A 288,358-nucleotide genomic window follows, 5' to 3' on the forward strand; every position below is an offset into this window, starting at 1 on the left:
CATGTAATTTTAAACAACTTTCCAATTTACTTCCATTAAAAAAAATGTGCACAGTCTTTTATATTTACATTTTTTACCAGATCCTACTGAGCATGTGCAAGAATTCAGACTATACGTATATGCATTTGTGATTGGCTGATTGCTATCACATGGTACAAGGGGAGTGGAAATATACATAACTTTGAAATTTGTTATAAAAAAATCTACTACTCATTTGAAGTTCAGACTAAGTGCTATTGCATTGTCTTGTTATCTTGCATTTGTTGATTATGCAAATCTAATGTGTTGACTGGTCCTTTAAATGCCGACAGCGTATGTTGTTGGCATTTAGCGATGTCGTGCGGACATAATCCGCTACAGCGTATCATGTTTGTCCGACATATGATAAATCTACCCCATAGACTTCATATATCTTATATGTCCAAATTCTACACTGCTAAATTCATGTATTATAGAATTGTACACACATTATGGTGTGTTTGTAAGTATCAGCACCATTTGATATTGTTTTTTGTCTCTACATAACATTGTTTTGCACAACTTCTTCTACCAGCACCCCCTGGGTATCGATACCCATTTAGGATATTCTAGTTAAATGTACACATTTGTATCATTCTTTTTGTGATGGTACAGAAGTTTGTCTATAAATTATTAAACAGCAAAGCATATACATTTAAGTTCATCTCACTTGTTTCTAGTCTATCAGCAACTGAGTTGTATTAATGTCTGGAGTGAGTAGAATGCTGATCAGTGGCGTCACTAGGGTTGGTGTCACCCGGTGCGGTAAGTTATGGTGTCACCCCCCCCCCAGAAAGCAGACACACACAAAAAAACAGGCAAACACACATACAAACACTCAGACACACTTAAAACATACTCAAATGCACACACAAACACTCGGAAACACACTCAGACACACACACACACAAAAACACACACACACAAAAACACTGAGACACACACACACACACAAAAACTCAGACACACACATACAAAATATGTAAACTGCACTGCATTAATTATAAAGCTCATGCCTAGAGCTGCTCCCTGGCTCAGCAGAGCATCAAATGAAAGATAAACAGAGCACTCTAAAAATAAATCACTAAAGAAATGTTTTAGGTGCAAACTATGAAAATTCTGCTCTCTGACTCTGTTCCAAGCCTGTCAGTGCACAGCCACGGGCCGCGTGCCTACCGCTTCTTATGGCCAATCAGCTCTGCACTCTGCCCACCCCCAGACCCCCGCCCGCCCTCCTACCTGTTCAGTGTGCACTTAGTGTACCGTAACCGTAATGGTCTGGTGGGCATCATATGTGGCTGCTTCACTTTAAAGACAGTGTCAAACAGTCATGCGGTCAGGTGCCAGGCATCCCCTCATGATTTGCCAGTTCCCGTTTAGAGAGACAGCACAGCAGTGAGTGACTCCACTGCTCCACATGTCACTGAGCAGTGAGCACAGATAGGCAGGCAGGTTTAGGCTAGGAGCAGCCGGGAAAACTATTTGTTGAAATTGCAGCACTGGCTCAAGGGGCAAAAAAATTGTGTGTCTACATCTTCCCCAGTCCCACCAATGTTCACAAATGCCAGCCCCTCTAATAAAAAAAAAATCTATGCATCTCAACATTGTATTTCTTTGAATTTCAATAAAATTAAAAAAAAAAAAAAAAAAAAAAATTTTTTTTTTTTTTTTTTTGGTGTCACCCCCTGGTGGGTGTCACCCGGGTGCGGCCCGCCCCCCCCGCCCCCCCCTAGTGACGCCACTGGCTGAGGTATATATTTGGCAAACTCTAAGGGGCTTTCCAGACAGGATAACATGTAAGTGGTCCTGCATCAGACTAAGTAATAAATCTGGTCTGGGTCATTCTGTTTTATGATGTGGAGACATGTAGTGAAAGTTATTGTGAGTAAAATTAAGTAATAGAATAAATATATGGTGTGTTAACTGTAGTATTAGAAATAATGAATCAGCAAATAATATTTTGCTAGGTCTGTATGACATTGAGACTAGCAAGGCTTTATGGAATTAGTAATAAAGTTTAGAAAATGAGCTTTACTGCAAGTCACTAGAAGTTGGTTTTATTATTAAAGGGACATTAAACACTTTGAGACGGGAATATAAAATTATAAATTGTATATATAAAAACAGCTCAATATATTTTTATTATTTATTTTATTCCCTTTTCCAGGAATTCCATTCTAAAATTGTGAGTTTTTCAGTTCCTTTTAGAAATGGAAGTGTAGCACACTGTTATATTTCACACCGCCATTGGCTGCACACTCTAGTGACCTATTTATAACTGTTCCTAATTGGCCACAGCAGAGAAGGTAACCTAAGTTACAACATGGCAGCCCCCATTGTTTTATAGACTTTACAAGATACAGCTGCTACATGTTATTCTCAGACTATTCTTCTCTTTAAATGCATCATTCTATCTAGCATTAGTGTTTAATGTCCCTTCAAGCTACAAATACTTTAATAAGTGCCTGGCTTGAATCTTCACGTAAGTGTGGCGCAAACCACAGTGCTAGCAGTCAGATATTGCAGACTGTATCAGCATTTAAATAGTGGAGGTTAGGCAAATGCCTGCAGTTGTGCTTGTTATATGGTAGTGGTAAAGAAGTAGCTGCTGTGTGTTAAATTACCATAATAATTAAAAAAATAAACATGTTAGAGCATGTAATATTTTGACTATTATGGCCCTTTAACTTCCATCAAATCCCTTCAGCAGCAGAAGAGCTTTAACTTAGGAAGTGAAAACATAAGACACATTTTTTGTGAATTAAATGGCTGCTTTGCCAGTAAGTCAATGCGTCTGAACAGTTGTTAGGAATTTATCACTAATAAAATCAGCGTCCCCATAGTACACTTTACATTATATATTCAGTATAAATTCAAAGGCCAGATGAGCTGAATAAGTAGCAGGCTGACCAAAAGACTCAAGTAAGTGGGGATAAGCTCAGAATTCTTGCTTATTGCAGTCCCATGAAAATTACATATGTACTTAGATTTCCATTATTTACAGGCTCAGGAGAACTGCTGGTGCAACGCCGCCCCCTGCAGATTCGTTGCCAATTGGCCGCTAGCAGGGGGTGTCAATCAACACGATCGTTTTCGATCGGGTTGATTTCTGGCGATTTCTTTCCGTGGCCTCAGAGCAGGCGGACAGGTTATGGAGCAGAGGTCTTTAGACCGCTGCTTCATAACTTCTGTTTCCGGCGAGCCGAAACATAGGGCATCAAGCTCCATACAGAGCTTCATAAATATTCCCCCAAATCTAAAATCAAACTCATGTACTTATTAATATTATTTATTAATTTGTGCCACAAATATTTTTTTATTGTACAAAGGTGAATTATGCTATGGTACACATCACAAAAAGACAACTACAAAATTGATGAAGGGGTAGAGAATCCTGCCATGGTCCGCGTCCATATGCAGGACACCTTTTAAAAAGTCAGTATACAGGACAGGTAGGCTTGTGAGTCTAGAAAAACTAATTGTATGAGGGGAGCTGATGAGCAAGAAGAGGGAGGTGAGAAAACAGGTTAAAATAGGTTGTACTTTTCTCTGAATAGTAGTGTATTATGATAGACTTGAAGCTCTAAAGGTTGGTGCAAGCCTTGTAGATCAGGGCAGACAAATTCACATAAGTGCAGTTCTAAAAAGGTTCTGTAGGTGGGAATGGGAGGATGGGACACAATATGAGGAAAGAAGTAGGTCTTGGGCAGAGTGAAGGGGAGGGTAGTTGATTATTTGCATGCAAGGACAGAGATATGGGAGGGCAAATTTTTGTTTAGGGTCATGTATCTTAGGGTCAGTATTTTTTTTGTGAGGTTGACAGCTAATGGAGGAATTGGCAAAGAGATGCAGCAGATGAGGAGCAATGTGTGAAGAAGGTCACAATGGAAGAGACATTCATCAATCAGCAAGCGCTTCCCAGGTGCCACCAATCAACAAGCGCTTCCCAGGTGCTGAACCAAAAATGGGCCAAAATGATTATAGGACTAATTTACAAAGTTGCTTAAAAATTGCATGCTCTATCTAAATCATGAAAGAAAAAAATTGGGTTTCATATTTCTAATATTAAAGGGATATCAAAGGTCATGAAAAAGTTGAAAGACACAGCACACGTAATATATTGAGCCCTTGTCAGCTTAACAGGGGTGCTAAATGTGTGTTTGTAGATGCATAGCACCCCTTCACCCCAATAGAACTACCATTGGGTTGAATCCCTGTTTGTGATCCATGGAGATCATAATATTTGAAAATGCAGCAATATTTTTGCCATTATGCATTGGTTATAAATTAACTTCACAACAGATGAAAGGAGAGAAAGGCCTGGCAAACAATATATCACAGCTAGGAGATGCAGTATTAGAAATAACAGTAAACATGAGGAATTTTTAATTTAGGAATAGACATAGCTTCATAGTTTGTTGTTGATATCACTCCCGCCTGGGGTGAAGCTTCTTTTAGTCAACATAATATGTTTCACTCTGCTGAAGGATATTAGTGGGATCCCATGGACATGTGGTCCTGGTATGATAAATAACAAGGGAAAACAGCACAATTTGTCTCTGTCAACTCAATGTGCTTATTTAGTTATGTGCTCATTACAATCAGTTTAGAATGCAAAGGGTTGTTCTAACAATCAGGTGCCATGCCAGTATTGCTCAAGCAAAAACCCCTTGCCTAGATATACAGCATCTGTGATCACTCTATTAGTCTTCATCACTAGATACTCATCAAGGTGAACTTACCATTCCTCCTAAGACCCATGACTAACCTCATTCCATATTAATACTCATTATTAATGAAAGTATTACCTGTACTGCACATAATCTCAGAAATAAAGTGTTACACACACTCCAGCACTTTACAGTCTACAGTTAGAATAAATGAGTTGGAATAATAAATACTGTGTTCAAGTGCAACATTCTAAATTGACACTAATGAAGTGCACCTTTTTCTAGGCACCATTAGAGCAGGATTTCTAACTGTACCTCACTTCCAATTTTTTAAACCTTCCCTCAAAACTTGTTTGTTAAAAATCTTGTATCTCACTTGACTCAGACATCACCCATCCTCTACTGACTCTTGGACTCTGTTCAACTGTTTGTTTCCAGCCCTCCATTGGGACCAACAACATTCTTCATTTTAGTTTACAGATTGTTTTTTAGTTAAAGCTTGTGACATGCTTTTTCAACTAAAATATAATTTACAACCTTAAATCTCCCACATACCTTACTCACCACTAAGGGCTAGATTATGAGTGGAGCGCTAGTTATCACTCCCACTCGTGAGTTAACTGCGGTCACCTTTGGCTTTTTGTGCGCCTAAAAGCCGAAAATAGAATATCGCGAGACATAGACTAGCGGAGAGTGAAAAGCTGAAAAAAAACTAACACCCAACAAGTCTGGAAAACCCGATTGCGTTTAACCGAGTGTGCTAACCCAACATGAAATATTAATATTTCACATTCCAATGTTCTTCACATAGAAGAATATGTTCTATTTATTCAGAAATAAATATTTATATATATATATATATACTGAATATCTATTTAAAAATACTTAGAGCATATTTCCTTATATGAAGAATAATGGAATGTCAAATAAGTACACAGTTAAACACTTTATTAACCCTTTCGCTGCTAAGCCTTTTTTACACCCAGTGCTGAGCTAATTTTGAGCTTTTTTTTTACTACCTCTTTTTAAACACTATTGTAAGTTTAATTTCATGAGTGACCCACAAAAATTATATATTTCTTTTTTTCAGCAGGCACAGCAGATTTCCAATATACCATTATTATATTTTTATCTCATGGCATGTGTGATAGCTGTGGCAAAAACTGTAAAAAAAAGTGTATTTTTGCTTAGATTTTAGTAAATAATATTGAAAATGGCCAGGTGACCACTGATGTTACTGTGATCTCCTTACTAAATTGTCATCAAGGGTAACCGCATGTGAAATAAATCATCCAATAACAAATGCATATACATATATTCTGTGAATTCTTGCACATGCTCAGTAGGAGCTGGTGACTCAAAAAGTGTAAATATAAAAATATTGTGCACATTTAGTTAATGGAGGTAAATTGGAAAGATGTTTAAAATTGCATGTTCTATCTGAATCATGAAAGTTTAATTTTGATTTTGGTGTCCCTTTAAACCCCTGTTAGTGTGCCACTCGTAATCTAACCCAGAACTGTGCAGTATTCTGAGAAGGTCCCTTATAACCTGAATTGTCTGTTTTATTCTGAATTTTGGAATCATCTTCCACTTCTGTCTGTCTATGAAGTATATTATTAAATACGTGATAAAAAGTAAAAATAATCTAAATATTTTTGTCCTGTTTGTTGCAACTCAGGAAGTAGCCTCTAGGTGGCAAGATTTCATTGATAAATGAAACCCACAGTACTGAAAAATCAGCAGCATAATACCAGCATCATCATATTTGATTTTGCATTCTTCCTGTTCAGTACAAAATTCATACTGTGTAATTCCCAAAAATCCTATTTTGCCATTTTGGCAAGTTGTTTAATTGATGTAGTTGCTTTGTAGATGATATGTGGACCTACATTTGGTAACAGATGCTTAAATGAGATTTCTCATACTTCCAGTTAAACCCGTAAATACTTATAATACGCCTTTAGAATATTTACTGCGAAATAAACCAGTTTTAGTGTCAGTAATGTGCATTATGATATGATGAATGGATTATTTTATAATCCTGCTGGATATTTGCTGGATAGAGGATATATTTGCAAAGCATATTTATTGTATTGTTGATTAAACAAGTTTAAATGATGTATAAACCTATGGAAGATACCATTGATAGCAATAGCAACTCAACTGCAGAAGTAAGTCAGATGCCAAGTAATATATTTTCATGGAAGCCTCAAGAATATTGCTTAATGTCGTTTTGCACGTGTGCAAAAATCTGATTTTTAATGTGTTAATGAACAGTCTGTGAGGTTTTCTTTTCTTATTGTTTCACATTTAGCACCTTTAGAATAAAAAATAATAATAAATAAAAATGGAGAATCTACAAATGTGTATTAAAGTAACACATTGGTTCAAATAACAACTGACCTTCCAACTGTTCCTATTTGAGAGAGACAATTCCTTATTCTGAGTTCTGTCCCTCTGAGACAGCCATATGTCCCTATTTACAGAATTCCCCTTAGCCCCATCCATTGACCACCTAGACATGCCCACAAAACACCCCAGATAATCCTACTGACTCACCAGACATACCCACAACCTCACTTATTACATAGTTGCCAACTGTCCCGTTTTTCCTGGGACAGTCTCATTTTTGGGCTTCCTGTCCCTGCCTTTTAAGTGTGTCCCTTGTTCTATTTGTGTGCAGTGCAGTGTAGTACTCCCACCACAGAGGGTGCTGTGGCTTATTATTTAACTTCATTGTCTCTTAGTTACTGTATGTAAGTTTTATCTGTGCTGAGTGCTCATCTGTTATACTGAAGTTTAGCAGTGTGTAGTCAGGTAAGGGGGAGGCATGAGATGTTTAATACCAGGGTGGGTAGATTAAAATGTAATGTGTAGTCAGGTAAGAGAAAGTCATGAGATGTGTAATACCAGGGTGGGTAGACTAGAATGTAATGTGTAGTCAAGTAAGGGGATCCATGAGATATGTAATACTAGAGTGGGTAGACTAGAATGTAATGTGTAGTCAGGTAAGGGGGAGCCTTGAGAAATGTAATACTAGAGTGGGTAGACTAGAATGTAATGTGTAGTCAGGTAAGGGGGAGCCATGAAATATGTAATACTAGAGTGGGTAGACTAGAATTTAATGTGTAGTCAGGTAAGGGGGAGCCATGAGATGTGTAATACTAGAGTGGGTAGGTAGACTGGAATGTAATGTGTAGTCAGGTAAGGGGATCCGTGAGGTATGTAATACTAGAGTGGGTAGACTAGAATGTAATGTGTAGTCAGGTAAGGGGATCCATGATATATGTAATACTAGAATGGGTAGACTAGAATGTAATGTGTAGTCAGGTAAGGAGGAGCCATGAGATATGTAATACTAGAGTGGTTAACTAGAATGTAATGTTTAGTCAGGTAAGGGGATCCATGAGCTATGGCTCGCCAGAAACACAAGTTATGAAGCAGCGGTCTAAAGACCACTGCTCCATAACCTGTCCGCCTGCTCTGAGGCGGCGGACAGAACTTGCCACAAATCAAAACGATCAAATATGATCGGGTTGATTGACACCCCCTGCTAGCGAATCTGCAGGGGGCAGCTTTGCACCAGCAGTTCACAAGAACTGCTGGTGCAATGATAAATGCTGACAGCGTATGCTGTCGGCATTTATTGATGTGCGGCGGACATGGTTCGTTATAGTGGATCATGTCTGTCCGCACAATGATAAATGGACCCCTTAAACTAAAGAGAATAGCCAAACGATTTAAAATCAAAGCTCTCAGTCAAGAAATGACAACGCCCAACCCCTCTCCCATGCACTATGCAGCTCTTGCAGAATTTAGTAATAATTCATGCTACTCTTTGGGCTGTAGTTGTGACTAACATTTTTCATAGTACCACTAGGGTTTAAACTAACCCAACACGTCACTAAATTAAATACACGTTGTGCCCAAATTCAGAGAGTGACGCCTCCGACTTATTAACATTGTGGGTTAGTTTGGATATAAATTTTACATAGGCTGGACACCCTGGTCTTTAACTACAGGGAGTGAGAGTGCCCTTTCTATAAGAATTGACTATAATATATATATATATATATATATATATATATATATATATACATACATACAGTATATATAAATATATATATATATATGCACACACAGCATGTAGGAATAGACTACTTGTGTCTCAGGACCTGCTTATGCGTGTAGCACACTATGATAATATTTATTATATTAATATTTTTGAGTGTTTTAGACTAATATTATTATTCATATATAGTTGCATTATTTTCACATTAGAGAAGGGTTTGATAAATGCGGACCAGAAAACATGCCCAGATACCTGATAAAATGCTCTAAACCCCATTTGGTGGCAGCTATGGTAATGGAAATCTTAGGAAGGTCTGGGCTTCAAATACCTTTCCCTATGTCATTTCTGCCCGGCTGCTATGGACACAGCATACAGGCTTCCTAATTCACCATGTGAAGTACTGTGACTGCCAAAGTACCTGTAGGGTTACAAAAGGTCAGACCATGTAAGCAAATAGGGCAACAAAGAGGTTAAATCATTGTTGTATATCATAAGGACAAAAAATAAATAAATCAGTACTGCAGGTATGTTATAGATGAGAAATTGTGTGTTTTTTTCTGACAATGATGAGGTTGAATCACTTTTTTTGTGTTACTGGCAACCTATGAGTTAAATCGCTGATAGGCATATTATTCTAATTGTTCATATGTTAGGTTTTTTTAATCACCTCATGCTTAACTCTATAATTCACCCATCCTTTCTGTATGTATAAATGTATACATATGTGTGTTTATCTCATACATATAATGGGGAGCTCAACAGCACTTTTGCACCGTAAATGGAGTGGAATGGGGACTACAGACAGATAGAAAGTTAGACCATCTTCTGCCTCACATACAGATGTAGTTCCAGCTGTCTTACATCACATGCACATCTGTCCTTGATTCATTACAGAGCTTTGGTTTCTCTGTATGGCAAAGCCGTTCTGATTTGGGGACATCCTGTCTTCTGTTTCAATAATACTGGATATCCGGACATTTAGTCCGCCCACAAACGATTTACAGAAGGAAGTGCGAGAAGTTACACATATTGCTGCAAAAAAAGGGTTCTCCTGCGTCAATATTTGTGGAATGTATATACCACCTACCTGATGTTTAATTAATATAATTGGAAACAGAAGAAAAACTGATGTGCAGACATAAAGTGTACTTACTGTGGTTTCACTCTGCATAGTATTACTACATACGTGTATCATTTCCTCTGTTATTTATTGTTCTACATACATCCGCCTGTTGCCACATATAACCTGTTCTTCTTGTAACACTTATTGCAGCATATACATTTGTTTACCATTTTATATAGTTCAGTCCATTTCTCAAGTTTCACCATCTAGCTCTTCATGTCATTCTTCCTGTAGCTCCTCCTCCTGCCCCATTAATCCCCTTGCTATAAAGCCTACCTAGGTATGCCCTTATACAAACGATACCAAGACAAGAAAGTAAATTTGATAATAGAAACAAAATGGGAACTATTTTATGCTCTTTATCAGTGATGGCTAATCTTGGCACCCCTGATGTTTTGGAACTACATTTCCCATGATGCTAAACTAGACTGCAGAGTGCCTAAGCATATTGGAAAATGTAGTCTAAAATATCTGAAGTGCCAAGGTTAGCCATCACTGTTGCATCTGAATCATAAAAATGTAATTAAATAAATTAAATAAATCCTCCAGTTGCACCACATAATTGTTCCATAGAAAACATGCAGCTGCTCAATTTATACTCTAATATTGTTACATTCAAGCCATGGCTCTAAATTGGTATGATTAGCACTTCCAAACACAGTTCACAAGAACAGCGAAAACGGTTTTAAATGGAACACTATGGGCCAGATTACAAGTGGAGCGCAAACATTGGCATGCAAGCGATAAGAGATTTATTGCTGGTGTTTCCGTAAAAGAAAAAATTTGCACAAAACACATTAAAAATACATTACAAAGTATACCTACACTCATAATAACACTGTCTAATTAAAATTATTTTTTTTAAAGTATTACACACAAAAGTTATAAGGGCTCAAAGATTTGAGGTGTCAGGTGTTAGGAAAAAAAAGGCAGACAAAGGGCTTTAGCATTGAGATACATACATATACATGCCTAAATATGTATATGTATGAATATGTATAAATCTATGTATGTATAGCATATGTATTTATGTATTTATATGTGTATATATGTATTTACAGACATATATACACATGTAAACACATAAATACATATGTACACATGGACATATATATATATATGTATATATATATATATATATATATATATATATATATATATATATATATATATATATATAAATAAAAAATAAGACTGGCACCAGAAATAATACAAAGTCCTGGTTAATGTCCACCTGTAATTTCTTAGTAAAAAATGGTGGACAGTGCACAGATGTATAAATTATTTAAGTACAGAAGATAAAAAGATGAACTGCGTTCTCAGGATAAGGGGAGTCACATTATGCTTCCCTACCCTAGTCTGTGCAGTCCAGTATAACCTTATCCAGCACTAACCATAAAATAATTAATAATTGAAATTAGGACAATTAAAGTGATATACAGCTAAATCTACATTTATTACTCCTTATATCAAAATGCCACAAGCAATAGAAATCACAATAAGCGGGGCTTACTTTTGCACCCACAAAAAATTGTTACCAATTCACGGCTTATAAGGATGTCAACATGTTTGCAAGAAAAATTATTTTGGGGAAAATTCACCATTATAAAGTGCAGGCAGCTACATTAGATATGCAGGAAAGGCTGCTCTTAAAAGAATGGATGTTTAATACTCAGGTACATTGATAGGATTTAGTAATTTGGCTTAAAAAAATCAGAATTCATGTCAGCACTCTCTACTATCCCTTCAGTTCATAATTTTGTTAAATTTGTTGAAAGGGATATTATAGAAATGAATAATTCATTTGGCATGAAGGATAACCTATCGTACAAAGAAAAGAAAACAGTCAGGGAACATAGGGCTGTGGTCATTAAGCCTTCAGATAAAGGAGGGAATATCGTGATACAAAACTCTAACAGCTAGATTACGAGTTTTTGTCGGTAATGGTGTGCGTTGCTAACGCTTCTTTTTTTCTCACCGCTTGTTAGGGGTCATTTAAGACAGCGCTGGTATTACGAGTTTTCTGCAAGCTGGCGTAAGCCTCAGAAAAGTGAGCGTTGAGCAAAATTTTGCTCCACATCTCACCTTAATACCAGCGCTGCTTACGGTAGCGGTGAGCTGGCTAAACGTGCTTGTGCACAATTTCCCCATAGGAAACAATGGCTGAAACGGCTGAAAAAACCAAACACCTGCAAAAAAGCAGCGTTCAGCTCCTAACGCAGCCCCATTGATTCCTATGGGGAAAGAAAAAATATGTCTACACCTAACACCCTAACATGAACCCCGAGTCTAAACACCCCTAATATTACACTTATTAACCCATAATCTGCCGACCCCGACATCGCCGCCACCTGCATTATATTATTAACCCCTAATCTGCCACTCCAGACACCACCGCCACCTACATTATACCTATGAACCCCTAATCTGCTGCCCCTAACATCGCCGACACCTACATTATATTTATTAACCCCTAATCTGTCAACCCCAATGTCGCCGCCACTATAATAAAGTTATTAACCCCTAAACCTAAGTCTAACCCTAACCCCCCCCTAATTTAAATAAAATTTAAAATAATCTAAATAAAATTATTATTATTACTATTTAAAACTAAATACTTACCTATAAAATAAACCCTAAAAGAGCTACAATTTAACTAATAGTTACATTGTATCTATTTTAGGGTTTATTTTTATTTTACAGGCAAGTTTGTATTTATTTTAACTAGGTACAATAGTTATTAAATAGTTATTAACTATTTAATAACTACCTAGCTAAAATAAATACAAAAGTACCTGTAAAATAAAACCTAACCTAAGTTACAATTACACCTAACACTACACTATAAATAAATTAATTAACTAAATTAAATTAAACTAATTACAATTAAATAAAATAAACTAAAGTACAAAACCCCCCCACTAAATTACAGAAAATAATAAAATAATTACATTTTTTAAACTAATTACACCTAATCTAATCCCCCTAATAAAATAAAAAAGCCCCCCAAAATAATAAAAATCCCTACCCTATACTAAATTACAAATAGCCCTTAAAATGGCTTTTTTTGCGGGGCATTGCCCCAAAGTAATCAGCTCTTTTACCTGTAAAAAAAAGTACAATACCCCCCCAACATTACAACCCACACACCCAACCCTATTCTAAAACCCACCCAATCCCCCCTTAAAAAAACCTAACACTAACCCCTTGAAGATCACCCTACCTTGAGACGTCTTCACCCAGCCGGGCCCAAATCCTCCAAGAAGCCGGGCAGAAGTGGTCTTCCAGACGGGAAGAAGTCTTCATCCGATCCGGGCAGAAGAGGTCCTCCAGAGGGGCAGAAGTCTTCATCCAGGCGGCATCTTCTATCTTCATCCATCCGGAGCAGAGCGGGTCCATCTTCAATCCAGCAGACGCAGAGCATCCACGAATGAAGGTTTCTTTAAATGACGTCATCCAAGATGGCTTCCCTTCAATTCCGATTGGCTGATAGAATTCTATCAGCCAATCGGAATTAAGGTAGGAAAAATCCTATTGGCTGATGCAATCAGCCAATAGAATTGAAGTTCAATCCTATTGGCTGATCCAATCAGCCAATAGGATTGAGCTTGCATTCTATTGGCTTTTCCAATCAGCCAATAGAATGCAAGCTCAATTTTATTGTCTGATTGTGTTAGGTTTTATTAAGGGGGGATTGGGTGGGTTTAGAGTAGGGTTGGGTGTGTGGGTGGTGGGTTGTAATGTTGGGGGGGTATTGTACTTTTTTTACAGGTAAAAGAGCTGATTACGTTGGGACAATGCCCTTCAAAAAGCCCTTTTAAGGGGTATTTGTAATTTAGTATAGGGTAGGGATTTTTATTATTTTGGGGGGCTTTTTTATTTTATTAGGGGGATTAGATTAGGTGTAATTAGTTTAAAAAATGTAATTATTGTATTATTTTCTGTAATTTAGTGTGGGGGGGGGGGGTTTGTACTTTAGTTTATTTTATTTAATTGTAATTAGTTTAATTTAATTTAGTTAATTAATTTATTTATAGTGTAGTGTTAGGTGTAATTGTAACTTAGGTTAGGGTTTATTTTACAGATAAATGTGTACTTATTTTTAGCTAGGTAGTTATTAAATAGTTAATAACTATTTAATAACTATTGTACCTAGTTAAAATAAATATAAAGTTGCCTGTAAAATAAAAATAAACCCTGAGATAGCTACAATGTAACTATTAGTTATATTTTAGCTAGCTTAGGGTTTATTTTATAGGTAAGTATTTAGTTTTAAATAGGAATAATTTATTTAATTGTAGTAATTTTATTTTGTTTTATTTAAATTATATTTAAGTTGGGGGGGTTAGGTTTAGGGTTAGACTTAGGTTTAGGGGTTAATACATTTAATATAGTGTCGGCGACGTTGGGGGCGGCAGATTAGGGTTTAATAAATGTAGGTAGGTGTCAGCAATGTTAGGGACGGCAGATTAGGGTTTAATAAAATTTAAATAGTGTTTGCGAGGTGGGATTGCGGCGGTTTTGGGGTTAATATAATTATTAAAGTGTCGGCGATGTCCGGTCGGCAGATTAGGGGTTAAAATTTTTATTTTAGTGTTTGCGATGTGGGGGGGGGGGCTCGGTTTAGGGGTTAATAGGTAGTTTATGGGTGTTAGTTAAGAGTTTTATGTTACAGCGTTAGCCCATAAAACTCATAACTACTGACTTTTAAATGCGGTAGGTGTCTTGACAGGAGAGGCTGTACCGCTCACTTTTTCCAGCAATCGTAATACCGGCGTTAGGAAAATCCCATTGAAAAGATAGGATACGCAATTGACGTAAGGGGATTTGCGGTATGCTAAAATTGCAGAAAAAAAGTGAGCGTTACACCTGTACCTGTCAGACTCGTAATACCAGCGGGCATTAAAATGCAGCATTGGGACCCCTCAACGCTGCTTTTTAAGGCTAACGCAAGACTCGTAATCTAGGTGTAAGGATTATTTGATAACCTGTAAAAAACAACTAAATGATAGAAATCAATATATAAACGTTTGAAAAAGATCCAACAGATCAATATAAGGATGAATTAAGTAAGATTCTCTCTGAGGCCTTAATAGAAGGCCTTATAAATAAACGAGAATTTGATTTTCTTAACATAACATTTCCTACAGTAGCTACATTTTACATGATTCCAAAGATTCATATGAAACTGAATCCTCCCCCTGCAAGGCCAGTAGTCTCGGGGATAAATTCCCTTACTGAAAATGTCTCCCAGTATATTGATTATTGCCATCATATATAAAAGATACTTTGGAAGTTTTAAAAAAACTAAATGGGATACATGTAAAACATGAGACTATACTGGTAACCATAGACATGGAAAATACAACTAACAGCACCAATTTAAATGTAAAGATAATCAACTACATTCTGCTCTTGAAAATCGAAGGGTATTTGATGTTCCGGCTCGCTCCTCCTCTGCTGCTAAACGACTTATGTCCATTCAGCAAGGTACAAGATCTGTTGCTCAGTATGCCATTGAGTTCCGTACGCTTGCCGCAGAGGTAGGTTGGAACAATGAAGCCCTTGTTGCCGCCTTCTTTCATGGGCTCTCTGATGCGATTAAAGACAAAGTTGCTGCCAGGGATTTACCAGAGGATCTCGAGGCATTGGTGTCTTTTTTGATCCTAAATGACATCAGACTCAGAGAAGGGCCCTCTTTCAAGGAGCTCTTGCAGAAGCCTCCTTTTCCGTTGTCTCCTACGTGTTCTTTCCCACCCATGCCTCCCTCTCCTCCCATGGTCCCGAATCACCAGATACTGCTGAGCCGATGCAGTTGGGATTCACGCATCTCTCCGCGGCGGAGAGGGCCTTTAGGAGGAGGGAGGGGCTCTGCCTCTATTGTGGGTTACAGGGCCACCTTTTGAAGACTTATTCTACACAGCTGGGAAACGCTCACACCTAATGTCCTGTCGGGGGCAGACCTTGGTTGGTTTATCCATGTCCCCGGAACCGCTAAAAGAGAAACCTTTGGTCACGGGTGTCCTTTCCTGGGTGGACTCCTCCATAGTCACCCAGGCTCTTGTTGACTCCGGTGCCACGGGCTATTTCATTGACAGTGCTTTTGTATCAAAGCACTCCATTCCTGTTTTGCCTCAGTCCGTTCTGATGCTATTGAGGACATTGATGGCAGGCCCCTTCAACCCGCACTCGTTACTCACAAAAATGCTCCGTTATCCATGGCTGTTGGGGCTCTCCATTTTGAAATCCTCCAGTTCCAGGTGATAAATTCTCTGCATTTTTTCCGGTTGTTCTGGGTTATCCCTGGTCCAAAAGCACAATCCCAGTCTCGACTGGCGCAGGTCCGAAATTTTGTCATGTTCTCCGAAATGTATTTCCACTTGTCTTCGGAAACCAGTTAAAGTCTTGTGCACTTCTTCGGTATCTCAATTGCCAGAGGAGTACTGAGAGTTCCTAGACATTTTTGACAAGGTGTGTGCTGGTACATTGCCTCCTCACCGGTTTTACTATTGTGCCATAGACCTGCAACCCGGAGCCATTGCTCCTCGGGGCCGGGTTTACCCTCTGTCTTTTGCAGAGAATTGTGCTATGGAGGAGTATGTTGCCGATGCTCTGTCGCAAGGGATCATCCGCAAATCCTGCTCTCCTGCAGGGGTTGGCTTCTTTATGAAGAAAAAGGTTGGCGAGTTAATACTATGCATCGATTATAGGGGTCTTAATCGTCTTACCATTAAGAATGCTTACCCTATTCCACTCATTACAGAACTCTTTGACCGCCTCAAGGGAGCTACGGTCTTTACTAAACTTTATTTGAGAGGAGCGTACAATCTCGTTAGGATCAAGGAGTGCCACGAATGCAAAACAGCATTTAACACCAGGAGCGGGCATTATGAGTATCTTGTAATGCCCTTTGGCCTATGTAATGCTCTTGCTGTTTTCCAGGAATTTATTAATGATGTCCTACAAGATATGTTGCAACAGTGTGTTGTGGTGTACTTAGACGACATCCTCATACACTCACCCACACTTGAGGCTCATCGTTCTGATGTTACACGGGTTCTTCAGAGACTACATGAGAATGGCCTGTTTTGTAAACTCGAGAAATATGAGTTCCATCAGACTCAAGTAACCTTCCTAGGTTATGTTATCTCCGTTGCAGGGTTCTCCATGGATCCTGACAAGTTATCTGCAGTGGCCTAGCCCAGTTGGTCTTTGGTCTATTCAAAGTTTTTTGGGGTTCACCAATGACTATAGAAAGTTTATTAAAAACTTTTCTTCCTTGGTCAAACCTTTTTTTTTTTTTTTTTTTTTTTAAATATTTATTTATTTGTGGCTACCAGAGTATAAAACAAAGCAAGGAAAGTTCTTCCATATCAATATAGAACTACACCACACAGGATGTAAACAAATATACCACAAATACACGCGTGGTGTAAACAAATAAACAGCGTAAAACAAAAAATATGATTAGATTACATCATTCTCAATATATATTAAAAACAAATTATAATGTAACGATCAGCTCTTTTAACTCTGGAAGCACTTTTTATCATCGGCTAGGAAACAAAAAACACACTCAGACGAGACAAGACAAGTCAAGACAGAACAGAACAAAACAAAACAAAACGAACACAAAACAAGACAAAATAAAACAAAATAGAACAAAACAAAAAAAAAAAAAAGCAAAACGATAAAGAATAACACAAAATAAAACAAAACAGAGCAAAAAAAAACCAGGACGAAAAAAAAAAAAAAATTTATATAAAATTCTCTCCTATGCTCCCCTCTCCTCTCTCCCTCCTCCTTTCTCCTAATTACATTGCCTCTCTTGGATATCAATTTTAATCCATCTCTCTTCCCTCAACTCGGGATCTTTTACTATATCGATTTTCTATCACCTCTATTTCATTCTCTAACTTCTCAACCTGAAAGTTGTTCTACCTATAGCTTGAAACCCAATCTGTTGGGAAATCTCCTAATAATACCAGATCAAAAAAACAATCAGTACTTAAAAATGGGTATAGTATTAACTTTTGCACGTCCTCTGGGTATATTTTAATTATAGGTAACCAACCCCATAAAAATTGTTTACATTCTTTTTCACTTGCATCCGACAGATGGAAAGATTCAAATATAATCTGCGACTGAATTTCTTTAATAAAACATGAGAAGCCAGGGAGCTTTTTTGCTTTCCAATTCCTCACTATAAGTTGCCTGACCAGTAAAATGATAGTGTTTAAAATTCTATTTGCTGGAGCTGTCCTTTGCCTAGACCGGACTAACAGAAAGATATCCTCAACTTCAAATTGTATGTTAGTTAAATACAATCTATTAATCCAAAAAATCACTTTCTTCCAAAATTGTTGAGTCCTCGGGCAAAACCACAACATATGTAGCATATCTGCATTCATGAGAACACATCGCGGGCAGAAGAAATCTTGACCCATATACATTTTAGCCATTTTCCATGGTGTGCAATAATAATTATTAAGTAATTTCATATGACCTTCTTTCCAACTAATTGGAATACGACATTTGTTAAGTGTTTTACAACTATCTTTTAATATTTCAGGATCTATATTCGGAATCATATTTATCCATTTTACAGATAATTTTTGCATTAGGGAATCACTTTGTTTGGCGAGCATAATACTATATAATAATGAGATCGAAGGGGACTTGATTTGAGCAATGACCATAATTGTTTTTAATTCCGACCACGCGACCATCTCACCACCATTCCACCCCTTAGATGATATAAAATGATATACTTGTAGGTAGGGATAAAAATTATTACTTGATAAATCAAATCGAGCTTTCAGAGTATCAAAAGAGATTATTTGTCGCTCTTCCGTTAGGAATTGCGAAACTGCCTTAAGATTTTTGTTGTACCATTCTCTAAATATCTGCTGGTTATTTCCGGGGGGAAATTCAGGATTGCCTATTAAAGGTAAATAATCCGAAAAAGAATAATCAAGACCCAAGATGGAACAAATTTTTTGCCAGGCAAGGACTACATTATTAACTGATATTAAACTCTTGACCTTGTAGGGTATTGCTTTGGGTTGAATATGCAATAACGCCTTAAGAGAAAAGGGGGAGACTATACTACTCTCCAATTCTAGTGTAGAGAACCAACTTGTTTCCATAAGCCAATCCAGCGCTATTTTACCTAAAGCTGCAAAATTGTAAAACATTATATTAGGCAGGGCTAAACCAGCTGCTTCACGAGGTTGCATCAGTTTTTCTAATGCAATACGTGGTTTTTTCCTGTTATGCCAAATAAATTGTGAAAAGCTAGAATTTAATTTCCGTATATCAGTTTTATAAAGAAGCAATGGCAAATTCTGTAAAAGAAAAAGAAGCCGGGGAAAGATTATTGTCTTTATAAGATTCACTCTCGCTGTCAATGATAATGGAAGAGTGGACCACAGTTTCAAGTCGGCTTTTATTTTCTGAAATTGTGGGAAAAAATTAAGATCATACCATCTTTCAGGATTCCTATGGAGATATATTCCTAAATATCTAAGAGAGTCTACCTCTTTAAATTCCAGATTATCAACTGTATTACTTGTTTTATAAAGCCACATCAATTCACTTTTATTATTATTTACTTTATAGCCCGAGAAAGAACTGAAAAAATTCAAGCAGTCTGTCACACTTGGGATAGCTTTGGGTGTATTATAAAGAAAGATCAATATGTCGTCTGCATATAATAACGTTTTAAGGACATTCTGACCGATAGAGATGCCTTCTAGAGTATCCCGTAACTTGATTGCCAGAGGTTCTAATGCTAGGTTGAATAGGAGGGGGGACAGAGGGCACCCTTGCCTAGTACCTTTTTTCAGTCTTATCCCTGAAGTAAGATTATTATTAATTAAGAGATAAGATATAGGACACTTATAGATATTACGAATGAACCGGACAAAATCATTTTTAAAACCAAACTTTTCGAGGGCCGTAAATAGATAATCCCATTCTATAGAATCAAAAGCTTTAACAGCATCAAGGGTTAAGATTGCACAATCATAATCAAAATATCTACCTGGATTTTGGCGAATATTCCATATATAATCTAATAAGTTTATCACTTTCCTTGTATTTTTGGAGACATTTCTTGAGGCCATAAACCCTGATTGATCTGAATGTATCACTTCATCAAGACATAACATTAATCTAGATGCTAAGATCGAGGATAGTATTTTATAATCCGTATTGAGAACGGAAATTGGTCTGTATGAACCTGGATCCTCTGCATCTTTCCCTTTTTTAAGAATCAGAGAAATGTTTGCAGCCGCGAAGTATTTTGAAGGTATATTTCCATTCCTATAATAGCTATTAAACAATTTTTCTAAAGTAGGTTGGATTTCATCTGCCAGTATTTTATAATACTCTGCAGGCAAACAATCCGGTCCGGCGGCTTTATTCAATTTGGTCTTATCAATTGCTTCCGCTATCTCATTTACTGAAATGGGAGCGTTCAACGCCACCACGAGATCTTGTGAGACTCTAGGGATTTGTATTTGAGACCAAAATTTTTCTTGATTCTGTGCATGATTGGTACTTTGCGTGTAGAGTTTTTGATAAAACGCAAATAGCGTTTGGTTGATATCCGATACTCCGGTGTATCTAATATCTTGATCTCTAATTGCTAGTATATAGTTTTTTTTCTTTCTACCCTTAACTAGTTTAGCAAGAAATTTAGCTGAATAGCCAAAGTGTCCTTTGTATCGTAGGTTTAATTTTCTCTCTTCCTCCAGGGATTTTTGCTTAAGAAAAACATCCCGTTCCTGTCTGGCACTAGAATATTTTTCCCAAAGTGGACGCGATGAATTTCTAACATATTTTTGATAATTATTCTAGACTTGTTTAGCAAGTTGGATTTCTCTCTTTTTATCTTTGCATTTTTTTTTGCACATATAGGCCTTAATTTCCCCCCTTAGATACGCCTTAGAGGCTTCCCAGAAGGTTTCGATTCTCTGAAAATATGCTATATTAAAGGTACAATAATCTTTCCATTTCTGTTTTAACCACAAATTAAATCTAATATTCTTATACATAAACCGTGGGAATATAATAGTTAAATTTTTATGCACTGGGATTTCGGAAGAGAGAAATGACAGTGAGATGATCGCGTGGTCGGATATCACTATATCACCTATTATAGCCTTAACTTTCTGTATAGAGAGAGATTCAGCTACTAGTAAATAATCTATTCTTGAAAATGTTCTGTATTTTTTGGATTCACAAGTATATATACACTGGTCAGGGTTTTGAAGTCTCCATACATCATTAAGTTTCAGCTGATAACAAAATTGTTTCATGTATTTAGCTTGACTGTTATATACCGCTATGTTTTTTTTTGAAAACCTATCAAGTTCAGGACAGAATGAAAGATTAAAGTCGCCCCCGATCACTAGATTGTCTGATATAAATAATAATAACTTACTCTTCAATTTTTCCCAAAAATTTTTGGAGAAATTATTCGGTGCATAGATATTGCAGAAAACAAATCTCATCTCTTTTATCCTAATTTGCAAAATTATATATCTTGCTTCCTGATCTACATCCGTCTGTAGTATTTGATATGATAAATTTTTATTCAGGAGTATTGCAACACCTAATTTCCTACCGCGACATGGGGTAGCGATAACCTCGCCTATCCATCTACATCTCAGTTTTGGGATCTCAATATCTTTTAAGTAGGTTTCCTGTATAAATGCAACACTCGGTTCTAGTTCACCTAGCTTTTTAATTATCAGTTTACGTTTTATTGGATTAGTGATACCCCCCACGTTCCAGGATACAACCGTGAAATTTTCTAAAACATCAAGCATAATAAGGTATAATAGAAGATCTTGAATCAATTACTATCTCCAGTATCTCTCTCTTCCTTGCGCTTCCATTAAAAAACCCAATTTCTTAAGAAACCAAATTCTTACCCCGTGGCATAGTACTTTATCCCCCAATCTATAAAAGAAGCCATACAAATATCTGTATGTCATGAGTGGCTTTCATGTGTATATCCCCATAGAAAAAGTATTGAGAGAGGTTGCAGGGGGAGAGAGAGAAGAGAGAGAAAAGGAGAGAAAAAAAAAAAAAAAAAAAACTTTACATTTACAACAAACACTAACATTCCTATATCTAAATAATGGAACACTTTCAATCTGAGAGTATCTGACTCACTAGGTTATCTTTTAGAATCACTGTATTCTTTTGCTTTAACTGGATCAGTGAACATAATCTTATTGCCATTGTCCTCCACTATAATTTTAGCGGGGTAAATCATTCGGGCTTTAATACCCTTATTTATCATGATCGTGCATATAGGAGACATAGCTTTCCTTTTTTTAACTGTCTCGTTGGAAAAATCTTGAAAAAGCATGACTCTTTTGTCATTAATAGTAAAAGTATCAAATTTCCTATAAAGTCTCAATATTTCCTCTTTATCTTGATACTTAAGTAGTTTGAATATACATGTCCTATTTCTAACTAATCCACTCTCAAAAGTTTTTTTTGTTCCTAATCTATGTGCTCTTTCAATGGACAGGGGTAGAACTTGCGGGGGGAACCCTAAAGCTCGGGGTAATGTTTGGGAGGTAAATTCAATCAGGTTGTCATAATCTGCTGTTTCAGGGATACCAACAATTCTTAAATTATTGCGTCTAGAGCGATCCTCTTGATCCTCTAGATGCGCTTCCAAATTTTGGATTATGGTCTGTTGTTTAGATAGAATATTTTCTTGTTGATTAACTGTATCTTCTAAAACAGATATTCTATCCTCAGCTTCCGCCATCCTGATGGCGAATTGCTTAACTTCTTGATTAAGAGTGTTAAGTTCACTCGAGATATCACTTAGTTCCTTTTTAATTATGTCAAATTGTGGTGAAAAAAGATTACTAATCTGGATTAATAAAGGCTGATTATCATTCGATATAGATAATGTTTCACTAGAGTCAGAACTAATATCAGCCCCCTTATTTTTTTTTTTCCTTAGATTTGGCAGGCATTTTAGAAGGGTGTTGTGTGAAATATCTTTCTAGAGACATATAGACTCAACCGAGGAAAAAAAAAAAAAAAAAAAAAAAGGACAAGAAGGAGGGAAAAACAACAAAGTTTGTGTACATATAACAAATAAATCTAATCAATAAGAGTGATTATTGTGAATCTAAGTGATCTAAGTGGTCACTTCTAAGAATTAGTGCACAATTTTCTAGATTTCATTGTGGAGAATAAAACTATCCTCTATCAACCAAGAAAAAAAAGTTGGGGTGTTATTAGCAAAGGAAAAAACAAATCTTAAACTATTTGGGGTGATTTTAGGTTTCCCCGAAATTATTTCCGGGGCTACATATATCTTAAAGTTAGTGAACTGCCTATATCAGGCTATAAACGTGAAAAGAAGGCCTGCACAAAAATTAAAGTTAAAGTTACCGGGGTAAGTCAGTAATATAACAGTGAGCGTCTGATTAGAAGTTGTAAATGTAATTAAATGTAATTAAATAACTCTGACACATAATATTGTAAGAAAATAAATTCTAGCATATCAAACACAACCTCTTATCATCCCCCCAATTCCTTACAATTTCTGCCCCATTTTCAAACAGATTAGAAAACCCTGATAATGTAACGATAGAACAGAACTAAAACAAAGTCCAATAATCAGATTAACTTATATCCAGTTATATACTCCAATCTTCAGCTTCTCTTAACATATCAGGATATTATGATTCCACAGTATATCTGATCCATATGTCCCTTTAATTGTCCCTTTAATCAAGAGAAGTACTTAGTTTCCCTCTTTCTCCTTTTCTTATTCTTCTTCTAGAGGAGAGATATCAAAGTGAAAGATACAATAGATGATGTGGGAAAGGTCTCTTATAGAAAAGTTATTGCCTAGATTATAAACACAGTACCCCTGATTTTTTTTTTTTTTTCCTATCTTCCTTGCTTGTACAGCCTTTTTCTTTCCCCTGAAGGGGACACAAACAGTAGAAATCTTGGACAAGGGAGTCTGGGAATTGCCTCTCAAAGACTTTAGACACAGGAAAACAGTCCCGCAATTTAAAATTGAAACATACCCATGTAATAAGGGGTCGCCTGAACCCGGTGTAAACCACAGTTGTTAATTATACAATACCTCTCCCTTTTACACTCTTTAACTCCAGGCCAGCCAGGCCCCTTCTTTTAGATCTCGATTCTCGACAAGGATTCAGGAACAAGCTGCAGTTAGAGAGCAGTACTATGATAGTTTCAGCGGCCAACTTACATGGTGAGGACAGCAGTCGGGGATCCCTCCGCGACCGGAACTCACCACACTGTCAGCCGCTCGGTTCCAATATCGCTGATCTGTCACGCCCAACCAGGAGGGCACAGGTCACTGCCTCTTCCGAACTCGTCTCCGGTAGAATCGAGTATATACAGGTAAGGGGAGATATCGTGATGTGGCACCGGGTATTCACCTTAGCAGGTACAGCTTAGTTTAACTTGTACAGGCAATCCCAGATCTGGAACAAAACACAGGTAGTAGCGTCACCGCAGTCGGGCTTCGGCTGAGAGCAGTGGCAAGTTCCACAGCGCGGTGCCAAAGGAGCTGTGGGGATCACAGCCAAAAGGCTAATCTCAGTCAGTGGTGCGGTTCTTCTCAGGCCCTCCGTGAACGCTGAAGTTGGAGCAGCGTGTCGTGAGAGCTCCACTTCCGCCGGAAGCCCCAAAATCAAACCTATCCTTGGTCAAACCTATCACAGACATGACCCGTAAAGAGAATGATCCACTCCATTGGTCACCTACTGCCATTAAGGCCTTTAATAGTCTTAAGACTGCCTTTGCTGCTGCTCCATTTCTGGCTCATCCTAACCCTGTCCTGCCTTTTCGTTCTTGAGGTCTATGTGTCTGAGACTGGAGTAGGTGCCCTCTTGTCTCAGTGTCCTACGCCTGACAGTTCCTTGCATCCGTGTGGTTTCTTCTCTAAGAAATTGTCTCCAGCAGAGTGCAATTATGAAATTGGTGACAGGGAATTACTGGCCATAATTGTGGCACTCAAGGAAGGCATCTACTCGAGGGTACTAGCGTGCCAGTTCTCATTCTTACTGACCACAAGAATTTAACTTATCTATCTGAAGCAAAACTTTTGTCGCCCGGATGGGCCAGATGGGCGCTATTTTTGTCTCAGTTTAATTATATGTTAGGGCTGATGCCCTATCGACAATTTTTGCCTCTGTCCAAGGAGGAGTCTGTACCTACTCCAGTTATACCTCCTGACCATATTTTGGCTACCATACGTACTAATTTGACTTCTCCCTTGGGGGAGGAGATCCTGGCTACACAAACCAATGCACCTCCTGAGAAACCTAGTGGTAAGTGTTTTGTTCCTGAGAATCTTCGAACTAAACTTTTGCACACTTACCACTATCCTAAAGCTGCAGGTCACCGAGGCAAGAACTAAATGATTTAGTCTGTCACTTGACAATTCTGGTGGCCAGGTCTTCGTTCTGATGTTGCTGCGTATGTTGCCTCCTGCTCTGTTTGTGCACAGAATAAGACTCCTCGACGTCTTCCTGTGGGTCTTCTTCAACCTATTGCTAATGGTGAGCATCCTTGTACACAACTTTCCATGCACCTCATTGTTGAGCTCCCTGTTTCCAATGCAAATACTGTTATCCTTATGGTGGTTGACCATTTTTCTAAAATGTCACATTGCATTCCCTTGAAGAAGTTGCCTACCGCTCAGGCGCTTGCTTCAATTTTTGCCCGGGAGGTCTTCCGTTTACATGGGTTACCCAAGGAGGTAGTGTCGGACCGGGGTAGCCAGTTTGTCTCCAGATTTTGGCATTCCTTTTGTGCTCAAATGGGGATCCAGCTTTCCTTCTCCTCAGCATATCACCCTCAATCCAATGGGGCTGCGGAATGGTCTAATCAAGCTCTGGAACAGTTCCTCCATCACTATGTCTCAGATCACCACAATAATTGGTCTGAAATGTTACCTTGGGCAGAGCTGTTCATGGCAAATTATGGGTTTCAACCATCCTTGTTGCCCGATTCATTCATGTCTCAGGGTATTTCGACTTTGGAGGAGCATCTCCGGCAACTCCGTTCCACGTGGGTGCAGATTCAGGATTGCCTTCATCGTTCTATGCAGCGCCAAAAGTTCCAGGCTGATCTTAGGTGTCTGCCCGCGCCTTCCTACCAGGTTGGTGAGAGAGTTTTGCTATCCTCCCACAACTTGAACCTTCATGTGCCTTCCAATAAACTGGCTCCCCTTTATGTTGGTCCTTTTCGAATACTCTGACGGGTCAATCCTGTGGTCTATGCTCTTGACCTTCCTCCTGCAATGCGCATCTCCAATGTTTTTCATGTCTCCCTCTTGAAACCATTGGTTTGTAATCGGTTTACCACTGTGTTGCCTCGTCCCCGTCCTATCTTTGTTGACAACCATGTGAAGTATGAGGTCAGCAGCATTATTGACTCTTGTGTGTCAAGGGGCCACGTACAGTATTTGGTTCACTGGAGAGGTTACGATCCGGAGGAGGGTTCATTGGTTCCCTCCTCTGATGTTCATGCTTCCGCCCTCTTCCGTGCCTTCCATGCCTGTTTCCCCAATAAGCCTTTTGTCCTCCCCCGGGGGAGGGGTCGTTGAGGGGAGGGTACTGTCAGTGTTTTTTCCAATGTTTTGTTTGCCATGTGCTGCTGGCAACCATTTTACTCACCTCTCTTGCTGACTCTGGTGCATACTGTGTGATGCTGCTCATTTCCTGCACTTCCTTTTATGGCCAGACTGGTGTACATCATCCGTGTGAGACAGAATGCAGTCTCAGAATTGTGATGTCATCACTTATTATATAAAGGGACTCTGTTCAGTATGCTTTGCCCTTGCATTGTCTCAGACCTATTTGCGAGAGCTCCTGTGTATTACCTGGCTGTCTGACGTCCCTCCTGGTTCCTGATCCCTGGCTTGTTCCTGACTCTGTTGTTCTCCTTGTTCCTGATTCTGACTTGTCTGACAACTCCCTTTGGCTCCTGACTCAGCTCGTCTGACTACCAGCTCTGGTTTTGATGCCTGGCTTGTTATTTGACTTGTGGACTTTTTATTATTTTTTGCTATTAATAAAGGTGTGATTATTTTTGCACTTCTCGTCTCAGTCTGATTCCTGGCACCCTGACATATATTTAATCACTTTTCGGGAAGGTAATGAGGGCCTGCAAATAAAAGTTCCAGTTCAGTGAAGTACAAGTTAATATCCCAGTGTTGCCTGTATCAGTAAAAGAAAGGCTACTATGTAATTAGTTCAATACTGGTAGGAACTAGTAACAGTGCTGCAAGCCTCATAAGGGAAGTACTGTAAAAGCAAAAATGAGGGAGCTATGTCTTGCTGAGGCAACCCATGATAACCTCCACACTTGCAGAAAGTCCTTTCAAATGCATAATATAGGGTAGATGGTAATGCGGAACCCCTTCCAATCCGGGGATGGTTAATGCCAAAGTTGTCAATAGATATTAAATCCTCATACCTGTAATGTTGTGGCACTCAGCCAATTCATAATGAACCATGGATACCAAGCCTGTTCCACCTTCGTAAAGATTAACTTCAATACCTGATAGGTTTGCATTCAATCCAAATGGGATATTCATTTACACGGGTGCCGATAGCTGCAACCTCTCGAGACCGGAACAGATGCTGAATAACAGATGACAGGGGCTCAGCTGAAATCCCCTGCAAATAGTAGATCCACGGCTACACACATTTCACCCGAAAACGCCAAACTTTTGTTGGCCTTCATCTGGCCTGTAAATTCATGTTTAGATGATTGATGTTCATTTTTTTCTGTAACAATTGCTTGAACCACTGAATATATTTATATTTTTCTACAAACAGTGCTGGTTTAGAATAGTCTTTCTTGGGCTCCTTTTTAGGGGGGACCTAAGTTTCTCTGTATTTATATATATATATATATATATATATATATATGTGTGTGTGCATTGGAGTCCTTTGCCGTTTGCAGTTAAGTAGATGAATACATGTAAAAACATATTTATGCAATATTTATATTTAATAAAGGTTTTAATTATGTATTTACTGTAAATATTTCACATACTAATGTTCTGCACATAGCAAAATATGTACTAAGTATTTTTAAATAGATATTCCTATATATCTGTATATATCTATACCTATATATAATCATCTAGATATATAGGTATATATATATATATATATATATATATATATATATATATATATATATATATATATATATATATATATATTGTGCCAAAATACCATCAGATGTATGTAGAAATATTTATTTATGAATAAATAAAACATATTCTGCTATGTGAAGAACATTGGAATGTGAAATATTCATATTTTCATGTGGGGTTAGCGCACATGAGAATATGCAATAGTTTTTTTTTCTCCATTGACTTTGTGGGGGAATACGTGAATCCGCGCAATATTGCAAATTCGGCTTTTTGTTGTTGTCGGGTTAGAGAGCAAATTAAAACAGTTAACTTTCAATTAATAATACGAGCGCCACCTGACACTTGCAAAAAGTTTACTTCTTACGCGATTAACACTTGCGCAGGAGCGTTAATTAGTGCTCCACTTGTAATCTGGCCCTATTTTAGAAATATTTGCAAAGCTGCAAGTAGTGTAAATGCAAAGTTCACTCAATGGCAATAATCATAGAAGTGGTAAGTATATATTTGCTTCCTATAATACCTCTGTGCCTGGGAGCTCTTAAATTTACAACAGGTTCAAAGCATTTTATGTTAGAATGGAATAACACCCTCAATTTAACAGTCTACTCTAATTAATTTGTTCTGTATTGTATTGTGATTGCGGTGTCCTTCACAGTGGCGCTCATTGTATTCACAGGAGGTGACAATTACGAGATAAATGCTGCTTCATAAATTATAATGGAGAGTCCCTCTCACAACTTGTGCATGTGATGAGGGGCGGGGATAAATCTCTTTGAATTGGGCAAATTTTTAGTTGCAGCCAATTGTTTTCATGAGATATTAGGCCAATCAGTCTGTGGTTCTAGTCTGCCAAGGTCGATATCTTGAGCTTTACACCTGAATGTACTAAAATCAAACTAAAAAAATGCAATATCATTGTAGCTTCCAATACTGATATGCAATGGTGGTTCTTGGGGGAGGGGAGCAATGTTCTATTTTGCACCCCCATTGGGCTTAGGAGGTAAAAATGTAAAATCTACTACTACATGTCCCTATCCTGCTCAGATCATGTCCCACAACTGCCTAACCACACCCCAGACCACCTGCAACTCCACCTCTCCTGCTCTTACCCTGCACATGGAACACCCATAAAAATGCCTTCACCTACCCCCACACCCGTGGAACACCCGCAACTCCACCAAGTTGTGTTTGCCCCATGCCCCAACATAATAAGGTTTTTAAACTGCCACCAGATTGATATAACATGCAAAATTGGCTATAAAGGTTATTTAAATCTAGCAATTCATTTTTTTTATATACATTAATGATAAAAATTTTTATATCAAATATTTCAATCTGTTGTTGTAAGTAGAAAATGTACATGCTCCCCTAATTCATAATTTTTTATATCATATATGTGCAAGCAGCAAAAAAATAAAAAAAAATAAAGCAAAAACACAAGTCTAACTTCAGGAATTCGGATATCGTGACGACGTTAACTTCTCCTATAGGGGCATATTTATGATTGTGCGAGCTGCACATCAATAAATGCCGACAGCATACGTTTTCAGCATTTATCATTGCGCCAGCAGTTCTTGTGAACTGCTGGTGCAATGCCGCCCCCTGCAGATTTGCGGACAATCGGCCACTAGGGGGTGTCAATCAACCCGATCGTATTTGACAATTTCTGTCCGCCTCCTCAGAGCAGGCGGACAGGTTCGACCGCTGCTTCATAACTTCTGTTTCCGGCGAGCCTGAAGGAACAAGGTACAAAGGGCAGTGGGCATCTAGATTGGCAGACTGAACGACTGTGGGGCTATGCCATGGCGTTCTAGGCAGATGAGGTATAGGAACATATTACTGCAGGTTGTGCTGGTTAAACTTCTGTCATTATAAATTCTGAAGACGTTGACTTAACACAGTAATATCAGCTGTACTGCGTTAATAATGGCAGGGATTAGCTTGATTATTTAGCTCTGCTTGCTATGGGCGGGCAGAGTGGAGTTATGTGGTCGCAATGACTGAGTATATAGCTAGGCGGGCGGCCTCATGATGATACCGGTCCAGCTGGTGAAAATACACAAATAAATAATGTGCGTGGCATGCACCATTAGGGCTAGGAAGCAGGCACCAAACAACTGGCCGCAAAGGCCACCACTCTCTTGTACTTACTAACATCATGATTTATTATGCACCAAGTGGGTCACTATATAGTATTAGGTGCGGCCACCTAAGTAACATATATTAACACTAACACAGTACTTACAGTTAAGTAACATTTATAATAATCACTCTCTGTCCCTGCGTTGATTTACTGCCATTTTTCTCTCAAGTGAGTCCTCATCTCACAGCCGCGGAGCTGTCTTGTCATGTCATCCAGATTTTCGGCAGTAATGCATAATTGGTTAGGTTTAGCTGCACTTAGTTACCTCCAGTTCCACTTCACAGTCTCACTCTCACTACTGGATGCATTATCGCAGAGTAGACAGCTCCTGCCTCCTTCTTTCCTGCTCAGCAGCAAAATGAGCAAATGTTTCAGAGCGTTGCCATGGTAACCCGCACCAATGCTCTGATTTAAAACTGTTAGGGGCGGGCGCAGCTGCTGAAAAAAATTCTGTGAAAAAAAAGAAGTTGGTTGGAAAAAAAAAGTTTGTTGTCCTGAAGCTGGTGCCCCCCTGAGGGTTGGACCTGCCAGGCACGGTCGCAGATGTGTCCTCTGCACCTCCGGTAGTTCTGCCCCTGCTCCCAAACACACATAAATTTGCATACTTTAAGTGTAGACACTAAATAAATAATTTGATAGCAGATGGCTTGTTGTTCAAGGAACCCACTAACCTTGATACGCTATGAACATTAGCAAAGCAGGGATTCTATAAAATCTCAAATACCTATGACCTCATTCTCCAACACTTTGAAGACTCTGCTATGCAGAAGATATTATCAAAGTGGCTAAACCATAGAGACTTAACTGTAGATATTGATCTTATCAGTGCTAGCTTTAAAAAGGTGCACACTGTTACAATCTCCGCAAAATTAAGAGAATCCCATATGAAAATTTTGCAACAAGTCAATATCACTCCTGGTCTTCGCTCTAAATGGGTACCAGGGGCTAAAAACACTTGTACTAAATGCAGCTATAATTCTCCAGATTGGACCCATTTGTTATGGGACTGTCCCAAATTAAAAAAGATTCTGGCATGGAATCTCTTTTTGGCTGACAAAACTAACAAAAGAACAGGTATGCCTCTAAGCTCACCATGTGATATTCTTAGTACCAAAAGACAGGGAATATGACATCTTTATAACCACAGTCCTTATTTTGGCAAAACAACTAATCTTGGCAGGATGGGCAAATAATAAAACGCCCCCCTTTCAACAATTAATTAGAAATGAACATACCCAGATGTTAGTCGAGCAGGCAGATACAAAAGGAGACCCGGAAAAAAGAATCAAACGATTTCTTCATAAATGGGAGGCTTATCTACTATATTTATCAGCCACTGTTAGGGATAGAGTCATTTACCCATTTAGGAACAGTCTCTACATTTTAAATGAGGTAATTGGTGTTTCTCTAATTGTCAGATTTAACTATGCCCCATTACAAAAACAAACATAATATGGGTTGGGTTTCTGCCCCCCCTTTCATGAGCACTGGTATGTGGAGGGTGAGCTGGAGGCGCTTCTGGTAAATATCATATGTTTGTTAACGGTTTTTGTTCTTATTTTGTTTTTGTTTTGTTTTTTCTTTGTTAAACACTTTTGTTATTATTTAATGTACAAAGATTGGAAAATTGATCTTAGCCTCTACATGACAAACTTATGGATCTGCTATCACTTCATTGAACTGCATCTATTGTAATGCCGGTTTTGTGGAAATAACAAGGCACTTGCATTAGTCTCATCTTGTTTGTTATGTATGTAATGGATCTTTATTACTATAAATAAAGTTCTTTAAAAAAAAAATAGCGGTATCGCACTTTCCATAGCTCTGCCATTACAAGTTACAGAAGAACCTTCTTTTGTTGTGTGGTATGGTGCGTTAAGCTCCATACCGCACAAAAGCCAAGGCCTGACTTGACGTGCTCGTGCACGTTTTACCCCATAGACATCAATGGAGAGAAAATATTAGAAAAAAACTAACACCTGCGTTTGTGGAATGGCGATCGCTATAACGCAATCCCCATTGATCTTTATTGAGAAAAGTTATGTATAAATCTAACACCCTAACATAAACCCCTAGTCTAAATACCCCTAATCTGCCGCCCCCCAACATCACCAACACTAAATAAACCTATTAACCCCTAATCCGCCACCCACCCACATCGCCAACACTAAATTAAAATATTAAACCCTAAACCGCGGACCCCCCCACATCGCAACACTAAATAAACCTTTTAACCCTTAAACTGCCGCCCCCCACATCACAAATACTAAATTAAACTATTAACCCCTAAACCTAACACACCCTAACTCTAAATTAAAGTTACAATATAACTATCTTAAAATAAATAAAAACTTACCTGTGAAATAAAAAAAAAACTAAGCTTAAACTATAAATAAACCAAACATAACTATTTAAAAAAAAAAAAATAAACAAAAAATAAAAAAAACTAAATTACAAAATCAAAAAATCCTAACACTACAAAAAAAATCTAACATTACAAAAAACACACTAAAATTACGAGAAAAAAACCCAAAAAACTAAGATTACAAAAATAATAAACAAAATTATCCAAAATAATAAAAATTAAACCTAATCTAATACCCCTATAAAAACAAAAAAGCCACCCCAAAATAAAAACACCCCCTAATCTAATCTGCTATACCATAATACTAATTAAAGGGATACTAAACCCAAATTTGTTTCTTTCATGATTCAGATAGAGCATGCAATTTTAAGCAGCTTTCTAATTTACTCAAATTCTCTTCATCATCAAATTTTCTTCATTCTCTTGCTATCTTTATTTGAAAAAGCAGGAATCTAAGCTAAGGAGCCAGCCCATTTTAAATTCAGCACCTGGGTTGCACTTGCTGATTGGTGGCTAAATGTACCCACCAATTAGCAAGCGCTATCCAGGGTCCCCTTTTGTTATGTGACATATACTATGTGTCCTATCTCACCTGGTTAGAAGGTTTCCAGAAAAATGCAAGGGACTTTTCTTTTTAAACATACAACCATTAAAGCAGCAGAAGTTAAATCTTGGATCCACGTATCTCACTGAAAATTGGTGCCACCACAGAGTCCTATCAAGGGCAAGAAAATCCATAAAGACTGAGCCTTTGGGAAGTATCATTGTTTAACAGTGTTTGATTATTTCCTGAGTGTTTGAAACTAATTAACTCAATTTTTAATGTATTATTATTTTGTGTTATAATTTCTGTATGCTTCATTCACACTCTATTGATGCTTATATTGGAGTCTGATTTATAAAATGCTGAATAATCACTTAGATATTAGCAATTCATTTTGGCATCATATGTTAATTATATCACTTTGTAATTATGTTATACTGTATGCACCTTACACTCACCAGGTATTCTTTAATATTTATGGATATTCTCATTGTTCCCAGTTATGTCTGCCATATTACCCCATGGGAACCGGACAATTAATTTAGTGCTACTGCTAAAGTCTAGTATTGTCACACTGAAGGTTCAGGTGCCTGTTTCATACTCTGGATACCTCTATAGTGACATTTCTTTCATGTAATTGGCAAGAGTCCATGAGCTAGTGACATATGTGATATACAATCCTACCAGGAGGGGCAAAGTTTCCCAAACCTCAAAATGCCTATAAATACACCTCCCACCACACCCACAACTCAGTTTTACAAACTTTGCCTCCTATGGAGGTGGTGAAGTAAGTTTGTGCTTGATTTTTATGATTTCTTCTATAAGTGCTTCTAAGCATTCTGAAGCCCAATTCCTCCCAGAGTACAGTGTTTGTCAGAGGGATGTGAAGAGAGTATCGCCTATTGATTTTTATGGTTTCTCTCACTGGAAATCTTTTCAAGGGTTCTCTGTTATTGGTCGTAGGGATTCATCTCCTACCTCCCTTTTCAGATTGACGATATACTCTTATACCATTATCTCTGCTGATAGTTTTCAGTACTGGTTTGGCTATCTGCTATATGTGGATGGGTGTCTTTCGGTAAGTATGTATCATTATTTAAGACACTCTCAGCTAGGGTTGGCACTTTATGTATTTTTATAAAGTTCTAAATATATGTGAAATAGAATAGGAAGGTTAGCGCTGTCTAGCATATAGTACATAAAAAACATACATAAATAGGAAAATAATTACATGAAATACCACATAAATAAATATACGTTGAAAATAAATAAACAGAAATGTTGAAGAAAGTCCTTAAACACAAAGGTAAAAGCACATGAACAGTTCATATGAATCCAGTACTTCTTAAAACTTCCAATCCCCCATGGGTGTGCACTTACTTGAACTGACCTCAATCAATATGAGGTAAGTAGAGACGTAATCACTTATCAAAACACGCTGTCTGCAGAAGCCTCTTGTATGGGATACGGAAACACCTTTAACCAGTTACATTGGCCGCATCAGTCCCGTGACTTATGACATCACTAGTTCTCTAACTTGATAGGAACTAGCTGCTACCGTCTCAGAGATCTACATTACACGAACAAAGCTCCCATTGTATACTGGCACCATATTGAAGTTCTACCTCACTCTACCGAAAGAGGATTTGAAAGTTTTTATCCGTGAACACTCCAAGCTTTAAAGGTGTTTCCGTATCCCATACAAGAGGCTTCTGCAGACAGCGTGTTTTGATAAGTGATTACGTCTCTACTTACCTCATATTGATTGAGGTCAGTTCAAGTAAGTGCACACCCATAGGGGGTTTGGAAGTTTTAAGAAGTACTGGATTCATATGAACTGTTCATGTGCTTTTACCTTTGTGTTTAAGGACTTTCTTCAACATTTCTGTTTATTTATTTTCAACGTATATTTATTTATGTGGTATTTCATGTAATTATTTTCCTATTTATGTATGTTTTTTATGTACTATATGCTAGACAGCGCTAACCTTCCTATTCTATTTCATTTTTTTCTTTAGAGGGGGGGTATAGAGAATCTCTCTTCGCCTTAGGTTAGCTGCAGTCACCTGCATATACAGTTTTAACTTGCTGTATTTATTATTCTTGGGGTTTATTTATTATACCTCTTATCTGGAGCGCTGGTGGACCTAGAGCTTCCTAAGATATATTTTTATCTGGGATTCTACTTGCATATCTTTCTAAATATATGTGTTTACTTATATTTGCCATGAGTAAGGTCTATGTATTGAAGTAAACATACAAAAAGAGTTGTCCGGATACAGTCTCTAAAAAACGATCCTTTATTGTAAACATTTTAAAAATGACACAGGGTGCAAAAAGTTGACAGATCTTACGCGTTTCAGCTGGTGCCATATTCATAGACCTACTGAGTGCTAAGTCAACCTGCTTTAAAAAGGGGCTGCTTTACAGCCATTGGACAAGAATATAATTGATTCTTAAAGTAACAACACCACATATACACTGTGTGCAGAATTATTAGGCAAATGAGTATTTTGACCACATCATCCTCTTTTTTTTTTTAAATATCTTTATTTTTGTGTGTCACAGACAGGAAGAACAGAACATTTCATACTCAACATGATCACATCAATACAAAATTACAACATCTTAATAATAGGCTGAGTTCACTTCTTCTTCACCTGTAGTGATGCCATTGAAAATGTCATTGAGAAATACAGTTCCTTCAATATATAGTATAGAAGCCTGTGAACCTTGGTTCAGTCTTCCTGTAGGACACAGTTTTTTAAACATAAACATAATACCAACAATATTACCCTAAACAACCTTCGCCAACTCGGATTGCTTCACCTCTCCTCCCATCTCTCACAATTCCTAATGTAGTCTAGTTCCATTCCCCTCTCAAATTAGCTTCAAGTATGTAGTCTGAATGTTTGAATGGTGCTATAATCATGTTTCTTAGAGTCTCTGGGAGTTTGTGGATGAAGGGTTCCCACCTCGTGATAAAGGATTTCACTCTCTTAGTCATGTCTCCCAACCCATCTGACTGCTCAATAAACAATTGGTTAAGGAGTGCCTGTTTCAACTGTGCTACAGTAGGTGGATTACGTTTGATCCAATTTTGGAAGATTAAGCGTCTCGCTACCAGAACTATGTTGGTCATGAATATCTTAAAATCTCTCGGAACTTCTCCAAAGTCTAGCAGTATGATATTTTTAAACGTCAGGTCATAGGTGCGTGTGTGCATACTAAGGTTCGCCCAGTACGTTGTCATTTTCCAGAATTTAACTATCTTAGGGCATTTCCACATCATGTGTTTAATGCCTGCTTCCCTCTTGCCACACTTTGGGCATTTGTCTTCCCTATCTGTTTTCCACTTCTGATATTTCCTGGGAGTTATATAGCTGTTGTGTATGAGTTTGAAATGTGATTCTCTCATCTCTGATGAAAGAGTAGCTCGTTTAACTTTAAGAATGCTTTCCTCTATCTCCTTACTAGAAATCTGTTCACCCATTAAGGAGCTCCAGACCTCGGCAATTTTATTCACGCATGATGAGTTCCCCCCCCCATTCAAACTCTTGTAGAGCAGAGAAATGGACGTATTACCTTGTTCTGCTAGGTGTACAATGTGCAGAATCTGCGCCTGTTCCACTCCCCTTCCCTCCCTGATCAGTGTCTCATAGTAGTGCTTAGCCTGGAGGTATGCATAGTGGTGTGTTCTAGGCAACCCGAATGTCTGCCTCAGGGCTTCAAATGTTTGCATGTGATTCCCTCCTGGAATTAGAGCTTGCCCTACAGTACGCAGTCTCCTTTCCCTCCAATGCTTAAAAGCCTCAGATGTAAGTCCCGCTGGAAATTCAGGGTCCCCCCCCCACGGTAAGTAGGTTAGTAATCTATTATTGCCTCCTAACTGTTTACATGTTATCCTCCACGCTCTCGCGGGTTGGCTGAGTATGTCAATGTCTGTCAGATATTTGGTTGCCTGTGAGTGGGTCATGTGTGGTAGCATATTTAATGTCCAAGGTTTTATTAATGTGCTCTCTAAGTTGGTGTTCGTGAATTTTTCCTGCCCTGTCATCCAGTCAATGGCGAACTTGCACTGAGCTGCCCAATTATATAATTCGAAGTTAGGTAGTGCCAGACCCCCATCTCACGGGAAGCTGTAAGCTTTAGGTAGCTAACTCTGTGCTTTTTGTTAGACCATATGAATTTAAGGACCGTCTGTTTTACTTCCTTTAGATCTGATTTTTTAAGTAGGAATGGGAGTGTCTGAAAGAAGTAGAGAATCTTTGGGAAGTACACCATTTTTATAAGTCCAACTCTCCCCGAAAGGGACAGCGGGAGCGGGGACCAAGTTTTGAGCATGTTCTTCAATTGACCTAGCAGGGGTCCGTAATTTATCGAATACCACTTCCGGGGGTCTAAATTAAGGGTTATTCCCAAGTATTTAAAGTTCCCTTCTACTACCTTGAAATCAAAGTTTGGTATCTGCTTGTCGCCTTTGGCTAACAGCCATACTAGCTCAGTTTTATCTGTGTTGATCACATATCCAGAAATCTTGCTAAAGTCCCTAATTAGTTCCATCAATCTAGGAATGTTCCTACAGGGGTCTTGAACAAATAATACCATGTCATCAGCAAAAAGCGAGATATGTGAGACTGTTTCCCCTATCTGCGTTCCCTCTAAGTGATTTCTAATTCTCCATGCCAGGGGCTCTATTGCTATGTCAAACAGAAGCGGAGACAGAGGGCACCCCTGTCTCGTGCCCCTGTGAAGCATGAAAGGGGGTGAAGCCTCTCCATTCACCAGAATGGAGGCTTGTGGGGTCTTATATAGGTTGGATAAGGCCTGTACAAATGAGCCCTCTATCCCCATCTTCCCCAGAGTGTAGAAAAGGTGTTCCCACAAGACCTTATCAAAGGCCTTTTCAGCATCCCACATCATCCTCTTTATGCATGTTGTCTTACTCCAAGCTGTATAGGCTCGAAAGCCTACTACCAATTAAGCATATTAGGTGATGTGCATCTCTGTAATGAGAAGGGGTGTGGTCTAATGACATCAACACCCTATATCAGGTGTGCATAATTATTAGGCAACTTCCTTTCCTTTGGCAAAATGGGTCAAAAGAAGGACTTGACAGGCTCAGAAAAGTCAAAAATAGTGAGATATCTTGCCGAGGGATGCAGCACTCTTAAAATTGCAAAGCTTCTGAAGCGTGATCATCGAACAATTAAGCGTTTCATTCAAAATAGTCAACAGGGTCGCAAGAAGCGTGTGGAAAAACCAAGGCGCAAAATAACTGCCCATGAACTGAGAAAAGTCAAGCGTGCAGCTGCCAAGATGCCACTTGCCACCAGTTTGGCCATATTTCAGAGCTGCAACATCACTGGAGTGCCCAAAAGCACAAGGTGTGCAATACTCAGAGACATGGCCAAGGTAAGAAAGGCTGAAAGACGACCACCACTGAACAAGACACACAAGCTGAAACGTCAAGACTGGGCCAAGAAATATCTCAAGACTGATTTTTCTAAGGTTTTATGGACTGATGAAATGAGAGTGAGTCTTGATGGGCCAGATGGATGGGCCCGTGGCTGGATTGGTAAAGGGCAGAGAGCTCCAGTCTGACTCAGACGCCAGCAAGGTGGAGGTGGAGTACTGGTTTGGGCTGGTATCATCAAAGATGAGCTTGTGGGGCCTTTTTGGGTTGAGGATGGAGTCAAGCTCAACTCCCAGTCCTACTGCCAGTTTCTGGAAGACACCTTCTTCAAGCAGTGGTACAGGAAGAAGTCTGCATCCTTCAAGAAAAACATGATTTTCATTCAGGACAATGCTCCATCACATGCGTCCAAGTACTCCACAGAGTGGCTGGCAAGAAAGGGTATAAAAGAAGAAAATCTAATGACATGGCCTCCTTGTTCACCTGATCTGAACCCCATTGAGAACCTGTGGTCCATCATCAAATGTGAGATTTACAAGGAGGGAAAACAGTACACCTCTCTGAACAGTGTCTGGGAGGCTGTGGTTGCTGCTGCACGCAATGTTGATGGTGAACAGATCAAAACACTGACAGAATCCATGGATGGCAGGCTTTTGAGTGTCCTTGCAAAGAAAGGTGGCTATATTGGTCACTGATTTGTTTTTGTTTTGTTTTTGAATGTCAGAAATGTATATTTGTGAATGTTGAGATGTTATATTGGTTTCACTGGTAAAAATAAATAATTGAAATGGGTATATATTTGTTTTTTGTTAAGTTGCCTAATAATTATGCACAGTAATAGTCACCTGCACACACAGATATTCCCCTAAAATAGCTATAACTAAAAACAAACTAAAAATTACTTCCAAAACTATTCAGCTTTGATATTAATGAGTTGTTTGGGTTCATTGAGAACATGGTTGTTGTTCAATAATAAAATTAATCCTCAAAAATACAACTTGCCTAATAATTCTGCACTCCCTGTATAATACCTGCAATGGGAATGTAGAATTTGTTAGAATGATATCCAACTTAAAGTGAATTAGATGTGTATATTCACACTTAAATAGTGTATATTTATACGACAACATCTAAAATATATTTGACTGTTTTTCCTTAAAAATTTGCGGGCAAATCTATGCTTGCGAGGGTGCAAAATGCTGTTATTTATTGCGTCATTCTTGGCGCGAGAATTTTATGGCGCGAATGTGCGTCTATGATGACGCAAGTTCGTCATTTCCTGCTTCTTAGTTGATGCCAGGTTGTTTGGCGCGAAGTTGTGTCTGTTATGACGCGAGTTGTGTCATTTCCGGATGTTTGTTGGAGCCAAAAAAATGTTTTTATACTTCCTTTTGCGTTGAGCATCATACTTGGCGCCAAAACATTTTTGGTTTTATTTTACCCCACTTCCTATATGCTCCTTGCCTTCTTTATGCTCAGAGGGCTATGCTATTTGTTTTTTGCCTATTTTAGCATTCACATTTTTTCTGAAACTGATATATGAGGAAATAAGATATTTTTGTTTAAATGTTATTTTTTCTTTTACATATAGCAAGATGTCTCATTCTGATCCTGTCTCAGAAGCTGCTGTAGGAACCATGCTGCCTGGACACAGTTCTACAAAAGCAAAGTGTATCCGTTGTAAGCTAGCAGAGATTATATCTCTGGCTGTAGTATCTAACAGTTGTCATATTAAGCTTTTGCATGCCGAAAATGTTTTCTATTAGTACTAGTACAGTATCTTTTGTTCAACATCTAATGTACATGATATCCCTGTTGATATGAAAAATTATATTGCTGATGCAATACAGAAGGCTATGAGGCCCATTTATCAAGCTCCGAATGGAGCTTGAGGGCCTGTGTTTCTGGTCTAAAGACCGCTGCTCCTTAACACTGTCCGCCTGCTCTGAGCAAACAGACAGACATCGCCACAATTCAACCCGATCGAGTACGATCAGGTTGATTGACACCTCCCTGCTGGTGGCCGATTGGCCGCGAATCTGCAGGGGGCGGCGTTGCAATGCTGAATACGGAGAGCATATTGCTGTCCGCATTCAGCAAGGTCTGTCGGAACTGATCCGCACTGTCGGATCAGGTCCGACAGACCTTTGATAAATAGGCCTCTATGTCTGCTATTCTGCCTTCTAATAAGCGTAAAAGGTCTTTTAAAACTTCTTATGATACTGATGAATTTTGTAATGACCGACAACATACTGATATATCCACTTCTGATGAGGATCTCTCTGACTCAGAAGATCCTGCTTCAGATATTGACATTGATAAATCAACTTATCTTTTTAAGATTGAGTATGTTCGTTATTTGTTGATCAAAGTTTTGGTTACTTTGGATATTGAGGAGTCTGGTCCTCTTGATAACAAATCCAGTAAACGTTTAAATTCTGTTTATAAACCTCCTGTGATTACTCCTGAGGTTTTCCCTGTTCCTGATGCTATTTCTGATGTGATTGCTAAGGAATGGTCTAAGCCTGGTACTTATTTTGTTCCTTCTTCTAGGTTTAAAAGGTTGTACCCTTTGCCAATGGCTAATTTAGAGTTTTGGGAAAAAGCCCCTAAGATTGATGAAGCTATTTCTATTCTTGCCAAGCGTACTACTATCCTTTAGATAGGAAAATTTATTATCTAAGGAAAGCTTATTTACATTTTGGCTATATTCTCAGGCCTGCCAAAACTGCTTGACGGTGCGGCTCTCAATCCAGTTCTACTGGTGGGGGGCAGATTGAAATTATTTCAAGTTGTTTGGGCAGGTTCCGTTCAGAATCATTGGATTCAGAATATTGTCTCTCGAGGGTATCGAATAGGTTTCAGAATAAGACCTCCTGTGAGAAGGTTTTTTCTCTCTCATGTTCCAACAAATCCTGTGAAAGCTCAGGCCTTTCTGAAATGTGTTTCAGATCTGGAGCTTTCAGGGGTAATTGTACCAGTTCTACTTCTGGAACAGGGTCTGGGTTTTTATTCAAATCTATTCATTGTCCCGAAGAAGGAAAATTCTTTCAGACCAGTTCTGGATCTGAAGTTTTTGAATCACATTGTAAGGTTCCCAACTTTCAAGATGGTGACTATAAGGACTATTCTGCCTTTTGATCAGCAAAGTCATTACATGTCCACAATAGACTTAAAGGATGCATATCTTCACATTCCGATTCATCCAGACCACTATCGGTTTCTGAGATTCTCTTTTCTAGACAAGCGTTACCAATTTGTTGCTCTTCCATTTGGCCTAGTGACAGCTCCAAGAATCTTTTCGAAGGTTCTGGGTTCCCTTTCGATCAATAATTAGAGAGCAGGGTGTCATGATACAATCATGTGGAGTAGTTGATACATGGATTGGCTACTCAGCAGAGGTGGTATTGTGTCCTCAGCTTGGAAGAGATTAAGGTGAATTGCTTTTTTGCTGTGTGTGTGAAGTCTGCTCTCAGAAAGCTGTAAGCTGAGATTTCCCCCTCATTCCTTTCCCCCTCCCCCCTTTCCTTCCCCCCTCCTTAGTAGTGTAGCTGTGTATAGGAATGCAGCACACTCCTCCCCTTGGAGACTGATAGTGGGGGCTAAGACTTGTTTGTAATTGGCTGAAGTCGTTGTAAATCATAACCAGGGCGTTGTCTTTGACAAGACAAAGAGAGAATTTGATTCAAGTATGCAAGAGACAGACTTTTTAGTCAGAACTGCCCTTGGGACCAAGAGACTAACATCGGATGGCAGCTCTCCACATACCTAAAGGAATTTGATAATAAGTAAGGTATTGTGTAATTCTTTTCATGTCCCATTTTGTTATTAACCCCTTAATGACCACAGCACTTTTCCATTTTCTGTCCGTTTGGGACCAAGGCTATTTTTACATTTTTGAGGTGTTTGTGTTTAGCTGTAATTTTCCTCTTACTCATTTACTGTACCCACACATATTATATACCGTTTTTCTCGCCATTAAATGGACTTTCTAAAGATACCATTATTTTCATCATATCTTATAATTTACTATAAAAAAAAATATAAAATATGAGGAAAAAATGGAAAAAAACACACTTTTTCTAACTTTGACCCCCAAAATCTGTTACACATCTACAACCACCAAAAAACACCCATGCTAAATAGTTTCTAAATTTTGTCCTGATTTTAGAAATACCCAATGTTTACATGTTCTTTGCTTTTTTTGTAAACTATAGGGCCATAAATACAAGTAGCACTTTGCTATTTCCAAACCATTTCTTTTCAAAATTAGCGACAGTTACATTAGAACACTGATATCTTTCAGGAATCTCTGAATAGCCATTGACATGTATATATTTTTTTTTAGTAGACAACCCAAAGTATTGATCTAGGCCCATTTTGGTATATTTCATTCCACCATTTCACCGCCAAATGCAATCAAATACAAAAAATCGTTCACTTTTCACAATTTCTTTCACAAACTTTTGGTTTCTAACTTAAATTATTTACAAACAGCTTGTGCAATTATGGCATAAATGGTTGTAAATTCTTCTCTGAGATCCCCTTTGTTCAGAAATAGCAGACATATATGACTTTGGCGTTGCTTTTTGGTAATTAGAAGGCCGCTAAATGCCACTGCGCACCACACGTGTATTATGCCCAGCAGTGAAGGGGTTAATTAGGGAGCATGTAGGGAGCTTTTTGGGGTAGTTTTAGCTTTAGTGTAGTGTAGTAGACAACCCCAAGTATTGATCTAGGCCAATTTTGGTATATTTCATGCCACCATTTCACCGCCAAATGCGATCAAATTAAAAAAAACGTTAATTTTTTCTCAATTTTAGGTTTCTCACTGAAATTATTTACAAATAACTTGTGCAATTATGGCACAAATGGTTGTAAATGCTTCTCTGGGATCCCCTTTGTTCAGAAATAGCAGACATATATGGCTTTGGCATTGCTTTTTAGTAATTAGAAGGCCTCTAAATGCTGCTGCGCATCACACGTGTATTATGGCTAGCAGTGAAGGGGTTAATTATGTAGCTTGTAGGGAGCTTGCAGGGTTAATTTTAGCTTTAGTGTAGAGCTCAGCCTCCCACCTGAAACATCAGACCCCCTGATCCCTCCCAAACAGCTCTCTTCCCTCCCCCACCCCACAATTGTCCCCGCCATCTTAAGTACTGGCAGAAACTCTGCCAGTACTAAAATAAAAGGTATTTGGCCCTTTTTTAAAAAAAAAAAAAAAGCATATTTACATATGCTGATGTGTAGGATCCCCCCTTAGACCCCAACCTCACTGATCCCCCACCAAACAGCTCTCTAACCCTTCCCCTCTGCCTTAATGGGCGCCATCTTGGGTACTGGCAGCTGTCTGCCAGTACCCAGTTTTGTAAAAAAATGTGCCTTTTTTTTTTTAAATGCCCTTTTCTGTAGTGTAGCTTTCCCCCCCCACCAAGACCAACCTCCAACCCCTTCCAGGTCCCTTAGATTACATTTTTAATAGTTACATTTACTATTTTTTTTTAGCTTTTAACTTTTTTTTTTTCTGTAGTGTAGCGGTTCCCACCCGCTCCCGCCCCGTGCACGCCCCCCCCCCCCCCCCCCCGTGCACGCGCGCGCTCCTGTGCGCGCCCCCGTAGATCCCGCCCCCGATCCCGCCCCCCTCCACTTCACACAGAGCAGCGATGGCCGCCCACCCGCCTCCCACGTAAGCTCCCACCCACCAACGATACCGGCCATCGATGTCCGGTGCAGAGAGGGCCACAGAGTGGCTCTCTCTGCATCGGATGGCCAAGGGGGGTTATTGCAGGATGCCTCCATATCGAGGCATCACTGCAATAACCGGAAAGCAGCTGGAAGCGAGCAGGATCGCTTCCAGCTGCTTTCCAGACCAAGGACGTACGCCACACGTCCTCGGTCATTAAGAGTATTTTTTTTGAGGACGTGTGGCGTACGTCCTTGGTCGTTAAGTTGTTAAAGAACTGTAGCTTTGCATTTCTATGTTATTCTGAATGTCTTTATAATTTTACACTCTGTAACCTGTGTTGATATTTTTGTTATTAAACACATAGAAAATTTCATTCTGTCTTTGGGCTCTAATATCTGAATTCACACTCCTGTTGAGACACGGTTAAAGGCACGTACCTAATTGTTAAATAGTGTGAGTTGTTAGGGGTTCCCCAAAACTCCCCTTTAATTTAAAAGTTTTGGTGGTGGCAGCAGAGAAATTGTTAGAGCAGCGTGGACAAGATCTGGGGTTAATGTGGTGGCTCCTTTAAGGTCCTTTTGCAGAGTTGCAAGGATAAGGGAACCAGAGCTATGTGCCATTAACCCCTTCATGCCCACGCCCCTCTATTGTGACGCTGAGAAGGCTTGATTCGTCACAAACTGGCTGGCAGTGGTGGGGATATTTAGAGTTTTTTAGTGCTATTAGTGTAGTACTAAAAGAAATTACATGTTATTGTGTAATTTCCCAAAGACAGAACTCAGTGCCTAATTACATTGACATTACAGTGCAAAGAAGCAGTTTTTTCCCCTCCCTCTTGTTGTTTGTTGCTGTGCTCAGTATGGAAGAATATAGGAGAATGCCTGAATGGTCTCTGGAGTTTCTTTGCAAGAAAAGAGGAATTACTATTCTTGGAAAAGGGAAAGAACAGCTGATACTGAGACTTCTCACCGTCTGGATGAAGACTTCTCACCGCCTTGATGGAGATAAATGTGAGGACTTCAGGAACTGTGAGTAGATATTCTGTGGTTAGTGTTCGTTTATATTTTTTGTAATCTTAGAGTTTTTTATTTTTCGTAATTTAGTGTTTATTATTTTTTGTAATGTTAGATTTTTTTATTTTTTTTCGCAGTATTATTTATTTCTAAATTTGTAATTTAGTTTTTTTTTTTTTAGTAGAATAGTAATGTTAGGTTAATTTATAGTTTAATGTTATTTTTATTTTTATTTCACAGGTAAGTTTTTATTTATTTTAAGATAGTTATATTGTAACTTTTTAATTAAAGTTAAGGGGTGTTAGGTTTAGGGGTTAATAGTTTAATTTAGTGTTTTGCGATGTGGGGGCTGGCGGTTTAGGGGTTAATAGGTTTATTTAATGTCGGCGATGTCGGGGAGAGGCGAATTAGGGGTTACTAGATTTATTTAGTGTTAGCAATGTGGATAGGCGGCGGATTAAGGGTTAATAGGTTTATTTAATAGCCACAATGTGGGTGGGCAGCAGATTAGGGGTTAATAGGTGTAATATAGTATTTGCGATGCAGGAGGGTGGCGGTTTAGGGGTTAATAGGTAGTTTATGTGTGTTAGTGTACTTTGTAACATTTTAGTTATGAGTTTTGTCAAACATTTTTGTTTCGCAAAATCCATAACTACTAGTCTTAGATGGCGGAATGGCTTGTTTCGGTATAGGCTGTAACTCAAGCATTTTAGGCGGACCGCACAACCTGTAATGCGGCGCTATGGAAAATCCTGCAATTAAAACATAATTTTTTGTGTGCGGAATAGACGTTGTGTTACAGGCTAAAATGCTTGTGACTCGTAATATGCTTTACCGGCCATTCCACACGCAATAGACAATTTTTCAGTAGTATAGCCGTACCGCACCGTAACGCAAAACTCGGAATCTAGGCCTTTGTTTGCCATAGGTTGTTTTTATTGTAGCAAGGACTTTGCTTTTCAACCAATTTGTATACTATCATGTTTATGAATTAAATATTGGAACCCCCTGCAATAACACAGTGTTGGATCCATCTGTTCTCAGAGCATCATTGAGAGATATAGTAGCTCTGTACCATGTGAGTAATTTTCTAATTGCCTTTAAAGGGATATTTTAAAATGGTTTAAAGGGACAGTTTACCCAAAACATGTTTATATTTTGAACAAAATATCATGAAATATTAAATATAATAGTGCTGAATTATTTTTCTAAATCTGTTATTTTTTTTTTTATTTCAATTTATAAAGCGCATAACCTATACCCCTTAGAATATATTCACGTTGTGCGGCCATTCTGCTTTTACTCCCTTCAGTGGCACATGCGTGCGCCAACCCTCACAGTGACATCACCGTGAGTGTAAACATGGACCCGCACTTGATAAAAGCGCGTCTGTGCAGAGAAGTGAACAGTTTTTCTTTTGTCCTCCTGTTTGGGGTGCATGAGTGAGCGAGTGTAATTCGTAAGGCATCTAATCTGCACACAAATGACTGGTGAAGCAAGAGCATTGAGTATGCGAACTATAGTAAACATCACATAAGCATATTATCAAATAGGTACACTTGATTGGTCAGGTGTGCGTTAGATTAGTTCTTTTTTGCCCAGCCCTTTAAATTGGGAGTTCCAGCAGTGTGCTAAAAAAATTATATTGCGAAGGTCATTGTTTTTGCACAGATTTTATTTGGTAAGAGACTGTTATTGCATTGAAGCATTTCTGTGTCCGAAGTGAACTGGTCCTTTAACACTATGAACGTTTCTTTCCACTCTCTTTGAGGTACATAGACGATCTTTTCAGAACAATCCATCTACATTTGCCCTAGTGCATGGTGTTGTATAGTATAATTTTTTTTATCACTTTTTCACAGTTTGATTTTACATCACTGTTTATTATATTATTACTATATATATTTACAGTATATCTAGAAAATACTTAATCAGTGTCAGATTATGTAGTATGACCTGAGTACACAAAGCATATCTTGTTACATCCAGATTGCATGCTCGTATAACCTAAAGTCAGAAACATGTTGCCGATCATGTTATAAGACCATTCTATTTTCGTGTCAGATCACGGTAAATAAGTCATACCTCCGTACATAGTATGGCTGACATTTAGGCTACCATGTTAATGTGTAGCTCAGAGAAAGGGCATTCACTCTAATACGTGACGCCTGATAATGAAATGGGTGTCGTTTGTGATTACACATACAGTTACGTCATAGCCTCCCATAGCAAAACACTACGTATTCGAATAGGTAGACAAATGAGTATTCTACACAGATCCCGGCGATATATCAATATCGTTATATCTATAAATAATCAGCTGGAAATATCGCATTACACTTCCAATTATAGGGCTTAAATGTTAATAAAATATTGGTCAGTACCACACATTGAGCATATTGAATCACTGATAAACCCGAGATTGAACGCTATCATAATGTAAAAGTGCAGACATTAATCAACCAAACAGTATCAAGGGGAATCACTCTCCTACATGAGTGTTTGAGATTTAAAATTAAAGAACATAATGATCTAGTGGATTATGAGGGTGTTATAAATATTAGCTTAATCTTGTTAACACCCAAATACCTAACATGATTAGCAATAGCAATATAACTAAAGTAGACTGATTGAATATCCTGTGCGGTGTCTGCTCCCCTCACAGACATGATCATTAGTGACAGTGACAATTATGGGCATGCACAATACAGGATATGTATGAGACAAGTGGGATTAGAGATGTACCGCTGAAATATAGGTCTTGTACCATGTCATTAACGCTCCCTAGAGGCGTTAAGAAACAATTAAAAGTATCAATCTAAAAAGAATTGTATCATTCATAGTATGTTATTAATGATTAGTTGTGACATCCAAAGCTAAATCACATATGACCTCTACTCTTTTCTGTGTCGAGTTTGCAAATCTCACAGAATTGAAAATTGAAATGCAATGCTCGTAGCAGGGGGAGGGGTCTATTAGCCATTTTAAGTTTGTATTTTTCTGCACTTCTGGTTCGTCTGAGGAAGAGGAGACTGTCCCCGAAACGTCACCTTCAATAAAGAATTAATTAATACTTCATGAAATCCAGTGAGTGTGGTCTGTATTGCTTTCTCTCTCTCTCTCTCTCTCTCTCTCTCTCTCTCTCTCTCTCTCTATATATATATATATATATATATATATATACACATACACACATTGTAGCCCATTGCAGTCAAATTGCTCAAAAGATTAAAAATCATATTTATTAATATTTAATATTTAATAATATGTTTAGTTGTGTGTATATACTGTAAATATTCTACAATATTCTACATTCCAATATTCTTCACACAGTATGTTCTATGTACACTGACACTGCGTTAGACCTTCAGCGCTAAACCCGAATTGCGATTCGCATATTATACATTCCAATGTTCTTAACACACAAATAAATGTAATATATATACTGTATATATATATATATTTCTGTATATATCTGAATAATTTTTTAAATATATATCTATATTTAATTATAAATATATTTCGGTTTAGGTATATATACAGATGCTTATAGAAATATATATTTAAATATAAATATTACATATTTTTCAATGTGAAGAACATTGGAAGGTGTAATATTAATAGCTCAGTTCAGGTTAGCGTGCGAGTATAGGTGTTACGTTTTTTTCAGTTTGTGCGCTTCATTGAAGTCTATGGAGAAAATAGTTAACATGGTTGCGATATCTGAAGTCCAGCTCTTTGCGTGCGTTGGGTTAAAGCTCAAGCGAGATCAGCGAGAAAGTGTTCCCTGCGTTATCAATAGGGCTTCACCTGTAACCTAAAGGGTCTTATTAAAGGGACATAAAACAGGTTGAGATCTGTGCATATCCTAAAGGGGCTAATTAATTAAAAATAGTTTGCAAAAAAAATTGTTTAAAAATTGCTGGCAAGTATTTTAAAATAATTTTCAAAAATAAGCAAAATTAATTACATAGCTAATCTGCCTGGAGCAGTCAACTCCACCCACCCTTATCAGTGTTTAGACACAGGCATTGTATTTCAACTGAGTTCACAGCTTCTAGGCATGCTCCATCAGAAAATTCCTATGCACTTTTGCATTCTACCAAAACAAGAATAGATATAGATACAGTCATAGAAGGAAATGTGTGGGGGGAGTTAGAGCTTTACAATTCAGAAACTAAAAAGAAAGGGTTAATGGCGATTCAGCGAAGCATAAATTTGCAGGTAAAGTACATATTATTATATTTTGTCTGTATCCCAACTTGTTTTATGTCCCTTTAATACATATTTCAAGAGATAAAAGTTTAATACATATTTCAAGAGATAAAAGTGAATCTGATTTCCTAGCTCAATCACAGGATGTCCTGATAATTCCAAATTCTTAGATCCAAAGATGGCTTATCATAGAAGGAATGGGTTTTTAAGTGTATAGCGCTGAACTCAAAACACTTATGCCTCCTCTATCTTATCCTCCTCCTGAATAAGATTGTGGAAACAGAAACAATGTATATAAATATATATAGAGAGGCGCTAGATAAGCGCTAAGTGTTAGAACCAAGGGATTCTAAAAAATGGATTCTATAACTGTTATAATTACTGTGGTGCAAAAAAGGTTGTGACAACAATATACCCAAAAGATAACCTTTAACAGAGTAAAATGATAGGTATATTTAGAATTACTTAAAAATTATTGAAGACACTTTACTTAAAAATGACAGTTTGATGTATTCATTGTATACTTAAATATGCTAGAATGGTGCACATAAAATAAGATGATACAAAAAATCTTAAAAAATGACAATTTTATATATTCTTAGTATGCTTGAATAAGCTGGATATTGCACATGAAATATGAGTCTATAAAAAATAGGTAAAAAAAAATTCACATAAAAATTAAAAGATAATAAAAGTATATAAACTCCTCAGTCTTGTTGACTGGATAATATAGTTGCCCAAAGTTAATACAGGAGCAGTTTTTTCATTAGTTGGTTTGTGAACATCTCCTAGTGTGGCACATACAGTACGTATAGATAGTAGTGGCCAGCCACTATCAAACTTTTAGTCGTGTTGGCAGTTTCCACACTGGGGATATGTTAATGAACAAATTTGCGGTTAAGTCTGCTTACCAGCAATGGTCTAGTGTGGCAAGCTAATATCTGTGGATGAACTGATAGTATACCTGCTATGCAGGTTGTCTCACCCCTCTCCGTATCTGACTTGCTTCAGACTCTCTCCTGCTGGATATGGCGTCTGTTGATGACGTGTAGGATTTACCAATATTTCAAACTTGCGCAAGTTACTATAGGGAATCGGTCTTTTCTTTTCCTCACCTGCACTTAGTAATACCTGTACGCAGGGAATGATCTTATCCTCCGGTTTCTCCTTGTACTTCGCAAAAAGCTTTGACCTCAATGCGGCAGAGAAAATAAGGTAAAATATACAAAGAATGCTCTTTTTACACAGAACACGCAGCAAATAAGAAAAATCAATGCCCAATAACGTCACATTGACGTTATCCAATTGAATTGAGTGGAGCAGCATTCAAATAAGAAGTCCGTCTCAACACAGCATCTTGAAAAAGCCCAAACCGATTCCCTATAGTAACTTGCGCAAGTTTGAAACATCGGTAAATCCTACACGTCATCAACAGACGCCATATCCAGCAGGAGAGAGTCTGAAGCAAGTCAGATACGGAGAGGGGTGAGACAACCTGCATAGCAGGTATACTATCAGTTCATCCACAGATATTAGCTTGCCACACTAGACCATTGCTGGTAAGCAGACTTAACCACAAATTTGTTCATTAACATATCCCCAGTGTGGAAACTGCCAACACGACTAAAAGTTTGATAGTGGCTGGCACTACTATCTATACGTACTATATGTGCCACACTAGGAGATGTTCACAAACCAACTAATGAAAAAACTGCTCCTGTATTAACTTTGGGCAACTATATTATCCAGTCAACAAGACTGAGGAGTTTATATACTTTTATTATCTTTTAATTTTTATGTGAATTTTTTGTTACCTATTTTTTATAGACTCATATTTCATGTGCAATATCCAGCATATTCAAGCATACTAAGAATATATAAAATTGTAATTTTTTAAGATTTTTTGTATCATCTTATTTTATATCCACCATTCTAGCATATTTAAGTATACATTGAATACATCAAACTGCCATTTTTAAGTAACGTGTCTTCAATAATTTTTAAGTAATTCTAAATATACCTAGCATTTTACTCTGTTAAAGGTTATCTTTTGGGTATATTGTTGTCACAACCTTTTTTGCACCACAGTAATTATAACAGTTATATAATCCATTTTTTAGAATCCCTTGGTTCTAACACTTAGCGCTTATCTAGTGCCTCTCTCTATATATTTATATACATTGTTTCTGTTATCATAGAAGGGCCATTATGAATTATCTAAAGAAAACCCTAAGACACTGTCTGTGTTTTGGGGGAACTAATAAACCTTTTAAAATTCTGCTTAATATCATAAAACAGAAGGACAAATGGTTATGTCTCCCTTTTGGTTACAGAAAAGTAATCTAAAATAAGCAATTTATGCATATATATATAAAATGTAAGCCAAATAAAGGCAGCCCCAGTTGTTACACACACAAATAAACTCCTAATTCATCACTCCCTCTCTGACTAACTCTGCTGGAAAGCCAGGAATTATCTCTATTTACAAGAGTGATTGTCTCCAGATGTGCATTAACTCTGTGTCAGCAAAACGAATGTAAAATAAAAAAGAAGAGGGCGTTTTGGGAAAACAAAAGAAATGAAACGGAGGGAAGGGAACTTTGCCATGGGAATAAGGATGGAGAGAGATATTGTATGGCTAAAGGATTGGGTCACTGCAGCATATAGATCAGTGTTTATAATGCACACAGTATAAAACCTTCATTGAGCTAAACTATAACCTTTTGGCTACCATAATGTGATACATCTCTCTATTAAAGGACTATTAAATACAATAGAATTGCTTAATCAGCAAGTGCATGATAAATAGACAATGCAATAGCACCTATTTACATGAACAGTAGATTTTTGCTGATAAATTTCAAAATGTATTTCCATATGCTGCGCCCCTGTATCATGTGACAGCCATTATCTGTATACACTGTGAACTCTTGCCCATGCCCAGTAGCTGGCGCCTCAGAAAGTGTGCAAATAAAAAGACTGCCAATTTGATAATGAGAGCAAATTGTAAAGTAACTTAAAACTGCTTGAAAGTTTAATTTTGACTTGAGTGTCCCTTTAAAAGTATCTGATCCGGAGGCGGAGCCTAACGGAGCTAGGGAATGGCTGCATAGGAGAAGTGCTCCGTGCAGAATATTAGGCATAGTGACATATAAAGTGAAGTAGGTGGCATGTACACTCGTTAAAAGGGAGACTAGGCAGACGGAAGCAGCTGGAGTAAACTCAGGAGAGCTGCAGCTCCTTGGACACGATCAGCCACACAGCGGAGGATAATACAGATGCGGCCTGGACGCCATTGCTACAACCCACGTGGCATCGCACACTAAACGGCTCTCAGAGGATGAGAGCTCAGAGTGCCTGAGGAGATCGGAAGAGGAGTCGGGAGAGCAGCAAAGTGCTCCGTATCCATGTGAGAGGTGAAGAGCTGCAGGGGAGAGCGGAGGACACGGAGGGAACAGCCTTTACAGCTCCTAGGCACCGGAACATCAGGTACCTTGGAAGGGATGGCTAGTGAGAGCTAGATAGACTGGGGGCTGCTACGGAACAGATGGCAGAGAGGGGCAGCTATTAAAGGGACAGACCTGCTCATGATATAAGGGGCTCTGCAACACGGATGACGTAACTCCTATTAGCCCACAAACTGTTAGTGAAGCCAACACGCTGTATAGAGTCCCAGGGCATGGAGGGAGTGACCTGGATCTCTGGCCTATATATACGCAGCAAGCTCTGCAAAGTAATTAAGAAGAGGCTTCTTAACTAATATGGATCCGGTTACTTTATAGAGACTATTTGGGAGCCCATACTTTATAATACACATAAGACAGCACTGGTCTTCAGGGACCTCATGGGGTTACAATGATACCAAGCAACACTCTGCCATATACATGCTGGATCTTTGGTGACACTCTGGCCTTTTAAGAGGCACTATATATTGGGAGGTGTGTGAGGAGGTTTCTTTTTCATCCTTGATAAGAATACAGGCCGAGGTACTTCTTCTATATACGGCTAGACTGCTCTCTTGAACATAATAATATTACCGATCACAGGTGATAGGAGGTCAAAGGCAATCTAAGATGGCTGCCAGGAAAAACTCTAATGCAACTCCCTTAAACAAACAATCTACAGCTAACCTTTTTTTCAAACCTATGAAAGGTGATAGATTATCTGATACTCAAACACAAGAATCAGATGAAGAAAGAGAGGCAGAGGAGGGCCCTAAAGATAGATCAGAGGACTTAAGACCCATAACTAAAGCAGACTTGGATCACCTTGTTTCCAAGCAGGACATTAATATCAATTTTGAGAGACTGCTAGCAAAAATGGAAATCTTCCAAAACTCAGTCACTAACAGTATATCAGAATTAAAGCAAGAAATAGTTGATCTGGGGTCCCGAGTTAACTCCCTAGAAGAAAGTGGCGACACAATGGTGGAGGATCTGAATGCTATAACAGTTAAAGTCACTTCCCAACAATCGGAAATAGAAGATATATACGACAAACTTGAGGACCTAGAGAATCACAGCAGAAGATCTAATTTGCGACTAAAAGGGGTTCCAGAAGCGATAGGCCCTAAAGAACTGAATACATATTTGCTCAACCTATTCCGGAGCATTACCGGTTCAGGAGGAGATGATAGTTTTCAAATGGAAAGGGCACACAGGGCACTTCGGCCTAAACCTAAGGGGGAAGAACCCCCCAGAGATGTTATTATCAAGATGCTCCACTTTATGGAGCGGGAAGAAATACTAACAGCGGCAAGAAAGAATCCCACCTTTAAATACCAGGGGAACATCATTCAGTTCTTTCAAGATCTCTGCTTGAGGACCCTACAGAGAAGAAGCGCCCTCAGACCGCTTACCTCACTGCTGAGGAAAAATCAAGTCCCATACCGCTGGGGCTTTCTTTTTGCTTTCCACATAATGTGGGAGAACAGGACATTTTCTATCAAGGACCCCCAGGAGATCCCAGAAACGTGTCGTAGGATGAAAGTGGACCCACCAGCCATACTACAGCAGGAAGCTACCTCTGAACAATCTATTCAGGGAGGAAAACCTCGTCAGAAGCAATGGACTAGGATACCAGAGAAAAGGCGAAAGACCTGAACACAACAGAATACATATAAGGTTAACTGAGTTGGAGGTCTTTTCTTTCTTCCGAATGGACACAATTCGGTGGAAGTGGAGGTACTTGATCTGATCTATAGTGGAGTGTAAGGACACATACCAGGGGTCAGATAAGTATAAAGACTTTTATGCAAGGGGCATGTTTTTTGTAATATGTTGGTTCCTAGTTATCACAGTTTGGATGGGGGAGGGGGGAACTGCCTATGGATTTTACCCAGGAGATCACATCTACAAGCAAGAAAAATATAATTGTGGATATAGACGTTTCTGCTTGTTATGTTCTTTTTTCCCCAAAGCAGGTAGCAGCGATGGACAGACTGCTGCAGATGTTGTATTTGTTCCTGAGTCTACTCAAAATAATTGTTTCATTCTAAACTGTTAAAATTATTGTCATGTCATGTTTTCTCTTCTTTTTCTTCTTACCTACACTTTAGAGAAATGTGTTGCCATAATGAGTAAAAGATTATGTTATCTGCACTTAGGTAAACATTGTTTTGGAAGTATGACAGAATTGACAAAGGTTAAGTTATCATGTTTACTTTTTGTTTTGGTGTGTTATTAAATTAGGGTTCTTTTACACCAGGTGTTTCCTAACAGGGGTAGAGGAAGGAGGTTGAGGAAGTCTCGGAGTCAGCGGGGAATTCAGGTATTAGGGAATAATGGCGGAAAGGGAGGTCTCTGTGGCTCAGACAGATTTTATGAGGTGAGTTTTACAGGGAGGCTAGGGATTCAGACGGTAGGGTTTACACATGTCACATAATATAAAACTAATCTCCCATAACGTCAGGGGTTTAAATTCAGAAACTAAAAGGCGCACGGCAATGACACACTACCTAGGGTTGAAGGCAAACATTATATTTCTTCAGGAGACGCACTTTATAGCCCAGACAATACCAAGATACTGGACACAATAGTTTCCCCATCATTTCCACTCTACGACAGACTCAAAAAAATGGGGGGTGACAAGCTTGGTACACAAATCTTTAGACTTTATACTAGAGAGTGTAATTACGGACATAGAAGGAAGGTTTGTGATAGTAAGAGGCACACTCCAGAGCACTAGGGTTACTCTATGCAATGTGTATGCACCCAACGAGACACAGAATGCCTTCTTTGAAACAATTTCGCAACACCTTACTCAGTGGTCACAAAATAGGATAGTATTGCGGGGGGATTTTAATGTCTCTATGACCTCCTTTTCGGGGGAGGGAACTAAATGACAGTCTAGTAAGCAACATCGTCACAATGCCATTGTCAAATCGATTAGAGAATCGTTAGGGTAATCTTTTAGACTCATGGGAAGCGGTGGGCAACTCTAATCATGAATACACATATTATTCACCGGCACATAACTCATACTCTACTTTAGATTATATTTTTGTGAGTCAAACACTATCTACTAACCTAGTTGCTTCCAGCACGCAACCCTACGTCTGGTCAGACCACTCGCTAGTAATTCTGGAACTGGCAGGGATTTTAGACTTTACTCGACCTAGATCATGGACATACAATCCAACACTACTTAAGAATCCAGCAGTTTATGAGAGGATAAGAATAGCATTGACAGAGTATTGGCAAGTGAATGTAGGGACAACAGGTAACCCATTAATGATTTGGGCTGCACACAAACCTGTGCTAAGGGGCTTACTCATTAAAGAGAAATCGATGATGATAAGACAATCTACACAAACAGTGCACACACTTCAAAGAGAGGTTGAGAAGCTTGAGCGAGACCATAGACGCACTCTATCCTTAGGGATATACAAGGCCCTTCAGTCTAAATGACATGAATTGGCCACTATACTGAATGAAAATTCAATTTGCGCCGCCTTGAGGCTGAGGGCGCACTATTATGTGTACGCTAATAAGCCATATCTCGCCTATAAGTTGAGGGAGAGAACTAAGCTTTTTGCAATACCCTCTATTTGCAGGTGGGACGGGGCCCCCACTTCGAATCCTCAGGAGATTACTGAAACCTTTGCACAATATTATGAGAATCTTTATGATGGGAAAAAGGTGGCCGCGGGGGATCTCACGCGGCAGATGAACAATCTCCTAGGGCAGGCGGAATTACCATCAATCCTGGACTCAGATCTTGCAACACTCAATGCAGATATCACAGCTATGGAAATATTGACAGTAATAAAGGATCTTAAAATGGGAAAAGCGCCGGGCCCAGACGGACTAACAGGGGAATACTATAAATTATTTAAGAGAGAGCTTTTACCCCATTTGTTGAGTTTCTACAATGGGATACTTGTGGGAGGGGAACTACCTAGAGATATGTTACAAGCCAAGATAGTTGTGCTACCCAAAGTAGGAAAGAACCCGAAATACTGCAAAAATTATAGACCCATCTCCCTAATTAATACAGACCTTAAAATATTTACAAAAATTATAGCTAACAGACTTAAGTTAATTCTCCCAACATTAATTCATAGGGACCAAGTGGGATTCATTAGAGAGAGGGAGGCCCCGGACAATGTGAGGAGAATCTTGACCCTAGTGGATTATTTAATGCAAACTAAGACGCCAGCACTACTGTTATCACTCGACGCAGAAAAGGCGTTTGATAGGGTTGATTGGTCCTTTATGTTTAAAGTTTTGGATAACATGGGTTTTAAGGGGGCATTTATAAGGGCACTTAAAGCTATATACTCAAGACCAACAGCGGTTGTAGGAGCAGCGGGGTACATTTTCAGGACCATTGATAACTTAAATGGCACCCATCAGGGATGCCCACTTTCACCACTCTTGTTTGCCATTGGCATAGAACCTCTCGCAGCGCTCATTAGGCAATCGTTAGATGTGTCACGGGTACGGGTGAACAACAGTGAATATAAATTGACACTTTTCGCGGATGATGTTCTACTGACGTTGACCAGACCTCTGCTCTCATTGCCTAACCTGTATGATATCCTGGGGAAATTCTCAGAGATTTCAGGTTACAAAGTTAACATGGATAAATGTGAGGCTCTATCGATTGGTCTTCCACCTCATACAAAAAAGTCGATTGAACTGAATTTCAATCTCACATGGGCAAAAAGCCATATTACCTACTTGGGGGTTAAGATAAATAGCACTTTCTCGGATTTATATGGGCTAAATTATCTACCTCTATATAAAGTCATTAGGAGGGATTTAAACAACTGGAAAAAGGGTAGATTTTCGTGGTATGGGAGGATGTCGGTTATAAAAATGAACGTCCTGCCTAGGATTTTGTATCTTTTTAGAGCTCTGCCGATAGGGATCCCCCTAGCGGAACTGAAGACCCTACAATCTGACTTATTTCGTTTTCTGAGAGGGGATGGGAAGGCGAGAATAGTGTCACAGCTGTTGACACAACACAGACAGAGGGGTAGAGTGGGGGTCCCGAACCTAGTGGACTACTATCTGGCGGCCAGGATGGCGCAATCAGTTATCCTGGGGAAAAACGTTCGGGGGGGCAATCTGGCCGAAAATTTAAGCGGATATTGAAGGGTGTGAGAGCCCGGCAGATGTATTATGGGATCCCTCCTGGAATGTTAAAAAACTCACATATAGGTCACCAGTGACATATGAGTCATTACACACCTGGCACAAGACAGTCAAACAACTACATTTATTAAACCCTCGTTCTCTATTAATCCCCCTGAAGTTTTTGTTACCTGGGGAACTTAGAAAAGCAGTGGGAAAATGGGAGAATAAGGGCCTATACAGGGTGGTGGACTTCCTAGAGGGGACAGCAATCCTTACCTTTAATCAGATTAGAGACAAGATCCAACCAGACATACTGAACTGGTTTCTCTACTTACAGATTTCATCAGCTATCACTAAATACATGACTAACAGATCAAGCCAGCCTCTGACCTCCCTGGAAAGGCTATGCCATACTCAATCTAGGGGGAAACAGGTGATATCTCAGTAATACTTAGTACTCCAGGGGAGGAAAACCAACCTTAAGTCTTCCCTCGTAGAAAGATGGGAGAGAGATGTAGGAGAGGTGCGAGAGCTGGAAAGTTGGGATAGGATTCTAGCGGAATCAGGAAAAGGTATGATTAGTGCAGATATGAAGGAAAATTGCCTGAAGGTGGCCTTCAGGTGGTACCTTACGCCAGTTAGGACAGCTCATATTCCCTCCTTGAATAGTGCTTTCTGCTATAGAGGGTGTGGGGAGAGAGGGACGTATAGGCACATGTGGTGGGACTGCTCAAGGGTAAGACCACTATGGGATAGACTTTCGAAATTGCTTAGTGATACATTGGATGAAAGAATTAATTTGACAATAACCCAGGCACTCCTACACAAAAAGGTGGGGTCGTTGAATTCATTTCATTAGGAATCTTTGTACTTGTGTGCGTATATGCATAGCTAGACATTGGAAGGTAGGAGCACCGGGGTGGACGGAAGTTATGGAAAAAATAAATGATATATACAGATTGTCAGAATTAGCAGCATGGGCGCAGGGGAACATTGAGCAGTTTCAAAAAATATGGTTTTACTGGATTCTGAAGGGCTATACTTGACCACATGTCACTCAAGACAGAGATGAGAAAGAGGGATCACGATAATAAGCTTGATAAGCTAGGAACAGAGGGAACCCCCTATTACAGAGTAGATCATGTCTGTAACCGATGGACATACCTGACTTCTTTAGCAAGGTTTAGCTTGCAACTTCCTTTTTCTTAGAAGAAATAGAAAAATGTGAGAGGTATGACGAGATGAGAAACACCTTGTGGGGGAGGGGGGGTAGGGGAGGGAATGTTTTTTGGTTTATAATGTTTGGTTTGTTATGTGTGGTTGTAAAGAAGAAGGTGGATTGAGACCGGCTAGTTCCGGTACGTTGTGACTGTAATACTTGTTGTAAGAGAGAGGAAGTCATAGTATGGTTTCTTTGATATATGTATATACGGTGACTCTTCCACTCTTGATACCTGCGATTTGTACAATGGTTATAAGAAAATCAATAAAAAGTATTTCAATTAAAAGTATCTGATCCTTTCTATTGAATCATTTTTCCATGCCATAAAAATCTGTTCTTACCTGCGTTTGCAACTTCAGCAAATGAGAAATCAGACAAGGTAGTATGCCTTTTAGGACAACCAAGAAGTGTAGAGTTGGATGAGATGATTGTGGTTAACCCCTTCACTACCAAGACTTTCAGAGAGCTTGCCCAAAATACAGGAGAATTTTTAGCATTCTTGCTATAACTCCATTTATATAGAAATAGATCAATTTTTTTAAATTTACCTGTCAAAACTATATATATATATATATATATATATATATATATATATATATATATATATATATAACACAACCCAATGTATTGATCTAGGCCCATTTTGGTATATTTCATGCCACCATTTCACCGCCAAATGCGATCATAAAAAAATAATTAACTTCTTCACAAACTTTGGGTTTCAAACTGAAGTTATTTACATACCGTTTGTGCAAGTATAGCACAAATGATTGTAAAAGCTTCTCTGAGATCCCCTTTGTTCAGAAATAGCAGATATGCATGACTTTGCCATTGCTTTTTGGTAATTAGAATGCCACTAATTGCAGCTGCGCACCACGCTTCTATTATTCCTGGCAAGTGAAGGGGTTAATAATGTAGATTGTAAGGTTAATTTTAGCTTTAGTGTAGAGCTTACCCTTGCACCTGACACCCCCTGATATCTACCTGATCCCTCCCAAACAGCTCTCTTCCCTCCCTTACCCCCCACTGGTCACCACCAACCTAGGTACTGGCAGACAGTCAACCAGTATGCAGTTTAGTTTTTTTTTTAATATGTTTAATAATAATAATTTATTTATTTTTATATATTTTTTTCTGCAGTGTAGTGATCCTCCTCAACCCTCCCACCTCCCTGATCCCCCCAAATAGCTCTTTAAAGGGACACTAAACCCAAACTATTTTCTTTCATGATTCAGATAGAGCATGACATTTTAAGCAACTTTCTAATTTACTTCTATTATCAATTTTTCTTCGTTCTCTTGCTATCTTTATTTTAAAAGCAGGCATTTAAATCTTAGCAGCCAGACCATTTTAGGTTCAGCACCATGGATAGTGCTTGCTTATTGGAGGCTTACATTTACCCACCAATAAGCAAGCATAACCCAGGTTCGCAACCAAAAATGGACCGGCTCCTATGCATCACATTTCTGCTTTTTAAATAAAGATAGCAAGAGAACAAAGAAAAATTGATAATAGGAGTAAATTAGAAAGTTGCTTAAAATTGCATACTCTATCTGAAAGAAAAAAATTGAGTTTAGTGTCCTTTTAACTCTCCCCCTCTCACTGCTTGCGGACATCTTTACTACTGGCAGCTGTCTCCCATACCTCCTGCCAGCAGATGATAATTACAGATGGGGAGAGACACTGGGGCATCAATTGTGCTCCAGTTCCATAATCTGGCATATATATATATATATATATATATATATATATATATATATATATATATATACACACTTTGTTTTGAGTTAAGGGGTTAAAGAAACGGTAAACCCCAACATTTTCTTTCAAGATTAACATAGAGAATACATTTTTTTGTAATTTCTGGATTAACATAGAGAATACAATTTTAAACAACTTTCCAATTTACTTCTATTATCTAATTTGCTTCATTCTCTTGGTATCCTTTTTTGAAGAAGCAGCAATGCACTACTGAGAGCTTGCTAAACACATCGGGTGAACCAATAACATGAGGCATATATGTGAAACCACCAATCAGCAGCTCCTGGGACTACCTTGGTATGCTTTTCAACAAAGACTACCAAGAGAACAAAACATATTAGCTAATAGAAGTAAACTGGAAAGTTCTTTAAAATCACATTCTGTATCTGATTTATGAAAGAGAATATGTCATGTCCCTTTAATTTTTCCACTTTCCTGTTATAACTTTTGCACAATCAATTATTTAAAAAGGGGTTTGCTAGAAGTTAGATCCTTAAGAAACTTTGGCCTAATAAAATCCCAGTGGTTTTCAATCACTTGAGGGTAAGGAAGCTTTGGCTAATTTGCATAATGAACAAGATATGGAAGGATAGGAAATTACCCCAGCACCTTTAGACTGAAAACTAGGAGAATTCCACAAATGCACGTCGCTGGTTGCTTATAATAACACGGATCCCTCTACTGGCGACAAGACCACACTATTAGTAACGCAAACCCCATAGAAAGACCAGCGGGGGTTAAAATCAAACAGTTTGTAGAGGGTTATGCCAGTGAAGTGAATCTGAGGATAGTGTGACAACAGACAGGAGTGTAAGGAGCATCAGTGGGCATAGTGAACACACAAGAATATGAGTATATGAGTAAGCACAGCAGCAGATATCCCAATTGTCCCAATTTGAGAGGGACAGTCCCTGATTCTGAGCTCTGTCCCTCTCAGACAGCAATGTCCCTCTTTACAGAATTTCCCTTAGCCTCATCCACAGAACACCCAGGACCACCCCCAAACTGTCCTGACACACCCACAGACCACCCAGATACACCCACAATCCCACCTACTAACCATCCATAATCCCTCCCTTCCCAACAAGGCTCCACCCACAAAAAGGTGATGGGATCCTTCTAGTGAACTGCTTGTGCAATGCCGCCCCCCTGCAGATTTGCGGCCGATCGTTCGCTAGCAGGGGGTGTCAATCATATAGGATCGAGCGGATTGATGTTCACAGCCTCAGAGCAGGTGGACCAATTAAGGAGAAGTGGTCTTAAAGGGCCACTAAACCCAAAATCTTTCTTTCATGATTCAGATAGAGAATAGAAATTTAAACAACATTACAATTTACTTCCATTATTTATTTTGCTTCATTTTTTAAATATCCTTAGTTGAAGAAAAAGCAATGCACATGGTGAGCCAATCACACGAGGCTTCTATGTGCAGCAACCAATCAGCAGCTAGTGAGCATATATAGATATGCTTTTCATCAAAGAATATCAAGAGAATAAAACAAATTAGATAATATAAGTAAATTAGAAAGATGTTTAAAATTGCATTCTCTTTCTAAATCATAAAAGAAAAAATGTGGGTGGCATGTCCCTTTAAGACCACTGCTTCATAACTACTGTTTCCGGCGAGCCTGAAAACTCGTGCAAAAACAGGGGCATTAGGGGCCATTTGGCCCTTGATAAATAGGCCCCATGGACTCATACTACATTTTGAAAGAGAATGATATTACCTTTCAAAAAGTTTCTACAACTTAAGGGAGCTGAGATTGATGGGTTTGAACAGCAACTCCTCATCCAGCTCCTTTAAGCCCTCTTCTCCTTTCTGGTACTTCTAGGTTCCCAGACTTGATGATGTCACCAGTATCCCCCGATTCCCTGAGTGATGCTGGAGCCCTAGACCACCAGGGATGTGGTGTAAGTGCAGGGGGGAACCTTGATGAGCTCCTAAAGCCCCCCCATCCCATAAATAACACCACTTGGTTGTCATCTGAACTAAATACATTGTGTGTTTGATGAACACGTTTCATCACGCACACATAAAGGGTTAAACACATTAGGCAGTCATTGTCACTGCTGAATTAACATGCTGTCATGACTATATATATTTTGTGAAATATGTTTCTGTGCAAAAAAGCATGCAAAAAATTCCTGTTTCCTATTGTTTCTGGTGTTATCGATTGATTAGAATTGGAACCTGTGCAAATAATTTCTCAACAGATCCAAACCTCTATACCTGTGCATTAACCTCTTTATCTGAAAATAGTTAAAAAGATTGAAGAATGCGCTAATGAATCAATACCCATAGATCCCAACATGTACAAAACAAGCAAACTTGCAAAGAATAACCAGTATCATTCCACTATTTCCAAATCCCGCTGCCTGTGTTTATGGTCATCTGAAAGAGAAAAAGTGTAAAGAATGGAAACACAGTGCTGTATCAGATTACTAGGCGGATATTGGTGTTTGTAGGAACGAAACTTTCCAATATAATACAGCAGCACTCATCCCATTTCTTATAAAGTTTTTATTGAAGAAATATCCACTTCTTCAGGTCTGGGTGCTAAGACCTGCAGCATAAACCCCTGACTATAGAGATGAGTGCTGGAGTTTTAAGCTAATTGGAGATATTTGTAGGAAACAAAGCAAGAGCAAATATGCTCTATCAAAACCAGCGCCCATGTGAAGTTTGTTAAATTATAAATCTGGTATTATTCTGTTGTTTTGATTAATAGTATTTATAAAATTTGCTCGCTGTTTCTCTTGAGGATCATACCCACCTACCTGTGTCCTAGATATGATTTATATAGCCCCACAGATCAGATCCTCCTGCCTTCCCTGACCAGACCTTCATACCATCCCATACGTTAATTGCTTCCACCACAATTTGTAGCTGCAGAAGATTGTTTAACCTAATGAGACCTATCTCGCCCCCCCCCCCCCCCAAAAACCATGGTCATACCAAGAACAGTCAACTTCTATCCCCTCAGATCACATAACTGAAGTCTGGATACATACATACCCCATCAGACCTGTCTGATCTGCCATATCTCATCATTCAGTCTATATAGATGCACCCATCTACAACCACCCCAAAATAAGGCACATCCCTGCTTGTTTTTTTCCCTAGATTCAGCACACTCTTGTACGTTGAACTAAATCACTCATACTATATCAATCACTAAAAACCACTGTCTTAAGGATCAGCAATTAGTAAGGTATTCTTATTCCTCCCTTAAATGGACAGTGTACACCAATTTAAAACTGCATGTAATAGACACTACTATAAATAAGAATATGCACAGATACTGATCTAAAACTCTAGTATAAAACCTGTTAAAAACGTACTTATAAGTTCCCAGTTTAGCACTGTTGATGAGGTTAGGCTTGGAAAACTAGTGAAAGGGGCTGGGAAAGCAGAATGTGCAGACACTCCCCATTCCCCCGCATATGAAAAGACAGATTATGCAAACAATAACAGCAGGAATTTGTAGACCTCGGTCTACATCTGATACTTTGGGGCTTGGTTAGGAAAATCAGCACTAGGGGCGAAATTACATATGTTGAGTAAGTTTCAGCATAACTGCCGAAAGCCATGTCGCCCGTAATTTCACCTCGCACATTGGGTGAATCACATAAACCGTGTTGGAAGATTCTGTACTGCCGTAAGTCGGATAAACTGGCAAAGTTTAGAAATGTACACAAATACACATTTCTGGCGTCGCAAGTGACTTACACCAGTATAGCATCTTGCGGCCTGTAAGTTACAAAAAAAAATAAAGTTGAAAACACCCATAAAAATCTAACCTGCCTAAAAGTATTAACCCCTGGGATGAAGATGGAAGATGGTGCTGCGCTGGAAGAAGACCTTTGCCACCTGGAAGAAAAGGGATGTCTGGACTTCATCAATGGTGAGTACCACTTTCCGGGTTAGTGTTATTATTGTTGGGGTGTTTTTTTTTTAGATTAGGCTTTTATTTCCATGGGCAGTAAAAGAGCTGATTGCACTTTTAAGGGCAATGCCCATACAAATAGGGGCAATGGGTAAATTTTTTTTTTTTTAAAGTTCGGTGCTTTTTATTTTGGGGGGTTGCATGGGGGGCTGTACTGTTAGGGGGTACATTGTATTTTTTTCCTAAAAAAACTGTTATCTTTAGGGCAATGCCCTGCAAAAGGCAATTTTAAGGGCTATTGGTAGTTTATTGTTAGATTAGTTTTTTTTTTATTTTGGGGTGTCTTTTTTGTTTTTAAGGGGGTATTAGATTAGGATTAATTTTTTTTATTTTGGATAATTTAGTTTCAGATAGATTACAAGTTTGTGCGTTCATCTTTTAACGCTGAAAATATGGTATTTTCAGTGTTAAAACAGCACCGCAGCCATTACGAGTCTTGTTGGCCTAGGTGTACCGTCCGCAAGCCTTTTAGCCTGTAACGCAACGTCAGTACCGCACTCGTAAAAATGCCGTTTTTAATGGGATTCCCATAGTGCCGGTATTATGAGTTTTTCTGGGAGGTTAAAAAGCGAGCATTACACTCTAAAACAACAAGATCCGTAGCGCCATCTAAAGTCAGTAGTTATGAGTGGTACGTTACAAATCTGTAACATAAAACCCATAACTAAAGTGTTACAAAGTAAACTTAACACCCATAAACTACCTATTAACCTCTAAACCGAGGCCCTCCCGCATCGCAAATACTATATTACATTATTACATTTATTAACCCCTAATCTGCCGCTCCCGACATCTCCGCCACTAAAAAAATGTATTAACCCCTATTCCGCCGCTCTCCGACATCGTCACCACTATACTAAAGTTATTAACCCCTAAACTGCCGCCCTCCCGCATCGCAAACACTATTTAAATATTATTAACCCCTAATCTGCCATCCACCCACATCGCACCCACTATAGTTATTAAGTTATTAAGCCCTACACCGCTGCCACTTTAATAAACCTATTAACCCCTAAACTGAAAGCCCCCCACAATGAAATATAATAAATTAAACTATTAACCCCTAAATCGAAAGCCCCCCACATTGCAATAAACTAATTTAAACTAGTAACTCCTAAACCTAACGCCCTCCTAGCGTTTTATTAAAATTACAATTTCCCTATCTTAAATTAAAACTTACCTGTCAAATTAAAAAAACTAAGTTTAAACTAACAATTAAACTAATATAATTATTAAACTAAAATTAAACTAACTACCAATTAAATAAAACTAAAATACACATTAAAAAAATCCTAACGCTACTCTAAAAATTACAAAGTATCTAATTAAAAAAAACAAACAACTAAATTACAAAAAATAACAAACACTAAATTACGGAAAATAACAAACAAAATGATCAAAAATAAAAAAGAATTACAAATAATTTAATAGCCCTATCAAAATAAAAAAGCCAACCGAAAATAAAAAAAATCCTAGCCTACAATAAACTACCAATGGCCCTTAAAAGGGCCTTTTTAGGGCATTGCCCTAAGTTAAACAGCTCTTTTACCTGTAAAAAAAAAAAAATACAAAGACCCCCCAACAGTAAACCCCACTACCCAACCATCCCCCCAAAATAAAATCCTAAATCTAAAAAAATCTAAGCTACCCATTGCCCTGAAAAGGGCATTTAGCTATTTTGCCCGCTTGAACGATATTCATCCCGGCGGAGAAGTCCTCATCCAGGTGGCGAGAAGTCTTCATCCAGGCGGCCTCTTCAATCTTCATCCCGGCGGTAAAGTCCTCATTCAAGCGTCGAGAAGTCTTTATCCAGGTGGCCTCTTCAATCTTCATCCAGGCGGCATCTTCTATCTTGATCCCGGCAGCGCGGAGCGGATCCATCCTGAAGACATCCGTAGCGATTGCAGCCGCACACTGAATCTTCAATGCAAGGTACGCGATCCAAGATGGCATCCCTTGCATTCCTATTGGTTGAAAAACTTGAATCAGCCAATAGGAATTAGAGCTGCTAAAATTCTATTGGCTGTTCAAATTAGCCAATAGGATTTAAGCAGCTCTAATTCTATTGGATGATGAATCAGCCAATAGAATGAGAGCTGCTTAAATCCTATTGGCAATGCCCCCCAAAAGGCCCTTTTAAGGGCCCCCCAAAAGGCCCTTTTAAGGGCCCTTGGTAGTTTGGGGGGTGGGGGTTTGTATACTGTTAGGGGGTGTTTTTTTGTAGCAAAAGAGCTGTTTAACTCAGGGCAATGCCCTACAAAATGCCCTTTAAGAGCCCCCCATAAGGCCCTTTTAAGGTCCCTTGGTAGTTTGGGGGTGGGGGTTTGTATACTGTTAGGGGGTGTTTGTTTGTTTGTTGTAGCAAAAGAGCTGTTTAACTTAGCGCAATTCCCTACAAAAGGCCCTTTTAAGGGCCCTTGGTAGTTTATTCTAGATTAGGCTTTTTTATTTTTGGGTGTTTTTTTTTTTTTAAAGGGTATTAGAATAGGAATAATTTTTATTTTTTTGGATAATTTCGTGTTTTTTTTTGTAATGGTAGTTTTTTTTATTTTTTGTAATTTTAGTGTTTTTTTATTTTTTGCAATGTTAGGCCTAGATTTGGAGTTTGGCGGTAAAAGGGCTGTTAACGCTCCGCGGGCTTTTTTCTGGCCGCACCATAAAATTAACTCTGGTATCGAGAGTTCAAACAAATGCTGCGTTAGGCTCCAAAAAAGGAGCGTAGAGCATTTTTACCTCAAATGCAACTCTCGATACCAGCGGTGCTTACGGACGCGGCCAGCCTCAAAAACGTGCTCGTGCACGATTCCCCCATAGGAAACAATGGGACTGTTTGAGCTGAAAAAAAACCTAACACCTGCAAAAAAGCAGCGTTCAGCTCCTAACGCAGCCCCATTGTTTCCTATGGGGAAACACTTCCTATGTCTGCACCTAACACCCTAACATGTACCCCGAGTCTAAACACCCCTAGCCTTACACTTATTAACCCCTAATCTGCCGCCCCCGCTATCGCTGACACCTGCATATTTTTTTTAACCCCTAATCTGCCGCTCCGTAAACCGCCGCAACCTACGTTATCCCTATGTACCCCTAATCTGCTGCCCTAACATCGCCGACCCCTATATTATATTTATTAACCCCTAATCTGCCCCCCTCAACGTCGCCTCCACCTGCCTACACTTATTAACCCCTAATCTGCCGAGCGGACCTGAGCGCTACTATAATAAAGTTATTAACCCCTAATCCGCCTCACTAACCCTATCATAAATAGTATTAACCCCTAATCTGCCCTCCCTAACATCGCCGACACCTACCTTCAATTATTAACCCCTAATCTTCCGAGCGGAGCTCACCGCTATTCTCATAAATGTATTAACCCCTAACGCTAAGTCTAACCCTAACACTAACACCCCCATAACTTAAATATAATTTACATCTAACGAAATTAATTAACTCTTATTAAATAAATGATTCCTATTTAAAGCTAAATACTTACCTGTAAAATAAATCCTAATATAGCTACAATATAAATTATAATTACATTGTAGCTATTTTAGGATTAATATTTATTTTACAGGCAACTTTGTAATTATTTTAACTAGGTACAATAGCTATTAAATAGTTAAGAACTATTTAATAGCTACCTAGTTAAAATAATAACAAATTTACCTGTAAAATAAATCCTAACCTAAGATATAATTAAACCTAACACTATACTATCATTAAATTAATTAAATAAAATACCTACAATTACCTACAATTAACCTAACACTACACTATCAATAAATTAATTAAACACAATTGCTACAAATAAATACAATTAAATAAACTAGCTAAAGTACAAAAAATAAAAAAGAACTAAGTTACAAAAAATAAAAAAATATTTACAAACATAAGAAAAATATTACAACAATTTTGAACTAATTACACCTACTCTAAGCCCCCTAATAAAATAACAAAGCCCCCCAAAATAAAAAATTCCCTACCCTATTCTAAATTAAAAAAGTTACAAGCTCTTTTACCTTACCAGCCCTGAACAGGGCCCTTTGCGGGGCATGCCCCAAGAATTTCAGCTCTTTTGCCTGTAAAAGAATAAATACAATACCCCCCCCCAACATTACAACCCACCACCCACATACCCCTAATCTAACCCAAACCCCCCTTAAATAAACCTAACACTAAGCCCCTGAAGATCTTCCTACCTTGTCTTCACCATACCAGGTTCACCGATCCGTCCTGGCTCCAACATCTTCATCCAACCCAAGCGGGGGTTGGCGATCCATCATCCGGTGCTGAAGAGGTCCAGAAGAGGCTCCAAAGTCTTCCTCCTATCCGGCAAGAAGAGGACATCCGGACCGGCAAACATCTTCTCCAAGCGGCATCTTCGATCTTCTTCCATCCGGTGCGGAGCGGGTCCATCTTGAAGCAGGCGACGCGGATCCATCCTCTTCTTCCGTTGTCTCCCGACGAATGACGGTTCCTTTAAGGGACGTCATCCAAGATGGCGTCCCTCGAATTCCGATTGGCTGATAGGATTCTATCAGCCAATCGGAATTAAGGTAGGAATTTTCAGATTGGCTGATGGAATCAGCCAATCAGAATCAAGTTCAATCCGATTGGCTGATCCAATCAGCCAATCAGATTGAGCTCGCATTCTATTGGCTGTTCCGATCAGCCAATAGAATGCGAGCTCAATCTGATTGGCTGATTGGATCAGCCAATCGGATTGAACTTGATTCTGATTGGCTGATTCCATCAGCCAATCAGAAAATTCCTACCTTAATTCCGATTGGCTGATAGAATCCTATCAGCCAATCGGAATTCGAGGGACGCCATCTTGGATGACGTCCCTTAAAGGAACCGTCATTCGTCGGGAGACAACGGAAGAAGAGGATGGATCCGCGTCGCCTGCTTCAAGATGGACCCGCTCCGCACCGGATGGAAGAAGATCGAAGATGCCGCTTGGAGAAGATGTTTGCCGGTCCGGATGTCCTCTTCTTGCCGGATAGGAGGAAGACTTTGGAGCCTCTTCTGGACCTCTTCAGCACCGGATGATGGATCGCCAACCCCCGCTTGGGTTGGATGAAGATGTTGGAGCCAGGACGGATCGGTGAACCTGGTATGGTGAAGACAAGGTAGGAAGATCTTCAGGGGCTTAGTGTTAGGTTTATTTAAGGGGGGTTTGGGTTAGATTAGGGGTATGTGGGTGGTGGGTTGTAATGTTGGGGGGGGGTATTGTATTTATTCTTTTACAGGCAAAAGAGCTGAAATTCTTGGGGCATGCCCCGCAAAGGGCCCTGTTCAGGGCTGGTAAGGTAAAAGAGCTTGTAACTTTTTTAATTTAGAATAGGGTAGGGAATTTTTTATTTTGGGGGGCTTTGTTATTTTATTAGGGGGCTTAGAGTAGGTGTAATTAGTTTAAAATTGTTGTAATATTTTTCTTATGTTTGTAAATATTTTTTTATTTTTTGTAACTTAGTTCTTTTTTATTTTTTGTACTTTAGCTAGTTTATTTAATTGTATTTTTTTTTAGCAATTGTGTTTAATTAATTTATTGATTGATAGTGTTGTGTTAGGTTAATTGTAGGTAATTGTAGGTAGTTTATTTAATTAATTTATTGATAGGGTAGTGTTAGGTTTAATTATATCTTAGGTTAGGATTTATTTTACAGGTAAATTTGTTATTATTTTAACTATGTAGCTATTAAATAGTTCTTAACTATTTAATAGCTATTGTACCTAGTTAAAATAAATACCAAGTTGCCTGTAAAATAAATATTAATCCTAAAATAGCTATAATATAATTATAATTTATATTGTAGCTATATTAGGATTTATTTTACAGGTAAGTATTTAGCTTTAAATAGGAATCATTTATTTAATAAGAGTTAATTAATTTCGTTAGATGTAAATTATATTTAAGTTAGGGGGGTGTTAGTGTTAGGGTTAGACTTAGTTTTAGGGGTTAATCAATTTATTAGAATAGCGGTGAGCTCCGGTCGTCAGATTAGGGGTTAATAATTGAAGGTAGGTGTCGGTGATGTTAGGGAGGGCAGATTAGGGGTTAATACTATTTATGATAGGGTTAGTGAGGCGGGTTAGGGGTTAATAACTTTATTATAGTAGCGCTCAGGTCCGCTCGGCAGATTAGGGGTTAATAAGTGTAGGCAGGTGTCGGCGACGTTGAGGGGGGCAGATTAGGGGTTAATAAATATAATATAGGGGTCGGCGGTGTTAGGGGTAGCAGATTAGGGGTACATAGGGATAACGTAGGTGGCGGCGCTTTGCGGTCGGAAGATTAGGGGTTAATTATTTTAAGTAGCTGGCGGCGACGTTGTGGGGGGCAGGTTAGGGGTTAATAAATGTAATACAGGGGTCGGCGGGGTTAGGGGCAGCAGATTAGGGGTACATAAGTATAACGTAGGTGGCGGTCGGCAGATTAGGGGTTAAAAATTTTAATCGAGTGGCGGCGATGTGGGGGGAGCTCGGTTTAGGGGTACATAGGTAGTTTATGGGTGTTAGTGTACTTTAGGGTACAGTAGTTAAGAGCTTTATGAACCGGCGTTAGCCAGAAAGCTCTTAACTCCTGCTATTTTCAGGCGGCTGGAATTTTGTCGTTAGAGCTCTAACGCTCACTTCAGAAACGACTCTAAATACCGGCGTTAGAAAGATCCCATTGAAAAGATAGGATACGCAATTGACGTAAGGGGATCTGCGGTATGGAAAAGTCGCGGCTGAAAAGTGAGCGTTAGACCCTTTAATCACTGACTCCAAATACCAGCGGGCGGCCAAAACCAGCGTTAGGAGCCTCTAACGCTGGTTTTGACGGCTACCGCCGAACTCCAAATCTAGGCCTTAGTTTTTAGTGAAAGGGAGCTTAGGTTTTATTTGACAGGTACGTTTGTATTTATTTTAACTAGGTAGTTAGTAAATAGTTAATAACTATTTACTAACTAGTATACCTAGTTAAAATAAATACAAACTTACCTGTGAAATAAAAATAAAACCTAAGCTAGATACAATATAACTATTAGTTATATTGTAGCTAGCTGAGTTTTTTTTTTAAAATAGGTATTATTTAGTTAATAATTGTAAATTTAATATAGATCTATTTTACTTATGTTAAAGTTAGGGGTGTTAGGGTTACTGTTAGGGTTAGCTTTAGGGTTAGGTTTAGGGGTAGGAGTAGGTGTTAATAGTTTAATTTAGGTTGTTTCGATTTGGGAGGCTGGCGGTTTAGGGTTTCATAGGTTTATTTAGTGGTAGTGATGTGGGAGGCCAGAGGTTTAGAGGTTAATAACTTTATTAAGTTGCGGCGATATTGGGGTGCAACGGAATAGGGGTTAATAATGCTAGTATAGTGGCAGCGATATCGGGAGAGGCAGATTATGGGTTAATACCTTTATTTAGGTGGCTGCGATATCGGGAGCGGCAGATTAGGGGTTAATAACTGTAGGCAGGTGTTGGCGATGTCGGGGCAGCAGATTAGGGGTGTTTAGACGTGGTGTTTATGTTAGGGTGTTAGGTTTACACAGTAGTTTTCTTTCCCCATAGACATCAATAGGGCTGCGTTACAGACCTTTTCTTTCCGCGATCGCAGGTGTTAGATCTCCCCATTGATGTCTATAGGGAAAGCGTGCACGAGCACGTCTGAACAGCGCTTGTTTTTGGTGCGGTATGGAGCTTAAAAACCCCATATCACCCGCACAAGCCGGGTTTTGTAAAACTTGTAATGGCAGCGCTATAGGGTATTTAATAACGCCACTTTTGTTGCGTTCGTTAATTTCCCTATATCACTCAAAACTTGTAATCTAGGCTTTTGTTATTTTCTGTAATTTTATATTTTTATATTTTTTGTAATCTTAGCTTTTTTTATTTTTCTGTAATGTTAGGATTTTTTATTTTGCATAATGTTAGGTTTTTGTTTAGGTAATTTAGGTTTTTTATTTTTTCTAATTGTAATTTAATTGGGGATAATTTAGGGGGTGTTAGGTTAGGGGGCTTAGTTATTAGACTAATACTTTGTCTTCTGAGGGGTTGGCGGTTTAGGGGTTAATCGGTTAATTTGATGTTTGTGCTGTGGGGGTTTGGCGGTTTAGGGGTTAATTGTTTTATTACATTATGTTGTGGGGGTTGGCGGATTAGAGGTTAATAGTATAATTTGGTACTATACGATGTGGTGGTTGGCAGATTAGGGGTTAATACTTTTATTAGTTATTGTGATGTGGGGGGATGGCGGGTTAGAGTTAGATATTACACATGCGTTAGGTGTTTGTTAAGGCTTTCAGGGAGTTACTGTAGTTTCATACTCAGCGCAAGGCTTGCTGCGCCTGCCTATGTGTGGCGAGGTAGAATTGGAGTAAAATTTCTCCATTCTGCGCGCTTAAGTCCTTGCGCTGAATATATGATACCGACTCGCAATGCCGGTTCCATGTTAGTTTATGGGAGTAAAAACTGCGTGCGACGGGTAAAATATAGGCACGTAACTTGTATGTGGCGCCATATATGTCATCGCTAGATTTGGCAAAAAATTGGCAACGCCGGGTTTTGTACCTGACATTGCATATGTAATGTTGCCTAATGTTATTAAACAATAAGTAAAACTATACATTGTTACAAAAACACTCCCAGATGGGCTATATAAATGGATCATCTACAAAACATTCATGCATAGAAAAATCTATGTACAATGTCCCTTTAATTTAAACAGCTAGAAACAAATATCTTGACCGTGAAAGAACCTGGGTAGAGATATTTAATGTATTGCTGACTGTGGTGGTGGAGAACTCAAAATTAGAAGCATTGATAGGAGGGAGGCAACATTCACTCAAAGATACAAAACCAAGTTCATGCTGCAGAATTCCTAGAAAATTTACAAAACTTTAAATCACTTTAGAGCAGTAAAAGACTTTTGAAATGTAAAGAAAACAAAAGACTGAAAACAAACTCTCCTTAATTTTCTACCTCATAAATTTTCCCTTTGCTTAAGACTTGGTTGAGTGGTTTAGCGTTCATTGCCCTTTGTGGCAAGAGAAGAGTTAAATATCTCTGACGAGCCATTTGTCATCCCAGCGCATGTGAGAAAATCTGCACAATTAATGTGGCTTATAAACGTGGGAGAAGAAGGATATTCAGCTGTTTGTGCAGACTGGCTGGAATTCACATTTCCAACTCAGTCCCCTTTAAAAAAAAAAAAAAAGAGTTAGAGCGAGAGAGTGAGAGACAAAGAAATAAAAGAACATTCATCCAATGCATGATTTCGTTTTGAAATCTCCCAGGCTGGCTTTTGTCTCATTTACCAATCACAACAATGACTTTGTTCAGTCCATATATCCCCAGCAGTTCCAGACAGTTAGCCAGTTAGACACTACAATAGCTTTTAACAACATGGATCTCTGTCAATCTGCAAGGCCTGTAACATGCTTGTAACAGTGTGAGATTTCCCCCACATTGTCCCCATATGCACTCTGTAATATATCTCCCCCCTAGGAGTGCATTTGGGCATATTTGAAGCTGTGCCGAATTCTAAAGAAAAATAAAAAAAAAAAAAAATTAAGAGAACCTTTTTTTTATATAAGTCTACCTCTGAATATTTCTTTCCCAGTATCCCTGCTGCAGGAGAATGGCCAAAGGAACACATGCTGAAATAGCATAGGGGCGGTCGGAACGCAAAAGAATCCCGCAAACACCAAGGGGCTTAACATTAAGGCCACGGCACCGTCCTTAATTCACCCCGCGGTGTCTAGGTATGGTTGCTGACATGTGGTTCTTGTTAGGGGATGTCGGGTGTGGACTGTGATTGTGGTTCTCTCATGGTAAGGGGTTCCTGTAAGGAGATAAAATGAGAGTATATGCCTCAGCTCTATCCAGACATTGTAATGAATATCATTAATTGTCTTGTATAAAAATAATATACAAGGTTTAATACTGTGGCCAAAGCAGGTACATTCCTATATATAATGCCAAAGCACCTTGAGAGGGTCCAAATATGTGAACTTTATAGATATTTTCTGTTGTTATTATGATGAACGCAGGAGAAAGACCAATACAAAAGTCACTTAAAACATAGATTGATGAGGTGAAAATTGGACAGGCCTCTCTATATTAACCCAAAACTATTTTACTTTCTAGTCAATATTTTCTTTCTTTTCTATCTTTAGCAATTATTGCTAAATTCACTGCTCCTAAGTAGGGCCAGATTTCCATTTATGGTGTTCCAGGGTACAGCTTATTTAGTCAAGCTTAATGATTTTGATCACTTATGCTCTATGATATCAGCATTGCCTTTCTCTTCTCTGTTTAATAAATGCCTATAAAACCTTCAGTGCACACGCTGATGTGCTGTAATTGGCAATCTTGTTTGCACAAAATGTAAGAAAATTTGTAAGCTGATTGCAAACTGTTATCTGATGTGCCGAAAGAGAGGCACCCTTCTCAATAAAACTACCACAGGCAATTGCATACTTTTGCATAATGACAAAAATAATCCCCAGGCCAGGGAAGTCCTAATTTGCTGTCCAGTCATTTGTTTAACAGAGAAGATCCCTGTCTTTACATCAAGGACAATACTACATCCAGCTCAGTTTAATACAGGTCAAACAATGACCTGCAGTAGAAAAATGCAGGGAAAATACAAGCTGTGGAACATATGTTTTAAATTACCGTATAAATGCAAATACTGTGGAAAGTTACAGTGTCTACAATATGAGTTTGTACAGGAATACACAAGATGAATATGTGTGTCTAAAATAATATGCAAGCAGTTTTTTCCTTTAACCATTTCATATAATTAAGTGCTAAGTAGTGAATATGAAATCCTTCAATTCCAGTTGAGATTCCAGTTAACTACTACAAATTGATACAGCTGGAATGTACTTATCTATTTTTTTGGTTTGGTTGGTTAAAGAAAATATTCATTCCTGGCATAATAATCCCCCAGAGTTTATTAACAGTGTTTGACTTTATGGCTTACAATATTTTGGGGAACAAGACATGCTATTATGCACTGTTATTGCTTTTATTTTTTATTTTGCAATTTTTTTTACATTTAATAATAATAATAATAATAATAATAATAATAACACTAATAATAATAAATTATATAGTACCTTTTTTCCTAGTGGGAAACAAAGCAACATGCAATTTAAAGGGATAGTCTATTCGATAATTGTTATTGTTTAGAAATATAAATAATCCCTTTATTACCCATTTTGCATAACCAACACTGTTATATTAATGCACTTTTTACCTTTGTGCTTACCTTGTATCTAAGCCACTGCAGACTGTCCCATTATCTCAGTTCCTTTGTCAGACTTGCATTTTAGCAAATCAATGATGACTCATAAATAACTCCAAGGGAGTGAGCACAATGTTATCTAATATTAACTAGTGCTGTCTTACTGTCAAAATCCACTGAGATAAGAGGCGGCCCTCAAGGGCTTAGAAATCAGTTTATGAGCCTACCTAGGTTTAGCTTTTAACAAAGAATACAAAGCAAATTTGATGCTAAAAGTAAACTGGAAAGTTGCTTAAAATTGCATGCCATATCTGAATCATGAAAGTTTAATCTTTACTTGACTGTCTCTTTAATACTGAAAGAATCCTGATAGTTATTCTAAGGAGAACTGTAAGTGTTGCGCTGACCATCAACCTCTTCAACTGCTATGGAAAGGGTTGCCAGGTGTCCTCCACAAAAATACTGGACAACCTTTCAGTAACTGGGCACAATGGTAGATGGGGGTCAGACATTATCCCAAAAAAACTCTAATTCCGCCCCCACTCTTGAACCTCCAATGTATATTTTTTCCAACTAAGCAGTAATTTTACTTGTTTGGGAGTGCTACCTTCTGGGAGAATTGGGGACACTTCAAATCTGGTCCCCCAGTCCTCCCAGAAGGTAGCACCCCCAAACAAGTGGTATCCCTAGATGCCACATCAAATTGCGGACAACATACTAAAATACTGATTTGATCCCTTGCACCCTACTCGATCGGCAACCTTTTAAAGTAACTCCAATCCCACAGAAAACAGCGCAGTCTGTGAATGCAAACAGATAGACTCCAATAGTGCAATATTGTATGTAAAAACAGCACTTTATTAACAAAAACTTTAGCCAGAATACTCACAATATGCAATATAAAAACCTTTTTAAGTAGCAGTGGACCGGGTCTCAATTCTGGTCTGGTGCTAAGTTCCAGGAGCCCGGATAGGCCAGAGAGGCTTTGCAGGTCCTCCGGTGTTTACATCATCTCCTTGACAAAATATGCATTGCCATGTACAATGTAGATTATTTAAAGTATTGAAGATATCTTAAAAGGGATGTAATAGTTGCTTGCTATAATTTCAAACATAAATATATATTTGAAAATATATGTTTATGTTTCAAATAATATTAAGCAACCATTAAATCCCTTTTAAGATATCTACAATACATGAAACAATATGTATTGTACATGACTATGCATATCATTTAAACATTGACCCCTAATTTTCCATAACCTAAAACTAACAGTAGAAGCTAAGGCCCTGCACTTAAATATTCAATATTTAAAATGATGCATTGTTATGTAGAATGCATAATATTTAAATATTTGCATATCAATTACAATGTAATTAAAGTGAAAGTCAACCCAAGCATTTCTGAAACGCTAGGATTGACTATTGAAACAAATAAAGGGGACTTTCATTCATGAGGTATAACATTCTTTATGCAGAAAGCTCCTTTATTTGTTTCAAGCGATCGCCACTCTGAGCTGCTAAGCCAGCCCACGGCAGATCGCTGCTTTGCTAAGCGTTTCCACCTCTTAGTAAATAGTGTTCGTGAAATTCGGCTCCCAAGGGCGCCAAGCCGGATTTACCACATGGCTATTGGCTAAGAGGTGAAAACGTCACCTCTCTAGCAAAACAGCGATCTACCGTAGGCTGCCTTAGCAACTCAGAGTGGCGATCGCTTGAAACAAACAAAGGAGCCCTCTGCAGGAAGTATGTTATACTTCATGAATGAAAGTCCCCTTTATTTGTTTTAATAGTCAATCCTAGCGTTTCAGAAACGCTAGGGTTGACTTTCACTTTAATGCTGCTTTTTATGTTTATTATTTCTAATTAAAGGCAGGATAATTATTATGATAGGTCTACATAACTGCATGCCTGTTGTGTAAAAATATAATTTAATGATAATGACTACTATAACATAAATATATATTAACATATATATCTATGTTATCACTAATAAACACAATAAGCTTACATAAATACATTTTAATGTATATGCAATATTAAACCATTATGCAATATACATGCATAATTGTTTAAATCTTGAATATCAGTCTTTACATTATATCTATAATCTTTGAAATAACATGGTCGTGTATAATTCATATTAGTTTAAGTATTGTATATATAAATTAAATGTAGAAATTCTTGCTTGATGCATTTATTATTGTAAATATAAATATATTTTTAAAATAGATATTTATGTTATAAAAGACAGTTGCATTATAATTATAGTATCACATAACTGCATGCCTGTTATGTAATAAAATAATTGTGATAATAATGCATTTTGTAACATGAATATAAATTTTAAAGTATATATATTTAAATTTAAAATAAAAAACACAACAAGAAACAATAAATACATATTCATTTATATACAATAGTTAAAAGAATATGCATCATACATAAGAATTCATTTTTTTTTTAAATTGTAGATGTCACGGATATCAGATGGCTAAGGCTACCCCCCACCCCCCTACAACCTCACCCCTGTTGTTTCTCAGTGGTTTTTGGGCTCCTCAGAGCAACCACCATCTCTGTAGACTGTTTGTTTGCTCTGTGTTGGCTTGTTTTTGTGTTCAGTGAAGAGTTAGTTTATGACCAGGAAAACCCTCCTAGGCTGACCGGGCTCCTGGAACTCCCGGTCGGCCGCCTCACAACGGATACCCGCCTAACCCCTCTCAGCCTGGCCAGGCTCCTGGAACTCACGGTCGGCCACAGGACAGCAGAACACCCGCTACATTTAACCCTGGTCGCTCCAGCAGCCCTTTACTCCAGAGCTCCACTCTTTTGGGGATTGGTAGCCTCTAGGGAGGACAAGAGCTGTGGCAATTTTCAGAGGGGAGCTCCTTTGGGAACTGGGGGTTTTGGACACCCCTAACCCCAGAACTTCAACGGACTGTAACTCCGGTCCCCAGTAACGAATCATGCTCACTGTGGCACCTGGGGACCGAGAGCTTTAAAATGACACTGTGGAAATGCTGCCGCTCTACCGGGATCACCCAAAACCGCCACCCCTATGTATTGGGATTATGTGAGACTGTGGCTCCTATGGAGGTGCCGGGCTGTCTGGAGGGGCGGGAATGGCGGTAAAATAGTGGGATTGTCCAGGGTCTTATCAAGATGAGCTGACTGTATAAAAGGAGTGTGTGTTTTCAATAAAATCAGTTCCTGTCTAACCTGAATGCTAGTGTGTCTAGTTATTTGAGTTGGTTCCAGCTAAAATCACTTTCCTGGGCTACATAGCAGCCTGTTCCAGGCAGAGAAAGGAGCCTCAGGCAGAGCTATCCAGCCTGGGTAGCTGGAGTCTGCCACAGGGTGGGACCCTGAGTACTGGTGCTGTCGGGCATCAGGGGTGGCTACAGGCTGTGGTCACTTGCCAGCTAAATAGCTGCAGTTGGCAGGAAGGAAGCAGGACCCCTTTTGGCGGAGCTACCCAGTCAGGGTAGCCGGGGGTATCCGTCACAGTAGATAAATGCACTATTAACCCCTAAGCTGCCCTAATCAACTCCCATGCAGGTATGGGGGTTGGTTAATTGATTAAGGCCAAATAAATGATAACCATCAATAATTACCTAATCAACCCCCATACAGGTATGGGGGGTGGTTAGTTGATTAAAGCCTACAAAATACTAACTAACAATAATCACCTAATCAACCCCCATAAAGGTAACAGGGGTGGTTAGGAGATTGAGGTCTAAACTACCAACTTCTAACGCAAATTAAAACTACACGAACACCTAACCCCCCCCTCTAAACTAACCCCCCTCTAAACTAAGTTACAAAAAATTAAAAAAAGCTACGTTACATAAAAAAATAAACAACAATATCCAAAATGAAAAAGCATTATACATAAAACTAAACTAAATGCCCCATAAAATAAAAAACAACAACACACAAAACAAAACAAAAACCTAAATCCGGAGGCGGACTTCCACGGCCTCTTCCGTTGCCTCCGCTCCGTAATCTTCTTCAAAGCCGGGGCACTCTTCATCCGATTGACTGATTTTAAATCAGTCAATCCCTATTGACTGATTTTAATCAGCCAATAGCAAGAGCTTTTTAAAATTTAAATTCTAATTATCCTTTTCTATTGGATGATTAGAATTTCAATTTAAAAAAAGTTATTGCTATTGGCTGATTTAAATTGTGGAGTACTTCGGTATTAGGATTAATGGTTAGGTAGACGGCAGTAATAGTCAAGGGATCATTTACTATACATTGCCAATATGGTCGGTGATGCTGGGTGTCTAAGCCAGCATCACCGACCAATGGCATGTATAGTAAACTCCTATGTCTTGAATATTTCGCCGCCTCGTACCGATTTTGATCATCGGGGCCTTAGATAGCTGAGGTATGCTGAGGTAAGCCTCTCAAGAAAGTTAAAAATGGGATTTCAAGAAGCAAAGGTCGTGGAATGAGAAAAGTAAAAAATAATGTAAAAAACACTTAAAGAGTGTTTTGTGATGTTTTTAAATACTGCTATCAAATTAAACCCATGCAAGATATAGGAAGTATCAGAGTGCTGCAAGGACATATGAAATGCTTGTGCTAAAAGGTTACTACAGAGTTTTCAAATGTATTAGAATGGTTAAAGAAAACTTCTCAAAAACCCAATGCACTAAAAAAAAACACAACACAAACACAAAAATGTTTGATTACGATTTTGCCACTGTGGGATAGCATGACTTTTATACCCTTGTGCAGGCACACTACAAGAAATTGTGAACAAGCTCAATAACAGCAGCTAGATGTGATTTACAACAATTTATTCTTTATTGTTTACATTAACCTGAACCTTAAAAATATCAGCAATAGCTGAGTGATAAACCTGTTTGCAGACCTCCAAACTGTCCTTATTTGAGAGGAACAGTCCCTGATACTGAGCTCATATGTCCCTATTTGCAGAATTTCCTCTTGCTCCACCCAGAGAACACCCAGACATGCCCACAAACTGCTTAAACACACCCAAAGACCAACCAGAAACACTCAAAATCCTTTCACTGAACACCCATTGTGGATACACAAGATATTTACCAGACTTGGTGACAACTTAGATTTTAAATAGCAGAATGTATACTTAAAAAGTCATATAAATGATTTGTCTCTAATTTTCAAATCTATTTAAAATATACAAATAACATATATATATGAACCTGGGAGATGAGTCTAACACATAAAATACCTTTAAATCTAAAGTGAATACATAACTGTCTATTTCAAGTGTTTAACCAACTTACTTCAGAATAACAACATGGGGGGATATTTATCAAGCCGTCAACCGCAGATACGCTGGAATTCCGCAGCGTAATTATGGCGAGCTTGATTCGACCTAGTTATCAAAGCCTACAGACCGGCAAAAGTTGAAATCTGTGACGTAAAATACGATCCGCCGGTCTCAATCCGACACAGATCGACACAGTTATCAAATAGTTAACCGGTACACTCGCGGCTATTCTGGCCCAGTGTACCTGGTTTTCAACCCGCCACCCTGGAGGCCGTGGAGGCCATAGGAATCACTGGGAGTCTGAAAGCAGCGAAAGCTTATGTTCGATGCTGTCAGATTATCCCTTTGATTTCTATTGTAGAAAACCAGTAACGTTTACACCTAACACCCTAACATAAGCCCCGAGTCTAAACACCCCTAATCTCCCGCCCTGAACCCGCCGCAACTAAATAAATGTATTAACCCCTATTCCGCCGCTCCCGGACCCCGGCGCAACCTAAATAAAGTTATTAACCCCTATCCCACCGCTCCCGAACCCCACCGCAACTAAATAAATGTATTAACCCCTAAAGCCCTGGTCTCCCACATCACTACCACTAACTAAACCTATTAACCCCTAAACCGCCAGCCCCCCACATCGGCATAAACTAAATTAAGCTATTAACCCCTAAACCTAACAACCTGCTAACTTTACATTTAAATTACAACATTCCTATCTTATTATAAATTAAAACTTACCTGTAGAATTAAATGAAACTATATTAAACTACTAATTAACCTACCCTAACTATTATACTAAAATTACATTAAACTACCAATTAAATTAACTATATTGCATATTAAAAAACCCTAACCCTACTCAAATTATTTAAATCTACAATTAAAAATTACTAAATTACAAAAACAAACAAACACTAAGTTACAAAAACAAACAAACACTAAGTTACAAAAAATAACAAACCACAGTATCAAAAATAAAAAAGAATTACACCTAATCTAAAAGCCCTATCAAAATAAAAAAGCCCCACAAAATAAAAAAAACCCTAGTTTACAATAAACTACCAAGGACCCTTAAAAGGACCTTTTGCGGGGCATTGCCCCAAAGAAATCAGCTTTTTTACCTGTAAAAAAAATACAAACACCCCCCAACAGTAAAACCCACCACCCAACCAACCAACCCCCCTAAATAAAAAACCCTATCTAAAAAACCTAAGCTCCCCATTGCCCTGAAAAGGGCATTTGTATGGGCATTGCCCTTAAAAGGGCATTTAGCTCTTTTACCTGCCCAGACCCTACTCTAAAAATAAAACCCACCCTAAAAACCCTTAAATAAACTTAACACTAACCCCCGACGATCCACAGTTTTTGACGTTCCGCTTGAAGGATCCATCCAGCCAACAAGAAGTCTTCATCCGGGTGGCAAGAAGTCTTCATCCGGGTAGCCTCTTCTATCTTCATCCAGCCGGCGAAGTCTTCATCCATGCGGCCTCTTCTATCTTCATCCATCCGACACAGAGCGGGTCCATCCTGAAGACATCCGGTGCGGATCGGGTCTATCCTGAAGACAACCGGCGAGGAGCTCCTCTTCAATGCGGTCTCCGCCGTACACTGGATCTTGAATGTAAGTGATGTCATCCAAGATGGCGTCCCTTGCATTCCTATTGGCTGAAAGGTTCCAATCAGCCAATAGGATTAGAGCGCCTAAATTCCTATTGGCTGTTCAGAACAGCCAATAGGATTTGAGCAGCTCTCATCCTATTGGCTGTTCCAATCAGCCAATAGGATGAGAGTTCAATCCCATTTGCTGATTGGAACAGCCAATAGGATGAGAGCTGCTCAAATATTTAAGTTTTTTTTAGGTGGGTTTTATTTTTAAAGTAGGGTCTGGGCAGGTAAAAGAGCTAAATGCCCTTTTGAGGGCAATGCCCATACAAATGCCCTTTTCAGGGCAATGGGGAGTTTAGATTTTTTAGATAGGGTTTTTATTAGGGGGGGTTGGTTGGTTGGGTGGTGGGTTTTACTGTTGGGGGGGTGTTTTTATTTTTTTTTTTACAGGTAAAAGAGCTGATTTCTTTGGGGCAATGCCCTGCAAAAGGCCCTTTTAAGGGCCATTGGTAGTTTATTGTAGGCTAGGGCTTTTTTTTTATTCTGGGGGCTTTTTTATTTTGATAGGGCTATTAGATTAGGTGTAATTCTTTTTTATTTTTGATACTGTGGTTTGTTATTTTTTTGTAACTGAGGCCTATATTTAGAGTTGGGTGGTAGCCGTCAAAACCAGCGTTAGAGGCTCATAACGCTGGTTTTTACCGCCCTCTGGTATTTGGAGCCAGTCATTAAAGGGTCTAACGCCCACTTTCCAGCCGCGACTTTTCCATACCGCAGATCCCCTTACGTCAATTGCGTATCCTATCTTTTCAATGGGATCTTTCTAACGCTGGTATTTAGAGTCGTGTCTGAAGTGAGCGTTAGAAATCTAACGACAAAACTCTAGCCGCAGAAAAAAGTCAGTAGTTAAGAGCTTTCTGGGCTAACGCCGGTTTATAAAGCTCTTAACTACTGTGCTCTAAAGTACACTAACACCCATAAACTACCTATTAACCCCTAAACCGAGGTCCCCCCACATAGCCGCCACTATATTAAATTTTTTAACCCCTAATCTGCCGACCGCACACCGCTGCCACCTACATTATCCCTATGAACCCCTAATCTGCTGCCCCTAACACCGCCGACCCCTATATTATAATTATTAACCCCTAATCTGCTGCCCCCGCTATCGCTGACCCCTGCATATTATTATTAACCCCTAATATGCCACTCCGTACACTGCTGCCACCTACATTATAGCTATGTACCCCTAATCTGCTGCGCCTAACACCGCCGACCCCTATATTATATTTATTAACCCCTAATCTGCCCCCCTCAACGTCGCCTCCACCTGCCTACACTTATTAACCCCTAATCTGCCGAGCGGACTGCACCGCTACTATAATAAATGTATTAACCCCTAATCCGCCTCACTCCCGCCTCAATAACCCTATAATAAATAGTATTAACCCCTAATCTGCCCTCCCTAACATCGCCGACACCTAACTTCAAGTATTAACCCCTAATCTGCCAATCGGAGCTCACCGCTACTCTAATACATTTTTTAACCCCTAAAGCTAAGTCTAACCCTAACCCTAATACCCCCCTAAGTTAAATATAATTTTATTCTAACTAAATAAATTAACTCTTATTAAATAAATGAATCCTATTTAAAGCTAAATACTTACCTGTAAAATAAACCCTAATATAGCTACAATATAAATTATAATTATATTGTAGCTATTTTAGGATTAATATTTATTTTACAGGCAACTTTGTATTTATTTTAACCAGGTACAATAGCTATTAAATAGTTAAGAACTATTTAATAGTTACCTAGTTAAAATAATTACAAAATTACCTGTAAAATAAATCCTAACCTAAGTTACAATTAAACCTAACAATAAACTATCAATAAATAAATTAAATAAACTACCTACAATTATCTACAATTAAACCTAACACTACACTATCAATAAATTAATTAAATAAAATACCTACAAATAACTACAATTAAATAAACTAACTCAAGTACAAAAAATAAAAAAGAACTAAGTTACAAAAAATAAAAAAATATTTACAAACATTAGAAAAATATTACAACAATTTTAAACTAATTACACCTACTCTAAGCCCCCTAATAAAATAACAAAGACCCCCAAAATAAAAAAATGCCCTACCCTATTCTAAATTAAAAAAGTTCAAAACTCTTTTACCTTACCAGCCCTGAACAGGGCCCTTTGCGGGGCATGCCCCAAAGAATTCAGCTCTTTTGCCTGTAAAAAAACCACATATAATACCCCCCCAACATTACAACCCACCACCCACATACCCCTAATCTAACCCAAACCCCCCTTAAATAAACCTAACTCTAAGCCCCTGAAGATCTTCCTACCTTATCTTCACCATGCCAGGTTCACCGATCCGTCCTCGGAAGTCTTGATCCAAGCCTCGGAAGTGTTGATCCAAGCCCAAGCGGGGGGCTGAAGAGTGACGTCCATCCTCGGGCTGAAGTCTGGATCCAAGCGGCGGCTGAAGAAATCCATCATCGGGCTGAAGTCTGGATCCAAGCGGCGGCTGAAGAAGTCCATCATTGGGATGAAGTCTTCTATGAAGCAGCATCTACAATCTTCTTTCTTCCGGAGCCATCATCTTCCAGCCGACGCGGAGCCATCCTTCTTCACCGATGGACTAACGACGAATGACGGTTCCTTTAAATGACGTCATCCAAGATGGCGTCCCTCGAATTCCGATTGGCTGATAGGATTCTATCAGCCAATCGGAATTAAAGTAGGAAAATTCTGATTGGCTGATTGGCTTAAAGGAACCTTCATTCGTCGTTAGTCCGTCGGTGAAGAAGGATGGCTCCGCGTCGGCTGGAAGATGATGGCTCCGGAAGAAAGAAGATTGAAGATGCTGCTTCATAGAAGACTTCATCCCGATGATGGACTTCTTCAGCCGCCGCTTGGATCCAGACTTCAGCCCGAGGATGGACGTCACTCTTCAGCCCCCCGCTTGTACTTGGATCAAGACTTCTGACCCTCTTCTGGACCGATCGGTGAACCTGGCATGGTGAAGACAAGGTAGGGAGATCTTCAGGGGCTTAGTGTTAGGTTTATTTAAGGGGGGTTTGGGTTAGATTAGGGGTATGTAAGTGGTGGGTTGTAATGTTGGGGGGGTATTGTATGTGTTTTTTTTACAGGCAAAAGAGCTGAATTCTTTGGGGCATGCCCCGCAAAGGGCCCTTTTGAGGGCTGGTAAGGTAAAAGAGCTTTGAACTTTTTTAATTTAGAATAGGGTAGGGCATTTTTTTATTTTGGGGGTCTTTGTTATTTTATTAGGGGGCTTAGAGTAGGTGTAATTAGTTTAAAATTGTTGTAATATTTTTCTAATGTTGGTAAATATTTTTTTATTTTTTGTAACTTAGTTCTTTTTTATTTTTTTTACTTTAGTTAGTTTATTTCATTGTAGTTAATTGTAGGTAGTTTAATTAATTTATTGATAGTGTAGTGTTAGGTTTAATTGTAACTTAGGTTAGGATTTATTTTACAGGTAATTTTGTAATTATTTTAACTATTTTAGCTATTAAATAGTTATTAACTATTTAATAGCTATTGTACCTGGTTAAAATAATTACAAAGTTGCCTGTAAAATAAATATTAATCCTAAAATAGCTACAATATAATTATAATTTATATTGTAGCTATATTAGGGTTTATTTTACAGGTAAGTATTTAGTTTTAAATAGGAATAATTTATTTAATAAGAGTTAATTTATTTCGTTAGAATAAAATTATATTTAATTTAGGGGGGTGTTAGTGTTAGGGTTAGACTTAGCTTTAGGGGTTAATCCATTTATTACAATAGCGGCGAGATTCGGTCGGCAGATTAGGGGTTAATAAGTGTAGGCAGGTGGAGGCGACGTTGTGGGGTGCAGATTAGGGGTTAATAAATATAATATAGGGGTCGGCGGTGTTAGGGGCAGCAGATTAGGGGTACACAGGGATAATGTAGGTAGCGGCGGTTTACGGAGTGGCAGATTAGGGGTTAAAAAAATATGCAGGTGTCAGCGATAGCGGGGGTGGCAGAATAGGGGTTAATAAGTGTAAGGTTAGGGGTGTTTAGACTCGGGGTACATGTTAGAGTGTTAGGTGCAGACGTAGGAAGTGTTTCCCCATAGAAAACAATGGGGCTGCGTTAAGAGCTGAACGCTGCTTTTTTGCAGGTGTTAGGTTTTTTTTCAGCTCAAATGGCCCCATTGTTTTCTATGGGGGAATTGTGCACGAGCACGTTTTTGAAGCTGGCCGCGTCCGTAAGCACCGCTGGTATCTAGAGTTGCAGTGGCGTTAACTTATGCTCTACGCTCCCTTTTTGGAGCCTAACGCACTGAAAACCCAGCCATTCTGTGAACTCTAAATACCAGCGGTATTTAAAAGGTGCGGGGGAAAAAAAGCATGCGTAGCTAACGCACCCCTTTGGCCGCCAAACTCTAAATCTAGCCGTGAGTGTTTGTTTTTGTTACTTAATAATTTTTTTATTGTAGATTTAAATAATTTGAGTATGGTTAGGGATTTTTAATATGTAATATAGTTAATTTAATTGGTAGTTTAATGTAATTTTAGTATAATAGTTAGGGTAGGTTAATTAATTGTTTAATATAGTTTCATTTAATTATACAGGTAAGTTTTAATTTATTATAAGATAGGGATGTTGTAATTTTAATATAAAGTTAGCAGGTTGTTAGTTTTAGGGGTTAATAGCTTAATTTAGTTTATGGCGATGTGGAGGGCTGGCGGTTTAGGGGTTAATAGGTTTAGTTAGTGGTAGTGATGTGGGAGGCAGGGGGTTTAGGGGTTAATACTTTTATTTAGTTGTGGCTGGGTCCGGGAGCAGCGGGATAGGGGTTAATACTTTTATTTAGTTGCGGCAGAGTCCGGGAGCAGCGGGATAGGGGTTAATACTTTTATTTAGTTGCGTCAGGGACCGGGAGCGGCGGGATAGGGGTTAAACATTTTAGTATAGTGGCAGCGTTTAGTGACAGGGTATAAATAAAGTTGATAAAAAGCCGAATAGCAGCGAGATTGATGACTGTTAGTTAACAACAGTCCGATGCTCATTCCCCTGTACTTGGTTCGTGCCTTTTTGCTGGCTTTTTTTATAAATATGGAAATTGTATTCAGGTCCGCGGCCGCAATGTTAGGTGAGCGTATTGGTGCCATAGAATGCAACAAAGTTGGCGGCTTGATAAATATCCGCCATTGTTTCTTTCATTTCAGACCGAGGAGAAAACAGTAAATTGTCCCAGAAATTATATAGAAATTGTGTTTTTCATGCACTCAAAATGATACTGTCAAGAGATGTATTGAATGGGAAATGTGCTGTATTTGTATTAATATGGGATAATAACCAAATGCAACTTTAAAGGCATTTTCTAAAATATTATAGGAATGAAGTATACTCATGTTTGGTATCTATAAATGCATGTTAGATTATATTAGATGGGACAGATATGTAACCAGACAGGTTTATTAATATCAAGAAATAGTGTATTTGCTAAACATTTTCTTTACGATATTTAAACTGCAGCAATATTTGAAGGAAAATCTGCATTTCTGGTTGTGTGCTGCCACCTATAGTTCAAAAATTGTATCACAACCAAAAGGTATTTAGAATCAGGGAGGCGTTTCCCAAATAACCAATGATATGCACAGATCCAAGGGTTAATCAGGAACAAGCATCGTAAGGGCCTATCCAATTCTTGTGGGAATGATTAAAGAAAAGAAGGAGTGTTTTTTTAACTGATAAAGGTAGCCACACAGAGACTAGACAAGACAAGACACAGAGGCGGAATTATCAAATGTCTGTCGAACCTGATCCGACAGTGCGGATCAGGTCCGACAGACATCGCTGAATGCGGAGAGCAATACGCTCTCCGTATTCAGCATTGCAACGCCGCCCCCTGCAGACTTGCGGCCAATGGGCCGCCAACAGGGAGGTGTCAATCAACCCGATCGTACTTGATCGGGTTAAATTGTGGCGATTCCTGTCCGCCTCATCAGAGCAGGCGTACAGGGTTATAGAGCAACTTGATTTTCTGGCGAGTCTGAAGACTCCCCAGAAACACGGGCATTTAAGCTCCATACGGAGCTTGATAAATGGGCCTCACAGACTCAAAGAAGCATACTTTTTGGAGAGAAAAATACACGGTTTTGGTGCCAAGTATATTCTCTGCCATTTTGGGACACTTTCTTGAACAAAGGAAGATAACATTTTGAGGCCTGTACCTTTGCACATAGTGGATAAATACTTCTTAGATGACCCACAAGAAATTCTGGAAGCGGAACACTCATTTGGTTATTTAGTAACGTATAAAGGGTTGTTTCATACTTTAATATTTAAATCAAAGGTATTCTAGAATTATAGTTATATTGTAGTTGTGATTTAAAAGGAGAATTTATTTTTTATATTTGATATTAATTAGACCAAGGGTAGTAAGTATACTGAAGAATTTGTGTAGGAATAGGGGCGTGGTACACTTAAGGGATGTAATTGAATTTTTAAGGAATACAAATTTTTTTTTAATTTTTTACTTTATATTACAGATATTACTGGGTCCATATGACCATATTTGAAAGTGTAAAGAGAAAATTAATAAAACTTATTTTGTGAATACAAACAAGTGTGAAGAATGTGTTTAAACCATATGTAAGTGATGCCTTTTAAAATACTCTTTTCTATTATCAATGTATTAGTGAGAAAAACATTTTTTAGCACGTGTCTGGTTTTGTTATACTGTTTATAGCAGCATTTAACCTTATAAAGAAGGTTGTGTTCCTAGTCCATAAGAGTGCACTAATTGTGTAAATTTTCTATATTTAGAATTTTGGTGAAAGCAATTATTTGTGATTAATAGTGTTAATTTCCTAAAGAAGTATTGTGTGAATGTTAAGTGGCTGATTTCTTAAATGAAATATACCAAAAAAACTGTGAACAACAATAATAAATCATAAACGACTTTAACTTATGAAATTAAATCAACAGAAAATTTATTTAAAAATTATTATTAAAAAGTTTCTTATATTTGGTAATTACCACTAGATGTCAGAAATTTCTCTGGGACGTCTCCCAGATGTAATATGAGTATTCAAATGACCATATATAAAAGCTCAATATGTGTCAATTTTGCTACATAAAAAATTACTAAACACAGAAACAAATTAAAAAGGTCCATTTTTAAAAAATCAAGAAAAGATCCCAAATATCTACTCGTATTATGTAATGAGGATTGGTGAGTTCAAAGTAAGTTTTTGTATCCTTTGCTTCTTATACTTTACTGGATACCGCTCTTAGTGTTATGCATGCGGCAAAAAAAAAAAAAAAAGCCAAGAAGTAACTATGCATGCCAAAAGCAAGGCCAAAATTTTAGCTGTTACAAACACTCTTGCTGGGGCTTTTTCAATTTGTGATCCGAAACAATTAAGTTTTCATATACCGCTCTTAGTGCTATGCACGCGGTAAAAACAGCGGCTTATTGTATCCTTCAAACAGGTTAGGATTACTTTACGTTCACCTTTGCAATGTTCGTATCAATTTTGTTTTACTCACAGTTCTTACTGTTATGGGAGACCGCACTATTCTGGCCGCTTACTGCTTCTCCATGCTGTTCTCTCGCTTCGTTGTCTGCTCCCGGCGTCTGACGTCACACTCCTTCATGGGAGGTCGTCTTTCAATGCCAGTGAGATCGCTGTTATGTGCACTGTCACTTTGTATTCCTTAGTTTGAGAAGTTAGAACTGCACTTAGTGCTATGCACGCATGTGATAATGAAGGTCCTTTACAGTTCCCCAATTATTCGGTGGGATGGTGATATAAAATGATAACCCGGGTTATTTTTAATAATCAATATATCAAGTATGATTTGAATATAAGTTCATAGATAAAAGAAAGGTCACACAGCTTGACGCGTTTCGCTCTTACCAGAGCTTTATCAAGATGCTTGTGACCAGTAACTTTTCTCTTTTTAAATGTCCTGCTAGATCCTTATTGGTTGTTTCTTAATCGTGTATAAAGGTGGATCATTCAGCCTTTCCATAGTTACTTCATTGTTGTTCCTGATGTTTCCTTATGAATGGATAATTTAACTTCATTGTTTTATGACTCTTTATGTACTTAACAAGTAGTTTTGGATTCCTATTGTTTATAGATAGACAGAAATTCAATATTTCCAATTTTTCTCTTAATCTGGAATCCTCTTTTTTATTTAAGATTTGTTTCTTTAAGGTGGTATTGATAAGTTTCGCTGTATAGTCTTTACTTATGTATACTTGTATTGTTCTATAATGTTTCTTATTATAGGCAACATAGTTTTATTATGTAGCTGTAATTACATGTGTTCTCTTAAAAAGCCTTACAGGATACTTATTGGTTCTCATTGTTTATATATGCAAAAACTTGATCAGACTTGTGTGTGATTACTGACTGAATGAAATTAAATTACCTTCTATTGTTATTATGATTCATGATATTATTCTTAGTTTCACTGGTAATTCTTTAGGTTTCTATGGTTAATATATCCTTTTTGTTAGTATATAACCCCCAGATATTATACCCCAATCTATAAGATGACTTGAAATTATATACACCTATTATTTACAAAGCATAATAGGATATGTATGTAACACTATTTTCATGTGTCTATAGAGAGGGTTTATTTCATGCTGTATATGTGATATGTATTCTATTTGGAATTTTATAACTCAAAAAGGAATGGAGATAGATCCAGTTCAGAATTTAAACCTAATGGGGACAGGGTATTATATAGATATATTAACTCAGCTTCTTTTATCAACAACTTTTTCTCCATATTCCCTCCTCTCCAGTGTCTTTGTACTTTCTTTATGCCCCAATATGTCAGGTCTTTGTTGTTCCCTTTGTGTACATCCTTAAAATGTTTGTACAGATATGTGTTATCCATTCCATTTTTTATATTGTTCCAGCGCTCTATTCATTCTAAACTAAACAATAGTAAGTATACTGGTATTAAATATTAATGTTTAGAAAGAATGTTGTATTTTAATATCATACATTAATTATAGTTATTGCTATATATATATATATATATATATATATATATATATATATATATTAGAATTTGCCTTATTGTAGCTAAAGAGGTCATTTCAGGTCATACATATTGGCATATAAATTGGCTGTTTGCATTAATAATATATACAATTTCTGATGTTTTTAATTGAAGTTATATAGAATAATTTATATGCTAAATAACTTAATTATACGAAAGTTATCTTAAGTCTATTGAGACCCAGTAAGATTTGTGTGAAGTATCTTGGTATATTGTTTATCTAAAGTTTAACACTGTGAAGTTAGCAGTCCATATTCTGGTATTTTATTGTGGTATTTTAATGCAATTCATTGTGAGTAAGATTCATTTTAAAGGTATATTTTTTATAATCTGTTGTATAGAATATTGTAACGGAATAAGCGTGCATAGTTGATTCAAAGCTAGTCTCTACTTAATATATTTCAATGTGTTTATAAATTTAACTAATCTCAAGAATTTATTAATAAATATTAATTTCAATTGTTTCGTATATACATTTTTATTGGAGGTTATTTTAAAGAATAATATAAATAGATTATATGTATAACCTGGTATATACTGACAGTGCACCTGCATTTTAAACACAGTACTTGCTCATAAAGAGACTAAAGTGCTTGTACCATCTGATAATTACTCAATTTGTTAATTGCTGACATGATACAAGACCCACTGGTACTCTGAGCAGCTGCCGTACTTAAAATACTGGTGCACTGACAATACCTAACTATGCTTCACATGCACGTGCAGATAAAAATCTTAACACTAAAACAGTGATAACTTTTACTAGAAACATTTGACTAAAGCATGTATATTGTAAATATGTTTTATTCAAAGATGTAATTCATCTATGTGTATTTAAATTTTGACCGGAATGTCCCTTTAAGGCAGAAAATGTGGGGTGATACATTTCAGGGATTCATATAGGGAAGGGGAGGCTAAAACCAGGAGGAGGGGTTTGAGTAGAAATACTTGAAAATAATATTATAGAGATACCATAGAGAGGAGGGAGTCTAAGCCAGGGGTGGGGCTAAAGGAAGGGCAATGACAGCAGAAGAGAAGGGTAACACAGTGTGGCTAATAAAGGCTGATGTCCTAAGTGTTATCATGAAGAACACTGAGGGTTTTAATGGGGCATGTCCTGTCATGGCATATGGTTGAATCTAATGTAGCATAAACCCCAGGAAGTGACTTTGTTGTATGATGCTAACTGTAATGTTATACAGTGAAGCTTGATAAAAATATGTAATGGACCATCCCAGAGCTCTCTGAACAGGAACCTAAAAAAATAACAAGATACATTTGGGTATTTTGGGTGAATGCACTGCTCTACTGCCCCTTTAAAAATCAGACTTGGAGAGCTTACATCTGGAGCAAATAAACATACACAAAGACATCAGGAAGTTAGAAATAAACAATTGATTTCTTTCACGAGAACATTACATTATTCAGCTGAATTGACAGCACTCAGTGTCTCTGTTTTGGACATTACCACTGGGACGTTCTGTTTAAAATGACCTTAAAGGACACGGTCACCCCTCTCCCATATTCAAAGCCCATTGTTGGTCTCACAAGAAATTAAGTGTTTTAAGATAATTTGCCAAAGTGGCTAATAAGTCATCAGTGCAGCTGTTCTGTTGTGTTTCATTAATTTAAATGCAAAAAAAAATAGCATCACATCCCAGAAAAACAACAATAATAAAAATTTGACTCCAGTATTTATTTTTGGCATCTGATCCTGCTTAGATGAACCTTCCCCATAACCTCTGTGAGATCAGAAAACTGAAAAGCAAATCTAAGCAGTATTAAAACATTCCTTTTGGATGCCCTAGAGAGACCTGTCAGAGAAATTAGGAGACTTTGTAACATGAAACCCATTTGTTTTATCCTCAAGTTCATTATTTTAAGTACAGTTTTAGATTTCAGCTTGTGCCTTTGGCATCTCCAGTCTAGCCACATGGTCTTTGCCAAGTCTGATGTCTCACTGTTTGGAGTTCAAACATGAATAATAAAATGGAACTAAGCAATGCAGACTTGAGTGTATCTATCTATACTATAGCTGTCTATCTATCTATCTATCTATCTATCTATCTATCTATCTATCTATCTATCTATCTATCTATCTATCTATCTATCTATCTATTAATAAATCCACATGTATTTATGTGTCTGTCTGTCTATCTATTATATATCTGTCTTCCTGTCTGTCTGTTTATTTGTCTATCTTGATTGGAGCAGCAGTGCTAGTCCATTGACTCAGAGGAGAAAATTTAGTAATTAGCAATACATTTTCTTTAATAAAGGTGGTGAGAATCCACGATCTATTACTCCTGGGAATTACTCTTTCCAGCCACTAGGGGGAAGTAAAGATTGCTAAACCCCAAGAGATCTATAAAACACCTTACTGAAAACTAGTCTTGTCTTTGCCTCTACTGAAGAAAAGTAAATAATGAAGAAGTGTATGTTATTCTTCAGTGAAAGGGGTCCTCAGACTGAGTTGAGGCCTATTTTCCACCCAGAGTGCAGTGTTTGTTGGAGGGATGTATTGAGATTATGGGTAGTGACACATTTTTCACTCCATGGGAGTTGGTCACAAGCCACCCAAAGGTATCGCAGGGACCAGTCCTTTGTCTCCTCCTGTTGGGTTATCGGTATGCTCCTATTCCATATGCTCTGCTGATGTTTCAGCACTGATTTGGCTTTCTACTGGTTCTTTCCAGTAGTTGGGTGCCTATTGGTAAGTACTATTTTTTATTGTTGGGCACTCTATTAGCCCTTTTAGGTTATTTATATAATTTTTAACCTCCCCATTCCAGAAAGCCCCAGAAATATTGGGAGATTTTCACGGATACCAGACAGCTAAGGCTACCCCCCACCCCCCTACAACCTCACCCCTGTTGTTTCTCAGTGATTTTGGGCTCCTCAGAGCGACCACAATCTCTGGAAGCTTTTGTTTGCATAGTTTTGTGCTCCAAACTTGTTTAGAGAAGAGCTGGTCCATGATGTGGAAAACCCTCCTAGGCTGGCTGGGCTCCTGGAATTCCTGGTCAGCCACCTCACAACGGACACCCGCCTAACTTCCTGGTCGGCCACAGGACAGCAGGACACCCGCTAGCTAACTTTACCTCCAGCAACCATGTGCCCCAGTGCTCCGCTCTTTTGGGGATTAGTAGCCCTTAGGGAGGACAAGAGGTGGGGGAATTACTGGAGGGGAGCTTCTTTGGAAACCAGGGGTTTTGGACACCCCTACCCCCATAACTTCAATGGGCTGTATCTCCAAATGACACCCTGGAAGTGCTGCTGCTCCCCCGGGATCACCCCAAAACCGTCACCACTGTGTCCTGAGATTCTGTGGGACTATGGTTGCTATGGAGGCGCCGGTCAGTCTGGAGGGGCGGGAATGGCGGGAAAACTGTAGTATTGTCTCCCTGTTTTATCAAAATGAGCTGTGTGTATAAAAGGAGTGTATGTTGTACAATAAAATCAGTTCCTGTTTCACCTGAATGCTAGTATGTCTGGTTATTTGGATGCTAGAATCACTTTCCTGGGCTACATAGCAGCCTGTTCCAGGCAGAGGAAGGACCCTCAGATAGAGCTACCCAGTCTGGGTAGCTGGAGTCTGTCACAGGGTGGGACCCTGAATACTGGTGCTGTCGGGCATCAGGGGTGGCTACAGGCTGTGGTCACTTGCCAGCTACATAGCTGCAGTCGGCAGAGAGGAAGCAGGGCCCGTTTTGCAAAGCTACCCAGTCGGGGTAGCCGGGGGTATCCGTCACAGAGGTATTTGTGTGTAATGTCTGTAGAGTGTTTGTAGGTGTTTGTGTGTATATGTAGCATGTGGACCGTGAGTAATGAGTGTGGTTGCGTGTTTACAGCTGAAAGTTGGTCTTTACTAGTAGTAGTTTGTGTAATCAGTGTGTGTATGGGTAGTCAGTCTTCTGCTTGTGGGCTAAATTACGAGTCTTGCGCTAACTGTATCGCAAAATTTATATGGGGTATTTCTCTGCTCTTTGCACCTAACAGAAATAGTGCATGTATTACAAGTTGAAAGTAAATGCATTCGCTTGCTCGCAATTGAACTTAACACACGTCGGGTTAATACGACTTCGGAGCTCTGGTTAACTGTTACGTGAGACAAAAAAGTTGCACAAAACACATCAAAAATACATTTAACAGTACAGTTACACTCATAATAATACTGTCTAATAAAAATGAATATTAAAAAATTGCAGTAACAAAATTACAAGGGCTCAAAGATATAATGTCTCAGGTGTTAGAAATAAACAGGCCTGCAAAGGACTTTAACATAGAGATACATGCATTCAAATGTCTAAATATGTATATGTATGTGCAGACTGTGAACATCTATACTATAATTGCATTTGTAACACGTCTGTCGGTGTCACGCATCCTCAAAGGAATGTTGGCTGTGCGAGGCAGCCAAAAGAATCCACCTGGATGCAGCATAAGCAAACGAAGCCTTAAAAAAAACCCACGCAACCGCCCGCACGAAATAACTAAAAACATGTAACCGCCTGCAAGAAATAAAAAAAAAACAAAAAAAAAACGCCTGCACGAAGTATTAAGAAAAAAAAAACTAACCACCCGCAGGAAGTATAAAAAAAATAAAACTAACCGCCCGCACGAAGTATGAAAAAAATAAAACTAACCATCCGCACGAAGTATTAAAAAACAACTAACCACCCATACGAAGTTCTAAGAAAAAAAATAAACATAACCGCCCGTACAAAGTATTAACAAAAAAAACAGAAACTACCTAACCCTTACACCGCCAACCCCCCCATCTCAATAAACCTAATTAACCTATTAACTCCTAAACGCCAACCCCCCACAACGCAAATAACTAACAGCTAGATTACGAGTTGTGTGTTCGTGTTTTAACGCTGAAAAAACGTCCATTTCAGCATTAAAACCGGACTGCAGCCATTACAAGTCTTGTCGGGATAGCTGTACTGCAAACCTTTTAGCCTGTAACGCAACATCAGTCCTGCACACGTAAAAATGACGTTTGTTCATGGGACTTCCATAGTGCTGCCATTACGAGATTTGCGATGAGGCTAAAAAGCTTGCGTTCCAGACTATACCGACAAGATCCGTTTCGCAATGTAAAAGCAGTAGTTATGAGTTTTACGCTACAAATCTGTAACATAAAATGCCGCTCCCGACATCGCCACCACTAATAACAACTAACCACCCATACGAAGTTCTAAGAAAAAAAATAAACATAACCGCCCGTACAAAGTATTAACAAAAAAAACAGAAACTACCTAACCCTTACACCACCAACCCCCCCCCCATCTCAATAAACCTAATTAACCTATTAACTCCTAAACGCCAACCCCCCACAACGCAAATAACTAACAGCTAGATTACGAGTTGTGTGTTCGTGTTTTAACGCTGAAAAAACGTCCATTTCAGCATTAAAACCGGACTGCAGCCATTACAAGTCTTGTCGGGATAGCTGTACTGCAAACCTTTTAGCCTGTAACGCAACATCAGTCCTGCACACGTAAAAATGACGTTTGTTCATGGGACTTCCATAGTGCTGCCATTACGAGATTACCGACAAGATCCGTTTCGCAATGTAAAAGCAGTAGTTATGAGTTTTACGCTACAAATCTGTAACATAAAATGCCGCTCCCGACATCGCCACCACTAATAACATTTATTAACCCCTATTCCCCCGCTCCCGGACATTGTCACCACTATAATAAACTTATTAACCCCTAAACCGCCACCCTCCCGCATCGCAAAACACTATTTAAATATTATTAAACCCTAATCTGCCATGCGCCCACATCGCCCCCACTATACTAAAGTAATTAAGCCCTACACCGCCACCACTATAATAAACCTATTAACCCCTAAACCGCAAGCCCCCCACATTGCAAAAAACTAATTTAAATTAGTGACCCCTAAACCTAACGCCCCCTAACTTTATATTAAAATTACAATTTCCCTATCTTAAATTAAATTAAAACTTAACTTGTCAAACTAATTTTAAACTACCAATTAAACTTATATAACTATTTAACTAATATTAAACTAACTACCAATTAAATTAAACTAAAATACACATTAAAAAATCCTAACACTACTCTAAAAATTACAAACTATCTAATTACAAAAAATAAATAAGACTAAATTACAAAAAATAACAAACACTAAATTACGAAAAATAACAAACAAAATTATCAAAAATAAAAAAGAATTACCTAATCTAATAGCCCTATTAAAATAAAAAAGCCAACCCAAAATAAAAAAACCCTAGCCTACAATAAACTACCAAGTTGCTGCCCTAAGTTAAACAGCTCTTTTACCTGTAAAAAAAAACACAAAGACCCCCCCCAACAGTAAAACCCACCACCCAACCAACCCCTAAAATAAAAAACCTAACTCTAAAAAAAGAATAAGCTACCCATTGCCCTGAAATGGAATTTGTATGGGCATTGCCCTTAAAAGGGCATTTAGCTCTTTTACAAGCCCAAACCCTAAACTAAAAAAAAAAACACCCAAAAAAACCTATTACTAACCCTCGAAGATCCACTTACAGTTTTTGAAGTCCTGCTGGAACAATCTTCATCCAGGCGGCAAAGTCCTCATCCAGACGGCGAGAAGTCTACATCCAGGCCAATAGAATTTCAGTAGCTCTCATCCTATTGGCTGATTTGAATTTCTAAAATCAATTCAGCCAATAGGAATGCAAGGGACGCCATCTTGAATCGCGTACCTTACATTGAAGATTCAGTGTATGGCGGCGACCGTATGAAGAGGATGCTGTTGGCCGCCAGAATGAAGATAGAAGATGCCACCTGGATGAAGACTTCTCGCCGCCTGGATGAGGACTTTGCTGCCTGAATGAAGATCGTTCAATCGGGACTTCAAAAACTGTGAGTGGATTTTCGGGGGTTAGTGATAGGTTTATTTAAGGGGTTTTTTTGGGTGTTTTTTTTTAGTTTAGGGTTTGGGCTTGTAAAAGAGCTAAATGCCCTTTTAAGGGCAATGCCCATACAAATGCCCTTTTTAGGGCAATGGTTAGCTTAGGTTTTGTTAGATAGTTTATTTTTATTTTGTGGGTTTGGGGGAGTGGAGGTTTGTAATGTTAGTGGGTCTTTGTATTTTTTTTTCAGGTAAAAGAGCCGTTTAACTTAGGGCAATGCCCTACAAAAGGCCCTTTTAAGGGCTATTGGTAGTTTATTCTAGATTAGGTTTTTTATTTTGGGGTGTTTTTTCTTTAAAATGGGTATTAGAATAGTAATAATTTTTATTATTTTTGACAATTTGTTTGTTATTTTGTGTAATGTAATTTTTTTCGTTTTGGAGTGGGTTTTTATTTTTAGTTTAGGGCTTGGGCATTTCACGAAAGAGCTGAATGCCCTTTTAAGGGCAATGCCCATACAAATGCCCTTTACAGGGCAATGGGTAGATTAGGTTTTACTTTATTTTTATTTTGTGGGTGGGGGGGTGGGGGTTTGTATACTGTTAGGGGGTGTTTGTTTTTCTTTTGTAGGAAAATAACTATTATCTTTAGGGCAATGCCCTACAAAAGGCCCTTTTAAGGGCCCACAAAAAGTAGTTTATTATAGATTAGGCTTTTTTATTTTGGGGTGGGCTTTTTATTTTTTTTAAAGGGTATTAGAATAGGAATAATTTTTATTATTTGGATAATTTTGTTTGTTATTTTTTGTAGTGGTAGGGTTTTTTATTTTTAGTAATTTTAGTGTTTGTTATTTTTTGTAATGTTAGTTTTAAGTGTAAGGTAGATTAGGTATATTTAAAGAAAAGGGTGGACATGAATAGAGCACTCAAAAGGAAAATATTCCTATATGTGTTATAGTACAGAGTATTAGGCAGGAAGATTGCCAAGAGGGTTGTATATAAAACTTAACGTTTATTAGTATGTATAAATAATAGATAATCTAACAGTGTAGTGAATGTATAAAACTTAGATTAAAAACTGAGAGAAAGAGTACCAGCACACCATGTGCTAATAAATGGATAGCTCCCAACAAATATAGCTTGTAGTTAGCAGGTGACTATATAAATTAGCTAAAGGGACAGTAAAGTAATAAAAATATTTAATGATTTAAATAGGGTATGTAATTTTAAACAACTTTCCAATTTACTTTTATTACCCATTTTGCTTTGTTTTCTTGGTATTTTCAGTTGAAAGCTAAATCTAGGAGGTTCATGTGCTAATTTCTTACGCCTAGATTTAGAGTTCTGCGGCCAAAGGGGTGCATTAGCTACGCGTGCTTTTTTTCCCACGCACCTTTTAAATACCGCTGGTATTTAGAGTTCACAGAATGGCTGGGTTTTCAGTGCGTTAGGCTCCAAAAAGGGAGCGTAGAGCATAATTTAACGCCACTGCAACTCTAGATACCAGCGGTGCTTACGGAAGCGGCCAGCTTCAAAAACGTGCTCGTGCACGATTCCCCCATAGAAAACAATGGGGCCATTTGAGCTGAAAAAAAACACCTGCAAAAAAGCCGCGTTCAGCTCCTAACGCAGCCCCATTGTTTTCTATGGGGAAACACTTCCTACGTCTGCACCTAACACTCTAACATGTACCCCGAGTCTAAACACCCCTAACCTTACACTTATTAACCCCTATTCTGCTGCCCCCGCTATCGCTGACCCCTGCATATTATTATTAACCCCTAATCTGCCGCTCCGTACACCACCGCCACGTACATTATAGCTATGTACCCCTAATCTGCTGCCCCTAACACCACCGACCCCTATATTATATTTATTAACCCCTAATCTGCCCCCCACAACGTAGCCGCCAGCTACCTACACTTATTAACCCCTAATCTGCCGAGCGGACCGCACCGCTATTATAATAAAGTTATTAACCCCTAAGCCACCTCACTCCCGCCTCAATAACCCTATAATAAATAGTATTAACCCCTAATCTGCCCTCCCTAACATCACCGACACCTAACTTCAATTATTAACCCCTAATCTGCCGAACGAATCTCGCCGCTACTGTAATAAATGGATTAACCCCTAAAGCTAAGTCTAGCCCTAACCCTAACACGCCCCTAAGTTAAATATAATTTAAATCTAACGAAATAAATTAACTCTTATTAAATAAATTATTCCTATTTAAAGCTAAATACTTGCCTGTAAAATAAACCCTAATATAGCTACAATATAAATTATAATTATATTGTAGCTATTTTAGGATTAATATTTATTTTACAGGTAACTTTGTATTTATTTTAACCAGGTACAATAGCTATTAAATAGTTAATAACTATTTAATAGCTAAAATAGTTAAAATAATTACAAAATTACCTGTAAAATAAATCCTAACCTAAGTTACAATTAAACCTAACACTACACTATCAATAAATTAATTAAATAAAATACCTACAATTATCTACAATTAAACCTAACACTACACTATCAATACATAAATTAAATACAATTCCTACAAATGAATACAATGAAATAAACTAACTAAAGTACAAAAAATAAAAAAGAACTAAGTTACAAAAAATAAAAAAATATTTACAAACATTAGAAAAATATTACAACAATTTTAAACTAATTACACCTACTCTAAGCCCCCTAATAAAATAACAAAGCCCCCCAAAATAAAAAAATGCCCTACCCTATTCTAAATTTAAAAAGTTCAAAGCTCTTTTACCTTACCAGCCCTGAACAGGGCCCTTTGCGGGGCATGCCCCAAAGAATTCAGCTCTTTTGCCTGTAAAAAAAACATACAATACCCCCCCCCAACATTACAACCCACCACCCACATACCCCTAATCTAACCCAAACCCCCCTTAAATAAACCTAACACTAAGCCCCTGAAGATCTTCCTACCTTATCTTCACCCTGCCAGGTTCACCGGTCCGTCCTCGGAAGTCTTGATCCAAGCCTTGGAAGTGTTGATCCAAGCCCAAGCGGGGGGCTGAAGAGTGACGTCCATCCTCGTGCTGAAGTCTGGATCCAAGCGGCGGCTGAAGAACTCCATCATCGGGCTGAAGTCGGAAGTCCATCATCGGGATGAAGTCTTCTATCAAGCCGCATCTTCAATCTTCTTTCTTCTGGAGCGGAGCGGAGCCATCTTCTTTCCAACCGACGCGGATCCATCCTCTTCTAACGACGCCTACTAGCCGAATGACGGTTCCTTTAAATGACGTCATCCAAGATGGCGTCCGTCGAATTCCGATTGGCTGATAGGATTCTATCAGCCAATCGGAATTAAGGTAGGAAAATTCTGATTGGCTGATGGAATCAGCCAATCAGATTGAGCTCGCATTCTATTGGCTGATCGGAACAGCCAATAGAATGTGAGCTCAATCTGATTGGCTGATCGGATCAGCCAATCGGATTGAACTTGAATCTGATTGGCTGATTCCATCAGCCAATCATAATTTTCCTACCTTAATTCCGATTGGCTGATAGAATCCTATCAGCCAATCGGAATTCGACGGACGCCATCTTGGATGACGTCATTTAAAGGAACCGTCATTCGGCTAGTAGGCGTCGTTAGAAGAGGATGGATCCGCGTCGGTTGGAAAGAAGAAGGGGTCGGCGGTGTTAGGGGCAGCAGATTAGGGGTACATAAGTATAACGTAGGTGGCGGTCGGCAGATTAGGGGTTAAAAAATTTTTATCGAGTGGCGGCGATGTGTGGGGACCTCGGTTTAGGGGTACATAGGTAGTTTATGGGTGTTAGTGTACTGTAGAGCACAGTAGTTAAGAGCTTTATGAACCGGCGTTAGCCCAGAAAGCTCTTAACTACTGACTTTTTTCTGTGGCTGGAGTTTTGTCGTTAGATTTCTAACGCTCACTTCAGACACGACTCTAAATACCGGCGTTAGAAAGATCCCATTGAAAAGATAGGATACGCAATTGACGTAAGGGGATCTGCGGTATGGAAAAGTCGCGGCTGCAAAGTGAGCGTTAGACCCTTTCCTGACTGACTCCAAATACCGGCGGTAGCCTAAAACCAGCTTTAGGAGCCTCTAACGCTGGTTTTGACGGCTACTGCCCAACTCTAAATCTAGGCATTAGACCTTGAAGACTTCCTCTAATCAGAAAGCATTTTGACAATTTTTCACCACTAGAGGGCGTTAGTTCATGTGTTTCATATCGATAACATTGAGCTCCGGCACGTGAAGCTCCTAAGAGCAAGCACTGATTGGCTAAAAATGCATGTCTATCAAAGGAACTGAAATAAGAGGGCAGTTTTCCGAGGCATAGATACAAGGTAATCACAGAGGTAAAAAGTATATTATTATAACTGTGTTGGTTATGCAAAATTGGGGAATGGGTAATAAAGGCATTATCTACCTTTTTAAACAACAAAAATTCTGGTGTTTACTGTCCCTTTAAGTAATAGTATATTGTAGCAATACCGATTAAATAAACAAAACTGAGGAGTCAGGCAGGTTCAGTGTGGCGTACACTAGAAAAGGCTCACGAATTGTACAGATACTATCTACAAAAAGGGGATTGACCCCCAACACAATTAAACTACCTAAGTACAATACTGGAGCAGAGTGCGCCAAACTAAAAGTGCTGACAATTAGATCAAACAATTGGGCACAGTGGTCCCAACAATCTATGTGTTAGTAATACATCAGTATATTGGACCAATATCTGTGATCTGCTAATTCCATAATGGATAAATACAAAATTAAGTGTGGCTGGTCTCAGGGATGGCTGATGCACATTTCGCCGCAACCGGCTTTATCAAAGGCTAACCCGACTTGGTGTAGCCTTCCTACTTAAAAGATATTTGAGAACCAATCAGGGGCATGAGATATTCCACACCCCTTAGATTGTCCAATAACGACAGTCCTCTTGTTACTGGATGAGAGCAAGTCACATGGAGTGATGTCACATACGGACCAGTGTAAACATTACCGATCTATTTCTTATTGTGTATCTCAACTATATCTTGTATATTCAAATACTCACAAGGAATCCTAAGTCTTAGGATCTAAACCATTTTACAATGGTTTGACAATACATGTTTACTGGTGGATTATGAAATAATAACGATTGGGTGTTGTCGCAACAAAAGCTAAGTAGTGTGACTAAGCATATGTCACAGATCCCTTGGCTGCTCCGCGATCAAATCGGCACATTATTAGAGTATCGAAGGATAGAAAGAGTCATTGTATGTTAGAATCTAATCAAATCAAGTATTACAGTGATGACCGCAAATGCTAACTATATGACAGAACAAATTGCATTAGTTACTCAACGATCCGGGCAAGGAATTTAGATAGAAATTAGTTAATACAAAATTCATCATGCTCTTACAATATTAGATGGTTGAACAGAAACTTATGTGTATTATTATCAAGTCAGTTTATGGCATAGCATGATAGTAGCGCAAATTGAGTTATATAACCAATTATTTGTCAGAAACCATTAACGATTCTACGGTAAAGTCACATCTCGGCACTACTTCAAATGTAACTTGTCATAAGTTAATATAAAGAACCATATGAAACATTTTTTGTTTAAATTGAATGTCTAATGATAGTTGTAACATATTATGGACAAAATTATACAGATTTTTGTTAGATAGAATCTATATAGATTTTACTAAGATTTTGTTAAGTATATTTTGTTTCACACCAATAAAGACATATGGTGATAATAAATGTAAGAAGAAAAAGCCTTTATCATTCATAGGGCTAGATGGAAAAGTCACTGTACATAATATTGTTGTTATTTCTCAAGGGACAATAATTGTATTATTAACGGTTCAAATTGGTTGGAGATAAGCAAGGGAAGATGTTTAATACAATCAGAAATTATGGATAGTTCAAATATTACAAAGATATGACTAACATAAATCATTTGGTTCTCATGTCCTGAATGTGCAGGTAATTGTACATATTGATCAAATATTCCAGAGGCTATCAAAGGTACGAGCCAAACCCATCTTGTTCATTTAATCCATTGGGTGTTAAGGTATTTAACCAAAAAATCCACCTGCATTCGGCTTGTAATAACAAGCTTTCAAAATCTCCACCTCTGATACCCGTTTGATTACTTGTAAGACACAAATTTTAATATCTGGTTTTGTACCATGCTTCCTAAGATAATGACGTGCAACGAGAGTTAGTGTCTTATCTTTCTTTTTGTCCTTTTCACAATTTTTGATACTATTAATGTGTTTGCCTAATCTGACATGTAGCTCGTGTGTCGTTATTCCTATGTATGAAAAATATATGTGTGTGTGAGGGAGGCGCTAATAAAAGCTCTAAGTGTTAAAAACTATGAGACAAGAGAATTTGAACTAAAACAGGCTTTGTTTATACAATGTATATAAAATAAGGTGCAGATATTTAGATATAGAATAACCTGGATACACTTTATCACTTTCCAAATAGGAAATAAAATGGGAAACGAGATGGTATATTCACAATTTTACTAATAAGACAACATAAAAACAAATCAATACCTCATAAAAACAAATAGTAAAGCTTAGAAATAAAATACATATATATTGAGAGTGTGAACTAGCATCGTAAACTGTCTCTAATAAATGATCCACAAGTAAAAACTGAGTTGATATAAAAAGCGTAGCAATCTATAGTAATAGGTTGAGAGAGCCCAGATAAATTTTAAGCATATATGGTATAAACGCAAACTGGATAGGATAGCAACAAAAGTTTTCCGCTGCGATCTCTATATGGAGTCTTGATGTGTAAAAAAGGAGGTTACAGTCTTACAATATCGTGTGCCAAGTTTTCCTCTTAGTGCAACAATGTGTCAAATAGTATGTGTCAATCTTTATTTTAAAGGGTACCGTACTTTTCCAAATACCTCTTTTAACCCAGCAATTTCTTTAGGTAAAATAGTAGTGGCCAGCCACTATTTGACTATAAGGTGTTCCGTGCTGGGGAAAGTGTTTAAGCACCATATAACAATAGGCAGATAGATCCAAGAAATCCGTACCTTAAAGTGAGTCTCTCTTAGCCCGCTATGCAGGTAATCTCACCCTTTTCTTGTGTGCGGTAGGATTCTGAATTACTTCAGAGGTTGATGCTTCTGCTAATAGTTGTTGTTTATCCCGGTGTCTTCAAACTTGCGCAAGTTACCAAACAACCGGTTGTCACCTCCTGCACTTAGTACTCCAGTGTACGCAGGGGGCGATCGGATCTCCAAACTTATTTCTTGGCGACAGCAGAAGGTAAAAGTTCACCTCTGGGAGGCAGAATCAAGGAGGAAAAATATCTCTTCTAGGTAGAAGCTGTGTTAGAGTTGTTCGTTGTAAGAGAAATTTTTCGGTACATTGCACGCTTATCGCCTAGTATGTGTATAATGCCTATTTATATGTGTATATCTGTATTTACAGACATATATACACATATATAGATATATATATGTGCATTGGAGCCCTTTGCAGTCAAGTAGCTGAAAACATGAAAAATCACATTTGTGCAATATTCATATTTAATAAAGTGTGTATTTACTGTAAATATTTCACATTCCAATGTTCTTCATTCTAAGTATTTTTTGAAATATATAGGTATATTTTAACAAAAAATCGTGTGTATGTATATATATATATATATATATATATATATAGAGAGAGAGAGAGAGAGAGAGAGAGAGATTTATTTTAGAATAAATAGAACATATTCTTCTACGTTAAGAACAACATGTTTATATTTCATGTCGGGTTTAGCGCACTTGAATAAGCGCAATTAGGTTAACGAGCAAGTATACTTTTTTTTGCAGTTTGTGCGCTCCATTGAAGTCTATGGGAGAATATGTTCACGATGTGTTTGCAATATTTGAAGTTCATTTTATTGTGGGCGTCAGGGTTATATTTTAAACAGCGTATCTCTGTCACAATCTCATTGCTCTATAATATAGCCTATAAGGAATGTGAGTGCTCCCTAAGTGTACATACCATCAGTAGGTTTATTACAGTAGTAGCGATGTGGGGGGGGGGGTCATCGGTTTAGGGGTTAATAGGTTTATTATAGTAGTAGCAATGTGGGGGGTCTGAGGATTAAGGGTTTATAGGTTTAATATAGTATTTGCGATGTGGGGGGATGGCAGTTTAGGGGTTAATAGGTAGTTTATAGGTGTTAGTGTATTCTTTTTTCCCCACAAAATTCATAACTACTGGTTTCAGATAGCGGACTGGATAGCGGCGGTATAGACATTAACGCTATCGTTATAGCCGGACTGCACAACCTATAATGCGGGCACAATGAAAATCCTGCACTCAAAAGTAATTTTTTGAGTGCGGAATGGAGAGTTGCGTAAAGGCTAAAATGCTAGCGATATAGCTGTACCACCGCGACTTGTAATATGGAAGACCTCCATATTCCGAGCGCAATGTACAATTTTTCAGTGGTTTAGCCGTATCGCACAACTTGTAATTTTGTTGAATGTTATCTATATGGCACACATAAACTAGTTCCTCTAGTTGTGAAAAACTGTCAAAATTCATTCAGATAAGAGGCAGCCTTCAAGGGCTAAGAAATTAGCATATGAGCCTACCTAGGTTTAGCTTTCAACTAATAGAACAAACCAAGTGAACAAAGCAGAATTGATGATAAAAGTAAAACGGAAAGTTGTTTAAAATTACATGTTCTATCTGAATCATGAAAGTTTATTTTTAACTAGACTGTCCCTTTAATATCTCAGCAACCACTGCTGTTTTTCACCAAAACAAATTAATATAAAGAACCTATTAATTAATAATACCTATCTTCATTACAAATGTCATTAAGATTGGTGAAGGGGTTTTTGCTGTAAGTTAGGCTGATGATTTTAGTGTTAAGAGTCAGGGAAAAGTACATTTTTTTCAAAACTTAATAGCTTTAAAAATAGTAAACCGATTTACTTCAACTTTTCAAAATGTAAAAAATGTGTAGTCACTGAGGTTTGCCAAACTAGATTTGCGAATTAAAACTAGTGCAATCCACAGTTACAAGTACCTGAAAAACATGATATAAAGGGACAGTTTACCCCAAAACATTTCTCCCCTTTAATTTGTTTCCAATGATCCATTTTACCTGCTAGAGTGTATTAAATTGTTTACAATTAGCTCCTTTATCCCTATTTTGGCATTTGAAATAACTGATTATGAGCTCCCTTCCATTGAGCTGTTAAAAATGGAACTGTAAGCTACCACTGTAAGCTACCGAAGCGTCCGACAGCTAAAAAGTCATTTACGACTCCATCTTAGTACCAGGTTTCCACTGAAAAGGTTACCGCTTTGCGTGCGGTCGCTATTTTCGTGTAGGTGTAAGTTACTTGTGTTAACACTTCCACCCAATGCCGGATTTCTAAAACATTAATAGGTTACTATGGTAACCCGACCTTACACTACACTCGGTCGCATATACCGCGCCGTATACAAGAAACTCGGGCTGGTATGTCAATTCACAACGAATGTCTAGGCGTTTTAGCCTCTTTGCAGGCTGAAACGCGTAGACATTCGTTGTGAATTGACATACCAGCCTGAGTTTCTGTTCTAATACGGTCTCACTACTATTCATCTCTCTTTGGATCTCTATACTTGGATATATTTTGGATCCTACTATTCCACCAGACTGAGGACAACTTATTTGGATTCTTTCTAGGGACACTATATTTTCTCTTCTTTTCTTTGCATATAAAAACCTATTTTTGGGACTTAATCCGTTTCTTTATCCCCCCTTTTTTGGGGGACTCACAACTACAATATTGTTTTTTGTTTTATTCATTATATAGTAACATACATTTTTTATGATTGGCCAATCATTTTCATTTTCACGACTTGCAGTCGTGTTTGTATTATCTGTATTAATTGTACTTGTTCCTCTGTCTATAAGACGTATCTAAGCCGGTTCTAGTTTATTAAATATCTCTATTTCACTTGTAATCTAGTTTTTTTGTTATTCTCCAGCACACATAGGGAAACACTTACACTTAACTATTATATATGTATAGTCACTTCTAGCTCAGATCGCTATTCTAACTGTATCTTAGACAATTCCCTTCCCCTGTTTCCACTATCACACTTTTTAACAGTCAATTAAATGTGTTTATTACACAGGGTAACACCATCACCTAATACACATAGCCAATATTAGCGATATTCACTATTTTGTTTTCTCCACCAAGTCAATTTTATCACCCAGTTCTTATTGATATATTCTTAGGCCTAGATTTAGAGTTTGGTGGTAGCCGTCAAAACCAGCGTTAGAGGCTCCTAACGCTGATTTTTACCGCCCGCTGGTATTTGGAGTCAGTCAGAAAAGGGTCTAACACTCACTTTGCAGCCGCAACTTTTCCATATCGCAGATCCCCCTACGCCATTTGCGTATCCTATCTTTTCAATGGGATCTTCCTAACGCCGGTATTTAGAGTCTTGGTTGAAGTGAGCGTTATAAATCTAACGACAAAACTCTAGCCGCAGAAAAAAGTCAGTAGTTAAGAGCTTTATGGGCTAACGCCGGTTTATAAAGCTCTTAACTACTGTGCTATAAAGTACACTAACACCCATAAACTACCTATGTACCCCTAAACCGAGGCCCCCCCACATCGCTGCCACTCTATTAAAATTTTTTAACCCCTAATCTGCCGCTCCGTACACCGTCGCCACCTACGTTATCCCTATGTACCCCTAATCTGCTGCCCCTAATACCGCCGACACCTACATAATATTTATTAACCCCTAATCTGCCGCCCCCAACGTCCCTGCCACCTACCTACACTTATTAACCCCTAATCTGCCGACTGGACCGCACCGCTACTATAATAAATAGTATTAACCCCTAATCTGCCCTCCTTAACATCGCCGAAACCTAACTTCAAGCATTAACTCACCGCTACTCTAAAAGATTTTTTAACCCCTAAAGCTAATTCTAACCCTAACCCTAACACGCCCCTAAGTTAAATATAATTTTTATCTAACGAAATAAATTAACTCTTATTAAATAAATTATTCCTATTTAAAGCTAAATACTTACCTGTAAAATAAACCCTAATATAGCTACAATATAAATTATAATTATATTGTAGCTATTTTAGGATTAATATTTATTTTACAGGCAACTTTGTATTTATTTTAACCAGGTACAATAGCTATTAAATAGTTAATAACTATTTAATAGCTACCTAGTTAAAATAATTACAAAATTACCTGTAAAATAAATCCTAACCTAAGTTACAATTAAACCTAACACTACACTATCAATAAATTAATTAAATAAAATACCTACAATTATCTACAATTAAACCTAACACTACACTATCAATAAATTAATTAAATACAATACCTACAAATAAATACAATTAAATAAACTAACTAAAGTACAAAAATAAAAAAGAACTAAGTTACAAAAAATAAAAAAATATTTACAAACATTAGAAAAATATTACAACAATTTTAAACTAATTACACCTACTCTAAGCCCCCTAATAAAATAAGAAAGACCCCCAAAATAAAAAAATGCCCTACCCTATTCTAAAATTAAAATAGAAAAGCTCTTTTACCTTACCAGCCCTGAAAAGGGCCCTTTGCGGGGCATGCCCCAAAGAATTCAGCTCTTTTGCCTGTAAAAAAAAACCATACAATACCCCCCCCAACATTACAACCCACCACCCACATACCCCTAATCTAACCCAAACCCCCCTTAAATAAACCTAACACTAAGCCCCTGAAGATCTCCCTACCTTGTCTTCACCACGCCGGGTTCACCGATCGATCCAGAAGAGCTCCTCCGATGTCTTGATCCAAGCCCAAGCGGGGGGCTGAAGATGTCCATGATCCAACTGAAGTCTTCATCCCCGCGGGAGCTGAAGAGGTCCATGATCGGGCTGAAGTCTTCATCCAAGCGGGAGCTGAAGAGGTCCATGATCGGGCTGAAGTCTTCTATCAAGCGGCATCTTCAATCTTCTTTCTTCCGGATCCATGTTCATCCTGCCGATGCAGAACATCCATCTTCGCCGACGACTTCCCGACGAATGACGGTTCCTTTAAGGGACGTCATCCAAGATGGCGTCCCTTGAATTCTGATTGGCTGATAGGATTCTATCAGCCAATCGGAATTAAGGTAAGAAAATTCTGATTGGCTGATGGAATCAGCCAATCAGAATCAAGTTCAATCCGATTGGCTGATCCGATCAGCCAATCAGATTGAGCTCGCATTCTATTGGCTGATCGGAACAGCCAATAGAATGCGAGCTCAATCTGATTGGCTGATCGGATCAGCCAATCGGATTGAACTTGATTCTGATTGGCTGATTCCATCAGCCAATCAGAATTTTCCTACCTTAATTCCGATTGGCTGATAGAATCCTATCAGCCAATCGGAATTCGCGGGACGCCATCTTGGATGACGTCCCTTAAAGGAACTGTCATTCGTCGGGAAGTCGTCGGTGAAGATGGATGTTCCGCGTCGGCGGGATGAACATGGATCCGGAAGAAAGAAGATTGAAGATGCCGCTTGATAGAAGACTTCAGCCGGATCATGGACCTCTTCAGCTCCCGCTTGGATGAAGACTTCAGCCGGATCATGGACCTTCAGTCCTCGCTTGGGCTTGGATCAAGACATCGGAGGCTTTTCTGGATCGATCGGTGAACCCGGCGTGATGAAGATAAGGTAGGACGATCTTCAGGGGCTTAGTGTTAGGTTTATTTAAGGGGGGTTTGGGTTAGATTAGGGGTATGTGGGTGGTGGGTTGTAATGTTGGGGGGGTATTGTATGTTTTTTTTTACAGGCAAAAGAGCTGAATTCTTTGGGGCATGCCCCGCAAAGGGCCCTTTTCAGGGCTGGTAAGGTAAAAGAGCTTTTCTATTTTAATTTTAGAATAGGGTAGGGCATTTTTTTATTTTGGGGGTCTTTCTTATTTTATTAGGGGGCTTAGAGTAGGTGTAATTAGTTTAACATTGTTGTAATATTTTTCTAATGATTGTAAATATTTTTTTATTTTTTGTAACTTAGTTCTTTTTTATTTTTTGTACTTTAGTTAGTTTATTTCATTGTATTTATTTGTAGGTATTGTATTTAATTAATTTATTGATAGTGTAGTGTTAGGTTTAATTGTAGATAATTGTAGGTATTTATTTAATTTATTTATTGATAGTGTAGTGTTAGGTTTAATTGTAACTTAGGTTAGGATTTATTTTACAGGTAATTTTGTAATTATTTTAACTAGGTAACTATTAAATAGTTATTAACTATTTAATAGCTATTGTACCTGGTTAAAATAATTACAAAGTTGCCTGTAAAATAAATATTAATCCTAAAATAGCTACAATATAATTATAATTTATATTGTAGCTATATTAGGGTTTATTTTACAGGTAAGTATTTAATTTTAAATAGGAATAATTTATTTAATAAGAGTTAATTTATTTCGTTAGAATAAAATTATATTTAATTTAGGGGGGTGTTAGTGTTAGGGTTAGACTTAGCTTTAGGGGTTAATCCATTTATTACAATAGCGGCGAGATTCGGTCGGCAGATTAGGGGTTAATAAGTGTAGGCAGGTGGAGGCGACGTTGTGGGGGGCAGATTAGGAGTTAATAAATATAATATAGGGGTCGGCAGTGTTAGGGGCAGCAGATTAGGGGTACACAGGGATAATGTAGGTAGCGGCGGTTTACGGAGTGGCAGATTAGGGGTTAATAATAATATGCAGGGGTCAGCGATAGCGGGGGCGGCAGATTAGGGGTTAATAAATATAATATAGGGGTCGGCGGTGTTAGGGGCAGCAGATTAGGGGTACATAGGGATATCGTAGGTTTCGGCGGTGTACGGAGCGGCAGATTAGGGGTTAATAATAATATGCAGGGGTCAGCGATAGCGGGGGTGGCAGATTAGGGGTTAATAAATATAACATAGGGGTCGGCGGTGTTAGGGGCAGCAGATTAGGGGTACATAGGGATAACGTAGGTTGCGGCGGTGTACGGAGCGGCAGATTAGGGGTTAATAATAATATGCAGGGGTCAGCGATAGCGGGGGTGGCAGATTAGGGGTTAATAAATATAACATAGGGGTCAGCGGTGTTAGGGGCAGCAGATTAGGGGTACATAGGTATAACGTAGGTTGCGGCGGTGTACGGAGCGGCAGATTAGGGGTTAATAATAATATGCAGGGGTCATCGATAGCGGGGGCGGCAGATTAGGGGTTAATAAGTGTAAGGTTAGGGGTGTTTAGACTCGGGGTACATGTTAGGGTGTTAAGTGCAGACTTAGGAAGTGTTTCCCCATAGGAAACAATGGGGCTGCGTTAAGAGCTGAACGCTGCTTTTTTGCAGGTGTTAGGTTTTTTTTCAGCTCAAACAGCCCCATTGTTTTCTATGGGGGAATCGTGCACGAGCACGTTTTTGAAGCTGGCCGCGTCCGTAAGCAACGCTGGTATTTAGAGTTGCAGTGGCGGCAAATATGCTCTAAGCTCCCTTTTTTGGAGCCTAACGCAGCCATTCTGTGAACTCTAAATACCAGTGGTATTTAAAAGGTGCGGGGGAAAAAAAGCATGCGTAGCTAACGCACCCCTTTGGCCGCAGAACTCTAAATCTAGCCGTTAGTGTTCAATTTAACGTACATATCACATTTATTATTGTTGCAACATTTGTCGCAATGTTTCATCTAACTGCCTTATAAATAACAGTTTATACTATTAGATCTTAACCGTACTGCATTTATTCTAACTGCCCTAGACCTACTCTCTCTCTACTCTTTTCACTTTTTGCACTTGCATTACATAATTTCCTATAGTATACTTAAGCCTTATTTAAAGGCGCTCCTTCACCCCTGCATTTGTCACCTAAAGTGGCATGTGTATGGGCATTGCCCTTAAAAGGGCTTTCAGCTCTTTTACTGCCCTTAAAAGGGCATTCAGCTATTTTACAATTGCCCAAAAGCTCTAAAAAAATAAAACCCTCCCAAAAATAAAAAAAACCCCTAAGTCTAACCCCCAGATAGGTACTCATGGCTCCTGAAGTACGGCGGTGAAGTCTTCTTCCAAGTGGTGACCTCTTCTATCTTGATCCAGGATCGCGGAACTGAAGACAGGAGACCGACGAACTGAAGACCGGCGACCGACGAACTGAAGACCGGCGACCGCTGAGCCAAGGAGCGTGGAGGATCCTCTTCCTACAATCACTGCCGTACATTAAATATTGAATGTAAGTTACGCGTTTAAATATGGCGTCACTTGCATTCCTATTGGCTGATTTGATTCTTTACATTCAAATCAGCCAATAGGATGAGAGCTACTGAAATCCTATTGGCTAATTTGAATATGGGGGCATGGCGGATTAGGGGTTAATAGTTTAAATGGCTAGATTGCATTGTGGGGCATGGTGGATTAGGGGTTTATAGTTAAAATGGCTTGATTGCGTTGTGGGGCATGTCGGATTAGGGGTTAATAGTTTAAATAGATAGTTTGCGATATGAAGGCACGGCGGATTAGGGGTTATTAGTTTTAAAACTATTTTGCGTTGTGGGGCATGGCGGTTTAGAGGTTAATACATTTATTATAAATTGCAATGTGGGGGGGTTAGCGGATAGAGTGGTTTTGACTTGTCGGGTTAGATTTCAATGGGAAAAAGGTCTCAAAAAGCCGTTGTTAGTCACACTTGATAGTCAATATCTACGCCTTTCAGCACTAGGTGTGCGCCTTTATCAAGACTGTATCTAAAGGCGCACACCATGCCTGAAATGCGTAGATATTGACTATCAAGTGTGACTAACAACGGCTCTAGCGAAAGGACGGCAGAACCACAAGAGAACCACTACGACTCGGCTATACGATTGGACCTCCAAGGACCACGCGTAACACACGTCAGGGTAGGAAGGATTGACCGGGAAGTTCAAACGGCAAAATGCCGACCAGAGAAGAGCATTGCATCCTGCTATAGCTCATACGGCGACACGCCGACCGGAGAGGAGCATTGCATCCCGTTACACCAGAGCACAGAGACAGCCTTCCCATAACCCAAGAGAACACAGAGGAGGTAAGGGATATCGGTAGTCCGGTAAGGGGGAACACCGCTTCACTTTGTTACACTGATGGAATTTTAAATGCTCCGATTAGCGAGCATTTTTAACAGCAGTATATACTTCTTTGGATATAACCAATAGTTGTGGCCACAACTTCGTTCCTATCATTGTTTACAACTTATCGTCTCAGAACGATCCCAAGCTACTCACCATTGTGTGATCCTGTACAGGAACTTGTATATACGGACTTAATGTCCCCCCTTTTTTAAACTTTTGTTGCTATTTGCATCTATGTATGAATTGTCGCTATTTTATGCCTTTGCATGAACTTTTGCCAATTGTGTCTATGTATGAATTGTCGTTATTTTATACCTTTGTATGAATTGTTGCCTTTTGTTGCTATTCCATACTTTTGTATCAATTGTGCATTTTCATATGAATTGTGCCTATTTGTACATATGTTTGGATTATTATCTACCTCAAGCCCAGTAAAATTGTTTTAAAATTAAACACTGTTCTCAAGTACACTTTATAGTTAATTATATTAGTCTATCCCCATCTGCGATTTTATTAAGAGATTATTAAATGAAGTGTTAAGGCCACTATCTAAGCTATTAGAAGTTCACTCCCATTTATCCATTGAACCACACACACTCTATACTGAATACAGTACACGTCACATAGGAATAATACACTGATACTCAAGTATATTAACAACACAGATTTATATCACAGAGATCTACAATATTTATTATTAATATTTACAACATTTATTATTATTATCATTACAGATTGTCTACCACATTTCTTTACAAGTCACTAGAAATAACCCGCTGATTGGGCTACTATTGAATTACCCAGTACTTCATTCAAGATTGGCTCTTCACGTCACTTAATATAGATAGTCCCACTCACAGCTCTCCTTTGAGCGCACCCCACCCACTTTGTTCCTTTTCACTGTTTTCTGAGTTTGGGAGAATATCAGATTTAGGGGTAGCTAGTTGAGTCAGACATTAGTATCACCACACACCTTCAGTACCTCATAAGCCAACCTGTCATGTTGATCAGATGGTTTACAGCTTACAGTGACTCATAGGCAGGGCCCTCTACCTTTATGATTCACACTTAATATTACGGCACTGCATAATGTGCGCTTTATAAACAAACTGAAATAAAACGTACTACTATATATGTTACTGGTAGCCAATGAGGGTAAAAAACACAGTTTTTTGCTACTGAGAGTCTTGAGGATGTTAAATAACTGCTCTATGTATATGTCTGGATGTCAAGGGGGTCAAATTCGTACTGTACGTGTGTTACTTGCGGCCAAATTAAATAGTATAATGCTTTTATTTGTATGTTACTGGCAGCCAAAGGGGTAAAATGACTATTATGTTATAAAAAATATACAAGGTGGGGTCAAGGTTACAGTCAAAGAAAAACCTTTTAAGGGGGCTATTGTGTGACCCCCGCCTACCAGTCGTGTCCAGTCACCAACATGTTGTCCAGTATTTTTATGGAGGACATCTGACAAATCTTATTTAACAGTCATATGAACTTAAAGGGGCATCAAACAATCTGTGATTGTAAATTAAAGGGCCAGATTAGAAGTGAAGCTCTAATTTAACGTGCGCCCGTTTACGAGTGGACGTTAAATAACCAGCCATTGCAAGTGGCTGGTTAATGCTACCGCAAGCTCGCGGTAGGAATTTGCGCTCTGAAACCTCTGGTAAATTTAAAAAATGTCCCCCAATTACACCCAAAATACAGTGTATTATTCCCTTATTATTATAATAAATATGAGCATCTTTATTTTTTTAAAATAACGACACAAACAGTTATAAGGTGTTAAAGTGAGGGGATGTGGGGTGTTAGAAAAAATCAGCACTGAAAAGTGCCTTTACATTGCAGTCTATGGGGACTGTTTTATTACTATAAATATATATGCTTATATACATATATATTTATGTGTTAAATAAATAACTTACCCTTCACTACGCTAGGTTCTCAGCCGTGACTATCGGCAGGAGAACGAGGTTCCCATTGAAGCCTATAGAAGCGCACTTTCCTGATCATGCAATGCATTTGCGTGCGCTAGTATAACTAGTGGAGTGCAAATATCGTGCTCGCGAAAGCTCAATTTTGCACTCCACTCATAATCTGGGCAAGAGTGTTTAATTATAGTAGAAAAAATTGCAATATCATTTTATCATTTGTTTTGTCCCCTTTCTTGTATTTTAATTCTAAAAACTGTTGGATTTCCAATTCCTGTTAAAAGTGAAAGTGCAGACTCCAGACGTAACACTATTATATTCCTCATTGGTTGCACACTCTATAACTATAACTAATAACTGTCCCTAATTTACTAAAACCTAGGTTACAACATGGTGGCTCCCACTGCATTATGAACACTAAAACTCAACAACTAATATACATTGAAAAAAATAATTCTGCATGATATTCTCAGGCTAATCTTTACATCATTATGTTTATCATTAAGTCATTGTTTAATGTCAAATTATAGCTGAGATATATACAATTCCTAGGCATTGGTTCCATTGGAGCTACAAAAATTGTTATTTTACCATTTTGGAGCTAATACATACATATATATATATATATATATATATATATATATATATATATATATATATATATATATATATATATATATACACCGGTGCTTGTTTGTAATATCACTGGACAAAGACAATAAATATTTTTGTTTTTATATTTGAAATGATAGTTTTTGCTAACTAAAACCATCACTTGATGTTCTTAAAGGGATAGTAAACCCAAATATTTTCTTTCATGATTCAGATAAAGCAGCAATTTTAAGCAACTTTCTAATTTACTCCTATTATCAATTTTTCTTCGTTCTCTTAGTATCTTTATATGAAGAAGCAGGAATTAAAGCTTTGGAGCCGGCCTATTTTTGGTTCAATACCCTGGATAGGGCTTGCTGATTGGTGGCTACAATTTGCCATACAATCTGCAAGCGCAACCCAGGTTGTGAACCTAAAATGGTCCGGCTCCAAAGCTATATCAAATACAAAATTTCTCCCTCCTACCCATAACGGGGAGATTAATTAATGCTATTGTCTTTTGTAAACATAGCTTTTCTACAGAGAAAAAAATATTACTCCTATTTTCGATATAGGGGAGGACACAACAGGATAAATCAGCTATTTTGAATAACAAAATAAAGATGGGGGGTAATTGATATGAGTACATACACTGCAGTAGGTAAAATGGACCAACGGAAGCACATTAAAGGGGAGAACATTTTAGATTACTGTGTCCCTTTAACTTTAGCAGAATAATCTTAGGTGCTAACCTAATTCTTTTTTTGTACACTGTTGTCTTATCAGAAACTCAGGGAAGTTCTCCAGTTATGCACATTATGTCAGACTTTTTTATGCACATTATAACTTTGCTCCAAATCAATGCTGATCTCACTGTAGGGTTGTGTGTTTCATTACCTGGCTCCAGAGTGAATCGTTCTTCTACAGATGTTTTGCTGTTATTCATATGGAGGATGTTACCACATGCTGATATGTAAACACAATACATGATGTCCTTGTGTACCATGATTCATCTCATAGTGTGCAACACCTAGGAACACATTCATCTGGAGTCTTCTGTAGGGCTAAAGCACAGTAATATCTCCTGAGACTTAATATAGGATTTATCCCTAATTGACTGTAAATAAAGTGATGGGTTTGAATATAACTTTTTTTTCCCAGTGGTGGTCCCTCTGTGGCTTTCAATGTATACAAAGACAGATCCTTTTTGGAACAGGCCTGTTTGTTTTTCTCCCTTAAGCCCATCTGTCTCTTGTCTTCTGGCTGGACCCCCCCTCCTTTTTTTTTTAACTTTTCTTTCTGTTTTGATTTTTTTTTTTCTCGTTAAGGGGTGAAGAGCAACAGCTGGAGTTATAAGCTCCATACTAGGAGTGAGTCACTGAAGGGTAAACATGCCCTGATGTCTAATTCACCTCCCTTACTCCCACACTGAAGTGTGGATCTTGTACCCTGACTCTATGAAGAAGATTTCCCATTAATCAGTGCTTCTCACGTCCCTTACAAATTCCCGAAGCATTAGAACTTTCAGTGGTCAAAGATCTGACGAACCCAAGGAGATGGGGGTTATGTGTTCTGAATGCTGTTAGTCATTCCCAGGCTTTAAAAGTCCACAGATCAGATGTGCAGACGTTGACTAAGAAGAAACCATTACTAGGCTAATAGTTAGTTACTAAGGACAGGGCATAAGAATTTAATAAATTCTCAAAAATATTAGGCAAGAGTTAATCTGCATGAAAAAAATATTAGGATTTCTAGAAGCATAGTAATAAAGAAAGGAATAAGCTTTGCCAGGAAATCATAAAAAAGGAAATACAAAATAAAGATGTAAGATGAATGAATAAGGGCGATATGCATTAATTAAACAAGTAATGTGTACCGCATGGAATTAGTGAAGAATAAATAGGATTAAAAACAAATTAAAGTTATAGAACGTCAAAATTTAAATGTACATCAGTGCATTTCAATGCTAAATAGAAATATTTTACAATATACTTCCATTAGCAAAGGTGCTTCTAGTAAAAGTTATTATTTATGTTTTCAGCGGCATACGTACATATGCTGTGAGGGCCCGTGCACCAGTATCCAAACACTGCACCATATCAGAGAGTCAACAGTGTCTTATATGACACAAATTAAGTGTTCACCGCCGGCACTATACACAACACCACCAGCTCTCTGAGCTTGAATACTGGTGCAAGGTCCCATACAGAATATGTGCATATGCATCTGAAAACCAGTAATAACTTTTAGTAGAAGCATTTGATTTTAATGGGAGTATATCACAAAATGCTCCTATTTAAAACTGAAATGCACCCATGCACATTTTAATTTTGACCTTTCTATCCCTTTAATCTTCCAAGTGTTCTGTTAGGCATAGATAGTAAATGCAGCTCTTGCTGAAAGTATAGCAATCTTACATTATATTATGCAGCACATATAAATTTTCATCTGTGTGGAAATGGGATAGTGTACAAGTAACTGTCTAATTCAGATGCATTCCATAAATATGGGATTTGTGCACATTTTTTTCTCTCTTTTTGTTTTGTAACATGAAACCATTAGTAGCAGCCTCCAACTTGAATATCAAATATCCCAACTTTTACAGTTTTGGAGCTTTGCCCTATTGTCCTTCCTACAGTTTTCCCTTTAGGAGAAATGTCCCGGTTTTCAATGTGAGACCAGAGGCTAGTCTAGAGTTGCCAGGTGTCAAGTATTCAACAGGACAGTCCAGTATTTTAATAGGCTGACCAGTAAAACCTATACACAAATACTGGACATTTAAATGTCCAATTTTTAAAGTCCCTGAGTGTTAGCTAAATGTAAAATTCCTCCTTTTCTATAAAGCATTACAAATATGGAGCAGAACGAAGTGAGGGGCAGTCAAGAGGGTCACATCTCTACTGTTTCTGTGTGTTGCTGGTAATCAAAAAGGTACAATTATTGATTTGTAGAATACTGGCAGCCAAGGGGTAAAATGACTGGTTAGCTGTGAAATATCTAAATGGTAGGATTAAGAGTGGTATTAGGTTAGAACTTTAGTGAAGGGAGGCTTGTGTGACCCCACAGACCATCATGCCCAGGCACCTACAGATTGTCCAGTATTATTGTAGAGGACAGCTGTCAACCCTAGGGATTACCCAAATTATGATATGGTGCATCCATTGTATGCCCACAGTGGACACATGACTCCTCCCTTTCAATCATGGCTCTGCCTACAGAATACCTGTGACTCTGTTCACAAGCCTTCCTCACAGATCTAATATCTCCTAATGTAATATACCTTTAAATCCTGCACACCTTAGGAGAACTCTCCTCCCACTACCTGTCTCACAGGTATTTATTGCCGCATCCCCTTTTCTAACATTGCCTGAATATTGAAGGAAGTTAGTCCTCAAGTATTGCTCTGTGTTTTTTCCCTTAAACTAACTTTGTTTATTAGGTCCTTTTCAACTTGTCTACATTATCTTTGATAAGTAATTTTGAACATTGTTTGGACTTGAAGTCGCAAGTATCTTATTTCCATCTAAGGCTGCATCTGTTTATAAGAGACGGATTTTCTATTACATTTGCAAACTTTCTGTTACTTATTTGGAAAGCACTGCTCAGCTGCAGACTCATCACCTAAATAGCTCATCACATGACCTCTCATCTCACCTTTGTTCTGGTAACGCTGAACGCCAAGTTTGTCTCCTGAATAACTCCACTTTGCTCTTGGTAACAGCTGTTCAAATCATCAGTCATATTCATTGCATCAGACCGCAAGTATTGTAACGCTTATTTCATATCTGGTAATACAGTAAAAATACATGTGTACTTACCACTTTACAAGTTAATTTCCTCAAGAGGTGATTGGACTGCCTTTGTTATTTAACCCACTAATTGACGCAAATGTATTATTTGGGTTAATTTAATTTAAGAGCTGCAAATAAAAATTTACTTATGCTGGTAAAAAAAAATGACATAATATTCAGGCCACAAAATATTAAAATTGGGAAAGATGGATCCCAATGAAATAAACAGTCAATTTGCCAGCTTGAACCAAAAAATTGATTATCTTGCTAGAGGTTTAACAGAGTAGCAGGCTGAAAATTCTGTTTTAAAATCTTTGTTAAAAGAAAGCATGACTACCAAACAAATTGATTCACCTGAACCCCATGTTAATTTGCCTGCTCCATTCACAGGAAAAAGAGCTGAATTCAGGGATTTTAAAAACGCCTGCAATATGCTATACACTATGAAACCTCGTACTTATCATAGTGAACGAATAAAAGTCTGTACTACTATATCATTTTTATTTGGTGAGCCTAGAACCTGGGCAAACAGATTTTTGGAGTCTAACGATCCAATATTGGAATCTCTCAATGAATTTTTTTGGCAATGTCTAGTTTGTATGAGAATTCTAATACACAAATAAATGCTGAAACAAAACTTTGATCCTTAAAACAAGGCAAAAAAAATGTCGAAGAATATATTACAGAATTCCAAATGTATGCATCAGATTCACTCTGGAATCAGATAAGTTTAAAGAATCAATTTCGTTTAGGTCTCAGTGAATCCCTGAAGGATGAACTGTCAAGGCTTGAAATGCCTGATACACTATCTTCTTTATTTAAATTAAGTACAACCCTAGACAGAAGGCTTAGAGAAAGAAAAGCAGAAAAACAATTATATGATACCTCACTTAAGAGATCCTATTTAGTTCCTACAAGTCAGGAAAATACATCTACTTACCCCACTCCAATGGAAATTGGCACAATAAGAGGACCCCTTACTCAAGAAGAAAAAAACTAGAAGCAGATTGTCTAATCTTTGTTTATACTGTGCAAACAAAGACCACATTGGCCTCTTGTTATCAATGTCTGTCGGACCTGATCCGACAGTGCGGATCAGGTCCGACAGACATCGCTGAATACGGCGAGCAATACGCTCGCCATATTCAGCATTGCACCAGCAGCTCACAAGAGCTGCTGGTGCAACGCCGCCCCCTGCAGACTCGCGGCCAATCGTACTTGATCGGGTTGAATTGTGGCGATGTGTGTCCGCCGGCTCAGAGCAGGTGGACAGGTTATGGAGCAGCGGTCTTTGTGACCGCTGCTTCATAACTGCTGTTTCTGGCGAGCCTGCAGGCTCACCAGAAACACGGGGCATCAAGCTCCGTTTGGAGCTTGATACATATGCCCCATTGTCTCCTCTTGTCCTTTATTAGCTAGGCAAAAGAAGGGTAAGAATACATACATAAACAATTTTTCCTCAGTTCCCCTTCCAATCCTACTCACTATATTTCTTTCTTTACAGTGGGACCAACATCACATTCAGACTGAGGCTATTATAGATTCAGGGGCTTGTGGGTTTTTTATTGATGCCAAATATGTTTAAAAATATTAAATACCTACAGTATGTAAGCAAACTCCCATATTTGTCAAGCTGATCGATGGATCTTACATACAGAAAGGACCAATCACCCATGAGTACCTTGATGAAAATTTAAAGAAAACGTTTATCACTCATTCTACTTCTCCAGCAACTGCTGGCATATTTTTTGTTAGAAACAAAGATGCAACATTGAGACCCATAATAGATTATAGAGCCCTGAACGCAATTACTATCAAGAACAGATACCCACTACCACTAATCCCTGAATTACTTGAACGCTTATCTAACGCCACAATATATACTAAACTAGATCTGAAAGGCGCTTACAATCTCATTTGAATAAGAAAAGGTGACGAGTGGAAGACTGCGTTTAGGACTAGATATGGGTTATATCAATATCAAGTTATGCCATTTGGGTTATGTAATGCCCCCGCAACTTTTCAGCATTTCATTAATGAAAGTTTCAGAGATTTAACCGATATTTGTGTGATAATATATCTTGATGATATTCTTATATACTCTAAAGATCTACATGAACATAAAAAACACGTAAGATGGGTACGTGAACATAGATTATTTGCAAAATTAGAAAAATGTCAATTTCATGTAAACAAGATTAAATTTCTTGGTTATATTATATCCCCAAACAACATTCAAATGGATCCTGAAAAGGTCTCAGCAATTACCATTTGGCCTCAACCCACCTCTACAAAATCCCTCCAGAGATTTTTGGGATTTCTAATTTTTATAGGAAGTTCATCAGAAATTTTTCTTCTAAAGTCAGACCATTCACACAATTAACCAAGAAAAACCATAGATTCTCTTGGACCCCTAAAGCTCATGAAGCTTTTAAACTCCTTAAAAAAGACTTAATTTCCACCCCCGTACTTAAAATGCCAAATCATAACCTTCAGTTTATACTTGAAGTGGATGCTTCAAATACAGGCATCGGAGCAGTTCTATCCCAGCGTGATGAACTCACTTCCAAGTTACATCCTATAGGTTTATTCTCTAGGACTCTACTTCCGGCTGAATGTAACTACAGCATTGGAGACAAAAAATTACTTGCTATAAAAAATTCTTTAGAAAACTGGAGACACAAGACCACAGTTTCTTTGCTGGTATACACAGATCACAAAAATCTAGAATACTTGAAAAGGAGCAAAACCTTGTCTTCTAGACAAGTAAGGTGGGCTCTATTTCTCGATAGATTTGATTTTAGAATTACTTACAAACCTGGATCTAATAACTAAATCAGATGCTTTATCTAGGGTACAAGACCATACTCCTGATAAAGACCCGGTACAAGACCATACTCCTGATAAAGACCCTCTAAGTATGATTATTCCACCAGAAAAATTCTTGGGATCTATAACAACTTTTTAAAAAGAGATTCTTGAGGCATTATCTAGTGGTGACATACAACCCAAAGACAGTGTTAAAGATTCAATGTCTGGCTTATATTACTACTCAAAGAACTTAGAGATTTTTTGTTAAACAATTCCACGACAATGCATTATCTGGATATCTAGGTGTACAAAAAAACCACAGACCTTATCAAAAGACAATTTTGGTGGCCCCAAATTGATCAAAACTTTAAAACTTATGTGACTTCTTGTAATACTTGTGCAAGAAATAAACTAGTTTACAAAAAAAACCTATGGGATACTTAACGTCTATACCAATTCCTGATGTACCATGGTCTATGATTTCAATGGATTTTATAGTTGAATTACCTATGTCCCAACATTTTAACACAATCCTTGTAGTAATAGACCATTTAACCAAGTTAGCACATTGTACACCACTCATAGGGGGGTAGTTCTCAACGTGTCAACTTTCCTGCCTTCGCCGGCCCAATACGCCCGCCTAAGCTCGCCTACCTTCGCCGCCGCAGACCTGAAAAAATACGCCTAAGTTATCAAATAAAGCTGTCAAAAAGCCGCTGGGCGATGAGCAGCGGACTGTGATAGTTATCACTCATCCGATCTTGCTGCTCTTCGGCTTTTTCCCAGCTTTATTTCTAGCCTGTCACTAAGCACTCACACTAAACTACACTGTTCTACCCCCTATACCGGCGCCCCCGGAGCCCCCCGCAACTAAATAAAGTTACTAACCCCTAAACCGCCGCTCCTAGACCCTGCCACAAGTCTTATAAATGTATTAACCCCTAAACCGCCGCTCCTAGACCCCGCCGCAAGTCTTATAAATGTATTAACCCCTAAACCGCCGCTCCCGGACACCGCTGCCACCTAAATTATACCTAGTAACCCCTATCCTGTCCCCCCTACACCGCCGCCACCTATAATAAATTTATTAACCCCTATCCTGCCCCCCACTACACCGCCGCCACTGTAATAAAATTATTAACCCCTAAACCTAAGTCTAACACTAACCCTAACACCCCTAATATAGCTACAATATAAATAATAATTATATTGTAGCTATCTTAGGATTTATTTTTATTTTACAGGCACCTTTCAATTTATTTTAACTAGGTACAATAGCTATTAAATAGTTATTAACTATTTAATAGCTTACCTAGCTAAAATAAAACTACATCCAAGATGGCGTCCCTTCAATTCCGATTGGCTGATAGGATTCTATCAGCCAATCGGAATTAAGGTAGGAAAATTCTGATTGGCTGATGGAATCAGCCAATCAGATTCAAGTTCAATCCGATTGGCTGATAGAATTCCGATTGGCTGATAGAATCCTATCAGCCAATCGGAATTGAAGGGACGCCATCTTGGATGACGTCCCTTAAAGGAGCCTTCATTCGTCGGTAGTCCGTCGGGAAAGAAGGATGTTCCGCGTCGGCGGGATGAAGATTCAAGACCCGGCTTCGAAGATGACCTCGCCCGGATAGAAGACTTCTTCAGCGCCTCTTGGAAGATGACCTCGCCCGGATGGAAGATTTCTTCAGCGCCGCTTGGAGGATCATCATACTTACCAATGGCAGAATTCTCATACAACAATTCCATTTCTTCATCATCAAAAACGTCTCCATTCTTTGCAACTTATGGATATCATCCATCTACTTTAATGATTTCAAATACTTCAGTTAACTTCCCTGCTGCTACAGATTTTTCTATGTCTTTACAAAATAGACTGGATATCATCAAAACACACCTAACAGAGGCAAAAGAACGACAAAAGCACTACTATGACTTAAGACATAGACCAAATCCGAACTACAACACTGGTGATTTAGTTTGGCTATCGACCAAATATCTTAAACTTTCACTGCCCAGTAAGAAATTGGCCAACCAATTCATCGGACCATTTAACATCACAAAGATCATAAACCCTTGTGCTGTAATCTTGGACTTACCTGATTCATATAGAATACACGCATCTTTTCATGTCTTACTATTGAAACCTTATAAATCTAATCCTCAAAACCAACAACAGATACCACATCCTTCGATTTTTGTCGATGGTCAGGAAGAATTCGAGGTGGAAAAACTTATTGATTCCAGAATCAAACACCGTAAACTTGAATACTTCATCAAATGTAAGGGTTACAGTCCAGAGGAGAATTCCTGGCAACTGCACTCCGACATCCATGCTCCCCCATTGGTTGAAGATTTCCATTGTAGGTATCCGTCAAAACCTGGATCCCCAGAGGTGATCCCTTGAGGAGGGGATATGTAATATACCTTTAAGTCCATCACACCTTAGGAGAACTCTCCTCCCACTACCTGTCTCACAGGTATTTATTGCCGCATCCCCTTTTCTAACATTGCCTGAATATTGAAGGAAGTTAGCCCTCAAGTATTGCTCTGTGTTTTTTCCCTTAAAATAACTTTGATTATTAGGTCCTTTTCAACTTGTCTACATTATCTTTGATAAGTAATTTTGAAAAAATTTTGGACTTGAAGTCGCAAGTATCTTATTTCCATCTAAGGCTGCATCTGTTTATTAGAGATGGATTTTCTATTAAATTTGCAAACTCTCTGTTACTTATTTGAAAATCACTGCTCAGCTCATCACCTAAACGGCTCATCACATGACCTCTCATCTCACCTTTGTTCTGGTAACGCTGAACGCCAAGTTTGTCTCCTGCATAACTCCACTCTGCTCGGTCACGACATCGGCTCTTGGTAACAGCTGTTCAAATCATCAGTCATATTCATCACATCAGACCACAAGTATTGTAACGCTTATTTCATATCTGGTAATATCGTAAAAATATATTTGTACTTACCACTTTACAAGTTGATTTCCTCCAGAGGTGATTGGACTGCCTTTGTTCATTATGTTTAACAAAACAAGCCTATTATACTTATATGACTAGAGTTGCAAACTGTTTTCTAGAACCTTTTCAAACAAATCTTAAGACTCTTCAATCTCTGCAACAAATTTTGAGCTTTATATATACTTTGGCTCATATCCATGGCAGAAATAATTCTCTGAGTATAACGCTCAATCATCTAGATTTAGAGTTCTGCATTAGCCGTCAAAAGCAGCGTTAAGGGCTCCTAAAGCTGCTTTTGGCTACCCGCTGGTATTTAGAGTCAGGCAGGTACAGGTCTACCGCTCACTTCCCTACCGCGATTCCAGGCTACCGCAGATCCCCTTACGCCAATTGCGTATCCTATCTTTTCAATGGGATCTGCCTAACGCTGGTATTTGGAGTCTTGGGAGAAGTGAGCGGTAGAGCCTCTACCGACAAGACTCCAACCGCAAAAAAAAGTCAGCAGTTAAGAGCTTTATGGGCTAACACATGAATATAAAGCTCTTAACTACTGTGCTCTAAAGTACACTAACACCCATAAACTACCTATGTACCCCTAAACCGAGGTCCCCCCACATCGCCGCCACTGTAATATATTTTTTAACCCCTAATCTGCCGACCGGACACCGCCGCCACCTACATTATCCCTATGAACCCCTAATCTGCTGCCCCTAACATCGCCGACCCCTATATAATATTTATTAACCCCTAATCTGCCTCCCAACGTCGCCGCTACCTAACTACACTTATTAACCCCTAATCTGCCAACCGGACCTCACCGCAACTATAATAAATGTATTAACCCATAAACCGCCGCACTCCCACCTCGCAAACACTATAATAAATTGTATTAACCCCTAATCTGCCCTCCCTAACATCGCCACCACCTACCTACAATTATTAACCCCTAAACCTAACTCTAACCCTAACACCCCCCTAGCATAAATATAATTTAAATTAAACGAAATAATATTCCTAAAATTAACTAAATTATTCCTATTTAAAACTAAATAAAGAAAATAAACCCTAATATAGCTACAATATAACTAATAGTTACATTGTAGCTATTTTAGGATCTATATTTATTTTACAGGCAACTTTGTATTTATTTTAACTAGGTACAATAGCTATTAAATAGTTAATAACTATTTAATAGCTACCTAGTTAAAATAACTTCAAAATTACCTGTAAAATAAATCCTAACCTAGGTTACAATTAAGCCTAACACTACACTATCATTACATTAATTAAATAAATTACCTACAATTACATAAAATAAAATACAATAAATAAACTATTCTATAATACAAAAAAAACACTAAATTACAAAAAATAAAAAAGAATTACAAGCAGTATAAACTAATTACACCTAATCTAAGCCCCCTAATAAAATAAAAAAGCCGGGAACTAAGCAATTGGGCTGCATTGACGGCCCTGTGGAGCAACGGAGATCGGAGCTTACAAGTGGCGAGGGCGCTGATTGGGGAAGTTGGAGCCCCGCTGCAGACACGGCACACAGACTTTGTCCTACGGTGAGAGTAACCGCACTTACCGGATAGTGGGAAATCTTTATACATCAGATCGGGGCTGAGCTGTTTAGGCCCCGAGGGACAACAGATAATTAGGGTGCTCCGAGAGGACAAAGCGGCACCTACCGATTGCCCTGCATTGGACTGGAGGCTCACTGGGTAAGCTGACCGACGGTCACTTAAACCACGCAGGCATCTACATACCCACACTTGTTCTAAGGGGGGCGCGTAAAGGCGCCATTTTCCCGACTGCTCGCAGAGACATACATTCAGACCACGTGGCATAGCTCTCAGCCCTGAACACATATGCTACCTTGAGATACCAGTGGATTCCAATACTGACCACCGGGAAGCAACTCGGACTTAGAAGGTTGTAAAGTGCAGCCGTAAGTACCCTCAGCCTTCAGGGCTCCTCCACTTATGCCCGACAGCTCTGACATAATGATCATACCTCCCGCCTGCAGCCGCACACATTAGATCCCCACGAGACGACCTCTAACTACAAGCAGGTGACTTACCCCTCAGGCGACTACGGCTGATCTGATCACACCGGACCACTGTCCAACCTAAGAGGATAACATGAGAGGTTGAGAGCATTGGGGGAGCCTTGCTGGGGGACTCGGTTGCGGAGGCCCAACGGACACAAATTGGCGTGAAGAGCCGCCATCTTCTTTTTTCTCCCGGCTTCTTCCTCACGGAATTTTGTGCTCACAACTATCCAGAGACGGAGACTGGCTGTGAGTATTGATTGCCTAACATAATTAGAACTGTTACCCCTGCTTTACCCATTTGTGACCTGGGAGATATTCTAGAAGGGGTCCCTTCACATTGTGACAACCATAACAGTGGGCCCCTGTAATTACCTGCATACATAGGTGACAATTTGATCTTCATCCCATCTGTTGTTCCCCTGTCACTAAAAAGGAGTTGTACCCCACACCACCTTGGGGACACAGGTCCTGAGACTGGATCCCTAAACTCACTAACCATTTACCAAACACCATATGAAGGAACTTTAAGTGGCCTATTTATATTTTTCAAGACATTTATACCCCACCTAATTTGCCCTGAGGTGCTGCCTTCTCTCAGCAGATACATTTATACAGCATATCTTTAGTGGAACTTTAGAATTCATTTTGCTGTAGCAGCCTATCCCACTATTGTGTAAAACTACTGCTGCTGCGTCAGCCTGTGTGCCTTTGGGCTTTCAGCCCAAAGTGGAGTGTTATTTTATTTAAATATCTGTCTAACCATTGCTTTTATCTACAGGTCCTATCTACAGCAGTAAACCTACTATCTGCAATTTACAGGTTAGGAATTTAACTACTTGATTTTATTTGTCTTTGCATAAAACGTTATGTTACCACTGTATTGTTATTAGCTGGTTAGATACATATTCACTGCCTTAGATACACTAGCACGGGGGGGGCGGGGAATTCGGCCTGGTTCTTCTGGCTCCCCTATCGCACCTCCCCCTTTCCGATCCAGCTTGTCTGGATTGGTCACGTCCCACCTCCTTTTCCCTTCCTTTTGGTCGAATCCCACTTCCTGAGGTGTGTGGGGGGATCCTGGGGCCCTCCCCCTCCCCCCCTCTTCATCCTCTCTAGAAGGCTACTGAACTGACTTATTTTGAACAGCTGGCTCAGTCAGCAGCTACCATGTTTTAAGTGTTAATACCTCCTATGGGTTATACCTAACCCCGCTCTCTATCTCATTTATGCATTGCAGTATTGAAGCACTAAACCTTGATTATTGTAATTCCTACTAGCTAGATCCTATGTGTTAGCGGCTTCTCTCTTAGGTCCCGGAGTGGTCAAGGTAGACTATCATTCCAGTCAATAACTGCTCCAAAAAAGTACTAGCCATGCCTCACGCATCTAAAAGAAACCCTAGAACTCCCGCAGCAATCAAGAAAACGGTGCTCGACCATTTCTCTCAACCTCATAAAGACTCTCTTCCTCTGCGGAAGGAAGTAAGCGACCCAGAGTCGCAAGACGAGGATTCCCAATCAAGCTCCCACTCTGGAGCCCACTTAAACCACTACATTACAGAGAGCACACTACAAAAGATGCTAGCGGCCCAAACCAAATCCATCACAGCCGAGATTCAGAGGAGCTCAGCAGAACTTAGGAAAGACATCGGTGAGATGGGTGACAGGATTGACACCTTAGAAAGACAACATGATGACCTAGCCACAGACAATTCCAACATCCTTGCATACGCTGAAAACCTGGCAGAACAGATCTCCCAACTCGAACTAAAGCTGGCAGATGTGGAAGATAGAGCCAGAAGAAATAATATACGATTTAGAGGTATACCCAAGTCAGTTCTGCCAGGGAACTTGCAGGAATTTCTCATAACCCTCTTCACTGCTCTGCTTGGCCCCCTAGAGGGCGATAGTCACAATATGGAGCTAGCACACAGGGCTTTGAGGCCGAGATCAATGTCTTCTGACAGACCACGAGATGTGGTGGTCTGCTTTCACAACTTCAAATTCAAAGACCGCTTGATGCAGTCTACCCGATGACTTCAAAGATATTCAATTCCTCCCTGATCTCTCATCGCATACACTACAACAGCACAAATTGTATGCTCCTATCACTACACAACTCAGGAAGGCCAACATCAAATATAGATGGGGATTCCCCACTAAATTAATAGTGACAAAGGACAACCAGGCTCATGTTATTTCCTCTCCTTCGGTGGGCAGTACTCTTCTGGCTAACTGGGGTCTACAACCTGCGGCTGAACCTCAGACAGTTATCCAATCCAAGCTACGTGTTTCAGCCCCAGCTTGGTCTGTTAGAGAGCAGAGACCCAAACGCCAAAAACCTAATCCACCTGACCACATTCCGAGGCCTCAAGCCTCACCTACCTGATATCCCACTGGACACATGTTCATATGTTAATTGGTTTTTGCTAACACTTATTATCTGTATGCAAATGTTTGTGTTTACCTGTTCAGAATAGTGCGGGTTGGCTGGCCTCTAGCTGGACCGCCAGAATTGAAACTAGCCAACATCCACATGGAAAGTTACCATGAACGATGTGGCGGTCCGGACGGATGTCTAGCCTCCCTGTACTCTTTTAGAGAGCGGGGCTATACGTTTATTAGCCCATTCTGTTAGTTTGGTTTAGCTCCCCCCCCAGACTTTGGAACCCACGCTTGGGTCCCACTTAGGTGGACTACTTCCACCAGCCTCCCTCTCCTCACCTTCCCTTCCATACCCCTTACCTCCCCTACTGATCCCCCCAACTACCTTAACTTTTAAGAGTTTAAAGTGCACAAATGGCGCCCCTTAGGTTTCTGACACTAAATGTAAGAGGTCTAAACACCTTTGGTAAACGTAGCTTGTTAACTAGAACACTAAAATTCCACAAGGCTGACGTAGCCTTTCTCCAGGAAACGCACCTCTTAGGGGATGCCTCTCCCGGCCCGTCATTCCGGGATTATCCCGTGGTAAAAGCTGCCTCTTACTCTAAGAAAGCCAGAGGCGTTGCTATCCTCATTAACAAAAGAGTGGTCTTTGAACCGCTTCATGAGTTCAGAGATCCACAAGCAAGATACCTTATCCTGATATGTAACCTCGACCATGTCACTTACACCTTAGTATCTGTATATCTGCCTAACACCCTCCAGCCCAGATACCTGAAGAAAATCTTACATAAAGTGGACCAAGTTAGACAAGGCAGGGTGATAGTGGCAGGTGACCTGAATATGGTGTGGGATGGCGGCCTTGACACACAGACAAAATTACCTAAAAAGAGCTCCTCTTGCCCAGAGTCCATTAGCCGTAGATTCCGTGAGCTTATGTCCCAATTTAATTTTTTCGATGCTTGGAGATCTCTGCATCCTCTGGACAGAGACTACACTCACTATTCTATACCCCACTCCACACACTCTAGACTGGATTATATGTTTTGTCACCCAGACTCCTTAGACCTTATACTTCACACAAAGATCTGTGCGTGCCCATGGTCAGACCATGACATGGTTTTAATGGACATAGAGTCGCAGAACACCATCAGGCCCAGACCCAACTGGAAACTACCCCACACACTTCTATCCGACATCCCCTTTAGAGAGGAACTTAGGAAAGAGATAAACTTCACCTTACAAATCAATGACACACCTGAAATCCGGGAAGATACTCTGTGGGGAGCCTTTAAGGCCACCACTAGAGGCTTCTTTATTAAAAAACAAGCCCACTTGAGGAAACAGGCAGGCCTCTCCTTGTCTCAAGCCCATCGTTAACTTAGGGATCTTGAATCGCAAAGTCATAAAGCAGACAACATACAAATTAAGGAGGAGATTAGAAATGGAGGAGACATATATGCAAGTTGGAATATACCAAAACCCAAAATAACTTGCTCAAATTGAAACAGCTATTCTACACTAAGGGTAATAAGGCTGACACAATCTTAGCGAATAAATTAAGACACCGCACTAGTAACTCTCGCATTCACGAAATTAAACAAGGTGCTCAATCCTACAAACTCCCATCACATATAGGCCAACAGTTCAACAAGTATTACTCAACACTGTATAACATCCAAAATGATACCTCATTCCAGCCAGCCCCATCAGAGGCTATAGGCCCCTTCCTGCGCTCCTTAAGTCTACCTACTCTAGATGAGGCTACTGCTGATAGCTTAGATGGCCCGGTCACGCCCCAAGAGATTAAATTCGTTATTCAAAATTTGAAGTCTCTCAAGGCCCCTGGACCGGACGGTTTTACCGCAATCTTCTATAAAACATACCTCCGGGAGATTGTCCCCATCCTGACCAGATTCTATAACTTAGCTAGAGACGAAGGAAAATTCCAAAAAGAGTTCCTAGAGGCCTCCATTACCACAATTCTCAAGCCCAACAAGGACCCAACACTCTGCGCTAGCTATAGGCCCATATCTTTGATTAATACCGACGTTAAAATATATGCAAAAATTTTAGCAAATAGGCTTGCAAGACTCCTCCCCTCACTTATTAACCCTGACCAGGTTGGCTTCATACCTGGAAGGGAAGGCCCTGACAATACGAGAAGGCTCCTTAATATTCTCTTAGAAGCCAAAAGACTCAACAAACCAATTGCAGTGCTCTCTCTCGATGCTGAGAAAGCATTTGACCGGGTCAGGTGGGACTTCCTGTGGGAAGTTCTAAAGACCTTTCGCTTCCCGGCCTCCATCATCCAAGCAGTACAAGCCCTGTACTCGGCCCCTACGGCCTCAGTTAGGGGCCTGGGATTTCATTCCTCTCCCTTCCCTATCTCAAATGGCACCCGACAGGGTTGCCCTCTATCACCCATCCTGTTTGCGCTGGCCATTGAACCGCTCGCTGCTGCCATTAGAGCTGACAAAGAGATATATGGAGTTATCCTGCATGGAACAGTCCACAAAGTGGCTCTGTTCGCGGATGACACCACCATATTTTCCGCAAACCGCCTCAGTGAGATACCTAAACTCCTATCCACACTAGATACATTCAGTAGCCTATCCTTTTATAGGCTAAATCAATCCAAAACCGAACTCTACACACAGGGTTTCCCGGAATCTGTCACTAATTCACTACGAGACAAATACAACTTTGTTATCAATAATACGTATGTCTCCCACTTAGGAGTTAAACTCTCTAACTCCATCCCCAACCTTATCTTGAATAATTATAAGCCCCTTTTAACCGAATTACATACTCTGACCAGTCAATGGAATTTCCGCTCCATCTCTTGGCTGGGTCGGGTAACAGCCCTTAAAATGAGCTATCTTCCAAAACTAACATATATTATGCGTTGTCTCCCTATCAGAGTACCTAGAGCCCTACTCACTCAGTTTCAGGGCGCCTGTACCAAATATATATGGCAAAATAAGCCTCCACGGGTAGCCCATAGGCTTCTGCAGTATCCTAGAATGCATGGGGGAGTGGCCTCCCCATCTATATTCAGATACTATGAGGCCGCCATGCTCACGCACATTACCCAATGGGGCGTAAAGGACTCTGATAGTAGATGGAGGTCAATTGAACAGGCCTCCCTACCCTTCGACCTTACCCTGAGGGATCTGATTTGGACCCCTCCACACTGCCGAAGAACCTTAGGTATAGAAAATCAGATAATCCGAGAATGCCTAGCCTCTTGGGAACTTCTGAGACATTACTCCCAGGTGGCCCCCCACCCATCCCCTATCACTACATTAACTGGCCTCTTATCTGGTCTTCCTGACTCCCACCCCTCGACGTGGCTGAGACTGGGTGTCTCGAGAGTGGCTGACCTCTGGTCCTCATCTTCTCACGATTCGTTTATACCCTTTACCCAAATTGGCAGCTCATCACCTCCCCCACTTTATATGCGATTCGAATATGTAAGAGTCCTCAGCTTTCTGACTAGTTGGGGCTTTAAACCATCTCTCTCTAGACCACCAACCATCTGGGAAGCCAGATGGCAACAGGGATTGAGGCTAGGTAAGCCACTATCTCTCCATTACGCCATCATGGAGGGCGCATCCCCTACAGACAAAGCTACACATATCACTAAATGGGAACAGAAACTCGAGTTCATTGCCCCCACCAAAGAATGGCACCGTACATTACTCCTCACAAATAAAACCCTCCACTGTGTCACTATGCATGAGAACTACATTAAATTACTCACACAATGGTACCTGGTGCCTTCTAGATTAGCTACAATTTTCCCTGGGGCATCTCCTATCTGCTGGAGAGGTTGAGGTGGGGTAGGAGACATGACACACATTTGGTGGACTTGCACCAAATTGAGGCCCATTTGGAATAAGTGTTTCTCAACTCTTATGTCTATGGGTATCTCCCTCCCCAATACACCGGAGGTCGCCTTACTCCATATAGGTATCTGCAAACTCCCTAGACACTATGCTTCATTAAGCATCTATTTCTTTTCGGCTATCAAACTCAATATAGCCAAGGCTTGGAAAAGAACTAGCCCCCCATCTTGGTCTGACATCACCCAAACCATGGCCTATATCTACACCATGGAAAAACCTATCTACTACTCCAAGGGTAAAGTCGATTTTTTTGAACTGATTTGGGCAGAATGGAAAGATAGATTTGACACGACCTGGCTCCCTAGCTTTGAGACTTAGTCTATTATACCTTTACTCAGTAATGTCGGTACGACATCCCACACCTATCTAGTTTTAATTAGTGTCCATTACAGGTTTATTTCCTTGGCCTTAGACCCTACCCTCTCCCCTCCCCTCTCCCATGGATGATCCCCCCCCCCTTTTCCCACCCCCCCTTTTTTTTTCTTTTCTTTTTTCTCTTCTTTTCTTCTTTTCAGTTACTTCTGACTTAAGTGAACAATTCTGTAATACCCTTACTTTGGATATAGAGGTTACATATGTTTATTTGATCCATTTTATGCATATACTGTGTCTCCTTATGTATCCATTCTTTTTGTCATGTTACTGAAATAGTACGCTTTGGTCGTACTAATGTTGTATTTGTTTATTTCATCTGAAAAATCTAATAAAAATATTTATAAAAAAAAAAAAAAAAAGCCCCCCAAAATAAAAAATTCCCTACCCTATTCTAAAATACAAAAGTAATCAGCTCTTTTACCAGCCCTTAAAATACAATACCACCCCAACATTACAACCCACCACCCACATACCCCTACTCTAACCCACCCAAACCCCCCTTAAAAAAACCTATTGCTAACCCCCTGAAGATCTCCCTACCTTCAGTCGTCTTCACTCAGTCGAGCCGAATTCTTCATCCAAGGTGCGCAGAGGAGGTCCATCATCCGGTAGAAGTCTTCATCCAAGCGGGGCAAGAAGAGGTCCTACATCCGGTAGAAGTCTTCATCCAGACGGCGTCTTCAATCTTCATCCATCCGGAGCGCAGCGGAGCCATTTTCAAAGGAGCCGATGCAGAGCCATCCTCTTCTACCGACGGACTAACGACGAATGAAGGTTCCTTTAAGGGACGTCATCCAAGATGGTGTCCCTTCAATTCCGATTGGCTGATAGAATTCTATCAGCCAATCGGAATTAAGGTAGAAAAAATCTGATTGGCTGATGCAATCAGCCAATCAGATTAAAGTTCAATCCAATTGGCTGATCCAATCAGCCAATCGTATTGAACTCGCATTCTATTGGCTGTTCCGATCAGCCAATAGAATGCGAGTTCAATACGATTGGCTGATTTAATCAGCCAATCGGATTGAACTTCAATCTGATTGGTTGATTGCATCAGCCAATCAGATTTTTTCTACCTTAATTCCGATTGGCTGATAGAATTCTATCAGCCAATTGGAATTGAAGGGACGCCATCTTGGATGACGTCCCTTAAAGGAAGGGGCCATGTAGTTAGATATGTGAAATGTAATATAGGCCTCAATTCACTAAGAAATGTTAGTGTTCTCCAAGAAAGAAAGCTTGCCTATTCTTAAGCAGCAAATTCACCAAATTATAAGAGAGCTTTCATTGTTTAGTCAATCAGCATCATAGCAATGTATGAATCTTAATTGTTAATGAATATATGCAGCAGGGACAGCTTTTGCGGTTACCTGTGTGAAATGGAACATTATTATTATTATTATTATCGGTTATTTGCCAACAGATTCCACAGCGCTATAAACAAATGAGGAGTACAACAAAACAATTATATGGATCAAATGGGTAGAGGGCCCTGCCAAGAGTTGCACTGTTGTAGTCAGCTCTTAAGAAGGTGATCTACAAACAGCTGGGCTCTTAGGCTTACATGCTAAGGGGGTTCAGGGTATAGCGATGGAGGAGAGGAAATGGTATAAAGAAAGTTTAGCATAGGTTGTATGCATCCCTGAACAGTAGGGTCTTTAGGGAGCGCTTGAAGCTTTCAAAACTAGGGGAGAGTCTTGTGGAGCAAGGCAGAGAGTTCCACAAGATGGGAGCCAGTCTGGAGAAGTCCTGTAAACAGGAGTGTGATGAGGTAACAAGAGTGGAGGAGAGGAGGAGGTCATGAGCAGAGCGAAGGGGACGGGAGGGAGAGTATCTGGAGACAAGGTTTAAGATATAGGGGGAGCAGTGCAGTTGAGGGCTTTGTATGTCAGAGTGAGAATTTTGTGTTTGATCCTAGAGGTAAGAGGAAGCCAGTGAAGGGATTGGCAGAGAGGTGCAGCAGATGAAGAGCGACGTGTAAGGAAGATGAGCCTGGCAGAGGCATTCATTATGAATTGTAAAGGAGTAGGCAGCAGGTGGGGAGACCAGAGAGGACAGAGTTGCAGTAATCGAGGCGGGAAAGAATGAGAGAGTGGATTAAAATCTAAGTTGCGTCTTGTGTAAGGAAGTGTCTAATTTTAGAGATGTTTTTAAGGTGGAAGTGACAGGCTTTAGCCAAGGACTGAATGTGAGGAGTGAAAGAAAGATCTGAGTCAAATGTGACCCAGAGACATCGGGCATGCGGGGTAGTGGTATTTATGGAGTTGTCAACAATTATAGAGGGATTGGGGGTGGAGATTTTGGAAGAAGGGGGGAAATAAGGAGCTCAGTTTTGGAGAGATTTAGCTTGAGGTAGTGAGAGGACATCCAGGAAGAGATGTGAGAAAGACAGTTAGTGACACGGGTTAGCAAGGAAGGAGATAGGTCTGGTGCAAAAAAGTTGTCGTCGGCATACAAATGATATTGGAAACCGTGGGACTTTATTAGGGAACCTAGTAATGACGTGTAGATTGAGAAGAGAAGGGGACCGAGGACAGAGCCTTGCGCTACTCCGACAGAAAGTGGTGACAGGGCAGAGGAGGCCCCAGAGAAGGCTACACTAAAGGTATGGTTTGACAGGTAGGAAGAGAGCCACGAGAGGGCTGTGTCACAGATGCCGAAGGATTGGAGGGTTTGGAGCAAAAGAGGGTGGTCAACAGTTTCAAAGGCTGCGGACAGATCAAGGAGGATAAGCAGAGAAAAGTGGCCTTTTGATTTTGCTGTAAGTAGGTTGTTGGTAACCTTAACTATTGCTGTCTCTGTGGAGTGATGGGGATGACTGCAGTGGGTCAAGGAGGGAGTTTGATGTAAGGAAATGGGATAGGCTTGCATATACTAGTTTTTCAAGAAGCTTTGAGGCAAGAGGGATGAGGGAAATAGGGCGGTAGTTGGATGGGGAGGTAAGATCAAGGGAAGGTTATTAAGGAAGTTACGTTGCATAGACGAAACATGTTTGACCTGTAACTCTCACTTCCTTCTGATTGGATTAGCTGTTGCTGTTTTTAAGAGCTGAATTATGGAATAAAGAATATATCTTTGATTTTACTCACTGGAGTCTGGTGTGTCCTTGCCCTGGAGTGCTGGGAGAACAGTGTCGTTGGATTTTTTGAGTATAGGTGTGACTAGTGCATGTTTCAGAGATGAGGGAAATATACCGGTGCTGAGGGAGAGGTTGAAAATGTGTGTGAGTATAGGGGTAATGGTAGCAGAGAGGGAGGGGAGTAGCTGTGAGGGGATAGGGTCAAGGGGACAGGTAGTGAGGTGAGAGCGCAGTATAAGTGCCGAAACTTCTTCCTCAGTAACAGGGGAGAATGAGCTAAGTTTAAGGTTATGTGGGTTGTGGTTGATTGAGAGCATTTGAGGGGGAGAGAGAATGGAATTATGTTGAGAACATGGTATCATCTTTATAAACAGAAATGCTAATAATCCTGGGGATCATTTTGAGACTCAGAGAATTTCTTGGTTCTTGTTTTCTGTTGTTTCTATGTTTTTCTTGTACTTGTGATAGTTTGTAAATGGAGGGGTTTAGCTTTCACCACCATTACTCCCAGAATCTTTTTATTGCATAAGGCTGGATGAACTAAATTTAAAACAATTCGTAAAAAAAATTAAAAATAGATAGAGGGTGTTGTTAATGTGACTGGGGCAGTATTATAATTTACTATACTTTGTTTTTTTTACTCTCATGTGAAACAGCAGCACTTTATTTGGTTATAACATTCCCTTTACAATGCATTATTTTTTGTTTGGAAGATGAAGGAAAAGTCTCATATGGATAAAGAGGTCTAGAAAAGCCATATTGAGATAGCAGAGCACCGTCTTACAGTCACTACATGACAGGTTTGTAGCCAGTAAATTATTGCTGTGGCCAGTCATTTCCATCCAACACAAGTTTAGGATTAGATTTTTAATTTGGGTTTAGGAATATGGTAAAAGTGACACTAAACCCAAATTTTTTCTTTAATGATTCAGATAGAGCATGCAATTTTAAGCAACTTTCTAATTTACTCCTATTATCATTTTTTTCTTCTCTTGCTATCTTTATTTGAAAAAGAAGGCATCTAAGCTAAGGAGTCAGCCAATTTTTGGTTCAAACCCCTTGACGGTACTTGTTTATTGGTGCTGTCTAATCAGCACGCACAACCCAGGTTATTAACCAAAAATGGGCCGGCTTCTAAACTTAAATTCTTGCTTTTCAAATAAAGATAGCAAGAGAATGAAGAAAATTTGATAATAGGAGTAAATAAAAAGTCTTAAAATTGCATGCTCTATCTGAATCATGAAAGAAAAAAAATTGCGTTTAGTGTCCCTTTAAGGTTAGGGCTAGGGTTAGGGATAATGTTACAGTTAGGATTAGGGCTAGGACTCAGGTTAAAGTGCATTAAAAGCTATATGTTTCATGTAATTTTATTATTGTAATATTCCTTGTATATGGCTGTGTTTAACCACTGATAATGGGATTAAACCCATAGTTAAAGTCAGCTCCAGAGCAGCAATGCACTACTGGTATCTTAATGAACACATATTGTGAGATAATGACAAGAGGCATATGTGTTTAGCTGCAATCACCAGCCAACTCCTATCAGTGCATTGCTGCTCCTGAGCCTAACTGAATATACTTTTCAACAAAGGATAGCAAGAAACAAAGCACATTATTTAATAAGAGTAAATAAAATGTTTTATCTGAATCATGAAAGTTTAATTTTGACTGTACTGCCTGTTTGAGATTAAGACATGGCTAGTGTTAGTGGTAGCAATACATCTCAACTATTTCAGTCATCCAAGGAGTAAATGAGAGTTTGTTCACAATGGCAAAATTTCCTGAAACATTCTTGTACAGGTCACATTGTTGCTACAGAGATATTCTGACTGTTGTGATATTGCTGTTGGGGTAATATTCCTGATGTGATCTCAGAAAAGGGATAATGCTGCTAAAGTACAGATATACAATTTTACCAAGAAGTCATAAGACTGTCAGCAGAAGGGACAGAGCCATAGCAAAGCCTACTTAAAGGGACAGTCAAGTCAAAATTAAGCTTTCATGATTCAGATAGGGCATTCAATTTTAAACAACTTTCCAATTTACTTTTATCATCAAATTTGCTTTGTTCTCTTGGTATTCTTTGTTGAATGCTTAACCTAGGTAGGCTCATATGCTAATATCTAAGCTTTAAAGGTCGTCTCTTATCTTGGTGAATCCTGTGGAGTTATTTATGAGTCAGCACTGATTGGCTAAAATGCAAGCCTGTCAAAAGAACTAACAGCTAGATTACGAGTTTTGAGTGCTATAGGGAAATTACCGACCGCCACAAAAGCGGCGGTATTTCACCTCCCTATAGCGCTGCTATTACAGGTTTACAAAAAACAGGCTTGCGCGGGCGATATGGTTGCGTTGAGTTCCATACCTCACCCAAATACAAGCGCTGCTTTGACGTGCTCATGCCCGATTTCCCCATAGACATCAATGGGGAGAGCCGGCACAAAAAAAAAATCCTAACACCTGCTTCCGTGGAAAGAAAAGCTCTGTAACCCAGCCCAATTGATGTCTATGGGGAAAGAAAAAATGATGTTTAAACCTAACACCCTAACATAAACCCAGAGTCTAAACACCCCTAATCTGCTGCCCCTAATATTGCCGCCACCTATATTACAGTTATTAACCCCTAATCTGCCGCCCCTAACATCGCCACCACCTACATACAATTATTAACCCCTAATCTGCTGCCCCTAACATCCTGCCACCTACCTACACTTATTAACTCCTAATCTGCTGCCCCCAATGTCGCCGCCACTATACTAAAGTTATTAACCCCTAAACCTATGGCCTCCCACATCACTAATACTACATAAATATATTATCCCTAAACCTAACCCTAACGTAACCCTAAGCATAAGTCTAACCCTAACCCTAATCCACTTACAGTTTTCAAAGACCAGACATCCATCGCCATCCAGCCGGCGAAGTCCCCATCCAAGTGGGCAGAAGTTTTCATCAAAGCGGGCAGAAGTCTTTATCCAGACGGCATCTTCTATCTTCATCCATCCGACACGGAGCGGGTCCATCTTCAAGACATCTGGCGCGGAGCATCCTCTTCATACAGTCGCCGCCGTAAACTGAAGGTTCCCTTTAAGTGACGTCATCCAAGATGGCGTCCCTTACATTCCGATTGGCTGATAGAATTCTATCAGCCAATAGGAATTAAAGGTGAAAAATTCCTATTGGCTGATCGAATCAGCCAATAGGATTGAGCTTGCATTCTATTGGCTGATTGGAATTTACTAACTAGTCTACCTAGTTAAAATAAAAACAAACTTACCTGTGAAATAAAAATAAAACCTAAGATAGCTACAATATAACTATTAGTTATAGTGTAGCTAGCTTAGGTTTTATTTTACAGGTAAGTATGTATTTATTTTTAAATAGGAATTATATAGGTAATAATTGTAAGGTTTATTTAGATTTATTTTAATTATATTTAAGTTAGGGGGTGTTAGGGTTAGGGTTAGACTTATGCTTAGGGTTACATTAGGGTTAGGTTTAGGGGTTCATATATTTATGTAGTGATGTTAATAGTTTAATTTAGTATATTTCTTTGTGGGGGCTTGCGGTTTAGTGGTTAATAGGTTTATTATAGCGGCGGTGTGGGGACGGCAGATTAGGGATTAATAATATTTAAGTAGTGTTTGCGATGCGGGCGGGCGGTGGTTTAGGGGTTAATAGGTTTATTATAGTGGCGACGATGTCCGGGGCGGCAGATTAGGGTTAATAATTTTATTACAGTGTTTGTGATGCGGGAGGGCCTCGGTTTAGGGGTTAATAGGTAGTTTATGGGTGTTTAGTGTACTTTGTAACACTTTAGTTATGAGTTTTATGTTACAGCTTTGTAACGTAAAACTAATAACTACTGACTTTAGATGGCGGTACAGATCTTGTGGTTATACAGTGTACCGCTCACTTTTTGGCCACCCAGGCACTATGGGAGTCCCATTGAAAAGTGCAGTACTGACGTTGCGTGACAGCCAAAAAGGTGTGCGGTACACCTATACCTACAAGACTTGTAATAGCGGCGTTAGGGAAAAAGCAGCGTTATGAAGCATAACAATGCTTTTTCACTCATAACGCAAAACTCGTAATCTAGCTGTAAGATAAGGGGCCAGTCTGCAGAGGCTTAGATACAAGGTAATCACAGAGTAGTATTATAACAGTGTTGATTATGCAAATCTGGGGAAGGTGTTATAAAGGGATTATCTATATTTTTAAACAATAAAAATTCTGGAGTAGACTGTCCCTTTAATGGGACACTGAACCCAAATTTTTTCTTTCATGATTCAGATAGAGCAATTTTGGGTTTAGTGTCCCTTCAAGGACAGTCATCCGGATTCATACTGAAGACCCTGTACAGCCTGTTTTACAGCAGAGAGAAGGACAGACTGGATGGGCCTGAATTGCAGTCACGTTCTCTGTTTCTATGTTTCACTTTGTGGGAACGAACAGGAATCTCAAAATGCTCTGTCTGCTGATACAAATGTGTTAAATACACAACATTTACAGCCAAAAAAGCTTTAATACATGACTGAGTTAACTTCATTATTTCACTGCCAAAAAATGCAAAATACTTAATGGGTTAAAAGAAAACTTTACACTAATCACTTAAAGGGACACTGAACCCAAAAAAATTATTTTGTGATTCAGATAGAGCATGCCATTTTAAGCAACTTTCTAATTTACTCCTATTAGCAATTTTTCTTCATTCTCTTGCTATCTTTATTTGAAAAAGAAGACATCTAAGCTTTTTTTGGGGTTCAGAATTCTGGACAGCACTTTTTTATTGGTGGATGAATTTATCCACCAATCAGCAAGGACAGCCCAGGTTGTTCACCAAAAATGGGCCGGCATCTAAACTTACATTCTTGCATTTCAAATAAAGATACCAAGAGAATGAAGAAAATTTGATAATAGGAGTAAATGAGAAAGTTGCCTAAAATGTCATGCTCTATCTGAATCAGAAAAGAAAAAAATTGGGTTCAGTGACCCTTTAACTGCCAAAGAGGAGTCGCAGCAAATGCAAGTTTCCTAATTCATTTTAGGGTGACAAGAAATCTACCTAAGCCTTGCATACAAACACAAAAAGCTTCACCAAAATCCAATATAAGTGCAGACGTTCAGTGGAAAACCTCAGGGGAATGTCATCCTCTGGAGAGACTATCCCAGCATCACCAGATAAAATTACAGAGTTCCTGGGACAGATGGAATCACTCAGCTGCATGCCCACTAAATATTTTTGTGTCACCACAACAGAATTTGGATTTATTTTGAAGCAGAGCTAAACTCCCCACTTGGGTTAGGCAGGAAAACAGCAGATTGTCTGGAAGGTTGTGAAAGTATGTGATAGTACTTGATGTTTAAAATGATCCTAGGTTCAGAAATACAGCTATTTTTAATTAAAAGGATGTCAAATGCAATACAATGTTACCATATGAAAGTAGACTATTTTAACATGCTAAAATATTTTTGTATGGAAAAGGTTAAATTAAAACTATCTTTTTTTATTATGAAACAGGAAGTGTCTGTGGGATAGAAGCTCATTGGTTGAAAAATAAGTCTGTCCTACCTCTGTTGGTGGATGGTGACACACCCCACAAACATAAAAAGAAGGAATATACAGGAATATACATATGCAACAAATCTTTAATACTTGCCATATTTTAGATGCACCAATGGAAAAATGTTCCATGTTGTATTCTAAAGTTCTGTGGCTGCTATATAAAAGAATGGTACTGAACTATGAATGTATACCCAAAAGCCTGAGGAAATAGTTTTTAACCAAGAAACGCGTCACTTTTTATAATTATTACATTATTCTCCATTTTGAGTATTACTCATTTCTAACAACACCTGATTGTGAATAGAGGGAGACCTGAGTGAACAGTTGAGCTGGGTGTCTGAGATGTCCAAGCCTGCGCATAAAACACCTGGTGTTGCTATTATTATTATTATTTATATTATTATTATTTTGTGAGTGAGATCTTTATATTAATATGATTGTGTGCTGGTTGAGAAGATATTATGCTATGTGGTGCCCCGATGTGTTTGCTGTTGTTGTAGGAATTACCGTGGGGGTCTGACTAGACCGAAGATCAATCTGCTTCTCATTGGAGGACTCTGACACTAAGTTGAAAAGTTACTTTGTGTTACTGTTTCTATTTCTCTGCTGATCAGAGCGCCCCCTTATAGATAGGTTTAATATCTGTCTTTTCTTATTTATTTATTTTTTTTGCCAATAAAATGAAAGCTTTTCCTATTGGCTGATTTGAATTTGAAAATCAGCCAATAGGAATGCAAGGGTACCCCTATATAAAGAGGGTACCTCACATTCAAAATGTGTGCGACTGGTGACCACATGAAGAGAACTTTGAGATGGATGAGCGTCGCTGGTATATAGATGGACCCCCACTGCCTGGATTCAACTTTGGTGAGTACCATCTTTGGGGTTTAGTGTTAGGATTTTTTGGGTTATTTTTTTATTTAATTTTATTTAGGGCAGCAAAAGAGCTAAATGCCCTTGTAAGGGCAATTCCCAGCCAAATGCCCCTTTTCAGTGCAATTTTTAGAGTAGTTTTTTAGATAGCCTTTTTTTTTGGGGGGGGGGGGGGTTCTTGTAGATTATTGTTGGGGGTAATTGAAAAAGCACTAAATCACTTTAGGGCAATGCCCTTCAAAAGACGCTTTTAAAGGAACAGTTTACTCAAAAAATACCTAAATACCTGCTGGAGTGTATTAAATTGTTTACAAGTATATCCATTAACCTTATTTTGGGATTTGAAATAGTTTATTTAGCCTTTGGTATCCCCACCCATCCTGAAAGTTTTTCTCCTCAAGGCCAAACTGTGTTAACACACCCAGTAGAAGAAATTACACTCCCAGTGTGGGTTATAAAAGAGATAAGGTAATAAAATGCTAATATTCCATTGTTCTCTCCAAGTATTGGTGATTGGTTTATGGACAGATATAACATAAAGAAGCATGTATATGTACACAATGTGATAAAGTAATGAGATCTGATTATACCTACAAGCTCAATTTTATTAGGTGGTGGCTTCAAAACTCAAAATCAGCTAATTCATATACACAAATAAGCCTTAAAAAAAAGTAAATTTCATACATTTTATAATCTGCAGTGGGTAAAAAAAGTAATTGGAAACACATTAAGGGAAAACATTTTTACAGTATACTATCCCTTTAAGGGCTATTGCTATAGTGTTAGTATAGTTTTTATTTTGTTTTTTTTAAGTGGGAATTAGAATCGGCATAACTGTTTGTTTGTTTTTTGGTAATTTGTGTTATTTTTTTCTGTAATGGTAGTTTTTTTTTTAATGTTAAGTTATTTAATTTTTCAGGTAAGGCTAGGTTTTTTATTTTTAAATATAAGGTTAGGTTTCTTTATTTTTAAGGTAAGTTTATTTTTTATTTTTTTAAAGGTACCGTTAGTTTTTTTTTGTTTTTTTTTACAGGTAAGATTATTTTTTGGGGGGTGTTAGGTTAGGGGGTTTAGAATCTGATGTTAGTAGGTGTTATGCGGTGGGGGTTGTGGCAGTTTAGGGGTTAATAGAATAGTGGGGTATTTTGCGATGTGGGGTGATGCTGTTTTTGGGGTTATTAGAATAGTGGGGTAGTTTACGATGTGGGGATGTTGCAGTTTAGGGGTTAATTGTGTAGAGGGGTAGTTTGCAATGTGAGGGTGTGGCGGTTTAGGGGTTAATAGAGTAGTTAAGTGCAGCTGTTTCCTCTGGGCAAATTCCTTACATGGCCAAAAGTTTGAGCATTAAATGCAATTGCGTTTGAGCGATCGCATTTAATTTCAACTTGTAATACGAGCAGACATTGGCACTCAATGCTAACGATAGTGCGCCACTTGTATTCTGGCCCTTAGTGCTTAATGCCCATTTATTAAACCTTTGTTTACTGAGTATTAAAGGGACATGAAACCCAACATTTTTCTTTCATGATTCAGATAGAGCATGCCATTTTAAACAACTTTCTAATTTACTTCTATTATCTAATTTTCTTTGTTCTTTTTGTATATTTTGTTTAAAAGCAAGGACGTAAGCTAGGGAGTTTGCTCGTGTCTGGAGCACTATAGGCAGCAGTTTTGCAAGAATGTTATCCATTTGCAACAGCACTAGATGGAAACACTATTTCTTGCCTCCTCCAGACCGGTACCTAGGTATCTCTTCAGTAAAGAATACCATGGGACTAACGCAAATTTCATAACAGAAGTAAATTTGAAATTTTTTCAAAACTGATTGATCTGTCTCAATCACAAAAGAAAATTTGGGTTTCATATCCCTTTAAGTCTAAATATATCCAGACTAGCAAGCGATAATGGTTTACGTCAGGTCTCAAAAAGCTGTAAATTTGTATTATAAACATTGCCCCTGATAGACAAGGAAACATAGAAACATAGATTATGACGGCATATACGAAACATAGGCCCACCCAGTCTGTCCATTCACCATAAAGTATATGCTTAATTTGTTTGTAGGAGATAGCCTTAAGTTTATCCCACAGTGTTTGTCCATACCACCTCCAAGAGAAGCTTATTCAATGGGGCATATTTATCAAAGTGCGAGCGGACATGATACGAAGTAGCGTATCATGTCCGCTGCACATCGTTAAATGCCGACAGCATACGCTGTTGGGATTTATCATTGCACAAGCAGTTCACCAGAACTGCTTGTGCAATACTGCCCCCTGCAGATTCACGGCCAATCGGCCGCTAGCAGGGGGTGTCAATCAACAGGCGGACAAGTTATGGAGCAGCCGGAAACAAGGGGCAACAAGCTCCATTCGGAGCTTGATAATTCGGCCCCCATGAATCAACCACCCTTTCTATGAAGTGCTTTTTCAAATTACTCCTGAATCCAGGGGCATAACTACAGGAGTCTCATGGGTCTCCACTGCTACTGGGCCGTCCTTTTATAACAGTGTTGATTATGCAAAACTGGGGAACGGGTAATAAAGGGATTATCTATCTTTTTAAACAATAACAAATTTAAAGTAGACTGTCCCTTTAATACCAAACTGTGTAAAGTTGAGCAACATATAAAATTAAAGGGACAGTCTACCATAGAATTGTTAGATAACCTTGTATCTAAGAACCTTCTTCCAGCCCCCTGATCACATGACTGTGACTGTTTATTATCTATTGTCTTGCAGTTAGCATTGTGTTGGGCTAAATCTTAAATAACTCCCTGTGCCTGTACACAGTGTTATCTATATGACCCACGTGTACTTTCTGTCTCTTTGTGTTGAAAAGGAATTTAAAAAGCATTTGATTAGATGCAGCCCTCAAGGGTTTAGAAATTAGCATATGAGCCTACCTAGGTTTAGTTTCAACTAAGAACACTAAGAGAAAAAAGCAAATTTGATGATAAAAGTAAATTGGAAAGTTGATTAAAATTGCATGTCCTATCTGAATAATGAAAGTTTCATTTTGACTAGACTGTCCCTTTAAATTACATTAATTAACAGTAACTATTTCCCCATGCAATTTTACCTAAAATTTGGTTGTAATCTGTTTTAAGGTGTTATCTTTAGTTTAAGTGCGGGTATAATGTAATGTGGCCCAAACCATAGCATTATTAGTATTCTATAAAGATGAAACTTCCCTGATTTTGGTCTCCTTTCTAGTGTAATATGTTACAAATAGGACTTCCTTCCTTAATAGGGGATGTAAGCCCTGAGACTTATTTGTTTGGATGTTGTTCATTTCCTCAGAAACAATCCAGCCTGTGTAAAGTGGAAATGGGATTAGGCAGCACGGCCTATTCCTGGCATCGCCCTTATCCGAGGAAAAATATGAGGCTGATTAATCTTTTACTGACTGAAGGTGAGAAGGGAAATGGATTTGCTGTAAGAAGTAACTCATTCTATTTCCCATTGATAACGCCTTGAAAATCACCTTATGGAGGCTGTTTCCTTAGACAAAGGCAGTGCATGTATTGATGGGAACAAGTGCCTTTTTATAAAAATATATTTGTAAATGTACCTATGAGGCATAATGTGTGCTTTTCCCATGAGAATTGCATGTGAACCATTTACATTTGTAATATATAATATTAAGGGTTATATTTCCTTTCTCCTACCCACATGAGCTAAGCTGTAATTGTAAAGCCACAGGTTGAAGGTGGCAGTGACACAGACTCAACAAAACCACATGAAGCACAGAATTGTACCCACAGTGATGGAATATTCATTGTGGAGACATTCAAGAACAACTATGAGATATTTTCACAGGGAACTAGGGCAGTGAAAATTATTTATTAATAGTTATGTATTTAAAGGGATACCCAATTTTTTTCGTTCACGATTCAGATAGAGCATGCAGTTTTAAGTAACTTTCTAATTTACTCTTATTATCAATCTTTCTTTGTTCTCTTGGTATCTTAATTTGAAAAAGCAGGAATTTCAGATTAGGAGCGGCCCATTTTTGGTTCAGCGTCTGGGTAGCGCTTGCTGATTGGTGGCTATGTTCAGCACTAATAGGAGCTAAAGGAAAGTGTAATAAAAAGAGAAAGGAAGGGAGAGGGCGTGCTCTAGGAAGAGGAGGAGCCTGTGCACAAGCCGGTGCACAAGCAGCAGACTTTGCACTCCTGCAGCTGTCCTAAGTGGCGGGTATTCGCGCCAGGAACCCCTACTCCTTAGCAGGGAGGAATCAGCTGCAGACACCCTTGATGTTCTAAAGACTGGTGACTCTTCCCATAGCGCAAATACAATACAGCGCTAAGCAGAACTTTATGCCCGGAGCCTGGGACAAAAGGTGGATCCCCCAGGTTCCCTTTTAGGTACGAAAAATCTTTAGAAAGATCCACTACTAGACCCGATCCTGTGAACTTTTATGCCTCAAACACCCTTTCTCTACTCGCTGTTTATAGACTACTGCTACCTGTGTCACTCACCCCTCTCACATAGACTTGAACACCGCTGCACGCTTGCGGACAGATTGGCCAGGCGCTGCTAGCTTGCATCCCGTACCTTGGGTCTGTGCTCCCCACCCACCGGTGCTGCGAGCGGGGAGCTGGCTACTCTGCCAACTCACGAGGAGTTACTGACCTGGACTACATCCCCCGCTAGACTGAACTGTTTTCCCAGCGCGGATACGAGGTGGTGCCTGTGTGCTTGCAGTGGATCCCACAGATAATTGGGACTGCCACTATTGCTGGCAACCTTCGCCTGGCTGGTTCCTGGAGCTCGGTCTCTGCTCTCCCCGCCCACCGCTGTTGCGAGTGGGGAATCATTTGATACAGTCTCTTGCTGGAGTTTGCTCTTTTTGACCTGCCCTTCCTCTCCAACTGTTTTGCTCTCTCACCGGAGCTATGAGGAGGTACTGCTGTGGAGGTCAGTGACGCCAGGAGAGGAGGGCAATTGGAAATTCTTTCCCTACGGCAGTGAGGTCAGATTGAAGGCTCCGAATACAAAGTGTGAGATTGCAGGAAACCCTGGATGAGGTCCGGATCTGAAACTTCCCACTGGCCATCTCACTGATCCCTGATTGGAACGATTCAAGCCTGGAAGTCTGCATATCGAGGGGGTGAGTGTGAGCCACCGGCTCTATCCAGTTTGAAGGGGGACGATTATAAATCTCAAAAGGCATTCTTAGCTAAAGAAATAATAAACCTGGGGTCAGATAAAAAACCTTGCCCACGATCAAGCTACCTGTGACTCATTTGCCAAACTTTCTCACTACCCCCCAACCTGTAAGGGGGTCTGCCACTAAAACAAACCCGTGGAGAACAAGGTGACAAGGAAAGAGCTGAGGGGGGAAGGGGAAGGAGAGAGAAGACCTCAGTGGGTCAAGACAGAAGGAAGAGGGAACAAGAGAAAGAAGGGAAGGCAAGCCCAAGAGGAAATAGTCTTGTGAACAGCTGGTCTGAAACAATTTGTATATTTAATAAAACACACAAGCTCATAAGACCTAACTTGATTCTCTCCCTCAGGCAAACGGGACTTATCCTTCTCCATCTACAAGGATATACACCATGTTCCCCTTGTTTGCTTAAACACTTTGGGCATATATCTCATTTGTGTTTTATTATAAGTGTTATATATCTGTCCTGTTTTCCCTCATCTACTGTGAAATCCATCTCCTATGAGAACAGTTAACTAATCTCTTAAAGGGCTAGCAGAGGTCCCAAATTAAGCACTACAAAACATTGTGTTCAGATTAGAGGGCAACCCAATAGGAATGATGGCTTAAAAACTGTGGTGGGAGCTGGGGGCGATATCAAAAACTTGGCTTAATAGAAATTAAGAAATTATAGGCCTTCTCAAAGGGGAGTCTATTCAAATAAGTACATATAGTGACTTGTATATTAATTTACCATCTCATCCCATAACTGTGAGCAAAGAATCTTTTTTAAGGGATTTTCTCAATTATAAATAGAGGCAACAGGGTAGATCTATAGTTATTGGGTCTATCTACCAAATATCTAAGACACGTTGAGGTCCAAGAGGGGCGTATATCGTCTAAACGTTGGTTCTCAGAACTACATATTCTAATCGCCATTTCCTGGTCTTATTCACCAAATCAATCACCTTTTTTTTTTTTTTTTCTTCACTTTCTATTTTGTATGAGCACTTCCACTCGCACTTGGAGCTTACTGCATGTAATATCCTCACTTCACTTTCCCTCTACACCCAATCTCTTCACCCCAGTCACCCCAATACATGGGCGTACAATTTGTGCACCTAGACACTGTTTTCCTCCCCTCTTCACTTTTTCCCTCACTTAATGGATAAATTTGTCACCCCCAAACACAATCCGGGCATGACGACCAAGAATAGAGATCGTAGAAACAAGAACCAAACAGAAACTCTGACCGAAAACACCAATGAAGGTACACCACAAAAATCTCAGAAAAATATAGTATCGCAAGATAACCAAGAACTAATAGCTAATATACTAGAAGCTATCTCACCAAAATTTGAGTTTTTAAGGAGTGAGATCAAACAAGACCTAGCATCTCTCACAGCAGAAATCAGACAATTTTCCACCAGGCTACAGGAAGTTGAGCAACGTGTCTCTGATATTGAAGACACGACAAACAATTATATACCCCTGATAGAAAACAACCAAGATGAGATTAAAAAACTCCAAGCAAAAATAGACGACCTAGAAAATAGATCTAGGAGAAATAATCTGAGGATTATTGGTGTCCCCGATCCCGGTAAACAAGAAGACCTAATGAAATTTATGACCGAAACATTACCTTCATTGCTAAAAATTCCCCCAAATCAATTACCCTTTACAATAGAGAGAGTGCATCGTCTCGGGAGAACCCCAGACAATGCACCCAATTCAAATAGGCCTAGACCAATTATTTCAAGGTTTTTAAATTTTCAAGATAAAGTACTGTTTTTACAGCACTTTCGAAAAAACCAACCAATTATGTATGAAGGCAATAGGATCCTCCTTTTCCAGGACTTCTCAATAGAGACCGCCAGGAAGAGGAGAGAACTTACCCCGCTATGCGGGAAACTTATTAAAGAAGGTTGGCAAGCAACCATTGTCTATCCTGCGAGACTTAAGTTAACTCATAATGAACAAATATATTTTTTTGACTCTGTTGAGGAAGCAGTAAAAAAACTAGAAGACTTTGGCTTTAAACAGTAGTGATAGGAAGATTGATCCATTTATTCTAGAATTAAAAATGTTGTGTTACTCCCTATATAAAGACTTACAATTAAAGCCTTCTTTTCTGTCTTTCCCCTTTCTTTCTTTCCCCCTCCCCCTTTTTTTTTTCTCCCCTCTCTCCCTCCTCCTCAAACCTCATTTTTACCTAGAACAACTTATCCCTCTCTCAAATGTTAAGGTTACTTCCCCATATTAGTATAGGAAGTACATGATAAGAATCACATCATGGAATATAGGGGGCATAACTGCCCCGATCAAACGAAAAACTATTTTATCTCATTTACAGAAATTAAATACTACCATAGCACTTCTACAGGAGACACACTTAAACACAGAGGAATCCACAAAATTAAAGAACTCCTGGATTGCTGAGGTAATAGCTGCGCCATCACCTGATAGAAAAAAAGGAGTTGCGATTCTTCTGGGGAAGAGGTTAATATATGAAAAATTGCTTACCATAATCGACCCGCATAGTAGATATGTGATCATAAAAATAAAATCCCAGGGCTCGATATATACCATCTGTAATCTCTATGCTCCGAACATTATTGATTATCACTTCTGGGACACGCTCCAAGCTCAACTTCTCCAGGTTAGCGAGGGTCAATTAATCTTAGCAGGCGACTTCAATATGGCCCCATGTTTCTCTTCGGATAGATACAGATATAAAGGAAAACTTAGAAAAACAAAAAAAGACAACCTTAAAATGAAATTATTCAAAAATTTATATCTCACGCTAGCAGTAAGAGATATCTGGAGGACACAGAATCCTTACACTAAGGCATTTACCTGTCATTCAAGGGCCACTAAAAGCCTCTCTAGAATAGACCTCATATTAATAAATGATCAGTGTGTCCAAGCAGGCTCAAAAGCCACTATTGCAGAAATTTGCATATCGGACCACGCTCCAATAGCGTTGGATATTCCAACCCATAGGAAACACTCAGTAGCCTCACGTTTTTTTTACCCCAAATATTTAAGTAACAATATAAAATTTAGAGACTGGCTAAAATCTAGATTACAGGAATTTTTCAGATTAAACGAAGGTTCAGTATCTAACCCTGCGATCCTATGGGAGACAGCGAAAGCGGTCTTAAGGGGAGAAATCATAGCATACACAGCTAAATCAATCCGAGAATCTAAACAAAAAGAAAGTCAACTTTTAGCTTCAGTCATTAACACATACAATACTTATTTGAGCATCTCCAGCAAAGGTAACTGGAACAAATATATCAGAGTAAAAAAGGAACGCGATACCTATCTCACTACGCAAACAGTACAATCTGAATTAAAATATCAATCTAAGCTGGTAAAATGCTCTCAAGTCTAGTAAAGAATTCTAGACAATCAAACTTGATTGAAAGCCTACAGGTCGGAAATAATCTGATAACCTCAACAGAGGAAATCTTAGATTCATTTTTTCAATATTATAAAGATATATATGCCCCATCGGTACCGGACAAAGCTGCGCAAGAAGGCTTTTGGGTTGATTTACCCATCAAAAAAGGCAAGGCGGACTTTATAAGTAGTTTAAATGCACCAATCTCTGAATCAGAAGTATTGCAGTCAATATCTGGGTTAAAACTGGAAAAATCACCAGGACCAGATGCAATTCCTAACGAGTTTTACAAAAGCCTAAGTGAGGAGATAGCGCCTCATCTCACAACCCTGTTTAATTTCTTCTTTCAAGAGAATGCCCAAATTCCACCTAACTTTCTAGAATCACATACTATCTTCATATTAAAACCTGGGAAGAAGAAGAGTTATTCCTTCAAATGGTCACAGGAACAAGTCACACATCTGGGGGTTAGAATATCTAACAATGCCTCAAAAATGGTCAAGGATAATTACATCCCCTTGCTGTCGGAACTGAGATCCTTAAAGAATGCTTGGGATCACAAGTCCATCTCATGGATGGGGCGTATAGCCTCTATTAAAATGTCTTTCCTCCCTAAGCTCACCTACTTGTTTAGGTGCCTCCCTATCAGAGTCCCTATGCCACTCTTGCTACAGTTTCAGAGTGAAATAACAAAGTTTATTTGGAAGGGCTTGACCCCCAGGATAGCTCAAAAAAATCTGAAATTTCCTATACATCTAGGAGGCCTAGCTTCCCCTTCTGTGGTAAAATACTATGAGGGGGCTATGCTTACCCACATCTCCCAGTGGGGAGTTCTTCAGTCCCGTGATAAATGGCGCGAGATTGAACAGGCCTCTTTACCCCATAATGTCCTGCTCAAGGATATTATTTGGACTCCTCCGCATAGTCGCAGAATTCTAGGTATCAGCAATCTAGTCATCACAGAATGCCTTCATGTCTGGGACAAGATCCGGCATCGCCAACTAATTGCTCCCCATCCTTCCCCTATCACTTCGGTGGCTGGTCTGCTCTCTGGGTTGGCAGATACTCACCCGAACATATGGGCCAGACTAGGGATTCGGCGGGTCTCGGACTTCTGGTCCACATCACAGTCCGATGGCTTTATAGACCCAACTCTCCTGGGCTCCCCTGGGGACATTCCTCCGGTCCTCTTTTTTGAGACCATCAGGATTAAAAGTCTCCTGAGAAGTTGGGGTTTCCTCCCCACCGCCTCTCGTCAGTCCACCCCGTGGGAGTCTGTCTGGAAGACGGGTCACAGACTTACCCGGCCATTATCGTTCCATTACGGGACTCTCGATGGCACTGTCCCGCCTGAAATTGCCCCGCACTTGCAGATTTGGGATGCTTTACTGCACTCTCAAATCTCGGTAGACGCCTGGCAAAGGGCCATCCTTCTGACGAAAAAAACCCTCCATTGCATCACTATGTTCGAAACTTATTACAAGGTGATTTCTCATTGGTACCTGGTTCCCACACGCCTAGCAAGGATGTACCCAGGAGTGTCGCCTCTTTGCTGGAGGAACTGCGGTTTGCAGGGCACCATGCTCCACATTTGGTGGGAATGCCCTAAACTTACTTTCTTATGGTCTCAAGGTTTCCGCGCCCTTACTGATTTTGGAATCAGGATTCCGCCTGGCCCGCCTACTGCTTTGCTCCACCTGGGCTTACAGGATCTTCCTAAGCATCAAGCTATCTTCAGTACCTACTTATTGGCCTCTATTAAGACTAATCTGGCTAGGTCCTGGAAAAAAGAAAAACCCCCTTCATGGAACGAGATTGAGAGAACCATGGCCTTCTTATATACCATGGAAAAGACTATATATTTTGACTTAAACAAACTGGACATATTCGAACTTGCTTGGGCCGATTGGAAAGACAAGTTTGATACTTCCTGGAGCCCTCTTGTCACGTCCTAAAGCCTACAGCCTGACTCTTCTTGATCTACCTACCATCTTTCCCAATTTTTTCCCTCTCCTCTTCTATGCTCCCCCCCCCCCCTCCTTCCCCCTCCCCCCTCCCTAGACTTTGTTCTGATTTCAAGACATGTGTTGTGTCATATAGGTTCCTCTTAAGATATCCCATTTGTCCTCAGACTAATGAGAGATGTCATCTCTCCTTCAGGGGAGTTCATCTAATCTTATCAATACTGTACTGTTTTTTTTATCTTTGGGACTCCTGGCTTTATTCATAACCACATACTCCTGTATGCCATTAATGTTTGTGTTTGGGACCTGCGTGTCCCTCATTGTTACTTCTATAAGTTTGAAAATAAATAAAAAATCTTTTGAAAAAAAAAAAAAACCTGGGAAGAATCCACAAAAAAGAGAATCCTACAGACCAATCGCGTTACTTAACTCCGATTACAAAATATTTACATCCATTGTAGCTAGGAGGTTGCAAAAAGGTCTACCCGAGATCATCCATAAAGACCAAGCCGGGTTTTTGAACAATCGCAGTTCAGTAGCCAAGATTAGACAACTTCTCACGATAGTCGAGCATTTTAAATCCTCCGAGGACAACTTTCATACCACATATCCTGATGCAGCAGTAATCGCAATAGACGCTGAAAAAGCCTTCGATAGTGTTGATCATCTTTATCTATTCGATACATTAACTAAATTTGGCTTGTCAAATAACTTTTTCAACGTAGTCAAAAATATCTGTACACAAGCATCTACGAATCTGATCATACAGGGCCAAGTATCGGGTAAGATTAAACTAGGAAAAGGTACAAGACAAGGTTGCCCCCTATCCCCTCTATTGTTTGACTTAGCAATAGAGCCCCTTGCTACAAAAATAAGACAAAACATTGAGGGGATTTTAATTGGCAAGAAAAAGGCTTTAGTAGCTTTATACGCGGATGATCTGCTGGTGTATTTAGCGAACACCACTCAAAATATTCCTAAGCTGGTAAATATAATTGAGACCTTTGGCTTATTCTCGGGTTATAAAATGAACAGAACCAAATCAGAGTTGCTGTGGCTAAGGATAAAAAATAACTCTCTCACTGATAATCCATTCAAAATAGTTACTAAATCATTCAGATACCTTGGAGTTCACATCTCAGCAGATCCTTTGGATTGGTATACACTAAACTTTACTCCCATCATACAGCAAATTATACAACAAATGAGGAGTTGGCAAAATCTCCCTCTCTCAATTGCAGGTCGAATAGCCCTGTTCAAAATGATTTTACTCCCCAAAATAGGATATCTTTTTCAAAATCTACCCTTTATCTTAAAAATATATGATGTCAAAAGGTTGAATACAGCCCTTCGCCACTTCTTATGGCAAGCTAAGAAACCTAGAATCTCCCTGAAGAGATTATCGTTTCCGAAATCAAAAGGTGGAATGGCCCTGCCTGATCTCTATTTATACAATTTAGCTTTTCTGGGTCGAATAGCGACAGATTGGATAGCTGGATCAAATCATTTTTCTGACTATGAATTAGATCAGAGTCTGATTAACCCGCTATCACCAGTCTCACTTTTACATATTCCTCTTCATCAAATACCCAAGCGGATAAAAGGTTTAAAGACTATACACACGATCTTAGTAGCCTGGGGAAAAATTGGTGCTCATATTCAGGTAAATACTCAAACACCAACATACCAAACCTTCCTAGGTAACCCAGAATTCCAGGAGGGAACACAAGACCAGATACTACAACGATGGCATAATCAAGGACTTATAAAAATCTCGCAGTTTCTTAAACAAGACTCAGGAAACATTAAATCCTTTGAAGAACTAAAATCAGAATTTGACTTTAAGAATCAGGAATTCTTTATGTACCTACAAACCAGGCATTATGTCTGGCAACTAATTAATAAACATAGATGGAAATGGAAGTGGGACATGTTGGACAACTGGGTATCTTTAAATAAGGCTGGTTTGTTCTCAATAACTCCATGGTATAATCTTCTCGTTTCTTACAAAGGAGATGAAAACCTAACGAGATTAGCGCAGAAATGGGGAAATCAGGTTAATATAATTAGTGGTTCACAAATAGCTAAGTCAATTCAAATAGCAATGGAAACAACCCTCGCTGAGACCTGGAGAGAATCACACCTAAAACTTATCTATCAAATATATTATACCCCAGAAAGAGGTTACAGATGGTATAATTTGAACTTTAATAAATGCCCTAAATGCAGTCTCCAAGCTGCGGATTTGGGTCACATGATATGGGACTGCCCTAGAATCTCACAATTTTGGCACAAAATAGAATATTGGTTAAATAAAACAGTGAAAGTTACCCCCTGTAAAATAACAATGCTCCATATCATCTTCCTGGTCGACAAGACAAATTACCGCCTAGACTTTAAATTAGTGAACGCAACCATTCTTGCGGCCAGAAATTTATTATTTAAAAACTGGAAAAAAACGATAATACCCTCAATTCCCGAAGTTAAAAATTATCTTAGGAAGCAATATTTAATTGAACAGAAAACCACAGCACTTCATCCAGAAAAGGAAATAAGAAGTCTTTTTGATAAATGGGCAAAGTTCATTAAGATTTTTTCACCCCCTGAAGTGGAGCATTTAATATTCCCCTTTAGGAATACCGACTTAGTGATGATGGGCAGCTGGTGAGGAGGGTAGAGAGAGGAATCAATCATTTAGGTGTCCCCTTCTTCCCCCCTTTTTTTTTTTTTTTTTTTTTTTTTTTCTTCTTTCCCTCCCTCCTTCTCCCTGGTTTTTCCCAAAGACAGGAAAACATTTTCATTAAGTATTTTATCTTTCTTCCTTTTTTTTCATTTTTGTTCTCCCTTGTCTTTCTCTTTTTCTCTTCTTTTCCTCCTTCTCCATCAATGCAATGGCAAGTGTCCAATGCTAACTGTGTAACTATAGTAACAAAATAATGGATGGGGAAGGCGGAATAGAAAAACAATGTACACTGTATATTGTATAATGATTTACGTGTTTGAGATTCTCTGGCACATCTGCTGTATAACTTGTAAAATCCAATAAAAATTATGTTAAAAAAAAAAAAAAAAAAAAAAGAGAAAGGAAGGGAGATATTATGTGCAGCTGGAAGAACAGGGGCAGACAGGTGATCTGAAAAATTTGAATTAGTTAAACAGAGTGGCTATATGGAGCAATAGGCAGAGATATAGGGAGAGATTTGAGCATTATCAGAATATGGAGAGAAGAGGTTATAGGTAGCAGTTGGCAGGATAATATATAGTGGGTAAATTATAGATAAGGGGCCCTTTAGCAGTATGTGTAATGTTTTATGACATGCAGAAGAGATGTTATGTAGAGTTGTATGGAGCGGTTATGTGTAATAGACAGGGGTTATACTCAGTGAATAAGCAGAACAATTGGTGGAGTTATAGAGAAGTAATTATGGGAACAGGAGGATTTCTATGTAGAGGTTATTTATTGTAGGAGAAGCTTTAGGGAGGAGTTATATGAACAGTAGTTAGAGATATGAGGTCCTATCTGTAAAATTAAATTAGGGAGGGATTATGTGAAGTCCTGGAGTTATAGTGCAGTGCATATTATTTTGTCCACAATCCAGAGTTATAAATAATATCATCTCTTCTGTTGAAGAGATACCTAGGTAGGTATTTGGAGCACTGCTTGGTAGGAAATATGGATAACATTCTTGCAAAACTGCTGCCATATAGTGCTCCAGATATGTGCACGCTTCTGAGCTCCTTTTCCACAACAAAAATAGCAAGAAAACAAATAGAATTTGATCATAGACATGCTAGACTACAGGACTTCTCTCATGCGGCACCAACCCTCTGGAACTCCTTGAGCTGTCAGACTTTTCCCCAATCTCTTCTCTTTTAACCCCTTAACGAGACACGTCGTACAGGGTACATCATACCCAAATATCCTGTACGTCGTTAGGGGTTTAAAGCGTCTGGAAGCGATCCTGATCGCTTCCAGTTGCTTTCAAGGTATTGCCGTGATGCAACGATATTGAGGCATCACTGCAATAGGTTTAAAGCGACTGGAAGCGATCCTGATCGCTTCCAGTTGCTTTCAAGGTATTGCCGTGATGCAACGATATTGAGGCATCACTGCAATACCTTTTTTGGCACACCGATGCAGAGAGAGTCACTCTGTGGCCAACTCTGCATCGGCCAGCGATGGTACCAATCGTTAGTGGGTGGGAGCCATTGCAGGGAGGCGGGTGGGCGACCCATTGAAGGTGAGTTTCCTGCCAGGTGTAGGAAATCACTCCCAGGTGCGTGCAGAAGCGCGTGATGGAGGCGGGGCGTGTGCACGTGCTCGCGTGAGCACATACCTGCGATCTTCAGTTCAGATAGTCTCTGGAAGAGGGTGGTGGGAGCACTGGGAGATGGTGGGTGTCGAGGGGGAAATGAATATTTGGAAAGGGATCTGGAAGGGGGCGGGGGGTGGGTATTGAGGGGGGCAGCTACACTACAGAAAAAGTCGGTTTTCTTTTTATAAAAACCCCAAATTTGTTTTCAAAGTGCCAGTACCCAAAATGGTGGCAAAACTTTAGTGGGGGGAGGGTTAGAGAGCTCTTTGCAGAAAATATATAATTTAAAACAAAAAACTAAAAAAAAAAAAAACTTTTATTTTTATACTGGCAGACTTTCTGCCAGTAGTAAAGATGGCGGTGACAATAGAGAGGGGGAGGGAAGAGAGCTGTTTGAGAGTGGTCAGGGGGGGATCAAGGGGTGGAAGGATGATCTCTACACTAAAGCTAAAATTAACCCTTCAAGTTCCCTACAAGCTACCTAATTAACCCCGTCGCTGCTGGGCATAATACACGTGTGATGCGCAGCTGCATTCAGCGGCCTTCTAATTGCCAAAGAGCAATGCCAAAGCCATATTTGTCTGCTATTGCTATACAAAGTGGATCCCAGAGAAGCATTTACAACCATTTGTGCCAGAGAAGCATTTACAACCATTTGTGCCATAATTGCACAAGCTGTTTGTAAATAATTTCAGTGAAAAACCTAAAGTTTTTTTTATTTGATTGCAATTGGTGGTGAAATGGTGGCATGAAATATACCAAAATGGGCCTAGATCAATACTTTGGGTTGTTTACTACACTACACTAAAGTTAAAATGTACCCTACAAGCTACCTAATTAACCCCTTCACTGCTGGACATAATACAAGTGTGATGCGCAGCTGCATTCAGTGGCCTTCTAATTGCCAAAAAGCAATGCCAAAGCCATATGTCTGCTATTGCTGAACAAAGTGGATCCCAGAGAAGCATTTACAGCCATTTGTGCCATAATTGCACAAGCTGTTTGTAAATAATTTCAGTGAAAAACCTAAAGTTAGTGAAAAAGTGAACAATTTTTTTTTATTTGATTGCAATTGGCGGTGAAATGGTGGCATGAAATATAACAAAATGGGCCTAGATCAATAGTTTGGGTTGTTTACTACACTACACTAAAGTTAAAATGTACCCTACAAGCTCCCTAAAAGCTACCTAATTAACCCCTTCACTGCTGGGCATAATACAAGTGTGGTGCACAGCTGCATTTAGCGGCCTTCTAATTACCAAAAAGCAACGCCAAAGCCATATATGTCTGCTATTTCTGAAGAAAGGGGATCCCAGAGAAGCATTTACAACCATTTGTGTCATAATTACACTAGTTGTTTGTAAATAATTTCAGTGAGAAACCTAAAGTTTGTAAAAAAGTTTGTGAAAAAGCAATTTTTTATTTGATCGCATTTGGCGGTGAAATGGTGGCATACAATATATCAAAATGGGCCTAGATCAATACTTTCGGTTGTCTACTAAAAACAAATATATATACATGTAAAGGGATATTCAGAGATTCCTGACAGATATCAGTGTTTCAATTATCGCTAATTTTGAAAAAAAAAAAATGGTTTGGAAATAGCAAAGTGCTACTTGTATTTATTGCCCTATAACTTGCAAAAAAAAAAGAAAGAACATGTAAACATTGGGTATTTCTAAACTCAGGACAAAATTTAGAAAACTATTTAGCATGGATGTTTTTTAGTGATTGTAGATGTGTAACAGATTTTGGGGGTCAAAGTTAGAAAAAGTGTGTTTTTTCCCATTTTTTCATCATACAGTATTTTATAAATTTTTTAAAGTAAATTATAAGATATGATGAAAATAATGGACTCTTTAAAAAGTAAATTTAATAGCGAGAAAAACGGCATATAATATGTGTGGGTACAGTAAATGAGTAAGAGGAACACAAACATAGCAGAGATGTAAAAATAGCCCTGGTCCTTAAAGCGACAGTCTAGTATAAACTAAACTTTCATTATTCAGTACTTTTAATTTTAATCAACTTTCCAATTTACTTTTATCATCAAATTTGCTTTTTTCTCTTGGTATTCTTAGTTTAAACTAATCCTAGGTAGGCTCATATGCTAATTTCTAAGCCTTTGAGGGCTGCCTCTTATCACATTCTTTTAAATCTCTTTTCAACACAAAGAGACAGAAAGTACACATGGGCCATATAGATAACACTGTGTTCAGACACAGGGGGTTATTTAAAATTTAGCACAAAACAATGCTAAATTTAAGACAATAGATAATAAACAGTCACAGTCATGTGATCAGGGGGCTGGAAGAAGGTTCCTAGATACAAGGTAATTACAGAGGTAAAAAGTATAGTAATATAACCGTGTTGCTTATGCAAAACTGGGGAAATGGGTAATAAAGGGATTATCTATCTTTTAAAACAATAACAATTCTATGTTAGACTGTCCCTTTAAGGGTAAGAAATTGAAAAATGGCCTTATCCTTAAGGGGTTAAACGCTCCCTAAAGACCTTCTTGTTCAGAAAAGCCTATCATCAAATCAGTAACTAATGAATTCCACTTGCCTAATAGTTGCCCTCATCTAACTCCCCACTAACTTCATTCCCACCTTTGCAGTCCCCACCTCCTGTTTCTTACCCTCCTACCCATCTAGGGCGAGATTACATATACGGCGCAGGCTTCAGCGCAAATGCTGAAACCTGCCCCACCCGTAATTTCACCTCACACATTGGGGTATTACATAAACTCCGCCAGCAGTTCATAAAGTGCCGTAAGTCGGATAAACTAGCGATGTTCAGAAATAAGCGTAAATACAAATTCCTGGACTCGTCAGTGACTTAGGGCACTTTAGAAACTGCCGGCGCCTAAGAAAAAAAACAAAAGAACAAATCTCCAGTAAAAGTCTAACCCGCCTCCCAAAAATAAACCCGACATGTAAAACCCCTGTATCCGCCAACAAACCCACATCGGAACTAATAATAAAAGTATTAACCCCCTAAACTAACAACCCCCCACAACGCAATATGCCTAATTAAACTATTAACCCCTAATGCGCCATTCCCATACATCTTAAACTACCTAATAAAAGTATATTAACCCCTAAATCCGCCAACCACAACATCGCAAGCTACCTAATAAATGTATTAACCCCTAATCCGCCATTAAGCCACATCGCAACAAACCTTATAAAGTATATTAACGCCTAATCTGCCATTAACCCACAACACAATAAACCTAATAAAACTATTAACCCCTAATCCGCCAAACCCACACAACGCAATAATCCTAGTAAATCTATTAATTCCTAATCCGCCAAACCCCCAAAACGCAAATAACTAATTAAATTACTAGGCCCCTAACCTAACACCCCCTAAATTAACCCCAATTACTTAAATTAAAAAATACTAAGTTACAATTAAAATAAAAAAGCTAACATTACTTAAAAAAAATTAAATTAATCTAAGATTACAAAAAATAAAAAAGTCTAATATTACATAAATGAATAAACCTAATTATCAAAAATACAAAAATTAAACCTAATTCCTATGAAAATAAAAAAGCCCCCCAAAATAAAAACACCCCCTAATTTAATACTAAACTACCAATAGCCCTTAAAAGGGCCTTTTGTAGGGCATTGTCCTAAGTTAAAGAGCTCTTTTCCTTAAAAAAATAGTCCCCCCTCTAACAGTAAACCCCCCACCCACCAAACCCCCCAAAATAAAATAACACTCCTTCAGACGCGGGCAAACACCTGTAATAAACCCCTTTTCATTTACACTCAATAGTTAGCGAGCCACTAGTAATGTATCCCCTTAGTGGGATTGCAGCTGGTCTGAGATCTGAGGTCCTGGGCATGCAAATTCTTAAAGGGAGCATGCATATGATCTGAGATTTGATGTTTTAGGCATGCGGCTACATAAAATGGATGCTAAAGACTTGTTCAGATCCAAAGAGTAATTTTATTAATTTAATTAAAGGGACATGAAACCCAAAATTTTTCTTTCATGACTCAAATATAGAGGCCTATTTACCAAATGTCTTGACATATATATATATATATATATATATATATATATATATATATATATATATATATATATATAAGTGCATTGGAGCCCTTTGCAGTCAAGTAGCTGAAAACATGTAAAATCATATGTTTGCAATATTCATTTTTAATAAAGTGTTTAACTGTGTATTTACTGTAAATATTTCACATTCCAGAGTTCTTCACAAAAGGCAATATATTCTAAGTACAGTATTTATAAATATATATTCCTATATATATACAGGTGGCCCTCGGTTTACAATGGTTCAATTTGCACCGTTTCAGAATAACAACCTTTTTTTCCAGTCCTGTGACTGCTATTGAAAAGCATTGAGAAGCAGTGCATTGATTAAAATAGCCAGTAGGTGGAGCTGTCCGCTTGTGTTGCAGCAAAGCCAAGCAAGCTGAAATTAATGCGTTTAACCAGACTTGAGCTATCCAGCACATTTCAAAGGAACAAGATATTCCTGTCTATAAATCAGTTCAGATTGGAATGCATAGAAAGAAGTGTTTGCAGAAAAACGCAAGTGAAGTCTGTGTTGTATGATTATTTTATTAGGTTTATAATGCTGTTTAGCATTTAAAGTCTTCATTTCAAAGCTTTAAAAATAATGTATTAGGTGTTACTTATGACTTCCCATTGACTTACATTATAAACTGGGTTTCAATTTACAGCAGTTTCAATTTACAACCATTCCTTCTGGAACCTAACCTCGGCGTAAACTGAGGGCTACTTGTATATATATATATATATATATATATATATATATATATATATATATATATATATATATATATATTTATATATTACATTTATATATTACAAAAAAAGTCTCACACACAAACACTTTTATAAATATATATATATATTTATATGTATTTATGAATAAATAGAACATATTATTCTATGTGAACAACACTGGAATGCAAAAGATTAATATGTGTCAGATAAGCGAACTTTGGTTAACCATAATCGGATTTACACGACTTGTTGGGTTTTAGTTAACGCAGTCATGATATTCTAACTTCAGATTTTTGCGTGAGTTGAGCTAGGGCGTGAGCTAAAACTTTTTACTTTCAACTTGTAATATGCATGGTACTCAAAGCACACAAAAGCCAAAGTCAAGCAAAGTTTACACTTGAGCAGGAGCGCTAAATAGCACTCCACTCGTAACCTAACCCTAAGATGTTACCTGAGCAAAACATGATATCAGAGATCAGCAACCACTTTAGTAAGTTAAAGTGAAAGTCAATTTTGATGAATTAGTGTCCGGTTTTTAATAATTCTATTAAAAACACTTTAATTCATCAAAATTGACATTTCACTCGTTTTCATCAAAAACTTACCTTTTAATTCTGACTTTCCATTAAAGGTACAGTCTACAATATCATTTTTATTGTGTTAAAAGTTACATAATCCCTTTATTACCCATTCCCCAGTTTTGCATACCCAACACAGTTATATTAATATACTTTTTACCTCTGATTACCTTGTATCTAAGAACCTTCTTCCAGCCCTCTGATCACATGACTGTGTGTTATTATCTATTGACTTTTATATAGTATTGTGTTGTGCTAAATCTTAAATAACTCCCCGGGCGTTAACACAGTGTTATCAATATGGCTCACATGTACTTTCAGCCTCTTGTTGTGAAAAGCAATTTAAAAAGCACGTGATAAGAGGCAGCCCTCAAGGGCTTAGAAATTAGCATATGACCCTACCTAGGGTTAGTTTCAACTAAGAATACCAAGAGAACAAAGCACATTTGATAATAAAAGTAAATTGGAAAGTTGATTAAAATTACACGTCATATCGGAATAATGAAAGTTTAATTTTGACTAGACTGTCCTTTGAGCAGATTTGAGTTGTGCAGAGATTAGCTGTAGAGTTTTACTGATTAAAGGGATTTTAACAGTAATATACATAGTATTGAGGTTATTATCCCTTCCCTCTAGTCATGGGCACCACCATTGTGAAATCGATATTTCACAGATTTCCGGTGCTAATATGTTTGCACATGAGCAGATACTCTCCTTCAGATACCTGCAGTGTAACCTAAGTTACAGAATTACAAATTGAGTGTAACTAAACAAATATCGCAACTGCATTAACATATGCAAGAAAAAAAAAAAAACTATCACCTATCACTTGCACGCTAACCCAACAGGAGTTGTTTATATTTTCTCTTCCAATGTTCTTCACATACAAGGTAATGTAATTTTTATTGTAAATACATATTTCTATTATATATATATATATATATATATATATGTATATACCTATATATCTGTATATACCTATACATATACAGTATATCTATTCCTATTTAAATTTACATATATATACTTTACATTATATATATATATATATATATATATATACAGTATATATATGAATGAATAAATATATATACAGTGTATATATATATATATATATATATATATATATATATATAAAATTATAAAAATTACATTATTATTTGTGTGCAACATAGGAATGAAATATATGTGTAACGTGATTTGTGATTTAGGTCTTACGCTGTGTCGGGTTAGCGCACATGAAATCGGCTATGAGTCTATGACAGCGGTATGTATACTTCAGCATGTGCAATGCGGCTGTAGCTGAACTCGCTGCTCCAGCTTTGGTTACTGCCTGTCCCAAACTCTCCTACTTTTTGTCTCAAGAGCGGTCAGTCCATAGTACAGACTCTTCATGTGCCTGGCTGAGATGCTGCTCGGTATCCCTGGGTTTTGCAGTTCCAGGTCCTGCTCTGTCTAATATTCTGCTACTACTTTCAAGTTCTGTCCTCTGTTACAGGCTCTGCTGGGTGAATGGTCTGGTGTTGCTTTTTTTCTCAGGGTCTGTTACTCCCCCTCAGGTTCTTTTACTTACTCTGTACCAGGCTTTGATGCTGCTCTCTGATACTTTCTCTGACACACTAATATTAGCTATACTTTGTGCTAGTTTCTGCAGCTTTCTGTCCCCAGAATTTGTTGTCACCAAATTGTGCAGGTCAGTGCTGTTGCTGCTATACCAGTCTCTGGTTGCTGTGTAGGCGGTGCAGAGCCTGCTGCTTTTACTATCACAACTATTTGCAGTAGTCTTTAGCAAGTAGCGGACAGATGGAGAGCAGCCAACAGGACCTGCCCGCTAATCAACCTGACATGGCGTCCAGCCAATAAAATTACTTTGTAGAATGAGTCTGTCTATGATTGGCTGACAATAGTTCATTGTCATCGCTGTACCTAAGCTGTGGGTTTCCCATGTGTTCCAGGCTTGACTACTCTGTTAGCCCTAGACTCGAGCCATCTTGATTGTGAGACTACTTATTCATACGCAGGCGCATTACACAGATAAGGTTGCTTGATGGTGCCAGTGTGACGTAAAGAGAGAGCTCTCACAGTAAGTAAAGAGCGTGGCTGATTTTTATAGCTGTATTATTTGAGGCAAAAATAAAATTTACAGCAAGCAGGTACTATTTGAGGCAAAAATACAATTTTCAGCCAGCAACTGTTGTTTTTTTTTTTTTTGCTAGGTGACCACGTCACTTGGAATAAAATTAGAGGTAGCCCTTGCCTTACAAAAGTCTGTCCACCCCTGCTGTAAATAAATAAAAAATATATGTGTGTGTATATATATATATATATATATTCGATGGATTAGAATTTTTTTTACAGTATTTATAATAATTTTAAAGGGACATTGTACTCCAGAATTGTTATTGTTTAAAAAGATAAATAATCCTTTTATTACCCATATTAATATACTTTTTACCTCGTTCTAAGCATCTGCTGACTGCCCCCTTAGTTAAGTTCTTTTGCATTTTAGCCAATCAGTGCTGACTCCTAGGTAACTCCATGGGAGTGAGCACAATGTTATCTATATGGCACACTTGAACTAGTGCTGTCTAGCTGTGAAAAACTGTCCAAATGCACTGAGATAAGGGGCAGCTTTCAAGGGCTTAGAAACTAGCATATGAGCCTGCCTAAGTTTAGCTTTCAACAAAGAATACCAAGAACAAAGCAAGAGAACAAAGCAAATTTGATGATAAAAATAAATGGGAAAGTTGTTTAAAATTGCATGCCCTGAATCATGAAAGTTTATTTTGACTTGACAGTCCCTTTAAATATTTATTATAGTTATTATTATGTTTTAAAAATATTTTATATGTAATCCTATATTATAAAAGGTCAAGTATGTTTGTCCGAAGCTGTCATGCGCAGTAGATATTGCGCAAGGACAAACACACCTAGTCTTTAACCTCAGCGTGAGATAGCTTCAGGAAGCTCCAGCACGCTCAGCTGTTATGTTACAGCCAAGAGCTGGCGCTCCTGAAGCTTCAGGCATCTTCCGTATATGGAGCCAGAGAGCGATCAGTGTTCTGCCTCCATATGAGGGCAGATGCCTGATCGTTGCAGACGGTGACACTGTGTATGTCACCGTCTGTAATGATCTTCTGCTGGTGGGAGGAGTGGACGAGAGGCGGGTGGTGGGCGGGCAGTTCAGAAGCTGAGGGGGGAGGGAGTGGGAGGACCCTACGCTACTGGAAAAAAAAGGGAGGGATGGGGCAGCTACACTACAGAAAATGGGTTGCTACAGAAAAAAAAAGGGACAGGGAGGGATGGGGCAGCTACTACAGAAAAGGGGTTGCTAAAGAAAAAAAGGGACAGGGAGGGATGGGGCAGCTACACTACAGAAAAGGGGTTGCTACAGAAAAAAAGGGACAGGGAGGGATGGGGCAGCTACACTACAGAAAAGGGGTTGCTACAGAAAAAAAGGGACAGGGAGGGATGGGGCAGCTACACTACAGAAAAGGGGTTGCTACAAAAAAAAGGGACAGGGAGGGATCGAGCAGCTACATTAAAGAAAAGGGGTTGCTAAAGAAAAAAAAGGGACAGGGAGGGATGGAGCAGCTACACTACAGAAAAGGGGTTGCTACAGAAAAAAAGGGACAGGGAGGGATTGGGCAGCTACACTACAGAAAAGGGGTTGCTACAAAAAAAGGGACAGGGAGGGATGGAGCAGCTACACTACAGAAAAGGGGTTGCTACAGAAAAAAAGGGACAGGGAGGGATGGGGCAGCTACACTACAGAAAAGGGGTTGCTACAAAAAAAAGGGACAGGGAGGGATGGAGCAGCTACATTAAAGAAAAGGGGTTGCTAAAGAAAAAAAAGGGACAGGGAGGGATGGAGCAGCTACACTACAGAAAAGGGGTTGCTACAGAAAAAAAGGGACATTGAGGGATGGGGCAGCTACACTACAGAAAAGGGGTTGCTACAAAAAAAAGGGACAGGGAGGGATGGAGCAGCTACATTAAAGAAAAGGGGTTGCTAAAGAAAAAAAAAGGGACAGGGAGGGATGGAGCAGCTACATTAAAGAAAAGGGGTTGCTACAGAAAAAAAGGGGCAGGGAGGGATGGGGCAGCTACACTAAAGAAAAGGGGTTGCTACAGAAAAAAAGGGACAGGGAGGGATGGGGCAGCTACACTACAGAAAAGGGGTTGCTGTCATGAGATGCAGGACATATGCAGGACACAGCAATGATGGTACAACTCTATTTTATTACAGAGCATAGCAATACACATCCAGACAGGTTGATTGTACTAAACTAACTGCGACACAGACACCGGACCTAAGCCCCGCCCACATGCTAGTGACATCACATCCTGCTCTCATCACATCTTCCCCTTTTTCAAAGGCAAAGCATACATTCGCATATATTAAATAACAAGGTACACCAACAGGGTATACAACAACATTTTGTTTTAGAACATTATAAAAACAGATAGATTAGAAAACATGAACAAATAAATTACATCCTGACTTGGACATCGGGGTAGACTACCCTAGTCCACAGTGACCATGGGATTATTCTGCCCATACTTCCGGTCACTGTTCTAGCTAAAGTCAGTCCCTGTATCGGGCCGGAAGCCTCACCACTCTTCCGCTTGATGTAACTTTGCATGAACTGTCCTCTGATACAGAAGATGGTGCACAAGAGTCTGCTGGAGGCAAAGATATATCCCCGCTATGATCTTGCTGAGGGGAAGGCACCTCTCTTAGAACAGGGGATCCCACCGGCGGTGGTACTGAGGTATCCGGTTCCAGACTCTCAGGTACAGGCTGAAGATGTCTTCGGTTACGGCGTGTAACCGTCCCTCCCTCTGTAAGGACTGTGTAAGACCTTGGTTCTGGAGAGCGGCCCACTACCGTAGCAGGCGTCTTCCATTTCTTCTCATCATCCAGTTTAATTCTGACACTTTGGCCCGCTTTCAGTTCCTGTAAAGGCCTGACAGAATGTCTCCTGTCGTAGAAGAAACGATAACCCTTTTTGGCCTCTTCATCCCTCCTAAGGACTTCGTCCCGAGGAACAGGGCCAGGCGGCTTGAAGACACCCACTGAGGGTAAAGTGGTGCGAATCTGGCGTCCTAGCATCAGCTGTGCCGGGCTAAACCCGGTGGCTTGAATGGGCGTCGCCCTGTATGACAAGAGGGCTAGGTACGGTTCAGATTGCTTTAGAATGAATTTTGTTGTTTGAACTGCCCTTTCAGCCATTCCGTTGGCCTGCGGATAATGTGGACTTGACGTGGAATGTACAAAATCATATTCCCTGCTGAAAGCACTGAACTCTGTAGAAGCGAACTGCATGCCATTATCACTCACCAGCTCCATTGGAATGCCCCAGCGGGTGAACAAGCTCTTCAGGCGAATGATAACGGCCTGACTTGTGATATCATTCAGGGGTGCTATTTCCAAATACCTGGAATAGTAGTCGATAACAACAAGAAACTTTTTCCCGTGCAGTTCGCACAAATCAGCAGCTATTTTCTGCCACGGCCCCGCAGGCAGCGGAGTAGACATTAAGGGCTCCCTTCTCTGAGTAGGCCGGCGTTCCCGGCAAAAGGCACATTTAGACACGTGATTTGCAATGTCGGAGCTGATCCCAGGCCACCACACAGCTGTAGCTGCTCTTTCTCTGCACTTTGTAATGCCTAAGTGGCCATCGTGAATCCTGTTTAACATCTCCTTCCTCATGCTGACAGGAATTACAATACGGTCTTGGAACAGCACCAACCCCTCCAGCTCCGTGAGCTGCGACCTCTCTGGCTGGTAAGCATTTAAAGACATCCAGGCTGCCCGGCTCTCGGGCCAGCCATCTCTTATGTACCTTATAACTTCTTGCAGATCTGTGTCCAAATATGTCTCTTTCTTTATCTCTTCCAGTTTCCTTGAAGAAATGGACTTAGAGGCCAGAACTGAATCAACATACACTTTTACATCCGACTCTGTGGAGGATTCTTCAGCAGCAGCCAGCGGGAGCCTGGACAGTGTATCCGCCACAACCAGCTGCTTCCCCGGCACATGCACTGCCTGAACATTGAACCTGAGCAGTCTCATTAAAAGTCTCTGGCATCTCAAGGGTGTTTTGTCGATGTCATAAGAATTGATAAGAGGGACTAGCGGTTTGTGGTCAGTTTCCAGACTAAATTTCTCCAAACCCACTAGATAACGCTGAAAGCGCTCACAGGCCCAAACTGCAGCCAGGCACTCTTTCTCAATTTGAGCGTATTTTGACTCCGCAGCCGTCAGTGTGCGGGAACAGTAGGCGATGGGCTGTAGTTTGTTGTCATTCAGCTGCAGGAGTGCAGCCCCCAACCCATAACTGCTTGCATCAGCACTAACCACAGTCTTTTTTGAAGGGTCGTAGAACCCCAGCACTGGGGCAGACCCCAGCAGGGACTTAGCATGCAGGAACGCTTTTTCTTGTGAGGGTCCCCAGACCCAGGCAACATCTTTCTTAAGCAACTCTGTGATAGGGTGCAAAACTGTAGATAAATCTGGAAGAAACTTGCCCACGTAATTTACAAGGCCCAATATCTGTCTCAGCTCATGTACATCAGAAGGGCTTTTCATCTGTTCGATAGCCTGAATTTTCTCGGGGTCCGGCTTGATGCCATCCCCATTGATGATATGCCCAAAGTAGCATAATTCAGTTTTCCTAAAATGACATTTTTCTTTATTCAGCTTCAGCCCAGACTCTTTGATAGCCTGCAGCACACAACTCAAACGCTGATCATGCTCCTCCACTGTAGACCCATACACTAGAATGTCGTCCATGACGACTGCTGTGCCCACGTGGCCACTCAGGAGAGAACTAATTTCCCTTTGAAAGATCTCAGGAGCGGAGGATATCCCAAAGGGAAGTCTGCAGAAGCAGAACCGACCTACCGGAGTGATAAAGGTAGTCAGTTTGCGGCACTTTGGATCCAGGGGGATCTGCCAAAAGCCGCTAGAAGCGTCTAATGTGGAAAAGAACTTCGCCCCAGCCAACTTCGGGGCTATATCTTCCAACGTCGGCAGCACAAATCTCTCCCTCTTCACTGCCTCATTCAACCTTTTCAGGTCCACACAAATGCGCACCTTCCCATTTTTCTTTGCAACTGGAACAATGGGGGCACACCAATCAGTTGCTTCAACAACCTCTTCAATAACCCCCATAGACTTCATGCGCATGAGCTCTTTCTCCACTTGAGGCATGAGCGGGAACGGAATTCTACGAGGAGTAGAAATACTGTATGGGACTGCATCACTTTTAAGTGCTATACGGACAGGTTTGCAGTTCAGTAGGCCCAACTCGCCAAACATATCTTCAGAGACCTCATTCACTCTGGCCACAAGGCCCAAATCACAGGCTGCTTTTCTGCTCAATAAACTGTTAACACACTGACCTCGGATCACATGCACCCACATGGTGAACTTTTTTTGTTTGTACTCACAGCTGGCGAGAAATTTCCCCACACAATCAATGCGGCCACCAGGACTATGGACGTTTGTCGTAACCTTCGCCAGCTGGGGCTGTCGAGGCAGTTTCATAAATTCAGCAAAAGACATTACAGTGATATCAGCTCCTGTGTCAATCTTAAAATCAACATTGGCTCCCATTACAGTAAAAGTAACTTTCCAATCTTCCTCTGAGCTTGTCCGTTCCACAACAGACCCCACAAAAGACACTTCCTGACCCTCCTGGTCACTGTCCACCTGCATCTCCTTAATGTATTCAGTTTTACACACCACTTCAAAATGGCCTATTCTGTTACATTTTCTGCATCTTTTATCTCTGGCCGGGCATATGGCACTCTGATCATGCGCCCGGTAGCACCGTGTGCATCGGCCATGTTGCGCCCATCCACTTCTAGGCCTTTCCAGTACTTTTGATCTACCGCTCACACTGTGCCTTTCACTAGTAATTTTTCTAGACTGTTGCACTTCATCCACAATACTCTCAGACCTCAGATCAGCACTTTGCTTTTTCACCAGTTCACTCTGGCGGGCCATCCTAATAGCCCCTTCTAACGTTAAATCAGGCTCTAACTGCAGCTTCAGGGAGACTTCAGCATCTGCAATTCCAATAACTATTCTGTCTCTGATTTGCTCTTCTTTAGCAACACCAAACTCACAGAATTCAGCTAATTCATACAGGCTGCGCACAAATGACTCCACAGATTCTCCCACACGCTGATTACGTTTGTGAAAACAAGCTCTCTCATGAATCACATTTCTTTTGGGCACAAAGTGGGCACTGAGTTTATCCATAACTATATCAAAGTTAACTTCTTCCCCTTCTTGAAAAGTAAAAGCATTGAACACTGGCTCTACATCTTTCCCCATGGAGTATAAAAGAGAATTAACTTGTACTTCACCACTCTCCTTGTTCAGTTTGGATGCAATCCTGAAGCGCTGAAACCGCTGACGCCATGTGGGCCAAGCTGCAGGCTGAGAAAAGTCAAAAGGCTCAGGTGGGGTAAACTTTGACATTGCAATCGATCAGGAACAGAAGCGCAGTCCAGAACTTCTGACACCATGTCATGAGATGCAGGACATATGCAGGACACAGCAATGATGGTACAACTCTATTTTATTACAGAGCATAGCAATACACATCCAGACAGGTTGATTGTACTAAACTAACTGCGACACAGACACCGGACCTAAGCCCCGCCCACATGCTAGTGACATCACATCCTGCTCTCATCACAGTTGCTATAGAAAAAAGGGACAGGGAGGGATGGGGCAGCTACACTACAGAAAAGGGGTTGCTATAGAAAAAAGGGACAGGGAGGGATGGGGCAGCTACACTACAGAAAAGGGGTTGCTATAGAAAAAAGGGACAGGGAGGGATGGGGCAGCTACACTACAGAAAAGGGGTTGCTACAAAAAAAGGGACAGGGAGGGATGGAGCATCTACACTAAAGAAAATGGTTTGCTACAGAAATAAAAGGGTCAGGGAGGGATGGGGCAGCCACACTACAGAAAAGGGGTTTGGAGGTGTGGGGGGTATTAAATGGTGATCGCAGGAGAGGGGAGGTTGCGGGACCGCTATAGTACAGGAAAAAAAAAAAAGTAAAATAATAAAAAAGTGGTTTATAGGTACTGGCAGACAGTTGCCAATAGTTAGAGGGGGGAGGGGTATAGAGCTGTTTGTGGGGGGATCAGGGAGGTTTGAGGGTTAGGGGATCCTAGACTGCAGAAAAATAAAGATAGAGGTATAGGGATAGAGGGATAGGGATAGAGGGACAGGGATTAGAGATAGAAGGATCTGGATATAGGGATAAAGGGAGAGGGATAGAGGGAGAGGGATAGAGGGAGAGGGATAGATGGATAGAGGGATATATGGATAGAGGGATAGGAGGGATAGGGATTAGGGATAGAGGGAAAAGGATAGAGGGAGAGGGATAGATGGATAGAGGTAGAGGGATAGAGGGATAGATGGATAGAGGTAGAGGGGTAGAGGGATAGAGGGATAGGGATAGATGGATAGAGGGATAGATGGATAGAGGGATAGGGATAGAGGGATTGGGATAGATGGATAGAGGGATAAGGATAGAGGTATAGATGGATAGAGGGATAGGGATAGAGGGATTGGGATAGATGGATAGAGGGATAGATGGATAGAGGGATAGGGATAGAGGGATTGGGATAGATGGATAGAGGGATAAGGATAGAGGTATAGATGGATAGAGGGATAGGGATAGATGGATAGAGGGATAGATGGATAGAGGTATAGGGATAAAGAGATAGGTATATCTCTTTCCTTAAACATTTTGGCCCGTGTACACTGGCTTTAACACTAGTAGTTCAATAATGCAATATGTATGTATATATACTATATAGCCCTTTGCAGTCAAACCTTGTCACATACAATATACCTTTTAACCCTTATAACTTTTTTTTTTATATTTTTATGAATATTTTTTATCAGATTTATACTGTGTTTAGTGCAACTTTTTTAAAGTACTACCCTTTACGCAAGGTTTTCAGTTGCACTAACCTGATGAGCCTAAAATGTGATTGTGCTTTCGCGCAACAGTTAGCACACCACTTGTAATCTTTAAAAGCAGGAGTTAGTTATAATGGTTCCATGGAGCAAACAAGTGTTAAAAGCAATAGATATAATAAGCAATCAGATGAGCTATTGATAGAGCTTGGTTGCTACAATAAGGGTGTTATAGGGAATAGAGTATAGCAAGGTACAGGACTAATAGTGGAACAATAGAAACGGTAGCAAGAAGGGGCAATGTGAGCGTTGGTCCCAGTGGTGTATTTAGGTTTTGTATGGCATAATGACAATTTTATTTTATTTATTTTTCATTGCATTTCCAAAGTAAATGTTCACCAGGGCTTGCAAAACATATGTATACACAGGCACACACATGTATTTAAACAAACACATAGTTAAAGGCACATACACAGAGATATACATGTACATACGGTCACTTGCACACATACATAAACATTCACAAACACACACATATTTATCTATTGCTGCAATATATTAAAAAACAAACACAGATTTCTTAAAACAATACTGAGTGCTGAAATCCAACAGAACTAAAGGTAATAGCTAGCTAAATAAATGGAAGGTTCAGAGTTACCTCTAAACTGTAAGCTCCATGGGCAGTGTCTTATTATACACCCTTTAAATGTAAGCTCCTTGGGCAAAACCTCCTATTATATAACTGTATAATACTTCTACAATAACTGTAAGCTTCTTGAAAATATAACCAACAAAATGTGCTGCCCCCCTCCAATCTGCTGCCCTAGGCAAGTGCCTTGTTTGCCTTGGTCGAAATACGCCTCTGGTTGGTCCAATAAAATGTAGAAGGAAAATAGAAGTAGCAGGAAGCATATAGAGAAAAGGTGATACAAAGGATAGGACTTTTTTTTAATTGATGAAGGGAAGCTTTTATATAGAGCAATTGGAGGGAAAAGGTAAATGAATGATATAGAAGGTTAGAAACAGGATTATATGGAGAAGTGCAAGTAAAAGGTTTATGTCTGCAAATTTGCCATTTAAACACTATGGGTGCCGATTCATCAAGCTCCGAATGAAGCTTGATGCAGCTGTTTCCGCGTGGAAACAGGAGTTAAGAAGCAGTGGTCTTAAGACCACTGCTCCTTAACTCGTTGGGTTGTTTGACACCCCCATGAATCTGCAGATGGCAGCATTGCACAAGCAGTTCACCAGAACTGTTGTGCAATGATAAATGCCGACAGCGTATGCTGTCGGCATTTATCGATGTGCGGCGGACATGATCGTTACAGTGAATCATGTCCATCTGCACTTTAATAAATGGGCCCCTATGGGGGAGATTTACCAAGCAGCGGATGCTGCTATCTCCCTGCTTAGTTTCCAGCTCGCAGGAAACTGTAGTTAAGAAGCAGCGGTCATAAGAACGCTGCTCCTTAACTCGTCCACCACCTTTTAGGTGGCGGACTGCAATAATTCTGTTCAGATACGATCGGGATGATTGACACCCCCTGCTGAATGTGCAGGGGCGTCATTGCACAAGCGATTCTTGTAAAATGCTTGTGCAATGTTAAATGCCGACAGCCTATGGTGTCTGCATATAGAGATGCAGGGAAGACATAATTCGCTATAGCATGTCATGTCCGCCCGGGGTTTGATAAATAGACCCCTATGTATAGGTTGCAATGAAAGCTACAACCAATACTGTTACACTGTGCTGTGAGACATATACAGATGACCCTTTATCTATCACTAATGTCTGTTACTGTTCCTCATACTTCTATTAACCTTTGCTTTTTCCAGGCATGTTGGTACCAGAACTTTACAGAGCATATTGCAGAAAACAATGTATTTCCAGTAACGTATGGGTTAAAGTCTATGACCTCAGGGTCATTCTCCAGATGGCTACATCATCTTTTATCGGAAAATGACCCACAGTAAATTCAGACAACATCAGGCATCAAACACAGCTAATGAACTGCAGGCCCTGAAATCTTGCAACCGCAGTAGTTTAGCTTTGTCTAGGTCTCTTAACATTAAAAAAAGTAAACAAAGAAACATAAAACAATACGTAGAATTCTGCCATCAGGAGCCGTTGTGGTGAAATGAAATACTGTTGACCATATCTTTTAAATGGTTCTTAGTTCTAGGAGTGGTATTTTCAGGAAGATGTATTTATGCACAATGGGTTTCACTGGCACATTTAGGCAAATATGGTCCACAAAAAACTGCATAGCTCAACGTGTCAGAATAAAAATGTTTAAAAAAATGCATCATAGATTTCTACTCTACGCTACCTTTTGTAAAAGGACAGATTTTCAGGATATCTTAAAGTGAATGTCAAGTTTGATGAATCAGTGCCCGGTTTTTAAAAATCCTATTAAAAACAGGGGCACTTTCATTCATCAAACTTTACATTTAACTTTTTTTGGTAAAATACTTACCATTTATTATTGAAAGCCGCTCCAGCGATTCCCCCTCCTGCCGCTCGTCACTTCATATGTCAGCAATGATGAATACAGCATCCTCCAATCACGGATTCCCCCCCCCACCAGGGGAATCATTGCCTGAAGCAACGCCGTGATTGGAGGAAGCCGGATTCATCATTTTTGACATATAAAGAGGCTTGCGACAGGCGGGGGAAGCGCTGGAGAGGCTTTCAAGATTAAAAGGTATTTTAACAAAACAAGTGAAATGTAAAGTTTGATGAATGTAAGTGCCCCTGTTTTTATTGTTTTTTTTAAAAAACAGCAGTGATTTATCAAACTTGACATTCACTTTAAAGGGACGGTCTACTTGAAAATTGTTATTGTTTAAAAAGGAAGATAATCCCTTTAATACCCATTCCCCACATTTGCATAACCAACACTGTTATATTAATACACTTTCTACCTCTGTGATTACCTTGTATCTAAGCCTCTACAGACTGCCCCTTATCTTAGTGCCTTTTACAAACTTGCATTGCAGTCAGTTAGTGCTGACTCATGCATAACTCCATGGGAGTGAGCACAATGTCATTTATATGGCACACGTGAACTAGCACTTTCTAGCTAAGAAAAGCTAATAAAATGCAATAATATAAGACAGGCCTTCAAGGGCTTAGAAATCAGCCTATGAGCCTACTAGGTGTAGCCTTCAACAAAAAATACCAAGATAACAAAGCAAATTTGATGATAGAAGTAAACTGGAAAGTTGTTTAAAATTGCATGCTCTATCTGAATCATGAAAGCTTCATTTTGACTTGACTGTCCCTTTAACTGGAGCACAGGTGAAATAAACAACTGGTTAGTAAACATGTTTATTAACCTGCTCTCACCTAAAATAATCCTGAAAATCTGTCCTGTTAGGGAGGCCGAGGACAGGTTTAAAAACCCCTGATTTATATAAATAACCTTCAACTCTTTCTTTTTTTGTGACCAATTACTGATTTCTCTAAGTATTAAAAATATAGAGGCCAATGTGATATAAAAAAAACCATATAAATGTTTTAGAGAGAAGAAAGTGTTAGAAAAAAAGGTCATGCTCGGATAGCATATTTCTCCTGCTTGGAGGGCAATTTTCTGACAACCAAGTGATGCCAGCAGCCACATCTTTATCTAGCCTCCAAGTTTGGCTTTTCTTAGTAGTTTATATATCCAAACTGCTGTGCACATAACTGTGTTCATTTGGTATTTACCCCTCACTTTTGTATCTGCCACTATTCATATGTCCTTTCCCTCTTTGTGACCATCATTTTTTTAAATTTTTGACCTTATCTTAGAAGCAACACCCACTTTGTTCCTACTTGACCGCAAGTCAAGAAGAACATGCAGGACAATTTTCCAACAAAGCCATTAGAATCTATGGCTGGTATTTATCATCTGCCGGACAGATAAAGTTCACTCATACAAACAAGAAAAAGGTATACAATACGGATATTAACTCCCCTCTGGTGGTAGAACCGCTGCCTTCCAACAGACTCTCCTAAGGACTGTTTGATAGATATGTGATCGTAGAAGGAGGCGCTGGTTCAAAGGGGGTCTCAGTGGATTCACTACTATATCCCTCGATCTCTCCAAAACTTCTCTACGATCTTATTAGGGTATAGTGGTTCCTATTGTTGATAAAAAACACATTGGCATAGTGCATCCATACACTATAATTAATAAGTGTAGATACTCACAAAGTAGAATAGGAATAAATGGCTCCAGGTGAATAAAAAAGGATCTACTCCAGCTTTTTATGTTTAAATTTTTTTATTTTTTTTATTTTGCTCAACGCGTTTCAGCGGACAAACCGTCTTTCTCAAGAGCATTTAAAATAGTATGGCTGCATATAAAACGTATATTAACAATAAACGTTTTTTTATCAACATAAGGAACCACTATACCCTAAAAAGATTATGGAGAAGTTTTGGAGAGATCGAGGGATATAGTAGTGAATCCACTGAGACCCCCTGTGAACCAGCACCTCCTTCTACGAACACGTTCACTCATACAAACCTGTCTGCCCGGGATTGCAAAATGTGGGTAGCATATTGCAGCAATACGCTGCTCATATTTATCATTGCACCAATGTTTGCTTGTAATGCCGCCCCCTGCTCGCGCTTATCCACCAGCTAATAATTGGCATACTGGTTAGGAAGCTGTGGTCTAATTATCTATCTATCTATCTATCTATCTATCTATCTATTGGGTACTTATAGAGCATGAACTAATCACCCGTGAGTGTCTCAAGGCACTAAGGGAAAGGGTATAGGAGAAGGGGGGAGGAGATGGGCATTCAGTTGAAGAGCCAGGTTTTGAGGTCCTTTCTGAACTTTGTAAGGGAGGTGGATTGTCTGAGGTGCAGTGGGAGGGTTTTCCATGTCTTTACTGCCATGTGGGAGAAGAATCTTATGCCCGCTGTGGATATGCTGATGCGGAGGATGACTGCGAGTGCTTGGTCGGCCGATCGAAGTTGTCCAGCGGGGGTGTAGAAATTTACACGGTGGTTGAGGTATTCGGGTCCGATGTTGTGTAGGGCCTTGAACGCATGGGTAAGGAGCTTGAAGGTGATTCTCTTGTTGATAGGGAGCCAGTGAAGGTTCCTTAGGTGTTCGGTGAATTGGCATTGGAGAGGGATGTCAAGGATGAGTATGGCTGAGGTGTTCTGGATACGTTGGAGTCTCTTTTGGAGTTTGATGGTGGAGCCGGCATAGAGTGCGTTGCCGTAGTCTTAACTGGCTGCTGAAGAGGGCGTGGGTGACTGTTTTCTTGGTTCCGGTAGGGATCCACTTGAAGATTTTTCGTAGCAGATGGAGAATGTGAAAGCATGTTGAGGTGATGGCATTGATTTGTCGGTCCATGAAGAGTGAGGAGTCCAGGATGAAGCCTAGATTTCGTGCATGGTCGGTTGGGGTTGGAGGGTGACCGATGGCTGTGGGCCACCAGGAGTCGTCCCATGCGGATTTATTGGGTCCGAGGAGGAGGACTTCGGTTTTGTCTGTGTTCAGTTTGAGCCGGTTGTCCTTCATCCTGGCAGCGACTGCTGTCAGGCCTTCATGGACGTTCTTTTTGGCGGTGGTGGGATCTCGGGTGAGTGAGATAATTAACTGGATGTCGTCAGCATAGGAGATGATGTTGGGGCTGTGGCGTCAGATGATAAAGGAAAGACGGGCCATGTAGATGTTGAAGAGGGTGGGGCTCAGCGAAGAGCCTTGCGGTACACTGCAGTTGACTGGTGTGGGTTTGGAGGAGAAAGGCAGGAGTCTGAATTTCTGGGTCCTGTCCGTGAGGAAGGAGGTGATCCATTCCAGGGCTTTGCTGTGGATGCCGGTGTCGTGTAGGCGGGTGCGGAGGGTGTTGTGGTCGACAGTGTAGAAAGCTGCTGAGAGGTCTAGGAGGATAAGGGCGGCGGTCTCTCCTCGGTCAAGCATGGCGCGGATGTCATCTGTGGCGGCAAGGAGGGCAGTCTTGTTGCTGTGGTTGCTTCTGAAACCAGATTGGGAGTGGTCCAGGGTGTGGCTGGCCTCAATGTGGTCAATAAGTTGCAAGTTGATGGACTTCTCTATGACTTTGGCTGGGAAGGGGAGTAGAGAGATGGGGCGGTAGTTATTCGGGTCCGTGGGGTCTGCCGACGGTTTCTTCAGCAGGGGTTTCAGTTCCGCGTGCTTCCAGATATCCAGGAAGGTGCCACTTTTAAAAGAGCAGTTGATAGTGTGGCAGAGTTCAGGCGTGATGGTGTTGCTTGCTTTGTTGTATATGTGATGGGGCATGGGTCCGAGGGTGTGCGCTGGAGTGGATGGATTTTATGATTCTGAGGGTTTCATCTGTGGTGATGGGGCTCCAGATAGTCTGTGTGTGGTGAGGGGGGGCCGAATTTGGGAAGGGTGTCATTGGGTGTAGGGGAGTGGGTTGTGGAGGTTGAGTTATGAGGTGTGAACGTGTCATAGATGTTGAAGATCTTGCGGTGGAAGTGTGCAGCGAGGGTATTGGGATCCTGGGAGGGTGGAATGTTAGTGGTGTTGCTGTTGGGTTTAGAGAATTCCTTGATGACTGAGAACAACTCCTTGCTGTTTTGTGCATTAGAGTTGATTCTGTCTTGGATGGCTGTTTTTATGGCAGTTTTTATGAGGTGGTGGTGGGTGGTGATTGCTTCCTTAATGGCAGCTTTATCCAGAAGGGTCTTGCTGGATCTCCAGGTTTTTTCCAGTCGTCTGCAGTGGCGTTTGGAGTCCTGGAGGGCCGGGGTGAACCAGCTGGCTTTGTTGGTGTTTGGGAGCTAGATGGTTTTTTGAGGGGGACGAGGGTGTTGAATCATTCTGTAATCCAGCAGTGGAGGTTGCGGGCGGAGGAGTTGGCGTCTGTGGAGGTAGGTGGGGAGGATTTGTTTAAGGTGTGGTGTAGTCGGTCTTGGGTGATGTTGTTCCAGTTTCTGCGGGGAGGGTGGTACTCTCGGAGGTGGGTGGTGGGTTTGTTGAAGGAGAAGTGTATGCAGTGGTGGTCAGTCCAGAGGAGTTTGGTGATGTGATTGACTGAGATGTGGTTGCCTGAGGAGAAGATCGGGTCGAGGGTGTGGCCGGCTGTGTGGGTTGGGTAGTTTATGAGTTGCTTCAGTCCGATAGTTCCAAGGTTTTCCAGGAGGGTGGAAGTGTTGTGATCATTGGGGTTGTCGAGATGGAAGTTTAGGTCACCAAGGAGGATGTAGCTGGACAGATAGCTTAGCATGCTAAGGCATTGTGGCTCTGTAGCAACCCAAGGGATGCAGGTTTGATCTCCCCGGCAAGGTCCACTCAGCCTTTCATCCTTCCAAGGTCGATAAAATGAGCACATTGACGCCAACCACACCCTGGACCACACCCCAATTACTGCTGCTTCCTAACTCATGCCTGGAGTGATTGGCCCCAGAGTTGCATACACAGCTTGATAAATGGGGGTCTATATCTTCCCATGTCATCTGTTACTTATGCCTCTATCCACACCCACTTGAAATAACCTGCAGTTTCTATAATTCTACAGAGCATATTTAAGTTTTCTGATACTCCTCTCATCTCCCAACATATCCCCCTTTCCTCCCATCTTCCACTCTCTACTATTCTGATCCTGACCCTACACCATCCTTTGAATGCGTCTCACCACATTTCTTGACTCTTTCAAATACTCTTTATCCAACGTCCCCCTCTTACCATTGCCAAATCTCCTTACTACCTTTTGCCTCCAAACTATTAGAATGGTTAATGAGCAATCGCCTAGCACACTTTCTTTTGTTTTGTTTTTTACTTGACCCCCTCTAATCAGTCTTCTTCCCTAAACACACCACATAAACAACACTCACAGGTAACTGATGGTCTACTTACTGCTAAGACAAAATGCTATTTCTTTCTTTGTATTCTTCTAAACATCTGTCACCTATTCCTATAAAGAATTTAGGTCTAAAATAGAGCTCTTTCATATTTGCCATCATACCTACACATACACTAATATGCAATCTCATTAAGTGGGACATCCTCTGATCGCCTGCTACAGGAGTACCTGGTGTCTCTTTTTCTTCTCCATTTAGACATCTTTCTTGGGAAACAAATATGTTAATTAAGGTTCCTGCAGCACCTTTATCCTGACCATAAACAAATCTATTTCTCTTTTCAAAATATCATACCCTCCTTACTCAACCCCCCCACATCGCAAACCCTATAATAACATTTTTTAACCCCTAATCTGCCGCTCCGGACACCGCCGCCATCTACATTATCCCTATGTACCCTTAATCTGCTGCCCCTAACATCGACGACACCTATATTATATTTATTACCCCCTAATCTACTCCCCCAACGTCGCCGCCACCTACCTACACTTATTAACCCCTAATCTGCCGACCGGACCTCGCCGCCACTATAATAAATATATTAACCCCTAAACCGCCGCACTCCCGCCTCGCAAACACTATAATAAATTGTATTAACCCCTAATCTGCCCTCCCTAACATCGCCGCCACCTACCTACAATTATTAACCCCTAATCTCCCGCCCCCAACGTCGCCGCTACTATAATAAAGTTATCAACCCCTAAACCTAAGTCTAACCCTAACCCTAACACCCCCTAACTTAAAGGGACACTGAAGCCAAATTTTTTATTTTGTAATTCAGAAAGAGCATGCAATTTTAAGCAACTTTCTAATTTACTCCTATTATCAATTTTTCTTCATTCTCTTGCTATCATTATTTGAAAAAGAAGGCATCTAAGCTTTTTTTTGTTTCAGTACTCTGGACAGCACTTTTGTATTGGTGGATGAATTTATCCACCAATCAGCAAGGACAACCCAGGTTGTTCACCAAAAATGGGCAGGCATCTAAACTTACATTCTTGCATTTCAAATAAAGATACCAAGAGAATGAAGAAAATTTGATAATAGGAGTAAATTAGAAAGTTGCTTAAAATGTCATGCTTAATCTGAATCACGAAAGAACATTTTTGGGTACAGTGTCCCTTTAAATATCATTTAAATAAAACGAACTAAATTTACTATAATTAAATCAATTATTCCTATTTAAAACTAAATACTTACCTATAAAATAAACCCTAATATAGCTGCAATATAACTAATAGTTACATTGTACCTATTTTAGGATTTATATTTATTTTACAGGCAACTTTGTATTTATTTTAACTAGGTACAATAGATATTAATAGTTAATAAATAATTACAAAATTACCTGTAAAATAAATCCTAACCTAAGTTACAAATACACCTAACACTACACTATCAATAAATTAATTATATAAATTACCTACAATTAGCTAAACTAAAATACAATTAAATAAACTAAACTAAACTATAATACAAAAAACAAACAAACACTAAATTACAGAAAATAAAAAAAATTACAAGAAGTTTAAACTAATTACACCTAATCTAAGCCCCCTAATAAAATAAAAAGCCCCCCAAAATAATAAAATGCCCTACCCTATCCTAAATTACAAAGTAATCAGCTCTTTTACCAGCCCTTAAAAGGGCTTTTTGCGGGGCATTGCCCCAAAGTAATCAGCTCTTTTACCTGTAAATAAAAATACAATACACCCCCCAACATTACAACCCACCACCCACATACCCCTACTCTAAAACCCACCCAAACCCCCCTTAAAAAAAACTAAGAATAACCCCCTGAAGATCTCCCTACCTTGAGTCGTCTTCACTCAGCCGAGCCGAATTCTTCATCCAAGCGGGGCAGAAGAGGTTCTCCATCCGATTGAAGTCTTCATCCAAGCGGGGCAGAAGAGGTTTTCCATCCGATTGAAGTGTTCATCCAAGCGGCATTTTCTATCTTCATCCATCCGGAGCGGAGCGGCAGCATCCTGAAGATTGGAGCAGCCAATAGAATGCGAGGTCAATCCGATTGGCTGATTGGATCAACCAATCAGATTGAACTTCAATCTGATTGGCTGATTGAATCAGCCAATCAGATTTTTCCTACCTTAATTCCGATTGGCTGATAGAATCCCATCAGCCAATCGGAATTCGAGGGACGCCATCTTGTATGACGTCATTTAAAGGAACCGTCATTCATCGTTCAGTCGTTGGCCAGGATGGATGTTCCGTGTTCTAGGTCTTCAGGATGCTGCCGCTCTGCTCCGGATGGATGAAGATAGAAGATGCTGCTTGGATGAACACTTCAATTGGATGGAAGACCTCTTCTGCCCCGCTTGGATGAAGACTTCAATCGGATGGAGGACCTCTTCTGCCCCGCTTGGATGAAGAATTCGGCTTGGCTGAGTGAAGACGACTCAAGGTAGGGAGATCTTCAGGGGGTTAGTGTTAGGTTTTTTTAAGGGGGGTTTGGGTGGGTTTTAGAGTAGGGGTATGTGGGTGGTGGGTTGTAATGTTGGGGGGTGTATTGTATTTTTATTTACAGGTAAAAGAGCTGATTACTTTGGGGCAATGCCCCGCAAAAAGCCCTTTTAAGGACTGGTAAAAGAGCTGATTACTTTGTAATTTAGGATAGGGTAGGGCATTTTATTATTTTGGGGGGCTTTTTTATTTTATTAGGGGGCTTAGATTAGGTGTAATTAGTTTAAACTTCTTGTAATTTTTTTTATTTTCTGTAATTTAGTGTTTTTTTTGTATTATAGTTTAGTTTATTTAATTGTATTTTAGTTTAGCTAATTGTAGGTAATTTATTTAATTAATTTATTGATAGTGTAGTGTTAGGTGTATTTGTAACTTAGGTTAGGATTTATTTTACAGGTAATTTTGTAATTATTTTAACTAGGTAGCTATTAAATAGTTATTAACTATTTAATAGCTATTGTACCTAGTTAAAATAAATACAAGGTTGCCTGTAAAATAAATATAAATCCTAAAATAGCTACAATGTAACTATTAGTTATATTGTGGCTATATTAGGGTTTATTTTATAGGTAAGTATTTAGTTTTAAATAGGAATAATTTATTTAATTATAGTAAATTTAGTTTGTTTTATTTAAATGATTTTTAAGTTAGGGGAGTGTTAGGGTTAGGGTTAGACTTAGGTTTAGGGGTTAATAACTTTATTATAGTAGCGGCGACGTTGGGGGTGGGAGATTAGGGTTTAATAATTGTAGGTAGGTGGCGGCGATGTTAGGGAGGGCAGATTAGGGGTTAAAGGAACAGTCAAGTCCAAAAAAAACTTTCATGTTTTAAATAGGGCATGCAATTTTAAACAACTTCCCAATTTACTTTTATCACCAATTTTGCTTTGATCTCTTGGTATTCTTAGTTGAAAGCTAAAACTAGGAGGTTCATATGCTAATTTCTTAGACCTTGAAGACTGCCTCTAATCTGAATAAATTTTGACCACTAGAGGGCATTAGTTCACATGTTTCATATACATAACATTGAGCTCATGCACGTAAAGTGACCTAGGACTGAGCACTGATTGGCTAAACTGCATGTCTGTCAAAAGAACTGAAATAAGGGGGCAGTCAGCAGAAGCTTAGATACAAGATAATTACAGAGGTAAAACGTGTATTATTATAACTGTGTTGGTTATGCAAAACTGGGGAATGGGTAATAAAGAGATTATCTTTCTTTTTAAACAACAAAAATTCAGGTGTTGACTGTCCCTTTAATACAATTTATTATAGTGTTTCCGAGGCTGGAGTGCGGCGGTTTAGGGGTTAATACATTTATTATAGTGGCGGCGAGGTCCGGTCAGCAGATTAGGGGTTAATAAGTGTAGGTAGGTGGCGGCGACGTTGGGGGGGGGGAAGATTAGGGGGTATTAAATATAATATAGGTGTCGGCGATGTTAGGGGACAGCAGATTAGGGGTTCATAGCTATAATGTAGGTGGCGGCGGTGTCCGGAGCGGAAGATTAAGGGTTAATAGTATAATGCAGGTGTCAGCGATAGCGGGGGTGGCAGATTAGGGGTTAATAAGTGTAAGATTAGGGGTGTTTAGACTCAGGGTTCATGTTAGGGTTTTAGGTGTAGAGTGTTTCCCCATAGGAAACAATGGGGCTGTGTTAGGAGCGGAAAGCTGCTTTTTTGCAGGTGTTAGGTTTTTTTTCAGCCAGCTCAGCCCCATTGTATCCTATGGGGATATCGTGCACGAGCATGTTTTTCCATCTTACCGCTACCGTAGGCAACGCTGGTATTGAGGGTTGAAGTGGAGCTAAATTATGCTCAACGCTCCCTTTTCTGAGGCTAACGAAGCCATTCAGACAACTTGTAATACCAGCGTTGTCTTAAGGGTGCGCTGGAAAAAAAAGCCTTGTTAGCACCGCGGGTCTTTACCGACAAAACTCTAAATCTAGGCGCTAGGCTGTTGCCTATTGATAACGCTGTGTGAACTAGTATGTTTTCCCCCTGACTGATAAGCTATATTATTCTACCTTTATATGTATATATGTATGTATGTATTTATATATGTATGTATGTATATATGTATGTAAGTATATGTATGTATATATGTATGTATGTATATATGTATGTAAGTATATGTATGTTTATATGTATGTATGTATGTATATATGTATGTATGTATGTATATATGTACGTATATATGTATGTATATATGTATGTATATATGTATGTATTTATGTATATATGTATGTATGTATATATGTATGTATGTATATATGTATTTATATATGTATATATGTATGTATGTATGTTTGTATGTATGTATATATGTATGTATGTATATATGTATTTATATATGTATATATGTATGTATGTATGTATATATGTATGTATGTATATATGTATGTATGTATATATGTATTTATATATGTATATATGTATGTATGTATGTTTGTATGTATGTATATATGTATGTATATATGTATGTATGTATTTATGTATGTATGTATATATGTATGTATTTATGTATGTATATATGTATGTATGTTTGTATGTATGTATGTATATATGTATATATGTATGTATTTATGTATGTATATATGTATGTATGTATGTATGTATATATGTATGTATGTATTTATGTATGTATGTATGTATATATGTATGTATTTATGTATGTATGTTTGTATGTATGTATATATGTATGTATGTATATATGTATGTATATATGTATGTTTATATGTATCTATCTTATATTTATCTATCTATCTAGCTCTGTCTTTCTGTATCTTGCACTTTTCAACTTAAAGCATTTTCGGACATGCACGCCCCTTTTATGTTTATTTTACAATATAATTACTGGTGCAAAGTATGACTCAGTAAGCATAACATAAGGATAATAACAGTATTACTTGGGAGAAAGAAGAGATGAAAACACAAGTTCACCACGAACATTCATTCAGTGCAAGGCCACCCCACAGAGACAAGATCCCACAAACCACAAACCTGACACCAGATCAAAGGAGATCTGAGGAGGTCCATGCAAGCACAGCTCCACTATAAGGTCAATAACTACAAGGGAGTGACAAATTGTTTTCAATGCCAGAAGGTGATGGACAAGGCATTATGTAGATCTGATTTTAGATTCCATGTTTATAGACTTTTATATGAACCTTCTTGGGTTTACTGTAGACCCCACATTTGTCTATACCCAGCCACATTATCTTCTCCATAGATCAGACATAATTGTCTTTTATTGCTAGCTAGCAACACCCAATTATATCACTCCACATCAGATGCATTTTGGTCCCTAGCTTGAACCTGCTTAAATAGCCTATTTCAACAACTTCCCCCTTCAAGATCAGTATAGTTTGGCCTCCAGATCAGATTTGCATATTCAAAAGATTCAACCTAGTAGATTGTCCAGGCCACACTCACTTGTCCATGTCCATTCATAACTGATCCACTTTGTCACCAGGTTAGCTCAACCTATGGGGCCTATTTATCATGATGCAAGCGGACATGATCAGATATTGCGGATCATGTCTGCTGCACATTGATAAATGCCGACAGCATACGCTCTCTGCATTTATCGTATTGGATCGGGTTGATTTACGGCGATGTCTGTACCCCGCCTCAGAGCAGGCGGACAGGTTATGTAGCAGCGGTCTCTAGACCGCTGCTTAATAACTTGTGTTTCTGGCGAGCCTTCAGGGGGCATCAAGCTCCATATGGAGCTTGATAAATAGGCCCCAAAATGTAGTCATTTGGAACACATTGGGACCAGATCAGACTTGTGAGATGAGATCAGATCCTCTCCTCATACCTTCAAGTTTCCTTTCTACCCACTTACCCTGTTTGTGGGCTCAGAGAAAATCTATACATGATTTATTATATACTGTCCATTACAATTGCTTATCCGTATGAGCCTCATCTCGCCTGATCAAACAGACATGTACATCCCAGTGTGACACACTTATATCTTCCATTTCACATTCTCAGCACCCATGATCAAAATTACCCCATGACCTACTTGCCCCCTTTGATCAAACCACGTCTTCCAATACCAAACCTATGCATCTCCGTAGATCAGACCTGGATGCCCCACCCACAAATCTAAGTTGGCTGTCTTTTAAAGATTGGACTTTCTTCTCAGATCTCAGCTGGAAGTACCTGCAAAAAAATAACTTGTCACCTAACTGAATCTGTAAGACCCTGAGTTGAACTCCATTAGTTTTATACTGATGTTAAATTTTGTTGTAATATGTTTCTGCTTTTGCCAAAACACACTAAGTTTTCAGGTGATAAGTAACAATTACATCTGCAATATTATAACACACCCATGATGGAAACATACTGTAAACATTCACTGAAGCACATCTTGTCTCAATTAGGCATCTTGGTTGTAAAGTATATAAAGCTAGAGTTCCTGGGAAAGTCTCATTAGATATATAAATCTTTAGCTTTGCTACAGCAGACACAGAAATAAATGTAAAAAGATTACAAGCATAGGCAGGCCAATTACATGGGCAACACTGCTGTGACCTGAAGTTGAAGTATTTAAGGCTTCATAACTTTTTATATGATATTATTGCAAACGTTTAATATTTTTACATCAGGTCCTCTTAGTATGTTTAGAGAGGGGGAGACAATTGGATAACCCACACTAAAAACAATGTTAACAACTGACTGGGACCTTTCTCTAAAGCCTTATTGATATTATTTATGTGAGATGTAAACAATTCTTACACTGGTGAAACACTTCTGTGGGGTTATTTATCATGAGGTGAATGTTCCTATTGGTTGCAGGCTGATTCATGTGAGCCTGCAACTGATATTTATAAAACAGCAGTTTAAAGGGACATGAAGCACAAAATGTTTCTTTCATGATTCAGATAGAGAATACAATTTTAAACAAAATTCCAATTTACTTCTATTATTTAATTTGCTTCATTCTTCAGATATCCTTTGTTGAAGAAATAGTGATGCACATTGGTGAGCCAATCACACGAGGCATCTATGTGCAGCCTCTAATCAGCAGCTTCTGAGCCTATTTAGATATGCTTTTCAACAAAGGATATCAAGAGACTTAAGTAAATTAGATAAGAGAAGTAAATTGGAATGTTTTTTCAAAACCATAAAAGAAAACATTTGGGTTTCATGTCCCTTTAAACTGCTGCTTCCCAAACCCTCTCCACCAATATTTTTGACCGGGGTGGAAGACAAGCCGTGCCCTCACACAAATGGTTGAGCGAGAGCAGGGGGCAGCATTGCATAAGCATTTGCTTGTGCAATGCTAAAAACGGCGACATGGACAATTAAAAAATGGTGTATAGTTCTGCACCACCACTGGTGCGTCCCCTAATCCTACACAAATTAAAAGAAATTAGTTGTATGCAAGGGGTAACCAGGAGAGTTGCCAACATTTTAAGAAACATTTCTGGGGACACTTTTTAGCAAAGCAATCAAGTAAGCAGATTTTGACCACACCCATAACTCAAACCCAGAGTAAATCTAACAAAGTACAAATATAATATATATGGTATCATTCAGTTTAATCTGTAAACTGCAGAAGACACAGATGCCAGTTCTGCTTTTCTATTGTAAAGTGCAGTAGGATACCACAAATGCAAACAAATATACATAAGAACAATAAAGACCAGGGGCGAGATTACACTGCTGAAACCCGTGTCGCCTGTAAGTTCACCTTGCACATCGGGTGAATCACATATACGGCGCCGTCAGATCATAAACTGCCGTAAATCGGATAATGTGGCGATGTTCATAAATGTGCGGAAATACACATTTCTGGAGTCGCCAGTGATTTACGGCAGTTTAAGATCTGCCGGCGCATAAGTAAAAAAATAATAATTTTCAAATCGCCCGTAAAAGTCTAACCCGCCTCTCAAAAATAAACCCGACATGTCAAAACCCTTATATCCACCATCCTCGCACATCACAATAAACCTAATTAAACTATTAACCCCTAATCCGCCAACACCCACATCGCAAAGTACATAATAAAGTTATTAATCCCTAATCCGCTAACCCACCCAACTCCCCAAAATAAAAAAAATAAAACAATTGTATAGGCATTGCCCTTAAAAGGGCAATCAGCTCTTTTGCTGCCCATTAAAATAAAAAATCCCTAATCTAAACAAAAAATCACCCAAAACCCCCCCCAAAAAAACCTAAGTCTAACCCCGAAATAGGTACTCACCATTCCTGAAGTCCGGCAGTAAAGGTCTTCAGCCAATAGGATGAGAGCTACTAAAATCCTATTGGCTGTTCAAATCAGTCAATAGGATTTCAGTAGCTCTCATCCTATTGGCTGATTTTAAAATTTCAGCCAATAGGAATGCAAGGTACCCCAAATTTAAAATGAGTACCTTGCATTCAATTTTCAGTGGGCGGCGGCGATCGCATGAAGAGCATCCTCAACGCTGGATGTCTGCGTGGCCGCCGTTCTTGCTCCGTGGCCACCTCCGGTCCGTGCCACCTTCGCTCCGGATGAAGATAGAAGATGTCCCCACGCTGGATGAAGATGGAGCCGCCTGGAAGAAGACCTTCACCGCCGGACTTCAGGAATGGTGAGTACCTATTTTGGGGTTAGACTTAGGTCTTTTTTCTGGGTGTTTTTTTTGTTTAGATTAGGGATTTTTTATTTTAATGGGCAGCAAAAGAGCTGATTGCCCTTTTAAGTTCCATGCCCATACAAATGCCCCTTTAGGGACAATGGGTAGCTTAGGTTTTTTTAGTGTTGTTTTTTTTTATTTTTGGGGGGTTTTATTTTTAGGGGGTAATTGGTACTTTATTTAGGTAAAAGAGCTGATCGCTTTAGGGCAATGCCCTACAAAAGGCCCTTTTAAGGGCTATTGGTAGTTTAGTGTTAAATTAGGGGGTGTTTTTATTTTGGGAAAGCTTTTTTATTTTTATAGGGGTATTAAATTAGGTTTTAAAGAATTTTTTTTTTATTATTTTGTTTATTTTTTCAGCTATGTTTTTTTATTTTAATTGTAAGGATTTTTTTATTTTTGTCATTTTTAATTAATTTATTAGTGAGGTAGTCTTTTTTATTTTATGTAATTGGGGTTAATGTAGGGGTTGTTAGTTTAGGGTACTTAGTGATTAGATTAGACTTTTGCGTTGTGGGGGGATGGCGGATTAGGCGTTAATTAGGTATATTGCGTTGTGGGGGTTGGCGGTTTAGGGGTTTATTAGGCATATTGCATTGTGAGGAGTTGGCAGTTTAGGGGTTAATAGTGTTAATAGGTAGATTGCGTTGTGGGGGTTGGTAGATTAGGGGTTAATTGTGTAATTAGATACTTTGCGATATGGGGGTTGGCGGTTTAGTAGTTAATCATTTTATTAGGATGATTGTGATGTGGGTGAATGGCGGATTAGGGGTTAATAACTTTATTATGTACTTTGCGATGTGGGGTTTGGCAGATTAGGGGTTAATAGTTTAATTAGGTTTATTTGTTTTTGGTGGGATGGCGGATTAAGGGTTTAAACTTTATTATGTACTTTGCTATGTGGGGGTTGGCGGATTAAGGGTTAATATTTTTATTTAGTTATTGCGGTGGGGGGATGGCGGTTGATAGGTAGATACTGCACATGCGTTAGATGTTTGTTGAGACTTCCAGAGAGTTACAGTGCTTATATATTCAGCTCAAGGCTTGCTGCGCCTGCCTATGTGTTGCGAGGTGAAAATGGAGTAAAATATCTCCATTTTGGCTGCGTAAGTCTTTGCACTGATTATATGATACCGACTTGCGACGCCGGTTCTATGTTAGTTTATGGGAGTAAAATTAGCGGCAGACAGGTGAAATATACTCGCCCCATTTATATGCAACGCCATATATGTGATAGAAATATCTGACTAAAAACAGCCTTAAAAGGGCAATCAGCTCTTTAGCTGCCCATCAAAATAAAAAATCCCTAATCTAAACAAAAAATCACCCAAACCCCCCCCCAAAAAAAACCTAAGTCTAACCCCGAAATAGGTACTCACCATTCCTGAAGTCCGGCAGTAAAGGTCTTCAGCCAATAGGATGAGAGCTACTAAAATCCTATTGGCTGTTTAAATCAGTCAATAGGATTTCAGTAGCTCTCATCCTATTGGCTGATTTTAAAATTTCAGCCAATAGGAATGCAAGGTACCCCAAATATAAAATGGGTACCTTGCATTCAATTTTCAGTGGGCGGCGGCGATCGCATGAAGAGCATCCTCCACGCTGGATGTCTGCGTGGCCGCCATTCTTGCTCCGTGGCCACCTCCGGTCCGTGCCACCTTCGCTCCGGATGAAGATAGAAGATGTCCCCACGCTGGATGAATATGGAGCCGCCTGGAAGAAGACCTTCTTTATCTCGCCCCTGATGTCTGATTCCCACAGTCACGCTCACACCTCTGGGGAGATTTTTACAACGTGGTACAAACTCACTCCCAGGGCAATTATACCAAGGGACAGAGAGCCAAAAACTATGGAAAATCAGTACAGTTGGCCACTATGCCACAGGGGTAAAACACATAGGGCTCTATTTAACAAGCTCTGTATGGAGCTTGATGGCCCCTGTTTCTGGCAAGTCTTCAGACTCATCAGAAACAGCATTTATGAACCAGCAGTCACAAAGACCGCTGCTCCATAACCTGCCCGTCTGCTCTGAGCAGGCGGACAGACATCGCCACAATACAACCCGATCGAGTGATCGGGTTGATTGACACCCCCTGCTGGTGGCCGATTGGCCGCGAGTTTGCAGGGTGCGACGTTGCACCAGCAGCTCTTGTGAGCTGCTGGTGCAATGCTGAATACAGCGAGCGTATTGCTCGCCTTATTCAGCGAGGTCTGGCGGACCTGATCCGCAGTGTTGGATCAGGTCCGCCAGACCTTGATAAATATGCCCCATATACTTTGTTTGCCATATTTTTAATTCTCCATCTCAGCTATAAGTTTATGTTTGCAATATGCTGCAGACTTTTAAGTTAAGTGCACCTTTAAATTACAGAAAAAAATAGTAAAATAAATAATGGAAGCACATTACAAACATTTGTCTAAGGAAAGAAGACTCACAGTCCCAATCACAATTTGAGAGATGGGATCAGAATTTAACCCCATTTGCTGGGTTTAAACACATAGCACTGTAAAATTACACATTCCAAATTATAGTACGTCCTTTTTGCGCTATAATGTCCCTTTAAAGCACATTAGGTCTCAGTAGTTCATGTACTTTTTCTTGAGCTTACCAAAATGGGACATTACAGGCACATTTCAAAACCACATGAGTATAATTGAACAGTGCACAGTAAAAACACTCACTGAAACAGCTTTTCTAATACATGTGTTACGCATTTTCTTTTTTGTCAAAACTGAAATACACTTATGCACTTTTAATTTTTGACTGTTGTGTCCTTTTAAGGCTCTACTTATAATGTCTTGCACTAAACTCTTGTTACCAAGAGTTTACATTTGATTAACATGTGTTACATTTCTTCAAGAGGCAAATGTTCCTGATAAATTTTATATGCTTCAGTAATTACAAAAAAAAGAATATTTTTATTTTACGATTCAGATCAGGCCCAGACTGGCCTTAGGACATACAGGGCATGGGCCTGGTGGGTCAGAACCAGTTGTGAGCCAGGCCTGGTTGCCTCAGCCCCACCCAGTCACCAGTAGTATTATTTCTGCGGCATGATGCAGGGCCAGCCATACCCTGCCTTTTACTGCTTTGCTGTGTATGTGATTCAGTCTAGCTTTTTTCCTCACACTGCAATAAAGGAGGTGACAAATTAACCACTTAAAGGCCAAGCAAAACGTAATTCTCCATGGTAATCCTTCCCAGTTTACCTGCTGCCTTTGACATGGTTGAACACCCTTTCCTGCTCCAAACGCTCCAATCTTATTGCATCTGCTTTTTTGGTTTGCTTCATATTTCTCTAACTTTGCCTCCAGCATACCCTTCTATGGCATATGTTTAACCTCTTTATAACTTTTGGGGTGCCACAAAAGTTGGTTTTAAGCCCCTTCTCTTTTCTGTCATCATTCCTAGGTTCCTTAATCTATTCCCCTGGGCTTCAATATAACTTATATGCTGATGACACTGAAATACATCACTCTGCACCAGCCCTATCCTCTTCCTTGATTATTTGGGTCACCAACGGTCTATCTGGTAGCTCATCCTTATTTCATTATCTAAAGCTCAACATTTCCAAAACTGAACTCCTCTACTCGATCAAAACATTCACTTCAAGTTGGTATTGACAGCACTGTCATCATTTCAATCCTTCATGGTTGTTGCCCTGGTGTTATATTTGTTTTAGAACTTTTATTTGCTCATCTCGTTAAGTTATTGGCTGAGTCCTGTCACTTCCTCCTTCAAAATATCTTTAAAATTTGCCCCTCAATGCAAAAGGATTATAATCCACTCACTCATAATATTCTACATTGACTACTGCAATTCAATCCTCTCTGGTCTGGTCTCCCAAGCAGCCTTTATGTCATAGCACTGCAGTATATGTTGGCACACTATGAATAATCATCATCATCTATAATCATAATAATAATAATCTTTGATGTACACCCTGATGAACCTATACAATTTTTACAGCACCTAGAGCCAGCTATATTATGGCAGTCCTGATAAACTAGCATAGGTGAAGATGTCAACAACGATTCTTTTTCAATCTTGTCCCAGGCATGAGCATGCCTCAGGCATGAGCTTGTTTTAAAATAACTGCTGCTGCAAGGTCAGTTAAGTCTACAAAGTCCTTTTTTAGAATTTGTACAAGTTTAAACATCTAATTAAGCTCTGTAATGGGGATGCGTAACTCTTTGCTGGCAACTGAGACCACATTATATAATTCTTGCTATCACCTTCTGTTGTTATGTTGTGTGACAATTGAGCTATAAATTAACATGGTCTGTGTTCATTGTTTACTGTTTTTGGACTCTGCTCCTGGGTGTTCTTGCTTGTCTTTGCTAATTCATTCCTGTGGCTCACCTTGGCTTCCTTGACCACTTGCTGGCTAACTTATTTCAACCTGTTGCTTGTCTAACCACTCTTCTGGATCTCCCTAGTTACTTTGCTGCTAGTTTTGTTGCTGACCTTTTTGCAAGTCTGACTATTCTATTAGATACTTGTTAGTACTGCCATTTTCTTATCTGTTGCCAACCATTCCTGCCTGACCCTGAGCTTCTCTGTGAGTGTCCTTACTTAAGTGGGCCATGTCGTGGGCCTTACCTTTTGTGTTTGGTCAGTGTTCTATTCCCTATTTAGTTCCTGGGTCCAAACCTGAAATCAAACAGAGTTACACTTTTACTACATTCGGTTTGGAGTTTGCTGGATATGAACAGGGCTCTGGGTTACTGGATTTGTTCCCTGTTTTACCAGGTTGAGGGCTATAGTTTTATCAAAAAGCCTTTGATGAACTTTATGCCATACAGCCTGTCCAAGTAATTGTGTAAAGAAGTGCCCAAGGTACTCCATACAGATTACTGTGACACCATGACTTTTTTACTAAAAGTGCACAGTGCTTTCCTGTATCTTCATCTCTCAACAGCAGGGCCAGCTCTATAATGAGGCCAGGTGGAGTCAAAGGGGCCTATCTATCAAGCTCCGAATGGAGCTTGATGCCCCGTGTTTCTGACGAGCCTGTAGGCTCACCAGAAACAGCAGTTATGAAGCAGCGGTCACAAAGACAGACATCGCCGGAATTCAACCCGATCGAGTACTATCGGGTTGATTGACACCTCCCCACGAGTCTGCAGGGGGCGGCGTTGCACCAGCAGCTCTATTTAACAAAGTCTGGCGGACCTGATCCGACAGTGCGGATCAGTTCCACCAGACCTTGCTGAATACGGAGAGCAACACCGCCCCCTGCAGACTCACGGCCATTGGGCCGCTAGCAGGGAGGTGTCAATCAACCCGGATGTACTCGATCGGGTTGAATTCCGGCGATGTCGGCGGACAGGGTTATGGAGCTCACCTGCAGGCTCACCAGAAACACGGGGCATCAAGCTCCATTCGGAGCTTGATAGATAGGCCCCTATGTCACACATTTGTCAGGAGAGGCACAAAGGGAAAGCAGTAGTAGAAAAATTACTCTGATATGGGGATCCATCAGCATGGTTTTCTGTGAAGCTACAGTCTGCTGAACGTTAACGTATGAGGCTGCTGGCTATGGTTGGGTTTAGATTTTAGTTGACAGAGAGGAGGGGGGTCATTTTAGTCTTCAAACCCAGGCAGCACAATGTACTGAGGATCCTTGGTCAGCAGTAATGCTCAAGCACCTGTAAACAGTATTTATCATAAAACAGGCTGCAAACTTTACTTATGGTAATAGTAAGTAATAGCAGAGTACGAGTAAAGAATTTTGCTTTTTTCTATTATTAACATTAAGTTAACAAAGAAAAATGTTTCCCTCTGGGCTAGTAACTTTTAACCCCTGACTAGCACTGGGGTACAGATAGAGAGAGAGAGAGAGAGAGAGAGAGAGTGTGAGAAAGAGAGAGAGAGAGAGAGAGAGAGAGTGTGTGAGAGAGAGAGAGAGAGAGAGAGAGAATGTATATATAGTTCTCACTATATAGTATTAGCTGCATGGTGCTCAATAACAAAAATCATTACCTACATATAGGGAATAAAAATTAGCCGTGTTTACTGGACAAAAGAGTAAATTTATTTTATACATAATATGTGACATGTCATGATCATACACCCCTGAAATTAGACACATGTTTGGTAAAGGGGTATATGACCCTCTAATGTTTTATGTTGAAAATACAATTATTATTAAATAACATTAAAATTTAAAGCCAAGCTACATGCCACACCTAAATCACTCCCCCACATCCCTTAAAAAAGTTCATAGGTATGCAAACCCAAGACAAATTATTACTGAAAGAACAGAACTTTTGTACTTCATGTCAAATAAAAAACAAATTTAAATTGATACCATATTGTATATTGAACTGAGTGATTTATATTTAATATTTTAGTATAGTAGTTTATGTATTATTTAAATGTCAATAGCTACAATAAAATAGGTCTGTTAGTAAGAGCAAACTGGATGAATAAGCTGTTTGACGTTGACATGAATAAGAAAGTTTAACGTTTCTTGCAATTTGTAAAGGAATAAAAATGTAAAAACTTTGGAATCAAGTTTAGAAACACTGCTGAAGTTATTGTTACCTCTGGTTTCCACTTGCTTGGATCCAACAGAACACAACAGACCCTGCATGATCCAAGCTGGCCAGCTGTCTACCATCTTGTATCGCTGTGCTCAGTAGCAATGCGTGCAGAAATGGCTCACAATAGTGTCTGGACCAGGAAGTGTCAGTTGCTAGATTGCGTTCATAGGAAGTTATGAAGCTCTCTAGAATGGAGAATCTCAGAGGGGAAAACAATATGAGAGGGACCACCCGGCAGTGAAAACACATAAGAATCAAATTAAGCTGTAATATACCTTTCATTCATTTGTTATTTTGCAAACATGTTTTTTTATTTCAGTTTAATAAGTGTGTTGCCTATTTTGAAACTAACTCACCAGATTACAAATGATTGTTATGCTAATCTTTGCTTTGAATACATTTTTATATGTAGCATTTATTTAGTGTTTAATGTCCTTTTAAGGACAGAGAAGAAATTTGCCAGTACAGGTAGTTAACCCTTTATCCAAACTGCTTGGGCCTGGAAAAGGTTTGGATTTCGGAATAGTTTTCAGAATATTTGTATATTTGTGTCTGTAAAATGGGACAGCAACAATACCTTTTACACAATGTTTACAAGTCATAATACAGCTTACACATGCAACCTAAAGGTAGTTTTATATCATTTTTTATATTTTTTTAGACATAGTACCATCAGAAAGATAATACAGTTATGTAATCAGAGAGGTAATAGTTGTTATTTTAAATAAATTTGCATTTTAATAAAAACAAAATACAGATAAAAGGCGCTGGCATGATGGTCATTTTTAATAGTTTTATTTTTATAGGGGGATTTTTACCTGTAACAAAATTCTTGGAAACAGTGAAGTTTGAAAGTGCTTCTAATAAAAAAAAAATTAGCACTGCTCAATATAAAAAATCCAATCGCCATATACAAATAAAATAGAATGATTTGTAGGGCTTTACATTTTATTAAAGGGACAGTAAGCCCAAAAAAATGTCTTTCATAATTTGGATAGAACATACAATTTTAAACAACTTTCCAATTTACTTTTATTATTAAATTTGCTTAATTCTCTTGTTATCCTTTGCTGAAGGCACAACATTGCACTAGTGGCAGTTAGATGAACACATCTAGTTAGCCAATCACAATAGACAAATGTGTGCAGCTACCAACCAGCAGCTAACTCCCACTAGTGTAGGATATGTGCATATTTTTTTTCCAACATGGAATCCAAAATAACGAACCACATTTGAAAATTGAAGTGGATTTAAAAGTGTCTTAAAAATTACATGCTCTATCTAAATCATGCAACTTTAGTTTTGACTTTCCTATATCTTTAAATAAGATCTATAGGATAAAATGTAAACTTCCACTGGAGAGTTTTTTTTAAATTCTTAATGAATCTAGGCTTCACCTCACTGCCCCTTTCTCTTACAACGCCTGCAAACTAGTGAGGAAGAGATTTTTCATAACAAATCCACAATTGGCTGCTACAGTGAAGTTGAAAAGAAGATTGGCAAAACTCCCAGAATGCATACCTAATTGCATTGTGGGAGATTTTCTACTCAAGCAAAATGATAGGTAAAAATGTCATAACAGAATTAGATGGCATATATAAAGTGTATATATATATAAATATATAGATAGATAGAACCTGGTTGCATACACTGCTGGGCTATTCCATTTTATCCTTATAGCAAAAAAGATAATTTGCTGATTTTGTACAGATTAATTTAACCCTTTAATGACAGGGTTAACTTGTCTACATCGGAACAACTTTCCGATGTAGACAAATTGAAATCCTGCGATCGTGCACACGATGGGATTGGGTCAGGGGGAGTCCATATGACGCTAGGCACGCCCTCCAAACCGCGATCCTATCCAGTAAGCTCTGTTGGCTTCAGGACAGCCAAACGGCTTGGACGTTCTGTTCCGTCCTAACGGCGCTAAATCGCAGCGCAGTTAGGACAGAATAGAATGCCGTAAAGGCGTTAAAAGGTTAATGAAGTGATATTCCTGTCTCTCCCTCCTCAGGCTTCCCAGGACAAGTTTACAAATATAGACCTAGATTGCAGGTGCTGCACAAAAATATAGAAGCATTATTGATTGCACTTGAACACAATATTAGTACACATTGTCTAATAAAACCACACTAATTTTGTGCTCATTTGCAACACTAATATTTCACATAATCAACAGTGTTAAGTATATGGTGTGCTATGTTTAAATGATCACCATGGCAACACATTTGAGAATGTCTTACCTTGCAGGGGTGCCTATATACTATTAATCAATATTCTATATTATATATATGTGTGTGTGTGTCTGTGAAGCTGGAGGGTCACCATGTATATCAATATCAATTCTAAAAAAAATAATAAACAAAATCAAGTGTTTAGAGAACAGGACTTCTATGAAGATTTATGAGTTTCCCCACCCCCTTCCCTGCTATTGGATCTAGTTGGAAATGAACCAGAGAGTGCTCTAATCAGAACCCCATGCAGGGAGAGAGGATGTGGGAAGTTTGAAGAGGAATAGGGGGGGTTGGTGGGAAGCATGGTTTTCCTGGCTGTAAATTAGTAAAACAGCTGGATATTTAAAAACTTAATGTGTAGGAGATGATAGTCCATCCGGCTGATAATCGCTATAAAGGCTAATGCTGTGTGTGTCCCTATAGCTCTGGGCTATTATTCCATAAAGCCAGGTGGCCACAATGCTGCTTTAAGGGGGACCATTAAACAATTCATGTTCCAGGGTAGCAGAGGTTCCAAGGGAACCAGGCAATGTGAAATATTATTACAAGAGCCATGTTAAAGAATCAATGTTTTCATGCTACATAAAATTCCAAAAGCAGGAGAGATGCAATTTATCAAAATGTATTCCCTTAGGTATAAAAACTTGTAAAACACATTCAATGGATTCTCACTTGCCTCCCTTTGTTGCATTGCCTGGCTTTGACCTCGGTGATGCATATTTATAAAGGTGTCTCGTATATCACAAGTAAACAAAATCTTTATAGGAGCTGACTGCATCTGGTTTTGTTTTAGTAATTCTATATTTACTGATGTGATAGAAAGGGTTGGATGTTTGAGTCAACAAAGAGACACATTTTAAAAAAAAAAATCAAATTGGACAGATTATTATTATTTTTATGGTTTGCAAAAACCTCCATCATTCATTCAGTTAATAACAGCCTTTTATTACATTTATTCACTGGGAAAAATCAACTTCTGGATTCGACACTTTACAAAAGAGCAATCAACAGAATTGACCACGCCAACCAGTTTTTTACCCCAAAACACCCAATGAAAATATAACACAAGATACACAATACATAAAATACATAAAATATTACTTATCCACATTAGCAAATACCAGTTCCCGAATATTAATATTATTATCAGGTATTTGTAGAGCGCCAACAGATTCCGCAGCGCTGTAAACATAGTCGGTGTACAGGATAGCTTTTGTAGGGGTCAAGTGGGTAGAGGGCCCTGCCGAGAGTTTCACTGTTGTAGTCGGCTCTTATGAAGCGATCTGTAAACAGCTGGGCCCATAGGCTTACAATCTAAGGGGTTCAAGGGGAAAGCAATGGCGTTAGGAAAGGTTAGTGTTGGTTGTATGCATCCCTGAATAGTAAAGTTTTAGGGAGTGCTTGAAGCTGTTAAAACTAGGGGAGAGTCTTATGGAGTGAGGCAGGGAATTCCACAAGATGGGGGCCAGTCTGGAGAAGTCCTGTAAACGGGAATGTGAGGAAGTAACAAGAGAGGAGGAGAGGAGGAGATCCTGAGCTGATCGAAGGGGACGGGAGGGAGAGTATCTAGAGACAAGTTCTGAGATGTAGGGGGGAGCAGTGCAGTTGAGAGCTTTATATGTCAGGGTGAGGATTTTATGTTTAATCCTAGAGGCAAGAGGAAGCCAGTGAAGGGAATGGCAGAGAGGTGCAGCAGATGAAGAGCGACGAGTAAGGAAGATGAGTCTGGCAGAGGCATTCAAAATGGATTGTAAAGGAGCTGTGCGGCAGTTAGGTAGACCAGAGAGGACGGAATTGCAGTAGTCGAGGCGGGAAAGGATGAGAGAGTGGATTAAAATCTTGGTTGTATCTTGTGTAAGGAAATGTCTAATTTTAGCAATGTTTTTAAGGTGGAAGCGGCAGGCTTTAGCCAAGGACTGGATGTGAGGAGTGAAGGAAAGATCTGAGTCAAAGATATATTATATATATATATATATATATATATATATATATATATATATATTATAAAGATATATTATTTTATTACTGTGCTGTTCTACTGTAAAAAATACTCAGATATGACACACACACATATATATATATATATACAGTATATATATATATATATATATATATATAAATAAAAATTCCACTCTTTACTAGCCTTTGGCCAGTGGAAATGTAATGGTGGTGAGTGAAAGTTACTGAGTGAATGTTGAATCAACATTCACTCACGGTCCGAAGGTCCTGGTGGCATGTTGTAAGTAGCAAGGTTAGCACATTTGCAAAATGTACACACCTATTGCAGCATTGACAAACAGACATTTTGGGCTATGTGCTTAAAATATTATCTGAAGGAATATTATATATCATAGAAAGGGCAAGGATATTTTATTCCTCTAGGGCTGTAGAAACACCATTAGTGCTTACACTTTTAAGGGGTTACATTTTTTAGCTAAATTCAGTCAACATAATAACAACCCTAAACAATACCAAACTTACATATATGTAATAAAGACACTACACTCAGGGTTGGGAGAAAAAAACCTCCCCAATGGGGGGAGGGGTTGCTTTATTAAATAAGTAAATAAATAACCTTAATACTGAATAGATACCCAGCTGGCAAGATGATCTTGTCCTAATTAACCCTCTAAGGACGCCCTCATTCCGCCTTCGTCTCCGCCCAAGGAAGATCGACCAGCGAGCCAACCTATCCCTAGCCCCTCGGCGACTAGAGTCCTAAACGCCCGCTGTACTTTCCTTCTATGATGCTACCAGCCAATTGGAATTTTATGCCACACCCCTTTCCCCAACACTTGGGAAAGCATGCCGCCATGCAGACCTCCAACCTAACAATTTAGGGTTAATGGAGTCTCCAACACTGGATAGTCAACAGTCCCCCAGCCAAAAGACTGTTAGTCCCGAAGGGAGACTCCATACTACCAATTAACGCCTTTGGGCTTACAAAGGTCCACATGACTATGTAGCCCCCCACCAAAGGAAACTAAGCCAGCTGCCTTAGAACTGTACTCATCCATCCGCTTCAGAACCTGTAAAAGAACCACAACGAACAACAAAAACAGGGAGGGCTGAGAGGGAAGACAAGAAACAGGATAGTGGTTTTACTTTCAGTTCTGCAGCTCTATTATCAGCTCTGAATCTCCGCCTTCTAAAGCCCCCCCCCCCTCCCTGCAGGGAACACTTCCTTTTAACACATTCCAATTTTCTCCTTCATTTAAAAAATTAACCCTTAAATTGTTACATACCTAAATAGGTCTTCCACTTTCCTTACTTCTGAGAGGGTAAACAGGGCAGAGAGAGATTGGAGAGAAAAAAAAGAGTATAAAGATATGAGAGAGGGGAAAGAAATAGTATATAGAGAAGATATTGTCTGAAAGATAAGGGAGAGGGTCAAAAGAGAGATTAAAGAGAGAAGGGAGGGGAGAAAGATAGTTAAGAGATAGAAGGGAGAAGAGATAATTGATACAAGAAAATCTCCAGGTCTGCTATGACCTTCCATGACTGTCAGCACTCTCTTTCTCCACTCTCTCACTTCAACAACTTCCTATTTCTATCCAGCTGTTGTCTTACCCAGAACCACCAAGTTGATGTTGCTAACTGCTATGCACTTATTTTTGTTAATCTATTACTGTATGTAGCAATATTTAACTTGTTAAGGTATAAAAAAAAGATTAACCATTACTGCACAATAATGTGTTTCACAATGGCTAAACATATGCAAAGAGGTGGTGGAGTAGTGGGTGTGGTGTAGGTAGGATCAGAAGTGGCGAGTAACATTTTGGCCTGGCTAGCAGCTTGCAACCTGAAATTTTGAGCCCTGATATATATATATACACATATAAATATATATATATTTATTTATTATCGGTTATTTGTAGAGCGCCAACAGATTCCGCAGCACTATTATATATATATATATATATATATATATATATATATACAGATGTGGCCGAAAGTATTTGTACCCTTGCATTTTAAGAGAGAAACACAAAAAAGCCCAACTGGAGCTTACCAAAATCCATGGGAGAATGTCCTTTGGGCAGACAAAACAAAAGTAGAGCTTTATTGCAAAACAACTCCAAATTTATAGACGGAAAAAAGAAGCTTTCAAAGAAAAGAACACCATCCCTACCATGAAACATGGAGGAGGCTTAGTGATGTTTTGGGATTGCTTTGCTGCCTCTGGCATTGTGGAACTAGAATCTGAACAGGACACTTTGAAATCAGAAGACTTTCAAGGCATTCCGGAGCAAAACATACAGTCAGTGGCTCAATGTATGGAGGTAATCGGTCTGATGGTGGCTTCCATGGACATCATTCCATTTGCTCGTTTCCATCTAAGACCTCTGCAGTTATGCATGCTCAGACAATGTAACGGGGACTATACAGACCTGCCTTTGTGTGTAGATCTAGATCAGGCATCAATAGACTCTCTTCCATGGTGGCTTTCTCAGGATCATCTCTCCCAGGGTACTTGCTTCCGCAGACCCTCCTGGGTGATTGTGACGACAGATGCCAGCCTTCTAGGTTGGGGAGCAGTATGGGGCTCTTTGAATGTTCAGGGCTTATGGACCAAGGAGGAGTCAGTCCTGCCCATAAACACCTTGGAGCTGAGAGCAATCTTCAATGCTCTTCTGGCCGGGCCTCAGTTAGCCTTAGCCCGGCTTATCAGATTCCAGTCGGACAACATGAACTCGGTGGCCTACATCAACCACCAGGGCGGAAATCAGAGTTTCTTGGCCATGACAGAGGTGACCCGAATTATTCAGTGGGCAGAGACCCACAACTGCTGTCTTTCTGCGATCCACATCCCAGGAGTGGACAATTGGGAAGCTTATTTTCTGAGCAGACAGACTTATCATCCCGGGGAGTGGGAACTTCATTCGGATGTGTTTTCCAGCTTGACCCTCAAGTGGGGGCAGCCGGAGTTGGATCTCATGGCTTCTCATCAGAATGCCAAACTTCCGAGATACGGCTCGAGGTCTGATCGATGCTCTGGCAGTTCCTTGGAACTTCAGTCTAGCATACCAGTTTCCTCCGTTTGCTCTTCTTCCAAGAGTCATTGCTTGAATCAAGCAGGAGAGGGTGTCTGTAATTCTCATAGCCCCAGCATGGCCTCGCAGGATTTGGTATTCAGACCTAGTGGAAATGTCATCCTTTGCACCTTGGAGATTGCCTCTGAGGAAGGACCTTCTACTTCAGTGTCCCTTCCTTCATCCAAATCTCATTTCTCTTAAGCTGACTGCTTGGAGATTGAACGCTTAGTTTTATCTAAGCATGTATTTTCAGAGTCGGTCATAGAGACCTTGATTCAGGCACGTAAGCCTGTGACTCGCAGGATTTACCATAAGATCTGGCGTAAATACTTGTATTGGTGTGAATCCAAAGGATACTCTTGGAGTAGAGTAAGGATTCCTAGGATTTTGTCCTTTCTCCAGGATGGTCTGGAGAAGGGTTTGTCGGCAAGTACTCTAAAGGGTCAGATTTCGGCATTGTCTATTTTGTTAGATAAGCGCTTTGCGGATGTGCCAGACGTGCAACCGTTTTGTCAGGCCTTGGTTAGAATTCAGCCTGTCTTTAAACCTGTTACTCCTCCATGGAGTCTTAACCTTGTTCTTAAAGTTTTACAACAGGCTCCGTTTGAGCCTATGCATTCTTTAGATATTAAGATGTTATCTTGGAAAGTTTTGTTTCTTGTTGCTATTTCCTCTGCTTAGAGAGTTTCTGAACTCTCTGCTTTACAGTGTGATTCCCCTTATCTTATATTTCACTCTGATAAGGGGGTTCTGCATACTAAGGCCTAGATTTAGAGTTCGGCGGTAAAAGGGCTGTTAACGCTCCGCGGGTTTTTTTCTGGCCGCACCATAAATTTAACTCTGGTATCGAGAGTTCAAACAAATGCTGCGTTAGGCTCCAAAAAAGGAGCGTAGAGCATTTTTACCGCAAATGCAACTCTCGATACCAGAGTTGCTTACGGACGCGGCCGGCCTCAAAAACGTGCTCGTGCACGATTCTCCCATAGGAAACAATGGGGCTGTTTGAGCTGAAAAAAAACCTAACACCTGCAAAAAAGCAGCGTTCAGCTCCTAACGCAGCCCCATTGTTTCCTATGGGGAAACACTTCCTACGTCTGCACCTAACACTCTAACATGTACCCCGAGTCTAAACACCCCTAACCTTACACTTATTAACCCCTAATCTGCCGCCCCCGCTATCGCTGACCCCTGCATTACACTTTTAACCCCTAATCTGCCGCTCCGTAAACCGCCGCCACCTACGTTATCCCTATGTACCCCTAATCTGCTGCCCTAACATCGCCGACCCCTATGTTATATTTATTAACCCCTAATCTGCCCCCCACAACGTCGCCGACACCTACCTACACTTATTAACCCCTAATCTGCCGAGCGGACCTGAGCGCTACTATAATAAATGTATTAACCCCTAATCCGCCTCACTAACCCTATCATAAATAGTATTAACCCCTAATCTGCCCTCCCTAACATCGCCGACACCTACCTTCAATTATTAACCCCTAATCTGCCGACCGGAGCTCACCGCTATTCTAATAAATGTATTAACCCCTAAAGCTAAGTCTAACCCTAACACTAACACCCCCCTAACTTAAATATAATTTACATCTAACGAAATAAATTAACTCTTATTAAATAACTTATTCCTATTTAAAGCTAAATACTTACCTGTAAAATAAATCATAATATAGCTACAATATAAATTACATTTATATTATAGCTATTTTAGGATTAATATTTATTTTACAGGCAACTTTGTAATTATTTTAACCAGGTACAATAGCTATTAAATAGTTAAGAACTATTTAATAGTTACCTAGTTAAAATAATTACAAATTGACCTGTAAAATAAATCCTAACCTAAGTTATAATTAAACCTAACACTACCCTATCAATAAAATAATTAAATAAACTACCTACAATTACCTACAATTAACCTAACACTACACTATCAATAAATTAAATAAACACAATTGCTACAAATAAATACAATTAAATAAACTATCTAAAGTACAAAAAATAAAAAAGAACTAAGTTACAGAAAATAAAAAAATATTTACAAACATAAGAAAAATATTACAACAATTTTAAACTAATTACACCTACTCTAAGCCCCCTAATAAAATAACAAAGACCCCCAAAATAAAAAATTCCCTACCCTATTCTAAAATACAAAAATTACAAGCTCTTTTACCTTACCAGCCCTGAACAGGGCCCTTTGCGGGGCATGCCCCAAGAATTTCAGCTCTTTTGCCTGTAAAAAAAAACATACAATACCCCCCCCCCAACATTACAACCCACCACCCACATACCCCTAATCTAACCCAAACCCCCCTTAAATAAACCTAACACTAAGCCCCTGAAGATCTTCCTACCTTGTCTTCACCTCACCAGGTATCACCGATCCGTCCTGGCTCCAAGATCTTCATCCAACCCAAGCGGGGGTTGGCGATCCATAATCCGGTGCTCCAAAGTCTTCCTCCTATCCGGCAAGAAGAGGACATCCGGACCGGCAAACATCTTCTCCAAGCGGCATCTTCTATGTTCTTCCATCCGATGACGACCGGCTCCATCTTGAAGACCTCCAGCGCGGATCCATCCTCTTCTTCCGACGACTAGACGACGAATGACGGTTCCTTTAAGGGACGTCATCCAAGATGGCGTCCCTCGAATTCCGAGGATGGATCCGCGCTGGAGGTCTTCAAGATGGAGCCGGTCGTCATCGGATGGAAGAACATAGAAGATGCCGCTTGGAGAAGATGTTTGCCGGTCCGGATGTCCTCTTCTTGCCGGATAGGAGGAAGACTTTGGAGCACCGGATTATGGATCGCCAACCCCCGCTTGGGTTGGATGAAGATCTTGGAGCCAGGACGGATCGGTGATACCTGGTGAGGTGAAGACAAGGTAGGAAGATCTTCAGGGGCTTAGTGTTAGGTTTATTTAAGGGGGGTTTGGGTTAGATTAGGGGTATGTGGGTGGTGGGTTGTAATGTTGGGGGGGGGTATTGTATGTTTTTTTTTACAGGCAAAAGAGCTGAAATTCTTGGGGCATGCCCCGCAAAGGGCCCTGTTCAGGGCTGGTAAGGTAAAAGAGCTTGTAATTTTTGTATTTTAGAATAGGGTAGGGAATTTTTTATTTTGGGGGTCTTTGTTATTTTATTAGGGGGGCTTAGAGTAGGTGTAATTAGTTTAAAATTGTTGTAATATTTTTCTTATGTTTGTAAATATTTTTTTATTTTCTGTAACTTAGTTCTTTTTTATTTTTTGTACTTTAGATAGTTTATTTAATTGTATTTATTTGTAGCAATTGTGTTTATTTAATTTATTGATAGTGTAGTGTTAGGTTAATTGTAGGTAATTGTAGGTAGTTTATTTAATTATTTTATTGATAGGGTAGTGTTAGGTTTAATTATAACTTAGGTTAGGATTTATTTTACAGGTCAATTTGTAATTATTTTAACTAGGTAACTATTAAATAGTTCTTAACTATTTAATAGCTATTGTACCTGGTTAAAATAATTACAAAGTTGCCTGTAAAATAAATATTAATCCTAAAATAGCTATAATATAAATGTAATTTATATTGTAGCTATATTATGATTTATTTTACAGGTAAGTATTTAGCTTTAAATAGGAATAAGTTATTTAATAAGAGTTAATTTATTTCGTTAGATGTAAATTATATTTAAGTTAGGGGGGTGTTAGTGTTAGGGTTAGACTTAGCTTTAGGGGTTAATACATTTATTAGAATAGCGGTGAGCTCCGGTCGGCAGATTAGGGGTTAATAATTGAAGTTAGGTGTCGGCGATGTTAGGGAGGGCAGATTAGGGGTTAATACTATTTATGATAGGGTTAGTGAGGCGGATTAGGGGTTAATACATTTATTATAGTAGCGCTCAGGTCCGCTCGGCAGATTAGGGGTTAATAAGTGTAGGTAGGTGTCGGCGACGTTGTGGGGGGCAGATTAGGGGTTAATAAATATAACATAGGGGTCGGCGATGTTAGGGGCAGCAGATTAGGGGTACATAGGGATAACGTAGGTGGCGGCGATTTGCGGTCGGAAGATTAGGGGTTAATTATTTTAAGTAGCTTGCGGCGACGTTGTGGGGGGCAAGTTAGGGGTTAATAAATATAATATAGGGGTCGGCGGGGTTAGGGGCAGCAGATTAGGGGTACATAAGTATAACGTAGGTGGCGGTCGGCAGATTAGGGGTTAAAAATTTTAATCGAGTGGCGGCGATGTGGGGGGACCTCGGTTTAGGGGTACATAGGTAGTTTATGGGTGTTAGTGTACTTTAGGGTACAGTAGTTAAGAGCTTTATGAACCGGCGTTAGCCAGAAAGCTCTTAACTCCTGCTATTTTCAGGCGGCTGGAATTTTGTCGTTAGAGCTCTAACGCTCACTGCAGAAACGACTCTAAATACCAGCGTTAGAAAGATCCCATTGAAAAGATAGGCTACGCAAATGGCGTAGGGGGATCTGCGGTATGGAAAAGTCGCGGCTGAAAAGTGAGCGTTAGACCCTTTAATCACTGACTCCAAATACCAGCGGGCGGCCAAAACCAGCGTTAGGAGCCTCTAACGCTGGTTTTGACGGCTACCGCCGAACTCTAAATCTAGGCCTAAGTTTGGTTTCCTGCCCAAGGTTGTTTTGGTCAAGAATATTAATCAGGAAATCGTTGTACCTTCTTTGTGCGAGCGCTAAAATTTTATTTGCAGGCAACTTAGGACTTTAATCAGTCTTCTGCAATGTTTGTTTGCTTTTCTGGGAAATGCAAGGGTAAGAAAGCTACGGCTACTTCACTTTCCCTTTGACTGAAGAGCATTATTCGCTTGGCATATGAGACTGCTGGACAGCAACCTCCTGAGAAAATCACAGCTCATTCCACAAGGGCTGTTTCTTCTTCCTGGGCCTTTAAAAATGAAGCTTCTGTGGAACAGATTTGCAAGTATGCAACTTGGTAATTTTTGCACACTTTTTCCAAATTCTATAAATGCGATACTTTTGCCTCGGCTGAGGCTTCTTTTGGTAGAAAGATACTTCAAGCAGTGGTGCCTTCTGTTTAGGTTCCTGTCTTGTCCCTCCCTTATCATCTGTGTCCTCTGGTATTGGTTCCCAACAGTAATTGATGATGATCCGTGGACTCAAATTTATCAGGTAAGCATACATTTTGTTTTTTTCTAAAAAAAAGTGTACCTTTGGTGCAGATTATTACAATGTGGGATAGACTGACTGGATAATTATACCAAGGGACAAGAGGCTAAAAATTGGAAAAGTTGGCAAGTATCCAACAATCTAAATAAAAAATGTACATTGTACAGTTTACTATCAGCCGTTACCAGAATGGCAAGTGTAGATAAGACTTAACTCACAATTAGATCCAGCCTACTTCTCCCTACTCAACCACATATGCTTATTCCGAAAAAACACACTATCTCTAAAGATCAGACTAATCTGTCCCTATAATAAAACGTTCACCTTATCTAAGATCAGATTATTATTACAGTTTATTTGTAAAGCGCCGCCTAATTCCATAGCAATTGGGGTGCAATGGCATTGTTTCATGGTGAAAGAATACAGATACATAAAACAGACTAAACAAACATATCAATACAGAAGTAGAAGTTCTATGTTTGAAGAGCTCATAGTCTACAGGTCAGCTTTACCTGCTCATACCCTTAGATTAGCATTCCTGATTAGTGATGAATTCTACCTGAACCCCCTCCCACAAAAAACATATATAAATATTGTTTGGTTAGACTTAAAAAGACACTCTAGTGCAAAAATTCTGTAAAGATCAGCCAATAGGGTGAAAGCTCAATCCTATTGGATGATTGCAACAGCCAATAGGATTTTTTCACCTTTAATTGCTATCGGAATGTAAGGGACGCCATCTTGGATGATGTCACTTAAAGGGAAACTTCATTCTACAGCGGTGATCGGAAGAAGAGAATGCTCCTCTCTGGATGTCTTGAAGATGGACCCGCTCTGCGCTGGATGGATGAAGATATAAGATGCCCTCTGGATGAAGACTTCTGCCTGCTTGGATGAAGACTCCTGCCGGCTTCAATGAGGAATTCTGCCCGCTTGGATAAAGACTTCTGCCACCTGGATGAGGATGGATGTCTGGTTTACGAAAACTGTAAGTGGATCGTCGTGGGTTAGTGTTAGGTTTTTTAAGGGTTTTATTTTTAGAATAGGGTTTGGGCACTGTAAAAGAGCTAAATGCCCTTTTAAGGGCAATGTCCATCCAAATGCCCCTTTCAGGGCAATGGTTAGCTTAGGTTTAATTAGATAGGTTTTTATTTGGGTGGTTTGGTTGTGTGGGTGGTGGGTTTTACTGTTGGGGGTTGTTTGTATTTTTTTTTTTACAGGTAAAAGAGCTGATTTCTTTGGGGCAATGCCCCGCAAAAGGTCCTTTTAAGGGCTATTGGCAGTTTAGTGTAGGCTAGGGTTTTTTTATTTTGGGGGGGGGGTTTATTTTGATAGGGCTATTAGATTAGGAGTAATTCGTTTTTATTTTGGATAATTTAGTTTTTTAATTGTAATTTAGTGGGGGTTTTGTAATTTAGTTAATTGTATTTGATTCATTTAATTTTTTTATTTTATTGTAATGTTAGTTTTTAGTGTAAGGCAGGTTAGGTTTTATTTTACAGGTAACTTTGTATTTATTTTAACTAGGTAGTTAGTAAATAGTTAATAACTATTTACTAACTACAGGGAGTGCAGAATTATTAGGCAAATGAGTATTTTGACCACATCATCCTCTTTATGCATGTTGTCTTACTCCAAGCTGTATAGGCTCGAAAGCCTACTACCAATTAAGCATATTAGGTGATGTGCATCTCTGTAATGAGAAGGGGTGTGGTCTAATGACATCAACACCCTATATCAGGTGTGCATAATTATTAGGCAACTTCCTTTCCTTTGGCAAAATGGGTCAAAAGAAGGACTTGACAGGCTCAGAAAAGTCAAAAATAGTGAGATATCTTGCAGAGGGATGCAGCACTCTTAAAATTGCAAAGCTTCTGAAGCGTGATCATCGAACAATCAAGCGTTTCATTCAAAATAGTCAACAGGGTCGCAAGAAGCGTGTGGAAAAACCAAGGCGCAAAATAACTGCCCATGAACTGAGAAAAGTCAAGCGTGCAGCTGCCAAGATGCCACTTGCCACCAGTTTGGCCATATTTCAGAGCTGCAACATCACTGGAGTGCCCAAAAGCACAAGGTGTGCAATACTCAGAGACATGGCCAAGGTAAGAAAGGCTGAAAGATGACCACCACTGAACAAGACACACAAGCTGAAACGTCAAGACTGGGCCAAGAAATATCTCAAGACTGATTTTTCTAAGGTTTTATGGACTGATGAAATGAGAGTGAGTCTTGATGGGCCAGATGGATGGGTCCATGGCTGGATTGGTAAAGGGCAGAGAGCTCCAGTCCGACTCAGACGCCAGCAAGGTGGAGGTGGAGTACTGGTTTGGGCTGGTATCATCAAAGATGAGCTTGTGGGGCCTTTTCGGGTTGAGGATGGAGTCAAGCTCAACTCCCAGTCCTACTGCCAGTTTCTGGAAGACACCTTCTTCAAGCAGTGGTACAGGAAGAAGTCTGTATCCTTCAAGAAAAACATGATTTTCATGCAGGACAATGCTCCATCACACGCGTCCAAGTACTCCACAGCGTGGCTGGCAAGAAAGGGTATAAAAGAAGAAAATCTAATGACATGGCCTCCTTGTTCACCTGATCTGAACCCCATTGAGAACCTGTGGTCCATCATCAAATGTGAGATTTACAAGGAGGGAAAACAGTACACCTCTCTGAACAGTGTCTGGGAGGCTGTGGTTGCTGCTGCATGCAATGTTGATGGTGAACAGATCAAAACACTGACAGAATCCATGGATGGCAGGCTTTTGAGTGTCCTTGCAAAGAAAGGTGGCTATATTGGTCACTGATTTGTTTTTGTTTTGTTTTTGAATGTCAGAAATTTGTGAATGTTGAGATGTTATATTGGTTTCACTGGTAAAAATAAATAATTGAAATGGGTATATATATGTTTTTTGTTAAGTTGCCTAATAATTATGCACAGTAATAGTCACCTGCACACACAGATATCCCCCTAAAATAGCTATAACTAAAAACAAACTAAAAACTACTTCCAAAACTATTCAGCTTTGATATTAATGAGTTTTTTTGGGTTCATTGAGAACATGGTTGTTGTTCAATAATAAAATTAATCCTCAAAAATACAACTTGCCTAATAATTCTGCACTCCCTGTAGTCTACCTAGTTAAAATAAATAGAAACTTACCTGTGAAATAAAAATAAAACCTAAGATAGCTGCAATAAAACTATTAGTTATATTGTAGCTAGCTTAGGTTTTATTTTACAGGTTAGTTTGTATTTAGTTTTAAATAGGTTATTTAGGTAATAATTGTAAATTTTATTTAGATTTAATTTAATTATATTTAAGTTAGGGGGTGTTAGGGTTAGGGTTACGTTAGGGTTAGACTTAGGCTTAGGGTTACGTTAGGGTTAGGTTTAGGGGTTAATATATTTATGTAGTGATGCGGGAGGGCAGCGGTTTAGGGGTTAATAGGTTTATTATAGCGGTGTTGTGGGCGGAAGGCAGATTAGGGGTTAATAATATTTAAATAGTGTTTGCAATGTGGGAGGGCAGCGTTTTAGGGGTTAATAGGTTTATTATAGTGGCGACGATGTCGGGGAGCAGCGAAATAGGGGTTAATACATTTTTTTAAGTGGCAGCGATGTCTGGAGCAGCAGTTTAGGAGTTAATAAATTTATTATAGTGTTTGTGATGTGGGAGAGCCTCGGTTTAGGGGTTAATAGGTAGTTTATGGGTGTTAGTGTACTTTGTAACATTTTAGTTATGAGTTTTATGCTACAACTTTGTAATGTAAAACTCCTAACTACTGACTTTAGATGGCGGTACAAATCTTGTGGTTATAGAGTGTACCGCTCACTTTTCGGCCTCCCAGGCAAACTCGTAATACTGGCGCTATGGAAGTCCCATTGAAAAGGACTTATCAAAAAGTGCGGTACTGACGTTGCGTGACGGCCAAAAAGGTGTGCGGTACACCTATACCGACAAGACTTGTAATAGCGGCGTTAGGGAAAAAGCAGCGTTATGAAGCATAACAATGCTTTTTCACTCAAAACACAAAACTCGTAATCTAGCTGTATGTGTTTAACGCCTACCCGCTATTTAGCTCTTGCATTGAAGCGCAAATGCGGCTTGAAGTAAGAGGGTTAAAGTAAATTTTACTTCAGGACTTCAGATATTGTGACTTCTTTTCCCAATAGACTTTAACTTTTCAAGCCAATCCGACGTATATTTACGTCATCCGGTATATATCTCATCGTACCACATATATAAATGTCGGACCTACAAGAAGCTCCAGCAGTCACGTTTGTCAAGTGACACTACAGAAAATATTGAAAAATAATAAATAAATAAAATCTAAAAATAAAACTATAAACTAGGTATTGGCAGACAGCTGCCGATACCTAAGATGGTGGACACAATTGGGAGAGGGGAGGGTTAGAGAGCTGTTTGGGCGAGATCAGGTAGGTGGGAGGGTAAGGGGTGATCCTACACTGCAGAAAATCATTAAAATAGTTTTTTTATTTATGTAAAAAAATTAAATGAAACTTCATACTGGCAGACTGTCTGTCAGTACCTAAGTTGGTGGTCAGGAGTGTGGGTGTGTGGCGGGAGAGAGCTGTTTGGGGGGGATTATTGAGGTGGGAAGTGTCAGGTGGGGGGTAATCCCTGTATTTAAATACTATAACTCTTTAAATACTAACTAAGTAACCCCTTCACTGCCGTGAATTTGAGAAGTGTGGTGCTCAGTAGTGATGTCGCAAACATAAAAATTTTGGTTTGCAAACGGCGGACTCGAACTTCTGCAACTGTTCGAAAACCGGCGAACCGGGCGAACCGCCTTTGACTTCAATAGGCAGGCGAACTAAGAGGGACTCTTTCTGGCCACAATAGTGATGTAAAAGTTGTTTCAAGGGGACCAACACCTGGACTGTGGCATGCCGGAGGGGGATCCATGGCAAAACTTCCACAGAAAATTACATAGTTGATGCAGAGTCTGGTTTTAAGCCATAAAGAGCATAAATCACCTAACATTCCTAAATTGTTTGGAATAACGTGCTTTAAAACATCAGGTATGATGTTGTATCGATCAGGTAGTGTAAGGGTTACGCCCGCTTCACAGTGACAGACCGAACTCCCCGTGTAACGCACCGCAAACAACCGCAAACAGTCCGTCTGCACAACCACAAGATAGATAGATTTGATAGATAGATAGATACATAGATTACATAGAGCTATAGATGCAATATTCATTTGATAGATACAATTGATAGTTAGATAGATTTGATAGATAAATAGATAGATTTGATAAATATATAATTTCCCAGACAGAGAATTACAAGACCCATGGTAAGGTTCCCAGAGGCAGTTGCGGCGCCAGGGGAGGTGTATATGGCATGGATTTTAGGAACCGGGAGATGGAAAAAGATGCTTGTTCGGTCCTCCTACTTCAAATTTGGGGCACTGAACGTGCAATCTACTGTGCCACCAGATATAAGTAGTACTATTCTTAGCAGTTTAATCCCTGTTATGTGCCTTTTTTTTGTTTGGGATTTGAAGCCACAGTGCAGTACCAGAGGCCAGAAAAATTAGGCATGTACACATGCCTGAAAAATTAGGTATTGTTGCAGCGGCCAGAAAAATGTATGTTTGTTTGACAGTTAGAAAGTGCCCTAAAACATTGCGGCTTGAACCCTAGTTGTTGGCGGATAAGTCACCCAAGTCATCCGGCATTCGAAGATAAAATACAGCAGCGTGTGGACCATTTTTAGCCCAAGGCAGCTCATCTCATCAGGCCTTTTTTTCTCGAATGTATCGCCTAATGTCAGTCCCTTCGGGATCCATCCCTCATTAATTTTAATAAAGGTGAGATAATCAAGACTTTTTTGACCTAGGCGACTTCTCTTCTCAGTGACAATACCTCCTGCTGCACTGAAGGTCCTTTCTGACAGGACACTTGAAGCGGGGCAGGCCAGAAGTTCGATTGCAAATTGGGATAGCTCAGGCCACAGGTCAAGCCTGCACACCGAGTAGTCAAGGGGGTCATCGCTCCTCAGAGTGTCGAGATCCGCAGTTAATGCGAGGTAGTCTGCTACCTGTCGGTTGAGTCGTTCTCTGAGGCTGGATCCCGAAGGGCTGTGGCGATGCATAGGAGTTAAAAAGGTCTGCATGTCCTCCATCAACAACACGTCTGGAAAGCGTCCTGTCCTTGCTGGCGTGGTCGTGGGAGGAGGAGTATTACTTCCATCTCTTCCCCTGTTAGATTCCCGTTGTCCTGTGACATCAGCCTTATACGCTATGTAAAGCATACTTTTTAATTTATTTTTTAACTGCTCCATCCTTTCAGACTTGCAGGAATTCAGTAACATTTCAGTCACTTTATGCTTATACCGGGGGTCTAGTAGCGTGGACACCCAGTACAGTTCATTCTCCTTCAGCTTTTTTATATGAGTGTCCCTCAACAGGTACGACAGCATGAAAGACCCCATTTGCACAAGGTTGGATGCCGAGCTACTCATGTCCCGTTCCTCGTCCTCACTGATCTCACTGAAGGTATCTTCTTCCCCCCAGCCACGTACAACACCACGAGTACCAGATAGGTGACAACAACGAGCACCCTGGGATGCCTGTTGTGCTTGGTCTTCCTCCTCCTCCTCAAAGCCACATTCCTCCTCTGACTCCTCTTCCTCACAATCCTCTTCCTGCATTGCCGCTGGTCCAGCAAGCGATGCTGATAAGGCTGTTTCTGGGGGTGATGGAGACCACAACTCTTCCTCTTCACGCTCATCTACGGCCTGATCCAGCACTCTTCGCAGGGCACGCTCCAGGAAGAAAACAAATGGTATGATGTCGCTGATGGTGCCTTCAGTGCGACTGACTAGGTTTGTCACCTCCTCAAAAGGATGCATGAGCCTACAGGCATTGCGCATGAGCGTCCAGTAACGTGACAAAAAAATCCCCAGCTCCCCAGAGGCTGTCCTAGCACCCCGGTCATACAAATACTCGTTAACAGCTTTTTCTTGTTGGAGCAGGCGGTCAAACATTAGGAGTGTTGAATTCCAACATGTCGGGCTGTCGCAAATCAAGCACCTCACTGGAAGGTTGTTTCGCCGCTGGATATCTGACAAGTGCGCGATGGCCGTGTAGGAACGCCTGAAATGGCCACACACCTTCCTGGCCTGCTTCAGGACGTCCTGTAAGCCTGTGTACTTATGCACAAAGCGTTGTACAATCAGATTACACACATGTGCCATGCACGGCACATGTGTCAACTTGCCCAATTTCAATGCCGCCACCAAATTACTTCCATTGTCAGAAACCACTTTGCCGATCTCCAGTTGGTGCGGAGTCAGCCACTGATCCACCTGTGCGTTCAGGGCGGACAGGAGTGCTGGTGCGGTGTGACTCTCTGCTTTCAGGCAAGTCAACCCCAAGACAGCATGACACTGCCGTATCCGAGATGTTGAATAGTACCTGGGGAGCTAGGGGGGGTGCCGTTGATGTGGAGCAAGACGCAGCAGCAGAAGAGGACTCAGCCAAGGAGGTTATGGAAGAGGATGGAGTAGGAGGAGTAGAGGAGGTGGCAGAAGTCCTGCCTGCAAGTCGTGGCGGTGTCACCAACTCCTCTGCAGAGCCAGGCATTCCATGCTTGGCAGCCGTCAGCAGGTTTACCCAATGCGCAGTGTAGGTGATATACCTGCCCTGACCATGCTTTGCAACGCTGTGTGCCAGACATGCCATTACTTCCTTTCACACAATCGAGTACAGGTTGGGAATTGCCTTTTGTGCAAAGAAATTTCACCTGGGTACCTTCCACCGCAGTGTCCCAATAGCTACAAATTTTTTGAACGCCTCAGACTCCACCAGCTTGTATGGTAAAAGCTGGTGGGCTAACAGTTCAGACAAGCCAGCAGTCAGACGCCGGGCAAGGGGGTGACTTGGTGACATTGGCTTCTTACGCTCAAACATGTCCTTGACAGACACCTGACTGTGGGCAGATGACCAGGAACTGCTCCGGAAGAGAGACGGATTGGCGGATGGGTGAGAGGGGGCAAGGAGCACAGCAGTGGTTGACGTGGCTGAAGATGCTGGACCAGGAGGAGGATGGCGGCTTTGAGTTTGTGTGCTGCTTGTCCTCATGTGTTCATCCCATAGGTGTTTGTGATGTGAGATCATGTGCCTTCACAAAGTAGTTGTACCTAGGAGGGTGTTGGACTTCCCATGACTCAGATTCTTTTGGCACAGGTTGCAAATGGCATCGCTGTTGTCAGAGGCAGACACATAAATAAAATGCCACACTGCTGAGCTCTGCGATGATAGCATTCTGGTGGTGGCAACAGCATGCGTTGATTGGCGTGCTGTCTGGCTGACCCCGGGTGCAGATGCATGCTGTCTGACTGTGCCACTAGCTCCTTGCGACAACCTCCACCTGCTTCCAACTCATCTCCTCCTCCTCTCTGTCTCCCCATCTGAACTTTCCACCTGTTCTTCTTCTCTTCTACCGGGCGCCCACGTGACATCCACGGACGCATCGTCATCATCAACCCCTTCACTTGTATCTGACAACTCAACAACGGAAGCAACGGCGGGTACAACATCATCATCATCATCACACCGTGCGTCGTCCATGTCTGTAATGCTGCCTGACTGAGACATATCACAGTTATCTACATCCTCTGTCAATGATGGTTGCGCATCCCTCATTTCTTCACACTGAGGTGTACATAACTCCTCTGACAGATCTAGTGAGGCGGCTGTGGTGCTAGTGTCGGTGGTGGTGGCAGGCGGGTGAGTGGTAAGTTGAGAGGTGCCCGAAGATAAGCTAGAGGAGCAGGATGGTGCGTCAAGGTTACGAGCGGAAGCTGTAGAAGATTGGGTGTCCTGTGTTATAAAGTCAACTATTTCATCAGAACTTTTTCATGTTCATGGTACGTGGCCTAACACTGGGCATTATTCTATGGCCAAAGGGAATCACAGCCCCACGACCACGACGGTCCCTGCAGGTTGGCCTGCCTCTGCCTGTCATTTTTTTTCAATTAGTGCTACTATGCGTGCAAGCAACTGTGAGTGGGCACAGTATACGCTGTGAGTCTGACACAAAAAACCAGACTGGATACAATAGCCTTGACATCCCCCATCTCTCTTGATGAAGTTACCTTAGCCATCAAAAACCTTAAAATAGCGAAATCTCAAGGCCCGGATGGCTTCACAAGCCAATTCTATAAATCCTACTCCCCCCAGATTTCTCCAATTCTCTGTAGAGTATTTAACGAAGTAGTAAACAGGGGTAGCTTTAGGAAGGAATTTCTTGAAGCTTCAATTACCACTATACTGAAACCGGGCAAGGACCCTCAGGAATGTGGGAGCTACCGTCCAATCTCTTTACTCAACATAGACACTAAACTTTACGCTAAGATATTGGCGAATCGCCTTTCCTGAATCACCCCTTCTCTGGTACACCCAGACCAAGTGGGTTTTATACCCCAAAGAGAAGGCCCGGACGCCACACGGCGCATTTTGGACATATTATTAGAAAGTGCAAGAGGAGATACTCCCACGTTAGCCCTGTCGTTAGACGCTGAGAAAGCCTTCGACAGGGTGAGGTGGGAGTACTTGTGGGAAACCCTGCGTGCCTTTGGGATTCCAGAGCAATTTATTATAGCAGTTCAGGCTCTCTATTCTAGTCCGACTGCCAGTGTTAAAGGAATAGGATTTCAATCCAACAGCTTTGACATAACAAATGGGACGAGGCAGGGTTGCCCCCTTTCCCCACTCCTGTTCGCTCTCTCCATCGAACCACTCGCTCAAGCGATCAGATCAGACCCGGATATTTCTGACTTCCCAATAGGTATCCGTCAACATACTATCTCTTTATATGCAGATGATGTAACACTATTGCTCACAGTTCCATATAGGTCACTACCTGCTGTGTTTAAAATTATCTCAAAGATCCAGACCCTAAGTTATTATAAACTAAACTTTTCTAAAACATTACATCCCAAGATCTCCTTATTCTACGCGATAGATATAAATTTCAATGGTCCCCCCACTCCCTCAAATTATTAGGTATCCACCTCTCCCCAAATGTCTCCACTGTCGTCTCCAAGAACTTTACGGAGAGAATTCCAGAATGGAAAAAACTATTAGACTCCTGGGAATTTCGCGAGATTTCCTGGACGGGTAGGATCGCGGCCATTAAAATGTCTTTTATCCCAAAGATTATCTATCTATTTCGCACTATCCCAATTAATATACCTCGGCCAACTCTTAACAAACTCCAGAGCCTTATCACCTGTTACGTTTGGAAGGGTAAGAAGCCTCGAACGTCGAGACAAACCCTTCAAAGATCTAGTGACAGAGGCGGACTAGGAATGCCTAACATCATTCTCTACTATCAAGCGGCGCGCCTAGCACATGTGATAGAGTGGGGTCACAGTTATAGCCCAGCCTCTTGGAGTGAGGTGGAACAGTCACTGCTCCCTCCAGATCTGGGATTGACGGACCTCCCTTGGGTACCCTCCCATTATTGGAAAAGTCTCCTTACTACACATCCGGTGATTCTAGACACCCTCCGCTTCTGGGATCAGACGAGACACTCAAATTTGATCGCCCCCCACCATTCCCCATGCCAAACTATTATTAGTGTTCTCTTCTGCCTACCCGATACTCATATCTCCAGTTGGACCTCTCTTGGAGCGGGTCATATAGCTGATCTCTGAGCATACTGGAGGTATATCCCATTTAGCGATTTGCAATAAACTGCGGATCCCGGCCCCATTGAAATTTGAGGCCTTCCGTCTTTTCTCCATAATCAGATCATGGTGTTTCCCAGAGAGAATCTTAGGCCTGTTACAGTATGGGAGCAGAGATGGTCTCAACCTCACAAAATCAAGGGAACCTTGTCGCTTCACTACGAGATCCTATTAGCCCCCTTCTCTCAACAAAAAGTTTCACAGTTTATAGCTTGGGAGACAGAACTGAATTTCATGGCTGACGCTGACTCCTGGTACAGAGAACTTAAGTCTACGAAAAAATTATTACATTGCACATCCCTCTGGGAACTTCATTACAAAATCGCAGTACGATGGCACTTAGTACCGGTCACCCTCCATAGGATATATGACTCTCACTCCCCTGCTTGCTGGAGGGGCTGTGGACAACTTGGAACCCAGGCACATATCTGGTGGTTCTGTCCTAGAGTTTCCTCTGTTTGGCTTCAGGTAACTAACCTTCTACACTCTCTAGGTATCATCATTAAGCTTAGTCCCCAAACTGGCCTGCTTCATCTAGATTTTCCAGCCATTACTCCTACACACAAAGCCTTATCTATCTACGTTCTAATGGCCACTAAATTAGAAATAGCGAAAGCGTGGAAACAACTTTCTCCCCCTTCCATTTCACAAATCTTAGCCACAGTCAACTTTCTATCAAAAATGGAAGCCTACTCCCATTCAGCCCTAGATAAACTAGACTTTTATTATGAAACCTGCACACCCTGGTGGGAAAAATTCCCTAATTGATCAAGCTTGCTATCATTTAGACCCTGGTCACCTCCTTCTAATACCCTATTTTAGTTGTTCTCACCAATTTTCCATCTCCTTTCCTGACCCTCTTTCTTTATATTCTCCATCTCTCACCCATTTATTTTTCTTTGACTATTCTATGAGAGTATATGTTCCCACTTATTTATATTTATGTTTATGTACGCTTTATTAATCTAAAAATGAGAAAAGTCCACATTGAAATGCCATGCAACATTTTAGTATCTTGTATATTGAAACTTCTGAAACTGTACTAGTGGTTGTTACTGTTTTTTCTATGTTATTGAAAAAGTTGCTTATGTTTGATATTTTTGTATCCTGTGACTTTCTCAAATAAAAATTCATTTAAAAAAACCAGACTGATGTTTCACAGTCAAATATTTATTTTATTTTTTTAAATGTACACTGACACTACTATTAAACAAGATCATATGAGTGGTGGCACTGGGCAAGTGGGCACAGTATACGCTGTGAGCCTGACACAAAAAAGCAGACTGATGTTTCACAGTCAAAATATTTTTTTTATTTTTAAAATGTACACTTACACTACTATAAAACAAGATAATATGAGTGGTGGCACTGGACCAGTGGGCACAGTATACGCTGTGAGCCTGACACAAAAAAGCAGACTGATGTTTCAGAGTCAAAATAGTTTTTTTATTTTTAAAATGTACACTTACACTACTATAAAACAAGATAATATGAGTGGTGGCACTGGACCAGTGGGCACAGTATACGCTGTGAGCCTGACACAAAAAAGCAGACTGATGTTTCACAGTCAAAATAGTTTTTTTATTTTTAAATGTACACTTACACTACTATTAAACAAGATAATATGAGTGGTGGTGGCACTGGGCAAGTAGGCACAGTATATGCTGTGAGCCTGACACACAGGCTGGCAGTGGCAGGCTGGCCTGGCAACTGAAATTAGATTACACTAGCAGACTGATGTAAAAGTTTTTTTTTTTTAATTTACACTACTATTACACCAGATATGAGTGGTGGCACTGAGCAAGTAGGCACAGTATATGCTGTGAGCCTGACACACAGGCTGGCAGTGGCAGGTGGGCAACTGCTATTAGATTACACTAGCAAACTGATGTAAAAGTTTTTTTTTTTTTATTTACACTACTGTTACACCAGATATGAGTGGTGGCACTGAGCAAGTAGGCACAGTATATGCTGTGAGCCTGACACATAGGCTGGCAGTGGCAGGCGGGCAACTGCTATTAGATTACACTAGCAAACTTATGTAAAAGTTTTTTTTTAAAATTTACACTACTGTTACACCAGATATGAGTGGTGGCACTGAGCAAGTAGGCACAGTATATGCTGTGAGCCTGACACACAGGCTGGCAGTGGCAGGCTGGCCTGGCAACTGAAATTAGATTACACTAGCAGACTGATGTAAAAGTTTTTTTTTTTTTTAATTTACACTAATGTTACACCAGATATGAGTGGTGGCACTGAGCAAGTAGGCACAGTATATGCTGTGAGCCTGACACACAGGCTGGCAGTGGCAGGCTGGCCTGGCAACTGAAATTAGATTACACTAGCAGACTGATGTAAAAGTTTTTTTTTTAAATTTACACTAATGTTACACCAGATATGAGTGGTGGCACTGAGCAAGTAGGCACATTATATGCTGTGAGCCTGACACACAGGCTGGCAGTGGCAGGCTGGCCTGGCAACTGAAATTAGATTACACTAGCAGACTGATGTAAAAGTTTTTTTCTTAAATTTACACTGCTGTTACACCAGATATGACTGGTGGCACTGAGCAAGTAGGCACAGTAGATGCTGTGAGCCTGACACACAGGCTGGCAGTGGCAGGCTGGCCTGGCAAATGAAATTAGATTACACTAGCAGACTGATGTAAAAGTTTTTTTTAAAAAAATTTACACTACTGTTACACCAGATATGAGTGGTGTGGCACTGGGCAAGTGGGTCTGGCATACACGCTGGGAGGCAGGCAACTGCAATTAGATTACACTAGCAGACTGATGTTTCACAGTCAAAAAGTTTTGTTTTTTTAATTTACACTACTGTTACACCAGATATGACTGGTGGTGGCACTGAGAAAGTAGGCACAGTATATGCTGTGAGCCTGACACACAGGCTGGCAGTGGCAGGCTGGCCTGGCAACTGCTATTAGATTACACTAGCAGACTGATGTAAAAGTTTTTTTTTTAAATTTACACTACTGTTACACCAGATATGAGTGGTGTGGCACTGGGCAAGTGGGTCTGGCACACACGCTGGCAGACAGGCAACTGCAATTAGATTACACTAGCAGACTGATGTTTCACAGTCAAAAAAGTTTTTTTTTAATTTACACTACTGTTACACCAGATATGACTGGTGGTGGCACTGAGCAAGTAGGCACAGTATATGCTGTGAGCCTGACACACAGGCTGGCAGTGGCAGGCTGGCCTGGCAAATGAAATTAGATTACACTAGCAGACTGATGTAAAAGGTTTTTTTTAAAAAATTTACACTACTGTTACACCAGATATGAGTGGTGTGGCACTGGGCAAGTGGGTCTGGCATACACGCTGGGAGGCAGGCAACTGCAATTAGATTACACTAGCAGACTGATGTTTCACAGTCAAAAAGTTTTGTTTTTTTAATTTACACTACTGTTACACCAGATATGACTGGTGGTGGCACTGAGCAAGTAGGCACAGTATATGCTGTGAGCCTGACACACAGGCTGGCAGTGGCAGGCTGGCCTGGCAACTGAAATTAGATTACACTAGCAGACTGATGTAAAAGTTTTTTTTTTAAATTTACACTAATGTTACACCAGATATGAGTGGTGGCACTGAGCAAGTAGGCATAGTATATGCTGTGAGCCTGACACACAGGCTGGCAGTGGCAGGCTGGCCTGGAAAATTAAATTAGATTACACTAGCAGACTGGTGTAAAAGTTTTTTTTTTTTAAAATTTACACTAATGTTACACCAGATATGACTAGTGGTGGCACTGAGCAAGTAGGCATAGTATATGCTGTGAGCCTGACACACAGACTGGCAGTGGCAGGCAGGCAACTGCTATTAGATTACACTAGCAGACTGATGTAAAAGTTTTTTTTTTTAAATTACACTACTGTTACACCAGCCAGATTTGAGTGGTGGCACTGAGCAAGTAGGCACAGTATATGCTGTGAGCCTGACACACAGGCTGGAAGTGGCAGGCTGGCCTGGCAACTGAAATTAGATTACACTAGCAGACTGATGTAAAAGTTTTTTTTTTTAAATTTACACTAATGTTACACCAGATATGAGTGGTGGCACTGAGCAAGTAGGCACAGTATATGCTGTGAGTCTGACACACAGGCTGGCAGTGCCAGGCAGGCAACTGCTATTAGATTACAAAGAAAAAAAAACGACTGATGTAGCTCTAAAAAGGGCTTTTTGGGGTGCTGTCCTTACAGCAGAGATCAGATGAGTCCTTCAGGACTGTAGTGGACACTGAATACACTAGCCTAGCTATCAATTTCCCTATAAAATCAGTACCAGCTACACTATCCCTCCTCTCACTAAGAATGCAGGATCAGAATGAATCTAAAATGGCTGCTGCCCAGGAGCTGGGAGGGTCTGGGATGGAGTGTCTGCTGCTGATTGGCTGTAATGTGTCTGCAGACTGTGAGATACAGGGTCAAAGTTTACTCAATGATGACGAATAGGGGGCGGACCGAACATCACATATGTTCGCCCGCCGCGGCGAAGGCGAACAAGCTATGTTCGCCGGGAACTGTTCTCCGGCGAACTATTCGCGACATCACTAGTGCTCAGTTGCAGCTAAAAACTAATTGCACAGATATGCATGTCTATTTCTGAACATAAGTGACCTTTTATAACCATCTGTCTTATGATTGCAGTAGTTATGTGTACATAATTTCAGTGAAAAAAATATATAATTGCATTGGACGGCAAAACAGGGGCATTAAATATACCAAAATAGGCCTAGATCAACACCTTGGGTTGTCTACTAAAAAAAATAATAATATTGTTTTGATAAAAAAAACTATGCTCTGTTGCTGTTTAAATTGAGTGATAGAAAAAATGCTAAAAATTATTCGGTATTTTGGGCAAGCATTTCTCTGAAATTCCTGGTAGCGAAGAGGTTAATGGAGCGTGCTTTTTTTTAAAAAAAACCAACCTAACACTTTTGCCAGCTAACCCAAAACCGCTTTATACTAACTGCGCTAAACCCAAAGGGCAAGATTACAAGTCATACGGCAAATCAGTTGCAAAAACACTGCACATATTATGGCTTTTTTTGCATTTGGGGTTGCACAGATATTACAAGTTGCAAAATAACTTATTTTTCACGCTCGTTAACTCAAACAGCCAAATTGCGTGTGAGATCACTTATTGGAGAAGACAAATAGAAAAAAAACACTAAAGCCCTAATCTGTTGCCCAAAGCCCATAACGTTTTCTCCTCGAAAAGTGTACATGAAACTGTGAATATTTCATATTGTGAGAATGTTTTCGTAACGGAATATGTTCTTTTTTATTTATAAATAAATATTTCACTATTTATTCAATGATTTTTGGACTGATATATCTATTTATAACGAGATATGGATATGAATATAACATAATTTATATAAGAACTTACCTGATAACAAGTATCCGGGATACTTCTTTCATAGCTTGAGGACTGTGAGTCCCACCCTGATGATTGACATATGCCACAGTTGTGATATTGTCTGTCTGAAAACAAATGAACAATTCTCTCTTCAACAAAGGCCAAAACTGAAGAGCCCTGAAAATTGCACGGAGTTCCAAAATATTTATTGGTAATCTAACCTCTTGAGATTTCCAAACCCCTTGTGCTGTCAGTGATCCCCAAACAGCCCCCCAACCTGAAAGACTTGCATCTGTTGGGATCACAGTCCAGGTTGGACGAACGAAAGAGGCCCATAGAATTATATGATGGTGCTCTAACCACCAAGTCAGAGATAGTTGAACACTGGAATTGAAGGGTATTAATTGTGATATCCTTGTATAATCCCTGCACCATTGGTTCAGCATACAAAGCTGGAGAGGTCTCATATGAAAACGAGCAAAAGGGGATCACGTCCGATGCTGCAGTCATGAGACCTAAAACTTCCATGCACATAGCAACTGAAGGGAATGACACAGACTGAAGGTTCCGAAAAGCTGAAACCAATTTTTATCATCTCTTGTCTGTTAGAGACAGAGTCATGGACACTGAATCTATCTGGAAACCTAAAAAGGTTACCCTTGTCTGAGGAATCAAAGAACTTTTTGGTAAATTGATCCTCCAACCATGTCTTTGAAGAAACAACACTAGTTGATTCATGTGAGATTCTGCAGAACATAAAGACTGAGCAAGTAACAAGATATCCAAATAAGGAAACACTGCAATACCCCACTCTCTGATTACAGTGAGTTGGGCACAGAGAAACTTTGAAAAGATTCTTGGAGCTGTCGCTAGGCCAAAAGGAAGAGCAACAAATTGGTAATGCTTGTCTAGAAAAGAGAATCTCAGGAACTGATAGTGATCTGGATGAATCGGAATATGAAGATATGCATCCTGTAAGTCTATTGTGGACATATAATGCCCTTGCTGAACAAAAGGCAGAAAAGTCCTTATAGTCACCATTTTGAAAGTTGGTACTCTTACATATCGATTCAAAATCTTTAGAACCAAAACTGGTCTGAATACATTTTCTTTCTTTGGGACAATGAATAGATTTGAATAAAACCCCAGACTCTGTTCTTGAAATGGAACTGGCATGATTACCCCTGATAACTCCAGGTCTGAAACACACTTCAGGAAAGCCTGAGCCTTTACTGGGTTTGCTGGAATGCGTGAGAGAAAAAATCTTCTCAAAGGCGGTCTTACTCTGAATCCTATTCTGTACTCCTGAGAGACAATACTCTGAATCCATTGATTTTGGACTGAATTGATTTAAGCCACAAAGCTAAGTCAAAATAGCTAAAGACATAGATTTAACATCAATTTTGATGATATCAAAAATGGCATCACAAATAAAATGATTAGCAATGCTAGATAAATCAGAATCCAATTCTTCTTGCGCTAAATGTTCCAACCAAAAAGTTGATGCAGCTGCAACATCAGCCAAAGAAATTGCATGCCTGAGAAGATGACCAGCAAAAAAATAGGCTTTCCTTAGATAAGATTTAAGTTTCCTATCTAAAGGATCTTTAAAAGAAGTACTATCTTCCGTAGAAATAGTAGTATGTTTAGCAAGAGTAGAGATAGCCCCATCAACTTTGGGGATCTTTTCCCAAAACTCTAAAGAAACTGCTGGCAAAGGATACAATTTTTTAAACCTTGAAGAAGGAATAAAAGAAGTACCAGGCCTATTCCATTCCTTAGAAATCATATCAGAAATAGCATCAGGAACTGGAAAAACCTCTGGAATAACCACAGGAGATTTATAAACAGAATTTAAATGTTTACTATTTTTAATATCTAGAGGACTAGCTTCTTCCATATCCAATGTAATCAACACTTCTTTTAACAAAGAACGAATATACTCCATTTTAAACAAATAAGAAGATTTGTCAGTGTCAATATCTGAGGCAAGACCTTTTACGTTTATTAGTAGGCAGGATGGCAGACAAAGCCTTCTGAATAGAATCAGAAATAAATTCTTTTAAATTTACAGGTATATCTTGTGCATTAGATGTTGAGGGAACAGCAACAGGTAATGAAGTACTACTGATAGATGCATTTTCTGCATGTAAAAGTTTATCATGACAACTATTACAAACCACAACTGGAGATATAACCTCCACAAGTTTACAACAAATGCACTTAGCTTTGGTAGAACTGTTATCAGGCAGCAGGGTTCCAACAGTGATTTCTGAGACAGGATCAGATTGAGACATCTTGCAAATGTAAGAGAAAAAAACAACATATAAAGCAAAATTATCAATTTCCTTATATGGCAATTTCAGGAATGGGAAAAAAATGCAAACAGCATAGCCCTTTGACATAGAAAAAAGGCAAGAGGCATATAGGAATGGGGTCTTGAATAATTAAAATATTTTTGGCGCCAAGTATGACGCATGACACAAACAGAAAAATATTTTTTGGTGCCAAAAACGCAACCTCTTCTGTGATGGGAATGTGTCATTTCCGGACATTTTTGGCGCCAAAAAATATTTTGTGAAGGACTCTGCATCCACTAAGACGCCAGAAATGATGAAATTGCGTCAACGAATGTAACTTTGCGCCAAAAATATCTTGCGCCAAGAATGACGCAATAAACTTTGGCATTTTGCACCCTCGCGAGCCTTATTCTTCCCGCGAATTTCAAAGACAGCCAATTTGAAAAAGACTATACCCCAGGTAAGAAATACATTTTTCCTAAAAAGCATTTCCCAGATATGAAACTGACAGTCTGCAAAAGGAAATATACTGAAAACCTGAATCATGGCAAATATAAGTACAATACATATATTTAGAACTTTATAAAATACATAAAGTGCCAAACCATAGCTGAGAGTGTCTTAAGTAATGAAAATATACTTACCAAAGACACCCATCCACATATAGCAGATAGCCAAACCAGTACTGAAACGGTTATCAGTAGAGGTAATGGATTATGAGAGTATATCGTCGATCTGAAAAGGGAGGTAGGAGATGAATCTCTATGACCGATAAAAGAGAACCTAAGAAATAGATTTCCCATGAGGAAAACCATTGCATTCAATAGGTGATACTCCCTTCACATCCCTCTGACATTCACTGTACTCTGAGAGGAATCGGGCTTCAACATGCTGAGAAGCGCATATCAACGTAAAAATCTTAGCACAAACTTACTTCACCACCTCCATAGGAGGCAAAGTTTGTAAAAATCTGAATTGTGGGTGTGGTGAGGGGTGTATTTATAGGCATTTTGAGGTTTGGGAAACTTTGCCCCTCCTGGTAGGATTGTATATCCCATACGTCACTAGCTCATGGACTCTTGCCAATTACATGAAAGAAAGAAATGTTTAGATATCTCGAGATCTATATGCGAATATCTCTTTGAAAATATTGTTTAATGTGCATAAGATCGTAATGTAAAATATATTTTCATTATCTCCATAGTTAAACATATCTCTATACATATAAATCCATGTTTCTCTTTGTATGTGTATGTCTGTCAATGTAAAATCCCTGCTTCTGCTTTTTTTTTCTAACACCCAAGATCTCCTATCTTTGAGCCCTTATAACTTTTGTGTGCAATATTTCTTTCAAATATGAGTGTAACTGTACTTTGTAATGTATTTTTGAAGTGTTTCGTGAAACTTTTAGATTTAAATTATTTTTATTGGCATTTTCAAATACAATAAACAGATGTAAGTTCACAAATGACATGTAATTCAATGGAGAGGAAAATTCTCAAAGAGTTTAGTACATTGTAAACCTGCTTTGCAAAAGGAAAAGGAAATGAGAGGGGGATAAATCAAAACCAAGGGACACAAGGTGAATAAGGGCTTGTAACAACGCATTACTTAGAGGTTACAATCAAATCTTTGAAAAATGGAAATAAAGATAAAAATATATAAGAGAGAATGAAAAACCTCTTTGTTTACCATTCACATATGTGAGTAGGCATCTATAGAGGTTAAGCTATGGCTCGGCGCATCAAACAACACACCCAGCAAAAATATCATAGCCAGTGCATTAATGTGTTCTTTGCTCCCAGATAAAGATAACGTCTAGTATATAGTCTTTCTTACCGACAAAGCAAAAATTTATTTTTTTCCAAGGACAATATATGGTTTAGTTCGGACTCCCATTGCTGGAATGTGGGAGGTTGTTGTGACTTCCAGAGTCTGGGGATAATACGTTTAGCACACGTAAGCATTAATTGTAGCAGCTTTTTGCGGTATACACATCTCACATTAGGAATATGATCGAGTAAAACCATTGGGGCTCAGAAGGAGAGTTTTGTGCCTAGTGTGAAGTTGATGCACCGTTCCAATTGGGACCAATAGGTCAATAACTTGGGACATGACCACCATATATGGGAATGTGTGCCAATCTAACCACTGCGTCTCCAGCAACCAGAGTTGGCCCTTGGAAATATTTTATGTACTCTCTGGGGGGTAAGGTACCAACGTGAAAGAATTTTGTAGTTTAATTCAGCTAAAGCCTGGGAGACAGAAGAATAGTGGGTCAGGTGGTAACCTCGTTTCCAGGTGTCATCTGGACCCAGAGTTCTGACTCCCATTTAGAGGTGTATGTTGGCTTTTTGTGTGGGATTGATCCTCTTAGAATCTTGTATGAAATGGACAAGTGGGCATTTTTGTGTGGACAGTCATAAGAGAACCAACTATGAAATGGGGAACCCAGATTATCCCTCAGTGTTATTCTATCCTTTATCTGTGATGATTCTATCAAAAGGAATAGAGGTAGATTTTTATGTAGTAGATTTTCAACTTCGCATTTAAATTGATAGTGATTAGAAAACAGGGTATGGTTTAATAGTGGAGTTAAAGATGATACTGGAGAAGATAGTTCATTAGATCGCTGAATAAGAGCATCCCATATATTTAGCATAGCTCTGACACAATTATTATGCATAGTTAAAGTGGGTCTGTGTGACTTAGGAATCCAACAAACATCTCTCATCAGGCGCTGCTTAATTAAGGTAGCTTCTATTTGGATCCAGAGTTTGGATGGGGGGTTATGATTCCATGCTGTTATCCACGTAAGGTGTGTAGCTTTATAATAAAGTGTTAAATTGGGTACATTCAATCCTCTATCCTCCTTATTTCAGCAAAGAGAGTTGCGAGTTACTCTTGGCTTTTTATATGCCCAGATAAAGGATTCCAGCATTCGTTGTTGGGTTACTAAATAATGTCGTGGTAATGATATAGGAAGTGCCTGAAATATGTATAGGTATTTGGGGATGATCATCATTTTTATTGTATTAATGCGGCCTATCCAAGACAAGTGGCCCTGTTTATGCCAAGATTCCAACAGAGAAGAAACATTAGATTGAAGCTTTACATAATTCTCTTGATGTAGATCTCGGGGGTGCCTTGGGAGAGTTAACAAAACTCTAAAGAAACTGCTGGCAAAGGATACAATTTTTTAAACCTTGAAAAAGGAATAAAAGAAGTACCAGGCCTATTCCATTCCTTAGAAATCATATCAGAAATAGCATCAGGAACTGGAAAAACCTCTGGAATAACCACAGGAGATTTATAAACAGAATTTAAATGTTTACTATTTTTAATATTAAGAGGACTAGCTTCCTCCATATCCAATGTAATCAACACTTCTTTTAACAAAGAACGAATATACTCCATTTTAAACAAATAAGAAGATTTGTCAGTGTCAATATCTGAGGCAAGATCTTCTGAACCAGATAGATCCTCATCCGAGAAGGATAATTCAGTATGTTGTCGGTCATTTGAAATTTCATCAACTTTATGAGAAGTTTTAAAAGGCCTTTTACGTTTATTAGAAGGCAGGATGGCAGACAAAGCCTTCTGAATAGAATCAGAAATAAATTCTTTTAAATTTACAGGTATATCTTGTGCATTAGATGTTGAGGGAACAGCAACAGGTAATGAACTACTACTGATGGATACATTTTCTGCATGTAAAAGTTTATCATGACAACTATTACAAACCTCAACTGGAGATATAACCTCCACAAGTTTACAACAAATGCACTTAGCTTTGGTAGAACTGTTATCAGGCAGCAGGGTTCCAACAGTGATTTCTGAGACAGGATCAGATTGAGACATCTTGCAAATGTAAGAGAAAAAAACAACATATAAAGCAAAATTATCAATTTCCTTATATGGCAGTTTCAGGAATGGGAAAAAAATGCAAACAGCATAGCCCTTTGACATAGAAAAAAAGTCAAGCGGCATATAGAAATGGGGTCTTAAATAATTAAAATATTTTTGGCGCCAAGTATGACGCATGACACAAACAGAAAAATATTTTTTGGCGCCAAAAACGTAACCTCTTCTGTGATGGGAATGTGTCATTTCCGGACATTTTTGGCGCCAAAAAATATTTTGTGAAGGACTCTGCATCCGCTAAGACACCAGAAATGATGAACGAATTTCAAAGACAGTCAATTTGAAAAAGACTATACCCCAGGTAAGAAATACATTTTTCCTAAAAAAGCATTTCCCAGATATGAAACTGACAGTCTGCAAAAGGAAATATACTGAAAACCTGAATCATGGCAAATATAAGTACAATACATATATTTAGAACTTTATAAAATACATAAAGTGCCAAACCATAGCTGAGAGTGTCTTAAGTAATGAAAATATACTTACCAAAGACACCCATCCACATATAGCAGATGGCCAAACCAGTACTGAAACGGTTATCAGTAGAGGTAATGGAATATGAGAGTATATCGTCGATCTGAAAAGGGAGGTAGGAGATGAATCTCTATGACCGATAAAAGAGAACCTAAGAAATAGATTTCCCATGAGGAAAACCATTGCATTCAATAGGTGATACTCCCTTCACATCCCTCTGACATTCACTGTATTCTGAGAGGAATCAGGCTTCAAAATGCTGAGAAGCGCATATCAACGTAAAAATCTTAGCACAAACTTACTTCACCACCTCCATAGGAGGCAAAGTTTGTAAAAACTGAATTGTGGGTGTGGTGAGGGGTGTATTTATAGGCATTTTGAAGTTTTGGAAACTTTGCCCCTCCTGGTAGGATTGTATATCCCATACATCACTAGCTCAAGGACTCTTGCCAATTACATGAAAGAAAGAAATGTTTAGATATCTCGAGATCTATATGCGAATATCTCTTTGAAAATATTGTTTAATGTGCATAAGATCGTGATGTAAAATATATTTTCATTATCTCCATAGTTAAACATATCTCTATACATATAAATCCATGTTTCTCTTTGTATGTGTATGTCTGTCAATGTAAAATCCCTGCTTCTGCTTTTTTTTCTAACACCCAAGATCTCCTATCTTTGAGCCCTTATAACTTTTGTGTGCAATATTTCTTTCAAATATGAGTGTAACTGTACTTTGTAATGTATATTTGAAGTGTTTCGTGAAACTTTTAGATTTAAATTATTTTTATTGGCATTTTCAAATACAATAAACAGATGTAAGTTCACAAATGACATGTAATTCAATGGAGAGGAAAATTCTCAAAGAGTTTAGTACATTGTAAACCTGCTTTGCAAAAGGAAAAGGAAATGAGAGGGGAATAAATCAAAACCAAGGACACAAGGGGAATAAGGGCTTGTAACAACGCATTACTTAGAGGTTACAATCATATCTTTGAAAAATGGAAATAAAGATAAAAATATATAAGAGAGAATGAAAAACCTCTTTGTTTACCATTCACATACGTGAGTAGGCATCTATAAAGGTTAAGCTATGGCTCGGTGCATCAAACAACACCCCCGGCAAAAATATCATAGCCAGTGCATTAATGTGTTCTTTGCTCCCAGATAAAGATAACGTCTAGTATATAGTCTTTCTTACCGACAAAGCAAAAATGTATTTTTTTCCAAGGACAATATATGGTTTAGTTCGGACTCCCATTGCTGGAATGTGGGAGGTTTTTGTGACTTCCAGAGTCTGGGGATAATACTTTTAGCACATGTAAGCATTAATTGTAGCAGCTTTTTGCGGTATACACATCTCACATTAGGAATGTGATTGAGTAAAACCATTGGGGCTCAGAGGGAGAGTTTTGTGCCTAGTGTGTAGTTGATTAACCCTTTCAATTGGGACCAATAGGTCGATAACTTGGGACATGACCATTATATATGGGAATGTGTGCCAATCTAACCACAGCGTCTCCAGCAACCGGAGTTGGCCCTTGGAAATATTTTATGTACTCTCTGGGGGGTGAGGTACCAACGTGAAAGAATTTTGTAGTTTAATTCAGCTAAAGCCTGGGAGACAGAAGAAGAGTGGGTCAGGTGGTAACCTCGTTTCCAGGTGTCATCTGGACCCAGAGTTCTGACTCCCATTTAGAGGTGTATGTTGGCTTTTTGTGTGGGAGTGATCCTCTTAGAATCTTGTATGAAATGGACAAGTGGGCATTTTTGTGTGGACAGTCATAAGAGAACCAGCTATGAAATGGGGAACCCAGATTATCCCTCAATGTTGTTCTATCCTTTATCTGTGAGGATTCTATCAAAAGGAATAGAGGTAGATTTTTATGTAGTACATTTTCAACTTCGCATTTAAATTGACAGTGATTAGAAAACAGGGTATGGTTTAATAGTGGAGTTAAAGATGATACTGGAGAAGATAGTTCATTAGGTCACTGAATAAGTGCATCCCATATATTTAGCATAGCTCTGACACAATAATTATGCATAGTTAAAGTGGGTCTGTGTGACTTAGGAATCCAACAAACATCTCTCATCAGGCGCTGCTTAATTAAGGTAGCTTCTATTTGGATCCAGAGTTTGGATGGGGGGTTATGATTCCATGCTATTATCCACTAAGGTGTGTAGCTTTATAATAAAGTGTTAAATTGGGTACATTCAATCCTCTATCCTCCTTATTTAAGTAAAGAGAGTTGCCAGTTACTGTTGGCTTTTTATATGCCCAGATAAAGGATTCCAGCATTCGTTGTTGGGTTACAAAATAATGTCATGGCAATGATATAGGAAGTGCCTGAAATATGTATAGGTATTTGGGGATGATCATAATTTTTATTGTATTAATGCGGCCTATCCAAGACAAGTGGCCCTGTTTATGCCAAGATTCCAACAGGGAAGAAACATTAGATTGAAACTTTACATAATTCTCTTGATGTAGATCTCGGGGGTGCCCTGGGAGAGTTAACCCTAAATATTAAAGGGAGTTGGAAATAGTAAAAGGAGTGCTATGTAATAGGTAGTCCATATCTTTGGGAGTTATATTAATGGGAATGAGTCCTGATTTTTCCATATTTATAGAGTAATTGGAAACCTGTTTATATTTCTCTAACACTTGTATTAATGGCGGTAAGGAAGTTGATGTTGATTGCAATGTAAAGATGAAGTCATCTGCAAAGAGGTGACACTTTTGTGTAATATTACCAAATGAGATACTTTTAATACTTAAGTTGCTCTTTATCTAAATCGCCAACACTTCTACTGTGATGGGGAAAAGTAAAGGGGACAGCGGGCATCCCTGACAGGGGCCATTCGATCTAGGGAAGGATTGGGAGACCGTATTGTTAACTTTGACCCTAGCTTGGGGTTAGCATATAAGGCCTGAATTCTAGTTATAAATTTATCAGAAAAAACAAATTTTTACAGGGTCAAATCCAATCAACCCTGTCAAAGACCTTCTCGGCATCGGTGGAGAGAAGGACCAGGGGACTTTTTGATCGTGGGATACCTGTAATGTATGGAGCACACTTGTAGTGTTATCTTTGGCATCTCGTCCTCTAATAAATCCAACCTGATCCGGATGGACAATTTTTGGTAGTAATAGATTAAGACGGATAGCTAATATTTTGGCGTAAATCTTAATGTCAACATTTATAAGTGATATTTGCCTATAATTGCTTACTAAATCCTTTGCTTTATCAGGCTTGGGGATAACTATAATCATGGCTTCTAAAAGCGGCTGAGAAAATGAGTGTCCTTGATCTATTGAATGGAACAGCTCATAAATGGAGGCTAATGTTGCATTGCAGTAATTGATAGAATTTGGCAGTAAGCCCATCTGGTCCAGGGGACTTACCCGCAGGTAGGGATTAAATTGTGTTTACTATCTCTTGTATTGTTACAAGCACGCAGTTCGTCCTCTGGAAACATCGGCACATCAATGGACTTGAGATATGAGTTCAACTTTGTGTGACTCTAGCTCTCATTTGGACTGTTTAGGTTATATAGTGAAGAATAGTATGAGACAAAGCTATATCTTCATTCTTGGTGTGCACTGTCCCAGAGTGATGTTTAATAGATTGAATATAGGAATTGAGTCTTTGCTTCTTTAGGGATCTAACTAGCATGCATATTGCTTTGTTAGTTTCAGCGAAGAATTTAGCTGGGCACGCGTATGAGCATTTTCTACCAGGAACTTATTAAGATTATCTCTAGCTTCCAGTAGGTCGGCTAATTTTTGGAATGATTGTGGGTCTTGTTTATGCAGATGCTCTATGGCAGAGAGGGTGCCAGTCAAGGAGGTGAACAGGGTAGATCTTTGCTTATTAAGTTTCACTGTGAGCTTAATAATTCCCCTAATGTAGCATTTATATGCTTCCCAATTATTTGTGATAGTGGTGTCAGTAGGTATGTTGATGCGAAAATATTCGTCTGTGTATTTGATAAGCTGGTCCAGAATATCATTGTCTGTGAGAATGTGTTCGTTAAGTCTCCAGTCCTGTCTGTGTTTGGGTTTAGATCATCATTTAAAGGAAGTCTTCACCAAGCTATGATGTGACCAAGGTGTATGTGAGATCTTCGAGTCTACCAAATTCGTGAGGAATGTCCACAAAAAATATAGTCAAGTCTCGTGTAGGAATGTTGCGAATGGGAAAAGAAGTATAGTCTTTGGTGGATATATGGACAGTCCTGCACGTGTCAAAAAGAGTAAGCGATTTTAGAAGCGATTGGTTGTTCCTTATCTGGGTATGTCTAAGGTAGGATTTACCCGTTGATGTATCAAGAGCCGGGTCTAGCGGAAAATTAAAATCCCCACAAACTATGATCGGGCCCTTAGATATGTCAAGGAGCTTGTTAGTGACTTTGCGGAAGAAAAAGGGAGATGGTTTTACGGGGGCAGAAATGTTAGCTATTGTAATGGGTTTTCCATAGTAGAGACCAACCAGTATCAAGATCCTACCCTCGGTGTCACAGAATTTTTGTAATAGCTCAAATGGTGTGTTGCGTTTAAATAGCGTGCATACACCATTGTGTCTGCTTGGGCCCGAGCTGAAATAATACTGGTCATAGTATCTATATGGAAGTTTTGGTTTGTGTTTTTTTTTTTTTAAAGTGAGTTTCTTGTACCATAATGATATCCAATTGTTTTTTAAGGAAAGTCATGCAGAGCTATTGACAGTTTTCCAGCTGACAAGAATCCCTTAACATTCTGGGTGGCAATATGTATTGGTCCGTATTGCGTGAGTGTTGCCATTATGCAAAATGAAGAAGAATAGAGGGGCGCCTCATGTGTGGTATCATCAAATCAACAACCAAAAAATGACACAGATCAGGCCAAATGAGTACTCACATATTCCAGGAGCACACTTATGTGCTGGTAGAGGCAGGCTGCAGAATTATAGAGGTGTGACAGCTCACCCACTTAGGAGCGCTCTTAGCGAGAAGTGTTGGTGCTACAATGGAAACATAAAATGCAGGCACTACATGTGCAGACTATTAATGATGCAACCAATAGTAATTTCTTGATGTAGAGGGTACTCACATACTCCAGGAGCACACCAATGTGCTTGTAGACGCAGGCTGCAGATTGAAGTGGGTCACCCCTGCTCAACATTATGCGAAATGCAAGTAGAGGTTAAGCAAAGATAAAACAAAATACCAAATTACCAAAAGGGTATCAGAAAACTAAAAATTAAAATAGGGGATTGGGGATGAAATTATTCAAGGGGAGTGGGGTAAAAGGGGTAAAATTAACTTAAGTTAACTCAATGGAACCTGGTTGGGTTCTTAATAAAGTGTTATAAGTGTAAGGAGCTATTAGGCAAACTGGGTGCACATTCGCTGAAAAGTAATGTAGAAGAAAAGAAAAACATGAAGTCCAGGGCTTACCTGGACAGTACATATAGGTGAAACTCAAAAATTAGAATATCATTCAAAACTTTATTTATTTCACTAATGCAACTTAAAAGGTTAAACTAATATATGAGATAGACTCATTACATGCAAATCAAGATAGTTAAAGCCGTGATTTGTCATAATTGGGATGATTATGGCTTACAGCTCATGAAAACCCCAAATCCACAATCACAGAAAATTAGAATATTACATGCAATCAATAAAACAAGGATTGTACATAGAACAATATTGAATCTCTGAAAAGTATAAGCATGCATACTCTATGTACTCAGTACTTGGTTTGGGCCCCTTTTGCAGCAATTAGTGCCTCAATGCGGCGTGGTATGGAAGCTATCAGCCTGTGGCACTACTGAGGTGTTATGGAAGACCAGGATGCTTCAATAGCGGCCTTCAGCTCTTGTGCATTGTTCGGTCTCATGTCTCTCATCTTTCTCTTGGCAATGCCCCATAGATTCTCTATGGGGTTCAGGTCAGGCGAGTTTGATGTCCAATCAAGCACAGTAATCCCACGGTCATTGAACCAGGTTTTGGTGCTTTTGCTAGTGTGGGAGGGTGCCAAGTCCTGCTGGACAATGAAGTCAGCATCCCCATAGAGCTCATCTGCGGAAGGAAGCATGAAGTGCAAAATCTCCTGGTAGATGACTGCATTGACCCTGGACTTAATGAAGCACAGTGGACCAACACTAGCAGATGACATGGCTCCCCAAATCAACACAGACTGTGGAAACTTCAAACTAGACTTCAAGCATCTTGCAGTGTGTGCCTCTCAATTCTTCCTCCATACTCTGGGTCCTTGGTTTCCAAATGAGATGGAAAATTTGCTCTCATCAGAAAAGAGGACTTTGAACCACTGAGCAACAGACCAGGTCTGTTTTTCTTTAGCCCAGGTAAAACGCTTCTGACATTGTTTGTTGTTCATGAGTGGCTTGACAAGAGGAATACGACATTTGAAGTCCATGTCCAAGATCCGTCTGTGTGTGGTGGCTCTTGTGAAAGTCCCCAAAACTTTTGAATGGACTTTTCCTGACAATCCTCTCCAGGCTGCGGTCATCCCTGCTGTGTATGCACCTTTTTCTTCCACACTTTTCCCTTCCACATAGCTTTCTATTAATGTGCTTTGATACAGCACTTTGGGAACATCCAACTTCTTTTGTAGTTACCTTTTGAGGCTTTCCCTCCTTATGGAGGGTGTCAATGATGGGTTTCTGCAAAACTGTCAGGTCAGCAGTCTTTCCCATGATTGTGATTCCTACTGAACCAGACTGAGAGACCATTTAAAGGCTCAGGAACCCTTTGCAGGTGTTATGGCTTAATTAGCTGTTTAGAGTGGGACACTTTGAGCCTAGAATATTGCACCTTTTCACAATATTCTAATTTTCTGAGATTGTGGTTTTGGGGTTTTCATGAGCTGTAAGCCATAATCATCACAATTATGACAAATCACGGCTTGAACTATCTTGCTTTGCATGTAATGAGTCTATCTCATATATTAGTTTCACCTTTTAAGTTGCATTAGCGAAATAAATGAACTTTTGCACGATATTCTAATTTTTCGAGTTTCACCTGTATATAAGAATAACAATTAAATAGAATGTTAGGCTATACATTCTTTAGAACAAAGCTGTGTAACAGTGCATTGAACATTTAATACCTGTGGGAAAAACATCCTAGTATATCATAAGTGGCAACCAGTAAAAAATTATTCTTATCTAAATCGTTTAGCCAAGTTGCGAGGAAGACATTCCGAGTCTTTCTGGGCAACTAGGAAGCATGTACATTTTAACTCAAACAGGTATATATTATCCTACCACAACATACATGACATAAGTAGGAGATAAATAATTTAACTACAGAGCTTAGGGAGGTCCGTCAAAGAAAAGCTGCTATTTGACAGTGCAGCACTAGGTCCACATCAACTATAAGGTCAACACAGAAAAGTGTTATTCGTTACTGTAACCTACCTGAAAAAAATAGTAAGTTAACAGAAAAAACATATTAAACACAGTGTCATATTTACGTGTCCATTCTCATGGGTGCTCATTATTGATGTCAGCAGAGTTAGTTTGTCTTCGCTTATTTTGTTTCATCGAGGACTCCAACTACGGACGCCTTTGAGGTTTTGTGTTGTCACGTCTAGATGATGATAGCTAAAGTGAGGAAGTATCTTCCATTTCCGGAGGCGAGATGCTCAACAGTTTGCAGAACTGTTCAATATTAGGCAATGAGGAGCATTTAATTTTCCTTCCATTTTTAATGGCTATCACAGAAGTTGAGAAACCTCACCTGTAAGGTATTTTCAGTGAGCGGAGATGAGATGTTAATGCAGAGAAATCTCTGTGCTTCTGAAGGGTCCTTGGAAAACTTGAATACGGTGGCCTTGGAACATGGTGACTTGCTGTTTCCTGGAGTAATTGTAGATCTACTCCCTATGTTGGAAGTTTGAAAGTGGACAATAATGTCCTGGGGTGGTGATCCTTCAACAGGCTTAGGGCCCAGCTATCTGTGGGCTCTATCGAGGGCAATGCCAGGCAATTCGCCAGAGTTGCTTTTCGTTAGCTCAGGGAAGAAAGTTTGTAAGTAATCCCGGATTTCACTCCTGAGGACAGATTCAGGGATCCCTCTGAACCTTAGAGGGCTCCGTCTAGAGCGATTTTGTAGGTCATCTAGCTTATCCTCAAGATCTACCATGTGCTGTTGGTGTTGGGAGGTTTTAGAGGAAAGGCCCGCAATTTTTTGGGACATCACATATTCATGCTCTTCAAGGGAGTCCACCCTGTGACAGAGATCAGATATGTCCTTTTTCAGGTCTGCACACTTATCCTTTATGCAGGACTTAGCTTGTTCAATGAGGGCTTCCATTGCTCCATAAGTAATGGGGTCATCCTTTTCTATTCCGGGGGTCCAAGACTGGGAACACCCCGAGGCGTCCACCACCTCACAAGAACTGTCATCATGAGAGGCCTGCACTGTGTCAGAATCCTTACTATTTTAATTTTTGTCTGTATGTTTAAAGAAGGAACTCACTGCACCCTGGCCCACTTGCACTATTTTCTGCATTTTATCATTCTTTGTAGTTTTCCTTTGTGACATTTAGTGTTTATTACAAGAGCAGTTAAGGGAGTATTTATTGCAGTATTTCCTATCTCAAGATACACTACTCCCCAGGGTATTTGGTCTCACAGAGCGATCTCGGAAAGGGTAAAGTGGTTATGACCCTTTACTACAAAGAACAACGGGAAAGGGGGGGTGTATTACCTCTTGGAGGCAAAGAGAATTCAGAGGCCACATAAGTCTAAAAACCTCCTGATTATATGACTGCGATAAGGATGGGAGGTTAGAGAAGTATGCAGCCTATATAAGCTATAGGTTATTCACTTCAACAATATGTAATCTGTAGTTGTCCGTTAGAAATCTTTAAGGACTTTATCAGAGAGTTTCACTCGTTAGTATGAAGCAAACTGACGCTGCAAAAGTTATTTTATGTTCTTAGATATTGGAGGGTGGCATTACTCTAAGAAGGCAGCTATAGTGAAAATTTTGACAAGCTTAAAGTGCGCACAAGGAGCTGACTGTGCTATTTACTGAAAAATTGCAGTTCTGTTAACGGCGTCCCTGCCTGGGAAAGGTATGTTGGGCACACATGGTCATTAAGGGCCTGCAGTCTAGGTGTACCTCATATATGGTCGAGTCGGCTCTGCAGCATGGGCTGAATTCCGGATCGACCATTGCAGGTCTGGTTGTGGCCTAAGGCAGGGCATAGATCTGCTGGTGTACTGTTACAGATCTCCTTCGGTTATGGGGATATAGGTGTCATCTGATGCAGAGGAGACTCTGGGCGGCTCAGCGTGACGGCTCAGTTATCCCAGCTGTTAGACGGTGTCAAGCGCCTGCAGTATCTTATGGCACGTTTAGGAAGAAGTGCCGGCCTCCAAAGTTGCAGTCGAGAAGACTGCTATTAGAGCGTGAGTTAGCCCCCCAAAAAAAACGAGTAGTTTAATTCACTGCATATTTAGGTGACTGTTCTCAGGCTGTTACACCCAGCTGGCTTATAGAGCTTCAGTTTAGTGCGGCCATCACTTTCGACCGCTTGCTCCGCCCTCCTCTCGGAAAACCTTTAATGTTTCGGTAAACTGTTAACTACAGCTCTTTGAGCGTGGAAAGGTTTGTTGCGTAAAAGGCTATTGCGCACATAATATCTGTGCAATGGAAATTGATTGTGAAAAGACCATATCGCACGCGGAAAACCCATAAGTGAGTTACAAATACTTTACATTCCAATGTTCTCTACATAGAAGAAAATGTTCTTTTTATTTTTAAATATATATTTCTACGTACCTAATTATTGTTTTTGTAAAATATATATCTGTACCTATATATCTATATGAATATATACAGGTATAGATATATACAGATATATATATATATTTAAAGATACAAAGAACATTTTCTACGATGTAAAGAACATTGGAATGTAAAAAATTTACAGTAAATACTCAGTAAAACACTTATTATTGTTCAAGTTTTAAGGTATTTGGGTTTCAAAGTGTATATATACGTCTATATATATACGTCTATATATATGCATGCATGTATATATATGTGTTTATATGTGCATATTTATCTGGATTTGCGGATATATAAGGACCAAAACCGTCTCTCTACCACACTCTTCCGTAAGGCCACGGACAGAAATTCCCTGCTTCAGGCTACCAGTTGCCACCCTCCTGCTCTGAAGCAGGCATTGCCAATCTCTCAATTCAAAAGAGTTGTCAGAAATAATAGTGACCCTGTACAAACAAAACAACAATTGCTAGAAATGAAGTCCAGATTTCTCCAACGAGGATATAATGAGCAACTTCTAAACAAACATCTGGAACATTTCTGGGATCTGCCACAAGAAGAAGCCCTACGTGCAGCGACCAAGACAGCGGACAACGACAGGATGACATATGTGACAACATATACTGTGGACAAACAGAATTTACCAGCAGTATTAAGAAAAGACTGGGAAATTGTGCAGTCTGACCAGACTTTACCTTTTGTTAATATGGGACCACCTAGAGTCTGCTTTAAAAGATCTAGATCCATTCGGGACATTCTTGTCAAGGTGGACCCGATTGACTGCTACACAAAAACAACATGGCTAAAACGTTCAAAACCAGGCTGCTTTAAATGTCTTGGATGCACTACATGTAGTGGACTTAGTGCTACCAAGTTTTTTGTACATCCACATACTAACAAAAAATTCTACATTAGACACCGTGTCACTTGTACCACTGAATATGTAGTCTATTTGATTTACTGTCCCTGTGGGTTATACTACGTGGGCAAAACAATTGATGACCTACGGACCAGCATGGCCAACCACCGCACTGCAATCAGAGCAGCCATTGATAAAAAACAATCTGACCAACCTGTGGCCAGACATTTTGCGCAGGATGGCAATGCGGTGTCCAACTTACGTTATGTCATCATTGATCATGTTCCCAGGCCCAATAGAGGGGGAGACAGGGCCAAACTACTTCTGCAAAAAGAATCCAGATGGATTTATACATTGAATACTATAACGCCAAATGGGCTAAATGTAAATTTAGATTGGCACTGTTTCCTATAAACACTGTTCAAAAATCTGTTCACAAAAAATTGTTAAAAAATCGTTGATGATTATTTGATGGCTTATCTATAGATTTATCTCTAGATTACACATATCCTTTTGTTGTATTAGATATATAACCTTTAGTCAGATTACAAATAGCCTGAAATATTGAATATTTTGATCTTAGGATACTATTGCCAAATGTTTCGAGTAATGTATTGTTGTTATTTCTTTCCAACAGAATTGTAACTAGCCCTGTATAATGCTATCCGGCTCTTACGGCTTCCTTTGGCACTTACAGTGCAGATGGGCGTGACCGTAGGACCCGGTGTCTGATGTCTGATTGTGAGTATTGTTGATTCCGGTTGCCATGACTACCCCCGGTTCTGCGCAGTGGCGCAGGGGGAACGCTGTGGACACTTCCGGCATAGTGTTCAAAAAGTGGAGGCGGTGGATCCCATAGGAATTAATGGGAGTCTGACTATAGCGAAAGTAATAATAATCAATAAACTGATTAACCACTAAACCGCCGCTCCCGGACCCCGCTGCCACTATAATAAATATGTTAACCCCTAAACCGCCGCTCCCGGACCCCACCGCCACCTACATAATACCTATTAACCCCTATCCTGCCCCCCCTACACCGCCGCCACTATAATACATTTATTAACCCCTATCCTGCCCCCCCTACACCGCCGCCACTATAATAAATTTATTAACCCCTATCCTGCCCCCCCTACACCGCCGCCACTATAATAAATTTATTAACCCCTATCCTGCCCCCCCTACACTGCTGCAACTATAATAAAATTATTAACCCCTAAACCTAAGTCTAACCCTAACCCTAACACCCCCCTAACTTAAATATTAATTAAATACATCTAAATATTATAACTCTTATTAACTAAATTAATCCTATTTAAAAATAAATACTTACCTGTAAAATAAACTAAGATAGCTACAATATAAATAATAATTATATTGTATCTATTTTAGGATTTATTTTTATTTTACAGGCAAATTTCAATTTATTTTAACTAGGTACAATAGCTATTAAATAGTTAATTTAAATCAGCCAATCAGATCGGAACAGCCAATAGAATGCGAACTCAATCTGATTGGCTGATTGGATCAGCCAATCCGATTGAACTTCAATCTGATTGGCTGATTTAATCAGCCAAGCAGATTTTTCCTACCTTAATTACGATTGGCTGATAGAATCCTATCTGAAGATGGGTCCGCTCCGGATGGATAAAGATTGAAGACGCCGCCTGGATGTTGACTTCAATCGGATGGAAGACTTCTTCAGCGCCCCTTGGATGATGACTTCAATCGGACGGAAGACTTCTTCAGCGCCCCTTGGATGATGACTTCTGCCACTCCGGATGTTTTATTCTGTTCCATCGGTGGTCGGCTGGCTGAAGACGGCTAAAAGTAGGATGATCTTCAGGGGGGTAGTGTTAGGTTTATTTAAAGGGGGTTTGGGTTAGATTAGGGGTAAGTGGGTGGTGGGTTTTAATGTTGGGGGGTTGTATTTTTTTTTTTTACAGGCAAAAGAGCTGAATTCTTTGGGGCATGCCCCGCAAAAGGCCCTTTTAAGGGCTGGTAAGGTAATAGAGCTGTTAACTTTTTAATGTAGAATAGGGTAGGGCTTTTTTTTTATTTTGGGGGGCTTTGTTATTTTATTAGGGGGCTTAGATTAGGTGTAAGTATCTTAAAAGTGTTGTAATATTTTTTAAATGTAACTTATTTTTTGTAACTTAGTTTTTTTTATTTTTTGTACTTTAGCTTATTTAATTGTATTTAATTGTAGTTATTTGTAGGTAATTTATTTAATTAATGTAATGATAGTGTAGTGTTAGGTTTAATTGTAACTTAGGTTAGGATTTATTTTACAGGTAATTTTGTATTTCTTTTAGCTAGGTAGTTATTAAATAGTTAATAACTATTTAATAACTATTCTAACTAGCTAAAATAAATACAAAGTTACCTGTAAAATAAATATAAATCCTAAAATAGCTACAATGTAATTATTAATTACATTGTAGCTATCTTAGGGTTTATTTTACAGGTAAGAATTTAGTTTTAAATATGAATAATTTATTTAATGATAGTGTAGTGTTAGGTGTAATTGTAACTTAGGTTAGTTTTTATTTTACAGGTAAATTTCTCTTTATTCTAACTAGGTAGCTATTAAATAGTTATTAACTATTTAATAGCTATTGTACCTAGTTAAAGTAAATTGAAATTTGCCTGTAAAATAAAAACAAATCCTAAAATAGATACAATATAATTATTATTTATATTGTAGCTATATTAGGGTTTATTTTAAAGGTAAGTATTTATTTTTAAATAGGATTAATATAGGCCTAGATTTAGAGTTGGGCGGTAGCCATCAAAACCAGCGTTAGAGGCTCCTAACGCTGGTTTTTACCGCCCTCTGGTATTTGTAGCCAGTCATTAAAGGGTCTAACGCTCACTTTCCAGCCGCAACTTTTCCATACCGCAGATCCCCTTACGTCAATTGCGTATCCTATCTTTTCAATGGGATCTTTCTAACGCCGGTATTTAGAGTCGTGGCTGAAGTGAGAAATCAAACGACAAAACTCCAGCCGCAGAAAAAAGTCAGTAGTTAAGAGCTTTCTGGGCTAACGCCGGTTTATAAAGCTCTTAACTACTGTTCTCTAAAGTACACTAACACCCATAAACTACCTATGTACCCCTAAAACGAGGTCCCCCCACATCCCCGCCACTATATTTAAATTTTTTAACCCCTAATCTTCCGCTCCGTACACTGCCGCCAACTACATTATCCCTATGTACCCCTAATCTGCTGCCCCTAACACCGCCGACCCCTATATTATATTTATTAACCCCTAATCTGCCACCCCCGCTATCGCTGACCCCTGCATATTATTATTAACCCCTAATCTGCCGCTCCGTACACCACCGCCACCTACATTATAGCTATGTACCCCTAATCTGTTGCCCCTAACACCGCCGACCCCTATATTATATTTATTAACCCCTAATCTGCCCCCCTCAATGTCGCCTCCACCTACCTACACTTATTAACCCCTAATCTGCCGAGCGGACCGCACCGCTACTATAATAAAGTTATTAACCCCTAATCCGCCTCACTCCCGCCTCAATAACCCTATAATAAATAGTATTAACCCCTAATCTGCCCTCCCTAACATCGCCGACACCTAACTTCAATTATTAACCCCTAATCTGCCGACCGAATCTCGCCGCTACTGTAATAAATGGATTAACCCCTAAAGCTAAGTCTAACCCTAACACTAACACCCCCCTAAGTTAAATATAATTTAAATCTAACTAAATAAATGAACTCTTATTAAATAAATTATTCCTATTTAAAGCTAAATACTTACCTGTAAAATAAACCCTAATATAGCTACAATATAAATTATAATTATATTGTAGCTATTTTAGGATTTATATTTATTTTACAGGTAACTTTGTATTTATTTTAACCAGGTACAATAGCTATTAAATAGTTAAGAACTATTTAATAGCTAAAATAGTTAAAATAATTACAAAATTACCTGTAAAATAAATCCTAACCTAAGTTACAATTAAACCTAACACTACACTATCAATAAATAAATTAAATAAAATACCTACAATTACCTACAATTAAACCTAACACTACACTATCAATAAATAAATTAAATAAAATACCTCCAATTACCTACAATTAAACCTAACACTACACTATCAATAAATAAATTAAATAAAATACCTCCAATTACCTACAATTAAACCTAACACTACACTATCAATACATTAATTAAATACAATACCTACAAATAACTACAATTAAATAAACTAACTAAAGTACAAAAAATAAAAAAGAACTAAGTTACAAAAAATAAAAAAATATTTACAAACATTAGAAAAATATTACAACAATTTTAAACTAATTACACCTACTCTAAGCCCCCTAATAAAATAACAAAGCCCCCCAAGATAAAAAAATGCCCTACCCTATTCTAAATTAAAAAAGTTCAAAGCTCTTTTACCTTACCAGCCCTTAAAAGGACCTTTTGTGGGGCATGCCCCAAATAATTCAGCTCTTTTGCCTGTAAAAAAAACATACAATACCCCCCCCAACATTACAACCCACCACCCACATACCCCTAATCTAACCCAAACCCCCCTTAAATAAACCTAACACTAAGCCCCTGAAGATTTTCCTACCTTATCTTCACCTCGCCGGGTATCACCGATCGGTTCTGGCTCCGAAATCTTCATCCAACCCAAGCGGGGGCTGGCGATCCATAATCCTGCGGCTGAAGAGGTCCAGAAGAGGCTCCAAAGTCTTCATCCTATCCGGGAAGAAGAGGCGATCCAGACCGGCAACCATCTTGATCCTAGCGGCATCTTCTATCTTCATCTGATGAGGAACGGCTCCATCGTGAAGACCTCAAGCGCGGATCAATCTTCTTCCTCCGACGTCCAACTGAAGAATGACGGTTCCTTTAATGGACGTCATCCAAGATGGCGTCCCTCGAATTCCGATTGGCTGATAGGATTCTATCAGCCAATCGGAATTAAGGTAGGAAAATTCTGATTGGCTGATGGAATAGTCAAATGGATTGAGCTTGTAGGTACTTTTTCACATTGTGGACATATACTTGCTTATTTACTTTTAATTGGATTACTTTCATCTCTTTAGAACCCACTGGAGTGTAATTTATTCTAATGCTAACACAGCTTGGCACTGATGCCAAAATATATAAAGCGACAGTCAACTCCAAAGAAAACCTTCTTCTTTTAAATAGGGCATGTTATTTCTAACTACTTTCAGATTTACACTTACTTTGTTCTCTTGGTATTCTTAGTTGAAAGCAAAACCTAGGATGGCTCATATGATCATTTATAACACCTTCTTGAAGGCTGCCTCTTTGCAATTGTGTCAAACCAATCACACACACCACAACCTCTCACCTGCAGACTTAAAACACCTGATAATGCCCACCCTATCAGTAACATCACTACTATATATAATAATGGGTCAATTTATATTGGATGTGAGATACATTGATTTACATCTTACAAGTGAATATTACTATATGTACCCTTCAGAAACAACTATTGTGGATGGGAGTTATAGTGCAAGAAAATGTTAGAAACAGGATAATATTACCTTTTTTGGGCCATTTCCACACAGGCCTTATTATATGTTTTAATAATATTAGTGTACTAAAACACCCCTCACATGGATGTGGATGACAATTTTATGGTAAAAAATAGAGGACAAGATTTATGGTGAACTATAAGAATATTTTTTTTTTTAGGCTTCTCGGATGAGGGAGCAGAGGTGACTGGAGTGGATTTCCTGGTTCTCCTGGTTTTTGGAAGCTTCAGATGATTCTGCTGGAGTGCTGGCCACAGATGAAAGGCTGGAGGCAGTGTCCTGCTGGTGTGTGAAGTGCTCAACCAACACATCCAAGAGTTGGTTTTATACCCGCCATCTATTGTCCATCTGCATCTGCATATCAGACAGGATTCTCATCATCTGAGACTGATTTTGGACAATTCCATTTAATGAGGCTGCAATGTCCCTCTGCAGCTCGATGCTATGCTTGAGTAGCCTCTCTTGGCTCCTATGAAACCTCTGTTGGCCACTTTGAATGCTTTCGCAGCTTGTTATCAGCCTCCTCTGGAGTGAAATGTATTCCTCTCCCAGGGGAGAATACAGTGGATCTACAGGCTCTTGAGTAGCAGTGATTCTAGGTGCAGGTTCTGCTCTATTTGGTAGTGCATCATGGACAACTTCAGCTGCATCTGCTTCATGGATAACTTCAGCTGCTGGTGCTTCATGGATAACTTCAGCTGCTGGTGCTTTAGGGACAACCTCAGATGCTGGTGCTTCAGGGACAACCTCAGCTGCTGGTGCTTCAGGGACAACCTCAGCTATATGCTCATCTGAGGATGGTGGAGCTCTCCCAAGGGAAGCGGATGGTGGAGCTCTCCCAATGGAAGCGGATGGTGGAGCTCTCCCAAGGGAAGCAGATGGTGGAGCTCTCATGCTGGATTGGTAGTCCCATTGACTACTAGTGTGTGACCACTCAGCCTGTCCAGTTTGCATACCTTGCGACATCCCCTGTGTGGAAAAGCCATGACTGGCCTGATATTGTGTTGGGGGGGTAAAGACATCGACCCTTCGAGGCTGACTTGGCTCCCCCTCAAAGCCAAAAGGATGTTCCTCAGGCCAGGTATCTTGCCATAGGTCGTATGCCAAAGGTGGTGTCATCACTTCTGGGTCCTCAACGGAGGCAATCCAACCCTGCTGATGCCTGGGAGCATAATGTCCATGTTTACGCATGAAGACTGGTGGTGAAGGTGGCTGCATGGCTGTCACTGGTGGTGGAGGTGGCTGCATGGCTGTGACTGGTGGTGGTGGTGGAGGTGGCGGCATGCCAGTTTGCAGCCTGGTGACAGGAGGTTCTGAGGAGGAGTCAAATGATGATAGGGATTAGTACAGTCAGATATATGTCCATGTGGGCATACAATATACATTGATACATGCTAGGGACAATACTCATTCTCATGTCAAACTCTCTATGAGGGATTTTAATCTGCACAGTATACAGGTATGTGTTTGATACAAGAGGTATGTGTACATGTCTGTGATGTCAGTGATGGAGAATGTAAATGTGTTTTTTAAGTGACACTATGGTCACACAATTTACTTTAGCCTGATGTAGGCACAGAACCTGCTTTCTGAGCTAAAAGTAATGTGATGGCTATAGTGTCCATTTACAGAAAACTCAACATGTGGCTTGTGGCCTGTGTTACTCTGAGACATGTTAGTATTGCACTATTCCACCTCATATCATGAATTGCATTGTGTTAAGTAGCATTAATGTCAAATCTAATTGTAGATGTTGTTGTTAGTAGGCCAAACACCATGCTCCTCATTGTGTACATGAATGTGTGACATTAAAGGATGTTATATCTCAAATACATATCATACTGGTGTGTGGGATGTTACTCACCACCATGAGGTGCTGTGGTTGCAACCCCTGAGTCACGAGCCCCTGGAAGTCCACGGACTGCTGTGATACTCAGGGAGTTGCGTATCATCTCCTGCCATACGTTGTATTCTGCTTCCAAGGGTGGACCACCGCCTGTTACCCTCTGGTGCATGGCTTCCTGGCCCATCTTCTCTTTCACCCGCCTCTTGCAATCATTCCACCTTTTTTTAAGTCCCTCAACAGTCCTCCTCTGCGGGGCCTTACTGTTTACAGCCTCCTCTATCGCTGACCATGCTTCCTTACGCCTTCGGACAACGCCTCTGCCCTTCTCCTGGCCAAAGAGGGCACTGTGGTTGTCCATGATGGCCTGGACTAGCGCAACATTCTCATCAAATGAGAAATTTGGGCATTTCATGCGCTCCTCCTCTGTGGCCAGCTGGCTTCCTCCCTGGGATGTCCCTGGTGTGGGTTCCTCCCTATCCTCTCCCTCCTCCCCCTTCTGTCCCCATGTGCACCCTCTGTCCCTCTCCTTGATGTGCCTGGTCTTTGGGGCTCTCGGGCATCTCCCCTCCCATCATCCCTTCTAGCTCTCCCTCTCCCCACTCCACTTACTCCCTGACGGGGACCCCACTGCTCCTCCTGTCCGCTACAATACTCCTCTCCCTGCCACTCCTCTCCCCTCCACCCTACCTCTCCCTAACATCCTCACACTACACACACTCACACTCACACCCAGTTCAATCACACACAATCACAACCAAAAACTCAGCCTATCACACTGTGAAACTGAAATAAAATGTGTGAGGTGTTAGAAAAAAAAGTGTTGTGTATTTTGTATATGTATGTATGCAATATGTGTGCAATATGTGAAAATAAGTGTATGTACAAGCTAACCCAAACAAAATAAGTAAATGTACAAGCTTACCCAAACAACAATCCGACTTAACTAACTATTATGCTGCGCCTCTCTCACTACTCTTACTAATCCTAAACTCACTGTAGTGTGCTGTAGCTCAACGAACCATCCAAACACACTAAAGAAAATGGCGGCTGCGCATGGGTTTATATATGACTTTTGAATAGCGTAATTACGTTGCGCAGTTTTAGATGGAGTATCGGGTAATTTTTACGAGTCTTAGCTAAATTTGCATAAAACTACACTTTATTGAGACTTTACGTGAACAAAAGACTGGCGTAAGTATTTGCGACGACTAAAATGTGTATTTGTGCACTTTTCGGAACAACTCCAGTTTGTCCTACTTACGCTACTTTAGCATCTGACGGCGCCGTATATTGGATAGCCTGATGTGCGAGGTGAAATTATGGGCGGTGCGGGTTCCCTCGCTTCCGCCGTATATAGGATCGCGCCCCATATCAGCATTCCAAGATTTAAGCCATAAAGCTCTTCTAGTAAGAATAGCTAAAGACATCGATTTAATATTAATCTTAATGACATCAAATATAGCATCACAAATGAAATGATTAGCATGTTGAAGTAAAAGAATAATGCTAAACAATTCAGGATCTGTTAACTGTTGAGCTAAACTGTCCAACCAAAAAAGTTGAAGCAGCAGCAACATCAGCCATAGAAATGGCAAGTCTAAGAATATAGCCAGTATGTAAATATGGTTTTCTAAGATAGGATTCAATCTTCCAATCTAAGGGATCTTCAAAAGAAGTACTATCTTCCATAGGAATAGTAGTACATTTGAGTAGAGTAGAGTAGAAATAGCCCCATCAACCTTAGGGACTTTTCCCCAAAACTCTAAATTAGCCATAGGTAAATGATATAGCTTTTTAAACCTAGAAGAAGGGTTAAAAAAGCACCAAGTTTAGACCATTCCTTAGTAAACATATGAGAGATAGCATCTGGAATAGGAAAAACTTCAGGAGTAACATCAGAAGTTTTAAAAACAGAATTCAAATGTTTGCTATTCTTGTTATCAAGAGGACTAGATTCCTCAATACCCAAAGTAAACAATATTTCCTTGTTGAATATTGAACATATTCAATCTTAAAAATAAAGGTTGATTTATCAATTTCAGTCTCTGAAGTAGGATCCTCTGAGCCATAGAAATCCTCAGCAGAAGATACTTCAGTATGCAGTTGATCAATACAAACTTCATCGGATTTATGAGAAGTTAGGAGAGACCTTTTACGTTTATTTGAAGGCAGAATAGCAGCCATAGCCTTCTCTATGGCTGCAGCAATATAATCTTTTATATCTACAGGAATATCATGTACCTTAGACTGTAAAGGTTTAACAGTAGATGTATTTAAACTTAAAGAAACATTATCAGAAACATTATCAGCTTGTAATAATTTTTCATAACAGTGCCACATATTTGAGCTGAAGAAGTAAGATCAGCTAATTTACAACATATACACTTAGCTTTGGTAGAATTGTGTTCAGGCAGCTTAGTTCCTACAGTAACATCAGAGACAGGATCAGTTTGAGATATCTTGCAAAATGTAAAAAAAAATAAAAAACTGTTGTTAACTGACAGTCATCGATCTCGCTGCTCTTCGGCTTTTTTACAGCTTTATTGGCATACTGTCACTAAACACTGCCACTATACTGTTTTACCCCTATCCCGCTGCTCACGGACCCCTCGGCAACTAAATAAAGTTATTAACCCTAAACTGCTGCTCCCGGAGCCCACCACCACTCTAATAAACGTATTAACCCCTATCCTGCCGCTCCTAGAGCCCACCGCCACCTACTTTATGTTATTAACCCTAATCTGCCTCCCCCTACACTGCCGCCACCTACATTATGTTATTAACCCCTAATCTGCCCACCTACACCGCCGCCACCTACATTATACTTATTAACCCCTAATCTGCCATCCCCAACGTCGCCGCCACTATATTGAATTGATTAACCCCTAAACCTAAGTCTAACCCTAACACCCCCTAACTTAAATATAATTTAAATAAATGTAAATAAAATTCCTATCATTACCTAAATTATTTCTATTTAAAACTAAATACTTACCTATAAAATAAACCCTAAGCTAGCTACAATATAACTAGGGTTTTTTATTGCGGCTCTTTCCAAGTGTTGGAAGTAGTGCGTGTATTACAAGTTGAAATTAAATGTGTTCGCTTGAGCACAATTTAACGTGCACCAGGTTAGCTCTACTTATTATATTTAACAGTCATATTGAATTTGTGTTCAGTATCCCTTTAAGGATATGAGGTCTCAGGTGTTGGAAAAAAAGGACTGCAAAGGGCTTTAACATAGAGATACATACATATGTATGTCTAAATATGTATGTGTGTGTATATATATATATATATATATATATATATATATATATATATTTATATATATACTGTATATGTGTGTACATATGTATTTATATGTGTATATATGTATTTACAGACATATATACACATATAAACACATGAATACATATGTATATATATATATATATATATATATATAGTGCAATGAAGCCCTTTGCAGTCAAGTAGCTGAAAACATGTAAAATCATTTTTATCCAATATTCATATAAAATAAAGTGTTTAACTGTGTATTTACCGTAAATATTTGTACATTCCAATGTTCTTCACGTAAGGGAATATGTTCTATGTTTTTATAAATAGATATTCCTATATATCTGCATATATTATCCATACCTATATATATATACAGTATATAAATATAATTATATATATATGGATACATTTACCACAAAAAAAACAGTTATATATAGAAATATGAACTTATGAATAAATAGAACATATTCTTCTATTTAAATATCATTGGAATGTAAAATATTAATATTCCATGTCGAGTTAGTGCATATGATCGGGTTTATGCAAGTAAGGGTATTCACTTTTTCTCCCACTTTTTGCACTCCATTGAAGTCTATGGGGGAATACATTAACACGGTCACAATATTCAGATTTCCATTGTTTGTGCGCATCTGGAAAGCGCTTATGCGAAAACGTCTTACTTTCAACTTGTAATACGCACAAAAAGCCTCTGCAGGGTAAACACTGGTCTAACAAGCAATATTTTTTCAAGTTCTTGTTCATTGTCAGATAAGTGTGTCTCTGTATTTATTTTGTCAAATTACTCAGAGGTCACCCTAGGGCTAAGAAGGGGAAACCAGATGTGGACTCCTTGCTCACTGGTTCTATAGAGATGCAAATGCACCTCACTGACAAGGCACAAAATATACATATGGGGTTGGTTGCTTTGCCTCATTAAGAGGCTAATTGACTTGTATTTTGTGACAGGGATGTCTTTTTGGTAGGATCAGACTAATATACAGTAGGATTTTTTTTCTCTGTAAATAGTGATGTAAAAGAGAATGTACCCCTAGCATAGCTGGCCTTTTGAGTAAGCATGGAACCTTTCCAGCTCTTACTCATTTGCGTCTTTATATTCTTTTCATTTGCGTCTTTAGATTTCCTTTTTTTTTTCTTCATGCAGTTTCTCGTATTTAAACTGCTTTCTGTTCCATCCAACTTCTCAGCATAGCTGGTTTGTTGTAGAAATGTTTCTCTGATTAAACATTTTTGGACAGATAAACAACATTTGTCGTCTCTCTTGTACTGTTCCCAGCTTACAACGCAAAGGGACTGTCACAAACTTGGCTCATCTCCAGAACACTTTGGAAATCATCTAAGGATGATACAGCTTGGAGAGATTCCAGTTACCCTTGTGAGCAATGCAAGCAGAAGACAACACAGGCTCTGCATCATCAACAGTCAAACGTCTGAGAAGCTTGGACATCTCACCAACTGGATGACCAAGATTCCCTGACACTTCCTGAAAATGAGAAAGAAATGTAAATGAGTAATTTTAGAAAAAACAAAAAAATGGATTGGAGAAGATCACATCTTGTATTTATCATTAACAGATTCAAGACTTGCTTTACTCTTGTGTGCAGAATTGAATTATCTTTTTTAGAACAATTTGTCCTAAAAGTCTAAACAAATCTTGGCTTGGTTTGGAAGTATTTTTCTTTTGGAAATTTGAGAATTAGGCTCTACCACCAGTGCCGAGAGCTTACTTCATTATTGCACCACCACTTCTTTAAATGACTAGTTACTGTGCCTGCCAATATTCAGTTGCAGATGTGACCTTTGATTCTAGTGGTTCAGTTTCTGAAATGTTTCCATTCTGAATTTTGTTACAGGGAAGCTGATATCGCAAAGCTATTTGACTTTATTTTTTAAACAGTCGTGGCATAAATTTGCAATTATCATTATTTATTATTATCATTTATTTGTAAAGCTCTACTAAATTGTGTAGCACTGGGTACATGAGTAGGGGGGCACAATGACACTGATTCATGATAAATATATAGAAATAAAGATATATCAAATAGACTAAAGAAAACAATTAATACAAGATAAAGGGGTTTACAATCGGTTGACCTCAGTGGCGTTACCAGGGGGGCACTAGCCCTTAGCATAATGACTGGCCCGTCTATATGCCCCAACTGTGGTAATCCCTCATTTTTTTACCACCACTCTGCCCATGCCTGCCCCTGCTCCAATGGCCCTACCCATTGCATGCCCAGTCTCATTCATAACAAATCTGCCCACAAATTACTGGTGGCCTCCTGGAAGTGCCCATCTAGATGTAATTTCTAGAGACGCCACTGATTGACCTACATCTTCACCGTTCTAGGAGCTCTGTCACGTCTTTTATTTAACTTAAGCAGATCCAGCCACACCATAATCGGTTCTATAAACAAGATTCAGCTGACAGTAATCTTTAGTGGTATATTTGCTCAAACAGTATTTTCTTCAGCACAGTTTAGCACCAAATAAACTTGTAAGGTGTTTGCCTTCATTTTGATCTTTTAACTCAATAAATGTTTTTTTATGCGGGTTATCTAATTTACTCTTACACATGTTTATCTTTACTACTGACTCAAAATTGCCTTATTTTACTAATCCTATATTTTTTTTTTATTGATATCCTGATATTCTACAACATATATTATGTACATTATTACCCCCATAATAGCTCTATAGTTCATATCTCTCTTTTAGATAGAACTGAGAGTTATGAATAGTTTCCCTCCCCTACCATATGTAGGAACATAGCTGTAGATATCTATTCAAATGCCACAATAATAGACTTCACACAATATGATATTATGTATTCAAGATGTGTTGCCCTTTTGATGTTGTGTATTTGTTATGTATTCCCCTCTGTGTCCTTGATTAAACTGCTAATGGCATATGGCATTAAAGAACAAATATAAAAAAGTTCCACAAGGGAAAATCAAGCAAGTGAATGTGACTTAATTATAAACTACAAACACAAACCTGACCTTTTAATGATATCATTAATAGTTAAATTATTCTACTTGACTTTCAATATTATCATAATCAGAATGTTTTGTCTTATGATATATACCATACACTTCTTCTTCTCATGTCTACCCTGGTTCCTTATGTTTCTCCAACCTTCCTCAGTACAGGAATTGCAAAATAAATGTAATAAATGGTTTCCCTTCTCAGGAAACAGAGCACAAATTGTTCCTTTGAGAGTATGAAAAAATGGAGAAAAGTCACTCTGACAAATGTGCAGTTTTACAATCCTTCCCTGTTTTTCTATAACTATACATTAACGTGGCAGGCTCTGAATATCCTATAACGTCATAATGAATATCATTAGATGAATATTACATATTACAGAAAAAAATGGGTAAAAAACAAACAAAATATTCCCTTTTGAGATATTATGCAAAGATTTGCACAAACATTTAGGCAGAATGCATTAAAACTTCTAGATTACTCTTGCAATCACGTGTTGCCACTCCCTAATATATCAGGGCATGTTATTGATCTCATAAGTTGAGAGCTTGGATGCTCCCTCCGCCGTTCTAAAAAAAAATAAAAAAATGAAACATGTTTGAAAACAGAGTCATCGATATCTTGACTGACTTTGATCCATGGTTATTCATGTACATTTTACTGTGAATTTAAAGACAATATTGCATGGTTGCAACCATTCCACTTCTATTTGTGGAGCTCTGCAATAATGTGTCTGTTTTCCTGTTGTCACTGGATATGGTTAGGGCTAGGGTTAAGAGTAAGAGCCTGGTTCTCAAAAACTCTCTATCTTAGAATGAAATTATAGTGCAGACACCACAGGTGAAAGACTGACTAAATTCTTTAAGAAAAATGGGCAACACCTGGTTGTCCCCAAGAGATGAGAGATGAGTCCCTAAGAAAATTATGCAGCTCTCTGGGATACAGAATCTCACAGGGATGTATGAACAGGGGTGCCCCGAGCTCGGATAAAATTCCCAATTTGCAGCAAATCAAAACTGAAATGTTTTCACTACAGCTTAACTTGTATTTGCCTCTAGCTTAAAGGGACAATCTACACCACATATAAACTTACTTGTATTGATAATTTCAACCCAGATAAGTCTTCTGCATCCGCTTCTACACATGACACCGTACTTAATGTACAAGCAATTTTTAAATCTTTTCCGTGTCTGGCCATTTTGAAATGGCCGCCAAAATAATGTCAAAATTAAACTTTCATGTTTTAGATAGAGCATGCAATTTAAAACAAATTTCTAATTTACATCTACTATGTCATTTGATTTGTTCTCTTGGTATCCTTTATTGAAAAGACTCACACTATTGAAAAGCAGCAGCAGCGCACTGCTGGAACCTATGTGCTGATTGGTGGCTGTGCATATATGCCTATTGTCATTGGCTCACCCATTGTGTTCATCGAGCTCACAGTAGTGCATTGTATATATATATATATATATATATTATTAACACGAAGGAGAAAATTTTGGAACAGTAGTGAGAGGCACAAAAAACCCCAGATACCTTCCCCTAATGATCTAAAAGTATATCATTACCTGGCACAATACTAATAATGTCATATCAAGAAAAATCAGTAGATAACCACCAACAAATGCTCATAAACTAAACATTTAATACTAAAGTATTAGCAGAAATACAATATAGAAAAATCATAATAATAAACAATTTATTGCTCTAAATAAGCCACCAAAGCGGTATATGTGACACTTTTCCACTGCAGATGAATATATTTAATATCACTCCAAGGGTACCCTTAATTAGAAAGTTACTTGGGGAGCTCCCAAAATGGTAGGTAAAACCTCTTCACTAGTGTCCAGAATAATGACACCACAAAAGGAATATCCCAATGTAAAATGTATGTCTCCACTTGCACAGGATTCATAGACAGTCCGTAATAATGGCTGAAACCCAGGTTAGTCGGCAAGCAGTTGTAGCAGTTAATAGCAGTCTCCCCCAGTAAATGAAAATACTGTCAGTCTCAAGCGTTAGCTAGAACATAGGCAGGGCAGGTTACAAAAGCATATAATTCTCACCCGTATATATTCAGGGCTGGTATTCCATGTCACCGTAGTGAATGTTCAATATGCTACTCACCAAACCCTCCTGAAAATATCCCGTCTAGCTCCGATGACTGGGAGGCCGGTTGCTAATTGCTTTTAAAGCTTACCATGAAGATACCATTCAGAATGGGGCTGCTGCTTGGACTGGGCCAAATCGGTTCACCTTAATCCCTTATTGGGTCCCTTTCTGAAGATCCTCAGTGAGTTAGAACATCTGTTGTAGAAAACGTGTAGCTGCCTTTCTACGCACGTTTCACCCCTAATGGCATGGGGCTTCTTCCGGCTACCATTTTGGGAGCTCCCCAAGTAACTCTCTAATTAAGGGTACCCTTGGAGTGATATTAAATATATTCATCTGCAGTGGAAAAGTGTCACATATACCGCTTTGGTGGCTTATTTAGAGCAATAAATTGTTTTTTATTATTATGATTTTTCTATATTGTATTTCTGCTAATACTTTAATATTAAATGTTTAGTTTATGAGCATTGTTGGTGGTTATCTACTGATTTTTCTTGATATAACATTATTAGTATTGTGCCAGGTAATGGTATACTTTTAGATCATTAGTGGAAGGTATCTGTTTTTTTTTTTTTGTGCCTCTCACTACTGTTCCAAAATTTTCTCCTTCGTGTTAATAATATAAATAATTATACCTCTGTGCACTGCACACTTGCCCCTGTCCTTATTATAGCAAGTGTGTATTGACTAAGTCTGATTGTTTCTGGTGCCAATCTTCCATGTTAACTATATATATATATATATTTATATTTAAAACAAAGTGGAGGGTATCTGCTTCCACAGAGTCAGCAACCAATGTGCCAGATCCAAATATATATATATATATATATATATAGTTAAAACAAAGTGTATATATATATATATATATATATATATATATAGAGAGAGAGAGAGAGAGAGATAGATAGATAGATAGATAGTTAGATAGAAAGATATAGATATATAGTTGTATATATATATATATTTATTTATTTTGGTTTATATTCTAAATATGTATATATATATATATATATATATATATATAAATAATATCATATCAGTCTTCTGTAACTATTCTAGAGACTAGAGCTGAAAAAAAAATTAGTTGCATCTGTCTTTTTTTTCACATTGTTGTTTTTTTCACAACTTAGTCTTACCTTAGTGCTATTCACTGCAGGAGTACTAGATAGCTGCCTTCACACTGACAATGTGAAAGACTCTCTGAATTGACACTCTGGTTGCCCGGCATGCAGCTAGATGCATCATGGTCCCACTCACACAGGACCCCCAGACAGCCCTGATTCTCCACCTAAAATGGGGACCTGCCTCTCTGTAAAAGCCCACGCTCACTGTACTGCGTCTGCGCCAGGCTTTTAGAATTTAAAATAAATAATAATAACATTATGATGTGTACTGCGATGGGGGTGGGGCAGACACGGCAGCAGAGGTAGCAGAAAATCAGCATCGGCAGCCACCAGCTCTGCAAGTAAAATGTACTCACAAGCAACTCACTACTTATCTAGCTGCTGCAAGTGACTGTTGAAAGTTCTTTATGTCTGCTGCTGTGCAATGCCTGTGACTTCTGAATTCTAGGATGATCTTCACACAGCATTGTGCTATAGCCTGGCTGTGTGTGACTCTGATCTTCCAGCACAAGACCTGCACCCGCCGAGAGACAGCCCTGCCCAGTGCCCCAGTGCCCATACTCACACTCCTAATCAAGGTGGCAGCCTTGCAAGGTGGGACTGGGGATCATGATGTAGCCATGGAAATGTGCCTGCAGCAGAGCAGCATCCCATGAAGAAAAAGTTGCTACCTCTGCATCCCTGGTAGTTCCGCCCCTATTTGTCATCTTAAAGTCTCACTTTACATAAAGCTGCAAACAACCACTTGCACCCCTTTCTATATCATGCAGCAGTAACAGTAAAAAAGTATATTTAAAATTAATATTGTTTCTGGCCACTTTGAAATGTCTGTCAAGCCCCACCCACTGATGACATCACTATCTTTGCTGCATTTAAGGTTTTACTTGTTACAAAAGACTCACTAGTTGGATTCAACAGACTATGGGGGATAGTTATCAACGTGTCTACTTTTCCTGCCTTCGCCGGCCCAATACGCCCGCCTAAGCTCGCCTCACATCGCAGCCGCGGACCTGCAAAAATTTGCCTAAGTTATCAAAAAAGCTGTCAAAAAGCTGCGCACCAAGTACGGGGCGATGAGCAGCGGACTGTGATAGTTATCACTCATCCGATCTCGCTGCTCTTCGGCTTTTTCACAGCTTTCTTGCTAGCCTGTCACTAAGCACTCACACTAAACTACACTGTTCTACCCCCTATACCGGCGCCCCCGGAGCCTCCCGCAACTAAATAAAGTTACTAACCCCTAAACCGCCACTCCTAGACCCCGCTGCAACTCTTATAAATGTATTAACCCCTAAACCGCCGCTCCTAGACCCCACCACAACTCTTATAAATATATTAACCCCCTAGACCGCCGCTCCCGGACACCGCTGCCACCTACATTATACCTAGTAACCCCTATCCTGCCCCCCCCTATACCGCCGCCCTCTATAATAAAGTTATTAACCCCTATCCTGCTGATCCCGCACCTCGCCGCAACTAAATAAATAGTTTAACCCCTAAACCGCCGCTCCCTGACCCCGCCGCAACCTATATTAAATTTATTAACTCCTATCCTGCCCCCCCTACACCGTCGCCACCTATAATAAATTTATTAACCCCTATCCTGCCCCCCACTACACCGCCGCCACTGTAATAAAATTATTAACCCCTAAACCTAAGTCTAACACTAACCCTAACACCCCCCTAACTTAAATATTAATTAAATAAATCTAAATAATATTTCTATTATGAACTAAATTAATCCTATTTAAAACTAAATACTTACCTTTAAAATAAACCCTAATATAGTTACAATATAAATAATAATTATATTGTAGCTATCTTAGGATTTATTTTTATTTTACAGGCAACTTTGTATTTATTTTAACTAGGTACAACAGCTATTAAATAGTTATTAAGTATTTAATAGCTTACCTAGCTAAAATAAAGAGAAATTAACCTGTAAAATAAAAACTAACCTAAGTTACAATTACACCTAACACTACACTATACTTTAATAAATTATTCCTATTTAAAACTAAATACTTACCTGTAAAATAAACCCTTTGGCCTAGATTTGGAGTTTGGCGTTAGCCGTGAAAACCAGCGTTAGAGGCTCCTAACGCTGGTTTTAGGCTACCTCCAGTATTTGGAGTCACTCAAAATAGGGTCTAACGCTCACTTTTCAGCCACAACTTTTCCATACCGCAGATCCCCTTACGTCAATTGCGTATCCTATCTTTTCAATGGGAATTTTCTAACTCCGGTATTTAGAGTCGTGTCTGAAGTGAGCGTTAGACATCTAACAACAAAACTCCAGCCGCAGGAAAAAAGTCAGTAGTTAAGAGCTTTCTGGGCTAACGCCGGTTTATAAAGCTCTTAACTACTGTACTCTAAAGTACACTAACAACCATAAACTACCTATGTACCCCTAAACCGAGGCCCCCCCCCATTGCCGACACTTGATTAAAATTTTTTAACCCCTAATCTGCCGACCGCCACCTACATTATACTTATGTACCCCTAATCTGCTGCCCCTAACACCGCCGACCCCTATATTATATTTATTAACCCCTAATCTGCCCCCCACAACGTCGCCGCCAGCTACCTACACTTATTGACCCCTAATCTGCCGACCGCAAAGTGCCGCCACCTACGTTATCCTTATGTACCCCTAATCTGCTGCCCCTAACACCGCTGACCCCTATATTATATTTATTAACCCCTAATCTGCCCCCCTCAACGTCGCCTCCACCTGCCTACACTTATTAACCCCTAATCTGCCGAGCGGACCGCACCGCTACTATAATAAAGTTATTAACCCCTAAAGCTAAGTCTAAACCTAACACTAACACCCCCCTAAGTTAAATATAATTTACATCTAACGAAATTAATTATCTCTTATTAAATAAATTATTCCTATTTAAAGCTAAATACTTACCTGTAAAATAAATATAAATTATAATTATATTATAGCTATTTTAGGATTAATATTTATTTTACAGGCAACTTTGTAATTATTTTAACCATGTACAATAGCTATTAAATAGTTAAGAACTATTTAATAGTTACCTAGTTAAAATAATTACAAAATTACCTGTAAAATAAATCCTAACCTAAGTTACAATTAAACCTAACACTATACTATCATTAAATTAATTAAATAAAATACCTACAATTACCTAAAATTAAACCTAACACTACACTATCAATAAATAAATTAAATACAATTCCTACAAATAACTACAATGAAATAAACTAACTAAAGTACAAAAAATAAAAAAGAACTAAGTTACAAAAAAATAAAAAAATATTTACAAACATAAGAAAAATATTACAACAATTTTAAACTAATTACACCTACTCTAAGCCCCCTAATAAAATAACAAAGACCCCCAAAATAAAAAATGCCCTACCCTATTCTAAATTACTAAAGTTCAAAGCTCTTTTACCTTACCAGCCCTGAACAGGGCCCTTTGCGGGGCATGCCCCAAGAAGTTCAGCTCTTTTGCCTGTAAAAAAAACATACAATACCCCCCCCAACATTACAACCCACCACCCACATACCCCTAATCTAACCCAAACCCCCCTTAAATAAACCTAACACTAAGCCCCTGAAGATCATCCTACCTTGTCTTCACCTCACCAGGTATCACAGATCCGTCCTGGCTCCAAAATCTTCATCCAACCCAAGCGGGGGCTGGCGATCCATCATCCGGTGGCTGAAGAGGTCCAGAAGAGGCTCCAAAGTCTTCATCCTATCCGGGAAGAAAAAAGGAAATCCGGACCGGCAACCATCTTGATCCAAGCGGCATCTCCTATCTTCATCCGATGACGACCGGCTTCATCCTGAAGACCTCCACCGCGGACCTATCTTCTTCCGGCGACGTCCAACTGAAGAATGACTGAAGAATGACGGTTCCTTTAAGGGACGTCATCCAAGATGGCGTCCCTCGAATTCCGATTGGCTGATAGGAGCCAATAGAATGCAAGCTCAATCTGATTGGCTGATTGGATCAGCCAATCGGATTGAACTTGATTCTGATTGGCTGATTCCATCAGCCAATCAGAATATTCCTACCTTAATTCCGATTGGCTGATAGAATCCTATCAGCCAATCAGAATTCGAGGGACGCCATCTTGGATGACGTCATTTAAAGGAACCGTCATTCGTCGTTCAGTCGTCGGCCAGGATGGATGTTCCGCGTCGGAGGTCTTCAGGATCCTGCCGCTCCGGATGGATGACCATAGAAGATCCCGCTTGGATGAAGACTTCAATCGGATGGAAGACCTCTTCTGCCCCGCTTAGATGAAGACTTCAGCCAGATCATGGACCTCTTCAGCCCCCCGCTTGGGCTTGGATCAGGACATCGGAGGAGCTCTTCTGGATCGATCGGTGAACCTGGTATGGTGAAGATAAGGTAGGAAGATCTTCAGGGGCTTAGTGTTAGGTTTATTTAAGGGGGGTTTGGGTTAGATTAGGGGTATGTGGGTGGTGGGTTGTAATGTTGGGGGGGGGTATTGTATGTTTTTTTTTACAGGCAAAAGAGCTGAACTTCTTGGGGCATGCCCCGCAAAGGGCCCTGTTCAGGGCTGGTAAGGTAAAAGAGCTTTGAACTTTAGTAATTTAGAATAGGGTAGGGCATTTTTTTATTTTGGGGGGCTTTGTTATTTTATTAGGGGGCTTAGAGTAGGTGTAATTAGTTTAAAATTGTTGTAATATTTTTCTTATGTTTGTAAATATTTTTTTATTTTTTGTAACTTAGTTCTTTTTTATACTTTAGATAGTTTATTTCATTGTAGTTATTTGTAGGTATTGTATTTAATTTATTTATTGATAGTGTAGTGTTAGGTTTAATTGTAGATAATTATAGGTATTTTATTTAATTAATTTATTGCTAGTGTAGTGTTAGGTTTAATTGTAGGTAATTGTAGGTAGTTTATTTAATTAATTTATTGATAGTGTAGTGTTAGGTTTAATTGTAACTTAGGTTAGGATTTATTTTACAGGTAATTTTGTAATTATTTTAACTATTTTAGCTATGGGATCCGATACATGCAAATTGCATCCAGTGGAAGCTGAACAAAAAAAGACATGAAGAAGAAATTATGAATCTGTGATTACTACCATTCTAATAGTTTATAGTACTAAAAAAAATAAAAAAAAATTCAGATGTGATCACCATAAAAGACTCCTTGTGTCTGGATGGACAAGGCCAAGAATTCTAGGGATTTGCGTTCAACAGTCTTCTCCCGGCACAGACCACCCCTTGTTATAAACTCTATTTTTACTGTTTTGCTTTGTCTTCTTTCCTGTATAACTAATTTAGATGCTTTGTTTCTTTCAGTAGAAGGAAAATGACATCATTTCATTGAAGCCTTTGACTCATCTTGATCATTTGGAGACATAACCCCAGCTGTCACAGTTCTGTCCTTGCCAGCTCACATGAGAATAAACACTTTGGGGTTTTGTTACTCAACTCTTTCCGAAAGTCCAGCAGGAAGTTTCTAATTTATTCTTTGAAAAGATTCACCTGCTCTAAACTTCTAGTTACTTAAATTGACCTAAATTCTCCCCAACACTGATCAAAGGCAGACTTTTTAAAGAAAGATATACAAGCAATACTTTCAACCCTGCAGTTTTATTAAGGAAAACTGAAAGGCAGTAATTATATAGTAATGTAATGATTACGGACCTTATTCCCAACAACAATATCATAAAAACAACATGATATTTAAGTATCCTTCATGTTGCAATATTAGTTAGAAGTGATTTATTTTAAGAATTTAAAGCTTGGGAAGAAATACAAAACCTAAATTCTTATAGCCATGGTTTATAGGGTTATGATGGAAGCAGTCGCTTATTTAAATTCCGTGCTGCCCTAGGCACTTAAAATACTGCTGCCCTCTCCCAGATTTTAGCCCTTTTTTTTTGCATAGTATTTTTTGGTCACGGCATTTCCAAAATAAATGTTCACCAGAGCTTGCAAAACACTTTCATATACTCAAGTGGGTTAAATTAGCACATGTGTACACACTTACCGTAACTTGACAGTAAGGGGACTTGCACAGTTACAGACTGTATTTGCAGCCAGGAGCAGATGATACACACTACTGCGGTTCTGCTTTCCACTGAGTGCCAAGTAATTTCTAGAGCCTAAGGAGTCAGCCCCGACCCTGAAGGGCCGCACCAGTCCTTGGTGGTTGCCAGGAACCCTTTGCACTGCAGATTGGATGGCTCATTAGCTGGCTGGTTTATACTCATCAATTAAAGAGAAACACATGACACACACGGCACTTGTTAATATTTTATTATACTAGTATGCTCACACAAAAACAAAAAATATTAGCACATCACAAATGTCACGTGACATTGGCACGGTCCGGGTCTCATTAATAATAAGCAAACAAAAAAACAATATCATGGGCAAGCAGCACACTTTCTTAAATTGCACAGTACAGGCAGTAATTGTGGATAAGGCCAGGACTCTATGACCATCACTCTAGACCCCAAGGGCTCAGCTGGTTCCAACCCCGGGTAGGAACTGCAGCTATATAGGAACCCAACTGCAGCTGAAGGTCCTATCTTGAGGGAGGGAGCGTACAGCGGAGGTAGTGTAGTCCGACTAACTCTTGGAAGAGTATAGCACTATATGAAGGGCTCAGGGATGGCCCCTAGACACCAATAAAGGGCAATTTCTTGATGTGAGTTCTGTGTCTGCCACTCTAGGCAAATGCCTTGTTTGCCTAGTCCAGTGTTTCTCAACTCCAGTCCACAGGACCCTTAACAGGCCACATATTTATTATATCTTAACTAGAGCACAGGTGAACTGATCAGCTGATGGGTGAACTGATTATTTCACCTGTGCTCTAGTTAAGATATCATGAATATGTGGCCTGTTAAGGGTCCTGAGGACTGGGTTTGGGAAACACTGGCCTAGGCCATAATACAACCATGGATTGGAGTCACCAGCTCTTGTCTTGCTGTCAATTTTGTTTTTTGCTCTGCTTTAGCTTTTTCCACCTCAGTCCATGGCCAATAAGTACATTAAAAACCTTTAAATAATAATTTCTCTTTATATTACATATATGATATTGTATGTATTATTTTAGAAAGCTGATGTGCTATACATATCTAGCAGCATGCTAATGGGACTAGACTGAGGTCCCTGTCATTTTAAAGATGATGGAGTTATTAGTACTGACCTTCCATTAACAGACCATTGAATACAGTATAATTGCATATTCAACAAATACATTAGAAAAAGTATGTGCAGTATCGATACTCCCTACTAGCACACTTTATATACTCACACCCAGAGAAGGACAAACAACAACACATCTAATTCCCTTTTAATCACTTTGTTATAATCTGACTACCTTCATGTATCTTTTATATATAAACTTCTTACAGAGTGTACTATCGCCTCGTCTCCTTCATTCATATACCAAGAAATGGGGAAAAGACTAAGAAATACCTCTGGGGAGAACTAATTGGGCTTTTATACAGCAAGGATTGGCAAAATCTCATATCTCAATATAATTGAGACCAATACTAAACTCAGGGCCGTCTTTAATATTGATTGGGCCCTGGGCAAAAATTTTCTTGGGCCCCCCCCCCCACCCCATGCAATTTTGCTCTCCACCCCAACATCCCAAAAAACAACTAAATCAATTTTTTTTATTATTATTAGCCCAGTGGTGGATCATCCACTGCTGGGCTAATCATTTAAAAAAAAAATGCAATATGTGAAACTGGACCTAAGCAGTACTAATAAGTAAATAAATATATAAATTCCTCCACTGTGGATTCATTTAATATTCTTTTGAATGTGATTCTGGTGTGAGGTTAGCTGGTTAAAGAGATTTAGGGCAGCCAACAGGAGCAAAGCAAGGTAAAGGAGGAAGCATGGAGGTGCAGACAAATATAAGTTTACTGACTGGAACAGCAGAACTACTATGGGAAGCTGTAAAATCTGAGACAGAGAGAAAATAAAAACTATAAAAATAAACCTTACATTAATGTGTGAAGTATCAGCATGACGCTATACATCAGCCACACCAGCACATGTCGCTTCTTTGCTAGGAACAAGTTCCCTCTCACCCTGAACTAGACAATGCTGCATGGGGAGGGGCGTGTGTGCACTCACTTATTCTTCCCACTGACACCTTTCTACAAAGCACTATTCCCCTAACAAACTTCAGTTAGTTGATCTTAGGGCCACAGCAGAAAGAGCAGGGCTAAGGGGACCAGTAGACTGGATGCTGTCTGTCCAAGGCTGCATGGATACAGTGTGAGATGAGTCACACAGCCTCAAGACTGAAGAGAGCAGTGTATGCAGCTGCACAGATGCTCAAATCCTCATGTGCCTGCCGCTCCAGCTTTCTGCTGCATGCGCCTACAGTCAGCCCTACCCAGAAACAATCCCCACCACCAGAGCAGTTACCTGGTAACAGTGGTAACCCCAGTAGGACCTTTTCTGATGCAGTGGGAAATGGCTGGATTCCGAGTTAGGGCTTTGCATTCAGTGCTGCACAGTGCACATCTAAAACAACACATGGCACTAGCTTGGCATGTCACATGACACCGGCACGGTCTGGCACAGTTTTTAAAAAAAATATAAGCAGAGTACTTTTGACTGTGACAGTATTAGGACTGAATGTGTGTGTTCCCCATGTCACATCAGCAGTCTGGTATGAACCATAAAAAAAAAATTAAAAAAAAAAAAAATTTTTTTTTTTTTTTTTTTTTTAGGACTCTTGGGCCCCTCAACAGAGACTGGGCCCAGGGCAACTGCCCCTTTTGCCCTGTGTTAAAGACGGTCCTGACTAAACTGCCTACCAGGTGGTATTTCACACCAAGTTCACTGAGTACAATGGACTTCCTAGGGACTTCTGGTGTGTTGGAGAGGATGTACCGAGGCAGACACTCTGGCACACATTTGATGGACTTGCCCGTGCGTTACACCCTTTTTGATATTTGTACACTATGAAATGGAAAAAAGCTCTGTCCTGTAAAATACTATTAGACCCATCAGTATTTTTATTCCATAATAAAATAAACCTTACCTGTAATCGAAGGAAAAAGCTGATTAATATTCTGTTAAAGGGAGATTAATCCCACAATTTTACTTACGTCATTCAGCTAGAGAATGTAATTATAATAAAGTTTCCGATTTATTTATATTATCACATTTGCTTTGTTCGCTTGTTATTTTTTGTTAAAGAGATATCTAGATAGGTGGTGTGCACATGTCTGGTGCACTACATGACAGGAAATAGTGCTGCCCTCTAGTGTTCTTGCTAATGTATAACACTGCTGCAAAACTGCTCAATATGGTGCTATAGATACGTGCACAATCCTGAACTTACCTTCCTGCTTTTTCAACAAAGGATAAAAAAGAAAACAAGGAAATTTTGATAATAGAAGTAAATTGGAAAGTTGTTTAAAATTATATTTTTTATCTGAATCATGAAAGAAAATGTTGAGGTTGTATATCCCTTTAAATAGCACAAATCAACTTATTCACAGAAAATGAAATCAGACATCTATCTCCTCTTAATATTTCCCTAGAGAGGTACTGATATTTATTTACCTCCCACCTACATGTATACAAGTCTGTGAGTTTCTTTGGGAAGAATACAGAAACACTTAAGACATAGTGCCTTAAAAATAATGTTTATGTATTTATACAAGGGCAAAAATATCTTTTATTTGTATATACATGAATACATTGATTGTTTGAAGCATACATAATTCTTCTATGTGTGCATAATGTTGTTTTATTTTTCCAGAAAATGTTTCATTTGTTTGTAAAACAGAACTCTCAATAAAAATAAAATATGAAAAAAGTCAGTGCACGTCAACATCTTTAATAGTTTTTTTAGCATTATATCTCAAACTAAAGTTTGCTTTTCTAAATTTATTTTAGGTTTTTGTTTTTGTTTATGTAATATGTGTTTTCATATGCAGGGAAGGGGGGGGGGGAGAGTCTGCTTCTTTTGTTTTCCCAGCCCCTTTAACTGGGTGTCCCAGCCTATCCTCATCAGCAGTGTTAAACTGGGAGCTGCTAAGTAAGTTTTTAAAAGGTTTTTATATCAGTACTGTGCATGTTTTTCTTTATAGTAGTGTCTAGTACATGCAGTTATATGAAAATTGGAGTACACTGTCCCTTTAATGGTCCTTTAAAAAACTTTTGTAAGACCATTTTTCAATTATTGAATTCCATTGCTGAAAGGTCTTGATAAATTTAACACAACACTTTTCAAAGTATTAAAGGGCCACTAAATACAGCAGAACTGAATTATTGACAAATACACAATAAGAAGAAAATGCAATAGAATTTCAAATGAACAGTAATATAGTGATCAACTCTATGGGGCCTATTTATTATGGTGCGAGCGGACATGATCCGATATAGCGAATCATGTCCACTGCACATCGATAAATGCCGACAGCATACGCTCTCTGCATTTATCATTGCACCAGCAGTTCTTGTAAACTGCTGGTGCAATACCGGAGGAGGTGTCAATCAACCCGATCGTATTCCATCAGGTTGATTTCTGTCCGCTTCCTCAGAGCAGGCAGACAGGTTGTGGAGCAGCGGTCTTTAGACCGCTGCTTCATAATTTCTGTTTCCGGCGAGCCTTCAGGAAACACGGGGAATCAAGCTCCGTACAGAGCTTGATAAATATGCCCCTCTATGTAGGCTTCACTGGGTTTTTGGAATAAAATGGAATGTGCTCTGATCCTCTCTGTACTGACAAGTGCATGTAAAAATTATCCACACTGCTATTTTCGGAATACACCTGGATGCAGCGTAAGCAAACGAAGCCTTAAAAAAAATAAAAACACGCAACCGCCCGCACGAAACAATTGAAAAACACGTAACCGCCCACAAGAAATAAAAAAAAACCTAACCGCCCACACAAAGTATAGCAAAAATAGCCTAACCTCCCGCACAAAGTATTAACAAACACAGAAACCGCCAACATCTCAAACTAATATTAACCCCTAAACCGTCAAATCTTCACATCGCAATAAACGTAATTAACCTATAAACCCCTAAACCAACAAACCCCCACATCGCAATAAACCTAATTAACCTATTAACTCCTAAACCGCCAACCCCCCACATCTCAATAAACCTAATTAACCCCTAAACCACCAATCCCAAACCTAATTAACCTATTAACCCATAAACCGCCAACCCCCAACAACGCAAATAACTAATTTAATTACTAAGCCCCCGAACCTAACACCCCCTAAATTAACCCCAATACTAAGTTACACTAAAATAAAACCTAATTAAACCTAATTAAATTACAAAAAAAGTTATCTAAAATTACAAAAAATAAAAAACTCTAAAATTTCAGAAACAAACAAAATTATCAAAAAAATTAAACCTAATCCCTATGAAAATAAAAAAGCCCCCTAATCTAAACTGAACTACCAATAGCCCTTAAAATGGCCTTTTGTAGTGCATTGACCTAAGTTAAACAACTCTTTTATATTTAAAAAATACTAAGTCCCCCCCTAACAGTAAAAACTCCCCACCCACCAAACCCCCAAAATAAAAAAACCTAACACTAAAAAAAACGAAACTACTCATTGCTCCTAAAGGGGCATTTGTATTGGAATTGCCCTTAAAAGGGCATCAGCTCTTTTACAGCCCATTAAATCCCTAATCTTAAAAATTAAAAAAAAATAAAAAATAAAAAATCCTAAAACTAAGCCCCAAATAGGTACTCAGCGGTGGTCCTAAGCGGCGGTCTTCAGCAGCAGCGGTCCTCAGCGGCATGGAGGCTCCTCTTCATGCGATCATCGATCCCCCACTGAAGATTGAATTCAAGGTACCCCATATTTATTGGGGTACCTTGCATTCCTATTGGCTGAAATTTTAAAATCAGCCAACAGGATGAAAGCTACTGAAATCTTATTGGCTGATTTGTACAGCCAATAGGATTTCAGTAGCTCTAATCCTATTGGCTGATTTCAAAATTTCAGCAAATAGGAATGCAAGTTACCCTAAATTGAAGGCAGTACCTTGCATTTAATTTTCAGTGTACGCCAGAGATCAAATAAAGAGGAGCCTCCACGCCGCTGAGGATCACTGTCACTGAGGTTCACAGCCACTGAAGACCGCCGCTGAGGACCACCACTCCGGATGCGCGCATCGGGAAAGACCGATCCGCACCTCCGCTTTGTGCCACCTTCCCTCCGGATGAAGATAGAAGATGATGGAGCTGCCTGGAAGAAGACCTTCACCGCCGGACTTCAGGAACGGTTAATACTTATTTGGGGCTTAGTTTTAGGATTTTTTTTTTTTTTTTTTTTTTTTTAAGATTAGGGATTTAATGGGCTGTAAAAGAGCTGATTGCCCTTTTAAGGGCAGTAAAAGAGGTGAATGCCCTTTTAAGGACAATGCCCATACAAATGCCCCTTTAGGGGCAATGGATATTTTAGGTTTTTTTTATTTTGGGGGGGTTGGTTGGGTGGGGGGTTTTACTGTTAGGGGGTAATTGTTATTTTTTTTTAAGTAAAAGAGCTGTTTAACTTTTAAGGGCTATTGGTAGTTTAGTATTAGATTAGGGGGTGTTTTTATTTTGGGTGGGATTTTTTAATTTTATAGGGGTATTAGTTTAGGTTTATTTTTTTTTATTTTGGATAGCTTTGTTTATTTCTTTCTGTAATTTTACTTTTTTATTTTTTGTAACTTTAGCTTGGGGGGGTTTGTATTTTTTAATCATAGACTGCCCTCTGGGTAGGCTTATCGCCTAGTTATTTATAAAGTATCAACATATTGCACAGCACTATGACCCCGCACACTACTGTATAAAAAGTTTTGCAGAAAGCCTCTTTGTCAAATCCTTTTGTAAGAAAACCATATGCTTCAGATTTATCAGATACAAAATTCTTGCAACTTAACTAATTCAAACAGCCCCACTTCTAATGTTTTGGAAAGCAACAGAAATTAAGCCAAAATATTTCACACCAAAAATTCTTATGCATCCAAATGTGGGGTTTTGTGGATATTGCATTAACTCATGTATGTTTATGACTTTGTCTTGCTTTAGCAGATTTGTTGTTGTCTTGATGTCCATTTTGGATTATTACTACAAAGGACTATGATCAGATTACAGTTGGGACGGGGTCCAATCTGCTAGGAGACCTGCTCCTCAAGCCCTACAGCATCTCGGTAGCTTCCTCAACCCTCTAGTTTATGTGCAATAAGAAATGACTGAGGAGATTATAAGGGATAGGGTGAAATTGGCTTGATTGGCATAACAAATTATAATGTCAACATGAACGCAGCCTGGGGGCCGAGCAATAACAGCTGACAGAAGCCATGTTATATCATCCTGTTAGTGGAGAGAGAAAGCCAATCAGCACACAAAGAGTTAGAGAAGTCTGCTTGTCATGGTTACAACCTTCCACAGGTTATACAAAGAGTAAGCCAATTAAAACCAGAGCATGGGGTAGATAGCGTGAGTGACACTAAATTGGCCTGACAACAGGGGGTTTTGCAATAATCTGTTCATCTAATAGAGGCTGCTTTCCACAACTAACATGGCGAAAACGTGTTCAAATAAATGGTTCAATAATTTGTTAAATGAAAGCTCAGCTATATAGCCAGAGTGCAAATATAGACATACACATATTATATGTATGTGGTTATATATATATATATATATATATATATATATATGTGTGTGTGTTTGTATGTGAGTCTGTTTAAATATATATAAATAAATACAGTATATATATATATATATATATATATATATATATATACATATATGTTATGGTAAAGTCAGATATCTGTGTAATCGGGTAATCCTGACATTACCCAGGAGCTCTGGGTAAAGCCAAATATAAAATCATACATTGGGCTTTACCCGGGTAATCCTAGGATTACCTAAAGTCTTCTGGATAAAGCCCAAAGTAGTCCTAAAGTGCCTGGATAAAGCCCAAAGTAGTCCTAAAGTGCCTGGATAAAGCCCAAAGTAGTCCCAAAGTGCCTGGATAAAGCCCAAAGTCGGAATAAAGTGGATGATCACTAATTTTACTTTAAGTGCCTAGATACAGTTAACTTTTTTCAAACTGGAAGTTATCTGGGTTAGCACAGGTAGTTTGCAGCGTAGTGCCAATTTGATTGGGGATTACCCACTAAATAGTGATGTATTAAATAACGGTGTATAGAATGCTTTAATTCACCTGTGTGCATGCAGTGTTTATTGCCACTGAGAGTAAAAAAGGCTCCATATAGCAATAAAAATGATCCTACAATTCTCCCTTTAGTGACTAGACCTCTTAATGTTGATACAGGGTTTAATCACTAATTGTTGCTAGTGAATTATTCACTAAATGTTAATAAGGGGTTTAATAAATAATTACTAACCAAGCGGCTGTGGGTAAAGCCTGATGTACTCTAATTCCCCCATTTACACAATTTTTTTTGCCTCCACCTGGGGGTTCAAGGAAGGTGCCCCGCTGATCCTCTGGCATCCACCCCATGTGAACCCCCCCAGGCGGAGGCAAAAAATATAGTGAGGATGGGGGAATTACAGTGCATCGGCCTGTTGGTGTAACAAAACATGCTACAAAACAAACATATGAAATATTAGCTTTATCCAGAAGTGTTTGGGTAATACTAGCATTACCCGGGTAAAGCCCAATGGATGATTTTATATTGGGCTTTACCCACAGCCACTGGGTAATGTCAGGATTACCCAATATCTGACTTTACCCATAACATATATATATATATATATATATATATATATATATATATATATATATATATATATATATACAGTATACAGTATATGCAGTGTATATATATATATATATATATATATATATATATATATATATGCTGTAACAATGTTACACACTATTTTAAGTCTGCCACCCGGACTAAGTAATCTGCAATAAATTAACATTTGTCATATCTAATTCTTTGGGGCCGATTTATCAAGATCCGTATGTTTTTGATGCCCCTGTTTTCGCGTGAGCCTTCTAAAGACCGCTGCTTCATAACTTGTCCGCTTGCTCTGAGGGCGGCAGACAGAAATCAACCTGATTGAATACGATCGGGTTGATTGACAACCTCTGCTAACGGCTGATTGGCCGCAAATCTGCAGGGAGCGGCATTGCACCAGCAGTTCACAAGAACTGCTGGTGCAATGATAAATGCCGACAGCGGACATGATACGTTTTTGTAACATTAAAAATAAGGAATTAATAACCTTACAAAAACAAGATTTCATGAATTGTATCCAACTTCTATATACGGAATTGCTATATTTTGTAAATCAGATAATTAAAATAAATTCTAAATTGATTAAATTTATTAAAAAATATAATAAATCAGTATTACCATTTAATATATCATAATACCTCATTTGCAATACACAGATGCTTTAGATGGGGTGCAGTTGAAATCAGGGGGAGCGCTTTACCACAGATTGCCCTAAGGCCCAGTAAGGTCTAATTGGATATCAGTCTGAAAAATTCAAATGGATTAACTCAACTTTCCACTACATGCTTTAAATTTTCTATTGGCCTTCGTAGGTCTTCAGTTTGGGTTAACTATTATTTTTTAAAATTTATTTTGTAGCCAATAAAATATGTATTTCCTGTTCTTTAGCTATTTATATGAACAACCACCTTTATCTGGGATGGCATTCACAGTCTTTAGACCCATCCAGCTACCCCAACACCCCATCTCCTCCCTTCCCACAAACTGGCTACGATCCCACTCATCCCACTGTGGTCCAGCCCATAAAATGATGGTGGGCAACTCAAATCTCCCCATCCGGAAAATCCTCTGGGAGAAGCTGTGAGGCATGTTTATTGTAATATTTACTATATATCATTCAACCATATTAATTAATTTTACTATAGGCCCAATATAAAATGCAGTATGAGGTGATTTTGAGGAATTTATGGATACATGATGCTTTATTATTATCGGTTATTTGTAAAGCGCCAACAGATTCTGTAGCGCTAAGCTTTATGCTTTAAGTGAAGTAGGTTGCCAACTCTAATTTAGATAACTTCCTAATCAAATATGCCCCTCACCTGCAGGACAGACAACTTAAAAATCTTTGCAAATATGTTATATGAGCAGCCTGTAAAATTATTTTTATAGCCTCACCTACACTTAAATAAAGAAATCAAAACACAGGATATGTGGTATAGTGTTGCAGGTGAGCGTAGAGGCAGATAGCTTTAAATTATTCAAATTTGTATATTTCAGGGTATAAAACAACCCTTAGTTCCTGCTGGTCAATGTTGTAACTAGAATAGAATCAAATCCCACACAACATTCACTGAGAGTGCAAGTAAAAGCGGACATCTTGGGTTGCTGCCATCCAGAAACCTAATATGGTAGTTTTACTAGGTTAAATAATCCCTTTTACGAAGCCAATTTGGAAATTCTACTTGAAATTATTGCCCACATATAACACAGCAATTTATGCTTCAATCTTTTATTAAAACAGAGACCATTTTATTTGAGTCAAATTATGGTCTCTAGCCAGATATCAGACTCCTCTGCCATAAACAGAGCAGCCTAGTCCTAAACGTATTAAATTATTTTAAAAGGCTTTTTATCCAAAGTGGCACACTATATAACTTTTTTGCTCTTGTATTACAAGTTGAACTTGAAAGTAAAAAGTAAACGCGTGAGTCAAAGACCGATGCGTGCTAACTTCTGCTTCCCATAGGCTACAATGGGGCATGTTGCTCGCACAAGAACCCAAGATCGCATTAGACCAACTGCGCTAAACCCGAAGTGAGTTAGAAATAGTCAGGAGGCTTGCTTTTACCACAGAAATCCTCTGGATACACTGTTTCCAATGCAGCAAAGGATTCTGGGTAAGATATGCAAATGAGGTTCACAATGACTCACTTTTTTACTTCAGTCTGCTTTTACACAGACTCCCTTTACGCCATAGCATTGCTGTATAGCACAGCTTGTATATATATATATATATATATATATATATATATATATATATATATATATATATATATATATATATATATACAGGGCCGCCACTAGGAATTTTGGGGCCCCTGACTTAACCATTGATCAGGGCCCCCCCTCCTTGACATGTGCAATTTTTGACCAAGTTACTAAAACGTATATGCACTTTATTCTTAAGTGTCTATTTAAACTTGGAAATGTTGTAAAAGTAGTAACATACAAACACAAAGACACACTCATACACTGAAACACACACTCACACATAAGGATTCACATATAGACACACTCAGACACAGACACCCAAACAGACACTCAGCACTTGTTTACATTGACCTGACAAGTAATGAGGTAGACTAAAGTTTTGTGAAAAAAAAAGGAGATTTAGAAAACATATATGGAGAATATGGAGTTCTGATTATCTTTTTGTAAAGGAACATGCCAACTAAATGATGACAACAGCATGCAGTGGCTGAAAGGAAGGGCCCTCAACTGCCTAAACAATAATTTAAAGGTTAAATGATGGATTGGTGACTTCCGGAAAGGTCTCATTAGTCTCAAAGTCTGAACTGGCACTGTCTGGCTGTTGTGCAAGATTGTAAAACGCTAAATAAAAAAAATCACTTAGATAAGGGGCGGCCTGCAGGGGCTTAGAAACAGGCAAGGTTATAAAGTATATTAATATTACAATGTCGGTTATACAAAGCTGCAGAATGGGTAGTAAATGCGTTATCTATCTTTTAAAACAATTTTTAAAAAATCAAGTAGACTGTCCCTTTAAGGCTCACGATGTAACTGCTATATCAATGGAGGATGATAGGATTAAGAAGCACTCCACTAAGGTCAAACCTGTGTTGTTTCTATCTGATGGGTGATAACAAGTGCTCTGTGCCTTTTATCCTGAAAAATATTGACTACATAGGCTGTTTAGCAATAATCATTTATTTTTAGCACCTACTGAGGGTTATACCTCGATAATGTGAGACTCAGACAAACCCACTGCAAATTACACATTATTTATCAATATAAATAATTCCTGCTGAGATGTAGAACAATTGATCAGAAGAGATAATTGATACCAAGCAAGATCCTCTGGACTGTTCATTTTGTCTATCTTTTCTTAACTGGCTCTCTGGCAAATGACAACTTTTTTCACTGGCTTCTTTTTAACTTCTGCTTCTAGCTTTCTCCCTTACTGTTGACTTAGAGCTGTCAGAATGTTGGAATCACCAAACCTTGTGGTATTTTTAACTGAAGTACAGACATTCCATAATTTTCTTCTAATTGTGAAACCACTATTTCTGTTGTATAACAAAACACAGAAGTGCTCAACTAGGGAATAAACAAAGACATAATAGCTTGGACTATGGCTAGTCACTACCCCAGGAGTAGCCTATTTTAGCCCACAATATTCCTTTCACAGAGACTAACCTTCTTTTAGTTTATCAGTCTGATCCTACCTAAAAAAAGATAGTTCACTCCCAACATACCAGGCAATCCCTATCTGAATGAGAGATATGGAAACTGTAGAAATTCTGTACATTCTGGCATTTTGTGGGACTCATCAGTGAGGTGCAGCCTCTTGTTACACTGGGCAAGTGGGTCAATCCAGTTGCCTATCTGAACCGTAGGGGTTTTCAATTCACTGTTTCCATTACCTATCATAAACCGCTATCTGGATTGCTGCAGCAGAGTGTCGTATTTTTGTACCAGGTAACCACCAAAAATAAAGATACAATTCTAAGCATGTAATATCCACTCATTGTTAAGCAGTCCTTCCTAGGAAACACAGGTTTAGGGTATCCTTTAATTTCTCATAATCACATTTAAATTCTGTATCTATAAGAGGTTATCCTTTTTCTGATAGGTCATCATAGTTTTTAAGATGAAGAAACATAGACGTGTATGTTGTCAAGAGGAACAAGCTGAAAAATTGCTTAAGATATTATGAAAACAAATGCTGTGGATACGCTCATGCTAGAACTAATGGAAATATGGGTTTATTTGATTTTGTTTGCCATGGTTGTTTATTGTTTTAAACCTTTGATTTGTCTGTCTGAGCACTGATGTATTTATCATTTCTTCTCATTGCCATGTATGGCCCTTTGTGGCCTCCTTATCTGTCTTTGGAACATAATTCTGAGTATACCTGATTAACTATGTTTTACTCTCCTTGCCATGGCCAGTTTAATTATCAGTAACTTTGTTATCCTTACTTGCTACACTTGACCTAAGTCCCTCTGTATAATCCTGCTTGGTTTACTTGACTGTCCCTATTGAAAACTTCTACAAATTAACTTGTTGCCTCATTACTTGATGCACTGTGCTCTTAGCCATCTGTAACAGTTTGATTAATCTTTGTAGTACCTCTTATTTCATTTACTGGATTTAGTTAATTCAATCATATTACTGCTTGACAATTTTTGTTATATCTTAGCCTAAATGTACCTCATCTTTTGCCAATGTGCCTGTCTTTGCTTGTTGCATCTTTCATTACTTTGACGAATTGGTCCAATACCAAGAATATACAGGTGGATTGTTGAAAGTTTACATCATTGCTGAGAATGGTCTAGATCTGGACTTGTGTTGTCTATCTTCTAGGTTTAATACTTTCTGCTTAGCATACACAGCAAAAGCATTACTCGCTCATCCTCAATCATCCTCAGTATGTCATATCAGCACAGTAAAGTCATCTTAAGAATGTTATACAATTATGAGGACTTCCGGGGCGGTGCTCACAGAGCCATGCTGCTTCAATGCCGGCTCGTCAATTTGAGCGTTCTATGCTAACCGCAAAGCCTATTTCCTAGCCAGCACCTCGGACCTAATGCTGAGCGGATACGTGAACCAGGAGATCGGTCCACAGGCGCCGAAGTCCCTAAGTGGCGTAAGGCCGATTCGCCACGGTCGCAGCTCGAGTGGTGTAAGTCCTTCGGGTCCACGGAGACGATCCGACGAAGGCCCCACACCGCGTCTAAAAGACATCACTCAGACGCAACCTCGAAGTGAGACTCACCTTACCTTGAATAATTTGCGCTCACTACAACATTAATCGACCATTGCCATCACACAAAGGCTACAATTTGGTGATCCGCAGGTATTGCGCCCGTGCCGCTGGCCGCTGAATCCGCCTGGTTACCCTCAGTCTATGGGAGAAACCATGGATGCTTAACAGACCAGTCTACCTTTACAGCGGAGAAACAAAGCGAGTGGCTGCCAGCTGTTGCCCGGTCTTAAGGGCTCATACAAAAGCAAGAAGGGCTTATACAAAGCAAGAAGTTACAGCTCTGCCCAGACGACAGGTACTCTCTGCTTCTATAAAGGCCACAGTCTGGTGACCTACAGGTACTGTTCTAACAGCTTGGTGATCTGCAGGTACTGTTATCGCTACAGCATTAACGGACTATTACCATTATACAAAGACCACAGTTTGACGATCTGCAGGTACTACTTCTGTGCTGTCGGCCGGTGAAACCGCCAGGTTACCCACAGTCTATGAGAGAAGCTACAGACGCTTACCAGACCAGCCTATCCTTACAGCAGGAAAATAAAGTGAGTGGCTGTTAATTGCTTCCCGGCTCCAAGGGCCCATATCGAGCAAGAAGGTACAAGTCTGTCAAGGCGCTAGGTACCCTCGGCTGCTGCAGAGGTGGAAAGGCTACCGACTCGCCTATAAGCCTGTAAAAGAAATCTTCTGAGTCGCGGGAGTTATGTTTGCTGACCCTATGGAGAAAAAAATGGAGCTATTAACCTGAGGAATCCTCAACATCTAGAAGATTTTCTTCCTTTTCTCCTTGGAACGGATGCATGATTTGCTATCACTGGCCACCTGGCTTTACCACAAAATTTCTTAGACATTTAGCTGCCTAGCAGCATCCCTGCCAAGTGGTCTTAGCAAAAATTTGTTAAGACAGAACTGTCTTCCTCATTCCTGGACATGCAAGTATTCTATCTAAGCTGGTTTCCGACTGTTTTTTCTCCCTATTTTTCTTTTGTTTGTTTGATACTTATTCTACATTAAGCAGCCTCAGTAGAATAAGACAACAGTTGTGTTTTGCATACCTTATCGCTCTATTTCAGTAATTTAAAGCCATAGTTATATAGACACAAAGAAAAAATACACACTTAAAAAAAAAAAAAAAAAAAAACACTTTTCACCCTACTTTTTCCACTTTTTCTTTTCTTTTTTTTCCCCTCTTTTTCTTACCTTCTTTGTAAGAAAAACACTGCTTGCCCTTTAAGGGGTTGCTTTTTTTCCCTTTTTTGTTTTGTCACACAACAACCTTCACCCCACTAATCCAAATCCCTGATATATACACATCCACTTTATTCTTATTACTTTCTACACTTTAATGGAAAGATTCGTCACGCAGGTGAAACAACATTCACCCATAATGCCTGTAAAATCTAAAGACAAAAAAAGCAAACCAATGGATGCTAGTTCAGACTTCATTTCAGAAGCTCTGGTCAATCCTCCTGATACACAAACTTTAATGACACAGTTAAGCCAATTATTTTTACCACAATTTGATGCGATTAAAAAAGACTTGTCCAATATCACATCCAGATTAGATCTTATTTCTACCGAAGTAAAACAATTTGCTAATAGAATCTCAGAGGCAGAAACCAGAATTTCTGATTTAGAGGACCTAGTCAATACACATGAAAACACATTGCAAAAACAAGATTCTAGAATTAGTCACTTACAAAATCGCCTGGAGGACCTAGAAGATCGCTCCAGGCGTAACAATATAAGAATTGTCGGGCTACCTGACACCCCCGAATATGAAGATCTATTACACTTTACTTCTACTTTACTCCCACAAGCTCTAGGTTTCCCCCCACAGCAACTTCCATTATCAATAGAAAGAGCCCATAGAATTGGTCCCAGAAGGACCAACCAAGATGGCACAACCAGGAATAGAATATGCATATTTAAATTGCTTAGATTCCAAGACAAAATTCAAATGCTTAAACTCTTTAAGGAAAGGGAAACATTTACTATAGCTAGCAAGAAAATCCTGCTATTCCAAGATTTTTCGAATGAAACTACCCTTAAAAGAAAAAATATGGCCCCGTTTTGTACCCAATTGATCAATAGAGGAGAGAACGCACGTTTGCTTTATCCTGCAAGAATTGTAATAATGAAAGATGGTAATAGGATAACCCTTGATTCTATAGAGGTAGCGCAAAAATATATATCTGATAGTTTATAATGGCAGTTTCAGTTGTATTTTTAGTTGGTTTCTTTTTCGGTGGGGTTCTTCTTTCTTCTCTTCCTCCTTGTTGTCTTTTTTTTTTTTTTTTTCTCTTTCTTCCCCCTCCTCCCCCCCCATCCGCAGATGATGATAGATTCTTGCTGATATATTTCCTAAATCAGGTTTTGATAAGGAAGGAAGAGAAACTTAAGTATTTCCTTTTAGACAATTATTTCTACAGGTTTAAGGCTAGCTGAGGAATTTAAACTCCTTTCGTGGAATGTCGGAGGGATAACGTCACCAATAAAGCGCAAATCTATTATCCAAAGATTAGGTAAGCTAAATCCCAGTATCGCTTTTCTCCAAGAAACTCATCTTAAAGATATCGAAATTTCTAAATTGAAAATTAAATGGGTCGGTGAAGTCATAGCCACTCCCTGTTCAATCAGAAAAAGTGGAGTTGCTATTCTAATTAATAAAAACCTCTCATACAAAATCTTAAACATCGATAAAGACTCTGAGACTAGATTTATACTACTTCATATTCAAATTCATAATACAAAATTACTACTATGTAACTTATATGCTCCAAATAACTTTTCTTCCAAATTTTGGAGTCAAATCCAGACTAAATTATTCCCTTATATAAATCAGCACGTTATAGTTGGGGGCGATTTTAATATGTCTATATGTACTGAACTTGATAGACTTGACACTAGAAATAAAAAAGAATATGACCGACAAGCTAAATATTTTAAATCCTTTTGCCATAGGATGAAACTAGTTGATATTTGGAGAATTGCTAATCCTGATACACGCACGTTTACGTGCGAATCTAAAACTTTTAAAACATTTTCAAGGATTGATTATATCTTAGTCTCTGAAACATTATCAATTTTGCAGATAGATCCGCAGATAAATGATATTGTCATCTCGGACCACGCCAGTATATCGGTCCTGCTCCCCTCACTAACTCAAAATAAGAGTAAAAATCAAATCTTTTATTTTCCTAGATATCTCTATAATAATGCAAGATTCTCCTTATGGCTAAAACAAATATGGAGAGACTATTGTACCAATAATATTTCTTATTTTAATAAGATAGAGACATTTTGGGAAGCCGCAAAAGCGGTCCTAAGAGGTCAGATTAAAGCCTATATGTGTACTAAGAAAAAGAAAGCGTCTGCTCAAGAAATCTATTTGTCTAATCAGGTCAAAAATACATATAAACAATATATTGATATCCGAAATGATCTAAATTGGAGGAACTATCTTAAAGCCAGACAGGAAAGGGATATTGTAATAAAACAAAAAATGCAAGAAGAAGAAATGAAAATTAACCTCTACTATAAAAGTTTCCATGGCTGCTCTGCCAAATATTTGGCTAAGCTGACAAAAAATAGGAAATTTTTTTTTTTATATTAACCATAAGAGAAGATAACAATAGATATACAAATTCTCAAGAAATTGGGGATTTTTTTCACTCATATTATCAACAATTCTATACAAATAGGGAGACTGATGCATCACAGGAAGAAATATTCTGGGCGAAGATGAATATCCCTAAAATATCAGACACGGATCTATCCGCCTTAAATAGTCCGATAACGCAAGATGAAATAAAGAAAGCCATAGATAAAACCAAATTCAATAAAGCAGCTGGACCTGATGGGTTACCGGCCGAATTTTTTAAAATCTTATCGGAAGAGATAGTAGAGACTCTGGAAAAATTGTTCAACCATTATTTCAGTAAAGATCAACAGATCTCTAAAAATTTTACAGCAGCTATTATTTCATTAATATTGAAGAAAGATAAAGACCCAGAAGACCCTGCATCATATAGACCTATATCTGTCCTTAATACAGATTATAAAATTCTAACCTCTATCATAGCTTCCAGACTCTCAATCTCTTTCGATAAAATAATTCACCCTGACCAGACAGGTTTTATGTCCACACGAAACTCTTCTAAAAATATTCGTAAACTTTTGACTTGTATAGATTACCTATCGAATACTAATAAAAACGAACAGGAACAACCTGATCAGGATATAGCGATAGTTAGTCTGGATGCCGAAAAAGCCTTCGACGCGATTATATGGAACTATCTTTTTAGATCTCTTCAGGAATTTGGCTTTAAAAACCAATTTACACAATTTATACATAATATTTATAACAATCCTATTTCATACCTCCTTATTAACAGTAATCTGTCCGCTCCGCTGGTTCTAGGAAGAGGTACAAGACAAGGTTGCCCCCTATCACCATTTTTATTCAACATTGCTTTAGAACCGCTAGCAATTTGGCTAAGGGAGACAATCAAAGGTATTAGGTTTGGCACTCAAGTCTTAAAACTTCTTATATATGCAGATGACCTGCTCATAGTTCTAGATAATGTAGCTCAGGAAATCTCCAGTGTAATGAAAAGCCTGAATATCTTTAGCTCTTTTTCAGGCTATAAAATTAACTACAACAAAAGTGAATTAATGTGGATCAAGAAAAATAGCCTCTCAAACTTTACCCATCCCTTTACAACGTCGGAAATAGTGAAATATCTAGGTATCCATATACATGCGAATCCTAAACTTTGGTATAAACTCAATATACCTCCTCTTATGCGAAAAATTAAAACTGATTTAGAAAGTTGGGTATCGTTACCTATCTCACTGTCTGCCCGTGTCAACGTTATTAAGACAATTATATTCCCACGACTATTATATCCGTTGCAGAACCTACCCTTATTCCTCCTTGCTACCGATTTACGTAAATTATACTCTATATTCTCCAGATTTATCTGGAAGAACAAAAAACCACGTATCGCATTAAGAAAATTAATGCACCCTCGGGGTTCAGCTGGTCTTGCCTTACCCAATATCGAATTATATAACGTTGCGTGTTTAGCCAAAATTGCTATAGACTGGTTAGCAGACACAAATATATTTTCTTGCTCATCTATGGAAAGTTTTATGATATATCCTTTCTCCATCAAAGCTAGTTTACATTGTACATATAAAGAGCTACCATCTAATATTAGTAGATTAATAACGATGAAAAACATTATCAAAGCCTGGCAAAAACTTTGTACTTTTCTAGGTCTAGATTATTCCTTCTCCGAATTTCTCCCGATAATTGGCACGGTAGATTTCCCTCCAGGACATACCCAGGCCGTATTTAAAAGATAGGCCTTCCAAGGACTTATAAACATGTACCAAATTCTACACAATGATGGATACATACATACATTTGAGTCTCTCGTTGTTCAATTTGGCCTCTCTAGAAAGGACATGTTTGCCTATTTTCAGCTAAGACACTATGTCAGTAATCAATCATGGGGCTTGGACCGGTCTCTTGCTTGGTCTGATGTTAAAAAATGTATTTTGAAATTCAAAATAGGATTACCTTCAATTTCTCTTATGTATGATATCATGTTGAATAAACAGAGCCTTATTTTTCTTAATAACATATTTATATCTTGGTCACGAGATTGCCCTAATCTAGAAGAGGGAGAAATAGAACAGAGCTGCAGCTTGGTCAATAAGAGCCGAGCCCCATCAAGCTGGAAAGAAGCACATTTTAAAATCCTAAATAGGTTCTATATAACACCAGCTAAATTGTCAAAAATGTATATTTCACATTCTGCTAACTGTCCTCGCTGCTCCTACCCTAAAGCAGATTTATTACATATGTTTTATTACTGCCCAAGATTGATACAACTATGGAAAAAATTATCCTTCTGGCTAAAAAAATATTACGCTGTTGATATACTGTTCAAACCAGAGAGTATTATCTTTCTCAATATTCAACTTAGCAATTCTCCTTTGAGACTAAAAACCTTGACTTCAATTATACTATCAACTAGACATCTTATAGCAAAAAACTGGAAAGCGAAATCGGCCCCCTCTTTTTCAATGCTTACTCAGGGAATACAAAACCAAATAATTTTTGAGTCTTTTCATTTAAAATCTGCCAAAGAAAATAAAATAAAAAGTTTTTTGTTAGATTGGTTACCAATAATCAAGTCATATTCACCTTCTATTCAAAAACGAATACTATCTCCGTTTTTAAGTTCAGATAGCTTTATGGAGCTAGTGCTACATGATGAATTCCCGGCATCATGGATTACTAGCTACAGAGAATA

The sequence above is a fragment of the Bombina bombina genome, chromosome 1 (genome assembly GCF_027579735.1).
Source record: "Bombina bombina isolate aBomBom1 chromosome 1, aBomBom1.pri, whole genome shotgun sequence".
Taxonomy (NCBI): Eukaryota; Metazoa; Chordata; class Amphibia; order Anura; family Bombinatoridae; genus Bombina; species Bombina bombina.